The 239067-nt window shown below is 53.6% G+C and overlaps 6 protein-coding genes across 7 annotated transcripts; 3 read left to right on the top strand and 3 right to left on the bottom strand.

Moving 5' to 3' along the window:
• Positions 1–13341: 13341 nt before the first annotated feature.
• On the bottom strand, positions 13342–22369 carry BRAT1 (BRCA1 associated ATM activator 1; the record flags this gene model as incomplete). The annotated part of the gene is made up of 13 exons (XM_080702100.1): positions 13342–14034; positions 14389–14555; positions 14699–14797; positions 14953–15055; positions 15503–15576; positions 15679–15865; positions 15947–16065; positions 16271–16362; positions 17943–18065; positions 18340–18712; positions 19374–19521; positions 20918–21072; positions 22243–22369. The coding sequence occupies 13 exons, from the start codon at positions 22367–22369 to the stop codon at positions 13342–13344; spliced, it is 2460 nt and encodes an 819-aa protein (XP_080558226.1).
• A 4533-nt stretch (positions 22370–26902) lies between these two features.
• IQCE (IQ motif containing E) lies at positions 26903–81947 on the top strand (the record flags this gene model as incomplete). Its single annotated transcript, XM_080703819.1, has 25 exons — positions 26903–26938; positions 36847–36894; positions 37510–37555; positions 39701–39829; positions 43491–43561; positions 45827–45940; positions 46046–46096; positions 47271–47341; positions 49116–49188; positions 49437–49486; positions 53722–53885; positions 55457–55512; positions 57330–57538; positions 59815–59919; positions 62131–62221; positions 62266–62364; positions 64594–64764; positions 68003–68026; positions 69002–69150; positions 75301–75488; positions 75531–75631; positions 76856–76977; positions 77637–77734; positions 78511–78588; positions 81804–81947. The coding sequence occupies 25 exons, from the start codon at positions 26903–26905 to the stop codon at positions 81932–81934; spliced, it is 2475 nt and encodes an 824-aa protein (XP_080559945.1). The 3' UTR covers positions 81935–81947.
• A 22830-nt stretch (positions 81948–104777) lies between these two features.
• On the top strand, positions 104778–133586 carry TTYH3 (tweety family member 3; the record flags this gene model as incomplete). Of its 2 annotated transcripts, none has more annotated exons than XM_080702484.1 (14): positions 104778–104900; positions 120366–120535; positions 120603–120714; positions 120839–121059; positions 121556–121651; positions 122834–122906; positions 123180–123255; positions 124980–125035; positions 125622–125714; positions 128138–128230; positions 128468–128604; positions 130340–130513; positions 130600–130675; positions 133512–133586. In XM_080702484.1, 14 exons carry the CDS (start codon positions 104778–104780, stop codon positions 133584–133586), a joined length of 1575 nt encoding a protein of 524 aa, XP_080558610.1. The 2 variants fall into 2 exon arrangements, with proteins under 2 accessions (XP_080558610.1, XP_080558609.1); XM_080702483.1 differs by lacking the exon at positions 133512–133586 and adding an exon at positions 131858–131938.
• Positions 133587–144244: 10658 nt separating this feature from the next.
• Positions 144245–151685, bottom strand: LFNG (LFNG O-fucosylpeptide 3-beta-N-acetylglucosaminyltransferase; the record flags this gene model as incomplete). The annotated part of the gene is made up of 8 exons (XM_080704602.1): positions 144245–144311; positions 144512–144597; positions 145596–145761; positions 146155–146240; positions 146395–146548; positions 146635–146734; positions 147080–147128; positions 151257–151685. The coding sequence occupies 8 exons, from the start codon at positions 151683–151685 to the stop codon at positions 144245–144247; spliced, it is 1137 nt and encodes a 378-aa protein (XP_080560728.1).
• A 48435-nt stretch (positions 151686–200120) lies between these two features.
• GRIFIN (galectin-related inter-fiber protein) lies at positions 200121–201734 on the top strand (the record flags this gene model as incomplete). The annotated part of the gene is made up of 4 exons (XM_080703221.1): positions 200121–200132; positions 200435–200514; positions 200600–200759; positions 201564–201734. The coding sequence occupies 4 exons, from the start codon at positions 200121–200123 to the stop codon at positions 201732–201734; spliced, it is 423 nt and encodes a 140-aa protein (XP_080559347.1).
• Positions 201735–232331: 30597 nt separating this feature from the next.
• CHST12 (carbohydrate sulfotransferase 12) lies at positions 232332–233591 on the bottom strand (the record flags this gene model as incomplete). The annotated part of the gene is made up of 1 exon (XM_080704080.1): positions 232332–233591. The coding sequence occupies one exon, from the start codon at positions 233589–233591 to the stop codon at positions 232332–232334; it is 1260 nt and encodes a 419-aa protein (XP_080560206.1).
• Positions 233592–239067: the final 5476 nt, after the last annotated feature.

Here is a 239067-nt window from a genome sequence, read left to right as displayed (position 1 = left end):
GCCAGAAGCTGGAGGTGAGGGTGTGTCCTTGGCAGCCAGGGCTGAGGGTGGGGAGGAAGCTGGAGTGAGGGAAGCAGCTCCCCATCCTCACTGCACCTGCTAACCCATCCTAGTGACTGTGGGAATGATCCAAAAGGGAGACCTCTATAAAACTGGGGCAGAGCTGTGGCCAGGCCAGCCTCTTGCCTTTCCTGCTTTCTTTCTTTCTTTCTTTCTTTTTTTTTTTTTTGTACAGAAGATTAAACCTAGAAGTGTTTCTACCTCTGAGCTGTACCTCCACTCCCCCACACAAAATTTTTTTTAATTTTGAAACAGTCTCGGTAAATTGTTGAGGTCTTGCTAAGTTACCTCAAACCCGAACTCTTCCTGTGTCCAGAATTGCTTTTCTGCTAATCACAGCGACAGCAGCCACGGTGTACAGCACCTGCTGCTCCGCCCACGGGGGTCAGAGCCTTGGGAGCCGCTGCCTTTCATCTGGGTAAACTGAGGCTCAGAGGCATGAGCACAGCTGGGAGGCTGCCGGACCTGGTTTCAATGCCAGGCCCCTCACCAGAACCCCAACTCCTAGCATGCTTAGGAGGATGGAGATACAGAGCCCCTAAGATGGACCAGCAGAGGGTGGGACATTTCCCCTCTGCAAAGCAATGACTTCTGTGTCCTGCTATTGATACCTCAGCCAAATATCCGGGTTCTCCTTCCCCTGAAGAACCTCCCTCTCTCCTGCCTCCCTTTTGCCCAAAGCCTGGGGGGAAGGGCATGTCCTTGTCCAGACTTTTCCTCCCCAGGGAGGGTCCACCTTCTGAACAAGGGCAGCCTGATTGGCCAGGTGATTGAGGTCAGGTGGCCCAAAACTGCATGGCCCTGGGCACTTCTTCTCCCCCATCTGACCAAGCAGATGCCCAGCCTCCCGGCAGGAAACCACGCTCTGATTCTTGTTACTCTGAATACACTTTGCAAAGCACCCCAGCAGCTGCACAGAGCATTCATTCGCTCACAGCCAAAACCTTCGCAGCGTTTTGCACAGCGGGCTCTGATAGAAGAAAGATGCTCCGGGGTTGGGGACTTTGCACTTCGGGGGTTTCTATGTACCGGGAAGGAAAATTGAGGACTAAGACCACAGGGACAAAGGCGCGCGTGCAGCTCCCCGCTTCCTGAGGACCCCTCCTCATTCCTGGGCCCCCAAGTCCACTCCCACACTCCCTCCTGGGGCAGAGAAGGACCCCATCGCGAGCATCAGACCCGAGCAGGCTGGTAAAGTCCGGCGCCCTCCCCCTTGTTTTCCCGAAGGAAAAGCCGTCCTACCTTCCTGGGGGTGTAACTTTCCTTCCCCATCCGCTACCTGTAAGTCACTGGAGCCCCCTCCGGGAAGACCCCGCAACCCCGCCCGGCGCCCGGTGCACTTGAGATTCTCCGCGCGCCTCCGGGGACATCCCACACCTCCGGCTCGCCCCGGCGGAAAATGCCTGCTTTCGGGCACCTCTCCCTGGACTCACTGCCTGCGGGCTGCTAATGCAAAGACACGCGCGACCAGGGGCCCCAGGCTGAAGAGGGCCGGTCCCGCGCCCCCGGCCGGTCCCAGCGCACCCCCTACCTCGCAGCCCGCGCGCTCTGGAGCCGCCGAGGGCAGCGCGGACACTTGGCCCCAAGACCCGAGAGGGCCCGGCGTGACGTCAGCACGCGGGCAGGGACCGAGGCGGGACCGGGTGGAAAGTGTGCTGGGGCCGCGGGGAGGAAGGGGAGGCGGCGGCTGCGGAGCCACACCCCGCCCGCGTCCACGCCATCCTGCTGGCTAGGGCAACCGGGCTCCTGCCTCTGCCCCGGCCCTCGCAGAAACACCAGGCGTCCTGCAGCCAGGCCAGGATCCCAGCACTTGGAAGACCGAGACAGGAGGAGCACAGGTTCAAGACCAGCTTCTGCAACTTAGCAGGACCCTCAGCAATTTAGCGAGACCTCGTTTCAAAATAAAAAATGAAGCCGGGCATGGTGGCACGCGCTTGTAATCCCAGTATTTGAGAGGCTGAGACAGGAGGATCTCGGGTTCGAGGACGGCCTCAGCTGCTTAGTGAGACCCTTTGCAACTCAGTGAGACCTTGTTTCAAAATAAATAAAATATAGGGCTAGGGGTATAGCTCCAAGGTAGAATGCCCCTGGGTTCCATCCCAGTACAAAGAAAGACAGACAGACAGACAGACAGAAAGAAAGAAAGAAAGAAAGAAAAGAAAAGGCTGGGGTCAGGATGTGATCTATCGAGGTTCCACCCACGCCAGCAAGAGGAAACAGGAGGTGGCACCCCCAACCTCCCAGGTAGGCCCTGAGTGTCCTTTGAGGCCCTCCCCTAAGAGGCCACACTTCCAGAGAGGGGTGCCAGCACTGTGGAGGGGCATGGTGGTCCAGGAACCCACCAGGGCAGGAGTAGGACTTGGCCAAAGGTTGGACTGGGCTCTGGGTGTCCCAGGACTAAGCCATCACCTCCCGTGGAGCAGGGCTAAGGTGCACTGGGAAGGGCAGGCCAGTGGGGAAATGGGGTCGGGTGAGCAGCAGTAGCTCAGGCAGCAAGAGGAAGGGAGTGTGGGACTGGGGGAACAGACACTGAGGATGTCCCTGGAGGGCGGCAGGAGATGGGCTGGGGAGTTGCAGAAAGCACATGCCTGGAGGACAGGTGCACTCAGAGCCCCTCCATCCAGGGGCTGGAGATAGGACCCATCATTGGCCCAGCAAGGGACTCTTTCAACACAGTCACCCCTGGCACCTCAGGGTGTGCTCTTCTGGAGCTAAGGGACCTCACACTGACCTCTGAACCTCCAGAGTGTCTGGAGGCCTAATCAAGGCACAGGGCCTCAGTCCCTGCCTCTGCTTTCAGCTGCAGATGCCCTGAGCCTGAGCCCAACCCAACTCAGTAAGCAAGACTGCTGGCCAGGCTTGGTGCCGAGCACTGTCATCCTAGTACTCAGAGGCTGAGATAGAAGGATCGCAGGTTCGCAGCCAGCCTCAGCAACTTAACAGTACCCTCAGCAACTTACCGAGACTCTATTTTTTTCAAAATTTAAGAAGAAAATAGAGCTGGGGTTGTAGTTCAGAGGTAAAATGCCCCTGGGTTCAGTCCCCAGCACCACAAAACAGGAGTGCTAGAGGAAAGAACAGCAGCTCTGCCGTCTGTTTCCCGGGAGCCATGGCACCAAGCAGGTCTGTTCAGGCGCAGGTCACAGCGTGCGTGCCATCTCTGTGCCCATCGAAGCCACCTGGATGGCAAGCATAGGAAGAAAGCCAGTGTGCCAGCATTGGGAGGGGGACAGAGCCCCCGGCAACAGTGTCACCAAAAATAAGCCCCAAAGCCCAGGTCAGTGATACTTTGCCCTTGTTTCTGTGCATCTGATGGGGCGGATAATTCAGGCAGCAACTAGCCCCATCTCTGTGCCAAGCCCCAGGGTAAGGACAGGTAGGGGACAGGGTCATTGTAGGGTTGGGCAGGCTGGACATGGCGGCTAGAGGGGGCTTGAGTCTCACACAGGAGCGAGGCTGCCTGCAAAGCTCTGTGACTCCAGTGTCAGGTGTCATGGCTGGTCAGCGGTCTCTTGTTAGGGCCCACATCTAGTGGCCATGATCACGGGCACCTTTGGGAGCCTGGACCTGGCCCCCTGCCAGGCACCCGGGGCTGAAAAGCACCCCAATGCATGGTAAAGCCTGCGCCCGGCCCTGGCCTTACAGAGGTGTGATGATGGCTCCAACCAGAGTCCAGAAGCCTGAAGCCCTCCCCCACAGCTGCCCTTTCTTCTCTGAAAGAAAGGCAGCAGGCAGCTGGCCCAGCCCCTGCAGAAACACCCCCACGCATGGCTGAGGGATGTGTCACCACAGCCCCCACACTGCAAAGGAATTCTCCTTAAACATCGGGGGATGATGGTGTGACTGTCAATATCCCATTGGAGAAAATGTGGGGAATAGCAAAAGGGCCACCCCGTAATCCATCAGGAGGTGGTCTCTTCTGAATTTGTCAGACTTCCCACGTGTGTGCTATTAGAGGTTGAACCAAGAGCATTCTATCTCTGAGCTATACCCCCAGCCCTATTTTCTTTTCTTTTCTTTCTTTCTTTCTTTTTTTTTTTTTTTTTTTTTTTTGTGGTACTGGGGATGGAACCCAGGGGCTTTTTACCTTCAGGCTATACTCCCACCTATTTTCTATTTTATTTGGAAACAGGGTCTCACTAAGTTGCTGAGAGCCTCACTCAGTAGCTGAGGCTGGCTTCGGTCTTCCTGTTTTCTTTTTTATGAGAGTCTCACTACTTGCTGAGGGTGTCCTAGAACCTGCAATCCTCCTGTCTCAGCTCCCAAGTACTGGAATTAGAAGAGAGTGCACCAGGCCCAGCTTCCTCCTCTGCATTTAAATGTGTGTGTGTGTGTGTGTGTGTGTGTGTGTGTGTGTGTGTGTGTTCTAGGGATTGAACCACCCAAGGGTATTCTGCCTCTGAGCTACACCCCAACCCTTATTTATTTATTTATTTATTTATTTATTTTATTTATTTATTTTGCGGTACTGGGGATGGAACCCAGGGGCATTTGACCTCCGAGCTACACCCCCAGCCCTATTTTTTATTCATTATTTTGAAACCGGGTCTCACTGAGTTGCAGAGGGCCTCACTAAGTAGCTGAGGCTGTCCGCGAACCGCGATCCTCCAGGTCTCAGCCTCCCGAATGCTGGGATTAAAAGCGTGCGCCACCACGCCCAGCTTAAAAAAAATTTTTTTAATGGTAGTGGGGATTGAACCCAGGAGCATGCTACCTCTGAGCTACACCCTCAGCCCCTCTTATCCTTTATTTGGAAATAGTCTGTCGGCCGTAGTGGCACACGCTGTTTCCAAATATAAAAAAAGTATAAAATGGGTGTGGGAGTGTAGCCCAGAGGTAGAAGGACTTCCAGGAACCCCAGTACCACCAAAAAAAAAAAAAAAAAGGTCTCATTGAGTTGCTGAGGCTGGTCTTGAATCTACAATCCTCTTGTCTCAGCCTCTCAAATGCTGGGATTGCCACCACAGCCGGCTCCTAACACTGGCTCTTAGGAGAAAGCTGAGGAGTAGCCTCTCTGCTACAGCTGGGAAGGACTGGAGGCCCTGGGGAAGTCCCTCTACATCACGCCTTGGGTGACCTGTTAGTATATAAAATTGGTTATCTAGATGAGAAGAGCTCCATTGGGGGACCCTGGTAAGCCCACGGTTGGCCATGCTCACTTCTAGGCCCCAGAGATGGCTGCCCCACCAGTCCAGGCCATCAGCCCACACACCCTGTACACAGGGCACCCTGGCCTCCACCCCAGTTGGACTCCAGCCCTCTCTGGTCATGGGCTTTGAGGTGGGAACCCCTGACCTTTCGGGCAGATGATCCTAGGACATCTCTCACCTTCACCCCATCACTATCCTCTGATCCAGGAAGACCCTGGGAGCAGCGGGGAGCGGAGGGCTGAGAGCGTTGGGGGGGGGGCAGTGGTGTTCCTATGAGGGGGTGATGGGGACCAAGCCCCAGCCAGGCAGGGCAATGGGGCTGGTTCTCAGGACTGTTCTGCAGAACTTGGAGTCTGTTCCAATGGGGTAGGGGTGCAGAGTTATGGCTTCTCCCAGGGACTCGTTGAGTGTGCCTCAGTTTCCCCAGGTCTCCCTATCTCTCTATCTCTGCTCCTGAAATGCAAAGGGGAGCTAAGGACCAGCGCTACGGTCTGCTCCAATGGGATAGGGCTGCAGAGTCACGGCTCCCCCCAGGGGCTCGTTGAGTGTGCCTCAGTTTCCCCTGGCTTTCCTCTCACCCCTGCTTGGCTCTGCAGCTCAGTCTGAGTGATCCTGCCCAAGCAGCCACCCCCCCCCCCCGGGACTGTTTCCTAAGGGTCTGGCCGGCATCGGCTCGGGCTGAATACCAGGGATCCCAGCCTCTAGATCTCCAGTGCCCGCCCGTCCCGGGGCAGCCAAGAACCTTCTCCAGCCTAAGGGGGCACAGAGGCCTTTGAGCACGAGGAGCAGCTTACGGTGGTGATGGGGGGCTGGGGCTCCCCCACAGGCCCAGCTGGCCCTGGCCCTGGCCCAGCCGCCTGTGAGGCTGCCCTTTGAGCTGCTGGATTAGCATTCACTCTGGGTCCCCCAGCTCTGAAAGCCCCTTTTCCACCAGGGAACAGCCAGGGAGGCTGGGGCTGTGGGGATGTGTGGGGGGTACAGCCACCCACCAAAACACACACACTGAAGGCCCTCACGCTGCTCGGCACATGGGGAGCGATGCCCAGCCCCTTGCTTGGCTTCACCCTGGAGTCCCTCCCTGCCACCCAGCCTCCCCAAGGCTGTAGGGTGCAGGGGAGGGGCCCAGGCCACCCAAGAGAGGCCGGCTGGCTGGCTGGCCTTCCTTTGTATGTCTCCTCTCCCTGTGCTGCTTCCTCACTGTATCTCTGTCTCTGTCTTGGAAGCATCTCTTCTTCTTTTTTTTATTTATTTTTTTTCTTTTGTGGTACTGGTAATACAACCCAGGGGCATTTTACCTCTGAGCTCCGCCCCCAGCCCTATTTTTTATTCTTTATCTTGAAACAGGGTCTCACTGCGTTGCAAAGGGCCTCACGAAGTAGCTGAGGCTGTCTGCAAACCACAATTCTGTCTCGGCCTCCCAAATGCTGGAATTACAGGCATGTGCCACCACGCCTGGTTCATTTTTCTTTTGTGATACTAGGTATTGAACCCAGAGGTATTCTACCCTTGTCCTATACCCCCAACCATTTTGATTTTGAAACAGGATCTTGCTAAATTGCTGAAGCTAACCTGGAACCTGCGATCCTCCTGTTTCAGCCTCCCAAGTACTGAGATTAGAGATTCGTGCCACCGTGTTTGGTGTCTGGTGTGTTTTGCTCCTTCTCTCTTTCTGGGTCTGTCTGTCTGTCCCTCTTAGGTCCTGCTCTCTCTGTCACCATCCCCCCCCCTTCTTCACTTCACTCTCTTGGTTTTGTGGTCAAGGGCAGGAAAAAAGTATACCTGTGGTTTTCAAACAGCCAAAGAAGGAAGGTCCAGGCACATGGGAGGCATCTGTTGGAACAAGCGCACCTTCCCTGAGCGGGTTCCCCTGCACACCCCATCCCCCATATACCCATCTGTCAGGGTTTGCGTGACTCTGGGCTGCCTGGAGTCCTGGAGCCTCTGCACTGGAACCACAAAAGCAATAACCTCGTCCTCAATGTCCAGAGCAGGGCACACTGGCCAGGCTGGGCTGGGCAGGGGTGCTGGCCAACTTGGGGGTTTTCAGGAATGAGCTGCGTCCTGCTCGGCCAGGACAGCGGACAGGTCCAGACTTCCTACCCTTGGCTCTAAAAAGCAGCCATAAAGCCGGGCGTGGTGGCGCACGCTTGTAATCCCCACGTTTGGGAGGCGGAGACAGGAGGATCGCGCTGGTTCGGAGCCAGCCGCGCTGGCTTAAGAGACCCTGTTTCCAAATAAAAAATAGAAAATAGGTGTCTGGGAGTGTAGCCCAGAGATAGAAGGGCTTCTAGGAACCCCAGTACTGCCAAAAAATAATAATAATAAATTTAAAAAAATAAATAAAAAGCGGCCATAAGCTGGGCATGGTGGTGCCCATCTGTAATCACAGTACTTGGGAGGCTGAAACAGGAGGATCGCAGGTTCAGAGCCAGCCTCTGCAACTTGGCCAGGTCCTCAGCAACTTAGTGAAATCCTGTTTCAAAATGAAAAATAAAACAGGGCTGGGCTGTAGCCTGGAGGTAGAGCTCCCCGGGGTTCAATCCCCAGTCCCCCCTCACACACACAAAGTGGTCATAACACTGATGGTGTTAGCCGTGAGGCGGGCTCCCGAGGGCGTAACACCGTGGCTCCCGGCCCACCCTTGGGACACACGCCCATGTGCTCATCTTCTGTGGTCATGAGGGTCTCCCTGTCTGGTGCTCTGGTCAGGGTGCCCACCTGAGGCCATACCCCTGGGAGCTAGGCGTCCTTTCCCCTGGGGAGACCCACGGGCCTTCTTCCATCCTACTGCGGGTGACCTGAGGAGGCAGCATAGGGGAGTGCCCCCCTCCCCGTGTGCTGGGCTGTCCCGGGCAGGCCCTGCCTGAGGAGGACTCAGCCTTGTGGCCAGCACAAAGCCTTAAGTCCAGCAGCTTTGTCTGTGCAGGCAGCTACAGGTGGCCCTGCCCTTGGGACGGGGTGGTGGAGGCTGCTGGGTGGCCAGCACCTTGGTCCAGATCCCAGCACAGGGAGGCGGACACAAGGAGGACTCTCTGCAGGGTGCTCCTCCCTGAGCATCCGCAGGGGAGGAAAGCAAGCAGGGTGTGGAGGTGGAGGCCCCGCCCAGGCCTGGTGCCTCTAGCTCCAGCGCCTGCAAGCCTGTGCTGCGCTTTCCCGGCTAACCCTAACCGGCTGGAGGCTCAGGCAGCAGCCAGAAAACAGAGCACCTGCTCTCAGGGCCTGAGCCGGGCCCACACCTTTCCCCTCAGGGTTTCCTGTCCCAGCCCCCTACTCTGGTGCCCTTTTTCACCGGGAAGAGCGCTCAGTCAAAACTGCCCCTGTGCTCCAGCCTCCCAGGCCCTTCCAAACCCCACACCCCAGCCCTGCCAAAGACTCCCCGTTCCCAGGAGAAAGCCCGAACTTCTCCCCGGACCCCCAAGGGCCCCAGCCACCTCTCATACCACATCTGGCCTTCACTCCAGCTCTGCTGCCCCAGCCCAACAACGCCCTCTCCCTGCTTCCCACCTCGGGCACTCCTAACCCAGCTGGACTTTTTTGTGGTCCTGGAACTGAGCCCAGGGGCATTCTACCTCCAAGGTACACCCCCAGGCCTATTCGTTTTTTATTTCTATTTATTTATTTTTGTGTGTATGTGGCACTGGGGATTGAACCCAGGGTCACTCTACCACCAAGCTACACCCCCAGCCCTATTTTATTTTCGTTTTGAAACAGGGTCTCACTAGGTTAATGAGAATCTCACTGTGTTGCTGAGGCTGTCCTCAAACCTGTGATCCTCCTGTTTCAGCCTCCCAAGTACTGGGATTACAAGCATGTACCACTATGCCTGGGTCATCCTTTTTTTAAAATTTGAAACAGGATCTTACAAAGTTGCTAAGGGTCCCACTAAGTTTCTGAGGCTGGCCTTGAACCTGATCTTCCTGTTTCAGCCTCCCAAGTACTGGGATTATAGGCATAAATCAGAACAAGGCCCTAACCTCGTTCATGGTTCAAGGCCATGGTTCAAGGCTGCACATTCTGACTTCAGCCTCTCCTTATTCTTCTCCGCCTTCTGCCCAAGTCCTGTCTCCCATTCCCTGGGCTGGTGCCCACATACACCTACCTCCTCCCAGAAGTCTCCCCAGCATTCATCTCTGTCAACACTTGCAATTACCTGGTCAGCGCCGTCTCCTCCGCATGAACTGCTTACTGGGGGCCCGAGGGCTGTCGCCTGGGTCTGGTCCCTCTGTGCCAGGCATGACACCCCGTCCTCAGTGAGTCGCTCCTCCTACATTCCAGCTCCGTACACACCCCACACAGCCATCACGCCCCAGCACAGGCACACACCACGCCCTCCGTCCACACACACCCGCACGGGCTCCCACGCATGCTCGGACAGGCTCAGACTTGCCAGCCCAGCACCCATGCGCCTGCCCTTGCACGCCCTGGGTCCTCACTCGCCACGCGCGTGCCGCACATTGCCGGGCCTGCTTGATCACGCCGCCCCAGACGTCACTCCAACGGGCGCCTGGAGCTCGTTGGCCGCCTCTGCCTGCTAGCGTCTGCCAAGCAGTTTCCATGGCGACACATCTTGGCTCTGACAAGAACTGATGAGTGCGGGGAAGAGGGTCCCCATGGAGGGGGTGGGATGGGAGGTCTCTGTGTCCCGAGCTCCTGGCGCACACAGGGGTATCCCACAATTGGAGACACCCCGCACCCAAACTAGACTTGATCCCAAGAAGGAGGCTCTGGGTCTGTTCCTCTGGGCTGCCTGGCTTAGGTCTTTCAGTCGTTCAACAAACCTCCTGGGATGGCCACTCCGTGTTGATGACTGGGGCAGCAATGCTGCCTAGGAGGTGGGATCCAGTCCTGAGGCTGAACCAGTACCTCCTGTAAGGTTGGGACGCAGAGAAGGAGGCAAACAGGCCAAGTAAAAAGCAAGAGGCGCTTTATTCTACACTCTCGGGCGAGGTTCACCAGTCAAGTGCGCACCTAGGGTCGGCAGGTTAAAACGTTTGTTTTTTTTTTGCGGTGCTAGGGTTAGAACCCAGGGGCATTCTGTGTCCGAGCTACACCCCCAGCCCTATTTTTATTCTATATTTTGAAACAGGGTCTCACTGAGTTGCAGAGGGCCTCACTAAATAGCTGAGGCTAGCTTTGAACCACGATCCTCCTGTCCCAGCCTCCCAAATGCTGGGATTACAAGCGTGCGCCACCACGCCTGGCTAGGTTGAAACTTTTGGGGGTCTGTTTTTTGAGGCTGGGGGCTTTCCGGGCAAGTCGGTTGTTGTTTCCTAAGCTGTGGTTCGTATTGACGTTCTTGGAACTGGGCGACACCTGTGTCAGGAACTAGGTGACGTGTTTGTGGTTGCACACATCGGCCGGGGCAGTTAGGCCATTGTTGCTTAACTAAAGTTACATGCATCAGCCATCTGGAACTTTCAGGGGTTGGGGGACCGCCAACATCCCTGCTCCAACCTAACATCTTCCACCTCCCCACTGAAGACTCCATTTTAGGGAGGTCAGAGCCGGGCGTGGTGGCACACGCTTGTAATACCAGCGCTTGGGAGGCTGAGACAGGAGGATCACACAGGTTTGAAGCCAGCCTCAGCTACGTAGTGAGGTTCTCAGCAACGTAGTGAGCCCCTGTTTCCAAATAAAATATACAATAGGTCTGGGAGTATATCCCAGAGGTAGAAAGCCCCTGGGTTCCACCCTCAATACAACCAAAAAAAAAAAAAACAACGGAGGTCAGTCAGTGGTCCCTCAAGCATCATGCCCCCCCCACCTTCTCCGAGGCTGGCTCCATGAGATGGTGGATTAATCACTACCTGACCCCAACTCACTATCCCTCCCTCTGCCAGTGACTCTGTCCAGCCCCTCAGAGATGGAATCTACTTCTCCATCCTTCCAATTCCTGTCTCATGAGGAGCTTTGGACAGTAAAAGGTGACAGATGTGACACTGCACCAATTCTGAGCTTAGGCCTCCAGGGACATGCGTGCCTCTTCCTGCTGTCTTAAGACTCTGCTCTAGCAAGAGAACCAGCCTGGGTGGCTCTGCTAGAAGGCGAGACCTGTAGCCTGGGATGTCCTGCTGAAGCCATCCCAGGCCAACTGGCCCCTAGCCAACCCACCAGCTGCCCAGATTCCTGTGTGAGCCTGGACAAGATCAGCACACTCAGCCCAGAGCAGCAGTACTGCCTGGATGGCCTGCCAGCTCTTCAGAGGTGATAAGATGCTATTGTTCTGCCTGTTTAGGATTAGTTATTACACAGCACTAGCTAACTGAGACTCCCTCTTTCTAGGGCCCTGGCCCTCAGCTACCTTGTATAGTCAGCACATGTTGAATGCTCTGGAAGCTTCTCAGGAATGCTGAGAACCAGGCTGGGGTGAGGGGGTTAGAGTTTGTGGGAGGAGGCTTCCCATTTCAAGCCCAAGGCAGGAGCTACTAAAGCACAGATATTCCTTGCTTTGCCTCAGTTTCTCTACCTGTGAAATGGCTCACATGCCTACCTTACCCTGGGAGCTGGGAAGGCATGTCTTTCTGCTATACATAGGCTTGTGTGCTATAGTAGCCTATAGTGCTATACTATGTGCTAGCCAGTGCCAGAGCCATGAGCATAGGGTGGGTCTCTATCCCAGCTCAGACAGGTGACAGGTGAGAGCCTGGGGCCCACAGGAACGGATGGTGGCCAGGAGTAGCCCCCTGGGTCTGAGCACTTTGTACCCTCAGTGTCCCCGTGGCATCTGCTTGGAAGCATTTTACTTCCAGAGCAAGTATCCCTACTAAGCTGGAACTGGTGAGCGTTTTCTGTCTCTTCTCTCTCTCTGGAGCATCCGGCCAGCAGAGCCCCCTCCTCTCCAAGCTCTTCTGCCCCAGAGCTGAGCTGGGCTCTCCCTGGAGAGGTATGCATCTGCACCGACTTCCCCCACAACTTGGCCTGGCAATTTCCCACTCTTTTCTCAGCATCTCAGCGTTCCTACAGAGATGGTTTTCAAATATTTTATCTGGCACTTTTTTTTTTTTTAGTGCTGGGAACTGGTCCCAAGGCCTGTGCTATCACTAGGAAGCAAAATCTGCATAGCAGCAGTGCTGACAGCAGCTGCTGCATATTGATTGGGCGTACCAGACATTCATTTCCGATTGCCCGGAGAGCATTTGCCAGCATCAACAAACCTCGGTTTGGGTTCAGTAGCCACAAAGGGTCAGAAGGACAGAAATAAGGGCCAGTCCTGCCCAGAATGGGGACTATTATAGAAGACCCGCTCTAACTTAAGAAGCAAACCTAAAGTGCTATCCTGTTAGGGTAAGAATGAATCTGAAGCTGGGTGTGGTGGTGCACGCCTGTAATCTGAGTACTTGGGAGGCTGAGACAGGAGGATTGCAGGTTTGAGGCAATGAGCAAGACCCTGTTTCAAAATAAAAAAATAAAAAAAGGACTAGGGGGATAGTTTGGAGGTAGAATGCCCCTGGGTTCCACCCTCAGTACCCAAAACCTCCACAGGTTCAAAGTGCCCTGCAGGCCTCCTGCTCCTGAGCCCAGGCACGGGGTGGGAACTCCAAGCTCCGCTGGCGACCTGCTTTGCCCAGACCAAGGCGGGCTTCACAAGAATGTTCTTTTGTTTTAGTTTTTGTGGTACTGGGTATTAAAGCTCCGTGAGGGGCAGGATGCACCGAGACACAATTGGGAAGCAGAGTCTACTCCTCAAGGGGGTGGGAAAGCAGAAGACCTGTATGTGGAGAAGGGAACTGGACCCTTATCTCATGTCCTATACAAAACCACCCTGGAGCCGGGCGTGGTGGTGCATGCTTGTAATCCCTGCACTTGGGAGGGTGAGACAGGAGGATCCACAGGTTCGAAGCTAACCTCAGCTACTTAGTGAGGCTCTCAGCAACTTAGTGAGACCCTGTTTCCAAATATAGTATAAAATAGGTCTGAGAGTATAGCCCCGAGGTAGAAAGCCCCTGGGTTCCATCCCCCAGTACCACCAAAAAAAAAACCCCACCCTGGAACAGATTAAAGACTTCAGTGCCACTTAAGTACAAAACAAACCACTTCTTTAATAATTCATCAAAATGTGGGAATCTGGGGACCCTCTTGTAGCCAGCTGGGCTGGAGCCCTTGGACGCAGAGCCCGGGGAGAGAGGCTCCCTCAGTAGCAGTCGGCCTCATTATCCTCTGGCACCCCTACAGTGGCCAACATGTCCTGCAGGAGGGACAGCGGGCTCTTCTCCACATGGTCACTGCTCTCGGCCAGCCTGCTCCGAAGGCCCTCCAAGTCCACGGACCTCAGGATGGCCAGCATGGCCTCGGGCTCTGGGTCCTCCAGGGGCCGGCCCTGCTCCCCCGCCTGCCACCTCTGCAGGCTGGCCTCCACAGCGGCCAGGTTGGGGCTGCCCCCAGGCTCCTGCAGGCCGCCGCAGGGAGCGGTCTTGTCCCTGAGGAAGAGGAGGAGGTCGCAGGCCTTCTGGGCCACTGGCCGGTCACAGTCAAACAAGGCACGAAAGGCAAACTCCAGGAGCCGCAGCTGGCCGAGAGTCCGCAGCAACTCGGGGAGCGGGCTGGGCGGGGCGGGCTCGGGCAGGCCCATGGCGTAGGGACAGTGGCCAGCGCACCCCAGGTTCTGGGCCAGGAACACCTGTGCCAGCTCCAGGCCCTGCACCCGGACTTCCCAGTCCAGGTCCTGGCTCACCACCTGGAGCACAGTGGTCACAAAAAGCTTCGTGTCCCGGGCCACGTCAGCATGGCCATCCCGCAGCCACTCCGTGAAGACCTGCACAACGGCCCTCCGCGGGAAGCCCTCCGAGTCTGAGGACAGGATGTGCAGGAGCTCGGGGACCGGGCCCTGAGAGGCAGAGAGCACAAGCAGGCTGAGGCCGGGAGCCCACGGGCAGGGGACACGGGGCAGAGGGGGCAGGGCTCCCGCCTGTGGTCACCCACGCTCAGGCCACATGCTGCTCTGGCTCCTGGTGTGACAAGCCCAGGCACATGCGCCCTTCAGCCCTGCTCATGCTCATCTGCCAGATGGGGGTTACATCTAAGAGGCAGTGGTACCTGGAAGAACGTGGGCACCATGCCCAGCTGACCTGGCTCCTCAGGGGCCACCCTTGCTGGTGACACCCCCCAAAACAACTGCTATGGGTCTGACTACCTGGGCAACGAGTGTGGGCACGTGGCCAACAAACCCACTGCCTCCTACCTGCTGGGCCTCCAGGTGCTCAGGCCTGGCCTGCAGGCGCCGGCTAGAGAGCTGTCCCATGGCGGTCACTGCGCTTGCTCGGACGTAACTCTCAGGGTCTTGGAGGAGCTGCTGGACGAGCACAGGCAGCTCCGAGGCAAGGAGCGCCTGTCTGAAGTCGGCTTGTCCTGGGGGTCAAACAGCCATGGCAGCTGTGACCGCTGGCTGAGCCTTGTAGCTCCCACACCTTGCCTCCCAAGCCAGCCACGGTGGTCTGGGGTCCCGGAGCAGGCGGGGCACAAGGGGGACCCCCTTAACACCAGGAGCTCACCTCCCCAATGTCTGCTCAGGTGGGTCAGGAACTCCAGGGTGGAGTCCCTCACCTCCCAACTGGGGCTGCACAGCCGCTTCCGCAGTGCGGGGAACAGCTCTGTGGCGGGCCAAGGGACAAACGGCAGTCAGAGCGGCTTCTGGGGGGCTTTGCTCACCCTGCCACCGGGGCCAGATGGACCTTCCTGCCCAGCCTCCAGCTGCCTCCACCCCCCCAAACCCTGGCTCCGTGTACCCGTGAGGGGCCAGGGTCACCTGCAAAGAACAGCGGGATGTGGGGGCTGAGTTCAGAGCAGCCGGGGGCCTTGGACGAGCTCAGCAGCCACTGGAGTGTGGCCTGAAAGGCCTTCTTCAGCACCTAGGGTGGGCAGGGTGGGCCGTGGGCATGAAGGCAGCCGCCACCTGCCACTGCGCTGCCCCACCCAGAAGCAGACGCTCCAGCAAACCAGGACAAGCATCCCAGACTGCGAGATGGGGGGGGGGCAGCCTTGACGGGATGTCTGCACCAAGACATGACAAGCTATCCAGGGTCCCTTCTCTTAATTTCCCAACAGCCCCCCAGGCCCTGCCTCCAAATCTGCCCACTGTCTGTCCGGTGGCATGTGGCTCTAAATCTGTACCTAACGGAACAGGCATATCTAAGAATCTGGATCCCAAGCATAGCCCCCGCCGCCCCACCTGCCATGGCCCTGAGCAGCCTCTGGCCCTCAGAGTTTGTCCTAAGCAACGGCTCAGCGGCCCATGCAAAAGCTCTGTTCTAAGAGGCCTGAGCGGGAAGGTCTGCCTTGGGAACCAGGCTCTGTACCGTGGGGCTGGAGTCAGGGCTCTCGAGGTACTCCAAGAGGACGGCAAACACCTGCGACACCAATTCCTGGGGGCCTACGACAGACGTGAATGGACCAATCACCCAACTCTCAGCCCAGGAGCCTCCCACTCGGGGCTGCCCGACACAGAGTCACGCATAAGGGTGCTGCCACTCACTTGTCCCCTGAGAGAGCGTCCCCAGGAAGTCCAGGGCTGCCCGCTGGACCCGGACGCAGCCTGCCAGCATCACACAGAGGCGACCCCCAGCGCTGGAGCTGGGAGTGGCGGAGCCGCCGCAGAGCTGCAGGAGGGTCACCGAGGCACCCAGCAGGGGTCCCTGGGGCCAGGGCAAGGGGTGCTGGGGCTGTGAGAAGAAGGAGGAGAGGAAAGTCAGCAGAGGCCATGGGTCCCGCTGCCCATCTGCACATGGTAGGGCCACACTTACCAGCGGCTGCAGTTCCTCCAGGTGGGCCAGCGTCTGGCACAGGAGCCCTACACAGGCTGACTTGGAGGACAGGAGCGTGTCCACCGACATGGAGCTGCCCGCCGTCCCATCCAGCAAGCCTGGGGGCCACACCAGGAACAGTTCCCTTGGAGTGGTCACTGCCCAAAGCAGAAGCCAGGCTGAGTTCAGAGTCGAGGCTCGTCCAGGGTTGCCGCCCACTCCCTGCCACTTTTCCTTAGTGGAAGGCCTGGGCTCCAACCTGGGGCCGGGAGCCAGCTGCCCACTGCTCAGCCCCAGGACCCACCAGAATACTACAGAGCATACCTGGGGGTCCAGGGGCCTCCACAGTGGCTTTCAGGACGCAGGCCAGGGGCTGGAGGAGGACTCCGAAGGCCTGGGTCTTCAGTTGCTGTGGACTGGGGACACAGAACTCATGGTGAGGGCGCTGCCCCGGCCCCATGGCAAGGTGGCCACATCCTTAACATACCCAGAATGCTGGGGAGAATGAGCACCAGGTGGGGACTGGGCACCCCGAGAAACCGCTTCCATGAGAGTCACTGGCCAGGAGACTTCATGGATGGCATGGACAAGACTGACCAAGGCCCACAGAGCTCAGCCCGGACTTCTTAAGGAACAGCCATCAAGCATCAGAGGCCCAGGACGGGCCAGGACACCCACCCAGCACTGGCCTGCTCAGGGCAAGAGGAGACTCCAGCCTCTGGGAAAAGTCATGCCCAGGATACATGGATACTCAGTGACTGGTCTTGTCCATCTGTCCATCCCCTTCTCCCAGGGGCATTCAGCCTGAGCCACACCCCTGCCCTATTTTATTCTTTATTTATTTATTTTGCGGGTCTGGGGATAGAACCCAGGGGCATTCAACCTCTGAGCTACACCCCAGACCTATTTTTTATTCTTTATTTTGAAACAGGGGCTCACTAAGTAGCTGAGGCTGTCTGTAAACCGCGATCCTCCAGTCTCAGCCTCCCAAATGTTGGGGTTACAAGCGTGCGCCACAACACGCAGCCTTTATTCTTTATTTTTGAAACAGGGTCTTGCTAAGTTGCTGAGGGCCTCACCAGGTTGCTGAGGCTGGCCTCAAACCTGGGATCCTGACTCAGCCTCCCATGTATTGGGATTACAGGCCTGCACTGCCATGCCCAGCTTGGCGAGGTACTTTCTTATTTTATGGTACTGGGGTGGAACTCAGGGGCTTTCTACCTCTAAGCTACACCCTAGCCCTATTTTATTCTTTTATTTTGAAACAGGGTCTCACTAAATTGTGGAGAGCCTCACTAAGTTGCTGAGGCTGCCCTTGAACCTGCGACCCTCCTGTCCAGCCTCCCAAGCACTGGGAGGGATCACAGGCCTGTGCCTCCACGCCTAGCGTGGAGATGTCTTCTTGGGCTCTGCGGGTGCACCTGCCCTGGTCTGGGCCCTAGGCCGAGGGGAGCTGTGCTAGCCGCCCACCCTCCCTGAGGGCAGAATGCTCCTCATTCCTCCTTTCACTCTTTCCTAAGTATCCGGAGACCATGGACTCCCAATGATGGCATACTCCTTGCTCCTCTGGGAGGTCTCTGAGGCCATCACCACCCCTGACATGAGTCCACAGGACCCTAGAAGCCCTTGCACACTCTTCCCCTCTCCAACCCCTGTCCCACCCTGCAATGTACACCCCATAGGGTTCCAGGATCCATGAATGGCCCCAGGGAGGGTCCAAGGGCAGCGGAGGGTAAGTCCTGGTTTCAGCTCATCACCCTGAACACAGCAGCATAGAGAACTGGCTTCAGCTCTGAGGATCCCGTACCGCTTTGTCTGCAGTTATGCTCCTGTTGGTAAAGCAAGGGCAGCCTCCACCAGCCCGGCCACAACACCTGCTGCACCCTACCCGGCCTCCTGGCTCCCAGAGCTCCCGACCGTGGGCGCCACACCCTGGTCCTCTCTTGCCTGCCCGGCTCCCAGCACCCCTCCAGGACACGAAGCCATGCCAACTTACCAGTGCTGGAGCTTCAGGATCCCTAAGGCCAGAGGCCCAGCTTGCACGGGGCTCAGATGGCCCAGGGTCTGGCCCACCATCTTCCACAGGCTGCGGTGGTCCATAGAACTGAACACAGGAGAACTGCAGAGGACCCGAGAGAGAGGAAATCACTCCTCCTTCCTCGCAGAAGACCCACAGTGCCCGCCAGGACTGCAGCATCCCCGGGCTGGAGTTCCCCACCTGGGAAAGAAGGTGTCAGGGCCTCCCCGGGCACCACCCCAGGCAACATTCTTGGGGGCCAACTCCATCTCTGGCTGACAATGAATAAGCTCAGATATAGCAGCCACTCTGAAACTTCCAGGGGAAACGAACACCCCCCACAGTCCCCCCAACACGCACATCCCAGGAACCTGACCGGGCCACACTGAGGACGAGGTCCACAAGCGAGTGTGTGGCCGGGATGGGCTCTCTCTCGAGCAGGCCAGCCACAGCGGGACTCAGCTGCCCCCAGAGAACCTCTGTCCAGGGGCTATGGCAGCGACTGAAGGTGGTGGTGAGGACGTTCAGGGCCTGAGTGACCTGCGAGGCAGCCGGGGAGCGCAAGGACTCTTCCACGTGGCCCACGATCTTCTGGGCACACGTGGGCCAGGCACCTCCCTGTGGGCTGTGGCTCCCCACTGTTCCGTCCTGCATGGACAGAGCCAGGACATGCACCAGGAGCTGGTTGGCTGCTGAGGCCACAAACAGGCTGGGGTCTTCTTGCAGGGAGAAGATGGTGTCGACTGCACCTGGGGTTTGAGGAGAAGGAGTCAGGGGTCAACCCAAATCAGGGAGACAGAGAACAACTTATAGGGGGGAGGGGGTATTATACCCAGGGGCGTTCTACCTCTGAGTGACACTCCCAGCCCTATTTTATTTTTTACTTGGAAACAATTTATTTAAGTTGTGGAGGGCCTAAATTGTTGAGACTGGCTGAAGACCTGCAATCCTCTTGTCTTAGCCTCCCAAGTACTGGGATTACAGGTGTGTGCCACCATGCCCAGCAGAGAACGACTTTAACAACACATTTCAGAACTTCAGGCAAAGAGCCTGGGCATACAGACAGCAGGAGAAGAAGCCCACGAGGCCCCAGACTAGGCTTTGTGCAAAAGCAGGACAGGCCCAGGACCAAAGTACCTAGGGAATGAGTGCACCTCCCACCTGGGTTTGTGCCCACAGATGCTCCAGAGTCTTTCTAGTTTCAAAGACTGACTCTTGACAGCTGGTCTGTAAGTGATCTGACGCCCCACCTCCTGGGGGCTGGCCTAGGAGCCAAGAGCATGAGCAACCCTGAAACCATCACCTCTACATCCACAGATGACAAGGCCAGGCTTGGAGGAGTGCAGGGCTGCCCGGGGTCCCACAGCTGGGGCAGGCAGGACCAAGGCCCTGCAGGCAGGCCACACTCACCGCTGTCGGACAGGAAGCACAGGGCACTGGGGTGCTGCGCCAGGGTATGCATGCCCTGGATCCAGCCACTGCGCACAGTAGGGATGTTCCAGGCTGCCCAGCTGAGGGGTCCTGCCTCCCCAAAAAGCCGCAGCAGCAACTCTCCCTGCTAAGAAGCACAGAAAGAAAGAGGTGGGCACCTGGATAGGTTTTCAGGGATACAGGCAGATGGGTCTTCTATTTTTCAGGACTGGTCAAAAGGTACCGTATCAGGAACTTTTTTTCTTTTTTAGGATCCTCCAGCCCTTTTCATTATTTATTTATTTATTTATTTATGTGGCACTGGGGGTGGAACCCAGGGGCTTTCTACCTCCGGGCTATACTCCCAGACCTATTTTATACTTTATTTGGAAACAGGGTCTCACTAAGTTGCTGAGAGCCTCACTAAGTAGCTGAGGCCGGCTTCGAACCTGTGCGATCCTCCCGTCTCAGCCTCCCAAGCGCGGGGATTACAAGCGTGCGCCACCACGCCCAGCTCATTTTTTTTATTTTGAACAGGGTCTCACAAAGTTACTGAGGGTCTCACTCTATTGCACAGGCTAGCCTCAAACATGTGATCCTCCTGTCTTAGCTTCCAAAGTACTAGGATTATAATAGGGATGTGCCACCAAGTTTGGCCCTGGTGAATTTTTCAAAAGGGGATGACACTGGGGATAAAGACCTAGCTGTAGCCAGGCATGGTGGTGCACGCTTGTAATCCCAGTACTTGGGAGGCTGAGACAGGAGGATTACAAATTTGCAGCCAGCTTCAGCTACTCAGTAAGGTCTCTGCAACTTACTGAGATCCTGTTTCAAAATAAAGAATAATCTGGGCGCGGTGGCGCACGCTTGTAATCCCAGCATTCGGGAGGCTGAGACCAGAGGATCACGGTTGGCGGATAGCCTCAGCTACTTAGTGAGGCCCTCTACAACTCAGTGAGACCTGGTTTCAAAATAAAGAATAAAAAATAGGGCAGGGGGTGTAGCTCAGAGGTCGAATGCTCCTGGGTTCCATCCCCAGACCCGCAAAAAAAAAAAAAAAAAAAAAAAAGAATAAAGCCAGGCGTGTGGGCGCACGCTTGTAATCCCAGCACTTGGGAGGCTGAGACAGAAAGATCGCACAGGTTCGAAGCCAGCCTCAGCTACTCAATGAGGCTCTCAGCCACTTAGTGAGACCCTATTTCCAAATAAAATATAAAATAGGTCTAGGAGTATAGCCCGGAGTAGAAAAGCCCCTGGATTCCACCCTCAGTACCACAATAAATAAATAAATAAATAAATAAATAAATAAATAAATAAATAGGGCTGGGAGTGTAGCTCAGAGGTAGAATGCCCCTGGGTTCAATCCCCAGTACCGAAAAAAAAAAAAAAGAAAGAAAAAGACCTAGCTGTATTAGCCAAGACGGGGGCCGTGGCGGTGGGGTTCTGACACTCAGGGATAGAGACGGCTCCCTAGATGTCATGGATCTGGAGAAGAAGGAAGCTTACTTCTCAGGTGACTTGTGGGTGAGCAGGACAAGGCTCACCTGAAGGTACTGGAAGCAGTCTTCCTGGGTGGCAAATATCCCGGTGAGGCGCATGGAAAAAGAGAGGACCCTGGGGCTCACGTCCTGTGGTCTCCGCACATGGGACAGCAGTTCTACCAGGCAGGCGTTTTCCTGTAGCAGCTGGAGGCCGGACTCTGCAGAGAAAGGCCCAGCCCAGGAGAGCAATCATCAGGGACACGGCAGTGTCTCATGTATGCTGGAGATATAGTTCAGTAGTAGAGCATTTGGCATGCATGAGACCCTGGGTTCCATCCCTAGCACTGGCCAGCTGTGCTAGCACACAACTATGATCTCAAGGAGGACCTCAAGTTTGAGGGTAGCCTCAGTAACTTATTATTTATTTATTTATTTGATGGTACTGGGGTTCCTAGAAACCCTTCTACCTCTGGGCTACACTCCCAAACCTAATATATATATACATATACATATATATATATATATATATATATATATATATATATATATGGTTGTTTTTTTTTTAATTTGGAAACAGGGTCTCTTAAGCCAGCGCGGCTGGCTTCGAACCTGCGCGATCCTCCTGTCTCTGCCTCCCAAGCACGGGGATTACAAGCGTGCGCCACCACGCCCGGCTAGCTAGCCTCAGTAATTTAGTGAGACCCTGTTTTCTAAACTGTATTTGTGGTATGAACCCACTTTTATAGGGAGCATACAGCCTTACGACAGGTTATGAAAAAAGGCTGGAAGGAAATAAAGATGTCAGGAGTGGTTTAATTTTCCTCTTTACAAGTCCTTTTGTGTTTTTTCAAGTGTTAAATAACACATACTGCTTCCTTTTATTTTTGTACTGGGGATTGAACCAAGGGGCATCCTACCTCCAAGCTACACCCCCAGCCCTTTTATTTTGAAAGAGTCTCCCTAAGTTGCTGAGGCTGGACTCAAACCTGCGATGCTTCTGTCCCAGCCTCTCAAGTACTGGGCCCATTGGCCGGCACCACTGTGCCCAGCCTCAAACTACTTTCATAATCAGAAAGAAAACAAATTTAATTCCTTAAACAAAACACAATGAAAATGGCTTGTTCATGACCTCTGCAACCACCCAGCATGAACTGAAGGGCAGATGCCTGAACCGAGGCTGGGCCCTGAATCCTGGCTGGGATCTTCTAAGAACTTCAGCCTCTCCAGGTCATTGCCCGGGACCTCAGCTCAGCTTGTCCCCAGTCAGCCACCGAGAGTCTCCAGGAAGTGAAAGAGATTCCAGATGGCAGGAGAGCTCTAGGCATCGTGTGGCACACTTTACACTCATCCTCTGGCCTCTGGACAACAGCCAACAACAGGCCCCTTACCTGCCTCCGTCAAGGTTTTAAACCAGTCCAGCAGCTTTTCCAGACAGGTGTCATCTACCACTGGCTGTCTGGGGTCTGCCAGAACAGCACAGAGAGCCGGGAGCAGCTGGGAGCATTCCGGGTCCATGATCAGGCCAGGGGTCCCTGCAAAGAAGACTGAGGTAACCTCATGCCCAGCTCCAGACCCCTCTGGCCTAGTCACAGGTAGCCCATGAAGTCGGCTAGGCGTGGAAGGGCTCAGCACGTTCGCTTCAGACTAGAACTCTGAGCTGCCCAGATGAACTGGCAAGCAAGGGCAGGCAGGGTTCTGAAACCACAGGGTCTTTGGCGCTCAAAACCTGTTGACTCGGGCTTTGGTAGAATGGGGGCATGGCTGGGTGCTGATCTAGCTGCAGGCAGGCGGGAATGAGGGTGTTTGGGTGTTCTGGGGCCAACCACGTGTGCAGGAGAATGTCTATCCAGGCAGGCGCAGGGATCCAGGGCCAGCGGAGCTGCTCTGACAATCTCACAACCAACAGCAGGGTGCGAAAGTGTGTCTGCCCGCAGGACCAGGATGTGCAACTGCGTGTCCGGCCCCGGAGGTGAGCAGGGTGTTTGCCGGCCCTGCCTGTCTCTCTCTGGGCTGGAGCATCCGTCTTTTAGTGAGAGGCGCCCTCACGCGACGCAGTCTCTTTAGGGTTGGAGGCCTACAGCCCTCCGCCCACCGCGCCGGCCGGGAGGGAGGCTTGCCCGCCTCGGGCACGCGAGAATCCACCCAGGTCCGCACACTCTGCGTCCAGAACAGCCATCTGCCCGCCCGGCCCCTCCAACTCTGCCCGCCGCGGCTGCGACCCCAGCCCCGCGCGCCCTCACCTGCCCGGGCTCCGCGCTCTGCCGCAGGCCCCGCCCCCGGGCCTCAGGCCCCGCCCCCGGGCCGTGCCACCTGCGGGGCCGGGGGAGAAGGCGGGCGGGATGGCAGGCGTGGGGGGCCGTGACAGCTCGCAGGAGGCCGCTGCGGCCCACCGGAGGGGCTGAGCTTGGGAAATAAAGCTCCAGCTGAGTGGACAGGACGACAACAAGCCTGTCACCTGGACATATCACCCCCACCAGGACGCTCAGTGGTATGTGCCAAACACCCTGTGGGCGGAGCCGGGGGCGGGGCCTCACCGCCTAGGGGACTCGGGCCCGCCCGGCTGGAGGGCGGAGCAGTGCCGGGAGGAGGTCGGCTGTCTGTAAGCCTAAATGCTTGGGCTTTTGGCCGCCTAGTGTTTATACCTGGGCCTCTGGAAGTCCGGGCATAAGAGATGCCTATTCCCAGAGCATCCATTTTGCAACAAGATTTTGGAGTGAACACTGGTTTTATTAGTAAATAGAAAGAATTCCTATGGATATTAAGATGAAAATGCGATTTTTAAAACTTTGATTTAGTGGAGTGTAGTGGCGCACGCCTGTAATCCCAGGACTTGGGAGACCGAGCAGCTTCAGCAGCTTTGTGAGGCCTTCTGCAACTTAGTAAGACCTTGTTTTAAAATAAAAGAATAAAATAGGGCTGGGGGTGTAGCTCAGAGATAGAATGCCCCTGGGTTTCATCCTCAGTACCACAAAAATAAATAATTAAATAGGGCTTGAGTATAGTTCTGGGTTCAATACCCAGTCACACACACACACACACACACACACACACACACACACACACACACACACGGGCTGGGGGAGCCTGGTGTGGTGGTGTACACTTGTAATCCCGGTATTTCGGAGGCTGAAACAGGAGGATCACAGGTTTGAGACCAGTCTCAGCAACTTAGCAGACGGTTTCAAAATAAAAACTAGCCAGTCATCGTGGTACTTGGGAGGCTGAAGGACAGACTCGGCAAGTAGTGAGACTCATCATCCTAGGGAGACCCTGTTTCAAACTTAAAATAGGACTGGGTTGTAGGTCAGAAGTAGAATGCCCCTGGATTCAACCCCCAGTATTACTGATAAATAAATACTAAAATGGATCTGGGAGTGTAGCTTGGAAGTACCATGTCCATGGGTTCAATCCCCAGTACCACTGAAAGGTCCTGTAAAGTTGTGATGCAGAGAATGAGGCCAAGAGGCCAAGTAAAAGCAAGAGGCACTTTATTCTGCGCTCTCCGGCGAGGTTCATGGGTCCAAAGGTGGGGCCAGTAAAGTGTAAAGCCAGGGTCAGTGGGCTAAAACCTTTTATGGGGCTGTTTTTTTTTTTTTGTTGTTGTTTTTGGTGGTACTGGGGTTCCTGGAAGCCCTTCTACCTCCGGGCTACACTCCCAGACCTATTTTATATTTTCACTTGGAAACAGGGTCTCTTAAGCCAGCCCCGCTGGCTTCGAACCTGCACGATCCTCCTGTCTCCGCCTCCCAAGCGCAGGGATTACAAGCGTGAGCCACCACGCCCGGCTATGGGGCTGTTCTTTGAGGGCAGGGAATAACGTAAAGCGGGCCTTTCCGTGGCGGTTAGGTCATTATTGTTTCTTGTGTCAGGATCCTGGAACAGGCTGAGTTCCTGGAGCTAGCTGGGTGGTGACACCCTCATTGCAGTTACAGGCATCAGCTAGGAACTTTCAGGGGTGGGGTGCTGCCAATGTCTCTGTTGCAACCCGACACCCTGGGGGTAGAAGGGGGGAAGAGGGGGCATAGTAGGGGGGTATAGGCCGGAACTAGGCAGTTTGGGGTCCACTGGCAGGCATGTATGGCTGTAGCAGGAGTTGGTTAACAGTCACCCGAGATATCTCTGCAACACAGGAGCAGATGAATTTTAAGAGGCAAGGGGTTAAAAGAAAAAAGAGAGACTAAGATCACTGGCCCTATCATGGGTAGGAACCGAGTGGCCAAGGAGTTTTGAAAGCATCCCAGGAAAGAGTCCACTGGCATCTCCTGGCCCAGCTTGGTTAGAGTGTATACATTTTGTTCCACCACATCGCATTCATTGATGTAGCGGCTTGATTGTTTTTATTTTGAGACAGAATTTCACTAAGTCGTTGAGGGTCTCCTTAAGTTGCTGAGGCTGGCCTCCAGCCTGGGATCCTTCTGTCTCGGCCTCCCAAGTACTGGGATCATACACGTGTGCCACTGTGTCTGGCTCAATTTTATTACTTGAAATATCATGCAAGCATTCAAATAGCTGCAGTGTTACCCGGTAGCTACCGTTTGGCACAGGCACTTACTACATGCCAGGTGCCGTCCTGATTTTGGTTTCCTCCTCTGATCCCAACAAAAACCTTGAAACCGTTGCTATCTTGCAGACAAGGAACAACAGTGAGTCCCCAAAACTTGGGCTTCTAACCACTAACTGGCTCTGTCTCCCTGCCCTCAGGGAGGCAACCCTGAACCCACAGAGCAGCTCCCCCCTTTGTTGTACAGATGAGGCAACTGAGGGGGAAAGGGCCATGGGATCCTAGTTCATGGTGGTGGCCAGAATAAAAATGTGAATAACTAGACGAGCATCGCTTCCATGGTACCACACTACCCAATTCATTAATTCATCCATCACATGACTACAGGACCACGCGAACCCACTCCAGGGCACTGAACAGATACTGACTCCTTTGAGCCTCACCACCACCCCGTGTAGCGGCCCACGCCCGTAATCCCAGTACTTGGGAGGCTGAGACAAGGAGGATCTCGGGTTCAAGGTCAGCCTCGTCCAGTTAGCAGAGGCCCTCAGCAACTTAGTGAGATCCAATTTCAAAATAAAGCGGAAGCCGCGCGTGGTGGCGCACGCTTATAATCCCAGCATTCAGGAGGCTGAGACAGGAGGATAGCGGGTTCGCATCCAGCCTCAGCTACTTTGTGAGACCTTTTGAAACTTAAGGAAACCCTGTTTCAAAATAAAGAATAAAAAATAGGGCTAAGGGTGTAGCTCGGAGGTAGAATGCCCTGGATTCAATTCCCAATGCTGTAAGTAAGTAAATCAATAAATAAATGGCTGGAGGTGTAGCTCAGAAGTAGAATGTCCCTGAGTTCAATCCCCAATACAGTAAATAAAATGCCCTTGGGTTCGATTTCCAGCTGTTCTGCGCTGGTCCTTGTTCTGGATGAAGACAAAGGTGCACATCACAGCTCCGGCCTGCAGCTTCCTGTCCAGACACTGCATGTTCCTGTAATCAAGCGTCAGGCAGCCATGTAGACATGGGAGACCCCTGTGCAGAGAGCAAGCTATCCTCGCTAACAGTAACTTCGATGGGTTTTGGAGCCCAGTGTCCTAAGCATCTTTAGGATCCACAAGGAGTGCCACAGCCCGTCGTGTTTTTCTCGTGCTAAGGCTGGCACAGAACCTCAGAGCCCAGGACACAAGGCCTGGCAGGGTTAATCCCCTAAACGTCAGGCGCCCAGGAGTCTGTTGCCTGTGAGGTTGTGCCAGCGATCTCTGTCTTTCCACTTCAACTTGGTGGTTAACTCGGTTGCTAATCGTGCCTCCTGCTAATCCTACGCATCCAGCGCACTCAGCGGCACTCCGCTCGGGGTCTGCACCCCACTCCTGGCAGGAGCGCTTCCGCTTCCGCTTCCGCGCATGCGCAAGGTCGCCCGGCGCGTCCACATCCGGGGCCCGCGGCCGCGGCCCTGTTGCCATGGCAGCGGGCAGCCGCGGCGGGCTGCGGCGGCGGGCGGCCTGTTGCTCCGCGCATCCCGAGGGCCGAGGCGTCGGGGCAGCGCCGCCGCCATGAGCCTGGGCCTGGCGGAGCCGGCCTCGGAGACGGTAAGCGCGTGCGGCCCCCGGGCCGGGCGGGGACCCGCGGCGGCCGATTGTTACCGCACAGGGGCGGCCAGCTCCCGAGCCGCCGCTGGCGGGGAGCCCCCCGAGACTGCGCCTCCGCACTCCGCGGGAGTCAGCGGCCCCGTGGGCAGCGCCCGGTGCCAGTGTCTCGGGCGACTCGGACAAGGGAAGGAGCGTCGGGCCCCGCCCCGGCCAGCGGTCGGAGGGCTTCCCGGAGGAGGTGGGCCGTCTCGCTCCCCGGTCGCTCGCGGCCTTTTGGCTCCGGTGTGCTGGAGTCTGCGGAACGAGCTGTGTCCCCGGGGCGGGGGACAAGGCCTTGGCGTATACTGAGACCGTGCCAGAAAGTGGAGAGTGCTGTGCAGAAAATGGACCAGCCCCGGGCACCCTGCCCCCGTCCCGGCTCATAGGCTAGAAGGATGGAGGCTGGTAAAGGGCTGGGGCAGCCCGAGCCGGGGTGCATAGGCCTCGGAAAAGCGGGGCTGCCTGGGTTGTGGACGGGGAGCGGGGGAAGCCGAGCCTGGGCCTGGCCCCCGAGTGCCGTGAGTTAGGAGTTTAACTCTGTGGAAGGTTCTGCTCCTACAGCAGGGCGCACACAGGGTCTGGGCTGGGTGCAGCTGACCAGCTTGGATCAGCCACTGTTTTCTGCTTGTGCCCAAGTCCTGTCCCTGGTGGAGTGCCTATCCGTGCACACCAGCGTGCAGATCACTGCTCCTCGTGTGTGTGTGTGTGTGTGTGTGTGTGTGTGTATACACGTACGTGTACATGCATTGCGGTGGAAGCCAGGGCCTTGCACACACTGGTGCCACACCCCCAGCCCTCCTGCCACTGCTTATGTTGGGATTATAAAAGCCCATTTTAGAAAATTTGGAGAGCCCTGTGTGGTGGCACACACGTGTAATCCCAATACTTGGGAAGCTGAGTCAGAAGGATGCAGTTTTGAGGACAACCTCAGTAATGGAGGACTCTTAGCAACCTACGGAGACCCTGTTTCAAAATTAAATAAGTGAATAAATAATAAACAGCTAGAGGAGTAGCTCGGAGGTAGAATGCCCCTGAGTTCGATCTCTAGTACCCCCCCCCACACACACCACCTAAAGAAAACCAGTTAACATTTGGTGCTTTCCTGATGCATCTTTTTCCCATATGCTTTTAAAAATCGAGTCATTTTCTGGGTGCAGTGGGACACTCTTGTAATCTCAGTACTTGGGAGGCTGAGACAGGAGGATCACAGGTTGGAGACCAGCCTCAGCAATTTAGCGAGCACGTCAGCAACTTATTGAGACCCTGATTCAAAATAAAAACAGGGAGCCGGGCGTGGTGCTGCACGCTTGTAATCCCCGCGCTTGGGAGGCTGAAACAGGAGGATCACACAGGTTCGAAGCCAGCCTCAGCTACTTAGTGAGGCTCTCAGCAACTTAGTGAGACCCTGTTTCCAAATAAAATAGAAAATAGGTCTGGGAGTGTGACCTGGAGGTAGAAAGCCCCTGGATTCTATCCCTAGTACCACCACCAAAAAAATTTTTAAAAAATAAATAAATAAAAACAGGGATTTGGTGTAGCTTGGAGGGAGAACTCCCCTGGGTTCAATCCTTAGTTCAAAAAATATATAAATATATAATAATATTATTTTATTACCTTTGCCAGTTACTTTATTGTTAACATTTCCCATATCCCCACATTTGTATGTGGTGGGTGTGAGTGTGAACGTGTGTGCACCACTGGGGATTGAATCCAGGAGCATTCTACCTCTGAGCTACACCTACAGCTCTATTTTATTTTTATTTGGAAACAGGGTCTCACTAGGCCAATGAGAGTCTCACTTCTTGCTGAGACTGTCCTTGAACCTGTGATCCTCCTGTCTCGGTCTTCCAAGTACTAGGATTACAGGAGTGCACCACCATACCTGGCTCCCCACCTTTTTAAAAACATGATTTCAAAAATTCTAACCTTGTTGTTTTTGTTCATTTCACTGCTTCTGCACTTTTGAGTTTTCAATTTTTTTTCCTTTTAGCAACAATGCTGCTGCTGGATGTGATGGTACACACTTGTAATCCCAGTATTTCGGAGGCTGAGACAGGAGGTTTTCGGCCAGCCTCAGTTACTTAGGTGCCTCCACAATTTAGCGAGACCCTGTTTCAAAATGAAGAATGAGCCAGGCGTGGTGGCGCACACTTGTAGCTTGGGAGACGGAGACAGGAGGATCCAGCAGGTTCAAAGCCAGCCTTGCTGGCTTAAGAGACCATTTCCAAATAAAAATATAAAAAATAGGTAAATAGGTGTCTGGAAGTATAGCCCAGAGGTAGAAGGGTTTCCAGGAACCCATTACCATCAAAAGAAGAAGGAGGAGGAGGAGGAGGAGGAGGAGGAGGAGGAGGAGGAGGAGGAGGAGGCAGCAGCAGCAGCAGCAGCAGCAGCAGCAGCAGCAGCAGCAGCAGCAGCAATAGCGGCACATGCTTGTAAAATGTAATCTTACATTTGACAGGATCACGTTTTGAGGACAGCCTCTGCTACTTAGGCCCTTTGCAACTCAGTGAGACCCTGTTTCAAAATACAGAATAAAAAATAGGGCTGGGGGTGTAGCTCAGAGGTAGAATGCCCCTGGGTATCCTCAGACCTGAGTGGCTGGCCTGCAGAGGTAGAGGCTACTGTAAGAAATTCTTTCCTCTACAGAAAATGAGCCATCAAAATTAAACCAAGGTTTAGCCAGGTGTGGTGGCGCATGCTTGTAATCCCAGCATTTGAGAGGCTGAGACAGGAGGATCATGGTTCGAAGCCAGCCTCAGTTACTAGGGGTGTAGCCCAATACCACAAGAAAGAGAGAGAGAGAGAGAGAGAGAGAGAGAGAGAGAGAGAGAGAGAGAGAGAGAGAAAGAAACCAACGTTTTCAGACTCACCCACATTTTTGTGGGTCTCATTTCCTCCATATTTGATTAGGACTGGCCACAGGGATGGCAGACTGAGCAGAAGGGCGTGAACGGGTTCTGTCAGGATTGTCGATCTTGGACCCCTGATTTCACTTTTCATGGCTTTTTCGTTTGGTTGGTTTGTTGTTGTTCTGGGGATTGAACCCAGGGACATTCTACCTCTGAGCTATGCTCCCAGCCCTATTTTCTGTTTTTGCAGTACTAGGGATGGAACCCAGGGGCATTCTACCTCTGAGCTATACCCTCAGCCCAATTTTTTTTGCTTTATTTTGAAACAGGGTTTCACTGAGTTGCAGAGGGCCTCACTAAGTTGTAGTAGCTTGGCGAGGCCCAGGTCCCTCAAGCTGTTTGACAAGGTCCCAGAGAGAGGAGGACTCCTGCAAGGCAGGAGGACAATGACTACCCCACATTGACCCTGTTTTGTATTCTGTGGTTTTTTTTTTTTTTTTTTTTTTTTTGGTGGTACTGGGGATGGAACCCCAGGGCCTTCTACCTCCAGGCTACACCCCAACCTATTTTATATTTTATTTGGAAACAGTGTCTCACTAAGTTGCTGAGAGCCTCACTGAGTAGCTAAAGCTGAATTCTGAACCTGCAGGATCCTCCTGTCACAGCCTCCCAAGTACTGGGATTACAAGCGTGCGCCACCATGCCCGGCTGGATTCTGCCTTCTAATTGGATTATTAATCAAGCCAAATGATCTGAGTGGTCTCAGTGAGACATGCTGTTCTTTGCATATGAAGATGCTACAGGAAAAAGGGTATTAAGAAACCTGGAAATTGCTCATAAATTCATAAAGTCTCAAATAGTAAGAATCTGACTAGTAGAAATTGCAACAATTACAGTCGTTTATAGATGCTGAGTCTTTTGAGGAAAAGTCTGGCGTGATGCTTGCAAAATTAATTGGGCCAGCTTATATGATTAAAGAGTGTCCATGGTTGCCACTTCAGGGAGCCAGAGCTAATCAATACATAGCCCCCCTCACCCTTTATAGAAATAATAAGGATGGAGAATGGATAGTAAGGGTTAAGGGAAGGTGGCTTGACGCCAGGACTCTGCCATTCCTACAGAGGGTCGGGCAGGCAGGGACTTCCTTGGTGCCCGCTCGCTAAGGCACAAGAGTTCTCTTGGTAAACAACTTAAAAGGTATTATAGAAAATTAGGTGTGTGCATTGTATGTTAGAGACATAGAATAAGTTCAGTGGGGGGTTGGTGGTTGGGTCAGAATAAGTTAATAGGATTCCTAGTGGTCAAAATAATACATAAAATTAGCAGTTAATTTTAGAAGTAGAGACAGTAAGTCTAATATTTAGTGATTAAGATAGGGGATGGGAGAATTTTAAAGTTTATTATGTGTGATGTAGCGTAGTAATAAGTTTTGTAGGTCAATTCATTACAAATTAATTTAAAAAACCAGGAAATACAGGTGGCTTCGAGGTGTGCCTGCTGCGTGGAATTCAGTTTAATGAAAAAGTAAATGAAAAACAATATATGTGTAATGTGGTTTTGAAAAACTAAATGAAAAACAAAATACGTATGATGTGGCTTGCTGTAATTTGTCAGATTCATGTATAAATAAAGTATATTCTAGGGCATAGGCAGAGATGCCTTCCGCCTGCTACTAAGCACGGTGTCTCTCATTCTTCAATTTCACTGACCCTACGCGTCCTTCAAGACCTCTGGACTGGCCGAGGCTGGACCCCGGCAGTAGCTGAGGCTGTCTGTGAACCGCGATCCTCCTGTCTCAGCCTCCCAAACACCGGGATTACAAGCGTGCACCACCATGCCCGGCTTTATTCTTATTTTGAAACAGGGTCTCACTGAGTTGCAAAGGGCCTCACTAAGTAGCGGAGGCTGTTTCCAAACCGCGATCCTCCTGTCTCAGCCTCCCATATGCTGGGATTACAAGCATGTGGCAGCACGCCTGGCTCCTATTTTCATTTTGAAATAGAGTCTCTTTAAGTTTCTGAGGCAGGTCTTGAATCTGAAATCCCCCCATCTCAGCCTTCCAAGTACTGGGATTACAGATGTGCATCACCATGCCCAGCTTGAAATATAATTTGCATGCCATAAAATTAATTTATTTAAGGTGTACAATTCAGTACTTTTTTTTTGCGGTACTGGGAATGAAACCCAGGGGCATTCTACCTCTGAGCTAAATGCCTACCCCTGTTTTTTATTCTTTATTTATTTTGAAACTGGGTCTCACTGAGTTGCAAAGGGCCTCACTAAGTAGCTGAGGCTGTCCTCAAATCGTGATCCTCCTGTCTCAGCCTCCCAAATACTGGGATTACAAGCGTGTGCCACCATGCTCAGTTTCAGTAGTTTTAATATATTCATGGGACTTGATTTCATGTGCTAACTAGTCATTTGTATATTTTCTTTAGAGAAATATACATATACAAATCGTGTGTGTGTGTGTGTGTGTGTGTGTGTGTGTGTGGTACTGGGGGTGGAACCCAGGGGCTTTCTATCTCTGGGCTCTACTCCCAGACTTATTTTATACTTTATTTGGAAACAGGGTCTCACTAAGTTGCTGAGAGCCTCACTAAGTAGCTGAGGCTGGCTTCGAACCTATGCGATCCTCCTGTCTCAGCCTCCCAAGCACTGGGATTACAAGCGTGTGCCTGTCCGTGTGTGTGTGTGTGTGTGTGTGTTTTGGTACTGGGGATGGAATCCAGGGGCTTTCTACCTCTGGACTATACTCACAGATCTATTTTATATTTTACTTGGAAACAGGGTCTCACTAAGTTGCTAGTAGCTGAGGCTGGCTTTGAACCTGTGTGATCCTCCTGTCTCAGCCTCCCAAGTGTAGGAATTATAAGCATGAGCCACCATGCCCGGCCCTTTTTTGTGTTTTAAAAATTCGGTTGATGTCATGTGGCATACAGTTTTAATATTGTATGAACAGCTAAGGAATTATCTGTTTTAGTGCCAGAGATGATTCATTGCTGATTTTGTCCTGTACAGTTTATGTAAAACTTTCATGGTGGAGACAGACTCTCTGCTCAGCACTTTTTCTTTGGGAAGATTTTTGTCAGTTCCAAATGCAGTTTAAAAGATAAAAAAAAAAAAAAAAATTCGCCTGTGGGCTGGGAGTGTAGCTCAGTGTTATAATGTTTGCATACTCAAAGCCCTGAGTTTGATTCTGGCACTGTAAAAAGGGGGGAGAGAGCTGGCCGTAGTGGTACACACTCGTATTCCCAGCATTTGGGAGGGCGAGGCTGAGACAGGAGGATCGCGGTTCAAGGATAGTTAGTGAGGCCTTTTGCAACTCAGACCCTGTTTTAAAATAAAGAATAAAAAATAGAGCTGTGGGTATAGCTTGGAGGTAGAATGTCCCTGGGTTTCATCCTCAGTACCACAAAAACTTGGGGGAGGGATTATCTTTTATTATAACAGTTCATTATATAGTCTGCATAGCAGTTTATTCCTGGGTATATGATTTGCCAGTTTTCTTCAATTGTATGGCTTGTCTTTTTGCTTTTTTTTTGGTGATACTGGGGTTCCTGAAAACCCTTCTACCTCCGGGCTACACTCCCAGACCTATTTTATATTCTTTATTTGGAAACAGGGTCTCTTAAGCCAGCGAGGCTGGCTTCAAACCTGCATGATCCTCCTGTCTCTGCCTCCCAAGCGCAGGGATTACAAGCATGCACCACCACCCCCAGCTTCTTTTTACTTTCTTGTGGACCTCATTTATTAATTTCTGGGTCCTCTCTGGTATTGGGGATTGAACCTAGGGGTACTTTACCACTAAGCTACATCCCCAAACCCCTTTAAAAAAATTTTTTTTCTTTTTTTTGAGACAGGGTCTTGCTGAATTGCCCAGGCTGGTTTCAAACTTAAGATCCTCCTGGCTCAGCCTTCTGAGTGGTTGGGATTAAGGGTGTTTACTACTGTGCCCAGCCTTTTTTCCCTTCCCCCCCCCTCATAGATTGGTATTATTTGCAGCACACGTTTTACATCACAGCTTAATTTACCTATGTTATCTTTTGTAATGTTGAAATTGAGCTGGGGAGTCATGAAGGAGGCAAACACCAACCAGGTTATTAAAAGCGGCTTTAATCAGCCTAATAAACCAGCACCTTCAGGTGGGTCTGCCGGCCATGGGGGAAGGGACCGATGAGCCACGCAGTCAGCAGAGTCACCCGGTGGAGCGGAAGTACTGATGTTTTAAGGGGCCGGTTTGGGGTGGGGCTAGCAGTGTGGGAATGCCGATTCTCTTGTGACATCCGGAGTCCCATGATGCCTTGAGTCTGCCTCGTGATGTTTGGAGTCTCAAGGCACTGGATTCTCATGATATATCTGCTTCTGGCTTCTGGGGTTTTGTCCCCCCCACCCCTGTGGGGGAAGGGAGGGACCTGACCTATCACTTTCTTTCAGTGTGCTTTTAGAGTCATATCCCAGAAGCCATTGCCATGGTGGTTTATGTTTTCTTCTAGGAGTTTTATGGTTTGGGCTCGTACATTTAGTCTTTGGTACGTTTTCCCCCTGTGGTACTGGAGATTGAACACAGAGCATTTTACCTCTGAGCTACATACACCCCCAGCCCTATTTTCCTCTTCCTTTTCTTTTCCTTCCCTTTCTTTCTTTCTTTCTTTCTTTCTTTCCTTCTTTCTTTCTTTCTGTCTGGAAACAGGGTCTCACTAAGTATGGAAGGCCTTGCTGAATTGCTGAGGCTGGTCTCAAACCTGTGAGCTTCCTGCCTGAGCCTCCAAAGTACTGGGATTATAGGCATGTGCCACCACACCCAGCTTTCTTTGGAAGATTTTCAGGATTTTGTTGTGTGTGGTGTAAGAAAGGGGTCCGGCTTCTCCTTTTGCATGAGGTCACCCAGTCGTTTAAGGACTATTGAAAAAGGCTGTTCTTTCCCCCACTGAATCATCTTGCCACCCTTTTAAAAATCAACAGACCAGCTGGGCTTAGGGACTGCTCATTTGTAAATCCAGTATTTGGGAGGCTGAGACAAGAGGATCTGGGTAGCTTCAGCTACATAGTGAGACCTTCTGCAACTTAGTGAGATCTTTTTCAAAATAAAGAATAATAGCCAGGCGTGGTTGCGCAGGTTTGTAATCCCCGCACTTGGGAGGCGGAGACAGGAGGATCGCGCTGGTTTGAAATCAGCCGCACTGGCTTAAGAGACCCTGTTTCCAAATAAAAATATAAAAAATAGGTCTGGAAGTGTAGCCTGGAGATAGAAGGGTTTCCAGGAACCCCAGTACCACCAAAAAAAAAAAAAAAGAAAATACAAAATAGGGCAGGGGGTGTAGCTCGGAGGGCGAATGCCCCTGAGTTCTATCCCCTTACCACTATATAAATAACAGGGCTGGAGGTGTAGCTCAGAGGGAGAAAGCCCCTGGATTCAATTCATAGTTCCACCAAAAAAAAAAAAAAAATCAATAAACAGCTGGGTGTGGTGGTGCACGCTTGTAATCCCAGCATTCAGGAGGCTGAGACCAGAGGATCACGATTCCTGGACAGCCTCAGCTACTTATGCCCTCTGCAATTTAGTGAGACCCCGTTTCAAAATGAAGAATACAGCCAGGCCAGGCGTGGTGGTGCACACTTGTAATCCCCGTGCTTGGGAGGCGGAGACAGGAGGATCGCACTGGTTCGAAGCCAGCTGCGCTGGCTTAAGAGACCCTGTTTCCAAAAATAAAATAGATCTGGGAGTGTAGCCCGGAGGTAGAAGGGCTTCCAGGAACCAAGTACCACCCCCCCAAAAATAAAATAGAATAAAAAAATAAAAATAATAAAAAAGTATAAATTAGGTCTGGGAGTGTAGCCCAGAAGTAGAAGGATTTCCAGGAACCCCAGTACCACCAAAAACAAACAAACAAAAAACAAAAACAAGAACAAAAAAAAGAATACAAAATAGGGCAGGCGGTGTAGCCCAGAGGGCGAATGCCCCTGGGTTCTATCCCCAGACCCGCAAAAAAAAAAAAAAAAAAAAGAAAAGAAAAGAAAAAGAAAAGTCAATAAATCATAAATGTAAGAGTGTTACTTCTAGACTCTGAATCTTACTCCGTTGCCCTGTGTACTCATCCCATCTTGATTACTGTAGCTTTGTAGTATGGTTTTGTGTGTGTGTGTGTGCGGGTCTGGGGATGGAACCCCGGGGCATTTGACCTCCGAGCTACACCCCCTGCCCTATTTTTTATTCTTTATCTTGAAACCGGGTCTCACTGAGTTGCAGAGGCCTCACTAAGTAGCTGAGGCTGTCCACGAACCGCGATCCTCCAGGTCTCAGCCTCCCGAATGCTGGGATTACAAGCGTGCGCCACCACGCCTGGCTAGCTTTGTAGTATGTTTGCGACAGAGAAGCATACATCCCGAAACCTTTTTTTTTTTTTTTCAGATTGTTTTGGCCATGGGTCTCTTGAATTCTGTATGACCCCCCCCCCCAAACCGGGGTACTGGAGATTGAACCCAGCAGCATTCTACCTTTGAGCTATACCATAGCTCTATCTTATTTTATTTTTTGTTGGAATTTTTTAGGGATTGAAACCAGAGGCATTCTACCTCTGAGCTACACCCCCAGCCCCACTTTTTATTTTTATTTTGAAACAGGATCTCGCTAGTTTGATGCATCTCACTACTTACTGAGACTATCTTTTCTTCTTCTTTTTTTTTCTTTCAGTATTAGAGATGGAACTCAGGGGCATTCTACCCTGAGTTCTATTTTATATACTCCCAGCCCTATTTTATATTCTTTATTTTGAAATGGTGTCTCACTGAGTTGCAAAGGGCCTCTCTAAGAAGCTGAGGCTGTCCGTGACCCACGATCCTCCTGTCTCAGCCTCCAGAGTGCTGGGATTACAAGCGTAGGCGCCCTGCAGTGGCCTTGGCTTATTGGCTTCTGCTTCAGCAGCCATGGTTGGGCTGAATTCGCATTTGTGAATCAGACTATTGGAAACCAAGCAGGTACCTTACAATTACCATTTTTGTATCTCTTTTTTCCAGGGAGATGACAGTCTATCTGCAATTACCTTTGACTCTGACTTTGAGACTGTGAGTATGACTTGTAACCTATATGCTGCTGCCTATTCTGCCCTTTCAGGTGGCCCTTTGACATGTAAAAGAGGCCAGGCCCACAGGTACCCTTAAGCAGGAAGCGAATCCTGAATGCACCTGGGAGCTTGAAAAATTTCAGTCCCCTGGTTGGATTTATTTATTTATTAATTAGCCGTACTGGGCATTATACCTCCGAGGTGCACCCCTATACCTGTGTTTTAGTCTCTTTAATTAATTAATTAATTTATTTATTTATGGTACTGGGGTGGAACCCAGGGGCTTTTCTACCTACAGGCTATACTCCCAGACCTATTTTATTTTGTATTTGGAAATAGGGTCTCACTAAGTTGCTGAGAGCCTCACTCAGTAGCTGAGGCTGGTTTCAAACCTGTGCGATCTTCCTGTCTCAGCCTCCCAAGCGCGGGGATGACAAGCGTGCGCCACCACGCCCGGCTATTTTTTATTTTGAAACAGGGTCTCACTAAGTTGCTGAGTGCCTTGCTAAGTTGTTGAAGCTGGCTGGAACCTGCAGTCTTCCTGTCTCCGCCTCCCATGTTTTGGATAGCAGGTGTGTGCCACCACGCTTGCTAAGTTGGTTCTTCTTTCTTCCAGAAGACAAAAAGGAAAGGATTCCACAGACCTCCTCCCGCTTCACCAAGTAAGTTGGAGCAGGCCTTCTGGCCCCTCCCACCTCGGGAGGGTTTCAGAAGTTGCCCTCCCTGAGAAGCAAAGGTGTCCCTTCCCTTCCTGTGTGGTCAGGGCAGGTGAGATGTAGTGGCCCAGGGCTGCGCCATTTGCTTTGGGACCTGGCACATGTGCACCTGAGGTTCCCGAGCGGCCCTCGGCTCAGCCGTAGCTCTGGAGCCTCCCATTAGACGGGCACTTCATCACAGTTTTTTCCCCTCCTACTTTCCCAAAACTAGAATATTACCAAAGTTAAAGGGGTGTGTGTGTGTGTGTGTGTGTGTGTGTGTGTGTGTGTGTGTGTGTTACTGGGGATTGAGCCCAGGGGTGTTCTACCTTCAAGATACAGCCCCAGCCCTATTTTATTTTTATTTTAAGGCAGGATCTCACTAGGCTGATGAGAATCTTTTTTTTTTTTTTTTTTTTTTTTTTTTTTTGGTGGTACTGGGGTTCCTGGAAACCCTTCTACCTCTGGGCTACACTCCCAGACCTATTTTTACATTTTTATTTGGAAACAGGGTCTCCTAAGCCAGTGCGTGTGGCCGGCTTCGAACCTGCGCGATCTTCCTGTCTCTGCCTCCCAAGCGCGGGGATTACAAGCGTGCGCCACCACGCCTGGTGTGATGAGAGTCTTTACTACTTGCTGAGGCTGTTCTCGAACCTGAGATCTTCCTGCCTCAGCCTCCCAAGTACTGAGATTGCAAGTGTGTGCCACCATGCCTGGCTTAAAGGGTGTTTTTAACCCAGGATTTATTCCTTGAGCGTGAAAGCTGCTCTGAGCTGAGAATGTGTAGCTGCTCCAAGACAGACGGGAAGCTCGCCTTTCTGTTCCTTTCAGGAGCCCCTGGCCTCAGTGTGCTGCTGGGGTTGTCTTCCTCATCCGCAGCAGGACTGGGACAGCCCTGATCTCCCTCTGCACAAGGTCTGGGAGGCCACTTCTGCTGGGAGGACTCTGCCCTGGTGGGTTGGTCCAGGTGCCAGCGAGGCTTGCCTGTTTGTATCTGTTGTTCTGACGTTACTCTAGGGCTCAGTGACCCATATGCCAGTCCCATGCCCATGAATGTGCTGGTAATAAATGTGAACTGCCTTCTTTTTGCTACCCCAAAACCTGTGGCTTCCCTGACCTTGTTATCTGTATATGTGTGCTATATACATTTATCATATATTTTAGGTACATGATACATTCAGAGCTGACAAACCCTTCATTCTAGCAAAAAAAATACACATGAGATACATTTCTGGAAAGTAAAGAATGTATGTTATATATTATGAATAAATATATACCTTAAAACCAGACATGGTGGTGCACACCTCTAATCCCAGTACTTGGGAGGCCGAGACAGGAGGATCAGAGGTTTCCAGCCAGCCTCAGCAATTTAGTGATGCCTTCCACAACTTAGTGAGACTCTGTTTCAAATAAAACATAATTTTGAGCTGAGGGTGTAACTCAGAGGTAGAACACCACTGAATTCAATCTTTAGTACCACACAGACATACACAAAAAAAGTAAAATAAGAGCTGGGCATGGTGGCCCATGCTTGTAATCCCAGTACTTGGGAGGCGGAGACAGGAGGGTCTCAGGTTTTCAGCCAGCTCAGCTACTTAATGAGGCCCTCAGCATCTCAGTAAGACCTTGTTTCAAAATTAAAAAGGGCTGGGGGTTTGGCTCGGTGGTAGAATGCCCCTGGGTCCAATCCCCAGTACCACCAAGAAAAAAGAAAAAAAGGTAAAATAACTTTAAAAAATTGTGTCAGAATGTTTTTATTTACAGTCATCATACCTTTTGCCCATTTTATCCTTTTTGTCTTATTTTTGTCTTTCTAAAGCACATGTGTTAGCTGGGCGTGGTGGTGCACACTTGTAATCCCAGCATTCGGGAGGCTGAGACTGAGGATCGCGGTTCACAGACAGCCTCAGCTACTTAGTGAGGCCCTTTGCAACCCAGTGAGACCCTGTTTCAAAATAAAGAATAAAAAAAATAGGGCAGGGGGTATAGCTCAGAGGTGAAATGCCCCTGGATTCCATCCCCAGACCCACAATAAAATACAATAAAATAAAAGCACATATGTTAAGGGACATTGGTACTTTGCGACTCTGAAACCCTGTTTTGGCTTTTTAGAGTCACCTTACTACTCTAAGCCGAGAAAAGTGGCATCCTGGCGATCTCTCAGGACAGCAGGGAGCATGCCTCTGAGCGGAAGAATGTCCTTGACTCCACAGAAGCTCTGGCTGGGAACTGCAAAGCAAGGTATTTGGTCCCGTGGTGACCCTGCCAGCTTAGGAGCAGAGTTCTGCTTCTCAGGATGATCTGAGATGGAGCATTCAGTATTACCTATTTGAATCGTGTTCTGAGCTTTCACAAAGGCAATGAGTAGGGCACTGTGATTTTTATGTCGTGGGTAGGTCGTGTGGGTCTTCCTGGCTCTGCCCCAAGGGCACTGTGGTTTTTATGTCGTGGGTAGGTCATGTGGGTCCCCCTGGCTCTGATCCAATGACACTTTAGCCTGTTTTGGTCCTTATTGTCTCAGCACTTCTCGGTGGCAGTGGTGTGTGGGAGCCAGTTCCTACCAACTTGTGAGAGCCAGCTGTTAATGTTTTTAGTTTATAAGCTGGTATCTGAAGATTGGGCCTGGTAGAGCTGGATGCAATGGTACACACCTGTAAGCCCAGCATTTGGGAGGCCAAGACAGGAAGATTGCAGGTTTGAGGCCAGCACAAAAACTTAGTGAGATCCTGGTTCAAAATGAAATATCAAGCCGGGCATGGTGGCGTACGCTTGTAATCCCAGCATCTGGGAAGCTGAGACAGGAGAATCATGGTTCACAGACAGCCTCAGCTACTTAGTGAGGCCCTTTGCAACTCAGTGAGACCCTGCTTCAAAATAAAGAATGAAAAATAGGACTGGGGGGTGTAGCTTGAAGGTTGAATGCCCCTGGATTCCATTCCTAGTACCACAAAAATAAAAATAAAATAAAAAATAAAATACAATGGGCTGGGGTGTAGCTTAGAGGTAAAATAACGCTTGGTTCTATCCCAGTACCTAAATAAATAAATAAATAAATTTTTGAAACAAATACATTGCAAATACATGAAAAAAAAAATCCTGAATCTTACTGAAAAGAACTGGTTTGTTTATTGGAACTGTATTTTGCTCTAATCTTTATCCCGGCACCCTGCTGGCTTCTCTTGTACCTCCACAAAAAGAGCAGCTTGTAGGGCGTGATGACAGATGTCTTGTTGTCCCCTGAGTTCATTTTACTGCCTAGGATGACAGCTTAAGCTTTAATAGTTTATATTCCTAACATATTAGGTATCATTAAAACCAAAGTAAGCCAGACGTGGTGGGGTATGCTTTCGTATGTGTGTGTGTGTGTGTGTGTGTGTGTGTGTGTGTTATTGGGGATTGAACCCAGGGGCATTCTACCTCCAAGCTACACCCCAGCCCTATTTTTATTCTTTATTTTGAAACAGGGTCTCAATAAGTTGCAGAGGGCCTCACTAAGTAGCTGAGGCTGGCTGCGAACCTGTGATCCTCCTGTCTCAGCCTCCCAAGAACTGGGATTACAAGCATGCACTGCCACACCCGGCTGGGTTCTAATCCTAGTACTTGAGAGGCTAAATAGGAAGATCGCAGGTTCAAGGCCAGCCTTAGCAAATTAGTAAGACCCTGCTTCAAAAATAAATATAAAAAGGGCTGGGGTTACAGCTCAGTGGTAGAACGGCCTCTGAGTTCCATCCTCAGTAACATATATACTAAATAAATCAAGCAAGACCTGATTTGTAGGATTTTTCCATTTCCACGTGAAAATCCCTACCATGCCTAATTTCTTTTCTAAAAAGGGCTGGGGAGCCAGGCATGGTGGCATACACTGTAATCCAAGTACCTGGGAAACTGAGACAGGAGGGTCATAGATTCAAGACCAGCCTCAGCAATCTAGCAAGACTCTTAGCAACCTAGTAAACCCTGTTTTGAAACAAAACATAAAAAAAAGGGCTGAGGATGTAATTTGGAGGTAAAATGCCATTGAGTACAATCTCCAGTACCACATACATGTACACAATTTAAGTAAAAATAAGTTAAAAAATTAAAAAATAGAGCCGGGCGTGGTGGCACATGCTTGTAATCCCAGCATGCGGGAGCCTGAGACTGGAGGATCACAGTTCACGGACAGCCTCAGCTACTTAGTGAGGCCCTTTGCAACTCAGTGAGACCCTGTTTCAAAAATAAACTAAAAAATAGGGCTGGAGGTGTAGCTCAGCAGTACAATGCCTCTAGGTTTCATCCCCAGTACTGCAAAAGAAAGAAAGAAAGAAAGAAAGAAAGAAAGAAAGAAAGAAAGAAAGAAAGAAAGAAAGAGAAAGAAAGAGAGAGAGGGAGGGAGGGAGGGAGGGAGGGGGAGGGAGGGAGGGAGGAAGGAAAGAAATTTATAAATAAAATATGGCTGGGAGGTATAGTTCAGAGATAGCATGCCCCTGCGTTCAATTCCCCCAATACCACAGGAAAAGGAAGAGAGTGTAACATAGAGGTAGAGTGCCCAGGGGTTCAGTCCCTAGTGACACATACGCACACACACACGTAATTCATTTCATTTTATTTTTGGGGGGTACTGAGGATAGAACCCAGGGCCTTGTTGCATGCTAGGCAAACACTCTACCACCGAGCTGCATTCCCAACCGAGTATTTAATTAATGTAAGCATATCGCTTTTCCTTTTGTGACTCCCATCTATATTTTACCATAATTAAAGCCTGTGTTTACATCTTTGTTTTTCTTTTTTTCATCCTTCTATATCATTACCATTTTTTGTAATTTCCTTTCTTTGGGGAGAAGTATCATGATTAGGATAAAAATGCTGGAAGGTTTTCTTCGTTGTTTTGTTTTGTGGTACTGGGAATTGAACCCAGGGGTGCTCTACCACCCAGTACATTCCTAGCTCTTTATCTTTGAGACAGGATCTTGCTAAGTTGTACATGCTGGCCCGCAGCTTGCTCTCCTCCCGTCTCAGCCTCGCAAGTACTAGGATTACAGGCGTGCACCTCTTGCCTGGCTCCTCCCTCTCCTCTCCTCTCCTCTCCTCTCCTCTCCTCTCCTCTCCCCTCCTCCCTCTCCTCTCCTCTCCTCTCCCCTCCTCCCTCTCCTCTCCTCTCCCCTCCTCCCTCTCCTCCCTCTCCTCTCTCCTTTCCTCTCCTCTCCCCTCCTCTCCTCTCCTCTCACCTCTCCTCTCCCCTCCTACCTTTCCTCTCCTCTCCTCTCACCTCTCCTCTCCCCTCCTACCTTTCCTCTCCTCTCTCTCCCCTCCTCTCCTCTCCTCTCCTCTTTTTCCTCTTCTTCCTCCCTTTCCCCCTCCTCCTCCTCCTCTTGTGTGTGTGTGATACTGGGGAGGCAACCCAGGGGCCTTCCATCTCTGAGCTACAACCTGCCACCTCTATTTTATGGTTTTATTTTCCTTTGTGGTACTGTTAATGGAACCCAGAGGCATTCCACCCATTCTCTGTATACCCCCAGACCAGTTTTGTTTCTTATTTGGAAACAGGGTCCCACTAGGTCGATGACAGTCTCACAACTTGCTGAGGCTGTCCTTGAACCTGCAATCCTCCTGTCTCAGCCTCCTAAGTACTGGGATTACAGGTGTGTGCTGCCATTTCTGGCTTTTTAAAATTTTGAAACAGGGGAGGGAGTCTCACAAAGTTGCTAAAAGCCTCGTTATATTGCTGAGACTGGCCTGGAATCTGTGATCCTTCTGTCTTGGCCTCCCGAGTACTGGGATCACAGGTGTCTACCACCACACCCAACTTCCTCTTTACTGAAAAGGATGATTTCATTAACTTCCAGGTTTTCCTTAAAGCATAACCAAGGATTTATTTTCTCCTTTCTGAGTTTCTCCTAAGGGCCTGTGTATCTTTCTCTAGGTTACGTCCCTGGGACTACTGTCTACAGAGAGAAAGAAGACATGTATGACGAAATCATCGAGTTGAAGAAGGTAGTGTACCTGTGCCTGTTGATTTTGCAGAGCAGCCTTCCCATGGTAGTTTCTACAGTGCAGGGCTGGGGCGTGCCAGTGTGGGAGGAGCTTCAGTGTGGGAGGAGCTTCGGTGTGGGAGGAGCTTCGGTGTGGGAGGAGCTTCAGTGTCTGTTGCACCGGAGTCTGCACCAGTGGCTGAATGCAGGCTTGTAGCCCCAGCTTGCCTGGTGTTACGGAAGTTTAGATTCTGTCTGCTCTACTTCTCTGGCACGATGACAAGGGCTAGAGTCCCGTCCGAGGCCTCTGTCCCGCGAATGTGGTGTCATGATCAGGACATTGGGTGTGGCACCATAAGCTTCCATTTGTGTGACTCCTTAGTAATATCGAGACATTCCACATGCCCTGCCTGAGTTGAGCGCTTAAAAAGCTCTGAGAAAGGGCCACCGTCCCAGCAGTCATCTGCAGTGAACTTGAGACTCAGAGAGGTGAGCCTGTCCAAGGTTAACCAGCGGTAAAACCAGGATGCACAGTCTTGTGCTTCTTCCTAATGCCAAGACCCTTTTGGCTCTCCCACTCACGTAGGTGTGAACGGTGTTGAAATCATCAGGCCAGGTATGATGGTACTTGGGAGGCTATGACAGGACGATTGCAGGTTCAAGGCCAGCCTCAGCCAGCTTAAGACGACCCCCAGCAACGCAGAGTAAAAAAGGCTAAAGGCTGGAGATGTAGCTGGGAGGTGGAAAGCCTCTTGAATTCAGTCCCTAGCACCACCAAAAAGAAAGAAAGAAAAAAAGGAAGGAAGGAAGAAAGAAAGAAGAAAAGAGAGAAAAGAAATACATCATCAACACCACCACTATTTTTTTTTTTTTTTTTTTTTTTGGTGGCACTGGGGTTCCTGGAAGCCCTTCTACGTCCGGGCTACACGCCCAGACCTATTTTATTTTTGGAAACAGGGTCTCTTAAGCCAGTGCGGCTGGCTTCGAACCTGCAGAATCCTCCTCCCAAGTGCGGGGATTACAAGCGTGCGCCACCACGCCCGGCCAACACCACCACTATTATCCCACTAGTTTTCAATATCCATGCATATGTTTGTACCCCTACAGAGAGTATCTGAATTGTTTTTTTCCTGCATTTAGGCCTACTGTGCTCTGGTGGGTACTAGTGGGTTCCCACTAGAACAGGGCATTGGCAGCATGTCCAGGGCATGGAAGGAGCCTGGAACGTGTCACCTGGGGGCAGGGAAGGCCAGAGGGGAGCCCGGGAAGGCTACTGGTCAGAGCTGGTCCCAGCAGAGCACTCAAGCTTGGTTGTGTAAGCACAGGGGCTCCCTGACAGTGGAAGGGCAGCCCGACCTGAGGTCGGACTGTCAGTTGGCATACGCGGATTCCCCTTTTGGTTGGAAGGCTGTGTTGAGCAGACTCAGGAGCGAATGGCTGCTGTGGAAGGATCTTGGCTAGAAATGGCTCTCTAGGGAAAAGGTGCTGACTGCACTCAGATTCGCCATCGTGGTCTGTGGATAAAATCATCCTGGGTTCCAGTTTCAGAAACATGAGGATTGTGTTTTCAGTCCTCTGTCTTCAGTCTCTTGAACTTCAGAGTTTTTGTTTTTGTTTTTGTTTTTTAGTATTGAGGATTGATTGAACCCAGGGATGTTCTACCTGGGTTCAGCTATACCCCCAGCTCTATATTATTTTTTTTTTTGAAACAGGGTCTCACTAAGTTGTGGAGGGCTTCACTAAGTTGCTGAGGCTGGCGGAGAACCTGTGATCCTCCTGTCTCAGCCTCCCAAGGACTGGGATTGCAGGTGTGCGCCACCACACCTGGCTTCATGATCTTTTTTTTACCTTCAGTTCACCACAGACTGGGGAAAAGTCACCGACAGATAAATGTTGGTGCCCCTGGCTTCTGACCCACTGGCGGTGCACTAGATGAGCATTTCAAATGAGTTTTAGCCTTTGCTTTTACATGTGACAGAAATGTTTTCTCATGTGGGAGGATGGCTGACACCTTCCAGAGCTGACGTTCGCGGCACTGGTGCGCTGCCACTGCTGTGGCCACAGGGCGCCGTTCCTCAGCAGGGAGGCCATTGGCCTTGTGGTGGAGAATTCCCAGCTGTGTGAATTTTCCCCTGCGTAAGGGGCAGCCCTCCAACTGCCAGGAGTCCCTCGGCGCCCCCTGTGGCCTCCAGGCCCCGGGGCCAGGCAGCTCTCACACCTTCCTCCCACTTGTGTACACTTGTGTACACTTGCGTAGTGCGTGCACGTGGTTCTTTGTTTTCTTTAGTCATTACACACGCAGAAGAGTGACGTGGATCTGATGAGAACAAAGCTCCGGCGCCTGGAAGAGGAGAATAGCAGGAAGGATCGGCAGATAGAGCAGCTCTTGGATCCAGGTCGAGTAAGTCCCCCACCTCTTGGTGGGCTCCTGCCCGTGATGGAACCGTCCGGGTGGGCCAGGGCGGGGTGGAACCGCTCCGGTCCTCATGTCTCAATCTGCTCACAGGGCCCAGATTTTGTCCGGACTCTGGGAGAGAAAAGGCCGGACACTGGCTGGGTGAGTAGAGTCTCTGGTGCCACACAGAGCTCCCACTGCGACGGGGTTAGCCACAGCCACACACAGGAGAGACGCCTCCTCCCCAAAGCCCTGGCACAAGGAGAGTAGCAGAAAGGCGGGCAGGTGCAGACCTTATAGAACAATCCTCCACAGAGCCTGAGGGTTGCATGGTGATGCTTCAGGGTGTGCCAAGGGAGTAAGGCAGGAGGCCAGCAGGCTGCCAGGGAGACCCGTCACCTGGCATACCTATGCTCAACAGATGTTTCTGATTTAAAACACAAAGTCCTTAGGATAGATACAAACATCTCTCAGACTGTAGTAACCTATAACAAGTTAAATGAAACAAAATGAGGGAAAGCGGAGCCGTGGGTTAATGCTGTGCCAGTAAACTAGCATTTGGGACTCGCATAGTAAACTAGTAAACTCATATAAGTCAAGGGAGTGTGTGTGTGTGTGTGTCTGTGTGTCTGTGTATATATTTTTTTCTTCGTATTGAGGGTTGAACTCAGAGACATTCTATTTCTGAGTTACATCCCCAGCCCTATTTTATTTTATTTTATTTTATTTTTTTATTTTGAAACAGGGACTCACTAGGTTGATGAGAGTCACACTATTTACTGAGACGGTCCTTAAGCCTGCGATCCTCCTGTCCCAGCCTCCCAAGTACTGGGATTACAAGTGTGTGCCCCCACACTCGGCTTATTTTTAAATTTTGAAATTGGGGTCTCACTAAGTTGTTGAGGGTCTCTTTAGTTGCTGATGCTGGCCTCAAACCTGCGATCCTCCTGTCTCAGCCTCCCAAGTGCTGGGATTATAAGCATGTGCTACCATGCCTGGCTATCAGCGGTGTTTATATCTGGCATTGCATGTAGTGTGTTCCTTGATTTAAGACAGCTGGCAACCCATCCTGCCCTTTCTCTTGAGTGTGCTTTGGAGAGCGCGGCTGCCTGTGGGCACTGACAGCCCGTGGCCTCCTTCCCTGCCAGGAGCTTGCTCTCCTCCTCGGCTTATTCAGCCTCCTGCAGTATGAGCAAGAGGCGGGACCTCGACACCACTGACATCAGCCTAAGGGCAGCAGCTCAGGAAGGAAGAGCAAGCGGAGGAAGTGTGCAGTGTCCTCAGGCGGGCGGGGCGCCAGCCTGGGCGGGTGTCTGAGTGGCGCCCTCTGTCGCAGGTCATCAATGGGCTCAAGCAGAGGATCTTCAGGCTGGAGCAGCAGTGCAAGGAGAAGGACAGCACCATCAGGTAGGGCCGCCGCCGCCTCTGTTCCGTGTCGGTTTTGCTCTGCCGCTCCCTCCCACCGCCACCAGCCTCTGTCCCCCTCTTTTCCCACTCAAAATGGAGGGCTGGCTGTCCCCTTCTCTCTTATTTCTTATTTTTACTTTTGGTAATGGGGATTGTTGGCCCCGGAAGCATTCTACGTCCTAGTTATACCCCTGTCCCTTCTTAATTTTTCATTTTGAACCAGATCTTACTGAGATGCTGAGGCCTTAAACCTGCCATCCTCCTGTTTGGGCCTCCCAAGTGCTAGGATTACAGGTGTAGAGCAGCACGTCCCGCTTGCGTATGCGCGCGTGCACGCGTTCTCTCTCTCTCGCTCTCTCTCTCTCTCTCAAAATTTGCATTCCCTCCAGTACTGTCCAATAGGAAATAATATTTCCCTTCAACTTTTTTTTTTTTTTTTTTTTTGGTGGTACTGGGGATGGAACCCTTCTACCTCTGGCCTACACTTCCAGACCTATTTTATATTTTATTTGGCAACAGGGTCTCTTAAGCTAGCGAGGCTGGCTTCAAACCTGTGCAATCCTCCTGTCTCAGCCTCCCAAGAGCAGGGATTACAAGTGTGCCCACCACATCCGGCAACTTTTATTTTTTTTTTAAGCAGGGTCTCACTAAGTAGCTGAGGCTGGTTATCCTCTGGCTCAGCCTCCCAAGTACTGGGATTACAAGTGTGCGCCACCACACCCAGCTTCCCTTCAACTTTTTATCATTATGTTTAAGAAATGCTTTTCCCCAGCCAGGCTTGGAGGCTCATGCCTATAACCCCAGTACTTGGGAGGCTAAGACAGGAGGAGTGCAGGTTTGAGGACAGCCTTAGCAACCTAATGAGACTCTCAGCAACTTAGCAAGATCCTGTTTCAAAATAAAAAATAAAATAGGACTGGGGTGTAGCACCCAAAAAACAAAACAGAAATGCTTTTCCCCCTTCACCGTTGTGCAGACTGCTTCTTGTGTCCACTGTGGAGTCATAGGCCATGATACAAGCCCTTAGTCCAGGGCCATCTCTCCAGCCCCTCAGCTGCGCTGACCTCACGCTGTTCTGGTGGAGCTGTCCGTGTTTCTTGGCCTGTCTTTCTGCACCAGGCTGGGTAGTGCCAAGGGATAGTCTTTCTAGGCTGCATTTACACTTATTTAAGGAAAACTCAAGCAACCTGTCTATGCCTTGTGTAATCCCCCCATTTGTTTCTTGCTGAAATTTGGCACCGTAAAATAAACTTGGCTCTTTGCTGATCCCGCCTGTGTTTCAGAGCGCTGACCTCTGCCTTCCTTTCTGCTGGTGCCTTTTGTCTAAAGCCTATGATTTGTTAGGAAGGAGGTAATGTGCTGACAGAATGGGGAGGGAGAAGCGATTCTCTTCTCTATAAAACTGGCCATTCCACCCCCTGCCCAGAGTCTGTCCTCTCTCAGCTCTGGGGTCTGTCCGCGTGCTTATCCCCGGTGGGTGAGAGCAGCCTTCCTTGGAGGAACGGGTCCTCAGGGTTTTGCGACTCCCTCAGGGAGGCATCCAGTCTCGCCCAGAGGGTCACTTCCCGGTGCAAGGAATCCTCCCATCAGTCTCCAGAGGAGTATTTGTTCAAAACCGAAGCCAACTGAGGGTCAGCTCAGGCCTCTTCTTTCCCGTCCAGCTCTCTTCCAAAGCCATTCCTTCTCTGAACGTTCTGGGAACCCCGCTCCTCTGGCCCCTGGGGTCCCCGGGAGTGCCAGCATTGCCATGTTAAGTCTGAGCTTGGGTTTCCAGCAAACTCCAGACTGACATGAAGACCACCAACATGGAGGAGATGAGGATCGCCATGGAGACTTACTACGAGGAGGTGCGCACCCTCCTTGACGCGGGAATGGAAGGGCGTCTGGGGAGCGGGGGAGGCCGCTGCTGCCCAGGGGCGTGGAGGAGGCCGGCGCTGGCCCAGGCCCGGCTTCAGTTGAGTTTGACGTGATGTACGTCCATGCAGTTCTTACTCCTGCCACGAGGCAGGAATCGGGACTCTGCAGACAGTTTTCTGCGGGAAGCAGTCTCTGTGCTTCATTGGACTTTTAACACGTTCTACTCTGCTACCTACAGATCCATCGTCTACAGACTCTCTTGGCAAGCTCTGAACCTGCAGGAAAGAAGTACGATAACGTTTGCAGCCACGTTTCACATGTCGCCTTCATGCTATTGAAGCGGCTCTAACGGCAGGGCAGTCGTTACCGGAAGCAGCACCTCCTGCCTTAACTTGGCAGCGGTGCCCGCGCTGCCCCGAGCTGCCGATGGTTAGAACCGCTCTGTTTCCACTTGGGTGTCTACAGCGTGCCCTGGAGTCCCTGCTTGTTGACAGCCGCACATTCAGTGCTCTGGGCACCAGTTACACATGCCACTTAACGGCCTCTAGTTTAGAATTGGGAAATGTGGCTTTTCTTTTCTTGTTGTTTTTTGGGTTTTCTTTTCCTGGTACTGGGGATTGAACCCAGGGCCTCTTACCTCTGAGTTACACCCCTTGGCTTTTTCCCTTTCTTTTCCTTTTTCATTTTTGGAAACTGGGTCTCACTAAGTTGCTGAGGCTGGCTTTGAACGTGTGATCCTCCTGTCTCAGCCTCCCAAGCACTGGGAGGACAGGAGTGTGCCACTGTGTCCAGCTGGCTTAGTTTTTATTTCTTGGTACTGGGATTTGACCCTAAAGGCATTCTACCTATGAGTTATGCCTCTGGCCCCTTTTTATTTTTTATTATGAAACAGGGTCTTGCTAAGTTGCTGAGGTTGGCCTTGAACTCACAATCCTCCTGTCTCCGCTTCCTGAGTGCTAGGATCACAGGAGCATACCACCATGCTCAGCTTGTTTTGTTGTTGTTTTGTTTTTGCTTTTTTGTTTGTTTGTTTTTATTGCAGCCCAAGGGAACTCTGCCACTGAGCTCTACACCCATTCCTTTTTGTTTTTCATTTTGAGGCAAGGTCTTGCTAAGTTGCCGAGGCAGGCCTCATACTTGCAAGCCTCACGCCCCCGCCTCTCAGGTAACTGGGACGGTGGGTGTGCGCCCCCAAGCCGGCAGGAAAATGCTGTTATTCCAAGTAGATCTACCTCATCAGAAAGACATTTGATCCAACTTCCTCTTGCCCCTTAAAGTTTTTTCCAGATATATTGATCAGGAGAGACATCAAGGTTCTCCTTACACAGATTTCCACTATCCTTTTCTCAACATGGTGAGGCTGGGCTTTCGAGGAGTTCTGGGAGGGCCGTTGCCATGGGCGTGGCCGGGCCGCGGCCTCTGCAGAGGTCTGCTGCCTTGCGGAGTGCCTGCGCTGCCAGGCTGGTCTTCCCTTTCTCCTCTCCTCTACCCCGTGTGATATAAGACGGAGGCTGGGAAATGTTTCCTGTAACGGCCCAGATAACAAATACAGTCAGTTCCCATTATTTGCAGTAAATGAATAGTCATTCTGTGAAGTCTGTGGACACTGAATTAGCAGATGCTGAACCATGGCTCTTAGAACCGTGTGGCTTGGGACCCTGCCAGCCTCTGCTCACACTCTCATCAGCATCAGACCAACCTGGTTTTATGTTGTTTTTGTTTAAAGACATTAAATGCATATTGTTGAGTTCATTAAACTGAACTCCTAGCCAGCAGTGCTATGACTCATGGTTGAGCCAGTCTCATCTAACACAGATGATTTCTCCATAAGGCACATAGCAGCCTGGTGCTTAGGACCTTAGACAGCACTGTGGGGCCACTGAAAGACACAAAATGAACAACACAAAGATGTGAAATGGTATCTTTTTGCACTCAATAGGATTGCAAAAAGAACATTTATAGTATGAGAGCTGAAACAAGAAGACAGCATGGTCTTGTTTGACCTCAGCTGGGAATTTGCACATTAACAACTCAAAATGTTCACCACTCTGCATGTGTATGGACCCCCTTGAGAGCCCCATGAGAATGGATTTGGGGTTTACAGATAAATCTTTTTTTTTTTTTTTTTTTTGGACTGTGGATTCAATCCAGGGACATTCTACCTCCGAGCTCTACTCCTAGCCCTATTTTAGTTTTTTTTTTTTTTTTTTTTTTTTTTTTTTGGTGGTACTGGAGTTCCTGGAAGCCCTTCTACCTCCGGGCTACACTCCCAGACCTATTTTATGTTTTTATTTAGAAACAGGGTCTCCTAAGCCAGCGCGGGGCTAGCTTCGAACCAGCGCGATAACCAGCGCGATCCTCCTGTCTCCGCCTCCCAAGCGCGGGGATTACAAGCGTGCGCCACCACGCCCGGCCCTATTTTAGTTTTTTGTATTTGCACAGGGTCTCACCAAGTTGCTGGCAGTCTAAGTTGCTGAGACCTGCCTTGAACCTGTGACCCTCCTGTTTTGGCCTCCTAAATGCTGGGATTATAGGTGTGCGCCACCACTCCTGGCTACAGATAAATCTCAACACATGGACAAATTTGCAAAGATGGAATTTATAAACAATGAAGACTGCCTGTGTTTTAGACTTTATGGGGAAAGAGGCAAAAACAAAGCTATTATTCGGGTAGTTATGTAACCAGAAAGAAAAGTTTTATTGTTCTAGAGATGGCTTCTAAAATATGATACTAGCAATTAAATCCTATACTTTGTTATACAGGTCATAACAATAAGAATAAAATTTTATTATAGGTATTAACATTTTGCTTATATGGGGCTCAGAGTTAGTGTTTCCTGTTCAATTGCAGAGATCTGCAAAAACCTCTCTGATGCTGGTTGTGATGGCCCATGCCTCCCAGTCGTTTGGGAGGCTGAGACGGGGAGGATTACAGGTTTGAGGCCAGCGTCAGCTATTTATCAAGACCTTGTCTCAAAATAAAAAGGACTGGCCGGGCGTGGTGGCGCACACTTGTAATCCCCGCGCTTGGGAGGCGGAGACAGGAGGATCGAGCAGGTTCGAAGCCAGCCGAGCGCACTGGCTTAGGAGACCCTGTTTCCAAATAAAAATGTAAAAGTAGGTCTGGGAGTGTAGCCCAGAGGTAGAAGGGCTTCCAGGAACCCCAGTACCACCAAAAATAAAAAATAAATAAATAAATAAATAAATAAATAAATAAAAAGGACTAAGACGGTGTGGTGGCGCATGCTTGTAATCCCAGTACTTGGAAGGCTGAGACAGGAAGATTTCCAAGTTCAAGGCCAGCCTCAGCTACATAGGGAGGCCTTTTGCAACTTAGTGAGATCCTCTTTTAAAATAAAAAAATAAGCCAGGTGTGGTGGTACACGCTTGTAATCCCAGCATTTGAGAGGCTGAGACAGGAGGATCAGGGTTCACAGACAACCTCAGCTACTTAGGCCCTTTGCAACTTAGTGAGACCCTGCTTCAAAAATAAAGAATAAAAAATAGGGCTGGGGTACTGGGCGTGGTGGCGCACGCTTGTAATCCCAGCATTTGGGAGGCTGAGACCAGAGGATCGCGGTTCACAGACAGCCTCAGCTATTTACTGAGGCCCTCTGCAACTCAATGAGACCCGGGTTCAAAATAAAGAATAAAAAATAGGGCAGGGGGTGTAGCTCGGAGGTCAGATGCCCCTGGGTTCCATCCCCAGACCTGAAAAAAAAAAAAAAAAAAATAGGGCTGGGGTGTAGCTAGGAGGTAGAATGCCCCTGGGTTTAATCTCCAGTACCACAAAAAATAAATAAAATAAATAGGACTAGAAATAGGACTAGGAGAACCAGGAGTTGTGGCATACACCTGTAATTCTCTGTTTCAAAATAAAAATGAAATAGATTTGTTCCTTCTCTACTCCCACTGCTTCACTTGACCAGTGAAAAAAGAAAAAAGAAAAAAAAGCTAGCCGGGTGTGGTGGCGCACGCTTGTCATCCCCGCGCTTGGGAGGCTGAGACAGGAGGATCGCACAGGTTCCAAGCCAACCTCAGCTACTTAGTGAGGCTCTCAGCAACTTAGTGAGACCCTGTTTCCAAATAAAAATATAAAAAAGGTCTGGGAGTATGTATAGCCCAGAGGTAGAAGGCCTCTGGTCTCCACCCCCAGTACCACCAAAAAAAAAAAAAAGATAATAATTAATTATTTTTAAAAAGCTAGGCATGGTGGCACATGCTTGTAATCCCAGTACTTGGGAGGCTAAGACAGGAAGATCAGAGGTTTGTGGCTAGCCTCAGCTACTTAGTAAGGCCCTCTACAATTAGTGAGACCCTGTTTAAAAAAAAAAATAGGGCTGGGGGTGTAGCTTGGAGGTAGGAGTCCCTGGGTTCAATAACCCTAAGTACGCACACACAAGAAAAAACCTCTCTATGCTCACAACTGGACAGTGAAGGGCCGTGATTTGCATGTCCTTCGAAACATTTATTAAGCCAGCTTAGAAATCCAAAGCTCAGCCCCTTGGTCTGGTTGTTCTCAGGACTCCGGTGGAGAAGAAGACAGGTGTGAAGAAACAGAAGAAGATGAGCAGCGCGCTTCTGAACTTGTCCCGGAGTGTTCAGGAGCTGACCGAAGAGAACCAGAGCCTGAAGGAAGACCTGGACCGTGTGCTGAGCAACTCCCCGACTGTCTCCAAGATAAAGGGTATCTTCCCCAAAGCCCCTCAAGGAGGGCGACAGGAGGAGCGGTCCATGAGGGCAGGCCAGGGTGGCCACCACGGAGGTGGCCCTTCCTTCACTTGAAGACTTTTGACTTCCTCGGGGTGGGCAGCGTGTCCCCCTGGGCAGTGTCTCACTGCCAGTGATTCCAAGATGTAGCAAGCAGCTGCCGGGAGCCCAGCATTGGACTAGGTCCTGAAGGTGGAAAAGGAACCAAAGCACAGAAGTGCTTTGTGGAGGCGGCCCTGGGACAGGAGGAGGGGCTGTACGCATGCGTGCCCAACAGTGGAAGAGTGGGGCCCTGGTGTGCAGCTGCAGCAGGCCTGCAGCCTCACCAGAGCGGTGACACTGGGTGGGACCCGGAAAGTGAAGGCCAGCAGGCAGACAGCTGGGGGGCCAGGTGGGCTAGCAGCAAGAACAGAGTCCCCGCCACGGGACGGCTGTCCGCTGTGAGGACAGGAGGGCAGGCACCCTGGGAGGGCTGAGCAGGGGCCTGCGGAGTCTGCTAATTCCCTGGGAGCCCTGGTGTGGGGACAGCTTGCACAGAAGACAGGGCACTGCCGGCAGGGGCTTCTGCCCTGGTCCACCTGGTGAGAGTGCAAGTGGCCTGGGCCGTTGTAGCCGCAGAGTTGGCGAGAGGTGATCAAGTTCTGGATGCGTCTTAAGGTGGAGCCTACAAGAAATGTGGAGGTTTACAGTCTGCCAGAGGCAAGGCATAGGGTTCAGGGTTTATTGTCTGAGCATCTAAAAGGAAAAGCTGGCATTCCCTGGGTACAGTGTTACACACCTCTATTCTCAGTACTTGGGAGGCTGAGACAGGAGTATTGCTGGCTCTAAGCTGGCCCCCACACCTTAGCGAGAGACCCTGTATCCAAATGAAAAATAAAAGAGGACTAGGAATGTAGCTCAGAGGTGGAACACCCCAGAGTTCAATCCCAAGTATCAAAAAAACAGTAAAGGTGGCATTACCTGAGAGGGAGGGCAGGAGCAGGTCTGGGAGAAGGACCAGATGAGATCTGAGTGTGGCTGGTGCAGGCCAGGCAGAGACCTGGGCTGGAGAACCCAGGACTGACCATCAGCACGTAGATGAAGTAAGGCTGCTAGTGGGTGGGCAGATGGAGGGCAGGGCAGGCTCCAACCCAGTGTATAGGAGGTTGGGGGTGAGGGGACCAGCAAAGCCAACAGCTGTGCTGGCCAGGTAGCATGAATGCCAGGCATGGGGCAGCCTGAAAGCCAGCCGAGGGGAGAGGCAGGTAGCCACGCTTGAGGACCAGGAGGAGAGCGCCAAGAACCAGGTGCTCATCGGTGACCTAGACAGGCCAGGTCAAGTCCTGATTGGGGTGGAATGCGACGTCTCACCAAGAGGCTTGGAGGAGACAGTATCAGTAACTCTTTGCAGTCAAAGGGCACAGAAACACGAGTGCAGTAGAAAGCCCCCGAGAGGCGAGGTCTCCTTCCTGTGCTGATAGCCCATCAAGGGACAGCCATCCTGAGAAGGGTGGGCCGGGGTAAGGGTGCCATTGGGAGATCTTGTTGCAAACCCATTGCTTCCATTAGGGTACGTGGACTGGAGCAAGCCCCGGCTGCTGAGGCGCATTGCGGAGCTGGAAAAGGTGAGTGGGCCGGCCGTGCCGGGGGCGCTGGAGTGACATGGTGGGGGACACAAAGCACGGAGGGAGGGAAGGAGGGAGGCCACACCAGCACGTGAGCAGTGGCTGGCCAGGAGACGGCACGGACTAAAGAGAGTAGACCTGTGCTGTGCAAGGCCCACGGGCCGTGTCATCTGCAGCCCTGGTTTTTCAGATAGCCATGCCACCTCGCTGAGCTCTCCAGCTGAAGGGGTGACGTGGCCTGGAGGCACCGCAGTCGGCCTGGCACCTGCGTACCGTGGGCTTTCCACCACCAGTGGCTTACCAGACTCTTCCTCAAACCAGTGTCATATTCAAACTAACAGAAAACCGTGATTATCCACACTCTGCTGACCAGAAAAGTTGGGAATAATAAGCTGGAACTATCAGAGTTGTTTGACAAAGCAGAGCAGGCCCCTAAGGAGAATGTTTAAAAAATAAGTTCATATTTTTAGTATTGGGGGAGCTGAGACAGGAGGATCGCAGTTTGAGGCCAGTGCCTGGTAACTTAGTGAGATGCTGTTTCAAAATAAAAAATAGAGATGGGGGCATAGGCTCAGTGGTAGAATGTCCCTTGGGTTCAGTCCCTAGTGTGTGTGTATGTGTCTGTCTGTCTATCTGTCTGTCTCTCACACACACACACACATACCCACATTTATATATTCACAAAATAAAGTGTAAGAACTTTCTATATCTTGAGGGTATTTACAAATAAAGGCAGTAGCAAGAATAGTTACAGAAGTATAGTAAGGCCGGGCATGGTGGCGCATGCTTGTAATCCCAGCATTCGGGAGGCTGAGACGGGAGGATCACGGTTTGTGGACAGCCTCAGCTACTTAGTGTGACCCTGTTTCAAAAAAATAAAGAATAGCTGGGCGTGGTGGCACAGGCTTGTAATCCCCGCGCTTGGGAGGTGGAGACAGGAGGATCGCGCAGGTTCAAAGCCAGCCTCACTGGCTTGAGAGACCCTGTTTCCAAATAAAAATATAAAATAGGTCTGGGAGTGTAGCCCGGAGGTAGAAGGGTTCCATACCCAGTACCACTGAAAGAAAAGAAAAAAAAAGGAAGAAAGGAAGAGCGAAAGAAAGGAAGGAAGGAAAAGGAAGAAGGAAAGGAAGAATTAAATTTTTTTTTTTTTTGGTGGTACTGGGGGTGGAACCCAGGGGCTTTACTACCTCCAGGCTATACTCCCAGACCTATTTTATACTTTATTTGGAAACAGGGTCTCACTAAGTTGCTGAGAGCCTCACTAAGTAGCTGAGGCTGGCTTCGAGCCCATGCGATCCTCCTGTCTCAGCCTCCCAAGCGCGAGGATTACAAGCTTGCGCCACCACGCCCGGCAGGAGAATTAATTTTTAAAAATAGGGCTGGGGGTATAGCTCAGAGGTAGAATGCCCCTGGGTTCCATCCCCAGTATGGCAAAAAAAAAAAAAAAAAAAAAAAAAAAGAAGAAGAAAAAGAAGTATAGTGGGAGAGCTTCTCCAGGCCCAGGGAGCTGGGGAAACTGGTGCTCATCATGCGGGAACACAGGCTAAGGTTGAAAGCATAAAAGGTGACAATCCGAGAGTCCAAGGAAGGGCTAGACCAGGAGTGCGGGAGCAGCAGCGCCAGCCCCTCGCCGGGTTGGCGCTCTCCCACTTCTCATGCCAGACTGGGGGAACGTGTAAGCATCCTACGAACTGTCCCAGCTGGCTCAGGTGCAGCTGGAGACCCTCCTGGTGGCTGGTTGTCTCTCTTCCGGGCTTCATAAATGGAAAATAAAAGTAAGAAAAACATCTAACAAATTCCTCTGTTGTCTCCAGAAAATAAGCTCAATGGAGAGCTCAAAACCCCACAGCTCAGAACCAGACCCCCCCGCCTCCAACGGTGGTGCGGCGCACAAGCAGCCCCGGGCCGAGCTGGCCGAGCAGGCTGAGCAGGAGCAGGCTGAGGAGCAGGAGCGGCTCCGCGGGATGGTGAAGAGCCTGAAGGGGGAGCGGAGCGCGCTGCAGGCACAGCTGCTGGAGAAAGAGTAGGTGCGGGAGGGGGACCCTTGGCACTGCAGAGTACACTGCGGCTGGGGGTTTGGGGAAATGCTCAGCTCGCAGTTATTGCATAAATACTTCATGGGACTAGAGATTTCTTATATTTTGGATGTGAAATAAAAGCTGTTTTAGTGGTGAAAAGAAAATGCCAAGTGCCAGGTTAGTGGTACACGCCTGTAACCCCAGCCACGTGGGAGGCTGAGGCAGGTGGATCACAAGTTTAAGGCCAGCCTGGCCAATTAAGTGACACCCTGCCTCAAAATAGAATTCAATTCCTAGTACTGAGAAGAAGAAAAATTGCATTGTAATGCTAATACTTGAGAGGCTGAGTCAGGAAGATCACAGGTTCGTGGTCAGCCTCAGCAGCTTAGTAAGGCCCTTGGCAACTTAGTTAGACCCTGTTTAAAAATTTAAAAAGGCCGGGCGTGGTGGCGCACGCTTGTAATCCCTGTGCTTGGGAGGCTGAGACAGGAGGATCACACAGGTTCGAAGCCAGCCTCAGCTACTTAGTGAGGCTTTCAGCAACTTAGTGAGACCCTGTTTCCAAATAAAATATGAAAAAGGTCTGGGAGTATAACCCAGAGATAGAAAGCCTCTGGGTTCCACCCCCAGTACCACCAAAAAAATAAAAAAATTAAAATTAAAAAAGAAAATAGGGCTGGGGAGTGTAGGTTAGGTGCAAAATACAGCAGAGTTTAATCCTCAGGACCAAAAAAAAAAGTAGAGCAGGAGAGTGCCACAGAAGTCTCTATGCTAAATTCCAGAGGAATTCTTAAATTGTTTCTTAGAGAAAATTGACTGTTACTGATTTGCATAAAGTCATTAAGATCTTAGAGTGACTTTAAAATTCAGTAATACATTTATGGCATATGAGCTCTATCTCAAGTAAGACTAATGCTGTGCTGTGCTCAGTGTCAGAAGGCAGAGCCTCGCCGCACGTTGTGTAGCTTCACCATCCAAAGCCCGCCCGGCACGGGTGGGATGCCATCTCCCCCTGCTTGCCCATGGCTTCTCTAATCACAGCCGTCAAAGGACTCCACCCCCTGTGCTCCGGGACGACATTCTCCTCAGAGTGGCCTGTGGAGCGTGGTGCCTGCACCCCTCGGGAACTGGGAGGGAGGCCGGGCCTCGGGTGCTCGGGTCGCATGAGCCCCAGGGACCTGAACACAGTGGGCTTGAGAAGAACTCCTCGTTGCCTCCTGCTGCTGAGTTCTCTGCCACCTTTGGTATGGCAGGAGCTCTTCCTCCTCCAGCAGTGGAGGCCTTGTAGGAGAACATCCATAGTTACTGTTTGTTTGTTTGTTTGTTTGTTTTTTGTTTGTTTGTTTGTTTGTTTTGAAACAGGGTCTCCCTGAGTTGCAAAGGGCCTCGCTGAGTAGCTGAGGCTGTCTGCGAACTGCGATCCTCCAGTCTCCACCTCCTGAATGCTAGATTACAAGCGTGTGTCACCACGCCCGGCTTCATAGTTACCATTTCATGAAAAGCTTTTTTACATCAAGCTAGTCACTTTGAAAAGCAAATAAGTAGCTGGGGATCATGGTGCATGCCTGGAATCCCAGTACTTGGGAGGCTGAAACAGGAGCATCACAGGTTCAAGGCTAGCCCGGAAACTTAGCGAGACCCTGTTTCACAATTGGGCTGGGGGTGTAGCTCAGTGGTAGAATACCCTTGGGTTTAGTCCCTAGTACTACAAAAAAAAAAAAAAAAAAAAGGAGGAAGCAGGAAGAGGAGGTAGGAATGCAGTAACTTGTGGCATTGTCTATCTAGTAAGCTGTCTAGAAAGCTGTCAAATGACATCATGGCTTCCATCTGTTGAGCCCTTAGCTATAGCGACAGGCACTCTGCCAGACACTCACGGAGTGCCTCACTTAATGTGGCAAGTCACAGGGACGTTGGGCTGCTAGGTTACACGGTGAGCAGTGGGTCTGAGGTTCAGGCACGTCTCGTCCTAGAGCTGAGCTCATGGCCATGGTGCTGTCCGCAGGCGTCACAACAACTCGGCCCTCCTGCCCTCAGGCTCAGTGTCGTCTGGCCGGGCAGGTCTTTCCCTGGGCCCTGCCACCGCACCTGTGTGACCGCGTTCTGTAGCTGTCATGTGGCAGTTCTCCCGCGGCCTCTGCCTGCCCGGGGTGGAACGCTATCTGTTCCTATCCCCATGCATCCCCAGCCCTGGACAGTCCCTCACAAGAGCGGCCTCTTCTGCGCCGCCCTCCTGCTGCAGTGTTCTCTGTGTTCACGGTGTGGTCTCTGGTCCTTTGTTCAGCGTGGAGGTGAAGCGGCTGCTGCAGACCACGGCTGACCTGGAGAAGGAGCTGGAAGGTGCAAGAGAAAGTGAGAAGGGGCGGCAGGCGCGAGAGCAGGCGCTGACGTAAGTGAACGGGGTGCTTTGAAAGAGGATCTTTGAGACTCCAGACCCTCCCCGTGTCTCCACGCCGCCCTGCCCCGCACTCAGCACAGCAGCAGGAAAGGGTTTGCCAGGGCCTCTCTCCCCAAGATCGCTCTGTGGCGTTCCTTGCCTTCGGAGTAAAAATCCCAGCTCTGGGAGGAGGGAGGAGGCTCTTCATTGTAGGCCGAGGTTGGCCTCTGCAGGATCTCATCCTAGGTCCCTGTGTGCACCCAGCCATGCCTAACTCCTCTCTGCTCCTCTCTGGCCAGGACCGCCCAGGTGTCACTCAGGAAAGGGCCCACCGTGCTCCTTCACATTAGCTCTGGGCACCAGAGTCAGAAAGTGTGGGCGCCTCATATCCCCCACCTGTGAATGGATAGGCAGCCTGAGGTCAGCAGCCCCCACACAGAAAACCAGGCAGGAAGCACCGCACACCCTGAGTGCGGAGGAGCCTCCAGCTCATTATGCCCAGGATGAAGCAGACACGGGCCATGCACTGTGTCCTCCCATTCACACGGAGGGTCCCACAGCAGGTCCCAGAGAGCAGGTGGGGCCCTGAGAGTGGGCACAGGGGTGGCCACGCTAGGTATGGGGTTCTGAGACGCTGGAGATGCTCTAGTGTTAGTGCAGTGGTCTCTGTGCATATGCTAAAAGCACCTAATTGAACACCTTAAAATAGTATATTACGGATTTTTATGCACACACTGTAGTAGGGATTGAACCCAGGGGTGTTCTGCCACTAAATTACAACCCTGGCCCTTTTGTTCTTTTGTTTTGAAACAGGATCTTACTAAGTTGCTGCGGCCTGCCTTGGATCTGTGATGCTCCTGTCTTTGCCTCCCATGTAATAGGATTACAGACCTATGCCAGTGCAGCCAGCTTATGTTTTGAATTTGTTTAAAAATTTTTTTGTGTGTGTGTGTGGTACTGGGGGTGGAACCCAGGGGCTTTTCTACCTCCAGGCTATACTCCCAGACCTATTTTATACTTTATTTGGAAACAGGGTCTCACTAAGTTGCTGAGAGCCTCACTAAGTAGCTGAGGTTGGCTTTGAATCTGTGCGATCCTCCTGTATCAGCCTCCCAAGCAAGGAGATTATAAATGTGTGCCACCACGGCTGGCTTCAAATTTGTTTTAATTTTTAAAAATGCAAAAAGAATGCCGGGCATGGTGGAGCACGCTTGTAATCCCAGTACTTGGGAGGCTGAGACAGGAGGATCGCACAGGTTCAAAGCCAGCCTCAGCTACTTAGTGAGGCTCTCAGCAACATAGTGAGACGCTGTTTCCAAAAATATATAAAATAGGTCTGAGAGTATAGCCCAGAGATAGAAAGCCTGGGTCCCATTCCCAGTACCAAAAGAAAAGTGAGAGGGCTGGGGGTATAGCTCACTGGCAGAATTCCCCTCTGTAAGATTATATGAGCGTGTGTGTCCCCCAGTCGCATAGAGACACGCCGAGATCTATAATCGGTCTTACGGATATCTTTATTCGTGGGAGATCGGCCTCCAGCCCCCGCGTGGCCGCGGGGGCCGGTGGCAGAGGAGAGCGTGTGTCCCTCCCTCTCGGGCTCCTCTCTGAACTCTGCACTCTCTTCTTCCGGGCCGGGAGGCCTGGTCCCCTCCGGAATCGCAGAGCTCCACCTCCTAGCTTCCGGCCCTGCCCCCTGTGGGGCCAGGGGGTGACTCACACCTTACACCCTCCCCTATAAAATGGCCCCACTCTCCCCCCCCAAAAAAAGAACACATATGCAGCAGTGAGTCTCTTTACTTTAATATCTGGAGTAAGGACATATGTTGCAATTTTTTCCATTCACATTGTTTATTAAAATCCCCGCACGATGTCTTCCTAATCATTGATTATGCAATGACGTGTGTGTGTGTGTGTGTGTGTGTGTGTGTGTGAAGTTCTGAGGCTCGAGTCCAGGCCTTGTGCATGCTACTTGCAATGTCTACTTTTTGTGTTCCAACAATGTTTACAGAATGGTGCTGGCCTGGGGATCCTCAGCACCTCCTCACAGGGCTCCCTGCAGGGAGGAAGAGGCACAAGAGAGAGAGCACTGTGTGGGGCCCCTGGCCGCCGGCTCTGCAGCCTGTGCAGCTTCCATATCCACCCAGGGCTGCCCGTCCCTACTGTGCGACGTCCACTCCTCACACAGTTACCAACGAGGCGCCATCTTTTCCCTTTCCACTCTAGAGAGGAAATCCAAACACTGACCGACAAGTGTCGAGAGCTGGAAGAAACTCAGAAAGAAGAACGCAGCGCCCCCGTGGAAGACCCTCCGGAGGTACGGCGTGGCCGTGGCCACATCCTCCCCCATAGGCCTGTCAGGCACGGTGCGACCGCCACAGTCTTCATGCCAAGTTCGTCCGTACTATGGTGTTGGCAGCCCGATACCCTGTTCCCGTGCACCCGGTTTCTGCGACTCGGGTAGTGTGTGTGAAGTCTGGGGCTATGGAGTAACCATGGTCAGTGAGTTGACTTCTCGGTCCAGGTTGGCTCTTACACATTGGGCTGATGAGAGGTCTTCCTCCACCTGGAGCGTGTGGGAAGCCAGCCGCACGGCCAGGGCGATCTGCCCTGGGGGTTCCACACCAGCCCTGCTGCAGGCAGGTCCAGAATGTGCCGCACCGTCGAGCGGGGCAGGTCTCTCTCCCTGTCCCTGAGCTGCAGCAAGGCTGGTGTTGAGTGCCTGTCTGGTGCGCATCTGGCAACTGGCCCTGGTGGCTTGTTAGATGGCAGCAGCCACAGGAGGCAGCCACAGCTGAGGCAGGCCGGGAGCTCTGAGGGTCCTTGGCCCTTCCCTTCCCCTGGGGCTCAGCAAGGTCAGCCTCTGTCCCCATTGGCCAGTGTTCCCTGAACCTGTGCTTTCTTTTGGTGTGTGTGTGTGTGTGTGTGTGTGTGTGTGTGTGTGTGTGTGTGAAACAATAACCACACACACACACACACACACACTCACGCACACTGGGGGTTGAGGATTGAACCCAGGGCATTCTACTTCTGAGCTATGTCCCCAGACTAGTTTTATTTTTACTTTGAAAAAGGCTCTCATTAAGTTGCTGAGGACCTTGCTAAGTTGCTAAGGCTGATCTCAAACCTGTGATCCTCCTATCTCAGCCTCCCAAGTACTGGGATTATAAGCATTCATCACTATATCTGGCTCACACACTTCTAACAGCTGGAAAGCACCCCCTCAATAGCCTTTTCACAATAAATGTTTTTGTTTGTGTGTGTTTTGTTTTGTTTCAGTATTGAGGATTGAAGTCAAGGGCATTCTACCCCTAAGCTATACCCCCAACCTTTTTTTTTTTATGATACAGGTGATTGACCCCAAAGGCATTCTATCTCCATGCTACATGCTACATGTCTAGCCCTTTTTATATTTTTCACTTTGAAACAAGGTCTCACTAGGTTGCTGAGGGTCTTGCTAAGTTTCTGAGGCTGGTCTTGAACTTGCCGTCCTCCTGCCTCAGCCTCCCAGGTACTGGGATGGATTATAGGTATGTGCCACAAAGCCCGCTCCTATTTTTTATTTTGAAACAGGGTCTCTTTAAGTTGCCCAGACTGCCCTCAAACTCGAGATTCTCCTGCCTCAGCCTCCCAAGTCTCTGGGATCACAGGTGTGCACCACTGCACCTGGCCCAATGAATGGATTATTCAGATGGCAGGTGTGATCTGATATCTGTACAAAAGAAAATGAAGGCGCTGGGGCTGTGGCTCAGTAGAACATCACTTGCCTAGCATGAGTACAGCCCTAGGTTCAATCCCAGTACCTCAAACAAAGAAAAGAAAAGCTTAGATTTAAAATCCTAAACCAGAAGCCAGGCATGGTGGTACATGCTTGTAATCCCAGCATTTGGGAGGCTGACACAGGAAGATCTGGGTTCATGGACAGCCTCAGTTACAACTTAGGCCCTTTGCAACTCAGTGAGACCTGTTTCAAAATAAAGAATAAAAAATAGGGCTGGGAGTGTAGCTCGGAGGTAGAATGCTCCTGGGTTCCATCCCCAAAACTGGAAAAAAAAAAAATACTAAACCAGGCATGGTAGCACATACCTATAATCCCAGTATTTGGGATTATAAAGAGGATTGGGATTAAGACAGGAAGATTGCAGGCTCGAGACCAGCCTCAGCAATTTAGTGAGCCCTCAACAACTTGACAAGACCTTGTTTCAGGTAAAAAAAAAAGGGGGCTGCTGGGCATGGTGGCATATGTCTGTAAAAGGGAGGCTGAGATAGGAGGATCACAGATTCAAGAACAGCCTCACCAAGTAATGAGAGTCTCATCAACCTAGTGAGACCCTGTTTCAAAATAAAAATAAGAAAAAGGACTAGGAAGTAGTTTGGAGGTAGCATGCCCCCGGGCTCAATCCCTAGTACCACAAGAAAGGGTAGTAGTTCAGAGGTGGAATCCCCCTGAGTTCAGTCACCAGGGCCACACAGACAAAATGGCCCACCTGTGGCTGAGCTCCCACTGAGGACCACGCTGCTCACCAGTGGTTTTGTCGGATGCGTGGTGAACAATATGGGTGCAGACTTTCCTCTGAATTAATAAAGCAGGCTGTGCTTATCACCTGCCACCCTGCCTGGTGATATCCTGCCTGGCTGCCTGATACTGATCTTCCCTACGCCAGCCCGTCTGTCTTCCACTTCCTGCAGGCCAGGGGAGAGCTCTGCCCACCCGCTCCCAGCAGCAGACACTCTCCGCAAGACTCTGAATCTGCCCCCAGGGAGGAGAGCTGCTCCCGACCCCCCTCCTCCTGCTCCGATGGGAGAAGAGAGGCTGCCGCCAGGACCCTGCAGGCCAGCTGGAAAGCCCATAAACACAAGGTGAGATTTCTGGAGAAGGCTGGGTGCTCTGCTCCAGCTGCAGAAAGCATCCCATTTATATTCCATCAACAAACCCTCGCCTTGGCTATGCTGGCGGCAGGCAGGGCCATTGGCGTGTAGGAAGACATAGGGAAGCTGGCAGGAGCGGCTGAGCATCCTGCAGCATGGTGGGTGTTGTGGAGGGGAGAGTGGCCCTGCTGCCTGTCTGGTGGCAGGAAAGGAGAGGAGAAAGGACGGGGCACCCCTCGGAAGGGCCACCTCTCAGCTTGCCCTTGGAGGGTGAGCAGGAGTCCATATTTTGCCACTCAGAAATAAAGACCTTAGGAATACTTAGGTCCATTGCTACAAATAAGCGTGGAGCCAGTTCTCTTTGGATTCTTCTTGGGAGGAGGCGGCTCAGAGGAGTGGTCCACCCAAGCAGGAGTATGAAAGGTCTGTCTCCATGGACGGCTCTGCAGCAAGCCCACCTGCAGATAACACCTGGATGCCTGGCCCCTCCACCTTGGCACAAAAGAGTCACGACTGTGCGAGGTTGGGGGCGGAGGAAGGGGGCACGCTCCTAGGCCCTGGGCGGCTCCGCGGCTCTCCAGGGGCAGTGGTATCCTCAGGTGGGCTAAATGCTCTTGAGGATCACCCAGTGTTAAAAAGTCACCACCTTGCCGGGCGTGGTGGCGCACGCTTGTAATCCCTGCGCTTGGGAGGCTGAGACAGGAGGACTGCGCAGGTTCGAAGCCAGCCTCAGCTATGTAGTGAGGCTCTCAGCAACTTAGTGAGACCCTGTTTCTAAATAACATACAAAATAGGACTGGGAGTGTAGCCCAAAGGTAGAAAAGCTCTGGGTTCCATCCCTAGCACCACGCACACACAAAAGTCACCACCTTTTCTTCCCTCGTTGAACCAACAAAACCTGTGGGGTTTCTCCCCCCTTGCATAGCACGAGACCTTAACAGGGGCTATGGGAGGGTTTCGTGTGTTTTTGGGTACTTAAGGTTGAACCCAGGGGCATTCTACCTCCACACTATACCCCTAGCCCTTTCTACTCTTTAAATTTTGAAGCCAATCTTACTCAGTTGCTAAGGTTGGTCTTGAACCTGCGATCCTCCTATCTCAGCTTCCCAATTACTGGGATTACAGGCAGCACCACTGAGGCTTTTGTAAACTTTTGTTCTTTCTCAAATTTTACTGAGAAAATTCTTCAGCCAGATGTGGCTCATGCCTATAATCCCAGGCTGAGACAGGAGAATCACAGCTTCAAGGACAGCCTCTGCCAGAGGTTGGACTCATCAACCTAGCGAGACCCTGTTTCAAAATAAAAAGAAAGTAGACCTGGAGTATAGTTTAGAGATAGAATGCTTCTGGGTTCACTCCCCAGTACAAAAAAAAGAAGATAGAAAAAATTCTTCAAATTCTATTGAAAAATTGAAAGAACTTAGTGTATTCAACAATATACTAATCTTGTCACCACCTTCATTTAATGATAGCTAATACTTAGTTGCTGGGCGTGGTGGCACATGCCTATAATCCTAGTACCTGGGAGGCTGAGAAGGAGAATTGCAGGTTTGAGGCCAACCCCAACAACTTAGCAAGACCTTGTTTCAAAATAAAAAATAAAAAGGGCTGGGAGAGCCAGGCCTGGTGGGAGCCTGAGACAGGAGGATCGCAGGTTCAAAGTCAGCCTCAGCAGCTTGGTTAGGCTCCCAGCAACTTAGACCCTTTTTCCAAATAAAATATGAAGTGGGTCTGGATATGTAGCATAGAGGTAGAATGTCCCTGGGTTCCATCCCTAGTACCACACACACACAAAAAAAAAAAACAACTGGGAGTAGCTCAGTAGAATGCACCTGAGTTCAATTCCCAGTACCCCCCAAAAAAGTAGTAGCATTTCTCCCCCCCCACCACCGCAGTATTGGAATTGAATGCTGCCCTGGGGGCATTCTACCTCCAAGCTACAACCCCAGCTCTACTTTTTATTCTTTATATTGAAACAGGGTCTCACTAAGTTGCAGAGGGCCTCACTACGTAGCTGAGGCTGCTCTCAAACCTGTGATCCTCCTGTCTCAGCCTCCCAAGTACTAAGATTACAAATATGCACCAGCACACCCAACTTGTAATATTTCCTTTCTGTATATTTAATTTTTTTCCTCCAGAACCATTTGGAAGTAAATTTTAGACATTATAAAACATTAGTACAAGCCAGGTGTGGTGAAGCACACTTATAATCCCAAGATTTGGGAGGATAAGATAGGAGGATAGCAGGTTCGTGGCCAGCCTCAGCTACTTAGTGAAGCTCTCTGCAACTTAGTGGGAACCTGTTTCAAAATAAGGAATAAAAGCCGGGCGTGGTGGCGCAGAGACAGGAGGATCGCACAGGTTCAAAGCCAGCCTCTGCTGGCTTAAGAGACCCTGTTTCCAAATAAAAATATAAAATAGGCCTGGGAGTGTAGTCTGGAGGTAGAAGGCCCCTGGGCTCCATCCCCAGTACCACCAAAAAAACAAACAAAATAAGGAATAAAAATAGGGCTGTGGTTATAGCTTGAAGGTAGAATGCCCCTGGATTCCATCCCTAGTCTCACACACACACACACACACACACGATTACAGGTGGGTATGATGGCGCACACCTGTAATCCCAGTACTTGGGCAGCTGAGACAGGAGGATCACAGGTCTATGACCAGCCTCAGCAACTTAGTGAGGCTCTCTGTAACTTAACGAGACTCTGTCTCAAAATAATTAATTACAAGCTGAGCAGAGTGAGTCACACCTGTAACCCTAGTCAGTCCTTGGGAGTCTGAGACAGGAGGACCCACAGGTTCAAGACCAGCTTCTGTGACAGACTCTCAGCAGCCAGGTGAGACCTTGTTTCAAAACAACAGCAACAAAAATGCAAACGACCTGGGGGATAGAATGCCTCTGGGGTCAACCCCCAATACCACAGCAGCATAAATCAATTTCAGGCATCATTATCTTTTATGTTCACATTGTCCTGGATGTGGCCACCGGCACCCCTTTGATCCAGCTGCCATGGTTTTTGTCTTGCTGAGCACACCCTTGCTTCCCCGCGCCTTCCTCTGCTGGACCGGTCCTTGCTGTGTCTGAGCCGCTGGGTTTCAGAAGCAGCTTCCCTGTCTGTTTTTCATCCTGCATTGACATGTAGCAGAGCCAAGGTCGAGGGATGGAAACTGTTGTGAAGAATCCATCCTTCCCACATTAATGCATTGTTTTATTTCTTTATTTCAGAAAGAAAAGGCTGTCCTAGACGAGGTAAGCAAGGTTAATCTCACCAGTTTCAAAATACCTGTTTTAGCCAGGTGTGGTGGCGCACGCTTGTAATCCCAGCATTTGGGAGGCTGAGACAGGAGGATCCGGGTTCACAGACAGCCTCAGCTACTTAGTGAGGCCATTTGCAATTCAGTGAGACCCTGTTTCAAAATAAATTTTAAAAAATAGGGCCGGGGGTGTAGCTCAGAGGTAGAAGGCCCCTGGGTTCCAGCCCCAGTACCGCAAAAAAAAATAAAAATAAAAATAATAATAATAGCTATCTTGACTTTGGAGTAAAGTAACTGAGGGGATATTTAAAGGCACATCAAGACCTATTTTTCAGAAAATCAAATCAGACCCCAGCATTAGGCTTAAAATAAGAAAGTACTAGAAGCATTAAATATTGACTAATTTTACACTTTCAAAATTCATTCATTCTTTCTTTCAACACACATTTACACTGGTCATCAGTTCTTTGAGGTGCAGAAACACCTGGGCACTGTAAATGAGTAGGTAAACGAGCATGTGGGTAAGGGCTGCCATCTTGCAGGCCAGGGGGTCCCTGCGAGGAGAGACAGAGGGAAGGAAGAGAAGGGCGACCTGGGCAGGAGAGCTAACAGGAGCTGGGAGCCACAGTTTGGAGAACCTGGCAGGGAGTAAGTGGGCCTGGCTGGTGGGGGCGTGGCTTTCAGGGTGTGGCTGGTGGGGAACCTGAGGGTGTGGCGGGGGAGTCTGGGGGCATGGCTGCCAGGCGGGCATGGGTGGGGGCGTGGCTGCCAGGCGGGCCTGGGTGGGGGCGTGGCTTGGATGGGAAGTCAGAGCTGCAGCTACAGGGTCGTGTTGGGCCCCGCCCACAAAAGCGGGTAGTTCTTAGCACTGTCCTTTTTTAGTGAGGTGCTAAATAAATAAAACTTCATCGAGCTCGTCTTGGAGGTCCCTCAGGCTTCCACCCTTCTCTCTGGCCCCTTTTGGGGTCAGGCCGCAGGGAAGGGCGCAGTTTCTAGCACCAAGGGCAGGCAGCCGCTGCAGGGCTCCCGACTGGCTTCTCTAAATGGGCCTCCAGCCCGCCAGCCCCCAGCGGCTGGGCTGAACATGGCTGCACCAGTCCCCACCCTTACCCTCACACAGTAGGCCCACAGGAGCTAGCTACTGACCAGGGGACCTGGTCCTGGACTTCACGGAGTCTGCAAGAAAGACAGACCGCAGATGAGGAGGGCAACAGGAGGCTGCAGTGCAAGACTGTGTGCATGGTCCATATCCAGCTCCCACAGGCATGGGCTCCCGCCACTAGCACGTCCCTCCAGCGCACCACGAGGGAGGTTTCCTACCCGCCACGTTGCTTGTCCTCAGCCTTGGGCATCTTGGTGCCACCTCAGGCGCCATCTCTGTGCCCAGTCCCTGGCCTCTCCATGCCCGGAGCTGCTCACTCACATGCTCCTGTGCATGAGCCACCCTGGGGTCCCACCTCCGTCCTTGCCAACCTTCTGGCCTTCTCTCCCATCTTTCATTACTTCCACTGCACCCTCATACCCATGGCTCTGGGGTCGTCATGACACCCCAGCCATCCCCGCACCCGCTGTGCCTCAGCATGGTCCAGGGCCATCACTCCTGTCCCCAGCCCCATTGCACGTCTCTGCCCCCCACCTCCCACCCTAGGGCACAGTGGCTCACACCTGTAATCCCAGTACTTGGAAGGCTGAGAAAGGAGGATTGCAGGTTCAAGGCTAGCATGCATAACTTAGTAAGACCCTGTTTCAAATTTTAAAAACAGGGCTGAAGCCGGATGTGGTGGAGAACGCTTATAATCCCCACACTTGGGAGGCGGAGACAGGAGGATGGCACAGGTTTGAAGCCAGCCTCAGCTACTTAGCGAGGCTCTCAGCAACTTAGTGAGACCCTGTTTCCAAATAAAATATAAAATAAGTCTGGGAGTATAGCCTGAAGTACAAAGCCCCTGAGTTCCACCCCCAGTACCTCAAAAAAAATAAAAATAAAAATAAAATAAACAGGGCTGAGGGTATAGTTCAGAGTTAGAAATGTCCCTGGGTTCAATCACCAGTGCTACAAAATAAAAAAATAAAAGTGAGTCACCTATGACCTGAATCCTGTCCAGGGTCCTTCATCAGTTCATCCCCTACCTTCAGCTGGTGAAACCCTGATGTTATACCTAGCTGTCGCCCAGCCTCTGCCCTCTGCCCTCAGCTTCCTACTCCACTGAGAAAGAGAAGTGGTCAGGAGACCTCCGGCTACAGTGGCCACCTCCCAGCCTTGGATGGCCAGGATAAAAAACTGAACAGTAGCTGGGCATGGCGGAGCACACCAGTAACCTTAGTACTTGGGAAGCTGAGATGAGGATCACAGGTTCAAGACGAGCCTCAGCAACATCACAAGACCCTCAGCGACCCAGTGAAACCTGCTTCAAAATAAAAAATAAAAGCCAGGCATTGTAATCCCAGTACTTGGGAGGCTTAAACAGGAGGATCACAGGTTCAAAGCCAGCCTTGGCAACTTTTAAGGCTCTCAGCAACCTAGTGAGACCCTGTTTCCAAATGAAAAATTAAAAAAAATCAGACTGGGGGTGTAGCTCAGAGGTAGAATGCCTCTGGGTTCAACCCCCAGTACCAAAAAATTAAAAAAGGACTGGGGGCGCCGGGCGTGGTGGCGCACGCTTGTAATCCCCACGCTTGGGAGGCAGAGACAGGAGGATCGCGCAGGTTCGAAGCCAGGAGCGTGCGCTGGCTTAAGAGACCCTGTTTCCAAATAAAAATACAAAATAGGTGTCTGGGAGTGGAGCCCGAAGGTAGAAGGGCTTCCAGGAACCCAGTACAAAAAAAAAAAAAAAAAAAAAAAAGGACTGGGGGCATAGCTCGGAGGTAGAATGCTCCTGGGTTCAATCCCCAGTACCAAAATAAATAAATAAATAAACAAAGCTGAACAGTAGCCAGCGCTGTTGAGGAGGTGGCACCTTCGTACCTGTCGGTAGGAATGTTATGTGATGTTGCTGCTGTGGGGACCAGTCGGTAGCTCCTCAAAAAGTTCTGCAAGGAGGTACCGCTGCCCCAGCAGCTCTCCTCCTAGCAGAGCCCGAGAAACTGGAAAGAGCTGAGCCTGAAAGCTCCCAGCAGCCCTGTTCAGGCAGAGACCACCCCTGGGTGGAGAAGCAGTGCTGCCTGTCCACACGATGGGTATTATCCAGCCATAAAAGGGACTAACGTAGATGAACCTTGAAAGTGTTATCCTACCTGAGAGAAGCTAGGGAAAGGCCACTTGTGTGACTCAGAACAAGTGACCATGGAGACGGAGGGGTCAGTGGTTGCCAGGGGCAGGGACAGTGTGAGACGGGGACAGTGTAGATGGCTGCTGGCCCAGGATTTCCATTTGGAGTGATGAAAAAGATCTAGAAGGATAGTGGTGATGGTTGCATAACACAGTGAATGGAATTAACAGCACTGACTTGTGTATCATAAAATAGGCCTGGGTGGGCATGCCGATGCATACCTGTAATCCCAGTCCTTGGGAGGCTGAGACAGGAGATTCACAGGCTTGAGGCCAGCCTCAGCAACTTAGCAAGCCCCTGATTCCAAATACAAAGCACTGCGAATATATCTCAAAGGGATAATATCCCTGGGTCTAATCCCCAGTACCAAAAAAAAAAAAAGGCCAACCTGGCATGGTAGCACATACCTGTAATCCCAGTCCTTGGGAGGCTGAGACAGGAGGGTCGCAGGTTCAAGGCTAGCCTCAGCAACTTAGCCAAGGCCCTGCTTCAAAATAAAAAGGGCTGGAGGTGTGACTTGGAGATAGAATGCCCCTCGGTTCAGTCCCAGTGCCAAAAAGAAAGTGGTGCCACCACTTACCTACTTGACCAGAATCGGGCATTGAGATTTTGCTCTCCCTCTCCCCCTTCTCTTCCTCTTCCCTCCCTCCCCACCCCCCCTCACTAAATTGCTAAGGGTGGCATTGAACCCACAGTTCTGTGGAACAGAGTCTCACTAGGTTGCCACAAGTCTCACTCCATTGCTGAGGCTGGCCTTGAACCTGTGATCCCCCTGTCTCAGCTTCACAGGTACTGGGATTACAGGCATGTGCCACCACACCTGGCAGGAAGACATTTTTAAATCTTAGCTAGGGCCACTCCATATTGTCTTCCAGCCTTAGAACACTTAGAATAAGTCCAGAGTCCCCCTGATCACACAACGTCCCTGCAGCCTTCCTCCCCAGTGCATCCCGGCTGTAAGCTTTGTGTCCTCTTAGAGCCTTTCCTGAGCCCCTCGCTCCCACCCCATGCCTGGCTGAGCTTTCTTCATAGCGTGGGAAAATGACACTTGGCTATTGTTATTTTTTTTTTCCCCGCTACTGGGGATGGAATCAGGGCATTTAGCTCTGAGCTACACCCCCAGCCTTATTTTTTATTCTTTATTTTGAAACAGGGTCTCACTGAGTTGCAGAGGGCCTCACTAAGTAGCTGAGGCTGTCCGCGAACCGCGATCCTCCAGGTCTCAGCCTCCCGAATGCTGGGATTACAAGCATGCGCCACCACGCCCGGCTGGTTATTGTTATTATTGCTTGTCTCTCCCTTTCGGATGTAAGCTCTCTACAGGCAGGGCCCATCTTTCTTTTCACCACTATATCCCCAGTTCCTAGAACTGTGCCCAGCAGGTGTTAGGACTCAGTGCGTATCTTTTAAGGGATGATCATGGGACGCATACATCTATAATCCAGGCATGTGCTATCATCCTGTCCCCCTTTTCTCTCCCAATACCCCTCGGTTTCTGCATCTCGGGTAAAGGTGATGATAAGGTCTCATCTCCGGGGCTGCTGCGAGGGCAGAATTTGGCTCTGTGCAAGGTGGGGGCTCCCGCCTCCCTTCCCAGCAGTCTTTGGAGCAACCATCACCCTCCAGCCAGTGCAGTTACTCTGTGACTAGCTGGAACTTTCCTATGAACCTCCTGGGCCAGGATAAATACTCATTGGGTTTTGTTGGTTTGTTGGTTTGTTTTGGGGTTTGGGGGTTTTTTTTGTTTTGTTTTTGTTTTTGTTTTTTTGGTACTGGGGATATCCAGGGGCATTCTACCTCCGAGCCACAACTCAACCCTTTTTTATTTATTTGTTTTTTTTGTTTTGAAACAGGGTCTTGCTAAGTAGCTGAGGCTGTCCTTGAACCTGCGATTCTCCTTTCTCAGCCTCCCCAACGCTAGGATTACAGTTGTGCACCACCATACCTGGCTGTTGGGGGGAGAGAGTCACTAAGGATTGGACCCAGGATTAATCTGTCTATGAACTACACCCTCGGCATTTTTTTCTTTCTAATCTTAAGACAGGTTCTCATTAAGTTGCTGGAACTGGGTGCCAGCCCGCCCCTCAGGCCTCGCCCCGCGCTCGGCGCCGTCGCTCTCAGTGGTGGTTTCCCCTTCCTGCCTGGGCAGCCGGCCTTTGCTGTGCTTCTTTCCTCTCCCCATGTGGATGACATTTCCCTAACTTGCTTTAAGGAAAAGCAAGTCCTGTCCTTTTCTGACAGTCCTAATGGAAATGTCTAGACCTCAGCTCAGGTCGGATCAGGGCTCAGAGTGCTTGCTTGTCCGTCTCCTCAAGTGTTTTGAGAGCAGCAAGTCCTCCGTCAAACTGTGATGGTTTTAACCCAAGCAAGAGATAAGCTCATTCTAAAGGGAGTGCTTCCCTAAAATACAGAGCGTCGATTTCAGACCTTGTGGGATATCCAAGCACATTTCTTAAAAAGACCCCCAAGAGCAGGGCATGGTGGTGCGTGCCTTTAATCCCGACACTTGGGAGGCTGAGACAGGGGGATCAAAGGTTTGAGGCAAGCCTCAGCAACTTAGCTAGGCTTTCAGCAATTTAGCAACACCTGTTTCCAAATAAAAAATAAAATAGAGCTGGGATGTATTTGGGACATAGAACATCCCTGGGTTCAATCCCCAACACCACCAAAAATAAAAATAAAAAGCCGGGCGTGGTGGCGCACACTAGTAATCCCTGCGCTTGGGAGGCAAAGACAGGAGGATCATGCAGGTTCGAAGCCAGCCTCGCTGGCTTAAGAGACCCTATTTCCAAATAAAAATATAAAATAGGTCTGGGAGTGTAACCTGGAGGTAGAAGGGCTTCCAGGAACCCCAGTACCACCAAAATTAAAAAATTTAAAAAAAAATTTTAAATATCACCAAGGGCCAGGGGCAGTGGGGCATGCCTGTAATCTAAGTCCTTGGGAAGCTGAAATAGGATTGAAAGTTTGAGTCTGGCATGTGGTAACTTTGCGGGACCTTATTTGAAAAATAAAAAGGCTAGGTGGAGTGGGGCATATCTGTAATCCCAGGTACTGGGTTTGGACAGGAGGATTGCAGATTCAGGGCCAGGCTCAGGAATTTAGCAAGACCCTCAGTAACTTAGCAAGATCCTGTTTCAAAGTAAAATTAAAAGGGGTTTGAGGTAGAGCTCAGAGGTAGAACACCCCTGGGTTTAGTCCCCAGTACTAAAAAGAAAAACAAAAACTGCCTAGGAGTAAGGTCAAAGGATAAATAATTCTATGATGATTGTTCTAGAGAATTTGCTATACCGTTTGTGTGTTTTTGTTGTTGTTTTGGTTTGGGTTTTTTGGGTTGTTTGTTTGTTTGTTTGTTTTGGTGGTACTGGGGATTGAACCCAGAGTCATTGTACCTTCAAGCTACACCCTCAGTCCATTTTATTTCTTATTTGGAAACGGGGTCTCACTAGCTTGATGAGTCTCGCTCACTACTTGTGGAGGCTGTCTTCAAACCTGCAATCCTCCTGTCTCAACCTCCCTAATACTGGGATTACAGATGTGCGCCACAACTCCTGGCTTTTATTCTTATTTTGAAACAGAGTCTCACTAGATTGATGAGAGTCTCACTACTTGCTGAGGCTGTCCTTGAACCTGCGATCCTCCGGTCTCAGCCTCCCAAGTACAGAGATTACAGGCACGTGCCACTATGCCCAGCAACCTTTCATGATTTTAGAAGATGTGTGTAATGAAAAGTAGATGAAACAGAATAATCTTTCCCCACATGGAATCATCCCTGCGTGGATGGCATTAGCTTGAAGTGTGATTGTGTTTAGCAGCTGATTCATCTCTTTTCCTCAATTCTACTTGCTGGGGCACCAGCTCCTGCACCTTTTCTCCCAAGGGGGTGATGCACCTCTCCCCTTGGGGGTTGAGGGGGAAAGAGGAGGTTCCCTGAGATGTTCCTGCAGTTATGCTCTGGGGCCAGACGGAGTTTTCTCTGTGTTCCAGCTTTTCCTTCCAGCATCTCCCTTAATCCCTACCACCATCTTCCAGAGAAGTTAAGAGCCACGTTCCTCTCCCTTTTTCTCTCCCTGCCAGGCGGCTGGCATAATTCAGGCGGCTTTAAGGGGACATCTAGCAAGAACGAGGTTGTTATCAAGCAGAGCATGCACCTTGGACTCTCCCGGCCTGCTGGGCTCTACAGACCAGGTACCTGATGCCCCTCGTCCACTGCCTCTCCCACGCCGTAAGCCACGGGGGCGCAGGGCACTGACAGCCTGGCGCCTGCCTTGTGCCATGCACTCCGTCCATGGCCGTGCGGGCCCACGGTAGCTCCTCTGTGCGGGCCCACGGTAGCTCCTCTGCACAGGCCCGGGTGGACTTGGCCTAGAGACCACATCATTTGGAGCTATAGAATCAAGCAGCACACCTGGCTTTCAGTAAAACCACATGCCGAAAAGCTAGTGAAGACTCATGCTCTCTCCAGGCACAGAGGCACATGCCTGTAATCCCAGGATTTGGGAGGCTGAGACAGGAGGTTCAGAGGTTGGCAGCCAGCTTCCGCAACTTAGCAAGTCCTTGTTTCAGAATATAAAAATAGATCTGGTAGTGTAGCTCAAAGGTAGAAGGGCCCAGGTTCAATCCATAGTACCACACACACACAAAAAAAAAAATTCATGTTCTTGTCAGGTACAGTGGTACACGCCTGTCATCCCAGTATAGAGAGATTGAGACCAGTCTCAGCAACTTAGACAAACCCTCAGAAACTTAGTGAAGAACCTCTTTAAAAATAAAAAGTAAGCCGGGCGTGGTGGCGCACGCTTGTAATCCCCGCGCTTGGGAGGCGGAGACAGGAGGATCACACAGGTTCGAAGCCAGCCACACTGGCTTAAGAGACCCTGTTTCCAAATAAAAAATAAAGTAAGCTGGGTGTGGTGGCGCACGCTTGTAATCCCAGCATTCAGGAGGCTGAGACCTGAGGATCATGGTTCGCGGACAGCCTCAGCTACTTAGGCCCTCTGCAACTCACTGAGACCCGGTTTCAAAATAAAGAATAAAAATAATAGGGCAGAGGGTATAGCTCAGAGGTCAAATGCCCCTGGGTTACATCCCCAGACCCGCAAAATAAATAATTAATTAATTTAAAAGTATAAAAATAGGTCTGGGAGTGTAGCCCGGAGGTAGAAGGGTTTCCAGGAACCCTAGTACCACCAAAAAAAAAAAAAAACAAATAAAATTATATAAAATAAATAAATAAATAAAAAGTAAAAAGGGCTGGGAGTGTAGCTTAAAGATAGAATGCCCCTAGGTTTACTAGTACAAACAAAAAAAATTCATGTGCTCTCTCTGCATCCTCCTCAGTAAAGAAGAGATGCTTATTTTACATTTTTTATTTTTCAGGAGGCATACTGAAGAGTGAACCCAGGGGCATTCTACCTGTGCTACACCCCCAGCCCTTTTTTTAGGGGGAGGCAGCTGGGGAATGAACTCAGGCATGTTCTACCCGAGTGCTGCACACTCAGCTGGGCCGGCAGCGGGTTGCTAAACAGTATCTTCTCCGTTGTCATACCCTGCAGAGCTCAGCCACATCCCGTGTCCCAAGCCCCGCCGTCCAGGCCAAGGACAGTGTGGAGCAAGAGGAGGCCATCACCATCATCCAGTCTGTCTTGCGGGGACACCTGGCACGGTCCAGGATCAGGTGAGCGGGGCCACAAGCACACCTCTGGGCTGGTCACAGGGGAGAGCTCAGCCTACAACACCAGGAACAGGGTGCAGGGCAGCAAGCTGGTCCTCCCAAGTCAGGACCTGGCGTGTAGCCATAGTAAGGGTTAAGCCTTTAGGGCTGGGTGTGGAGACGTGACTATAATCCCAGTCCTTAGGCTGAGAAAGGTTTGAAGCCAGCCTTAGCAATTTAGCAAGACCTTGTTTCAAACTAAAAAATAAGTCGGGCATGGTGGCAAATCGGTGTAACCCCAGTACTTGGGAGGCTAAGACAGGAGGATCACAAGTTCAAAGCCAGCATCAGCAATTTAGTGAGGCTTTCTACAACTTGGTGAGACCCTGTTTCAAAATTTAAAAAAATAAAAAAAATAAAAAAATAAAGTAAAAATCAGGCTGGGGATGTAGCCTAGAGTTAGGAGGTCCCTGGGGTCCATCCCCAATACCACGAAAAAAATAAAAAGGATTAGAGGGATAGCCCAAAGGTAGAATGCTCCTGGGTTCAGTCCCCATTACCAAAAGTAAATATATAACACCTGCACAGCTGACCTGGCGTGTGCCGCAGGGCAAGGCAGTCCAGGCCAAGAAGTCTGCGCCCCCAACGTCAGACTCAGCTGGAGCTTGCTTCCTCTCTTCCAGCGCTACCAGCCAAAGAATGGCCACCGCCACGTCTAGCAGGAGAGCTTCCGCAGCTGTGCGCCCAGAAGCCTTCCCACTCTCCCTCGAAGCTGCTCCAGGTAACGTCCCACATTTAATTCAGACACAAGAGGCAGCAGCCCCTAAGAGTCCTGCCTTGCAGGCAGCTCGGTCGTGTGAGGGAGGAGGCGAGGGCGGTTTGTCCTGCTGCTGCCTCCTCCAAACGAGTCAAGCTGGTGCCAGGAAGACCCTCCACCAGCTTCCTCCCTCGCCTCGGCTGGGGCTCCAGCCAGGGCTTCTAGCTCAGCTGTGACGGACAGTTCTGGTGTCCACAAATCCCTGTGGGCTGGGCCGCACCTGCGTAGCTCCTTGAGCCCCTGTCCGGCTGGTTTCCCTCCCCTGGGCTGGCGTTCTGTGCCTTCCTTTTCTTCCCTCCTTCCTAGTATTTCCTTCCCTGCTCCAGTAAAGGTCAGAAGCACTGGGGAGGGTCTGGACACCTGCCGCTGCCCCATCCACGCACTCTGAGGGTGGCCCCACCGCCCCCGCCTCGCTCTGGCCTCATCCTCCTGAGTGCAGAGTGGAGAGCTGGCGGCCCATGGGGAGGGAGGGTCCTGTGACTGTGTTCAGCTCCTCCCCGCCTTCCTCCGCACCTGCAGAGGCCTTACATGTGGGCGTGGCCCGCAGGGCTGCACTGTTGGACGCCCTGGCACAGGGAAGTCTCCTGCTGACTCCCAGGTCTCCAAAGTGCAATCAGGAAGGACGGGCAGGGCAGGGCAGAGCACTTGCTGTGAAGGACAAGCAGGTGGTGGTGCTAGGCGGGCGATGGGTGCCACCCAGGCCTTAAGCCCGTGGGGGTCCAATTTGCATGTCCCTTCAGGTGAGGATAGTGAAGTCAGAGGTGGGGAGGCCACGGAGGATGAGTCAGGAGAGCCTGCATGCCCTCAGCCCCGCTCTGGTAAGTGTGGGGCAGTGGCGGGCGGGGGTGGCCTTCCCAAGCCATCGCCCTCCAGTGATGACAGCAGTCACACTTAAGGACAAGGCCGTGGCTCAAGCATGGGCATCCTGCACGCCTTCAGCCTGGCCGGGCTGGGTGGGCGTGACCCTCCTTTCCCAGGGGCCAGTTAGGAGCTGTATCTTGGAGAATTCAAGCTAAGAATTTCACTCCAAGAGCCAGGTGCAGGGGGCGCATGCCTGTAATCCCACTACATGGGAGGCTGAGGCAGGAGGACAGCAGATTCAAGCCCAGCCTCAGCAACTCAACCAGACCTTCAGGAACTTAGTAAGACCCTATCTCAAAGTAAAAAAAAAAAAAAAAAAAAAAAAGAAAGGGCTGGGAGTGTTGCTCAGAGGTAAAGTGCTCCCTGTGTTCAATTCCCCATACCCCTCTCCCCAAAAAAGAAAAGAATTTCCACAGTTAGCTTGGAAATCATGCCTGAAATTACACATTTTCCGCTTTAGGCTTTTTTTTTTTTTTTTTTTTTTTTTTTTTACCCTAGCTTTGTCAGAGCTAGAAAACTTTGAACTTTGATATTCTCTCCAAAACCTCCATCTGCAAAGCTCAGTGAGCAAAGATCAGCAGCCCTGGGGTTTCAAGGAAAGAGCCGAGGCTTTGACGCCAAAGCCTCGCCAGGCCCTGAGCCCCCGGCGCCCACAGGGCTTTAAATTGTCCTCCAAAAGCCCGCTTGATGCTGATTCACCAGACTCCGTGCTTGGTGACCTTCAGCTTATTTGATCGGCCAACGTGCTTGTTCATGCTGCCCTTTCCTCCTCCTGCTAAGCGGAAGGGCCGTGGGAGCGGCGGGTTGATCCACCTGTCCAAAAGCAGGCTCACGGCCCGCGCTGCCCTCACACCTCCCTCCCCGTCGCAGGAAGCACAAAGCCAGCCCTCGTGTGGCCTGACTGTGTTTAAAGAAAAAAATGAAGATAACCTTGTTTTGAATTTCATAAGTTTGCATTTTCATATTAATTTTCTTTAAAGTTGCAGGAAAAAAGAGCTGACACCGTCACATTATCTGCTGCATAGTCCGGTCGTCATTTCCTTCCCGTTTTCAAATCTCATGTCAGGGCATGGTTGCTTTTTCTCCCTCTTTTTTTTATCTTCTTTTTTTATGGGTACTGGGGATTGAACCCAGGGACGCTGTACCTCTGAGCTACATACCCCAGCCCTTTTTATTTTGAAACAGGGTCTTGCTAGGTTGAAGAGGGCCTCACTGAGCTGCTGAGACTGGCTTCGAGCCTGTGATCCCCCTCCCTGTCTCAGGCTCCCAAGTAGTGGAATTATGAATTACAGGGAAGTACCACCACACCCAGCTTTTTTTTGTTTTCAGTTCTGGGGATGGAACCCAGGGGCATTCTACCTCCAAGCCATACCCCCAGCCCTATTTTTTATTTTTTATTCTTTATTTTGAAACAGGATCTCACTGAGTTACAGAGACCCTCACTAAGTAGCTGAGGCTGGCCTTGAACCTGCTCTCCTCCTGTTTCAGCCTCCCAAGTATTGGGGTTAGGAGTGTGCACCACCACACCCAGCTTCATCTTTTGTGTCTGTGTGTGGAACCGGGGATTGGACCCAGGGGCTTTCTACCTCCAAGCTACATCCCTAGCCCTATTCTTTATTCTTTATTTTGAAACAGGTCTCACTAAGTTGCTGAGGACCTCACTAAGTGGCTGAGGCTGGCCTTGAGCCTGTGATCCTTCTGTCTCAGTTTCCCAAGTACTGGGATTACAAGTGTATATACCACCACACCTGGCTTTCTCTCATCTTTAGAAGCAGTGCCCTCAGAGCTGGGCGCTAAATTGCTAAGCCTGACCTCAAATCTTCAATCTGCTTCAAACCTGAAATCTGCTAAGTTGCTGAGGCTGTCCTCAAACCTACGACCCTCCTGGCTCAGTCTCCCAAGTACTGGGATTGCAGGCTTGCACCACCAACCCCTTCTCAAAATAATTTTTTTTTTTAAAAAAGAGCTGGGGGTGTAGCTTAGAGGTAGAATGCCCCCGAGTTCAATCCCAAGTACCAAAAAAATATAGAGTAAGGCTTTTTTCTAGGATCCAAGGGCTGCTGTGGTGTGATCTGCCCTCCCCAGCCCCTCACCCCACTACCCCTAGCTGAGGTTTAGGGTTAGGGTTTTGCCTCCCGTCTGGAGGTGACACCTCATCCCAGTGTAGGTTGAAGGATTTGAAATCTCTAGATGTGCAGGAAAATAGTGCCAGTGCCGAGCACATGGTGAGCACTGGATGCCCTCGGCCTCTTCCTGCCCTTCTGTGAGCCAGAAGCCACACCTTTAGCAGAAACTGGCTCTTAGCACAGGTGCCTCTTAACACCATTTGTAAGTGTTTTTATTTCAGGAAATGGCCAATCTCTTCAGAGCGAGGAGGTAACAGATGGCTTTCTGGCAGTGTATATATTGGCTCTGATCCGGGCGTGGTGGCGCACACTTGTAATTCCCGCGCTTGGGAGGCTGAGACAGGAGGATCGTGCAGATTCAAAGTCAGCCTCAGCTACTGAGTGAGGCTCTCAGCAACTTAGTGAGACCCTGTTTCCAAATAAAATATAAAATGGGTCTGGGAGTATAACCTGGAGGTAGAAAGCCTCTGGGTTCTACCCCCAGTACCATAAAAAAAAAAAAAAAAAAAAAAATTGGCTCTGAGCCAGGCGTGGTAGGGCACACTTGTAATCCCAGTACTTGGAAGGCTGAGACAGGAGGATCACAGGTTCGCAACCAGCCTCAGCAACTTAGAGAGGCCCTCCACAATTCAGTGAGACCCTGTTTCAAAAGAAAAAATAAAACAGGGCTGGGGGTGTAGCTCAAAGGTGGAATGCCCTAGGGTTCAATCTCCAGAATCACAATAAATGAATGAATGAAAAAATAAATAAGCAGGCAGGCTGGGGTGAGCTGGACATGGTGGCATCTGTCTATAATCCAGTACTTAGGAGGCTGAGGTAAAAGGATCTCAGGCTCCAGGCCAGCCTCCAGTTGACAACCTGGCAAGACTCTGTTTCAAAACAAAAAAAGGGGGAGCTCGTAGTATATCTTGGAGGTAGAATGTCTCAGATTCAATCCCCAGTACCAAAAAAAAAAAAAAAAAATGGCTCTGAAGCTCTGTCCCTTGGCTCACTCCTCTGGCCAGGACCCAGTGTGCTCAGTATGGCTGACCTCTCTCTCTGATTGGTTTCAGCAGGGCCCGCTCCCTCGGGGGTGCAGCTGGCGGCACCCGCCACCGTGGATGAAGTCCACTCTGATGACTCCGATGACATCGTCATCCCGTCTCTGCCCATGAAGAAGAACCCCTCCCCGTTCTAGGTCCCCAATCATTGTCTCCAAATGGTGATGGCTGCCAGGGATAGGTTAGGGTAAAAGACAAAGCACATTCTAGAGGACTTAATAACTAAGTTGGAAAGGTCGTTTATCTTGCGAGAGGAAGAACAATTCCTCCTGACCCCTCAGCATCTCCACCGGCTTTCTCAGGCAATTGGCGTGTGGCCCGTCCGCGGCACTGCCCGCCTGTGTCTTCCTCTTTGGGAAGGCCGGGGCCGTCACTCTCTCCTCCACCTCAAGCCACGGGGAGCCAGCGAGGCGCCACCTTCCTCATCCTGTGACGTCACCGCCAACTCAGCTTACTCCTGCAGACGCGGCCCAGCACCCTTCAGGGGTGAGAGCACCAGGCTTCCCTGCTCCCCAGCAGAACACAGCCACCTCAAAGCCAGTGAGAAGCTGCAGCCAGCAGGGCCCCACGATGAGCTCCCACCATTGGTGTCCCTCTCCTCTGTCCAGGTGGAGTCCTTTCCCCGGGTGGACAAATACTGAGAAGTACCCAAGGCTGATGGAGAAGCAGCGCCACGCCTGCTTTAAAGAGGCCCCGGGCCGTCCCAGGGGGAGCAGGGGGAGGAAGCAGGCCCTTCACCCCGAGAGCAGTCTCCCGAGAGGGTGTGGGCAAGGCCCTCTGGGGCCCAAGGACAGCCCCCGCCACCCTCAGGCTGGCCCCTTCCAAAGCTGGCAGCTTGAGGCACTGGCTGTGGGGCTCCTTTGAGGAGCCCAGTTTTGGTCTCTCACTTGTCTAAGATTAGCCCTTACTGATGGGTAAAAATTAAGTGCCTTAGCCCAGGTTTTGAGAGCATCTGACCCCTCAGGACTGCACCCATCCATCTCTCTGTGCCGGCCGGCCACCTGGGGACCTTCTCAACCAGGCCTGGCCATCACCTTAGCGCTGAGGTTAGCGAATGCCCTCTTGGACTGCGCTGCTGGGGCACCTGAGGGTTTTGCTGCTGAGGCAGTTTGATCTTCAGGCATCAAACTGTTCTTCCCAACAGAACACCTGTTTCCCTTCAGGAGCCTTTCAATGCTGACCTCCCCTGGCAAGGCAGGGGAGCTCTGTGCTGTCCACCCGCCCCTCGGAGGGAGGGGCACAGGCCCCCACCACTGGGATGGGGCCTAGTAACGCCAAAGGACCTGTGTCTCCTCACAGGTCACTGTCCAGCCCCTTTCTCCACCTGGGCTTTGTTTATATAGTAGATAGAAAAAAATTCAGCCAGCGGCCTGGCTGGGTTCAGGTTTTCTGTTTGGTCTGTGGGCTGCCGGGTCACTTTTCTTTCCCCACGGAACCTCCCAGTAGCTTTGGCCGACTCTGGCTGACATGAGCCCTCTGAGGGCCTGTCTCCATTCAGCCCAGGGTCTGTCTACCCGCTGATGCCCATGAGCGCACAAGTGGCCCTGCCTGGCCTGGGCGCCCGCCGCCTGCCAGAGGCCCTCCCTCACTGGCGGAGGGCACTTCTACATTACGAGTTCTCTTCTGGGACCAGTGGCCCACAGTTCGAGACCACAGGGGGCTGAAGGAAGATGACTCACCAGGGTCGTCCCTTGCCTGGGCTTGGCAGAGTGGCTGCAGGGGAGGCTCGCACGCAGGACCCAAGGGGCCTGGCCATGGCGGGGTGTGGGGTTAGGATGAGCCCCTGGCTTGCACTTCCTGAGAAGTACCCCGAGCATTGTATATATGTATATTTTCTCATCTGTCCTCCTTTGGTGCAACGTTGTTGATCTATTAAAAGCAAATGTTTTATTCGAAATCTACCTTGGTAAATCCGAGTACTTCACGTCTGTGTCTTGAGCTGTGTCCTGTCTCCATCAGCGGCCACCGCTCACAGAGCAGGCCGTGGTGTGCCTCTCGGAGTGGGGACTGCGTGTCTCCAGCACTCATTCCGTCCTGATTGTCACCGCAAAACCTTCACATCACCTTGAGCTTAAAGAAGTAGAAAAACTTCACCTGCTGTGACTGGCTGCGGAGGCAGACTGACTTTAAAAGATCACACCCACGTGGCAATGCGTGCTTGTAATGCCAGTACTTGGGAGGCTGAGACAGGATTGTGGGTTCTCAGCCAGCCTCAGCAACTTAGTGAGACCCTGTTTCAAAAAAAAAAAACAAAATGAGCCGGGCGTGGTGGCGCACGCTTGTAATCCCCACGCTTGGGAGGCAGAGACAGGAGGATCACGCAGGTTCGAAGTCAGCCTCAGCTACTTAGGCTCTCAGCAACTTAGTGAGACCCTGTTTCCAAATAAAGTATAAAATAGGTCTGGGAGTATAGCCCGGAGGTAGAAAACCTCTGGGTTCCACCTCAGTACCACCAAAAAAAAATTTTTTTAAATGGCTGGGGGCGTAGTTAAGAGTAGCATGCCCCTGGAGTCAATCCTCAGGATGACACACACAGAGAACCCAGGAGCTAGGTGGCGCACACCTGTAAGCCCGGTCATTGGAGGCTGAGCCAGGAGGATCGCAGGTTCAAGGTTGTAAAGCGCTTAGGACAGGAGAGGTGAATCCAGGCAGAACCACAGCCCTCGGCTCACCAGAGGTAGCCGAGGAGGGAGGGCCCAGGACCAGCGAGGCTACCCAGGAACTAGAAGGCGGCAGAAGTGTGCCTGGGGCACAAGCTCGTGGCAGGTGGACTTAGGGGGAGATGTGTGGCAAGTTCCTTTGTAGAGTGCAGCCCCAGCACGCGGCATCGGGAGAAGGCTTGAGTGGTCCCCTCCGAGGAGGAGCAAGGAGCCAGAGGAAGCCCAGATGAGCAGAGCCAGCCTGGACTGAATTCCCCAAGCCCAGCACCCGGTGTCTGAATGATGCAGCTTGGAGTGATAGGGACTTGTGTTGTCTACCTGTGTATTAAGGAGGGACTGTAGTGGAACGGCCGGTGTGCTGTTATCGTGGCTGATGGATTTTTTTTTTTTTGTGTGTGTGTGTGGTACTGGGGTTCCTGGAAGCCCTTCTACCTCCAGGCTACACTCCCAGACCTATTTTTACATTTTTATTTGGAAACAGGGTCTCCTAAGCCAGCGCGCGCGGCTGGCTTCGAACCTGTGCGATCCTCCTGTCTCTGCCTCCCAAGCGCGGGGATTACAAGCGTGCGCCACCACGCTCGGCTGATGGATTTTTTTTGGCAGGGGAGATACTGGGAATTGAACCCAGGGGCATTCTACCTCCCAGCTACACCCCCAGCCCTTTTTACTTTTGAAAAAGGGCCTCACTAAGTTGCTGTGGTTGGCCTTGAACCTTCACAGCCTTTCTCAGCCTCCCACTTATTGGGTTTACAGGCACGCACCACCCGCACCACCCGGCTGATGATTGTCTTTGTCTCCAGACAAGGGAGGTGAGGACTGTGCTCTCAGTCCCTGAGATGGACTGAAACCTTCCCTGCAAAAAGACCAGTCGCACTAGGAAAACAACAGCCAGCTACACATAGATCTAAGTACAGCAGAGATCTGCTCCGCTCGGAGAGGTAGAAATACCTTTTGCGGAAAGCACTATAACCTTCAAGATCTAAATAAAAATTCCATTATAGCCTGTGTGAACTAACTGTAAATTCCTCCTTGGGCACTGGAAGCAGTATTCACTCTTACGCGGCTGAGAGTTTATCAGGACCAGAGACGCAAACCCTGCTGTGGTGCAGGCCCCACCTCCTCAGATTCCCTCCTTAGCACTCACACCGCCCCCCCATCAGGGGACCACAGCCAGGCAAATGCCCCAACACAAGAGAAATTATGTCTGGAGGCTGAACTCTAAAAAGGTGTGTCAGGGGAGTAAGGAAGGGAGCCTCTAGTCTTTGAAATATTTTTCATTTAATTAAGTATTTTTGTGATGCTGGGGGTTGAAGCCAGGGGCATCATACCATCAAGCTACACCCCCGGGCTTTTTTTTTTTTTTTTTTTGGTGGTACTGGGGATGGAACCCAGGGGCCTTCTACCTCTGGGCTACACTCCCAGACAACCTATTGTGTGTATATATATATAATTTTTTGGGGGGGGAAACAGGATCTTTTAAGCCAGCAGAGGCTGGCTTCAAACCTGTGTGTTCCTCCTGTCTCCGCCTCCCAAGCGCGGGGATTACAAGCCTGCGCCACCATGCTTGGCTCTCCCCCAAGGCCTTTTTATTTTTCGTCTTGAAACAGGGTCTCCCTAGGTTGCTGAGTCTCACTACTTGCTGAGGCCATTCTCGAACCTACAATCCTCCTGTCTTAGCCTCCCAAGTACTGGGATTACAGGAGTGTGCCACCATAGCTGGCTTCAATTTTTTTTCAATTACTCCAATCTTATACATAATTTGTACATGAATCTTTTGGAAGGAATAAGAATTTTTTTTCTTTTTTGTAATAATAGGGGCACTCTACAGCTGAATTGCACCCAGCCCTTTTTCTTTTTTTTTTTAATTTTGAAATAAAGTTGCCTAAATTGCCCAGGTTTAGCCAGCTGTGGTGGCGCACGCTTGTAATCCAAGTACTTGGGAGACTGAGACAGGAGGATCACAGGTTCGCAGCCAGCCTTAGCTACTTAGTGAAACCCTATTTCAAAATAAAGAATAAAAGCCGGGCGTGGTGGCGCACACTTGTAATCCCCGCGCTTGGGAGGCGGAGACAGGAGGATGGCGCAGGTTTGAAGCCAACCTCTCTGGCTTAAGAGACCCTGTTTCAATGTGTGTGTGTGTGTGTCTGTGTGTGTGTCTGTGTGTCTGTGTGTGTGTGTGTGTGTGTGTGTGTATTAGGTCTGGGAGTGTAGCCTGGAGGTAGAAGGGTTTCCAGGAACCCCAGTACCACCAAAAGAAAGGAAGGAAGGAAGGAAGGAAGGAAGGACGGACGGATAAAACATAGGGCTGGAGCTGTAACTCGGAGGTAGAATGCCTGTTGTGTTCAGTCCCCAGTTACACAAAAAATAAATTGCCAAAGTTGCCCTTGAACTTGTGATCCTTCTGTCTCAGCTTCTCAAGTATTAGAATTATATATGTGTGCCACCATACCCATCTAAGGCTTTCATTCTATTATACATACATACATACATACATACATACATACACATACATACATACTGGGGATCCAATCCAGGGGCATTCTATCTCCAAGCTATACCCCAGCCCTTTTTATTCTGAAACAGGATCTTCTAAATAGCTGTGGTTCTCACCATGTTTCTGCTGGCCTTAAACCTGCAGTCCTCTCACCGGGCGTGGTGGCGCAGGCTTGTAACCCCCGCGCTTGGAAGGCTGAGACAGGAGGATCGCACAGGTTCGAAGCCAGCCTCAGCTACTTAGTGAGGCTCTCAGCAACTTAGTGAGACCCTGTTTCCAAATAAAATATAAAATAGGTCTGGGGATGTAACCTGTAGGTAGAAAGGCCCCAGGTTCCACCCCCAGTACCCCCCCCTCCCACACACACACACAAACCTGCAATCCTCTCTTCATACTGGAATTACAGGCATGCACCAACAAGCTCCAAGACAGTTTTATTTATTTATTTACTTATTATTTTTAGGCATTGGGGATTTAACCCATAGGCATTCTGCCTCCTAGCTATACCTTCAGCTCTACTTTTCTTTATTTTGAAACTGGGTCTCACTAGGTTGATGAAAGTTTCACCACTGTCGCTAAACCTGAGATCCTCCTGTCTCAGCCTCCCAAGTACTGGAATTACAAGTGTGTGCCACCACATGTGGCTTCCAAGACAAAAAATTTTTTTTCAGTACTGGGGATGAAACCCAGTGGCATTATACCTCCGAGCTATGCCCCCAGCCCTATTTTTTTTTTCTTTATTTTGAAACAGAGTCTCACTGAGTTGCAAGGGACCTCACTAACTAGCTGAGGCTGTCTGTGAACTACAATCCTCCTGTCTTAGCCTCCCAAGTACTGGGATTACAAGCGCGTGCTACCCCACGTGACTGACTTCCAAGACAGTTTTAAATGACATTCCTAGCCAGGCATGGTGCTCACTTGTAATCCCAGTACTTGGGAGGCTGAGATAGGAGGATTGCAAGATCAAGGCTGTTCTCAGCAACTTAGCGAGACCCTGGTGTAGCTAAGAGGTAGAACACCGTGAGTTCTGTCTCCAGTACCGAATAAATAAGGCATTCCTTCAAGTTTCCAAAGGATATAGGAAAAAGAAGAATCTGAATCCCTAGTTCCTTTTATCATCAATGCTGGTTCAGGACAGGAATGAGGAGATAAAGAGGGTTGGCCTGGCCACAGGGCACTAGTTAATGGCCTTGGGCCAGCACCTTCCCAGCGGCCCTGGGAGCTGGCCCCAATTACAGCCCCAAGGGTCGGCCCCATTAGTCTGTGCCTGTGAGGAATCGGGCAAGGTTTCCATGGTGCTGTGTCCCTTCCTGAATGAGGAGCGGGGGCACCTCTGCGCTACTCATTAATTAAGCCCAGAACAGCCTGGGATTCAAAGGAGAGGCCCAGTGTGTGCCAAAGTTCCTGGGCTGCCATTCACGAGGCCAGCCTGGGGCGCTCTCCCACCGGCCTTTCCCTTCCCAGGCCCGGCTTCCAAGGGATGAAAGCCGAAGCTGCTCACTGTAATGCGAGCTCCCAGCAGCAATACCTTCTCATAACTGCTTCCTGCCCAGCACACAGCTGATTGCTCCAGGTCTTACCCTAGATCCTGCTGCACACATACGTGCATGCGTGCATGTGTGTGTGTGTCACTGGGGCTTGAACCCAGGGGTATTCTACCTCTGAGCTGATCCCCTGTCTCCCAAGTACTGGGATTACAGACATGCGCCACCACGCCCGGCTCCTGCCCCATCTCTTGCCTCCCTGCCTTTTGAATTTTTTTCTACCTCTGGCACTCAGCTGCTGCTTCTGTATTAGTGGGAGTGTACCCCCGTTCTGTCCTCAACATCCCAACCCACCTGTCCCTCTACCCATCAACTGGACATTGGCAGGTACACGGCTCCAGTGTCCCCACTTCAGCTGGTCCCAGCTCTGACTTAACCTTCATCCCAACCTGCTCCCTGGCTAACAAACTCCATCCCCAGTCACAGGTGATCACCCCAGAAACCTGAGGGTCACCCCGTGTCCCTCCACCTCTGCAGCCCGCCCACAGCCTCCAGGTCCCACAGGGGCCACCGCCCCAGGAGTCCTCAACTCACCTCTGGCAAGGTGGGAGACCCAGCCAGCCAGCTCCCACGGCCCCCAGGATAAAACCCATTCCTGAGCAGGCAGGTGGGAGGATCACAGGCTCAAAGCCAGCCTCAGCAACTTGGTGAGACCCTGTTTCAAAATTAAAAATAAAAAGGGCTGGGAATATAGCTCAGAGGTAGAACGCCCTTGTGTTCAATCCCAAGCACCACAAAATAATAATAAAAGTTAAAATAAAATGAGCTGGGTATGGTGGCACATGTCTATAATACCAGTATTGGGAGACTGAGACAGGAAGAGCACAGGTTCAAGTCCAGCCTCAACAACTTAAGAAGACTTCAGCTATTTAGCAAAAAGCCAGCCAGCCTGCCCGCCCATCTGCCCGCCTGCCTGCCTGCCTGCCTGCCTGCCTTCTTTTCTTCCTTCCTTCCTTCCTTCCTTCCTTCCTTCCTTCCTTCCATGCTATGAATTGAACCCAGGGGCATTCTCTCTCCGAGCTATACCCCAGCCCTATTTTATTTGGAAACAGTTTCTTGCTAGGTTGTTGAGAGCCTTGCTAAGTTGCTGAGGCTGGCTTCAAACCTGTGATCCTCCTATCTCAGCCTTCCAAGTCCTGGAATTAAAGGTGTGCGCCACCACCAGGAGCTGCAAAACCCTGTTTTTCAAAATGAAAAATAAAAAATGTAAAAAGCCTGGGGGTGTAGCTTGGAGGCACCCATTACCAATATAAAATAAAATAAGACATTAAGGAGATAAGAATGTAGTTAAGTAATAGAGAGCTTGCCTCACATGCACAAGGCCCTGGATTCTGTCCTCAGCACCAAAGATAAATAATACCCTAGAAACACTCCCCCCCCCCCCGGGGAGCGGCTCCTGGCATTTACTCCTGGCCCCTTTGCTGCCACTTCTTGAAACATCTCATTCAGGCCCACACATCTTGACTCACATCTGAGTTGCTTGAGACTCCCACAGCATTTTAAAACTGAGAGTACAGCCAGGCATGGTGGCGCACACCTATCGTCCCAGCAACCGGGGAGGCCGAGATAGAAGGATTGCATGTTCGAGACCAGCCTGAGCAACTTAGCAAGACCCCCGGCTGTGGGTGTAAGTAAATGGTAGAGCGTTTGTGGGTTCAATTCTCAGGGCCAAAAAGGGGGGGGGGGCAGGAGAAAGAGTCAAGCCTGGGGGCACAGGCTGTAAAATTCCAGTACTTGGGAAATTCAGATGGGAAGATGACAGGTCTCAGCAATTTAGCGAGATTCTGTTTCAAAATAAAAAGGACTAGGGGTATAGTTTGGAGGTAGAATACCCTTGGGTTCAATCCCCAGTACAGAGAGAGAGAGAGAGAGAGAGAGAGAAGGAGAGAGAAGGAGAGAGGGGGGGGGGGGCATGGCAGTGTGCAACCCCAGGACCATCTGCAGAGGTGGCTGTGGCTTTGTTACCTCAACATAACCACTGGCTGTGTGTTTCAAGTGGCTTTTTAAAGCTCATTCTCACTGCCGCCCAATACTTGCAAATAAGAGGTTTGACCCCTAGAATGACTCCTCCCGAGCTAAATCCCTCTGGTAATGTTTGTAGCACAGCTTCCGGCCGGCTCCTCCCTCTTCCCTAGACACCGTGTAGCTGTCAGAAGCAGCTAATTGAGAGCCTGCTATGGTGAGGGTGTGTGTGTGTGTGTGTGTGTGTGTGTGTGTGTGTGTGTGTGTGTCCAGGGATTGAACCTAGGGGAGTTCTACCTCAGAGCTACACCCCCAGCCCTATTCTGTATTTTTTATTTTGAAACAGAATCTCGCTAAGTTGCTGAGGCCTCTCTAAATCGCTGAAGTTGGCCTCAAGTCTATGATCCTCCTGTCTGAGCCTTCCAAGCACTTGGAGGACAGGCGTGCACCACCATGCCTGTGAGATGCTTTGTGAGGACATAAATAGATCTTAGCCTCCCTCATTTTCCAAAGTGTTCTCAGGGGAAATTCTTCCCTGAATTTCTTTTTCCTTTTTTTTTTTCTTCTTCTTTTTTATTTTTTTTGTGGTATTGGGGGCTGTAACCCAGGGCTTTTCTACCTCCAGACTATACTCCAGACCTATTTTCTATTTTATTTGGAAACAGGGTCTCACTAAGTTGCTGAGAGCCTCACTAAGTAGCCGAAGCTGGCTTCGAACCTGTGCGATCCTCCTGTTTCAGCCTCCCAAGTGCTGGGATTACAAATGTGTGCCACCATGCCTAGCCTAAATTTCTTTCTTTCTTTCTTTCTTTCTTTCTTTCTTTCTTTCTTTCTTTCTTTCCTTTTTTTTTTTTTTTTTTTTTTTTTGGTGGTACTGGGGTTCCTGGAAGCCCTTCTACCTCCGAGCTACACTCCCAGACCTATTTTATATTTTTATTTGGAAACAGGGTCTCACTAAGTTGCTGAGAGCCTCACTAAGTAGCTGAGGCTGGCTTCGAACCTGCGCGATCCTCCTGTGTCCACCTCCCAAGCGCGGGGATTACAAGCGTGCGCCACCACGCCTGGCTTCCCTAAATTTCTTCACCGAACGCCAGGACTTTTCTCACCCCTGCTGTTTGTCTCCTCTAATGCATTCCCAACCTCAGCCTGCAAGACACCATTCTATTCCAGCGCCTCCCTTGGAATCCCAGTACTTGAGAGGCTGAGACAGGAGGATCGGAGGTTTGCAGCCAACATCAACAGCTTGGGCTGAAAATATAGGGCTGGGGATGTAGTTGAAGGTAGGGATGCCCCCGAGTCTAATCTGCAGTATCTCTCTCTCTTTCACACACACACACACACACACACACACACACACACACACACCACACAAGTGTAGAGTAGCCACATATTATCCACAGTACCCTACTTAGAAATAACTACTCTAAGGGCTGGAGATAGAGCTAAAGCACTTGGCTAGCGTGAGCCAGGCCCTGGGTTCAATCCCCAGTACAATCACTCAAGCAATCTACTATTGCTATTTGATAACTATTGTAGATATCTCTCTTTGAAGGATGGGTGGGTGGATGGATGAGTGGTTGAGTGGAGGGGTAGATGGATGGGTAGATAGGTGGATAGAATATAGATGGGAGGGAGAATGGTTAGGTGGGCGGATGGATGGATGGATGGATGTCACATGGGTAGATGAGTAGATAGAAGGATAGATGGAAGGATGATTGGGTGGGCAGATGGATGGGTATATAGAAGGAAGGAAAGAAGGAAGAAAGGGGAGGGAGTGAGGGAGGGAGAGAGGAAGGAAGGAAGAAGGAAGGAAGGAAGGAAGGAAGGAAGGAAGGAAGGAAGAAGGACACATGGATGGAGGAATGGATTAATGGATGGTTGAGTTGGTGAGTAGATGGGTAGATGGATGGTCACACAGGTGAATGGATAGGTGGGTGAACAGAAGGACCGAAGATGTTTGAGTGCATGGATGAATGAATAAAAAGAAGGAAAGAAAGAATCAAAGGACAGGTAAATACTACACAAAAATAATTTTACAGGAGCTGGACATGGTGGCTCATACTTGTAATCCCCGCATTTGGGAGGCTGAGACAGGAGGATCAGCTGTGGTTTCATGAACAGCCTCAGGTATACTTAGTGAGGTCCTTTGCAACTCAGTGAGACTCTGTTTCAAAATAAGAATAAAAAATAGGGCTGGGATGTAGCTCGGAGGTAAAATGCCCTTGGGTTCCATCCCCAGTACCACAAAAATAACAATAATTTTCTACATAGTGAATAGAGAAAGATATACAGTATTCTTATTTATTTATTTGTTTATTTATTTATTTATTTATTTGGTGGTACTGGGGTTCCTGGAAGCCCTTCTACCTCTGGGCTACACTCCCAGACCTACGAACCTGCGCGATCCTCCTGTCTCTGCCTCCCAAGCGCGGGGATTACAAGCGTGTGCCACCGCGCCCGGCCACAGTATTTTGATTTTTAAAATATTACCTTTGCTTTTAGTTGTATTTAACAGAAGAAAGGGGGGCCTGGAGGAATTGTTGAACTGTGGAGTTCACACTGGTTAAAATCGTTAAGGTGTTTAGTTTTTGATACTGGGGATCAAACCAGGGGCATTCTATCTCTGAGCTACACCTCCAGCCCCATTTTACTATTTTGAAACGGGGCTCACTAAATTGCCAAGGGTCTCACTAAGTTGCTGAGGCTGGTGGCAAACCTGCAACCTGCCTCTCTGTCTCTCAAGTACCGGAATTACCAGCCTGCGCCATCACACCCGGCTACCGAAATCTCTGCACGTGCATGACGGCACTCATGGTCTGAGTTCTCCAGCACACAGCTAAACTGGTGCCGAGATTTCTCCTGTCCTTTCAATAATGTTTTTTGCTTTGCTTGTGTGGTGCTGGGGATTGAACCCAGAGGCATTCTACCTCTGAGATCCACCCACACGTTCACTTAATTAATTATTTAATTAATCAATTTGTGGTCCTGGGGATGGAACCCAAGGGTATCCTACACCCCCATCCCTATTTCTTATTCTTTATTTTGAAACAGGGTCTCCCTGGGATTACGAGCATGCGCCACCACTCTCAGCTTCAAAAGTGTTTTGTGACACTGAGTTATCCATCTACCATTTCTGAGCCATGTATCTTACCTCCTCTGTCTTGTAGGTCATGTCTCCTATTGCTTAGGCTTCACAAGGGCTGCTCTTCCTCTTATTTTCTCTGATACAAGTTTTCCTCTACTCTCTGCTTTTGGGAACCCTGTGATTGAGGGCTGCAGGCTGCTTCGGGGGACTGTCCTAAGGGATGGGGATGGCGGAGGGATGCAGAAAGGGCACTGAAGTGCTGGACCCTGTGGCCAGGTGTGAGAAGGATGCAGAGGTTGGTGGGGGGTGGGGCTGGCACGCAGGTTCTGCTGCTGGAGCAGCTGAGGAGATAATGGCCTCTGTGCTGACAGGGGACCTGGTGAAGGCCTCTCAGTGCCCAAAAGAAAAGCTCGGGCATCCCAAATCCCCTTGGGAGCCTAGCTGCTGGTCCAGACAGGCAAAAGGGGAGGAGGCCTGGCCTCTAAGAAGCAGCCCAGGGTTGGGATGTTTCCACTGTCCCTACTCTGTCATCCTGCCTAAGCTGCTTGTTCAAGGGCTGCTCCTGCTGCCAGCCTCCTCCAGGGACCCCGATGGAGCAGAGGGGCGCTGCAGGGTGCAGCGGCGGCAGTGGCCGTTCAGAGCTGGCCTCCGCCGGAGGGCACTGTAGTCAGCCAGGTGCAGCCGCCTGCCCCCATGCTGGGGAGTTAGCCAAGAAGATGGAGAGGAACTGGGTATGGTGGCACACACGCCTGTAATCCCAATATTTGGGTGGCTGAGACAGGAGGATCACAGGTTCAAGACCAGCCACAGCAATTTAGCAGGACCCTGTTTCAAAGTAAAAAATAAAATAGGACTGGGGGTGTGGCTCAGAGGTAGAATATCCCTGGGTTTCTGGCATGGTGATGCATACTTGTAATCCCAGTATTTGGGAGGCTGAGACAGGAGGATTGCAGGTTCAAGGCCTGCCCCAGCTACTTAGTGAGGCTCTCAGCAACTTAGTGAGACCCTGTTTCAAAATAAAGACTAAAAAATAGGGCTAGGGTGTAGCTCGGAGGTTCCACCTCCCCTCTGGGTTCCACCTCCAGTACCACAAAAAAAGAAGAAAGAAAGAAAGAAAGAAGAAAGAAGAAAGAAAGGAAGAAAGAAAGGAAGGAAGGAAGGAAGGAAGGAAGGAAGAAAGAAAGAAAGAAAGAAAGAAAGAAAGAAAGAAAGAAAGAGGGCTGGGAGTATAACTTGGAGGTAGAATGCCCCTGGGTTCAATCCCCAGTACCACAAAAAGAAAACAAAAACAAAAACAAAACAAAAAAAAAAAACCCTGGGTTTAACCCTCAGTGCCACAAAAAATAAATTAATTAAAAATAAAAAGGACTGGGAGTATAGTTCTGAGGTAGACTGTCCCTGGGCTATATCCCTAGTACTAAAAAAAAAAAAATATCCTGGTGGGTGACTGGGGCAAGCCTCAGTTTCCCCACGTGTGGAATAGGACACACTGGCTGTCTCTGGACGACACATTTTTATTTCTGCAGAGCAAGAACACATTTTTATTCCAGAAACACACATGCAGGACTCACTGCATGCTTACCACAGCCTACTCGCCGGCCCTGCCCACCCTGTACCTGGGGAGAGAGGCTGGGCAGATGTGGAGGCTTTGCTTGTCCTGGGGACTTTGGACTTGGTCCTAAGGCCCTGGGAACTCTGGGTGGGGCCAGCTGGGAAAAAGCCAGGCCAGATTCCTCCTTGGAGTCAGACAGAAGGGGTGCTGTGGAGAGGAGAAGCTCTGTCCAGGCCCTTACCACTGCTCCCTGCACCCCCTAGGCCTTTTTTGTTGTTGATTTCTTTAGTGTGTGTGTGTGTGTGTGTGTGTGTGTGTGTGTGTGTGTGTGTGTATGTGTTACTGGGGGATGGAACCCAGGGGCTTTCTACCTCTGGGCTACTCTCCCAGAGCTATTTTTTTATATTTATTTGGAAACAGGGTCTCACTAAGTAGCTGAGGCTGGCTTTGAACCTGCGTGATCCTCCTGTCTCAGCCTCCCAAGTGCTGGGATTACAGGCGTGTGCCACCACGTCCGGCTTTTATTTTTTTGTTTTTTTGTTTTGTTTTGTTTTGGTGGTACTGGGGTTCCTGGAAGCCCTTCTACCTCCGGGCTACACTCCCAGACCTATTTTATATTTTTGAAACAGGGTCTCTTATGCCAGCGCGGCTGGCTTCGAACCTGCGTGATCCTCCTGTCTCCGCCTCCCAAGCACGGGGATTACAAGCGTGCGCCACCATGCCCGGCTATTTTTTTGTTTTGAAACGGGGTCTCACTAGGTCGCTGAGAATCTTGTTACATTGCTGAGGCTGTCCTTGAACCTGCAATCCTCCTTTCTCGGCCGCTCAAGTACTGGAAAGCATGCACCATCACGCCCAGCCTCCCTATCCCTTTTTATTTTTTAATTTTGAGACATGTTCTTGATAAGTCGTTCAGGCTGGCCTCCAGTCTGCGACCTGCATTCCAAGCACTGGGATTATAGTTGTGCACCACTGCGCCCAGCTCACTGTGATTTCTTGTTTTGTCTTTGTTTTGGTACTGGGGATTGAAGCCAGGGTTACCCCCCTTCGTCTTTTTTATTTTAAAACAGGACCTTGCTAAGTTGCTAAGGCTGTCCTTGAACCTACGATCCTCTTGTCCCAACCTCCCAAGTACTGGGGTTACAGGAGTGCACCGCTGCGTCCGGCATTGTGATTTCTTCTTAAGGCGTCACCAGTCTCCTTCTGTGCTTTTCCTTCAGGCTGCTACCCGGGGCCTGCTCTTGCACTGGGTGTGGGAGATTCTCCAAAAGAGAGGCTCAGCTGGAGCGCCGGACGTGGGACAGTGCTCTTGGCGGCTCAGAGCCATTCTGCTGACCTCTGGTTCCCACAGGCTTCTGGATGGGTGACTCTGGGGGAAGGAGAGGGACTCACATCATCGCTGGCTCGAGGATACTGGGTTGGCTCTCGGGACATGCTGGCTGGCATCCATCCCAGACTCTGGAGCCTTGGGGCCTGAAGCCTCCTGGCTGGATAGAACGCAAGGCTCCTGCGGCTTTCCTGCGGCCAAGGCTCATCAGCCAGGTAGGTGTCTGTGGGAGCGGGGCACCTGGTTGACCATGTGGCCCATGCGTCACCTCTCTGCAGACGCCAGGGAAACCTGGGCCTCCAGCCCTATTCCGTGCCAGTTCTCGTGAGCTGCCTGCATAGAAAACTCGAACCTCTTTGGATGGGGTCCAGACATGGGGAATTCCTTTGTTCTGGCTACTGCCCCAGCATCTGGGGGCCTGGCCCAGGCTGGGACACGTGCAGCTTTGTGCCTGGCTCTTCTCCCAGCAGCTACAGGTCTTGGACAGCGGTCCAGGAGCCTGGCCTGGGAGACAGCCCCTGGGGACTCCTGGCCTGGCGTGCCCCTCCCTCTATTCCAGATGTTCCTGCCAGCTGCCTCCAAGGGCTCAGCCCTGACTGCTCTCTCCTCACGGCCTTTTGCATTCCTGCCTTGTGCTCACAAACCCCACTTTACTCAGAGGAAAACAGGCCAGGAGGGGAGTGAGACCGAGCCTAGGTCCCTAACTACGTGGTGACTCTGAGAGTCCCCTAAGCAATGGTGGGAACTGGGCCTAGTGGCTCCATCTCTAGAGTGGGGGTAAAGTCCAGTCTCCAGCCACAGTTGTGCCAGGGCGGCTCCGTCCAGAGCAGGGCAGGGTGAGGGAGGCCTCCCTTCCCACCTTGTCCCCCGGCACACCACCTGGCACTCTTTCTGGCCTTCCTGAGACCTGGGTCCGGCAGTCCAGGGAGCTTTTTCTCTCTAACACCGGACCTCAAGCAGCGTTAGGTCAGCGCCACCAGCAGAGGCTCCAGCATTTGTTCTGGACTGTATGCTGGGTCCCTTTCCTCCGCCTGGATACCTGTTATTCTTCCTTCAGGGATCCCCTGAGGGAATGTTTTCAACACCCTAACACACTGCCAGTGTTAATAATTAGAGCCTTCTTTTTTCCTTTTCTTGGTACTGGGGATGGAACTCAGAGGCAGTCTACCTCTGAGCTACAACCCCAGCCCCAGCCCTCTTTTTTAGTATTTATTTATTTATTTATTTATTTATTTACTTATTTATTTATTAGTGTTACTGGGGATGGAACCCAGAGGCCTTCTACCTGGGCTATACTATTATAGGGCCAGACCTATTTTATATTTTATTTGGAAACAGGGTCTCTTAAGCCAGAGAGGCTGGCTTCGAACCTGTGTGATCCTTCTGTCTCCACCTCCCAAGCACAGGTATTACAAGCCTGCGCCACCACGCCTGGCTTCCCAGACCTATTTTATATTTTATTTGGAAACAGGGTCTCACTAAGTTGCTGAGAGCCTCACTAAGTAGCTGAGGCTGGCTTTGAATCTGCGCGATCCTCCTGTCTCAGCCTCCCAAGCGCGGGGATTACAAGTGTGCGCCACCACGCCCGGCCTTTTAGTCTTTATTTTGAAACAGAGTCTTACTAAGTGGCAGAGGGCCGCACTAAGTAGCTGAGGTTGGCCATAAACGTGTGATTCTCCTGTCTCAGCCTCCCAGGTACTAAGATTACAAGCATGTGCTACCATACCTTTTCTCTTTCTTTCTTTCTTTTTTTTAATTTTTTTGTGGGTCTGGTGATGGAAGTGAGGGGCATTCAACCTCCAAGCTACACCCCCTGCCCTATTTTTTATTCTTTATTTTGAAACAGGGTCTCCTTTGTTAAGTTGGGTCCTGCACTCATGTGACTTTGTGTCACATGACCTCTGCAGGGCAAGGGAGGGGCTGAAACCCCCGCGAGAATTGGGCATTCCCGCGAGTAAACCCTCATCTCGCGAGATGCATGCCTTTAAAAGGAGAGCCCGCGTCCTCAAGCTTCGGACAGGCGCGCGGGCCCCACGGTGCCTTGCCCTGATCCCCGGGAGAGCCGTGCCATTAAAACTTACTTGCCATGTGTACCGGACCTCTCTCGTGTTTTTCACACTCCGCCGTACGCACATTATTTTTATTTTACTCGCATTTAATTTTTTATTTTACTTATCATTTGGTGCCGAACCGGGAGAACTCTTGGGTCCCTCCGCATTTTTTTTTCCTTTTTTTTTTTTTTTTTCTGTTTTCTCTTTTTATTTTTACTCTCTTTTTGAGCCCCGGACTCTCCGACCCGCCAGCAGCTCGACTGTGAGGTCCCACACCAGCGCTCCGCTTGCAGGCGTTGCTCCCGCCACTGCCGCTTGGACCTCCTAAAACCGCCGTTCCCGCCTGCCCACGCCGCCCGCCGCTGGAATGGGACCGCGCCGCCCGCGGACTGCGCCACACTGCGCGCCTATGTCTTCTCCGCGCCTGGCGTTGCTTAGACCCGCCTGCCGGGGCCGCCTGCCTCCTCCATCTAGGCGGCCGCCACTCTGCTAAACAGCCCCCAGCCCGCCAAGTCCAGCCCGCGCTCCAGCTGGTTCCTCCACTCGGACTCGCGCCCTGGCGCCCTTCACCCTGTGCCTGCCCACCCCTGCTGCCTGGGCCTGGCCATTCCGGTAAGCAGCCACATGGAATTACTGGAGGGGGGGGGTCGCCAGCTTTGGCCCGCCATCTTGCACACGTGGAATCACTGGGGGGCCGCCATCTTGGCCCCACCATCTTTAACCCCTCCCACCTCATGGCCTCACTGGAGGCCTCGCCATCCTTAACCCCTCCCACCTCATGGCCTCACTGGAGGCCTCGCCATCCTTAACCCCTCCCACCTCATGGCCTCACTGGAGGCCTCACAATCTTTAATCCCTCCCACTTTCCACTCCTAACCAATCCTAGGAGTCGGCGGCCATCTTTCTGGCCCGAGCCAGGCAGCTTGGCACTTGCTCTGCCTGCCAACTGCCTGCGCGGGCCAGGACCTCTGCCTGCCGCTTGTACCTCCTAAAGCACCGTTCCAGCTTGGTTCTCCGGTCACCGCCAGGACCTCTGGCCGGTTTGCCCCACCCGCCCCGAGCCAGGCTCACTGGCGGTGCTCCTCGGGGCCCAGCCTCAACGTCTGGCGTGTGCCTGGAAGCCATTTTGTCTCCACGCCGCGGGCCCGGCAAGCCATGCCGCCTGCGCACCCCCACTTATCCCACCTGCGCCAGCCGCCAGTGCCGTCCACACCAGCCACCGGCATCCACGCGCCCCAGCTCCACCACGCTCCCAGCAGCTTCTCAGCACTTCTGTCGCAGCCAGCGCTGGCTGGCAACACTTCACTCCGGTAAACTGCCTCCTTCCCTTGGTTAGCGGGTTCCGGACTTGGGTCTTCCGGTCCACTGGGACCTAAAAATCCAAGCGCTTGGTGACCCATTGTCCCCCGGTCCACTGGGACCACGCTGCGGATGACCAGGTCATCCTCCAGTTTTGAGAAGGAATGAAGACGTTCTTCCCTATCTCTTAACCTCTGTTTCCGAACGATTGAGCAGGGAAATCGGGGACGCCCATTTCCTGTTCTTCGTTTCCGCCCGCGAACCAATTATGGGGAGTCGAACCTTTATACTAGCAGATGCCCTGAGAGCCTGTCTGCCTTGATACGAGTTGGGAAATAGGTTGCGGTGGCCCAGGAATAGTTAGGAACTTTTATAAGCAGTCTGGTATCCTTCCAAATGCTCTCCCCCATCAGCTTCCATTTATTTTCCCGCCAGCTGCCATTTTGTGATGGCGCGTAGTCACTGCCTGGTGATGTCACAGTCGCCATCTTGGCCCGCGCCAGACTGCAATTTTGCTGGGCGGCCCGCGTGGGCGCGCCCTAGGTGCTGTGGGAAACGCCGGGGCTGGGGCGACACCCTCTGCCCGTGGGGAGTCTGCGTTGCCATTCTTGCCAGACACCAGCCCCGGGACGCGCTCTTTGTGCGTATAGGTCCGTCACAGCTGACAGAACCTTAACATAGCATCTAAGTTTTAATTCCAGAGAGAAACAGGCGGAAATGGAGCATACACTCCGACTTTGCCAAAAAGCAGATCCCTGGTAGCTGCCCTTTGGCTGGCGGTGGCGGCTCAGCCCCCTGGAGCGCCACCTAGGTGTGGAGGACTGCAACAACAACTACCTCCAGGAGCCTGCCTCAAGTGGGGCAAAGCCACGCCTACCAATCAGACTGCTCGGCGTGTGGCCAGGAGGGCCACTGGAACAGTGCCCTTGGAAAAGGGTGAGCCCCAGGTGCCTCAACACAGGGGGAGCACCTTTCCAGACCAGGCCCCGCCGCTGGCCCTACTCAGCCTGGCTGAAGACTGATGGCTCCTGGATCCCTCAACCTCCATCCTCTTTGCCAGCTCAAGCCCTTGCCTGTTCAAGCCTCCTCAAGCGCACATCACTAAGCTGTCCAGGGTAACCTCCAATTCGCACTGCAGCTATGCACCCACCTGCACCCCCTTCTGGGGGACTGAACTCCCGACTCCTCCCGGCCTGGGGCCCCTGACGACGCCCCTTGACAGCAGGAAGAAGCTAGAGGGTCCAATCGTCATCCATTATCCCTACCATCAAAAGGCCGGAATGTTAAGTTGGGTCCTGCACTCATGTGACTTTGTGTCACATGACCTCTGCAGGGCAAGGGAGGGGCTGAAACCCCCGCGAGAATTGGGCATTCCCGCGAGTAAACCCTCATCTCGCGAGATGCATGCCTTTAAAAGGAGAGCCCGCGTCCTCAAGCTTCGGACAGGCGCGCGGGCCCCACGGTGCCTTGCCCTGATCCCCGGGAGAGCCGTGCCATTAAAACTTACTTGCCATGTGTACCGGACCTCTCTCGTGTTTTTCACACTCCGCCGTACGCACATTATTTTTATTTTACTCGCATTTAATTTTTTATTTTACTTATCATCCTTAAGTTACAGAGGGCCTATTAAGTAGCTGAGGCTCTCTGTGAACCGGGATCCTCCGGTCTCAGCCTCCCAAATGCTGAAATTACAAGCGTGCACCACCACGCCCAGCTTGCTTGTTTCTTTCTTTCTCTCTTCCTCCTCCTCCTCTCCTCTCCTCCCTTTTCTCTTCTTCTTCTTCTTCTTCTTCTTCTTCTTCTTCTTCTTCTCCCTCTCTCTCTCTCTCTCTCTCTCTCTCTCTCTCTCTCTCTCTCTCTCTCTCTCTCTCATATCCTGGGAATTGAACGCAGTAGTGTTCTACCTCTGAGTTACACCCCAGCCCCTTATATTTTTTAATTTTGAAACAAGGTCTTGCTAAATTGCTGAGGTTGGCCTCTAACCTGCAATTCTCCTGTCAGTCTCCCAAGGATTAGATTACCCACATCTGACTTCCTCCTCCTCCTCTTTCTCCTTCTCCTCCTCCTTCTCCTCTTCTCTTTTCCTTCTCCTCCCCTCCCTCCCCCCCTTTTCACATGCCCAGGGGCATTCTACCACTGAGCTACACTCCCCAGACCTTTTTTTCCCTTTTATTTATTATTTTGAAATAGTGTTTTGCAGCTGGGTGTGGTGGTACATGCCTATAGTCCCAGTACTTGGGAGGCTGAGACAGGATGATTGTATGTTTAAAGCCAGCCTCAGCAACTAGTGAGGCCCTCCACAACCTAGCAAGACTCTGTCTTCAAGTAATAAAATAGGGCAGGGAGGGGAGGCTTAGCTCCGAGGTAGAATGTCCCTGGGTTCAATCTTCACCACTGGAGAGGGAGGGAGGGAGGGAGGGAGGGAGGGAGGGAGGGAGGGAGAGAGAAAGACAGAGAGAGACAGAGAGAGGCTTGCTAAATTGCTGTGCACTGGCCTTGAGCCTGTGATCCCATTTCAGCCTCCCAAGTACTGAGAAATGCACATTACAGATGTGCCACACCTGGCAAAATTCCTTTTTCTTATCTTATCAGGGTAGCCCTGATCCAATGTGGCCTCGATTAACTTGAGGACATCTACAAAGACCTTACTTCTAAATGAGGTCATAAGCTGGGCGTGGTGGCGCACGCTTGTAATCCCAGCATTTGGGAGGCTGAGACCTGAGGATTGTGGTTCACTGACAGCCTCATCTACTTAGTGAGGCCCTCTGCAACTCAGTGAGACCCAGTTTCATAATAAAGAATAAAAAATAGGGCAGGGGGTGTAGCTCGGAGGTAGAATGCCCCTGGGTTCCATCCCCAGACCCGCAAAAAAAAAAAAAAAAGAAAGAAAGAAAGAAATGAGGTCATAGTCACAGGTACCAGGGATTGGGCTTAAATGTCTCTTTTTTTTTTTGGGGGGGGGCGGAGGGACACAATGTGATCCACTACACGTGAAGTGTTATTTCATGTGGTCAGGTTTTCTGGCCTTATCAGAAGAACTTTGTGAGGTGTTTGGAAACATGGTAAGGAACTCCTGGATACCGTGCCTCCATGAGTGAACCTTGGCAGGGCTGCCAGGCTGATGCCCAGGGTACTGGAGTTGGGGCCAAGCAGGGGTACAGGGGCTCTCTGGGGGCTGTGTGAGCTGCTGTTATTAACAGGGACCTGAAACTGTCCCCACCCATGAGGATAGTATTTGGTGCCGACAGGTGCCGACCTGTCCATCCTCAGAGCTGCAGAACCCCCAGATCATAGCCAGTGGGGGAGGGGCAGAGGGAGCCCCTACCCTCCACGTGCAGCCAAGGAGTGCTGGCCCAAGGGTGGGCACCCTGTCGGCTACACTACTCACAGCCACCAGTCTCCTGGTGCCAGGGAAGAGGATCCACTTGGCCAGGTACCAACCCATCCCTGGAGGTGGCTTTGGTCTTGAGGTCATTCTGCCTTTCACACACCCCAGTCTTGGCTGCACTGGAGAGAGGTAGCTGGGGAGCCCCCTCCTACCCTGTTCCTGGCCTTGGGGCTTCTCGGCACTGAGGATGTGGGCTCCCTCTTCCTGCTCAGGCCGCTACTTCCCAGCCTGGCAGTGTCTCCAAGTTATCCAGAGGGTGGAAACCGCAGCTCTGCAAAGGCCTCTTGCCCTAGGCCTTATGGAAGGAAACAAGCAAGTCAAGATCGCCCAGAAGCAAAGGACAGGCCTCCTGGGGAGCCACTGCCCAGCCTGCCAGGAGGAGCCACCTGTCCACAGAACCGCGCAGCAGATGGAAGGGCTCGGGTATGGAATCCTGTTTTCCAGACACAGGAGGTCCCAAAGTAAGGCCCCAGAGCGGTAATGGGCAGAACCAAGAGGATGCACCTACTGCCCCGGGGGTAATGAAGGAGGGGCACGCCCGGGGCCAAGCCTGCGTCCACCTTCCTCCCTTCTATGAGAAGTACTACTGGCCGGTGCCTGAGTATTTAGGCCTGAGGACGCCGGGACCAGGCACTGTCTTAGGCCATAATAAAAAAAATGCAACCCTCCCCAGAGGGAGGCCAGGTGGGGATTGAATCTATGCGCCTGTATCTTTTACACCCGCTTTTCCATGCCGGGCCTTGTTTAGGAACCTGTATTATCCCCTTTCACAGACCAAGACGTGGATACACAGAGAGGTTAAGTAACTCGCCCAAGATCACACAGCTGTAGGTGACTGTGCCAGGCTCTGAATGTCATGTCCATCCTACAGACAGGTCTCTTTTGGGGCACAGGCGGGCAAGGTGCGGGGAGGCCCGGCCAGCCCCTCTAGGCTGGACCCCAGCAGTAAACGAGCAGTAATCAAACCAACGAGAGAACCCACGGGATGAAGCGCAACTACTTGTGGTCAGGGTTCCAACGTCCCTGCTCTTGGAGCGACCGGCCAGGGTCGCGCAGGCTGATGGAGCCTCAGGGGCCTTCCGGCCCTGGCGCCCCTCCGGAGAGCAAGGGAGTGGGGCGGAGTCTCTGTGTACAGGCCAATAGCGGCTCAGGGGCGGGGTCTGTGGGCGGGGCTCGCGGCTGGCAATAGACAGGCGGGGGAGCGCAGGAGCGGGGACAGTGGGAAAAAAGACCAATGGAAGCACGCTGGAGGGCGGGACCGAGCCGGGGAGCACGCTGGGGGCGGGACCAGCGGGCAGCCGGCCAATGGCGGCGCGGGGACGGTGCCGGAGGCCGGCAGGGGAGATTAGGGCGGGGCCAGTGGTTGCGGGCCAATGGCGGGGCGGGGGCGGGCCCGGAGGGCGGGCGGGGGCGCCGAGGGGGCGGCGGCGGCGGCGGCGAACAAAGAGGCGGCGGGCGCGGGCGGCCGAGCGGAGCCGAGCGCAGCCGAGCCGGGCCGGGCCGGGCCCAGGAACGCGCGGACGATGCGGGCGGCCGGGCGGGCGGCGGCGGGCCCCTGAGCCGGGCACCAGCAGCGAGGGAGCCCGCGCGGCGCCGCCCTACTAGGCGCCGAGTCGCCATGGCCGGAGTCAGTTACGCGGCGCCCTGGTGGGTGAGCCTCCTGCACCGGCTGCCTCGCTTCGACCTGCGCTGGGAAGCCACGAGCAGCCAGTTCCGGCCCGCGGACGCCGACTACCAGCAGGTGACGCGCGCCCCCGGTCACGGGGTCAGGGCCAGGGTCGCGCCATCCCCGCCCCCACCCGGGGTCACGGCCCCTCCCTCCCGAGGGTCTCCTCTGGGCCGCGGGCCCCCTCCTCGAGGGATCCGGCCACCCTCCGGCGCCTTCCAGGATCATGGTTCCTTCCTCTGGAGGGTCTTCTCTGTGTTCTGGGTTCCTTCCCAGGGTCTGATGACTCCCCACCCCCCCATCCAGGGTCACGGGGCCCCTTCCTTTTGGAGGGTCTCCTCTAGGCGATGGTTCCCCTCCACACAAGAGTTTTAAATGCCCTCCAGCTCCAATCAGGGGTCCTTGGCTCCTCCAGATCTCAGCTTCCTGCCCAGTTTCACCCAGGCCCCCATTCTGGGTTAGTGGAGCCCCTTTTCTCCCCTCCATGGAGCCCCTGTCCGGCTGTGGTTCCTGCCCCAGCCCTTATCCATCGTTGGCAGCCTGGTGCAGTTTCCCAGCAGTGCCCCCTAGCCAGGGTTCCAGGACACGGTGCCCATGCCTGAGCACTCTGGGTGCAGGCAGGAGGGGATTCCTTGCCCCCTCTAGCCCCAGCTGGGGAATCCCGCTGCCAGGCCTTTTGTGGGTGAGCAACCTGGGCAGACACCAGCCTTCTGTGGCCCATAATGACCCCCTGCTCCGTGGTCAGACTGGGATGTATACACAGTGTATATGTGGCTGTGGGGGGCCAGGTGCCAGCAGCCTTAGGGGGAGGGAGGCCTGGTCACAGGGAGGCGAAGTGGGGGCCTCAGTCTGCAAGGCTGGAAGGGACTGGGGCTGGACAGAAGTGGGGAGCAGTGGGGGCCCTTTGCAGCCCTTTCCCAGTGGAGCCCTGGGCTTGGCATTGTGTCAAGTCCCAGCGCCACCCCCTCTGCCAAGCCACTGTCATTTGAGTGCGGGGCAGGGGACCAGGCTGTGGGCTTTTCCTTCCTGCCTCAGGATCCGGATTCCAGAAGCCCTGTGACCAGGGTGCCTGCTCACCCGAGCAGCTCAGGGTTTGTTTCCTGGCAGTCCCATCCAGAGCCCCCATGGTGGCCTGGTAATCCAGTGTTGTGGGGTCGCGTAACCCGATTAGCGCTCTGTTCTCTGCAGCCTCCCTCATCCGGAGGAGGAGAACCGGAAGTAGAGCGTGAGGGTGCCACGGGAACTCCTGCGCCCACTCAGTGCTTACCTGACCCCAGGTCCGCCAGCCGAGGGCATTTCTAAGCAGATTAGGGAGGTAGGGAGGGGTGAGGGATTGGTCCCAGCCCAGCAGGAATAGCAGGAAGTGGGAGATGTGGACCACAGAGAGATTTGTGGAAAGCCAGGTCTGGGGGGCCCTTCAGTATGGGGAGCATGTGCTCTGTGTTCCCAGGAGGGAGGCTGTGTTGTGGCCTGTGTCACTTCTCCCTAGAGGGCTGCTGAAGCAGGAGGTGCACTTTACTTGGGGAGTTCTCTACCCCCAGACTTTGGCCCACATGTCAGTTTCTGAGGTCTGGGGGCCTCTCGGGTACCTGGGTGGCGGGTGGCTGTTGCCTGTGGCCCACGACTGCCACCTGCTCAAACCGTAGTTAAACTTGCTGCCAGCCCTCCAGGGTGCTTGTGGCTGGGAGGGAGAGGGGCATATGCCTGCAGCCCATAGAAGCCCAGGATGGCCCCCGCAGGGCCCGGCTTTCTGCCCCTTCCCTACCCTGCTCCACGGTGGGAGGGCGCTGACTCACTTTTCTCCAAGGAGCAGAATTAGCCACTGAATAATTCACGGTGTGGAAACCAGCCTGTCTCCATCCCCCGCCACCTCCACCCCTGGTTCGGGGCTGTGGACGTACGTCCTGCCATGCCCTCTGCGTGCTGGTCCCTTCAGGTGGACACACCATCTTTCTGAGCTTCGTGGCCTCTCTTGAAGTCAGAGCTGGCTGTGCCTTCTTTGAAGGGTTACTGAGGCAGGCGCCAGAACTCGCTCCCTTCCTGGGTGGGTGGATGATGGCTTGTCCTGGGAGCCCCATCCTGCCTGCCTGGTAAGGTGTTGCTGGCTTTGAGGTTAGTGAGCCCCACCATGCTGAGCTGCCCTCTCACCCCCGTGCTGAGGAGGAGGAGAGCCTCTGTCCAAGGCAAAGGTGGAGACAGGAGTTTGGGGCTCTGATGTGAGTAGACCGGCCATGGTCCTTTGCTGTTTTCTCTTCCCATGACTTGCTGTTGAGAGCCCTAGCAAAATCTACAAGACAGTGCCAATCCCCCCAGATAGGCCTTGTATGGAGCTGCCTGTTGGAAGCCCCCTTTCACACAGCTGGGGTCATGGGTACCATGATCTCCATTGTACAGATTAGCAAGCTGAGGCTCAGAGAAGGGGGCTGGCTCCTCACAGAGGGAGCCAGCCTTACCTCAGGACTCTTGCCCCTATCCCACTAGGGGCCGGTCAGCCCCACAGGTCGAGACTGTGGGATTAGGAGCGAATGGGGCTGTTCCCAGGGCGCCATGGAGCCCTGCTGGAACCAGACTCCTGGAGCCCCAGCCAGCCAGGCACTGGTCGCTCAGCAGCCTTTGCCAGATGCAAGACTGGAGTCTGCATCCTACAGTGCAAGCTCTCCTGGGACTGGGGGCCTCGGGTCGTGGCACTTCTTAGGCCTCCATCCTGGGAGGGTGGCCTCATGTCCACTTCATGAGCGCCCATGATGTTGCTGAGTGGACAGACCGCAGGGAGTCGGTCGCCTGCATGAGTTCTCTGGGGGCTGATGGCACCTGAGGTCCGCCCTGTGCTGCTCCCTAACCTGGCCATCCCCAGGGGTCATGAGCTGGATTCTCCTTGGCCCCCGGCTGCCCAGAGCACGCCCTCTGCCCCTCTACTACCTCTGCTGAGACACGTGGGCATCTGAATGGTGGGGCTCTTGCTTCACAGGGAGGGACTGAAGGCCCAGAGGGGCAGAGGCCCCCTGGTGGCCCACAGCTGAGGGGCAGCACTGGGGCCAGCCCGTCCTCTACTCAGACATCTTGATTCTCTGGTAGGCGTTTGTCCTGGCTACCTGTGGTCCCCAGGCTGGGCAGCAGAGCCTTCTCTTCGGAAGCAGCATGGCGCCTGAGGTGGGGAGTGCTGGGCCTGCGTCCTAGCTTTCTCATCCCCGCCCTGTGATGACCTTGGGTAGTCCACCCATCTCCCTGGGCCTTTTCTGTGGGCAGGGGCCCATGTTCTCATTTTCTACCATGTGACCCTGTGTGGCCCCCGTTGGGGTTGAGTTAACAGTATTTCCTTCCAGTCTGTCTCTCTCTCTCTGAATCACTGTCTCTATCAGTTCAGGGCTAGTGGTGGGATCACTACAGGGGTGGGGGGGGCAGCAGTCAGGAAAGACTTGCTGGAGGTGTTGCTTGGCCCACCACGGAGGCTTCCAGTGAGGCTGACAACCCAGGCTCTGGGGCTTGCCTGCCTCTCCTGAGGGCCAGTTCAGCTCCCAGTTCATGGTGGGTACAGCAGCTGAGTACCCTTCCAGGTAGATGGCAGTGCCTCAGGTTCACCCAGCCCCTTACTTTTACAGCCCTGAGTGTTGAGATGTTGCCACCAAGACTCTAATGAGAGGTGAGGATGGCAGGGCACACCTGTAAACCCAGTACCTGGGAGGCCGAGACAGGAGGATTGCAGGTTTGAGGCCAGCCTCAGCAATTTAGCAATACCCTCAGCAACTTAGTGAGACCCTGTTTCAAAATGAAAAAATAAAAAGGACTGGGGGGTAGAATACCCCTGCGTTCAATCCCCACTACCAAAAAAAAAAGCCCACGTTATGTCCCGTGTTCCAGCGCGCAAGGGCAGTACACATTTCGTGGGACATTGGGGCACATGAAGACAGAGAAACGCCTCCTCCCACTGGAGTCTGTGCCTGCACTTGTTTCTGTGGAGCGGGAGCCACTTGAAGCCAGAGGCCTACTGTGTACCCTCGTCACTAGACACCGTGTGCTTTGGATGTCGTCCACGACCTTGGTTCCAGATGCTTGTCCCGCGCCCCACAGTGCCGGTCAGGATTCTGAGGTTGCAAATGACAGAAGTGTGCTGCGCCGCCGGGAGCTGGGTGGAATCTTTGTGGCCGGGGCAGGGGATGAGGCTGCGGCCCTGCGTGCACCAAGCCCTCTCCTACCAGGGCTGGCTGGGTGCTGGGGCCGCTCTTGGCCTGCTGGCGTCTAGACGGTGCCGAGCGCCTCACTACACACTGGCGTTCAGCTTCTCTGTGCCTCCTGGCCTGCCTCCCTTCCTCCCTTCGAATTGAACCCAGGGGCGTTCCACCTCTGAGCTACACTCCCAGCCTCTTGTATTTTTTATTTTGAATCACTGTCTTTCTAAGTTGCCGAGGCTGAACTCGAACCTGTGATCCTCCTGTCTCAGTCTCCCCAGTACTGGAATTACAGGTGTGTGCCCGGAGGCTCCCAGTTTCCAAGACTGAGTGGGTGCCTTGGCCAGCCCTGTGCCCAGGAGTCTGCGGGTCTCCAGCTGTTTCCTCAAGGCACAGTCCTGGACTCTGGAGAAGACCCGCAGCTGATGAGCCGGGCTGGGCCGCTCTTCCCCACGTGCCGACTCCTTGCCCCGGCTGCCCTCGGGCCTCTGCATTCTGCAGGGTCTCCTGCCTGCTTCCCGGCTCCTGTGGGTACCTCTTGCAGAAATGTGCCCTGTTGTCTCTGACTCCCAGCAGGGCATCCCCCCAGTGCTGCACCCTGCTGCCTGGGGTACCTCAGCTCTTGTGTTCCCTGGTGGGGCCTCTGGTCAGGCCCTGGGGGTGTGGGAGCACTCTGTGACCCTGACACTCACAACATGGCTGCCCTGCCCAAATGCTTATGCTGCTTGTTTTTGTAGCACTTTTTGGGGAATCACACTGTGGGCCTGAGACCTAGATACTGCTGCCCCTGCAGAGACAAGAGGCCCCTGGGTCCGAGTCATGTGCCCGGCTCCTGCTCAGCCTGCTCAGCTCTTGAATCCTTCTGGTGGAGGTGCCTGGGTGCCCCCTCCCAGCAGGAGGGGGAGTTGAGTCTGAATTGAACTTTCAGTTGAGTCTGGGAGTTCAGGGAGCTGGGCCTGGATTGAACTCTCCCCCACAGGCAGTTCTGCAAGGCCTTGCCCTGAGAAGAGGAACCAGGCTGCAGCCTGGGGTCAGGGAGACAGGAAGTGTGTCTTTATGGTCACAGAGTGATTGGGGCATGTGACAGTGGCCACTGGGGGCCTGGCCACACGAGCCTGCCTCCTGGGGTCTGTGGGGACCCTCCCCAGCGCTGCCAGGCTGGGATGCCTCCATCGGTTGCAGATGTGGCTAGGCTTTGAGGTGCGCCCTGAGAACTGTGTGGCCAGTCCAAGGAGCCTCAGAGGATGCACCCAGCTGAGATCCAAAGAGGGGCCTGTCAGATCCCCAATGCCAGATGCGTCCAAGTCGGCTGCCGGCCCTGGCACCCCTCGCTCCCAAGGCATCCGTGACACAGCGACTCTAGCCCACCTGGGGCAGGCGTGCCCAAGGCCTGGGCACCTTCTGTCCCCAGATGGAGCCAGGTATCCTCATGGCACACTGGGATCCCAGCTCACGCACGCACAGGTCACGCTCAGCACATCCTTCCCACCAGCTGAGGCTTGGTCCCTGAGGAAGGGGCAAACAGGCCATGGGGCACCACCCACTGTGGCCAGGCCTGTGCTGCCCCGCACAGTGCGGGAGGAGCTCAGTCACCCAAAGGCCTGACTGGCCAGCTGCTCCCTTCTGTCCCTGGGAGGACAGCCAGAGTGTCCCTCACCCCGCACTTGCTCTGCCTGTGTACTCTGGACTTGATTCCTGGCCTTTGTGGAGGAGCACACCAGACCTGGGGCCATCCATCTCTGATGCCCTCACCCCCAGGCCACCTTTCCTTAGGAGGGAGCTTGCTGTGTGACTTGGCCCAGGCTGGCCCATCTCATCTGGTGCTCCTGGCTGGGACTGAGGCCCTTGGCCCGAGTTCTCTGGTGGCCACTGCAGAAATTCTTACAGAGGAGCTGGGTGAGGGCAGGGAATTCCCTGGTGCTCACACTGGGAGGTGGGTCGGAGCCCAGGACTGAAATGACTGTCTGCTGCAGCGTGTTCTCTGGTGTCTGTGCCCTCCACGCGGAAGGGGGTATGGGCTGTGAAGAGAGCTAGGGTTTGGGCACCTAGTCCTCACTGGTGCCCAGCTTTAGGGTGGCAGGACTGGGCACAGCTCTCAGCTCTCCCTCTGAAGGCCTCAGCCTTGCTGAGCCTCCTCCTGGGTCGTTCCAAGAGGAGGTGAGGGGCTTGGGTGATGAATGTTCATGTGCAGCCCTGGCCACTGGACCTCAGACCTTGGGGCTGGCCGACCAGGACAGAGAGTTGGGCCGCTGCTTCCTGGCCCCTTGCTGTATGACTGCCACCAGCTACACTTTCTCCAGGCACCGCCACGAGCTCACTGTCATGGAATTTATGAAACCCAAGCCTGGCCTGGTGGAAAATCTGTTTTTCATTTCTGGCTGGCGTCGCTGGGAGCCTTAGTCAAGTGTGTTGGGGGTGGGGGCTACGCCACGCAGCCAGCCCCGAGCTCACACATCCCGGCCAGGACAGGGAAGGCCTCTCTGGAGCCTGTGGACCCTGGCTTCCCACTTGAGGATAAAACTGGCTTCCTCTCCAACCTCAGGCGCCTGGTCTGCATAGCACAAGCCAGCCCCACCAGGGTGACCTGGGTACCCTTGAGCAAAGGTGGGAAGTTGGCACACAGTGGGTGCTCAGGCCCAGGCTGGCAGGGGAGATGGGACCACTGAGGTGGGACACACCGAGGGCTGCGGAAGTGGCTTGTACATGCTCAGCCAGCTGTGGATTCTCCAAGCATGGGCCTGACCCTGGTGGCCCCTCCCTTCCCTTACCCTAACCTGGAGCACCTGGGCTCCTAGATGGTGTTGGGGGCCAGAGCCCCTTGGGCAGTCCCTGAGATACTCCAAACCTTGTCTTTTCTGGCAGTGTCAGGGCTGCCATGGGAAACTCCCCATGTTCAGAGAGGTCTCACCGTCCTTCCCCTCTCTTCCCCCCTCTGTTTGTGCCCCCACCCTATCCACAGGAGCCCTTTTTTATTTTTCTGCAGTGCTCAAGATTTAACCCAGGGGCATTCTACCTCTGAGCTACCTTACCAGACGTGTGTGTGTGTGTGTGTGTGTGTGTGTGTGTGTGTGTGTGTGTGTGTTAGTTACTGGGGATGAAACCCAGGGGCCTTCTACTTTCAGGCTATACTCCCAGACTTACTTTTATTTGGAAACGGTCTCACTAAGTTGCTGAGAGCCTCACTAAGTAGCTGAGGCTGGCTTCGAACCTTCCCGATCCTCAGGTCTCAGCCTCCCAAGTGCGGGGATTACAGGCATGCACCACCATGCCTGGCTTTTGTTGTTGTTGTTGTTGTTACGCAGGCTCTCAGGTACAGAAGGCCTCACAAGGTTGCTGAGGCTCGTTGTGAACCTGCATTTCTCCTGTCTCAGCTTCCCAAGTACTGGGATTATAAGCGTATGGCATCACACCTGGCATTTATTTTTTATTTTGAAACAGGGTCTCACCAAGTTGCTGAGGGGCTTGCTAAGCCTCAGCAGGCTGGCCTTGAACCTATGATCCTCCAGTCTCAGCCTCCCAGTATGGGGGTTACAGATTTACGTCCCCACGCCCGGCTCACAGGGCTGTCTTTGAGCTCGTCCTCTCTCAAGGTACTGGGCCATCCTGCGAAGGCAGTTTAGGCAGCCCCCCCCCCCCCCCGATCTTCCTTCTGACTCCCAGGTCTGCACTGTTGACCCAGCAGGAGTCCACCCCAGCACCAGCTCAAGGCCTATTACAGAGCAATGATACCATGAGGCTGGGTTCCTCAGTCTGCCCTGGGCTAAGGCATTCCAGGGAGGAGGACAGGACCCCCTGGGTCCCCTCCCGTTCTGGGGAGGCAGGTGTGGCTCCGAGGGCCCCATCCCCACTCCGGGGAGGCAAGTGTGCTAACTCAGTGTGCACCACGCTCCCTCTAAGCTGCTGTGCCCAGGCGCTTCCACCCAGGTGGGACCCAGAGCTGCAAGGACGCCCACCTTGAGCTGCGCATCCAGGTGGCCAGAGGTGTGACTTGCCCCGTGGTCTCATGACCCGTGCTGGTGCCAGGCCCGGCCTTGCATGTGTGCGAGGATGTGTGCGTGCTGCGTGGCTAACAGGTGCCCTATCCAGGAAGGGCTTTCAGCAGACTCAAGCCAGAGGCTTTGGGGAGCTGCACCATCCACCTGGTCCTGCCTGCCGGCTGCGCTCTGGTCCTTGCCTGTGCTGTGGGCCTCCCACTACCCGGCTTTTTTCTAAGGATTTGGCAGTGTGCTGAGCATTCTCCTCTCAGGGCAGTGTTGGCCAGGGTTTGGGGAGGACAGGCCAGAAAGCAGGATTTGGACTCCAGTCTCTGATGTTCTGGGACATACCAGAGGAGGTGGCCTGGGCTGAGTGTTCAGGCATAGGGGGAGTTCTCTAAGGAGGACCAGGTTCCAGACCCAGGGGCAGCATATGCTTGGGTCTGGGGGCCAGAAAACTCTGGGCAGAGCTCTGCCCCCCCCACTCTCCTCATCTCTGCCCCCAGGGTGCCCTGCCAGGATAGGGCTGGGAGGACTTGCTGGAACCCAGGGCTTGTTGGGTCCACTGACAGGCCTAGAACTGGCCCGTCTGACTTGGGATGGTGTGAGACTTCAGACCCTGTGCTTTCTGGCCCTTGGATGTTTCCAGGGTGGCTGGGCATTCTGGGGTGCCACAGGGCAGTGGGGCAGTCTGGATACAGGGCAGGGACAGCATGCTTGGTGGCCACAGCCCATTGGCATTTGGGCAGGACTCTGAGAAGGATGAGGTGGTCCAGGGCAGAGGAGGAGCAGGAGCCCCGGATTTGGAGAGGGGATGGCAGAGCCCCTAGGTGGCTGGATCAGCTGCAGCCTCCTCTGCATGGTTGAGCCCCCTCTGTCCTCATTGCAGAGCCCAGTGCGGTTCCTCTAGCCCGCACTGTGGCGGGAGGCCCAGGACAGGGCTGAGCATCTGCCTCGCCTGACTGAGCCCTTACATCATTCCACCACGGACGGAAAATTCCATGTGGTCAGAGCCCAGATGCTGATCAGACGTTTCCCATTCTTGTTCTGAATGGGTTTGTGGGCAGCGGCCGCTAGGCCACCACTGAATGCCATTGGCCTGGTGCCCCAGGATCACCTTCCCTCTGGGAACCCGGCATCAGAGGCAGGCAGAGGTCATGCTGGCTACGGTGCTCTCCCCAACAGGCTGGCTCAGGCAGCTGCCTGGCTGCTGGAATACCCGACGTCCAGTGTCACACACATCCAGACAAGGACAAGCTGCACTGGGCCCCGGGGCCCCAGCTGTCCTGTTTCTGGTATAAACTGGGGAGAGTGGCGTCTCTTCTGCTAGTGAAGCTGAATGGAGGTGCTGTGACCTGCCCCCAGCCTCTTGGAGCTCGAGGGGCTTGGCTTTAGTGTCCTGAGTACATACTGTGTGCAGACACTGCATGGTGACCTGGGATTAAACCTAAAGAAGGAAGTGGGCACCGTGGCACACACCAGCACATGGGAGGTTGAGACAGGAGGATCAAGGCCAGCCTAAGCAACTTAGCAAGACCCTGTTCCAAAATAAGGAGCGTGGAGGTGTAGCTCAGAGGTGGAATGCCCATGGTTCAGTCCCGTGTCCCCTCCCGCAAAGAGAATTCTAAAGATGGCTCAGAGAGACAGGCTGTCTTTCCCCACCCCTGCATGGTTGGTAAGCTCAGCATTGCCTTCCTTAGCACCTGCTGGGGATGTAGGCAGACCCCAGGACTCAGAGGGCAGAAATGGGGTCCCTGTCCTTATAATTACGTAGACTTCCTGGAGTAGGGCCAGACTGGGATGAGAAGAGGAAAGGTTGCCAGGTGTGGACCCCTGCCCTCCTGAGGGCCACCCGTCTAGCTATTCCTTTCCCCAGGGTCAGAACGAGTCAGGGTCTTTGAACAACTCCTCTGAGCCCCAGGCTTCTTCCTCCCTCCCTCTCTTTCTTTTTTTGGCACTAGGGATTGAACCAAGGGGCATTCAATCTCTAAGCTATACCCCCAGCCCTTTTATTTATTTTGAAACTAGAATCTCACTAAGTCGCTGAGGATAGCTTCAAACCTGTGATTCTCCTATCTCAGCCTCCAAGTACTGTGGCCCCAGGCCACATTCTCATTGTAAGGGAGTTTGCAGAGCATTCTTCCTGCCCTAGTCCCACCCTTCCTGGACTATGGCTTCGTGCATGCCATCTTGATGGCTTTTTGTGTCTGATCAATGCTCAGGGACTTGGGGACACACCCCTCCCCACCAGCCTCAGAGCCTGGGGCTCACAGGGCCATACCTGAATATACCTGTGTAAGTGTGAACACAAGCACATGTGTCAACGTGGGTCCCGGGCACTTGCATGTGGGTGTGGATGTGTGCTCACACCTTGTGAGTGGCATGGGTACCCTCTGTCCTCAGCTCACATGGACACAGAGCTGCCCTTGAAGCAGCAACCTCCTCCCCCCAGGAGCAGCCAGTGTTTCCTGAGGGCTCCCTGTGCAGGTGCAAGCCTTTATTCCCACCAGCTCATTCTTCCTCACAGGGACCCAGAAAGTGTTTCTGTCTTCATTTCCACCAACCCCAGCTCTATTTAAAGCATCTGCTACCCAATTTGCTTTCCCTTGGTCCATTCTTTCAGGGATTTATTTATTTATTTATTTATTTATTTAATTTTTATTTTTATTTTTATTTTTTGGGGTGGTACTGGGGTTCCTGGAAGCCCTTCTACCTCCAGGCTACACTCCCATACCTATTTTTACATTTTTTTTAAATTTGGAAACAGGGTCTCCTAAGCCAGCGCGCGCAGCTGGCTTTGAACCTGCGCGATCCTCCTGTCTCCGCCTCCCAACCGTGGGGATTACAAGCGTGTGCCACCACGCCCGGCAGGGATTTTTTATTTTTAAATAGCACTGGGGAACCCAGTTCTACTTTGGAGCTACATTTATTTATATTTTGAAACAGGGCTTTGCTAGGTTGCTGAGGGTCTCACTAAGTTGCTGAGGCTGACCTTGAACCTGCAATCCTGTCAGCCTCCCATGTACTGGGATATCAGGCGTGTGCCACCATATCCAGCTCTTTCAGTTTTTCCATGGGTCTTCTATTCCAGCAGGCTCCTTAGTAGACCTGCAGTGTGTCTGCCAGGTCCCTGCGTGTGCCTGGCACCCAGCGGCATCTCATAAATGAGCAGCACCCGCGGCCCCCCCCACCCAGCTGCTCGGTGCCACGGCAGCGCCATCAGGGATGGGCTCGCCTCACCGCAGTCCCTGATTGGCCGTGATGCTTATCTGTGCCTGTTTTCTCATCTGGCAAATGGGATGTGTGGTCCTGGCGCCAGCGAGGAGGTGATGCAGGCCTGCGAGGGCTTTGATGTATCTGCGACTGTCTGAGCAGTAGGTGGACGGGCTGGAGCAGGTCGCTGCCGGAGCCAAGCATGGGCGCCTGTTTACTTTCTACTGCTGCATGTTTATCTCCCAGATCTCTGGCTCCCTCTGGGAGGGGGCTCTCCTGAGGAGGGCCTGTGTTCCAAGTGGAGGACGGAGCTCAGACGGCCACTCCAGAGTTGTGTCCCTCAGTGAGCAGGGGTGCAGGGGAGCGAGGGCCATGTCAGCCAGGTCCCAGGAGGCCTCTGTGACCAGCTCATAACAGAGATGGGACCGGCTGACATGGCTTCCAGACCAAGGGGCACCCCAGAATGGCCTTGTTGTGAGTACAGTCACCACCCTTGGGCTTGGGTCTTTGGGAGCTGTGGCCTCCCAGAGAGTGGTCAGCTGTCCTCGTAGGCGTCTTCTGCCCTTAACCCTCAGGGCCTGTGATCAGCAGCTGGTAGGGTAGGCACCTCCGGTCCATGCCCGGCTGCATTCAGATGAGGGTAGATCCAGGGAACCTGGACGCTGCTGTTGAAGCACCCCAGTACACACTGTGTGCAGGCCCTGGTGTTGGGCAGGTGGGGGTGGTGCTAGGGTACAGGGTGGTTAAGATGAGGCTGCTTGTGGCTGGCCACTGGCCCTTTGGCAGGTGCTTGGTTGCCCCCAGGAGGCCCCTGCTGCTGCCTGGCCTGTGTCTGCTTCCCTTTGTGATCCTAGGCCTCCTGGGCTTTGGAGGCCCCTCTGACGTAAGCGAGCGCCCTGGGTCTCGAGGGAGCCCTGGGCTGATGAGGTGGCTCTGGTGCCAAGCCCCTGGGCCTGTCCCCTCCTTGCCCAGCCTGCCAGTCCAGGGGCATGGGTCTCTGAAGTAGGAAGGTACCTGCCTCCGGCACCCTACAATGCCCAGATTGCCTCTTGAGGGGCAGCCAGGGGCCCAGGACAGTGCGAGGAGAGGGCTCTGGCTGCAGCCTCCTGGTGGAACCCCAGCCTTCCCATGAGCCTCCGCACCCAGCCTCCAAATGAGAGGTTTGGTTCTCAGTCCTTGATGTCTGTAGATTCACAGGCCCTGGTCTGTGCCTCCCTGGCCAGGTGTTGGGTAGAAAGGCCTGCCTCCAGGTGTGGGGCCAGCTAGTTCTGGGAGGGCAGGGAGCTCCATCCTCCTATTGCCTGGCAACCATCTCCTGGGAGACAGCCTGCTGGGTGCCAGGGCTGTTGATGAGCAGTCCTGGTGCCCTCCAGAGCTGGGCCTCCATCCCAGCAGGGCCAGGCAAGGGGGCCTTCCATTTCAACAGCTCCCCAGGATCAGGCCTCTGAGAGACCGCAGTTGCCAACAAGAGTAGATATGGGGAAGCGGAGGCAGTTTTCATTAGCTCTTTCATTTCTGTAACCGAAGTTCCTGACAGGATCCACCTGGAGGAGGAAAGGCTTACTTGGGCTGAGTTTCAGGGTTTGAGTCTGTGGTCAGCCTTAGGCAGAAACATCACAGTGGTGTGGCTGGGGAAAGCTCTCTCGGTTTACAGCAGCTGGAAGTCGAGAGAGACCCTAAGTAGCCAGGGACAGATAGAACGCTCCCAGAGACTCACCTCCTCCAGCCCTGCCCTGCCACCACAGCTAGCTGCATTGCCTAGCATCAAGCTTTCTGGAGGCCTTCCAAATTCAAAGCCTAGCAGAAGATGTACCACTGCAGCAGTAATAGCGGGGCAGCTAAGGGTACCTGGTGGTCACCCCACAGGGAGCCCCACTGGTGTGGCTCCTGGCATTAATACTCCTTAGTGGATACCTCCCTGAGTCAGCACATGAGACTCTGTTTTTTGTTTTGTTTTGTTTTTTGAGGTACTGGGAATGGAACCCAGGGGCATTCTACCTCTGGGCTACATCCCCCGCCCTATTTTTTATCCTTTTTTTTTGTGTGTGTGTGTGTGTGTGTGTGTGGTACTGAGGTTCCTGGAAGCCCTTCTACCTCCGGGCTATACTCCCAGACCTATTTTTTACATTTTTTAAAATTTTTATTTGGAAACAGGGTCTCCTAAGCCAGCGCGTGTGGCTGGCTTCGAACCTGCACGATCCTCCTGTCTGCCTCCCACGCGCGGGGATTACAAACGTGCGCCACCACGCCCGGTAGTTCTCCTTTATTTTAAAACAGGGTCTCGCTAAGCTGCAAAGGGCTTCCTTCACTAAGTAGCTAAACCTGCCATCCTCCTGTCTCTGGGATTACAAGTGTGCACCACCATGCCCGGCTAGAGCCTCTGTATTCTTAGTCCTACGGGAGGTGCAGCCTGGCATCAGCCACCACATGCCCTAGCACAGGAAGCCTGCTGAGGTTCAGCTGTGTTCCCGATAAGCAACACTGTTTGAGTGCAGGGGCTTCTGGGCCTAGGCCTTTCTCTACTTCTCTACTGGTGAAAGCACTTAGCCAGGCAAGCTGAGGAGCACAGTGCCCAGGGGAGAAGGGGCTGGATCTGCTCCACGGTGACAGCCCCAGGCTTGCCCTTTACCCTCCCTCCAGGTGTGCAGGGCAGGTGGCTGTTGTACGAGGTAAGACCACTTCCTATGAAGGCCCAGGAACATGGCACCAGGCAGAGCTGTCAGACCTGGCCCGGCAGAGCCAGGTGTGATGTAGGGGGTGTCTCGGGGCAGCCCTGGTGGGTGACTGCTGTGTGGAGAGCCAGCCCATCTCATCTGCATGGTGCAACCCCACCAGACAGTGCCTAGTCCCAGGCCCAAATGCAGCTCCTCGGAGAGCACCAGGCGAGGGGCCCCTACAGCCGAGCGCCCTGGTGATGCCTCTACAGTGTGTGCCCCTTAAAGACTTACTGAGTGGGGTGTGGTGATGCACACTTGGAATCCCAGTATGTAGGAGGATCATAGGTTCAAGGCCAGCCTTAGCAAACTTAGGGAGACATTGCTTCAAAATAAAAAGTAAAAAGGGCTGAGGGTATAGCGGGGAGGCAGAATGCCCTTAGGTTCAATCTCTAGTACCAAAAGAAAAAGAAAAGACTATATTGTCAGCAAGGCAGAGCTTAGGTCTCCATTTTCCAGACAGTCCCTAAGACTTCAGCATTGATGGGTCCCCATTTCTTGTGCAAGAGCACAGGAAGCTTCATGGTTAAGGGGGACAGCGACTGCACCTCCAACTGTTCCTCCCAGGACCGAGGGGCAGAGTTACAGGCCTGGGAGGGGCGTGGGCCTTCTATGCTCTGTCCCAGGAGCAATCTCAGGCTGGTGGTCAGGGAAGGGCAGTGCTGGCAGCCCCTCCCAGGGCCCTCCTCTGTGCCTGACCCCACACCTGCCAGGACTTTAGCGCACATTGTGCCTACCTCTTCGGGGAGACTGTCACCATTTTACTTATGTTTTTTATTTTGGGGTACTGGGGATGGAACCCAAGGGCTTTCTACCTCTGAGATACACCCCCCAGCCCTATTTTTATTTATTTTGAAACAGAGGCTCACTGAGTTGCAGAGGGCCTCACTAAGTAGCTAAGGCTGGCCTCGAACTGCAGTTCTCCTGTTTCAGCCTCCCAAATGCTGGCATTACAAGCGTGTTCCACCACACCCCAACTTATCACCATTCTAAAAAACAGAAAAAAGGCTGGGGAGATCCAGAGGCCTCCTTAGCCACATGACCAGCAGTCCTATCAGCCTGCCGGGTCCCTCTTTGTCCCCAGATTCTCCTGCTACACCCCACCCAGCACCTCTTTTCCTGGCTTAGTTTGACACCTGCTCTAGATTGGAGCGGGTAAGGTGACAGGTCCCTGTAGGGCTGCACGGTGCTTGGTAGGGCACTGCATGGCCTTGCAGAGGGCACGGGAGCCTGGGGCGTCCCCCACCGTGGCCCCTCCTGGCCTGGAGGTCAAGTCCTTATGTGGTGCTGCAGTGTGGCAAGTCTTGGGTCCCCAGTGACCACAGAGCGTTATTTGAGGGTTGGGAGCCTCTGTCCCACTCTCTACCCCGCTGGGTGAGGGAGGATTAAATAGGAGGCTGTCTAGTCGGGGGGGCCCTTGCTGTTGGGGATGTGGGTCTTGGGGACACACTCCAGCGGCTTCCCCACCCGCAGGCGCTGCTGCTGCTGGGGGCCACTGCCCTGGCCTGCCTCGCCCTGGACCTCCTCTTCCTGCTCTTCTACTCCTTCTGGCTGTGCTGCCGGCGGCGCAAGAGAGATGAGCACCTGGACACCAACTACTGTTGCACAGCCTGGTGCGTCATCATCGCCACGCTGGTGTGCAGGTGAGCCGGCGGGGCGGGGCGGGGGGCGGGGGCTGCAGCCGGGCACTCACGGCCCCTCCCTCTCCAGTGCGGGCATCGCTGTGGGGTTCTACGGCAACGGGGAGACCAGCGACGGCATCCATCGGGCCACCTACTCGCTCCGCCATGCCAATCGCACTGTAGCTGGAGTCCAGGATCGCGTAAGTGGGCACGGAGCGGGGGCTGGGGAGGCTGAGCCTGCTTTGGACCGGTGTCCGCGGCTGCCTGCGTGCAGGCAGCTGGGTATCGGTGCCTAGTCTCAGCTCCTGCGGGTCCTGGTGGCAGGTGTGGGACACGGCAACCGCCCTGAATCGCACGGCAGAGCCCAGCCTGCAGAGTCTGGAGCGGCAGCTGTCTGGACGGCCAGAGCCCCTGCGGGCTGTCCAACGGCTGCAGGGCCTACTGGAGACACTAGTGGGCTACACTGCTGCCATCCCATTTTGGAGGAACCCGGGTGTGTCGCTGGAGGTACTGGCAGAGCAGGTGGATCTCTACGACTGGTACAGGTGCGGCCAGGTCCTCTCTCCTGGGCTAACCGTGGCCCCACTCCTTTATCCTGGGCATTTGTTCTCAGCACCTAGTAACCTTATGGTGGGGCCAGAGCACCTGGGGGTCACTGGGAATGGCGGGGATCCCCCAAGCAGGCATTTTCTTTTTAAGAATCATCCTCAGCTGGCCTGGCAGTGCCCACCTGTCATCCCAGTGCTTGGGATCACAGGAAGATCACAGGTTCAAGGCCAGCCTTTACAACTTAGTGATACCTGTTTCAAAATTTAAAAAAAGGATTGGGAGTATAGCTTGGAGGTAGAGTATCTCCAGGTCTCATCCCCAGTACAAAAACAAGAACAAAAAACAGAAAACGACCCCAGCCCCCATACTCCAGGACTGCCTGGCCCGTGGTACCCTCCTGGGTAGCACGTTGTTGGCCTCTCTGCTGGGCCTCCTGTCCCTCCTCCCCAGTCCTGCCCGCGGTGCCTGGCCCTTACTCCCGTGTGCCTGCAGGTGGCTGGGCTACCTGGGCCTGCTGCTGCTCGATGTCATCATCTGCCTCCTAGTGCTGGTGGGCCTCATCCGCAGCTCCAAGGGCATCCTAGTTGGGTGAGTCTGGGTGGGAGGTGGGCCTGTGGGTAGAGGGGCATTGTGAGGCCTCAAGGCGCGATCTCCCCATCAGCCACAGGACCCCACCATCGGCCTGCCTGAAGTAGCTTCGGGGGGGGCCTGCTCTGACACCTGAGACCTGTGGCCAGTGTCGTGGGCCACCTCCCCCAGCTCAGTCTTGGTTGTCTGTTGTGCCCCTCCCCAGGAGAGTCTGCACAGCAGAAGGTGCCTGTAGCCCAGAAACCAGGTCCTCAAGTGCTGGGGGATACCAGATCAGGAGCGGGGGGCTGGGGAGTACAGTGTCTGCCTCCACTCCTCTGTCCTTGGATGTAGAGCGAGTCTAGGTTCCCACCTGGCCCTGCCACTCAGCAGGCTAGCATTGGGCAAGTGGCCCATCAGTGCCGAACCTCCTCCCCTGAAAGAGGGTGTTTGTGAGGTGCAGGCACCATCCCTCCCTGAACAACTGCACAGCCACATCCTGGCTCCCATGTGGACCTGGCGCTGGGAGAACCAGAGAACACTCCAGCCCTGCCGATGGCCCTCGCAGGCCTTGGAGGGACGAGTGAATAAAATGTTCAGTGTCTGCTCTGGAGGAAAGAAAAGCCAGAGCAGGTGGCCAGGCTGCCTGCAGTGGGCACCTAGGAAGCCCCCCAGGAGGGGCTATTAGAGCAGAGGCCCAAGGGAATGAGGGAGCTTGGACACTCAAGGACACTTAGTAGCCAGCATGTAGGCCTGTGGTGTTGGGGCCGGGAGGCCTCTATGACTTGGGCCACTGGCCAGGAGGGGCCACAGGGGAGGGACCAGCCACATGGGTAAGAGCCCTGCCCATGTTGAAGGGGTCCATGCCTGGGGAGGGGGGTGAGAGCCCTCGAACTGTTGTGTGGCTAGCAAGCCCCAGAGTCAGTGTGAAAGCAGAGACTATTGTCTGCTGAGGGCAGGGCCCTAGGGAGAGGGCTGGGGGGCAGAGAGGACAAGCCCAGGAGCCCCCTGGTCTTCTAGCCAAGCCAGATCTTGGGCCTGGGCCAACTCCTCTGGGTGGTTCCTCAGCAGGGAGCCACAGCCCCTATGAGGGCCAGATCCCTGGCTGGACTCTAGGACCAGGCCCTCCAGCCTATAGCCTAGCAGGCAGCATGGTACCTGACCCCAGCCTGGGGGCTGCTAACTAGCTCTCTCTGTCCCAAGGGTCTGCCTGTTGGGGGTCCTGGCCTTGGTCATCAGCTGGGGTTCGCTGGGCGTGGAGCTGGCCGTGTCTGTGGTGAGTTGTACCAGCAATCCCTGGCTTCTGGGCCTAGGTGTGGGGGAGCAGAGGGGAGCCACCCTCTTCTCCCCTCCCTCCCATCTTGCCCTGGTTCCTGGGTCCTGCCCAAGGACTCACAGCATGTCCCTGCCTCCACGTTCACACTGCACCTTTCTGAACTGAAAGCAGACCTTGAGGTCAGCTTCTGCCCCCTGGGAGCCCAGGGCGGGACGCAGCTCTCCCTTGAGGTCCAGCTTGGTCACCCCTCCTCCTTGCCTACACCTACCCAAGGGCTCCAGTGACTTTTGCGTGGACCCTGACACCTACGTGACCAAGATGGTGGAGGAGCACTCGGTGCTGAGTGGGGGTGAGTCTGCAGCCACTGACTTGGAAGCTGGTCCCCAGGGTGGGCTGAATGGAAAGCGAGGCCAACAGGGCCCAGGCACCTCGCACTCGTGGGCCTTGGTCTTGGGGAAGCAGGTCCCAGACAGTACACTAGGGAGCCCACAGAGAGGAGGTGGTGTGTGGCTGGCGAGGATGGGGCTGGCAGTAACACAGGGCTGCTTCAGAGTGGGCGCTCAGGGAAGGGAAGGCCTGCCAGACAGGTGGCATTAAAGTTGAGCCAACAGCCAGACATGGTGGCACATGCGTGCAATCCCAGTACTTAGGAAGCTGAGACGGGAGGATTGTAGGTTCAAGAACAGCCTCAGCAATGTAGTGAGACTCAGCAAAATAGCAACACCCTGTTTCCAAATAAAAATAAGATAGGGCTGGTGTAGCCCAGAGGTAGTGTGCTCTTGGGTTCATCTCCAGTACTTAAAAAAAAAGTTGTTCAGTCCCTAGTACCAAAAAAACCCAGGCTGGGCATGATCGTGCCTGCTTTGGGCTCCACTATCCTCCCAGTACTTGGGAGACTGAGACAGGAGGATCACATGTGTGGCCGGCCTCATTTACTTAGTGAGGCCCTCCACAACTCAGTGGCATCCAGTTTCAAAATAAGGAATAAAAAATGGGGCTGGAGATACAGCTTGGAGGTAGAGGTAGAGTGCCCGAGTCCAATCCTTAGTACCGTAAAAAAAAAAAAAAAAAAAAAAAAGAAGAAGGTGGTTCAAGCCAGGTGTCCTGGCACACACTTGTAATCCCAGTACTTAGGAGGTTGAGACAGGCGGATCACAAGTTCATGGCCAGCCTCAGCTACTTAGTGAGACCCTCTTTCAAAATAAAAGAATAAAATAGGGCTGGGGGTGTAGCTCGGAAGTAGAATGCCCAGGATTCCATCTCTAGCACCACACACACATAAAAAGCTTTTTCAAAGCCAGTCCATACCTGTAATCTCAGCACTCCAGAGGCCGAGAAAGGAGTGTTTCAGATTCAGGGCCAGCATCAGTAACTTACCAAGACCATGTTTCAAAGTAATACAAAAGTAAATAGGGATGGGGGGATAATATAGAGGTAGAGAATACTGGGTTCTATCCCCAGCACCCCCCCACACTCACACCCACCTTCAGGTTGCTGGGATGATGGGAGGGTCTGGAGAGGATGGGGAGCTCTAGTAGGCAGGAGACAGCAGTGGCTTGAGCAGGTGGGACCCCAGACAGAAACAGGGGTGTTTTTGAAAGGCAGGGCTGACAGGGCATCCCAATTCCCTGGATATGTAAAGGGACTGAGGGGCCTGCGCCCTGGTCTGGCGAGCCCTGGGCTCCTGGAGGCTCAGTTGCGTGCAGACCCCAGAGCTGAGCGTAGGTCCTGGTGCAGAGAGGCCCCACCCACCCACTGTTGCAACTCCAGGGCAAGCTTATGCATGCTGCCAGGACTGCTGCCCTTAGACAGTCCTCCACCCCCAATCCCCTCACCCCTCCCCATCCTCAGGCACATGCTGCATCCACACACAAGCAGTGCACGCACATGCACTGACTTGGAACACTCACATAGAGTGTGCATGTGCTTGCACAGGTGTATTCGCAGGCACAGACACATGCAGATGCATGCTGAAGATCCGTGCATGCATACAGACACATGCACATATATGCGTACTTTGCACACGGTCACAGCGCAGAGATGACTCTTCTCAGCCTACCTTTCTCTCTGCAGACATCCTGCAGTACTACCTGGCTTGCTCGCCCCGCGCCACCAACCCTTTCCAGCAGGTGAGATCCTGGGCTGGTCCTGGGAGGCCAAGGCCGGGCACAGGGTGCAGGGAGGCCAAGCAGGCTGTGTGGAGGTAGCTGGGGGACAGTTGGCATCCCTCACTGCCCTGCAGTTGCCACCCTGATGCCTTGGGACTCCTTTTAGTCCTCGGGTTGCCCTTGGCAACCCCTGAAGGGCAGAGGCAAAGCTGACTGCTCACCTCTAGGTAGGTGTGGGAGGAGCTTGGAGCCCCTCTGTAGAATGTCACCTGTCTATGTGTCCCGGAGGTGGAATTTGAAGGGATTGGCAGCACTAGAGGGTCAAACCCTTTATCCGCCGCCTGTCATTGTACCTGGATGGCTTAACCCCGTGGGTCTCAAGGACTGTGCATTGAGGGTGCCCTGCTGGAGCATCTCTGCTCTCTGGAGCAGGTGCAGGGTTCCTGTCACCACCTTGGAGCCTGTGTGTCCCTGGTGGTTGGTCCGCTGGGAGAGGGAGGGATACCCTGAAGCCTATAGAGTGGAACCTTGGGGGCTGTCCTGGGCATGGGGGCTTGGAGGGGAGGCAGGCCACAGGCCACTGGAATGGCCCCTCTCTGTGGAGCAGAAGCTGTCTGGCAGCCACAAAGCGCTGGTGGAGATGCAGGATGTCGTGGCTGAGCTCCTGAAGAGCATCCCGCAGGAGCAACCAGCCACCAAGGTGAGGGGCTCCGAGTGGGGGAGGCACCCCTGACAGAAACCTGGGAGGCCCTGTCCCCCCTTTTCCTGTAGAGCCTTCTTTTCTCTTACCCTCCTGCCCCCCCGCCTTGGTTCCTTTTCCCCAGGAACTTTTGGGAGATTTTTAAAAACAGTTTTGTTCTTTAAAAGTAATGCAAACTGTGTTAAAAGAAATAGGGTAAGCTGCACGTGGTGGCGCACACTTGTAATCCCCAGCATCATTCGGGAGCAGAGACCAAGGGATCACAGTTCACGGACAACCTCAGCTACTTAGTGAGGCCCTTTGCAACTCAGTGAGACCCGGTTTCAAAAAAAATAAAGGCTAAAAAAAAAAAAAACAGGGCTGGAAGTGTAGCTCAGAGGTACACTGTCCCTTGGTTCCATCCCTAGTACACCCCCCCCAAAAAAAAAATAGAGTACTGGGCATGGTGACACTTGTAATCCCAGTACTTGGGAGGCTGAGACGGGGAGATTGTGGGTTCATGGACAGCCTCAGCTATTTAGTGAGGCCCTCCACAACTTACTGAGACCGTTTCAAAATAAAAAATAAAAAATAGGGCAGGGGATATAGCTCAGAGGTAGAATGCCCCCGGGTTCAAACGCTGGTACTACAAAAAAAAAAAAAAAAATAGGGAGCTGGGGATGTAGCGCAGTGGTAGAGTGCCTGCATAGTATATATGAGGCCCTTAGATTTCATCTCCAGCATCTCAGAAAGGTGGTGAGGGGAGCTAGGCATGGTGGCACATGCCTGTAATTCCAGTATTTGGGGGGCTGAGACAGGAGAATCATAGGTTCAAGGCAAGCATCCAGTAATTTATGGGGAGCCTGTTTTAAAATAAAAAAGTTTGGGGGATGTATGTAGCTCAGAGATATAATACATTTGGTCCAATCCCCAGTACCTCAAAGGGTGGGAGCTGGGGTGCTGGGAGAGTACCAACAGATGAAGGAAGAAAGTAAGGCCCGGTGCTGGGTAGCGTCCTAGAGCCTGAGGGGATTGTTGCTTCCCCGCAGCATCCTAGTCCCTGAACGTCTGTGCTTTACAGTATATAAACCCCTGACAAAACCCCAGATCTCCTGGGAGGAGTTCGGGTGGCCTGTGGGAGTCCTGGTCCCCAAGGCTCAGGGACGGGAGTGAGGCTGTTGTCTTGTAGGTTCTCCGGCTCCAGTGGGAGCCACAGGCCCTGCTCTAAGAAACTTCACAAGCTAGAAAAACAAAGCAAGCTGGGTGTGGTGGCACACACCCATAATCCCTGCACTTGGGAGGCTGAGACAGGTGGATCACAGATTCAGCCAGCCTCAGGGCCTCTACTTAGTGAGACCCTGTGTCCAAAAAAAAAAAATGAAATAGGGCTAGGGGTATAGTGGAATGCCTTTGGGTTCAATCACCAGCACCACAAAAAAAAAAAAAAAAAAAAAAAAAAAAAACAAGAAAGGACAATGTACACATAAGATGTTGTTTCCTTTGCTTCTATATTTCTGTGACAGAGCTCCCTTTTGGTGTTTTGCTGTTGAGTGGGTGGGGAGGCGAAGCTGGGCTGGGGCATTCCAAGGTCGCGCGCGGTGCAGGCAGGGTGGCTCCACTACTCTGTGGCTTACAGAAGCCACCTCCTCCTGCCAACTCACAGGGTTGTTCCTCAGAGGGTGTCAGTCAGTCTCTTCTTATAAGGACACACCAGGCATATTGGTGGTGGCCCACCTCAGCGACCTCATTTTCCCTTAATCACCTCGTTGAAGTTCCATATGAAGCCATACTTTGGGTTTCAGCATGTGAAGTCGAGGGCTCCCAGTTCAGCCGATAGCAGTCCTTTTTATTTTTTTGAAACCCACGTTGGGGCCATAGAAAGTCCTCAAAAAACGTGTTAGAGCCAGATACAGTGGTGCACACCTGTAATCCCGGTACTTGGGAGGCTAGGACCAGGAGGGTTTCAGGTTTGAAGCCAGCTCGGGCAACTTAGCAACACCCTCAGCAACCACTTAGTGAGACACTGTTTCAAAATAAAAAATAGAAAGGGCTGAGGGTGTAGCTCAGTGGCACAATGCCCCTAGATTTAATCCCCAGTGTGTATAAATAAATAAAAAGTAAGACTCCTAAAAGCAGAACCAGGCCCCACCAGTGACACATGGTGCCTCCACAGTTTCTCCTGTGACAGGAAGGCGAGACCTGCCTGTTTTCACAGTGATACCCACACCGAACGGGCATCTGTGGGTCCCTGTGTCTCGTCCAAGGCACAGACTCCAGGCTTACCGTTTCAGAAGTCCTGGGGTCCCCGGGGCCTGCAGCCTAGGGAGTGGCTCAGTGTCAGGTCATGGGGAGGAGGGAGACCTGTGGGGTCCAGGAGGGGACATGGCTGGCCTAGGCCCTGCCTCCCAGGCACGGTGTTGACCTTGAATTGTACGTGCCCTCAGGACCCCCTGCTTCGCGTCCAGGAGGTGCTGAACGGCACGGAGGTGAACCTGCAGCACCTCACCGCCCTGGTGGACTGCCGCAGCCTGCACCTGGTGAGGTGGTGGCCTCCGGAGCGGAGGAAGGCAGCTGGGGGGGGGAGGGGGTGGCAGTGAGGCACTGCTGGGAAGTGTCGGGGTCCCTGGGCGAAGAGGACTCATCCACAGGCACTGGTCCTCAGTCCAGCCTGGTGTCGGGGCCTGTGGCCCCCGCGGCCAGGCTTTGAGCCCAGCGTGTTCCCATCACACTGCCGGTCCCTGACTTTCTCCCCGTCTCTGGTCTTGCTGGCTCAGGACTACGTGCAGGCGCTGACGGGCTTCTGCTATGACGGCGTCGAGGGTCTCATCTACCTGGCCCTCTTCTCATTCGTCACGGCCCTCATGTTCAGCTCTGTCGTCTGCAGCGTTCCTCACACCTGGCAGCAGAAGAGGTGAGGGCTCAGGAGGTCCTGGAGCTCAGCCCAGGCCACCCGGCACAAGGCCCTTCTGGACCCCCAGCTCCCAGGCCCCAGAGGTGAGGGGCAGCTGTCTCCTCCTCCCATAACTCGCATCCCTGAGGCCTCGGGCTCCCAGGTGAGCATCCTCATTTTACAAGAGGAAAAGCAGCCTAGATGAGCCCGTCCTGGAGAGTCCAGAGCAGGCAGCTGGGGAGCACTGGGGCCTCTGTGCCCCACACCCTGAAGGCCGGCCTCGGAATGTCTCGTCCGTGCCCCCTGGGTGCAGGTGTGCGGAGCTGTGGGTGGAGAGGCCGGCCGGGTGGACTTGGTAGTCCACGTGGTTACGGCCTTCTTTTGGGTGGCAGGATGAGAGCCAGCTCCCACAGAGCTCCTGTGGCCTTCTTTTCAAAGTGGGGGTCGCCTGTCTCCTCAAGTTAGTACTGGGATGGGTGAGGGTTAGGTTACCAGGGTCCTTCCCTTGCGGAGGCCTATGTCAGTTCCACCTCCAGACCTTCTGCCTCCCTGCCCCTGGGGGCTGTTGGAGCTGCTCGGTGGCCCAGCTTGGACCACACGTAGCTCAGTTCAGATTTCTTCCCTCTGCCTGGATTTCTGTGATGCTTTTTTCCCTTGTGATGGTGATGCTGCTGATGCGATAGAGGCGGTGATGGCAGTAGTAACTGAGATGTATGGAGGTGGTGGTGGTGCTGGTGATTGTGATGGTGATGAAGGTGATGGTGGTGGTGTGATAGTAGTGATGATAATGGTGATGGTAGTTATGGTGATGCTGAGGGTGATGGTATGATGGTGGTGGTGGTGGTGGTGGTGGTGGTGGTGACAAGAATGGTGGTGGTAGTTGTGATGGTGATGAGGATGGTTGTGGTGAGGAGGGTGTTGATGGTGACAGTGGTAGTGATGAGGATGGCAGTGGGCATGATGGTGGTGATGGTGACGGTGGTGATGGTGGTTATGATAATGGTGGTAGTTGTAATGGGGATGGTTGTGGTTGTGGTCCTGAGAATGGTGGTCATGATGGTGGTGATGGTAGTTGTGGTGATGGTGGCTCTGGCAATAAAGATGGCAGCTATAGAAGAATGGCTGAGAAACCCAACCCTGGAAGCACATGGCTGAATTCAGATCCTGACTGTGCCCTTCCTTAATGGATGGCTGCAGGCAAGCTGCTTCACCACCTTGGACCTCAGTGTCCCTCACAGTGAGGGGAGCTGTAAGAGGACGTGTGAGGTCCCATCCTGGGCGTAGCTGGTGGCCTCCACTCAGCTGGCAGCTCCCACGGTCACCACCTAGCCATCCAGCCCTGCCTCCCATGCGGCTCAGACAGGTGTGGGAGCAGCCTGGACACAGCTTCCTAGCCTCATCCTGCAGCCACCCATGTGGAGAGGGGAACAGGAAGCCAGAGGGTAGCAGGGCAAAGATCAGCTCAGGCCCCAAGGCCGTGGATGAGCCCTGCAGACCAAGAGGGCACCTGACCCCAGGCACCCATCTCTTCTCGCCAGCGGGTCCGCACCCTTCTTTTCCTAAGCAGGCAGCCAGCGTAGTCTGTGTAGACTTCAATACAGGACACTCAGAGCACTCAACCTCAGAGGACAAAGCAGGCTTGGAGCCCAGGGACCGGCCCGCTTCACCCTTGTGGGCCCGGCCAGGATTGGAAACCAGGCCTTGCGGTGGGTCCCCTCCTGCCGGCCTGAGCCTGTGATGGTGTCTGTCCCTGCAGAGGCCCTGATGAGTACGAGGAGGAGGAGGCTGCCCCCGGGCCACAGCAGGCACACGACAGCCTCTACCGCGTGCACATGCCCAGCTTGTACAGCTGCGGCAGCAGCTACGGCAGCGAGACCAGCATCCCGGCTGCGGCCCACACCGTCAGCAACGCCCCGGTCACCGAGTACATGTGAGTCGAGGGCACGGGGTCTGCGTGTCCCAGAGCTGGGACTCTGGTGACCAGAGCTCATTCACAGCTTCTCTCCCCACCCACAGGAGCCAGAATGCCAACTTCCAGAACCCACGCTGTGAGAACACCCCCCTCATTGGGCGCGAGTCCCCGCCGCCCTCAGTAAGTCTCAGGGAAGGGGGGTGACCTCTGCTGTGGTGCGCTCTGTGACTCTCCGGGCAGCATGGGCTCCAGGGTCGGCTGGCAGCCCTCCCCCACCAGGGCCTTCCCCCGTGGGTGAGGCTGGGTGGCCTCCAGCTCTTGCTGGCCATGAGGCACCTCGGGGTCAGTGGGCAGCTCTTGGCCTTGTTGTGGGTAAGAGAGGAAGGTAGAGGATATGACGCCCAACACTTCTTTACGCTCTGCTGCCCTGGGCCCTCCCACTGTCCACCTGGGCCTCCTGGACCCCGGCTGAGCTTCCCAGGGCTTAGCCTCGCTTCCTGGTCTTCCTTCTTTTTCTGAGCATCCACCCTGGGCCCAGCTGCTGGCCATTCCAGTCTGGTCTGGTGTCCCCTCTGGCCTTGGGAGCAAGACATGGATAAGAGGGGACAAGGTGGTGCCAGAGAAAAGGAGCTAGTGGCTGGACATGGTGGCGCACACCTGTAATCCTAGTACTTGGGAGGCTGAGACCAGAGGATCGTAGGTTCAAGGCCAGCCTCGATAACTTAGCAAGACCCTCTTTCAAAATCAAAAATAAAAAAGGGCTGTGGATGTAGCTTGGAGGTAGGATGCCCCTGGGCTCAATTTCCAGTACCTCAAGCCGGACGTGGTGGTGCACGCTTATAATCCCAGCATTCAGGAGGCTGTCCACAATTTGTGGACAGCCTCAGCTACTTAAGTGAGGCCCTCCGCAACTCAGTGAGACCCTGTTTCAAAAAATAAAGAAGACTAAAAAATAGGACCAGGGGTGTAGCTCAGAGGTAGAATGCCCCGGTTCCATCCCCAGTACCACACACACACACAGAGAAAATTCCAGCACCCACCCCTAAACAAAAAAAAAAAGGAGCTGGTAGAGAGGCTATAGGGGCCATGGAGCTCCTGGAGGGGCTAGGCTGTGAGGACAGGCCCCAAGAGGCTGGAGGCCCTCTTGCTCAGAAACACTCACCTGCATGGCAGTGCCGTCGTCATGTTGGCCCCAGCAGGGCAGGCCTGGGAGGCCCGGCCGCAGGCCGGAGTCACACTCAACTGCCCTCATCCTCGGCCCCTCCGGCCCCACCGCCTGCTCCAGGCCAGCCGCACCTGGCGTTGAGGACGCCCCCTCTCTCTCTTTCTCTCCTGCACCCCTCCCACCCTGGGCCCTCCTAGCGCTATCTGGCTGCCCTGGACTCTGGCAGCCACACGGGCTGGCAGTTTAAGCCCATGGACAGTGCCCGAACGCTGTGGTAGCTGTGCCCTCAGAGCGACAGGTACTGACCCACCCGTCCCCTGCCCCGCACGGCCGCCCGCCTGCACCTCCTGCCTCCCTTCTCACTGTGCCCTCCCCAGTGCCAGCCTCGGGCTCCGCTGCTCCAGGGCCAGCTGTGGGCAGCCCAGCCCAGCACAGACCTTGAATGAGGGCCCTGGCCCTGCCTGGCTCAGTGTAGCAGTGAGCCCCATCCAGGCCTCCCCTTCCCCTGTGCCTAGCCACCCAGCCTTTGGGGACTCTGGCCCCCTCTTGTCCCTCCCAGTGAGGGAGCCACCCACCCAGCCCCTGTATGTACCAGGGCTTAGGAGCAGAGCTGGGCCCCTGGGTGTGCAGTCACCAGGCCGCCCTGCCTGACAGCCAGTGCGCACAGGCACGTGCAGGCGCTCGAGCACGCAGCTTCCCCTGCTGTCCCGGGTAGCAACGTGGTGCCTGCTCGGGCTCCTCCCGGGGTCTGGGTCGCTGTCCACCATCCATCCCACCATCTGTCCTCTGCTGCATGCTCATGGAATGAATGCCACGGCTCCTGGAGCCCCTCCTCCTCCTGCTCCATGTCCCCATGCTACTTGCGACCTTCTAGGTGTCCCAGGAGGGCTCTTGGGGCCTAGGGAGCGGTGTCCCTGTGCATCTGGGAGCCATGGCGATTGTCCGGGGTCCTGGGTCACAGGAGCCACTTTGAGTAGGCTAGGCGGCCTGCCAGGCCTGCTTTCCCCGGCCACCTTCGGCATAGCCTTGGTCGTTCCCTGCCACGGGCCTTTGCACACGCCTGGCCACAGCACATGCCCCGTTTGCATGTGTTCCTCATGTGAACACAGAGCGCACACACGCAGTACTCAGGGCCTTCGTGTTCCTGCAGGGTGCGGTGGCTGGGCTTGTGGGCCATCTGCTGAGTGGGGTGGTATGGCTCCCTCCTGTAGCCACCTCATCCCTGACACAAGGAGGAAGCCACAGCTGGCCCTTCCCCGAGCGGGAGGCAGCATTGCTTCGGCCTGGGGTCCATTCTTCCCTGGGGGTGATGGGGCAGAGCAGCCCTGGAGGCGGACGGCCAGGAGGGGCTGGGGCCTCCTAATCCTGGGGGGTTTCGCCAGCTGTGGCCTGTGGCCTGGCTGGGAGGACCTACCCTGAGGCAGAGGCCTGGCCTGGCAGGTAGCCTGTGTGTGGCGTTTGGATTCTGGGCATGTGGGTTGCTTCACTTCTTAGGGGTGGTAGGGCTCTGCCTAACCAGATGCCAAAAAAAATCCCAGCAGTGTTCTCTGGGGGGTGGACTGTGATCCTCTAATAGGAAGAGGGGTTTGGTCCCCTTGATCCGAGCCTGGGGAGTAGAGGTCAACGCTTTGGGCCCTTTGGTGGCCGCTGCCTTCCTCCTCTGCGCCCAGTCCTTGTTCCAGGCCCTGGGCCAGCTGCCTGTGTCCCCAGCTGTACACTGTGCCGGCTCATTCTGCCTCCCAAGGGCTGGCTCTGGCTCGGCAGCCGAAGACTGCGCTGAGGATGCTGTTGGCCCCCGGCCCTGCCCAGGGGCCTGCTGACCATCCCTCCCTCCCTCCCTCTCTCCTCCAGTACACCTCCAGCATGAGAGCCAAATACCTCGCCACAAGCCAGCCGCGCCCCGACTCCAGCGGCAGCGGGCACTAGACTGCGCACCGGCAGCCACCTGTCCCCTGTGCCAACTGCCCCGCCCCTCCCGTGCCAGTACCGCTGCTTCCACCCGTGGCCTCCACCGGACCCTCGCATGCCAGGCCAGGCCAGCTGGGCGCTCTGCAGGCTCTCGGCCCTCCTCTCCCTTCCCCACAGGGGGCACAGCTCTGGGCCAGGTGGAGAAGTAAGGCCTTTGGGCCCACACCCCCATCTCGGGTCATACACCTGGACAGCACTGCCAGCAACACCCTGGCTCTGCCCGGTCACCCGCCCCACACCGCAGCTCGGCCCTCTAGGGTTCACAAGCCCTGCTCTGTGCCAGGGCTTCTGTCCCTCAGGCTCCCTCTGCAGGTGGCCCTCCCTGCTGTCTGCCACGCTCTCCTCTGAGCCCACCCCCCATCCTTCCCTTCCGCAGCTCTGAGCTTGTCCTGTGGCTGCCCTCCGCCTCTGTGGGTCCCGTCTTGGTTTGCAGGTCCGGCAGGAACCTCGCATCACTGGCTGCAGAGGATGGTGTCCACTTACAGCCTCCCACAGCCCCCACATACCATCTCTCTGCAGTGTCCATGTGCCTGCCTTCTGGTCCACGCGGCTCCCCTTCCTGCCAGTCGCCGGCAGCCTCTGCGGGGAGGCCCCTCCTCTGCCTCCCTCTGCCTGGCTCTCTCCCTCAGCATCCCCCCTGCCTGAGACCTCCAGGCTCCCCGGACGGCAGGTGCCTGTGCCGGACGGCAGGTGCCTGTGCCGGACGGCAGGTGCCTGTGCCGGCCACCTTGGTGCCAAAACCCCTCCCCCGTCCCAGAGACTTGGCAGCTCCTTGCGGTTTGTTTTTTGCACTAACCACATTTGTCATCTCCAGGGCAGGCTGGGGCGGCGGGCTGAGCGGGACCCTCCCTTACCCCCTCTGACTCCATTTCCACCCAGGACAGGCACAGTGTCGTCCGGGGCTGGGCCGAGCTGGCCATGAATGTGCCCCAGCCCCCGCCACCACCCTCGGGACTAACCACTAACCTCACCTCCCAGCCTCTACGGCCCCCTGGCTGGCCCGGAGCCAGCGGGTGCGACCCTGAGTTCAGCCTGGAGCCCGCAGCCCAAGACAGCTGGTTAGGAGCCAGGACTGTCATAGCCGTGTTTTGTGGGGTGCTGCGGGGCCAGGCTGCACAAAGGGCCCAGGAACCCCTCCTCTGGCAGGAGGACTACTCGGGAATGAGTCTCCCTCGGACTTTGAGCTGAGGTCCGCATGGCCTCGGCCTTCTACCTGTGAAGCGGGAACAGAGCTTCCCTGAGGTGCTTTTGGCTTCCGTGTGCGATGTTTGCTGTGCTTCCCGCTATGGAGGGGGACCCCCCACGTCAGGACAGGACCCGAGGTCTTGCCCCTCTCCGACCCAGCCACTCAAGAGGGTATGGCCAGTGCAGGTTCTGGCTGGCCCGTGTGCCAAGGCGGGGCAGCCAGGGGGCTGCTGCTGGTGCGTGCAGGTGCCAGGGCTGGGCCCTGTGGTGGGAGGCAGTTTACAGCCCCGTGGTCCTCCCTCCTGGAGTGACAGGGTGGCCACCTACCCCAGGCTGTCCTCACCTCTCCCTGGGGCAAGGTTCCGCCCTGCCCTCCTCCTCAACCCCCTTCTTTGTGCTGGTATCTGGGACCAAAAGGGGGAGGGACTGATGTGTCAGTGGGTCTAGGGCCCCAAGCCTGGGCACCTGTGCCCCCCAAGGCGTGACCAAACCTCGTGGAGTGGACTCTATCCCTGGCCCCAACTGGCCTCGCTCTGGGACCCTCTGGGGCCTCGGAGGCGGAGGTGGCCAGCCTGCGGGGTCCTTCCTCTGCGGGTGTGTTCCTGACCTCCGGTCTGGGGTGGGGAGTTGCCGCATCCTGTCTGGGTGCCCCTAGTGCACTCTGGGACAGCTCAGAAGCACAAACTGGCGGCAAGCTGCCCCAGGTCGGTGTGCAGAGCGTGTGGGGCAGGCACTGCCAGCCGTGGCTGTGAACCTGTGATGTCACGGGAGTCCTGACCGTCATGTGTGTGCGTGCCCATCTGTGACGTTTCACTCACTGAGGCTGAAGAAAGAAGAAGGAGGAAGTCGCCAGGCGTGGTGACACACGCTTGTCATCCCAGTACTTGGGAGGCTGAGACAGGAGGATCGTAGTTCACAGCCAGCCTCAGCTAAGTGAGGCCCCTTTAACTTAGACCCTGTTTCAAAATAAAAAATAATAAAATGGGGCTGAGGATGTAGGTCAGAGGTAGGATGCCCCTGAGTTCCATCCCCAGTACCAGGAGAAAAGGGGAAAGTCAAAAGGGCTTCGTTCCCTGAGTTCAGTCGGTGGAGGGGGCACCTCTGGCCATTGATTTCTTTTCTTTTTATTCTGATTTTTTGTGCCACTTTTCCTAACCATCCCATCCCATCTCCACACTTCCCAGGGGTGTCAGCCTCGTAGCCCCGGAGCATCTGAGGTGGGGAGCCCCTGACCATGTGGGGCCAGCGAGGGCCCAGGGTCCTGCTGGGGAGGCCTCTGCAGGCCTGCGTCGCCTGCCTCCCCCGGCAGGGCAAGGCTTGGGCAGTGAGGCATCCCCGACCCGCGCCTCCCCATCTCACTATGCAACTCCAGTTCAGGCACCATTGGCCCCGGGGTCCCAGCTCTGCCCAGCCCCTGGGCCACAGGTGTCCAGGGCCTTCTGTGTGGGGTCTTTTTTTTGTGTCTAACCATAATGGTTGTGTGCCGTCACTCTTTACGTTTGTTATGCTATATATTATATATATAAAATTTTGTCAAGACTCACCTCCTGGTTTACCGCCCCTCCTCCTGGCTGCCCACATCTTCCCCACCTGTGGATTAACATCCGAGCCGACCTCAGCCTGCAGCCCCCTCCAGCCTCCATACGGCCATGGCTGTGTGTTCTGTTGCTGTTTTTGTTTTTTAAGACTGGGTTTGGGGGTTGATTTTTATTTCTTTGGGGACTTTATTTTGGGGGCAAATACTAAAAAAAAAAAAAAAAATCTCGTCAATGTAATTTCTGTGGTTTCTATTCAGCTTGGGTTTCATGTTTTAAAATAAACAAATTTTAAAAAGTAGGCCTCATTTTCTGAGTTGTTCCAGAGGGTCTCAGATCTAGGTTACGTGTGGGGTAGCTGCAGTGTGCCTCCCAGGCTGAGGGCATGTGGGGGGCACAGAGGTGGGGTGGGATGGGACAGGAGGGGTCTTGGTCAGCACCTGGATGATGTGTGGGGTGTGTGGGCAGAGCAGCCAGGCTTTGGGGGGAACGGTGGTCGAGGACAAGCTGGGCTTTGCAGTTACACTGCCAGGGCCTCGGCGTGGGGGCCTGTTCCATGAAAGGCTTCTATCAGAAGTGACCATGCCTGGTCTGGGGCACGGTAGAGGGGTCCAGGCTGGAGCCATAGAGATCCCCACTATGGTCACACCTTGACCTTCAAGAAGCTGCACAGAAATGGGGTATCCTTCCTGGAGGCCCTCACAGCATCTCTGGACCCAGAGCAGGCATGTTTCCTCTGAGAATCAGGCTTAGGAAGGTGTGGCGCTGGCCTGGGGCCACTCAGCACAGCACCCACTTCACAGGGAGACATCAGGGCCTCGTGAGGTTGGGAGAGCCTCCTTTTGACCAAGAAAGCATTTGTCTTCCTAGCTTAGATGAACTTGTCAGGGCCGGGCGTGGTGGCGCACGCTTGTAATCCCCGCGCTTGGGAGGCGGAGACAGGAGGATCGGCGCAGGTTCGAAGCCAGCTGCGCGCTCTGGCTTAGGAGACCCTGTTTCCAGATAAAAATGTAAAAATAGGTCTGGGAGTGTAGCCCGGAGGTAGAAGGGCTTCCAGGAACCCCAGTACCACCAAAAAACAAAAAACAAAAAAAACAAAAAAAAAAAAAAAAACTTGTCAGGACCTGGCTCTCTGGCCCCGGCTCTCAGGCCACATGTGAGTTCCTGGCCCATTCTCCTGCCCAGCAGCCTTGCTAGAGATTCTCAATGTGACTCTGGCTGATCAAAGAAGGACCCATGGACAGGTAAGCTCTGAAGAAGGGGATGACAGCCGGGTGTGGTGGAACACGCCTGTCATCCCAGTACTCGGGAGGCTAGGGCAGGAGGATTGCAGGTTTGAGGCCAGCTTCAGCAACTTAGCGAGACCCTGTTTCAAAATAGAAAATCACAGGCAGGCTTGGTGGCGCACGCTTGTAATCCCAGCATTTGGGAGGCTGAAACAGGAGGGTCACGGTTTGTGGCCAGCCTCAGCTACTTAGTGAGGCCCTTTACAACTCAGTGAGACCCTGAATAAAAAAAAAAAAAAAATGAAAATAGAGCCGAGCGTGGTGGCGCACGCTTGTAAACCCAGCATTCAGGAGGCTGAGCCTGAAGGATCGTGGTTTGTGGACAGCCTCAGCTACTTAGGCCCTCTGCAACTCAGTGAGACCCTGTTTCAAAATAAAGAATAAAAAATAGGGCAGGGAATGTAGCTCGGAGGTCGAATGCCCCTGAATTTCATCCCCAGACCCGTAATAAATAAATGAATAAATAAATAACCCGGGCGTGGTGGCACATGCTTATAATCCCAGCATTCAGGAGGCTGAGACCGGAAGATTGTGGTTCGTGGACAGCCTCAGCTGCTTAATGAGGCCCTCTGCAACTCAGTGAGACCTGGTTTCAAAATAAAGAATAAAAAATAGGGCAGGGGCTATAGCTCAGAGGTTGAATAGCTCAGAGGTTGAATGCCCCTGGGTTCCATCCCCAGACCCACAAAAATAAATAAATAATAAATAAATAAATAAATAAATAAATGCAAGCCTGGGAGTGTAGCTTGGCAGTAGAATGTCCCTGGGTTCCATCCCCACCCAGTACTGAGAAGAAGAAAAAAATCCCACACATAACTACAAACCTCTCCAGGCTGAAGTGCATTGACAACAAGTGGCCAGCAGGGGGTGATAGATTCTTGGGGAAGGTAGACATCTGCCGGGCTGGTGGAAGAGAATCTGCGTAACTGCCTTGCCAAGATGTGCTGGTCAGCTGTCACAGGACAGTGTTGGAGAGGAGGGCAGTGGTCAGTGCCAGGCATTTTGCATTTGAGGAGCCAGGGGCCAAGGGTTGAGAGAGGGGACCGCTGGTTCCAGCCTGACACTTAACCTTATACATGTTGCATTGCCAGATGTTGGCAAATGTGCTCAGTACTGTCTATTAGATTTGAAGAGGAAGCACAGGCTGCATCCAGCTCTTCTTTCCTGCCCCTTGAGCTGCATCTCTAGAACCAGGTGAAGATCCCCAAAAAGTTGGGATTCAGACTGAGAGAATATCAGATGCCACCACGAGGTGGCGCCCGAGGGGTGTGGCAGATTGTATTGGGGGAACCTAGATGGGGAACAGGGGGCCCGCAGGGAAAGCAGCCAAGCCGAGCCCCATACTTCAGGGCCACATGATCTGGGCATCCTCCAGAGGTTGAGACAAGGGGCCTCCTGGTCCCTGGGTCCCCCCTAAAGAAGCTCAAAATGCCTTTGTGTAAGGTTAGGAGGGGTTCACTCTGAAAATGTTAGGCTGGACGAGGCAGGGGGACTGGCCAATGGGCCCAACAGACAAAATGATGGGTCAGACCCTGGGGACTGGCTGAAGTCATCAGCGAGGTGTGTCCTGTCCCGAGAGCCTCTGCAGGGAGAGTCCTCGCACCCTGACCCCAGGGCCCACTCCAGCCTCCTGACAGTCCACCTCTGAGGGCTCTGAGTGCTCTCTTGGTACCTAGGAGTGAACCCCAAGGGCATTCCACTTCTCAGCTATACCCCAGGCCTTTTTAAATTTGTATTTTGAGGCCGGGCGTGGTGGCGCACGCTTATAATCCCCGCGTTTGGGAGGCTGAGACAGGAGGATCACACGGGTTCGAAGCCAGCCTCAGCTACTTAGTGAGGCTCTCAGCAACTTAGTGAGACCCTGTTTCCAAATAAAATATAAAATAGGTCTGGGAGTATAGCCCGGAGGTAGAAAGCCTCTGGGTTCTACCCCAGTACCACCAAAAAAAAAAAAAAAAATTGTATTTTGAAACAGTCCCATTATTTCCGAGGCTGCCCTTAAACCTGGGATCTTCCAGTCTCGGCCTCCCAAGTACTGAGATTATAAGTGCTACCCCCACGTACCCTGCATCTTTACAAAGCCTCCCTCTTCAGCTGAGAGCTGCCCCTTCCAGGAAGCCAGCCCTGACGAGCCCAAGGGATGGGAGTGCATTTCAGGGGAGCAGGGGCTGGCCTCCTCTCTCAGACCTGGCTCAGAGCAATCTGTTTAAGAGCGGAAACAGGGTGGGACAGGGTTCTGCCACCCTCACTGGGTGCCCAGCATCAACCCACCCCCCACGGGTTGCAGTCTTCCTTTGAAAGCCACACAAATTAGTTTGGAGGGGATGCCTGGCTGGGCCTGCCCCTAGCAGGATGTGTGGGTTGGCAGTGATGGTGCCACCAGTGGGTGGGGCGTGGCTGTCCCCCCCAAGGACCCTGGGACAGAAAAAGTCCCCTCTCCCCCCTGGTGGCTCACCACCTGGGGAGACGCTCTCTTCCTCACAGCCTGAGGGTGGTGGTTTGAAGGAAGTCTGCTCCTCCCCACCCCCAGCCCCCAGTTCCCCTAGGGCCCTCCTTCCCCTTTCTATTTTATATTTTATTTTTTGCAATACCAAGGATGGAACCCAGGGGCATTGTACCTCAGAGCTACATCCCCTGTCCTATTGTCCTATTTTTTAGTCTCTTTATTTTTGAACCTGTCTCACTGAGTTGCAAAGTGCCTTGCTAAGTAGCTGAGGCTGGCCATCCTTCATCCTCCCCCAAATGCTGGGATAATGATCTATCATGCGCCACCACCCCCGGCTTCGAATTTTTTATACTGGAGTCACAAGTGCAGCGTGGTGGGCCACACTGTAATCCTAGCCCTTGGGAGGCTGAGACAGGAGGATTTTGCAGCCAGATGCGGCAATTTAGCAAGGCCCTCCACTGTGAGGCCCTGTTCCAAAACGAAAACAGAATAGGACTGAAGCTCAGAGGCAGAATGGGTTCAATCCCCAGTAGCCCACACACAAAAAAATTATTGGGGGGATACTGGGGATTGAACCCAAGGGGCACTCTACCTGTGAGCTATACCCCAAGCCCTCTTAATTTTTATTTTTGTGGTACTGGGGATGGAACCCAGGAGCTTTTCTACCTCCAGGCTACACTCCCAGACCTATTTTATACTTTATTTGGAAACAGGGTCTCACTAAGTTGCTGAGAGCCTCACTAGGTAGCTGAGGCTGGCCTCGAACCTGTGAGATCCTCCAGTCTATATATATAATTTTTTTTTTAAACAGAATTTTGCTCAGTTAACCCACATGGGCCTCTTTCTATCTTCCTGTCTTAGTTCCCCAAGTACTGGGATCACAGGCATAAGCTGCCACGATTGGCTCTACTTCCTTTTTTTTTTTTTTTTTTTTGGTAGTATGGGGATGAAACCCAGGGGCATTCTACCTGTGAGCTATACCTCCAGCCCTGTTTTATTCTTTTATTTTGAAACAGGCCCTCACTAAATTGCAGAGGGCCTCACCAAATTGCTGAGGCTGGCCACAAACCTGTGACCCTGTCTCGGCCTCCCAAGTACTGGGATTCCAAGCGTGCACCATGCCCAATGCCCACTTCCTCAGCTTCTCTCTGGGGGAAAGGCCCAAGGCTGCTGGTCTGTGTCCTTCTAGAACCCCTCCCCCTCCCCCAGCTCACCCCCACCTCCTCCCCACCTGGGGCCTCTGCACCTGGCTCAGGGTCATTTGGGCAGCTGCGCAGACAGACTGATGGCTTCAACACGGATGGGGACCCCACATGCCCCAAGTGGGGCCGGCGCCTCGCCCCCGCAGCCCCCACGTCCGCCAGCTCTGCAGAAAGCCAATGCAGGCTGCAGGGGGTGGTGTGGGGAGCAGGGCAGAGCGCCCCAGGCCTGACTCACCCAGGCGGAAGGAGGCGGTGGCCGGTGGCAGCCCGTGCCGCTGTGACCCCCTACCAAATGTGACCTGCGTACAGCTGGGCCCTGCAACACCCCATGGAAATGTGGAAACCCCCTCCACACAGCAACCGGATGTGGGATGCCCCCAAAGGAGGCCAAGCTTGTGTGCCCCAAGCTCCAACCCCCTTAACTGCCAGGCGCCGCCCCAGCCTTTGAAAACCACAGTGCTGACTCAGCCCTTCGAGGCCCAGGAGGGGCAGGCCCGGCCACTGCCCCAGGAAGGGCAGAGGAGGGGGCCTACCAGCAGATGTGGGGCACTGCAGAAAGGCGGGGACCCCTCCCCACAGAGGCACCTGGTGTGTGTGCACCTGTGTAGGAACAGTGTAGCCCCAGCATTGAACCCAGCTGGGGTTCTACCTTTGAGATATACCCCCAGCCCTATTTTACTAATTTACACACTTATTCACTGGGTACTGGGGATTGAACCCAGGGGCATTCTACCCCTCGCTAAGCTGCTGAGGCTGGTCTGGACCCCGTGATCCTTCGGTCTCTGCCGCCCAAGTACTGGGATTACAGGCCCGCACATCTTTCCAAATAATTTGTTGCCTTTGGAGCAAAGTGGGGCACAGAAGCGGCAGGAAGGGAAACCTCGTGACCCAGAGGGGCAAGGCCAGAGCAGACACTTGGTGGGGGGAAGCAGCCAGGCCAAGACAACCGGGGAGGGAGCTCAGGGTGAGGACGAGGAAGTGTGGCTGTGGGAGGGGCTGGGGATTCCCCAGCTGCACCCCCTGCTCACTGGGCTCAGAGGCTGGATTTGAGGAAGAAAGGCAACTGCCTGCTGAGCTGCCTTCTTTGAAAACAAGAAGGGTCTGAGTCCCAGCTCCAGGAACTTGCTGCGGTTCGGTTCGCCATCTTCTGGAGCCCAGCCTGCAGCAGGCCCATCCTCCAGGCCCAGGTGTGCCACCCACCAGCCTGGCTGCCTGGCCTCGGGCAGTGCCTGCTCAGACCAGGACTCTGGGCCTGTGCTGGGACGAAGCTGGGTGTGGAGGTCCCAGTCCTAGTGGCTGCTTCCCAGACCCTTGCGGACAATTCCTTCAGGGAAGCACAGGGCCTACCACTGACTACCCTCTCCTGGGCTGGCCACACCTTTCAAGATATATATGTATATATGATTGTGTGTGTGTGTGTGTGTGTGTGTGTGTGTGTATTACTAGGGATTGAACCCAGGGGCATTCTATCCCTCGCTAAGCTGCTGAGGCTGTTCTCAAACCTGCAATCCTTCTGTCTCAGGCTCCCAGGTACTGGGATTACAGGCAAGCACTACTGCGCCTGGCAAGCATTTTTTTTTTTTTTTTTTTTTTTTTTTTGCAGTACAGAAGATGAAACCCAGGGGCATTTTACCTCTGAGTTACATTCCCCAGCCCTATTTTTATTTTGAAACAGGGTCTCACTGAGTTGCAAAGGGCCTCACTAAGTAGCTGAGGCTGTCTGTGAACCGATCCTCGTGCCTCAGCCTCCCAAATGCTGGGATTTACAAGCGTGCGCCAACACGCCCGGCTTGCTAGCAGCAATTTGGATCCCAAGTCTCCTTCCAAAACAGTTGGAGGGTCTTCTACCCACCTACCCACGTGGAGCGAGCCAGGCTTCCCCTCCCAGCGCCTCAGCCCCCTGGATGGACCCGGGGCTCAGGCCCAGCTTCCAGGCAAGACCAGGACCCTGGGGTTGCTGCAAAGAGACATTTTATTCACAGCAAAAGGACGTCACCATGGCAACAACACTTTGGTTCCCTGAGCGCTTTTCCCTCAGCATTCGCTTCCCTAGCTGTGTCTTTGCAAAGAGAACACAGAACACAAAACACCCCACAGCCAGGTGAGCCTTGCTGGGCCCTTGGCGCGGGTGGGGTGGGGGGTTCCAGATACTGGAAGGCATAAATACACAGGCGTTAGACATTTCCCAGGGCAGCTTTACAAACAAAGGGGCCCCCAATTTTGGCTTTTGCTTTTTCTGATCCACAGAAAAGATAAAATAAGACCCTTCCCCGCCCGCCCCGCCCCACGAAAAGCAAACCCCCTCCTTGTACTTCCCACCCCCTTAAAAAAAAAAGCACAGTAAAAAAATACTGTCACAATATCTACAGACACACCCACTGTGGGCGACATGCTCTCTACTTTGGAGAGGAGATTAAAAACGCAGCTCTGACTCCCCTGATGGAGGGAGACAAAGGCAAGGACCCCAAGGAGCCGGGGAGACCAGGAGTCTTGAGATCACTGGATGGCCACGAGGCCCCATAGAACTGGGCAGTTACTCCGAGCCAGTGCCCGGGCCAGAGCTCTAAGCATGGCTCCGTGACACTGGGGGCTCCAGGGAGGGGCCAGGACCCCAGGGTGTGGGTACCCTGAGCCCTGACAGAGCCTGTGCTCAGCAGGGAGAGTGTGGTACCCACGCACCTCTGCAGAGGAGCCCTGAGTCCTGCACTCTGAAGAGATCCAGAAATCCTACAAACACAGGGCTACCCTCGGAGTGCAGAAAGGCAGATGAGGGGTACTTGTGCCCGCCCCTCGTAGACAGGACTGCCCAGCAGTCTGCTACACAAGTGGGCGCGCACACACACACACACACACGCACACACACACACATCCCTGGGAGTGCTTTGACTGTCAAGGCACGACAGGGGTCCCTGGGCCCTTTGGATACCACGGGCGCCCAGGGACGGGGTCTCAGGTACGGCCGCTAGAAGATGGCGGTGTGGGGACACCAGGGTGTGTCCGGGTACAGGTGGCAGTGGATGGAGCGAAACCTGTAGGGACAGAGTGAGGACTGTCTGTGCGGGGTGGGTGCCTGGCCCCACACCTGCGCAGACTCAGCGGCACTGGGAGGACCTGCTCCACCCCGTAGAGGTTCCTCTGCTCCCCAGGCTCGCTGCTAGAGACGCCTGGCTCCAGTTCTGCCAGGCCCCCAGCAGCCTCTACAGGCCCAGCTGGACCTTGGTCCCCTCACCTGGACGGGTCTGCCTCCACCGAGAAGGGCCCCTTCACGTGGACAGCATTCCGCTTGTTTTCAAACATGCCATAGCTCAGGGTCACCTGCGAGGGAAAGGCAGGTGATACCGTGGAGCCCTTGAGGGACAGCCCTGCCTCGCCCTTCCCTGGGCTTCCCTCAGACCAAGGTCACCTGCTCAGCACACCCCAGAAAGAAGTCCAGAGCGGGGCAACAGCCGCTACCGAGGCCGGCTACTGATGTGGGCCAAGACCCAAAACACACAAGCAGGTGTATCCTACCAAATGTAGACCACGGAGGACAACCTAGCAGGAACCATGTCCTGGGTACCTGGTGGCGGCTTCCAATTTATTCATTTATGGGGGGGGGGGTTATTAGGGAACTGAACACCAACTACAACCTCAGCCAACTACAACCTCAGCCCTTTTTATTTTGAAGCAAGGTCTCGCTTAGTTGCCAAGGCTGGCCTTCAACTGTGATCCTCCTGACACAGTCTCCCAAGTACTGAGGTTACAGGTATGTGCCCCCACTCCTGGTTCTGATTTTCCTATTTAAAAGTGACCCTCAAGGCTGAGACAGGAGGATCCGGGTTTGAAGCCAGCCTCAGCTACTCAGTAAGTCCCTCCAAAACTTAGTGAGATCCAGTTTCAAAATAAAGAATAAAAAAATCAAGCAGGACGTGGAGGTGCACACCTGTAATCCCAGCATTTGGGAGGCTGAGACAGGAGGATCTCAGTACCAGGACAGCCTCAGCTACTTAGTGAGGCCCTCCGCAACTCAATGAGACCCTGTTTCAAAATAAAGAATAAAAAATAACACTGGGGGTATAGTTCAGAGGTAGAATGCCCCTGGGTTCCGTCCCCAATACTGCAAAACAAAACAAAACAAAAAATTACAAAAAAGAATAAAAAATCCGCTGGGGCTGTAGCTCATAGGTAGAATCAAAGTGACCCCCCACCCACCCACCCTTCCCTCTCTGGGTCTGTTCCTTCCTTCCTCCCTCCTATGAGCTTCTCTTGCTCATCTGTCCCTTCCTGTGCTTGTCCATTCGTGGCTGGGCCCAGGGACCCCAGGGGTGGCGCACCTGTTCATGGAGCTCAGAGGCGGGCACCTGCTGGAGGTTCTCCAGGTGGGAGTGGAAGAGCCCGCTGCGGATGAGGGGCACGCCCAGCAGCGCCTCCACGATGTAGCCAATGGTGCAATCATCCGGCAGCCGGATCCGCTCAGCTGTGTTCATGAAATGGCCCCCGCTTTGGGAGGGAAGGGAAGGGCCCCGACAGAGTGAGCAGAAGTGGAGGCTACCTGCAGGGAGCTGGGCAGGACTTCCCAAGCTGGGCTCAGAGAGGAGGTGGCCATGCTCCACACCACACCCTGTGTCCCCAGCAAGGACCTCCTGACTGCAGGCCCCCCTTGCACCGGCTCCAGGGCTGGGTGGTTGGTTCTCTGTGGGGGCTTCTGGTCCTGCCCACAGCACCCACTCTGAGCAGGGCATGGCTGTAAGCATGGCTGCCTCTGGAGCCAGGGGAAGGTGGGCGGTGCCTGCATGGGAGGTGGGCGTCCCCCCCACCACCGCAGAGGTGAACCAAGCCAGGCCTATGGAAGGCTCCCGGCACTGGGCAGCCTCACCCGCACAGGGCACTTACCTGGCCCACGGGCTCATCTTCAGGGCCAGCCCTCGACTGATGCAGAAGCCAGCCCCACCAGTGGCAAACCAGAAGTGGACGGGACGCTGGGAGGCAGGAAATTGTTCTGAGGGTCAGCTGCTACCCGAGCCTGGGCCTGAGCCCTGGGCATGGGCACCCCTCCCTACCCCGCCCCTGGCTGCAGGACCACCCAGCCCTCCCCTCACTCGGTGGCTGTGCCTGGCGGAGGGGTACACTCACCACCTTGTTCTCGCTGACCCGCTCCGTGGCCTGGATGGGCCGGTCCAGGCTGGGCTTGCCGATGTACACGTCCTGGGTGTGTGGGTAACTGGCCAACAGCCGCAGCAGGGCCCGCAGGTTAACGTAGTTGTCATCGTCCACATGGCAGAACCACCTGGGGGTGAGGCAGGGCTGTCATGGGGACGGACTGGGCGAGTGGGGGTGTCCGAGCGTGGAGGGGGAGCCCTGGGCCCAACTCACTTCCGTCCTGACTCCACGAATCGGTCGTATTCCACCGCCATCTTACAGGACAGGGCCTGGCGGCTGTGTGCCGCAGAGCAGTTAGTGTTGACCACGTTGCCTGCAGGCAGGGGAGGGCTGTGAGTGAACCCTGCGGGGGCCAGACTGTGGCCCCTCCCCTGCGCAGCCTCCTCCCGGGGCATCCGCCCCTGCTCATTCAGCCAGCTTTTTCCCAGCACCCGCCACCTGTTGCAGCTAGCTTGGCTCAAAGGGACCCTGGGGGCTGAAAGGGCCTCATTTGCATGAGAATTGGGGCCGAGTGGAGGGGCGGTGAGCAAACCAGTTGAGTAAACTGCCCTCCCAGCCCCGTCCACCAAGACCTGGCTGCCCAGGGGTTGAGGGGAGGAAAAATGCAGAGGGAAGGTTCGGAGTTCTCCCTCCCCGGCTCTCCAAACCCAGGGCTCACCCGTGCGCCTGGCCAGTTCTTCATCCTCCCCATCCGTGAAGATGAAGGTCTGGAAGAAAGGAAGGACCTTGAGCCTGGCTCTGTGTCCCAACCTGGGGCCTAGGGGATAGGCGCAGGGTCTCCCCGGAGTTTCCTAGCTGCAACGTGGTACCCCCGCCCCAGTTCCTCCAAGCATTTAAAGTGGGCTTCAAGTGCTCTCTGGGTTGCAGCTGGGCTGGGGCCTAGCTCCCAGCCTCCACAGCTGGTCCAAGGTCACCCAGGCAGCTGCAAGGCACGAGCCAGGTAGACACCCCATCTACCCGCCAGGTAACCAGCTCCGATCACCAGCCGGTACACCTGGCATGGCACACACCCTTATTGACACAGCGCCCGGCCCCGCAGCTTCAAGGGGTGGGAGGGGGGTGGAGGAGGTCGGCTTTGGGAAGCCAAGTCTCAGTCACTGTATTTGGGGACAAAGGTTTCAGCTGGGTGGCTGCCAAGCCCTGGCAGACAAAGGGCCGGGAGGGAGGATGAATCACCAGGCATTGTCCGCCAGCTTTGTCCCTGGCCAGGCGCGAGGGGCGCAGGGCCGGCCTTAACTCGGCCAGTTAAGCAGGAGTGGGCCGTACTGTCATTACCATACAGCTGGCCTGGTTAACTGGGCCAGGCTGGACGAGAGGTTGTTCAGGCAGGGGTGTGGCCACCAGCACTGCAGCCCTTTTGACTGGGGAGGTCACTCTCTACATTAATGCAGCCGTCCAGGTTCTATGCAATTGTCCATGGCCAGTAGGGTGCTGGCCAAGAAAGACTTGTGCCTCCAGCCCCCAATCGGGGGCCCTGACACCCATGCAGCACAGCACTCCCCAATTCCCACTGCTCAGGCAAGAAACCCGCTCCTTTGAAATGAATCTAGCCCGGGGCCACAGCAAGGCTCCACCTGCATCGGGCTTGAGGCCACCCTCTCCGTTACTGCTCCGTGGAAGAAGAGGGGGCCACCGGGGCGGGGCCAGGAGCTGCCGGCGCCCGCCTGGGCCGGTCGACACACGGGAAGGAATGTTCCTTCCTCTGCCGGCCCGCCCAGCGCGTGCCGCCTGCCGCACCCTGGCATGGCTGAGTGCGCCTGGGGCGGGTGGGGGATGCTCAGAATGGCGATGGCGGGACCCCCCACGCCCACAAGGAGGCCTCTCCTTCTCTACCAAGAGGTCCAGCATGTGCAGGCTTGGAGCAGGCCTGGGGAAGCTCTGGGCCAGGAAAGGTGCACACTTCACCTGGGGCAGGGGTGGGGGGCATAGGTCCTGGCCCGCACTAATCCCAGGCCCAGACACAGGCTCTGGGTTCAGGGGGATGGGTGCAGGTGAGGTCTACACCTTCTCCTCTTTACTTGTACCCCTTCTTCCGGAGCCCCGCAGCCGACACTGGGCTCACACGCACAGACTCGCACCCAATCCCCCGCCTGCGCCCCAGCATCTCAGCCCAGGAATGCCGTGGGAGGCGGAGAGGGCCGGCCGTGCAGACGCTGTGCTGCTGGATTAAAAGAAAAATGCTTTCTTAATGAGATCAAGCGAGGCCGGTTCTCCCGCGCTTTGGCGGTGTCCTAAAAACCCAGCCCAAGGCTATGGAGATTAAAGTCACCTTTGTTCAGCTCGAGGAGCAGGGAGGCCTCCAGAACTAGGCTGAGGGGCGGGGCTGTGGAGTGCCAAGACAACTCTCTCCCCAATTTAGAGCTGCCGGCGGCAGCAGCCAAGGCCCTCACCCGCCGCTCTAAGACTCCGTTTTTCCTTCTCTGCAAAAACGGGTGCAAAAGAGCTCACCAATGTGGAGCATATTGCTGGGAAGGGACTGACTGTGTTCTCTCCTGTCCCGAACGGCCCTGGGACGGGGGCACTGCCACTACCCAAGAGTACCAGTGGGGAGACTGAGGCCAGATAGATTCAGGCGCCAACTTGAGGTCACACCCTGAAGGCAGAGAGTTCAGCTGGGTCCCTGCCTCCTGCTGGAGTGGTAAGGGCCCTCACCCCCCAGCCCCCCAAAGGAGGAAGACGGGGCAGCAAGGCGCAGGGACACCCGCAGGAAGTAGCATTGTTCCTGGAGCCACGATTCAAAGAAACACAGGATGCCAAGTACTCCCCCAACCATTGTCGCTGGGGCAGCAGCAGCGGTGGCAGCCCCTGCAGGCTGGCCCACTCCAGGGAGGGCGGGGGAGGAGCCAGGCTCTTCACCCTGACCTCAAGGCCCATGGGGATGGGCCCTGCGGACCAGCACTCCCCACCCTACCTCTTCTCGCATGGCCCCATGCCTGCGATCGCAATGCCCGGATTTCCCTTTCTGGGTATTTTTGACTCTCAGTCTGACTCAAAGCACACCTCCTCCAGGATGCCTCCCCCACCCTGCATGGGCAGATGCCCACGCTAGCGCACTCACACAGCCTCCCTGGGTCTCCTGTCAGATGAGTCTGAGTCGCCGTGCATAAGCTGGAGAAGCGGGCCCTGCCCTGGGTGTCCCAAGGACCCCTGGCCCACCCACACCACAAGAAGGGCTCTGCTTGCTGTTCGCACACAAGCTGCCTCTGGAGGCAGATTCAGCCTCTCCTGGACCAGGTAGGTGACGCTTCAACAGTGGACCCAGGGCCCAGTGGGGTAACAGGCCCTGACTCCGAGTGCCTGCCTGGCTCACCCAAACCTCCCGGCTTCACCAGTTGTGTTTTACATCTCATTGACAAAACATCCAGGAAAGTTTTCCCCATTTCAGAGATAAAAAAGACTGAGGATCAGCAAGGCCCAAGATTATCAGCCGAGCTGAGACTCACTCATAGCTCAGCCCCCCAGGCCATTTCCCTTCTAATAGAGAAAGCCCCTAAATTCCAGCTTAAGAGATGCTCAGAGCTGGTACAGCCCAGAGGGGGCAGAATGTTGCCCAAGCTCACACAGCAGGAAGGGCAAGTGCTGGGGGTGGGGGGCTGGCTCAGGAATGGTGCCCCACGGGGCTGTCAGTCAGGGATGTGGGGGGGCCCGGCCCGCTCATCACCAGGCAACCTGAGTGGCCAGCGTGCTAGCTGCGGTTCCCATGGAGCGCATAGCTGCACACAAGAGGCCCGACGCCTTTCTCGACTGGAGAAAGGGGCTTTGTTACCTTGCCCATGGGGCCGGCGTGAGAGCCGCCCGGCGCTGGGAATCCTAACGGCCCAGCCGCCAAACAAAACCCACGGCCCGGGGCCCCCTCCCGCCAGCCCACTGAGCCCCTGGGAAATGGACGCCTGATTCCCAAGAGGTTGCTCTGGGGTTCCCAAGGCCCCTCCCCAGCTTTAACTAGATAGGACTCTGCCCCCAAAACCGGCTCAGCCAAGCCAGAAGGCCCTGGGGCTCTGAGGCTTGGACAGGGGAGAAGGGAGAAGGGAGAGGGGTCAGGTCTTCCTTAAGCACCCACCTTCACACCAAACGCCTCAGACGCTCCCCACCTGAGACAGTTCCCGCCCTGCCCTCTGGAGGGCCAGTATTCCCCGCCCAACCTAACCGTCCTGGCATAGCTTCCAGGGAGATTTTCAAAGCGGGTGTGTTTTTATGATGTGTCTATAAGTAGTCAATACCCAACGGAGGGAACCAAGCCCACAGCCCCAGGCCTAGGGGCTCCCACACTGTGGGCCGAATCTCCAGCACAGACCCCCAAGTCCCAGGGCTCTCTTTCCTCTGAGGGCATTCCCATGGCCCCACCACCAGTAGCGATCTGACCCCACACGGTAGCAAACTGGGAGGAGAAGGGGTCCTGTTCCCCCCTTTACCCTCACACGAAGAACCTTTTTCTTTTCCCAAGTAATGATGGGACCCAGGGTGGATGACCCTGGATGGGCCCCAGCAAGAATCTGCTTTGGGGCCGTTTGGAGACAACACCAGATTAACTTGGCGTCTGGAGAGCAAGCATCCCAGGGCAACCAACCCCAAGCACAGGAGACCTGCTGTAGGATCCGTGCCCCATCCGGGGCCCTGGAGCTTGGCTGGAGTGGGGCCCCCTCGGACACTTCCACACCTTCCGGGGAGAGTGGCCCCCAGCAGGCAAACTGGGCTTGAAGGATATGGATCGGCGTCACCGCCTCCCTCAGACGGTCCGGTGGCCAAAGAGGATGCAGCCTGGCCCCATCGGACACCATCACCAGCTGGACAGGGCCGTGCGCCATGCCCCGCCCGCCCGGGGCCCCGGAGCTCACCATCTCCTTGTGGCGCGCGATCCAGGTGTCCAGCAGCAGGTCCAGGCGCGCGCGGTGGAACTTCCTGGTGGTCTTCACCGCGATGAAGACGTCGCCGGGCGCCAGCGGCTCGGCCGGGGGCCGCGCGTGGCCGTCGGCGGGGCGGGGGGCGCCCCCGGGCGGCGGGCCCGCGTCTCTGCGCGCGCGGGTCAGCAGACTGAAGTACTCGGACAGGCTGTGCACCTCGCGGGCGAGCGCTGCGGGCGCCGCCGCCACCCCGGGGCCCGGGGCCGGGGCCGCCCCCGCGGGGCCCGCCAGGCTGCGCAGCGCGCGGCGGCCGCGCTCGGCGGGCACCGGGGGCGGCGGCGGGTCCGCGGTGAGCACCAGGAGGCAGGCGAGCAGCGCACCCGCCAGCGCCAGCAGCAGGCGCCGGCCGCAGCGCTTGAGCATGGTGGGGGCGCGCAGCGCGCTGCCCGGCTCTCGCCGAGGTCCCTGTCCGGCGCCGCCGTCCAGCAAGCGGCTCGCTGCTGGCTCCCAGCGCTCTTAACCTCCCCGCCCGGGCCCGCCCCTGCGCGCTCACTGGCTCGGGCCCTGGGCGGGGCCTCGCGGGTCCCCCCCCCCCAAGGCCGGCAGCGCCCACGTGGGGGCGCCGCGGGGGGCTGGGAACGGCCCGGCGGGCGCCCCGGCTCCGCCCCTTGCGCACGTGCGCGCCTGCCCCGCGGGGTCGCTCCCGGGGGGCCGCGGGGGGCGTGGGGCTCGGGCTGACCCGCGCTGGGTGCGCAGAAGGGGCGCCCCCTCCAGACCGTGCCCGCCGCATCCCGGAGCCCGCCAGCCGAGGCTAGGGTGCAGGGACCCCCATCCGAGGTCAGACGCCCCGCAGGAGGCACCTTACTTCCTCGCCGGACACTTCCCCTCCTCGAGCCCCGCCCCCCCCTTGGGACCGAGCCGGCCCGGTCGGCTGAGGCTGCACCCGGGTCGTCGGGAGCGCTGGGCTCCAGGCAGCTGTTATTGACACCCACCCGGAGTTCAGCCACCTGTGTTACAGGTGGAGACCCGAGGTTCCAGCGAGAAAGCATCTGTGCTAAACCCATCCCCTCTAATTTCCTGGAGTCCCGGCCCTACGTGGGGTGGGAAGGTCCCCGAAATCCTCAGACGCCCCGTGGTGAAGAGAGATTATAGCCACTCCTTTCCTCATGGATGAAAGGGCCGCCTGCTGGCTGGTCCCTCCGGGCTCCGGCCAGATGTGACCCAGCTGTGTGCCCCGCCTCCCCGGCACACGGCCCCCTTCCCACGAGCCCAGGACGGCCTCCTGCACGCGCGGGGGCGGCAGGAATGCGTGCTTGAAGTCTGGGCGAGGGGCTAGGGCCCGGAAGCGGCCCCCCGGGGGTGGAGCAGGGTCCGAAGCCATGCTGGTCGCTTGTGCCGGCAGCGGCAGCTGGAGGCGGCTTTCCCCTTAGATGAGCCTGGGTCCCCCGGGCCTCAACTCCCGTATTTCTCTGGGAGTTCCTCCGTGCCCAAAGTGACCAGCACAGCGCAGCAGGGTCGCTGCCAGTTCTCCCGGCTGGCCAGTTCTCTCTACAACACTTAACGCTGGGCCTGAAGTGGCATTTTTAGTTATTTCCGTACCCTCTTGGGAACCCTTTCCCTGAATATCAACCACAAGCAAGACAGCAGCGAATTGGCAGAATCTTAGTCTGGACAGGTACTGGGAACATAGTAGGACTCCTTGGAGACTTATTCAATGCATGGGTATCTGGCTCTACTGCCTGGAACATCCCCTCCCGCCCCCTCTGGGAGAGCTGTGGCCCATTTGCTCTGGGGACCTGGGGCCCTCTGGTGGGGTGAGAGGGGGACCGTGGTTCCCAGGCCTTTTCCTACCCGCCCCAGGTAATTAGCAGGCACCACCTCGGGTAGGCAGATGCCTGAGCAGATGGTGCTGGCTGTGCCCAAGTGACAAGTCTCCCATGGCGTCACCTCCTGCCATAAACCCCTCCCCCAGCAGCCAGAACCCAGTCCTGGCAGCTGCCAGGGGCTTAGAGTGGGCAAGAAGGGGAAAAAAAAAAAAAAAAAAAGGGACCTTCTGACTGCTGGATGGGCTGCCCGGGAGTCATCAGCCCAGCCCCAGGATCTCTGCCCCGTGTCCTTCACTCCCAGCACCAAGCCACCTATCTTCACCCCAGCCTTTTGGAGGCTAAGCCTCCTCCACCCAATTATCTTTCCTTTGGGCCCCCTGGCAGCCTCCACCTGGTCTCCCTAATCCCCAAACTCTCTTCTCTACTCTCCATGCAGCAACCAGACAGCTATGATCAGAATCTGCCCCCCCAACACACACACACACACACACACACACCATCAAAACCTTCCATGGCTCCCCACTGCCTGTGAGTCCAAGTCCTGGCCTGGTACCCACATACCTCATGATAAGTCCTTGCTCCTCCCCATTCCCCAAAAGCCCAAGCATGCTAGGCCCCCACATCTTTGCAAGGGCTGCACCCTGTACCTGGAATTTGAAGTCAAGAGCAGCAATAGTGGGTACCCATTAGGTGCCCAGCATTCTGTAACACAGTCACCACAGCTCCCCAGGCCCACCTGACCAAATCCTGTGAGTGAGTCCATCCCTGTGGACTCTCAGCTTGGGGTGAGAATCCCTCCAGCCCCACAGCACCCCAGACCTTTATGCCCCCAGCTCACCTTGGCTACCATTGGCTTCCACACGCCAGGCAGTGAGGGCAGTGTGCCCATTGCACAGAAAGCAAGCTGAGTCTCAGAGGGACTGCTACGGCATACGGAGGGGCAACTCTGCAGAAGGGATTGGCCCAGCCTGGCCAGGACACATGCACTGAGCTGGGCAGGGGGCTTCCTGCAGCTGGTTCCCTGTGGCCAGGCTTGGTGGGGGGGAGTAGTGGACCCGGCTGTGGCTGCTTGTCTGGGAACAGCAGGACAAAGCCTTACAGCATTCTTGTGGGGGCTGCAGGCTTTGGCGAGAGTGATTCAATTTCTTTGCTGTCAGGAGAATGGAATTTCGCGGTGGCTCCTTAAGGTCTGAATACTGGAAGGGCCAGCTAACTGCCTGCCCCTTCCCCAGGACAGGTTCCAGCTAGAGGCACTCCTGCAGACCCCAAGGCTTCCTACAAACTGTCCCCATAGGAGGGGAGAGGGGCTCAGCCCAGTGGCTGAAGAGGGACCAGGCTGTCTGGTCCAGATTCCTTGGAGAAGGGACCTGCAGGAGGCTGTGAACACCAGGCTGCTTATCCTTCCATCCAGGAGGAGCCATCTCTCAGCCTCTAGACCTTGGTCCTGTGACCTTGCCCCTCCTGGCTTTTGCAGTACTGGGAGTGGAACTCAGGAGTGTTCTACCTCTGAGCTATATCCCAGCCCTTTTTTTTTTTTTTTTTTTTTTTTTTTTGGTGGTACTGGGGATGGAACCCAGGAACTTCTACCTCCGGGCTACACTCCCAGACCTATTTTATATTTTATTTGGAAACAGGGTCTCTTAAACCAGGTGAGGATGGCTTCGAACCTGCGTGATCCTCCTGTCTCAGCCTCCCAAGCGCTGGGATTACAAGCGTGCACCACCACGCCCGGCTATTTTTTTTTTTTTGAGACAGGGTCATACTAAGTTGCCGCAATTGGTCTTGAACCTGAGATTCTTCTGTCTCAGCATCCCAAGTATTAAGATTACAGGCGTGCACCACTGGCCCCAGCTTACTATCCTGTGTGTGGGGGGGAGGGGGGTAACTAGGGATGAAGCCAGGGATATTCTACTTTCGGGCTACAACCTCAGCCCTATTTTATTTTATTTTATTTTTTATTTTAAAACAGGGTCTCACTAAGTTTCTGAGGGGACTGCTAAATTGGTGAGGCTGGCCTCCAATCTGAAATCTTATCACAGCCTCCCAAGTACTGGAATTACAGGTGTGCACCACCACCTCCAAGCTGCCCGTTTTTTTTAAGGTGCTCACAGGGGATAGGTCAGAGACAGTGGCAGCCCAACCCTCCAGCCCTGACTTCCAGGCCAGCTGACCTCCTATCTGGATGCTTAAGTGGCCAGACCACCTGCCTGAGGTTGGGTGGAGAGCTGACAAGACTCCCAGGGCCAGGGAAGGCCACACACTAGGCCCGCAGCTGTCTCAGTTCCCACTGCCCACATCAGGCTCAGAGGCCACCTGTTTTCCCGTCTAGTTCAGGTCCCCCCACTGCCCACCATGCTCCACCTGGGGTGTCTTGTTGGAGCCAGCCCCACCGGGTCCTAAAAGGTGGGCTGGGCCTGCCCTTGCCCCACCACCAGGCCCCCAGCAGCCTCAGTCGGCCATCTGTCTACCTGTTCCAGGTGGTGTCCACAGGCTGCTGCTGTCCAGCCCTCCTGAGGGTCCTGGGAAGATCTCCCGACACGCCTAATAGGTGATTCATTAACTCAGCAGGAAGCCATCCGAGGAGACCCATCATGGCTGTGTGGTCAGGTGGTCCTGCTCAGTGTCCCAGGAAGCCACCTCCTCCAGCCCCGAAGCAGAACCCACAGCAAGGCAGGGACGGGAAGGCAGGCTGGGAGCTGAGGCACTCTCTCCTGATCTGACGCAGACGCAGGCTGCTGGGGGAGGATGCCAGGGTGCTGTGGACTTCCCAAGATTGCAGTGGCCTGGCAGGCCCAGCGAGGCCCAGCCAGAAGGTTCCGTGTGAGCAGAGGCTGCTGGCCGGAAGGGGGATGGGGGCTGGCCGAGGAGCCGCCCGGGCTGGGGGTGGGGTGCAGGGTGCAGTGGATTCCCAGGGCTGCTGTCAGGGTGGGCCTGCCCCAGGGGAAGAGTGGGTAGCCTCCAGCTGTGAGTGGAGCCCCACTCATTCCCAGCCCGCCTGCACCCCTCGCTGCCGCTGTCCCCACGCTGTGTGGTCTTGGGCCAGTTCCCATCTCACCGTGGGCCTCAGGATTTTACTCAACTCTATAATAGAGAAGCGGCTGGCGCCTTCCCACCCTGCCCACCGAAGTCGGCTTGGGATTGGTACTCTGCAGCCAGCAGACAATGGCCTTTCTACAGGTAGCCTGACCCGCAGGCCTGATGCATGGACAGAGTGGCCAGGCCTGTTAGGGTCCCGCAAACTTGGCCCAAGTGGCGTGACAAAGCTTCAGAGGGCATCCTGGCCTGAGGCACCCTGCCAGGCCAGCCAAGTGCCTCCTCTTCCAGTGTAATCTCCCCCCTCCCCCGTGGTACCCCTCATCTTCACACCAGCCACTGGTCACAGGAAGCTGCAACTGCCCATTTACCTGTCCGTCTACCTCCACGAGGGCAGGGGACATGTCATTACTTTTCAGGGTCTTGCACAAAGCAGGTGCTCAGTAAACACTACCTGGACGGGTGGGCCAGCACAGGAAAGGGGAATGGGCGGATGGATGGGTGGATGGATGAATGGGATGAAGAGATGGGTGGGTAGACGAGCAGGAGAAGGGCAGGAGAGACCACGGGGAAGTAGGTAGCCTGGGCCCAGTTCCAGCACCCCACACTCAGGCCTCAAAGGGTCTCACTTAAACTATTGATCTTGCAGATGGGTAGGAGGAGAGGTGGTATGCTCTGAACCCCATAGCAGGGCAAGGGACTCTGGGCTCTAGGGCCAGAGTTTGTCCCACCAGAAGGGCAGCGGACTGGGCCTTGCAGCTGGGCTTCTGATTACTCCTATCTGGGGCCATCTGGGCCGTGGGGCGGGCTGGGCTAATATGATTTGCAGCCCCAGAACCATGGGGATCCACTTACTGATACCCTGCAGAGGCCAGACACCCACCAGGGAGACACCAGAGCCACCCTGCCCCAGCCGGCCTTTGTCTCTCTAAGAATGGCTAGCTTGTGCTTCTGCCGCGGGTGAGCGGGAGGTGGGCCTGGCTGCGCAGGGGCCGGCCTGTCAGGCTCCAGGCTCGACCCCCCGCCCCAGGCATGACCCCGTGTCCATGTCAGGGGGACAGGATCCCAGGAGCAGTGGAAGGGGGCTCTAGGGTGAGTCATTCTCGACTCAAAGGAGGCCCTGCATACTGAATGACGGGCGTCTCTCTGACCTCAAGCTCATTCTTGACATTACTTTCTTTGCCCTCTGAAGTGTGGGGCAGATGTGGTACCAAGAGATAATCCATGCAGCTCTGGAAGTGGGTGTAACATATAGTCAAAGAGGTGAGCCGCACCATAGCATCTGAGAGGCAGTGCTGGGCGCAGGCCACCACCCACCTCCACTCATCCATCCATCCATCTGATCGCCCACCTGTCCTCCCGCCCGCTTCCTACCCTCCCACCACAAGGCTTGGCACAGGGACACAGTCACTGGCTCCACAGAGCTCACTGTCTCTTGGGAAAGATTCCACAGGCACCCAGATGTACCAGATCAGGCACAGGGTGATAGGGGCTAGAAGATGGGTCAGGCCCACAGGTGTCCAGGATCTGGAGGGAGAATCCATTAGGAGCCAGGGCTGGGGGAGAGGGGGCTTCTGGAAAGGCTTCTAGGAAAAGGGCGCTATTTGCCCCAGGACTGGAGGCTTTGGGCAGGTACAGGTGGATGGGCAGGTATGGCTGGTGCCATCCCGGGTCTGCAGAGGCTGAGTACTTAGCCATGTGAGACATGAGGCTGAAGCCATGAGTAGCAGTTTCGGATCCAGGCTCAGTATGCCATGTGGGAGGCAATAGGGAACCACAGAAGGTTCAAGAGCAAGAGGAAACTGGGCCGGGCGTGGTGGCGCACGCTTGTAATCACAGCATTTGGGAGGCTGAGACAGGAGGATCGCAGTTCGCAGACAGCCTCAGTTACTCAGTGAGGCCCTTTGCAACTCAGTGAGACCGTTTCAAAATAAAGAATTAAAAAAAAAAAATAGGGCTGAAGGTGTAGCTCAAAGGTAGAATGCCCCTGGGTTCCATCCCCAGTACTTAAAAAAAAAAAAGAAAAGAAAACTGGATTGAGGTACAGGACTGAGAAGGAGGAGAAGCAGCCACAAAGTCCACTGGAGTCAGGGTGCATCAACCCTGAGCCCCCATCACCCACCCCTCCTGGCCTTCCGTCCTTGGTCCTTGGTTGGGGCAGGGAGGCAGGAAGCTCGGAGGGGGCTGAGGTCACCCGAATCTTTGTGTTTTTTCTTCTTTGGGAGGCTCTGCCAAGACTGCAGCTTCACAGGCAGGATTTGCAGGGCCAAGAGCTCACCTGCGGGAGGGATGAAGGAGGGAACCACAGGCCAGGGTGGGACCAGGTCTCAGCACTGCAGAGATGGCTCTGAGGCCTGCAGGAGCTGGAGCCCAGGGCCTCGGAGGCTCTTCCTGCTCTCTGCAGCCCAGGTCTGTGCATGCGCTGTCTGCTGGGACTGGTCCAACCAGAGGAGGACTTTGGCAGTGGCGACATTTGCCATTAGAGACATTTTTGGTTGTCACAGTGGGGAGGGACTAGGGGTGCTGTACAACAAAGACTGTTGGAGGGCACTTGAGCGACGGTGGGGCTCTCCCCTGGCATCAGTCTCCAGGGGGTTCTGGGCAGCGGTTCTCTTGCCATTTCTGACCCCCACACGAGGTGGGCATTGCTTGGCAGCTTGGCCTAAGGAGCAGCTCCCTCCCCGACTTTCTGAGGAGGTCACACCAGGGCAGAGGATGCAGCAGGCAGGGCCTTGGGGACAGTGTGGCCGCCTGGAGCGGAAGGATTGCACGGGGGCTTCCGGTGGTGGCTGGCAGGGGCGTGGGGGCGCCAGGGCAGGGCTGGGGCCGGAGCTGCAGTCCAGGGCTTGTTGGGGGCACAATGGAGGGGTCCCCAGGTTCATCAGCCACCTCTGCCACCCCATGGCCTCCAGGTGGCCCCAGCCTCAGGTCAGGGTGGGGATGGGGTGGAAGGAGGGGCCTCCTTGAAAGCTGTTTGCTCAGCCGGGGTTTAATCTCCAAAACAGGAAGGCGCTTGTTGACAGAAGCGGCAGACGGAACTGTAGCTGCCTGCGCCTGCCAGGTTACTCTCCGGCCTGCCTCCTGCCCACGTGCTGGGGAGCCCCCAGGCCCCACCCTCTGGCAGCCCAGGCTTCAACCCAGAGGAAAGGCACCCCACCCACGCTCAGCCACCTACCAGGGAGGGCTGGAGCCAGAGGGCATGAGGGGCCTGAAAGGTGCCGGCCCCGCCTCCTGGCCTTTGCTTGCAAAGGAGGAAGCTGAGGCTCAGAGAGGGAAGTGAGCTGGGCTGGGGCACACATAGGGTGGGGGGTCACTATCAAGCAAAGCAGGCCCCAGAGCCCCCAGAATGCCTGGCTACAGGCCAAGGTCATAAATTTACCCTTGTCAGAGGAAGCTGTGGGACCTCAGAACAGCATGCCAGCCTCTGTGGGCAACCTCCGGGCTCATTCTGGACAGCTACGTTGCCTGGCAGCCCGGTCAGGACCAGCAGGAGCCCAGCGGTCTCTCTGTCTCTTCTTTGTGGTACAGGGGGCTGAACCCAGGAGCATTCTACCTCTGAGCTACACCCCCAGCCCTTTTATTTGAAACAAGGTCTCATGAAGTTGCCAAAGGCCTCACTGAGTTGCTGAGACTGGCCTCGAACCTGTGATACTCCTGTCTCAGCCTCCCAATACATGAGAGCTACCCCTGTGTGTAGGGGGAGGACAGAGCACTGGGGATTGAACCCAGGGGCATTCTACCTCTGAGCTACACCCCAGCCCCATTTTATTTTTATTTTGAAACAAGGTTTTGCTACTTTGATGAGTCTCACTACTTGCTAAAGCCAAACCTGTGATTCTCCTGTTTCAGCCTCCCAAGTACTGGGATCACAGGCGTGCACCACCACAACCTGACTCTGGCCATTGAATCCTAAAGGTGGGGTTTGGGTCTGGCCCCCTCCTTACCTGGCCATCAGGATTTGGCCCCTGCTGACCTCCTCTTCTGCTCAGTACCTTGGGCTCAGCCAGACCACTGTTTCCCAAGCCTTCCCAACCTGCACCTGCTTCAAGGTGCAGGAAGACTTGGCATCCCATCTCAGTCTCCCTGCTCGGCTGCCACCTCCTGCAGGAAGTCTTCCAGGCTCACCCCCTCTTCTACATCTTCCTCACCCCTGGGTCCCCCTCCAACCCAGAACACAATGTGCTTCTCAACCACAGTGGCTAAGCATTGGCTGGAAATGGCCTTGCTGTGAGAGCTAGGAGAAGGGACCCAAGGATCCTCAGGGCCAGGGTCCCATTTTTTAATTTTTAAAAACTGGGTGTGGTGGCACACGCTTGTAATCCCTGCGCTTGGGAGGCGGAGACAGGAGGATCACGCAGGTTCGAAGCCAGCCGCGCTGGTGTAAGAGACCCTTTTTCAAAAATATAAAATAGGTCTGGGAGTGTAGCCCGGAGGTAGAAGGGCTTCCAGGAACCCCAGTACCACCAAATAAATAAATAAATAAATAATTTTAAATTTATATTTATTTATTTATTTTTGCGGGTCTGGGGATGGAACCCAGGGTCATTCAATCTCTGAGTTACATCCCCTAGCCCTATTTTTATTCTTTATTTTAAAACCGGGTCTCATTGAGTTGCAGAAGGCCTCACCAAGTAGCTGAGGCTGACCGCGAACCGTGATCCTCCGCTCTCAGCCTCCTGAATGCTGGGATTACAAGCATGTGCCACCACGCCTGGCTCACCATTTTTAAAATATTTATTTATTTATTTATTGCTGTACTGGGGATGGAACCCAGGAGCATTCTACCTCTGAGCTACACCTCCAGCCCTATTTTTATTTTTTATTTTGAAACAGGATCTCACTGAGTTGCAGAGGGCCTCACTAAGTAGCTGAGGCTGTTGGCGAACTGCGGTCCTCCTGTCTCAGCCTCCCAAATGCTGGGATTACAAGCGTGCGCCACCACGCCCGCCTCCAGAGTCCCATTTCATAGATTGGGCAACTGATGCAGGGTGGGCAGGACTCTGCTCAGGGCCACGTAGTGATTGGCATGTGTCTCAGGCCACCCTTGAGAGGGAGCACTCATGGGCTCATACCTTCTGGTGTCTTCCATGCCCCAGGAAAACCACAGCTCAGAGGGGTCAATAGGCCAGGGCTGCTCTTCTGATGGACCTAACGGAACACTTGATTCAGAGGCTGGGGACAGTAGACCCCAGACTTCTGTTTCTCCTTGGAAGCTTCTGCTAGAGCAAGAGTTGGACAGGCCCCGCTGGGCATGGTGGCACACACCTGTAATCTCAGGATTTGGGAGGCTGAGACAGGAGGATCGCAGGTTTGAGACAAGGTTCAGAAGACTCAGAAACTTAGAAGGACCCTGTTTCAATATAAAAAACCAATGAGGCTAGAGGTGTAGCCCAGAGGTAGAACACCCCCATGTTCAATTTCCAGTATCAAAATAAATAAATGCATAAAATAAAATATGACCAGAGCTGGGCATGGTGGTTTACACTTATAATTCCAGTACTTGGAAGGCTGAAACAGGAGGACCTGAGTTTGCAGCCAGCCTCAGCTACTTAGTGAGGCTCCTTGCAACTCAGTAAGACCCTGTTTCAAAAAATAAAGAATAGCCGGGCGTGGTGGCGCATGCTTGTAATCCAGCACTTGGGAGGCTGAGACAGGAGGATCGCGCAGATTCAAAGCCAGCCTCAGCTACTTAGTGAGGCTTTCAGCAACTTAGTGAGACCCTGTTACAAAATAAAATATAAAATAGATCTGGGAGTATAGCCCGGAGGTATAAAGCCTCTGGGTTCCACCCCCAGTACCACAAAATAAATAAATAAATATATAAAAAATAAAGAATAAAAATAGGGCTAGGAGCCGGGAGTGATGGCGCACGCTTGTAATTCCAGCATTCAGGAGGCTGAGACTGGAGGATCACGGTTCGAATACAGCCTCAGCTACTTAGTGAGGCCCTCCGCAACTTAGTGAGACCCTGTTTCAAAATAAGGAATAAAAAATAGGTTTGGGGTTGTAGCTCGGAGGTCAAATGTCCCTGGGTTCCATCCCCAGACCCGCAAAATAAAGAAAGAAAGAAAAGAAAAGAAAGGAAGGAAGGAAGAAAGGAAGAATAAAAAATAGGGCTGGGGGTGTAGCTCAGAGGAAGAATGCCCCTAGGTTCCATCCCCAGTACAACAAAAAGATAAATAAATTAAAATAAAATATGACCAATCCAAGGTCTGGCAGCTGGTTGGGCCCCCTGGGTTTCGGTGGCCAGAGGGTCCCAGGCCTGGTCCTGGTCTGGAGTATGTCTTGTAACCTCTTGTGGGGTCACAGCCCGATTCTGTCTGGTCTAAGCATCCTCAAACCAGCAATTTCTTGAGTCCTCCTTGGGGCTCTGAGGCCTGGTCAGCTCTTCTTCAGGCTCAGTACATCCTCAGAGGCTGACCCTTGGGTGGGCAGCCCTCCCTCCTGTCTCATCCCCACCCACCATGGCTGTCACTCTATCCCTGCGACCCAGTTTCCCTCCTTGTCTGTGCCTTGGGGCTGGGGACCCTGGGGGGACAGTGGCCCCTTTTGAGGCGGGTCAGGTGGATCAGGTGTCTCGGGTGGGGCTAGCAGGCGCGTCTGCTTGGCTGGGGCAGGGGCCAGGGCTTTCAGGTCTTCAATGCCTGCGATTAGGTTCCATCCCCGGGGGACCCTTGTTGTGTGGCCATTGTGATGGCCTGGGAACCAGACAGGGACGTGCCTGCCTGCCTGCCTGCCCACAGGATCCTGGCCTGTGGCTGGGCTCCCAGCATCCTCTGGGCTGTTGGAGCAGCGGCCCGGACAGGAGCCTACGCCGATTCTTAGGCATGAGCACCTGTAGCCACGGTCCACACAGGGGCTTGGAGAAGCACAGTACCCCAGGGTCACCGCTCTGGATAGTAACAGGCTTCCCCGCAGCTCTCGGAGCTGAATGTGGCTGGATATCCAGCAAGTAGCTTTGGTTGATGCAGGGCCTGCAGCAGGTGCAAGGCAGGCGGCCCCCATGCTGCCTTGAGCAAGGCTTTCTTCTGCTTCCTGGTCTCTCCTGACTGTCCCGCCCCCTGCCCGATCTCAGATGGCAAGGCCAGCCTGGACCTCAGTTTCTCTGCGATAGTGGTAGGCAGGAAGTAGAGGACAGGCTGACAGTCACAGGTGCTAAATGCAAGGCCTTGTGTTTCCTTGCAGGAGGGTCAAGTGAGGGGCAAGTGGGGGGCTTCTGGCTGAGCCACCGGGAGCCTCCCAGATAACCTAGTCTGAGCACCTCGGCACCTCACCTCCCAGCTGCGGGCTGAGACCTGCTCCTTGGCCTTCCTGCAGAAACCCAGCTGGCATGCGGGGCGAGGTGGTGCATGCCTATAATCCCAGTACTTGGAGGTTGAGGCAAGAGGATTACAGGTTTGAGGCCAGCCTCAACAATTTAGCAAGACTAGCTAGCAACTTAGCCAGAGCCTGTGTCTAAATAAAAAATAAAGTCAAGCATGGTGGTACACACCTGTAATCTCCGTCCTTGGGAGAATGAGACAGGAGGATCACAGGTTCAAGGCCAGCCTCAGCAAGTTAGTGAGGCATTCAGCAACTTAAGTGAGACCCTGTTTCAAAATAAAACGTAAAAAGGGTGGGGATATAGCTTGGTGGTAGAATGTCCCTGGGTTCAATCCCTAGTACAAAATATAAAATAAAAGCCGGGCGTGGTGGCGCACGCTTGTAATTCTAGCATTCAGGAGGCTGAGACCAGAGGATCACGGTTCGCGGACAGCCTCAGCTACTTAGTGAGGCCCTCTGCAACTTAGTGAGATCCTGTTTCAAAATAAACAATAAAAACTAGGGCTGGAGGTGTAGCTCAGAGGTCAAATGCCCCTGGGTTCTATCCCCAAACCCGCAAAAAAAAAAAAAAAACAACCCATAAAATATATATAAATAAAATAAAATGGGCTGGAGATATAGTTTAGAGGTAGAACAACACTCTGAGTTCAATCCCTAGCCCCCCCAACACACAAAAAAGAAAAGAAGGACAATAAAAGAAACCCAGCTGGCTCCTACTGGCACATACCACTGTGCCAAGCTTGCAGTAGTTTTTTGTGTGTGGTACCGGGGGTGGAACCAAGAGGCCTTCTACGTCCAGGCTACCTCCAGTCCTATTTTATATTTTATTTGGAAACAGGGTCTCACTATGTTGCTGAGAGCCTCACTCAGTAGCTGAGGCTGGCTTCGAACCTGTGCGATCCTCCTGCCTCAGCCTCCCAAGCGCGGGGATTACAAGTGTGCGCTACCACGCCCGGCCCCAAAATGTTCCAGTTTAGATGCCAGAATATGTGGCCATGAGCTGGGCCTGGTGACACATGTCGGTCATCCCAGTACCTGGGAGACTGAGACAGGAGGATTGCAGGTTTGAGGCCAGCCTTGGCAACTTGGTGAGTCCCTGATTCAAATTTTTAAAAAACTAAAGAGGACTGAAGGTGTAGCTCAGAGAGAGAATGCTCCTGGGTTCAATCCCCAGTACCTCTCTGTCTCTGTCTGTCTGTCTGTCTGTCTGTCTGTCTGTCTGTCTCTCTCTCTCTCTCTCACACACACACACACACACACACACACACACACACACACGCAATTATTCCTGGGACACTTGCAGGCACAGACTCTCTGGTGAGAACACAGTGTGTGGCTGTATGGGCCTGGTGGAGCGTGGCGGGGTGGCGGGCACAGCACACTGCTATTCTGCAGGTGATGGCTGGCCGTGTATGAGGGACACGTGTGTCCTCGGGTGTACACGCCCAAGCCCATTCCAGCAACACCAAGACAGCTCTTTCTGCAGCACAGCTGGAGACTCCGGAAGGAAGAGGCGGGTCCAGCTGGCCTCATCCTTGGTCCCCAGAGAGGCCTTAGATCAAGGTGGGAGGCGGAGGTCAGGCCTGACTCCCGGATAGGTCTGGGGAGGGGGGCATGGCTTCCGGCTCAGCACCAGGACAGTGAACTTGGAAGGAAAGCTGGCCTGGAGACGGGGCTCCGCTGGCTGCTCCAGGCTCCATCCTGATCCCCCACCACTTCTTCCTCCAGGAAGCCTCTGCGTGATTTGGCTACCTCCGCCTGTACGTAGGCCTTGGCTTTGAGGGGAGAGGCAAGGGGGACTCAACTCTCTCTTAGTCCCTCAGCACCAGCCAGAGCTGAATTGCTGCTTACCTGAGCCCCTGGCAGATATATTTCCAAGTGCCCATTGGCCTAAGGATTGGTCAGGGCTCTACATGGACAGAGTTTGCTTTGGGCACAAGGCAGACTTGAGCCAAGCCCAAGGAGCCCATTCCCAGGTCAGGAACTCAAGACTGTACAGCCTCACCTCCTTTGGACATTCTCGCTGGTGGCTGCTCTGGGCTCTGCAGAGCTTGGCTTTGGAAGCAGAGGTGCTTTGGGGCTGGGTGTGTCCCTTGGAGGCCAGGGGGAGGGTATGGGTGGTCCTGCTGAGGACTTTGGTGAGACAGTCAGATCACATGCAGGGAGTCCTCAGGGTCACTCTGTCCAGACCTGAGTCGCCACCAAACCCTCCCCTTTCTGTGGCTGGAAAAGTTGAGATGCTGGTCTGGTGTGGTACTGCAGGGGTAGAATGTGAGCACGAACCAGCCTTGCCTTCCAGGAGATGGTGTCTTGAGGGCCGGCGGAGAATGTAGGGACAGGATTCTGTGTGGAGACCAGCGGGATCCAGTGAAAAAGTAATAGCCTGGTATGATGGTGCGATTCAGAAGGCAGGAGGACAGTATCAGCTTCCTAGTGAGCTCAGCAACTTAGGAGACTCTGTTTCAAAATCAAAAATAAAAAGGGAAGCCAGGCCGAGCATGGTGGCACACACTTGTAATCCCAGCATTTGGGAAGCTGAGACAAGGAGGATCACGGTTTGCGGACAGCCTCAGCTACTTAGTGAGGCCCTTTGCAAAATAAAGTATAAAAAGTAGAGCTGAGGGTGGAGCTTGGACGTGGAATATCCCTGGGTTCCATCCCCAGCACCACAAAAAAAAAAAAAAAAAAAAAAGGAAAGTTGGGAGTGGTGGCATACACTTGTAATCCCAGTACTCGAGAGGCTGAGACAGGAGGATCACAGGTTTGTGACCAGCCTCAGCTACTTAGTGAGGCCGTCCACGACTTCGTGAGATCCTGTTTTAAACTAAAGAATAAAAAATAGGGCAGGGGTGGAGCTTGGAGGTAGATTGCCCCTAGGCTCAATCCCTAGTACCACAAAAATAAATAAATAAATAAATAAATAAATAAATAAATAAATAAATGGGATACAGGTGTAGCACAGAGGTAGAAAAACCCTGGGTTGCCGGGCGTGGTGGCACACGCTTGTAATCTCCGCGCTTGGGAGGCGAAGACAGGAGGATTGTGCAGGTTCGAAGCCAGCCACACTGGCTTAAGGGACCCTGTTTCCAAATTTAAAAACGTATAAAAATAGGTCTGGGAGTGTAGCCCCGAGGTAGAAGTGTTTCCAGGAACCCCAGTACCACCACCAAAAAAAAAAAAAAAAAAAAAAAAAAAAAAAAGGAAAGAAAGGAAGAAAAAGACCAAAACGAGTTGATGCTAGAGGATGCAGCCTGAGACGCAGGTGTCCTGAAGCCTGTGATGACATCATCCCAGCCTAAGAAGCTGCAGCTGCAAAGGCCCTGGGTCCACCAAGGCCCCTCGGCTGCTGCCCAGGGGCTTTCCTCACAAGAAGCACTTGTGGGTCACTTCTTCAAAGACAGAGCTGTGCTGTTGAGAGTGGGTCAGACTTCACAGGAAATTGGGGCTTCTAGGCTGGGCTGAGCTGAGGGTTTCTTTTCTCAGAAAGTTGGAACTTTGGACTGATGGGGGACAGGAGGAGTTCCAGCTGGATAGGTGTCTGTTCTTGTCCTAGGGGAGCAGGGATCTCCCCACTTGCCCCTGGGCCATAAAACTTGTCCACCATGGGCCTGCCCCCATGACCCTCCTGCACCAATGACCTGAGACCCAAGCTGGGGCTCAGGGCTCTGTGTACTATCCCTTACGTTCATGGAAGAAGAGGGATTGCCCCTCTGGTACCCAAGCCAGGCCCCCTTCCTCCCCATCCTGGGTTCTAGAAGATAAGCCTTTTCAGCAGCCCCCAAAATAGTTTCCTAGAAGCTGAGTGTGGTGGCACAGGCTTGTAATCTCAGCATTTGGGAGGCTGAGATCAGAGGATGGGAGGATCATAACACTGGGTATGGTGGTCCACGCTTGTAATCCCAGCATTTGGGAGGCAGAGACGGGAGGATTGCTGTTCATGGACAGCCTTAGCTATTATGTAGTGAGGCCTTCTGCAACTCAGTGAGACCCTGTTTCAAACATAAAAAGGCTAAAAAATGGGGCTGGGAGTGTAGCTCGGAGGTAGAATGCCCCTGGGTTCCATCCCAGTACTGCAAAATGAATGAATGAATAAATGATGAGTAAATTAATAAAATAGGGCTAGGGGTGTAGCTCAGAGATAGAATGCTACTGAGTTCCATTCCTAGTAATGCAAAAAAAAAAAAAAAAAAGTTTCTTAGGGCTGCTGTAACAAGCTACCACAAACCAGGTGGATTCAACAGGAAGGACTGAGCAGGGCACAGAGGCACACGCCTGTAATCTCAGGCACTCAGGAAGCTGAGACGGCAGGATCACAAGTTTGAGGCCAGCCTGGTCAACTAAGCAAGATCTTGTCTTAGAATAAAAGACTGGGGTGGGGTGGGGGGGGTATTGTAGCTCAGTGCTAGAGAGTGCTTGCCTAGCATGCAACAGGCCCTGGGTTCAGTCCCCACTACTACACAAACATACAAGAAACAACAAAGAAAACCAAGAGTTGAGCCCCCTCAAATCCCCCCTCTGGAGGTCAGGAGTCCAAGGTCAAGGTGCAGGGAATCCGCTCCCAGCCTCTCTCCCCAGCCTGCTCCTCCTCAGCCCCCGTTTCACTCCACCTGCCTCTGTCTCTGCAGGCCCTCTGGGAGTCTCTGTCCTGTCCTTTTTGTCTTTGGTTGTTTTTTTTTTTTTTTTTTAGTACTGAGGATTAAACCCAGAGGCTTTCTACCTCTGAGCTGCGCCCCTCAGTCCTATTTAATCTTTTTGTGGAAACAGGGTTTCACAAAGTTGCTGAGGCCGTCCGCAAACCTTCCATCCTCTTGTCTTGGCCTCCCAAGCACTGGGATTACAAACCTGCACCACCACCCCCAGTTATCCCCACACACCAGCCATTTATTTATTTGTTTTTTAATGTGGTACTAGGGATTGAACCCAGGGGAGCTCAACCACTAAGCTACATCCCCAGCCCTTTTTATTTTTTATTTTGAGATAGGATCTCGCTAAGTGGCTAAGGGTCTGGCTAAGTAGCTGAGGCTGGCGTCAAACCTGCTATCTTCCTGTCTTGGCCTATCTTGGTATCCTCTCGGGTACTGGGATTACTGGCATGCACCCCTGCACCTGGCTCTTGTCCTCTTCTAAGGCCACCCTAAATCCAGGGGGACCTCCTCTCAAGATCCTGTACTAGTTACGTGTGTGGAGACCTTTCTTCAAGTAAGGGCTAGGACTTGGCCCGTCTTTGGGGGGAATAAAATTCAGCCCACTACACCCGCAAGTACAAGGGATCCATGAAGCCAGATCTTCTCTCACTGCTAAACTACTTTCCCTGCACTGGGGGACATGGGCCCTTTGACCTGTATGAGTCAGCGGTAGAGAGATGGCCTATGGTACAGACAGGGATGGGACTCGGCGGGCAGAGAGCAGGCTTTACAGGCCCGCCCACCAGGAATTTGGCCTCCAGTCTCAGCCCCCCATAGCACAGATGGACAGACAGGCCCCTGTCCCTATGCCCCAGCTGGTTCTGGAGGCACAAGAGACAGAGGGGTGATCCAGTGAAGTGGTGCAGGCTGTAATCCCAGTACTTGAGAGTCTGAGACCGGATAATTGCAGATTTGAGGCAGCCTTGGCAATTTAGTGAGACTCTCAGCAACTTAGTGAGTCCCCACTTCTTTTTCTTTCTTTCTTTCTTTCTTTCTTTCTTTCTTTCTTTTCTTTTCTTTTCTTTCTTTCTTTTTTTTTTTTTTTGGTACTGGGGAATGAACCCAGGGGCATTCTACCTCCGAGTTACACCCCCAGGCCTATTTTTTATTCTTTATTTTGAAACAGGGTCTCACTAAATTGCAGAGGGCCTCACTAAGTAGTAGCTGAGGCTGTCCGAGAACCGCGATCCTCCAGTCTCGGCCTCCCGAATGCTGGGATTACAAGCATTTGCCACCACGCCCGGCTTTATTCTTTATTTTGAAACATGGTCTCACTGAGTTGCAAAAGGCCTCACAAAGTAGCTGAGGCTGTCCACAAACTGTGATCCTCCTGTCTCAGCCTCCCAAATGCTGGAATTACAAGCGTGTGCCACCATGTCCGGCTATGACCCCATTTCAAAAAAACAAAAGTAAGCCGGGTGTGGTGGCGCACGCTTATAATCCCAGCATTTGGGAGGCTGAGACATGAAGATCGCAGTTCACAGCCAGCCTCAGCTACTTAGGCCCTTTGCAATTCAGTGAAACCCTGTTTCAAAATAAAGAATAAAAAACAGGGCTGGGAAACTAGGCATAATGGTGCACATTTGTAATCCCAGCATTCGGGAGCTGAGACTGGAGGATCGTGGTTCACAGTCTCAGCTACTTAGTGAGGCCCTTCACAACTTAGTGAGACCCTGTTTCAAAATAAAGACTTAAAAATAGAGCAGGGGGTGTAGCTCGGAGGTCTCGAATGCTCCTGGGTTCCATCCTCAGACCCACAAAAAAAAAAAAAAGAAAAAAAATAGCGCTGGGGGTATAGCTTGGAGGTAGAATGCTTCTGGGTTCCATACCTAGTACCGCAAAAACCAAAAACAGACCAAGAGATAGAAGGGTGCAAACAGAGAGTCTACAGTCCCTTAACCCTCAGTGGACACTGTGCTTGGCCCTCTTACCAGTAGGATGCTTCCCTCTCAGCCTGCAGGTCTGGGCATGAGTGGTGGGCGAGTAGCCACCAGGCCGTGGGCCAGCAAGGCCAGGCTCCCAGTGCTTGCCCCCGGGATTGCCCCACCAGCCAGAAGGCGCCTTCCGCTGCATAATCATCTGTGTCTGGCATGGACTCAGTTGATCTCCTAAAGCACCGTGTGTGTGTGTGTGTGTGTGTGTGTGTGTGTGTGTGTTGTGTTACTGTTCCTTGAACCTAGGTGTGTCCCACCTCTGAGCCACATCCCCATACCTATTTTTTTATTTTTAAAAGAGGCTCTCACTAAGTTGCTGAGGTCCTTGCTAAATGATCGAGGCTGTCTTTGAACCTGCAATCCTCCTGTCACAGCCTCCCAAGTACTGGGGCTTGCAGGCATATGCTACCACGCCCAGCTGGAGCCAGGATTTGTAGCTGAGTCGGCTGGCCCCATTTTCTGGACTTCCTTGGGCTGGAGCAGTGGCTGGGAAGTCACCAGAGCTGCTCTTGGCCAGCCTTGCAGAGCTCAGCTTCCCATTATCATAGGATAATGGGTCTGTCCACCTGCCCTGTTCCCAGGGCCAGGGAGGAGCGGGACACTGGCCCTGGTCACGGACATAGAAACTGAGACCAGGGGCCACCTGGCCTGGTTTTAGGACCCCAGCCCAGCAGATGCAGATTAGGGCAGCCACAGCCCAGCTGTCCCTCTGGCCTGCTCCCTCCGGGCCGGGGGCCGTAGTGGGGAGGTGGTGGAGAGGTGGTGGGAACCAGTTTGCTTTCTGCCTCCCAGCCCCATCCCCCCCTCGCCACCTCCAGGCCTGGTCAGGGGCTCAGGTGTCCCGCACAGCAGGTTCCTGGGCCTCTTCCTGTCCTCGCCTCTGTGGAGCCAGAGGGACAGAACTCCCCAGGGGCCACGGGCAGCTCTGGCCCTGCCGGTGAGGACAGTGGGCAGGCGGGGTGGCCGTCTGGCCGGGCCAGCTCTGATGCCATCTCCCCCATCCCCTGGGGGGCGGGGCTGCCCAGGTGTGTCCACGGGGACCTCCCCTGAGGCAGCTTCCCACGACCCTGTGCCTGCCCCCGCGGTGTCTGTCTCTGAAGCCTCTGGCTCCCTTTGGCTGGGGGTTGTGGGCATCCCAGTCCCAGGGCTCAGCCAGAGCCAGGGGGGCTGGGAGCTGCAGCTGGCCAGCTTTCCAGATCAGCACCCCAATGAACCACTGCCTCGCCAGCAACTCACTCCTTCCTGGCCACCCAAAATCCTGTTGTTGTTGTTGTTGTTGTTATTGTTGTTTGTTTGTTTGTTTGTTTTTGTATTGAGGATTGAACCCAGGGGCTTTACCTCTGAGCTGCGTCCTCAGCCGTTTATTTATTTATTTATTTATTTATTTATTTATTTATTTATTTATTTTGCAATACTGTGGATAAAACCCAGGGGTACTTTACGTCCAAGGTACACCACCCCCCAGCCCTATTATTTATTTTTCATTTTGCAACAGGGTCTCACTGAGTTGCAAAGGGCCTCACTAAGTAGTAGCTGAGGCTGTCCACAAACCATGATCCTCCTGTGTCAGCCTCCCTCCCAAATGCTGGGATTGTAAGTGTGTGCCACCACACCCGGCTAATTATATATATATATATATATATATATATATATATATATATATATATATATTTGTGGGGGGGGTACTAGGGGCGGAACCCAGGGGCTTTCAACCTCCGGGTTACACACCCAGACCTATTTTATACTTTATTTGGAAACAGGGTCTCACTAAGTTGCTGAGAGCCTCACTAAGTAGCTGAGGCTGGCTTCGAACCTGTGTGATCCTCCTGTCTCACCCTCCCAAGCAAATTATTTATTTTTTGAAACAGGGTCCTGCTAAGTTGATGAAGGTCTCCCTAAGTTGCCAGGGCTATCCTTGAACCTGTCCCAGCCTCCCAAGTCCTGGGGTCACACAGGTGGGTGCCACCAAGGCAGTGCTAATGACTCACTGTGCGACCTCAGGTGAATCACATGACCTCTCTGTGCCTCAGTGCCTTCGGCTATAAAATGGAAGTACTTAGGAGGCCAGGAGGGTGACGTGGGGATTGCAGCACCTGTGCACAGGAGGCCCGTTCACGGCGAGGGTGCAATATCATCATCATCTGCCCATTCCTGCCACATGTGTTGGGGCCCAGCCCCTCTAGTTGACTGCTGAACTTTGGTCCCAGGCGCATGGTTTGTGCCCGGGAACCGTGAGCAGGAGTTCAAGCTCAGCCGTGTTCCACCAGAGACCATGCACCACCATCCTCCGCACACAGTCTGTTTCCCCCATGAGACTCCATTTCCAAGATGTGCTCTTCTTGGGGTTCCTAAGTCCACAGAGCCAGAGTGGGTGGCCGTTATCCATCCATCCGCAGTGCTGCCAGCGGGATACTGAGGCTCCAGAGGGGAAGCCTGAACAAAGAGAGGCTGAGGCTTGCTCGTGGGAGGAGGAAGCAGACCCGGAGTGCAGGCTCCGGGGCTCCCGCAGGCACAGAGCTGGGCCGTTCCCAGGTGGGCAGACCTGCTCTGACTCGCCCGCCGGCACCGCTCCAGGCTGAGGGCGCCCACACCAGCAGATCCCAGCTCCACCAGCCTCCCCGGCAGCTGCCTGGCTCCACCACAGAGGAGGCCGGGGGTGGGGGCACTCAGGCTGGTGTGCACCCCCAGGTGCAACTACAGGAATATTCGCTGAGGCTCCGCTCCTCCTAGGGCCCTCGGAGTCCAAGGCCCTTCAGCACATCTGTCCCCTCCTCCATTCTGCAGACACAGGTCCTCTCTGTGTGCCCCTGGGCAAGTGTCTTGTCTTCTCTGGGCTGTGGTGCCGCCCACTTGACAGAGGAGCCTGACCCTCACAGCTGGTCAGTGGGGTCTCTGGTGGGGGGGGACAGGAAGTACAGTGCAGAGGCAGCTGTGGGCCGGGGCAGTGTGTTGCACTGCTCTTCCATAGTCTCCCCGGAGAGTTCTGGAATCCACTCTCGCCCACGCACTGCAGGGAGAAGCTCCCCTGCCTGCTTTTCCCCTTCCTTCTCGGGCCTCTGACAATCCCTCCCCATGTTCGGGTATAGGGGGCAGGGGTCTTGCTGCTCCATCTTATTTATTTTTTAATTTTTTATTTTTTTGCGGGTCTGGGGATGGAACCCAGGGGCATTTGACCTCTGAGCTACACCACCTGCCCTATTTTTTATTCTTTATTTTGAAACCGGGTCTCACTGAGTTGCAGAGGGCCTCACTAAGTAGCTGAGGCTGTCTGCGAACCGCGATCCTCCAGGTCTCAGCCTCCCGAATGCTGGATTACAAGCGTGCGCCACCTCTCCCGGCTTGCTGCTCCATCTTCTGAGAAGCCCTAAGAACGCAGTGGCCCCCTCCTCAGCCCTGGTGACAGCTGAGGAAACCGAGGCAGGCAAGGCCATCTTCCACTCTGCCCGAGGCCTCCGGCGCCCCCAAGCCTCTTCAGCCACACCCCATCCCAAACAACTGTGCCTTTCTGAGCTCTGGGCCTCTTGTCCCCCCATCTCCCCAAAACTTGCCAGCCCACGCGCACGCTGTCCCTGCTGTCTCTGCGGCCGCAGGAGTCTCTCTCTAGGTGTGCCTTGGCGGAGCACTGTGTCGGGGCCTGAGTTTGTCAGGGAGAAGCAGTTTGTCACTCGCCAGGAAACAGCCCAGGAGCCCTGGGCAGGAGAGCTTCGCGCAGAATGGGGGAGAGTCCACTTGAGCTGTGTGAGACAGAGACCACACTGCAGAAGGAGGCATGGTCTCCCCTGTGGAACTGGGCAGGAGCTGAGCTCCCCATCACCAGAGGTACGGAAGCCAGCGGAGGAGGAACAGGGGGAGCCAGCCATGGCGAGGAGGCCTGGCAATGTGTGTGTGTGTGTGTGTGTGTGTGTGTACGAGTGCACGTGTGCGCCTGGGACTGGGGATGGAACCTAAAGTCATTCTACCTCTTGTTAGATGAATTTGGTTCTTATTTCAGACCCCCCCCCACACACACACACACCATAGGCTAAGTCTCCTGAAAGGCCCTGGTCTGACCAGTTAAGCTACCATCCCCCTCTGACCGAACCTGGTCACTTACCTGGGAGACCTGCCCCCTCCTGGTGCCCTTGGCCAATCAGTGAAAGGGACATTCCCCGCTGACCCCAAGCCAATTACCTGGCCGCATGACCCCCTCCCATGGGACTCTAGCCAATTAGTTCAAAGGGCATTTCTCCTAGCCTATGAACCCCCAATCTGTAACCCCAAGCCCCTATATAACTCTGATCCCAGCACATGCTCTCTCTCTTGCCGGATTCTTCTTTCTCTCTCCCCCTCTGTCTGTCTGTCTGTCTGTCTGTCTGTCTCTCTCTCTCTCTCTCTCTCTCTCACTCTCTCTCTCTCTTTCTCTCTCTCTCTCTTCCTTTCACACCGGCCCCTCCAATAAATCTCTTGGCTACAAGGTGGTCTCTGGTGTGATCAAACTTTGTCCTTTCACCTCTGAGCTACACCCCAGCCCTATTTTTTATTATTTGTTTGTTTGTTTGTTTGTTTTTGTGGGTCTGGGACTGAAACCGAGAGGCATTTGACCTCCAAGCTACATCCACTGCCCTACTTTTTTTTTTGGTGTTACTGGAGATTGAATCCAGGGGCCTTCTACCTCCGGGCTACACTCCCAGACCTATTTTATATTTTATTTGGAAACAGGGTCTCTTAAGCCAGCTGAGGCTGGCTTTGAGCCTGTGTAATCCTCCTGTCTCCGCCTCCCAAGCTCAGGGATTACAACCGTTTGCCACCATGCCCGGCCTATTTTTTATTCTTTATTTTGAAACAGGGTCTCACTAAGTTGCAGACGGCCTCACCAAGTAGCTGAGGCTGTTCTTGAAACGTGATCCTCCAGTCTCAGCCTCCCGAATGCTGGGATTACAAGCCGCACCACACCCCGCTTTATTCCTTATTTTGAAAAAGGGTCTCGCTAAATTGCAGAGGGCCTCACTAAGTAGCTGAGGCTGTCCACAAACCTCGATCCTCTGGTCTCAACGATCCTACAGTTTCAGCCTCCTGAATGCTTTTGAAACAAGGTCTCACTAAGTTGCAGAGGGCCTCATTAAGTAGTGGAGGCTGTCTACAGATCTGCGATCCTTATGTCTCAGCCTCCCAAACACTGGGATTACAAGCATACACCACCACACCCAGCTCCCAGCCTGATTTTGTATCTTATTTAGAAACTAAACTGATAAAGCTGAGCATGGTGGTGCACACTTGTAATCCCAGTACTTGGGAGACTGAGATAGGAGGAACGCAGGTTCGTGGCCAGCCTCAGCTACTTAGTGAGGTCCTCTGAATTTAGTGAGACCCTGTTTCAAAATAGAGAATAAAAAATAGGTCTGGGGGTGTATCTAGGAGGTAGAATGCCTCTGAGTTAAATCATCAATACCTAAAAAAAAAAAAAAATTAGGTCGATAAGAGTCTCATTATTAGCCTGGCATGGTGGCAACACGCTTGTAATCCCAGCATTTGGGAGGCTGAGACAGGAGGATGTGTGGTTCGCAGACAGCCTCAGGTACTTAGTGAGGCTTTCTGCAACTTAGTGAGACCTTGTTTCAAAATAAAGAATGAAAAATAGGGTTGGGGGTATCACACAAAAAAAATCTCATTATTTGCTGAGGCACTCTTCAAACTTGTGATCCTGCTATCTCAGCCTCCCAAATACAGGGATCACAGGTGTGCACCACCATGCCCAGCAGGCCTGGTCAATTGATTGGCTTTTTAGAGTATGCACTGACCTGGAACCCCAGGACTCCAGAATTGTGTGCCTGGGGACAGATGAGACTGGCAGCAAGGGAGAGGGTGGTGGCAAGGGAGAGGGTGGTGAGAATCTGGAGTCCTTGAGGGAGATGACACAGTTGAGTCCAAACTGGGACCCCAGCAGCCCCTTGGTGGCTGTCCTTGGGATGTGACCCCCACCTGGCACAGAGAACGTCCTGTTCCCTCCTGCAGAGCACCCGCTGCCACCTGTCATAAATGACATCCTCGATTGTTTTTTGTTTGTTTGTTTGTTTGTTTTGCAACACTGCGATGGAACCTGGGGCCTGCCACATGCCAGGCAACTGCCTACTCTCAGCCACACCCCCAGCCCCCAGCCGTGTCTTTGGTTCTGGGCAGACAGCAAATGGCACTCAGGATGGTCTCAGGGCCTGTGTGGCTCCGGACAGGAAGGTGTGTGCTCCAAGACATCAGGGCAAGAGGCAGCAGCCAGCTGCAACAAAGGCCCTGGGGCTGAAACAGACCTGGAAGGAACCGAGGGGCCTCCGCTGGAGAGGGGAGTTGTAGCGGCCGAGAGCAAAGGCCCCTTCCCGCTACTGGAGTTCCCAGAGGGGGAGGGCCGGGTATATAGGGACAAAGCCAGGGACTGAGAGCCCGCCGACCGCGGGGTGAGGGGTGGGGCTGGAGGCTGGATTTACGGCCTCTCCTGACCCCAGTAGAGAAACCGGCCTTGTTGGGGATGGCCGAGTTGCCAGCGACCAGCTCGGGGTGGACGCGCGGATGAAAGGCCCGGAGTCCTCAAAGGCTCCATGACAACCCGGAGGTGAAGCTGGGGAGGGCTGAGTGTTAACACCCAGCCGGCCTCCCCAAGGGGCTGGAGGCTTGTTAACCAGCTTACCAGGCAGCCAGGCCAGCCCATTGACATGGAAATCCAGACCCGCCCTCCGCAGCCTGAAAGGATGCAGGACTGAAAGGACCCAGGACTCTGAAAGATTGGAGGAGGGGGCACTGCTAGGTGGGCAGGGTGGGAGGGGGCAGGTGGTTGGCCAGGGCAAGATTGAGCCCGCACCCCACACCCCGCACCCCGCACCCCACACCCTGTGGCCATGGCCACTGTGGCTTTAGTTTTGGCTGGGGAACACAGACTTGAGAGGGGGAGGTTAAGAGCTGCTTGGTATCAGCTAAACGGGTTTGGTGGACCCCGAGAAAGCATGGTTGGGATGGGTCAGGTGGGCAGGGGACTTGCAGATGGATGATCACATGCCTGCAATCCCAGTACTTGGGAGGTTGAGACAGGAGGACAGCAGGTTCCAGGCTGGCCTTAGCAATTTAGTGAGATGCTCTAAGACCTCTTGAGACTGTTTCAAAAATTTAAAAAGGGGGCTGGGGATGTGGAGGGATCCTCCTTCTCCCAGCTCAGGGCCCTCCAAACCCTGGCTTCAGAAGGGACCTGTGAGCTGGGTGTGGTGGCACACGCTTGTAATCCCAGCATTTGGGAGGCTGAGACCAGGGGATCGCGGTTCACGGACACCCTCAGCTACTTAGTGAGGCCCTCTGCAACTCAGTGAGACCCGGTTTCAAAATAAAGAATAAAAAATAGGGCAGGGGCTGTAGCTCGGAGGTCGAATGCCCCTGGGTTCCATCCCCAGACCTGCAAAAAAAAAAAAAAAGGTACTGGGAGTGTAGCCTGGAGGTAGAAGGGCTTCCAGGAAACCCAGTACCACCACCAGAAAGGACCTGTGTTCACAAGGAGTGGCTATTCTGGAGCTGGCCTTTGTCAAGCTGGCTACTATCCCGTTCCTTCTGCAGGTTGGGCAGGGTTCTGCTCTCCAGCTCCCAGCCTCTGTCCACCTGACCCAGACATGGGGGTTCCCAGCCTCAGGAAAAACTCCTTCCAAAGTGCCCTGCCACCCCTCCACTGCAGCTCAGGCAGTTCTGGGCAGACAGCAAAAAAAAAAAAAAAAAAAAAAAAGCCAGGCGGGGGCCTCTGGCTTCCTTAGCCCTAGCACCCCACCCTTGCAGACACCCTTGCAAACAGTATCTCCAGCCCCAGCATGCACAGAAAGGCACTCTTGGATTTGCCATGGCCCAGGCCCTGGTGGCTGCGGGGGCGGGGAGGGGGAGCCCCTTGCCAGCGAGATGTGCAGGAATGTTGGGCAGGCTGAGGAAGGAGCTGAGCAGGTGTCTAAGCCCCTGTTGACACAGGATTACAGCCATCTGGCAGCCCCTCCCAGCCCCCTCTGGGTAGGAACGGGGGAGCTGAGATGGGGGCTGCTCAGGCCAGTTCTGGGCAGGGCTCTACGGGTGGGAGAGAGTTGGGCTGGCGCAGAGGCAGGCTCTGCTAGGGGACTTCCAGGTGGGCCCCACCCTGCCCTTGGGAGCTGGAGCGGCTCCTTTGGAAGAAAAACTGGGAGTTGGGCCCCAGAAGGCACACTCCAGTAATCCCAGTACTTGGGAGGCTGAGACAGGAGGATCAGGTTTGAGGCCAGCCTCAGGAACTTAGTGAGACCTTTTTACAAAATAAAATGGGGCTGGGGGTGTAGTTCAGAGATAGAATATTTTTGGCCCAGTCCCCAGTAGGAGAAAAGGGGAGGAGGAAAAAAGGAAGGAAGGAAGGAAGGAAGGAAGGAAGGAAGGAAGGAAGGAAGAAAGGGTGCAAGCTGGGAGCTGAGGTGCTAGCCCTGTGCAGGAGGCAGGCTCTTATGGGGACAGCCTCAAGGCTGGTGGTGGGGTCTAGCAACTGCTTGCCCCTGCTCCATCCCTCCTGCCTTTCCCATACTGAAACCTGGCCTCCACTTCCCCTGCCCTGGAGCCCATCCCTCCTCAGGTGCCAACAGGTATACAGACGGATCTGTGTGGGTCTTGGGACCCCCACGGGCTGTGAGCCTCGCAGCACAGCTTGGGACCTGCTTCTGCATCCTTCAGTCTTTCCTGGGGTGATGCTGCCTGCTAGATTCAGGCTTGGGACTTGCCTGTCACCTCTTCTGCGGGCAGCCTCTGAGACCAGTGTCAAGGCAGGAGGTCTTATGCCTCTGCCCTGGCTGGGGAAGCCCACAGGGCAGGCAGGCAGGAATTCCAGGGGCTGGTGTTGGGTTTCCTCCAAAGGAGGTCCCAGCTGCTCACAGCTGGCAGAGGTTGGGGGCAGGAACTTGAGAAGCCTATGTCCCCCAAGAGCTGCCAGGAGGGGCCATGGGGGCTTTCAGCGCCTCAGGCAGGGCTGGTCCCCTCCCTCCTGTTCAGCCCCCAGACTGCCATCTGCCTCTGTCTCTCCCAGGGAAAGAGGAGGGGCGGCCCACATTCCTCTGCACTGAGCCCCTCACATCTGGCCCTTCCCAACCCCCACAGCCCTCCCCAGCAGTCCCTGGGGCCCCACCTTCCCTGCACCTTTTTTTGGTACTGGGGGTTAAACCCAGCGGTATTTTACCTCCGAGCTTTTGAAACATGGTCTTGCTAAGTTGCTGAAACTGGCCTCAAACCTGCGATCCTCCTGCCTCAGTTTCCCAAGTATTAGGATTACAGGTGTGGGTGCATCACCACACCCAGACAACTCATTTTCTAAACTACTACTTGGACCTGATGGCCAGACCCAGGCCCTCTGAGCTGACATTTATGGAGCACCTGCTGTGCGCTAGGCTCTATGCTGGGCACAAGGAAAGAAAGTAATCGCACAGGATCTCCTGGCTCCAGCCTCCTGGCTGATTCCCATGCAGCCCAGGGGCAGTGGGAGAGTGAGTAGGCCTCGCTGGAGCAAGGTTCTTGGAAGGGGACACTTGCCAGCGTGGGGGCATGGCGTGTGCAAAGTCCTGGTCAAAGGACAGAGGGTCTGAGGACTGGATAAGAGGCCGTGGTGGGAACAAGGGAGGCAGACCCGGTCAGCAGGGGGTGGGGGCGACGCCATTGCAGAGGCATCACCACTCAGTGTGACCTTCCCCCTCCACCAGCCATCCAGCCAGTGCTACCGAGCCTCAGAACTAGTGGGGTGCACCCAAGCCCCAAAGTTACATCAGAACGTACTGGCCAGCGGCTGTGATCACGAGGCACACGGAGTGGCCTGGGGGTCCAGTTTGTGTAGGAAAGAGGTGGGCTAGGAGCCAGGGCCACACGGCCACACAGGAAAACCACGAGGACACACAAAGCAGAGGTTTGGCAGAAACGCGCCACTGTCTGTGGCGGCCTCCCCTTCCCCCAGTCCTCCCCACCCCGCCCCGCGCACAACAGCCGCCAGGCGGGTCCCCTTTCTCCCCGGTCCCCTTTCTCTGGCTCTTGGGCAAAGCAGTTGCTCGAGACTAATCGAATTTTCCGCCTGGGAAGGGCCTGGGGAGCTCTGGGCAGGGCGCTGGGAAGAAGCTTGTTAACCGCGATGCCTCCTCCCCGCCCCGCCCATCCCTCCCGGCAGCCGGCCTCCTCCCCGCAGCAGGGCGGGGCAGCCTGGGCCCTGGTGGCCTTAGGAACAATGGCCAGGCAGACGAGGCACAGCCCCCACCCGCCAGAGTCGCCTGGATGCCCAGCCTGGCCAGCACCCCAGTCCTCAGGGCCCTGAGCCCCCGGGGTGGCTGGCACGACCCTCTGGGCTTCAACTTCCTCTCCTGCCCTAAAGGGAATTAGGATTGGGATGGGGGCATCAGCACATATATGGGAGAGCAGTTTGAAGGCTGCCCTTTGGTTTGGGAGCTCAGCCCACTGCCAGGATAACAAGACCCAAGTGCAGACCCAAGGGGCTGAGACCTGGTGGGAAGGGCTGGATAAGGGGTGACCCCCACCCAGTGTTCACCCCGGTGTGCAGTGCCCGGCAGCAACCACTGCTCATGGGGGGTATCCAACATTTACTATGGAGGGCTGTACCCCACCAGACTCCTGTCCTCACCCACCAGCTCCTTTCTCCCTCTCTCTCTCTCTTTTTTTTCCCCCCCAGGACTGGGAATGGAACCCAGGGGCATTCTACCTCTGAGCTACACCCTATTTTTTTTTATTCTTTATTTTGAAACAGGGTCTCACTAAGTTCCAAAGGGCCTCACTAAGTAGTAGCTGAGGCTGTCCTCGAGCCGTGATCCTCCTGTCTCAGCCTCCCAAATGCTGGGATTACAAACGTGTGCCACCACACTCGGCTCTCTTTCTCTCTGTGTATGTGTGTGCACTACTAGGGTGTGAACACAGGGTGCCCTACCTCTGAGTTACACCCCCAGCCCTATTTTTATTATTTTTATTATTTTTATTTTTATTTATTTATTTTATTATTATTATCTCTTTTTTTTTTGCGGGATGAAACCCAGGAGCATTCTACCTCCGAACTACAACCCTAACCCTAATTTAAATTTTTTTTTTTTTTTAAACAGAGTCTCAAATACCCGGGCGTGGTGGTGCACGCTTGTAATCCCAGTATTCAGGAGGCTAGGACCAGAGAATCGCAGTTCGGGGACAGCCTCAGCTACTACTTAGTGAGGCCTTCTGCAACTTAGTGAGACCCTGTTTCAAAATAAAGAATAAAAAATAGGGCAGAGGGTGTAGCTCAGAGGTCAAATGCCCTGGGTTCCATCCCCAGACCCGCAAAAAAAAGAAAGAAAGAAAGAAAGAAAGAAAGAAAGAAAGAAAGAAAGAAAGAAAGAGTCTCACTAAATTGCAGAGGGCCTCCCTAAGTAGCTGAGGCTGGCTGTGAACCTGCTATCCTCCTGTCTCAGCCTCCCAAGCCTTGGGCTTACAGGTGCGCCACCATCCCAGGCTAACCCCTCTCCAACTTTGTCCAGACCTCAGCATGCAGGTGGACAACACCCCAATGCTCAGAGATGGCCCAGCCTCAGCCAGTTAGAAGCTGGTGGCCCCACCAGCCTTATAGGTGCAGAAGGGAGGGGTGCAGCTGCACAGTGCTGAGTGGAGACCTTGGGGACCTCAGGCTAATTAAACTGCCCGCAGGCCTCTCTAGAGTTCCCAGCCCTGTTACCAGGGTCTCAGGAGATAGCACCCCCCCCCCCGACCCTCACCCCATGGTGGGCATCAGTAAGGATCTGAATTAAAGTCAGGAGTACTTGGGAGGCTTAGATAAGAGGATCACAGGTTCAAAGCCAGTCTCTGTAACTTAGTAAGACCTTATCTCAAAATAAAAAATAAAAAGGGTCTGGGGAGCCCGGCATGGTGGCGCATGCTTGTAATCCCAGCATTCGGGAGGCTGAGACTGGAGGATTGCGATTCTCGGACAGCCTCAGCTACTTGGTGAGGCCTTCCGCAGTGAGACCCGGTTTCAAAATAAAAAATAAAAAATAGGGCAGGGGCTGTAGCTCAGAGGTCGAATGCCCCTGGGTTCCATCCCCAGACCTGCAAAAAAAAAAAGTTATAAGACCTCTGGGTTTAATCCCCAGTAACACACACACACACACACACACACTTAAAGCTGGAGTGAGGGGACCAGGGAGGGTGTTGTACCTTCAGGTCTGCCCTAGCCAGTGATCCACGGATCAGTGTGCACAGAGGCCCAATGTGGGGGAAAGGCGGGAGACCCGGGTGGTCTCAAAGGGTGGGCAGCTGCTGTCCATTCAGCAGATGAGGACACTGTGGCTCAGGTCACACAAGCAGGCGGGGTCAGAGTCAGCCCGGGTCCTAATCTGTGTCTAATCCATAGCCTGACCTCTTCTTTTACCGGGACCCACCTGGGCCTGGGGTGCAGGGCAGGGTGGGCCTGGGAGGTGCTGGGAGCATGGGGTCTGGGCAGGTGGGCCAGGTTGGCCAGCTTCAAGCTGTTTTCTGCCTCCTTCCCTCCCAGTTCACTTTTGGGGTGCAGGCCCCACTGCCTCCTTCCTGCCCCTACCTCTTCCTCCAGCCCTGGCCCAGGAGGCTGGCACGCCCAGTCCTCCTGCCTCTTCCAGGTAAGTGCCAGGAGCCTGCTAGGCCTCGGGGCCTGCGCAGCCAGAGATCACCTTTGGACTGGGGGAGACACTGAGGAAGGCCCTGAGGACAGGGCAGGCTTTGGGCACCAAAGACAGCCATTGCCCAGCAGGCACAGGGCGGCTTCTGTCCCTCTCATCTATCTTAGCCACCTTTCCATCCTGGTTTTTTTTGGGGGTGGGGGAGGGTACTGGAGATTGAACCCAGACAGAGATATTCTCTCCTAGCTAAACCCCTATTTATTTATTTATTTATTTATTTATTTATTTATGCGGTACTGGAGATTGAACCCAGGGGCTTTCTACCTTTAAGCTATACCCTCAGTGTATATATATATGCTGGGGGTGGAACCTAAGGGCCTTCTACCACTGACCTATACCCCCAGTCCTATTTTTATTCTTTATTTAAAAACAGAGTCTCGCCGGACGTGGTGGCGCACACTTGTAATCCCAGCATTCGGGAGGCTGAGACCTGGAGGATCGCGGTTTGCAGACAGCCTCAGCTACTTAGTGAGGCCCTCAGCAACTCAGTGAGACCCGGTTTCAAAATAAAGAATAAAAAATAGGGCAGGGGGTGTAGCTTGGAGGTCAAACGCCCCTGGGTTCCATCCCCAGACCCGCAAAAAAAAAAAAAAAAAAAAGAGTCTCACTAAGTTGTGGAGGGCCTCACTAAGTAGCTGAGGCTAGCAGTGAACCTGCGATTCTCCTGTCTCAGCCTCCCAAATACTGGGATTACAAGTGTGTGCCATTATGCCCGGTTGCTGCTGAGGCAGCTCCTCCTCCTCCTCCTCCTCCTCCTCTTCCTCTTCCTCCTCTTCTTCCTCTTCCTCTTCCTCTTCTTCCTCCTCTTCTTCCTCCTCCTCCTCTTCTTCTTCTTCCTCCTCCTCCTCCTCTTCTTCCTCCTCCTCCTCCTCCTCTTCTTCCTCCTCCTCTTCTTCTTCCTCCTCCTCTTCTTCTTCCTCCTCCTCCTCCTCTTCCTTCTCCTCCTCCTCCTCCTCCTCCTCCTCCTCCTCCTCCTCCTCCTCCTCCTCCTCCTTCTTCTTCTTCTTCTTCTTCTTCTTCTTCTTCTTCTTCTTCTTCTTCCTCCTCCTCCTCCTCCTCCCTTTCTTCTTCTCCTTCTCCTTCTTCTCCTTTTCCTTCTCCTTCTCTTTCTTCTTCTTCTTCTCCGTGGTACTGGGGATTGAACCCAGGGGCATTCTACCTCCAAGCTATACCCTCAACTCTATTTTTTATTCTTTATTTTGAAACAGGGTCTCACTGAGTTGCAAAGGGCCTAAGTAGCTGAGGCTGTCAGTGAACTGTGATCCTCCTGTCTCAACCTCCCAAATGCTGAGATTACAAGTGTGCACCACCACACCCAGCTTTATTTTTTATTCTTTATTTTGAAATAGTCTCACTAAGATTTGGAGAGCCTCACTAATAGCTCAGGCTGGCCACGAACCCCCAATTTTCCTGTGTCAGTCTCCCAAGTACTGGGATTACGAGAGTGCACAACCAGGTCCAGCTCTTTTTTGGGGGGGGGGGATCTGGGGAAGGAATCCAGGGCATTCAATCTCCGAGCTACACCCCCTGTCCTATTTTTTATTCTTTTTTTTTTTTTATTTGAAACGGGGTCTCACTAAGTTATGGAGGGCCTCACTAAGTAGCCAAGGCTGTCCTCAAACTCCGATCCTCTGGTCTTAACCTCCGGAATGCTGGGATTAAAAGCGTGCGCCACCACGCCCAGCTTTTTTTTTTTTTTTTTTTTTTTTTAATTTTCAAATAGAATCTTGTTAAGTTGCTGAGGGTCTTGTTGAATTGCTGAGGCTGGCCGCGAACCTGTGATCCTTCTGTCTCAAACTTCCAAGTACTGGGATTCCAGGTGTGCGCCACCAGGCCTGATTCCCTCACCTCCTCTCCATCCCTCAGTCATCCACCCAGCACTCCTTCCTGAGACTGGCCACAGGCCCCAGGTGATGTGGAGTCCCATAGGCTCTGGCCACACCAGTCCTGTTCCAAGACTTCAGCGTGGTCACATCCTGGCTCCCCAGAAATGTAGATGGGAGAACAGGTGCTGGCTGTGTGAACCATGGGTTTGAGGAGCCACGAGGAGGCTGTCCTGGGGAGGAGGGGCTGCATGGGTCCTGAGTCTGGCCAGAAGCACAGGGTAGGGTGGCTCTGAGGGATGCCTTGGAGGGAAGCCAGAGGGCAGTGGACAGGGAGTGGGAGGGACAGAGATGGAGAGGGATTGCTGAGGTAAAGAGAGAGGCCAAGGGGCGGGAGGAATAGCCCCCATGAAGGATGAAGGTTGGGAGAGACAGAGCAGGTGACGGATGGAGAGGACTGTGTGACAGTGTCCTCCCTCTCGGTGGGGTGCCGAGGGGCTGGAGGGCCTGGAGCCCCTGCTCATCCCTGCAGTCAGAGAACAGAACGGGGTAAAGACCCACCAACTCGGGTAGCTCCACGTCCAGATACAGCTCTCCTGGGGACATTCTTTCTCGTCGAATCATCCTGGGCTCAGTCCAGGGCCTGCTCCGGAGCCCCAGGACAAACACTCTCCATAAGACGCCCCGTGGCCTGCAAGGGGTCTGCCCAGGATTTCCCCACAGCCTCCCAGTGAACCCAGGGCTCGCGCCTGCGCTGAGCCCACAGGTGGCCGAGCACAGTGGGGTCCATGAGGCCCCTCACCCACCCTCCGGGTGAGGGCTCCCCGCTGCAGCTTCCTGTGGCCTGCGCTGTGCTGTCCTGAAACACCAGGCGGAGTGGGTGAGCCCCGCAGGCCCCTGGAGCCTGTGCCAGAGACAGGGAACCATGTCGTGATGGCCTCCATCCCCAAGCGCCCCTCTCGGCAGGGTGGGGGCTACAGAGGAAGCTGTTCATACATGGAGGGGCAGGGAAGTGGTAAGAATTGATGGTTCCAGGAAGGAGCTGGGGGGGAAGAGGAAGGCTGAACCAGAGGACGGTCTGGGAGGAGTTGGGGCTCCACCCTCCCTGTCTCCCCATCACATCCTCCACGATCCCCCTCCTTAGCATCCTGTCCTGTACCAACAGGCAGATGGGCATGTGAGTGGACACAGATGGATGGGGGATAAATAGATGGCTGAAAGGACAGAGAGATGGATGGACAAGTGGGTGGATGGACAGACGAATGAATGAATGAATGAATGAATGGGAGGGTGGACCTGTCTAGGCAGGTGGATGAGTGGATGGACAGGTAGGTGGACAGATGGACAAATGGATGACAGACAGATGAATGGGTGGATAAGTGGATGAATGACAAAGTGGGTGAATGAGTGGACAAGTGGGTAGACAAATGGATGATGAGCAGATGAAATGAATGGATGAACAGGTGGATGACTGAATGGACAGGTGGGTGGGAGGATGGATGGATGGATGGATAGATGGATGGACAGGTGGTGGACAGATAGAAGAATGGATGTACTGGTGGAAAGATAGGTAGATGAATATTTGAAAGGTTAGATGGATGATGAGTGAATGAATAGGTAGATAGATGGATGAGGGGTGGACAGGCAGACGGATGGATAGATAGACAAGCAGTCTGACAGATGGTTAGATGAAGAGGGAGAGGGATGGATAGATGCATGGATGGATGGATGGATGGATGGATGGATGGATGGATGGATGGACAGCCTCTAAGCTCATTCTGTGGGTACATTCAGATGAACCCTAATGACATATGCTGGGTGGCAGGTCCCCTGGCTGGATGGCTAAGCAAACAGGGCTTGAACACCGCAAACTTCCAAGATAGCCCCATCCTCTACTACAGGACCCAGACATGAGCCTCAGCGCTCCTGAGATGGATACAGAAAGGAAAACATTGTGAGACTTCACCCAGACCAGGAGAACCTGGACAGGCTCAGAGCAGGAGTAAAGTGGGGGTTCTCAGGGCCCATCTCCTTCCTCCCTGTGGGCTGGTCAGGCCAGCACCTGCAGCGGGCGGGCTAGGTGAGAAAGTCAGGCCTGGAGACCCACTTCCCACGGAGCGAGCCCCATAGACTCCAGGGCTAACCGCTGCAGTGCTTGAAGCTCACCTGTACACGCCCTGCCCTGCCCGGCGCTCATGGGCACCGCCTGTGACCTGGGCCTCTGTGTCTGCTGGGGGCCTGCAGCCACAGACCTGGCCCTTGCCCCTGTTTCTACCCACGCTTCCTGCCCTGTGCAGCCCTGGGGAGGGACCGTAATTAACGTCTTCCTGTTCAGATCAGAGTCCATTTCCAAAAACATTATTTCGAAGGATTATTTTGCAAAGGAAATGTTTTTGAAAGAATCTCGTGTCCCGTCCCAGCCCAGGGAAGTCAGAGCAGCACTGGGGCAGGGATGGTGGGGTGGGGCTAGGGGACCCTGGTGGCCGGGGTGAGCAGGGTCGCTGGACTCCAGCCCTGAGCTCCTCTCCAGGGCTGCTGTGACCCCTCAGAGCACAGGTCCTGTGGGAACAGTAGGGAGAGAGGAGGCCTAAGGGAAGAGAGAACGGGGAGAAGGAAGAGGCGAGGGGGAGCCAGGGTCTCCTCTCCTCACTGCCCACTCCCGCCACCCTCAAGCCTGGTCTCAGACCTTCTGCCTAGACTTATTTTTTTCTTTTGGTGCTAGGAATTGAACCCAGGGACATTCTACCTCCAAGCTACACCCCCAGCCCTTTTTATTTTTTATTTTGAAACAGAATCTCACTAAATTGCTGAGGCTGGCCTTGAACCTGCAATCCTCCTGTCTCTGCCTCCCAAGTACTGGGATTATGGGCGTGTTCCCACAGGCCCCATGTGCTGGGACCTCTTGCATCACTTAGGAGAAAACAGCACCAGAATAGCACTCTTGGCTCCCCCGTCCTCCACCTCCTCCTGAGCATCTCCTGTGACATGTCCCTGGACTCGGTTCTGGGCTCGGGGTCCAGCTTCCTGCATTGTCTTCTCGCCCGCGGGAACAGGTGTCCTCCAGTGCTGCGGGCGCCTGCTCCATGTGCGGCCCTCACCTCTCCCCTGTTCGGCGACTCCCCAGTGCCCCACGTTCATTCTTTTTTTTTGAACTTGGCCTTCACTCAGCTCTCCCAACCACTGAAGGCCCTCTACCAAGTACCCGAGTTACACACATGCGCATTTCTCAGTCCTCCTCCTCTTTTTTTTTTAGTGGTACTAGGGGATGAAGTCCAGGAATGTTCTACTACTGAGCTACATTCCCAGCACTTTTTCTTTTATTTTGAGAGAGGTTCTTGCTAAGTTGCTCAGGATGGCCTCAAACTTGTGATCCTCCTGCTTCAGCCTCCGGAGTCTTTGGGGTTACAGGTGCGCCCCACTGTGCCCAGCTCAGTTCTCTTATTTCTTACCCCGAGAAACACATGGCAATGTTTCCACCATCCTAGAACCCACAGAGCCTTCATGAATGGGAACAAGGGCCGAGGTCACTTCACGGACACTGTCCGCCCAGAGGCAGGTGCCCCTCTTCTCTGGGAGGTGTGGACAGGGGACGCACAGAACCCTGCAGACCCAGCCCTGACACTGACCGGCCCATGACCCACGACCGCAGCCCAGCAGCACATAAAGTCTCGCTTTGCCCACAGCCCCCCTGCCTGCCTGCCCAGTGGGGCCACAGCCACAGCACTGTGACCTCAGGCCAGCCCACCCGCTCTGGGCCTCAGATTTAACTTAGATTGGACAGGTACGGTAGTGCACCCTGTGATCCCAGTATTTGGAAGGCTGAGACAGGAGAATGGCAGGTTCGAGGTCAGCCTCAGCAACTTAATGAGACCCTGTTTCAAAATAAAAAATAAGGCTGGGTGTGGTGGCGCAGACTTGTAATCCCTGCGCTTGGGAGGCGGAGATAGGAGGATCACGCAGGTTCGAAGCCAGCTGCGCTGGCTTAAGAGACCCTGTTTCCAAATTTAAAAAAAAGAAAGTATAAAAATAGGTCTGGGAGGGTAGCCTGGAAGTAGAAGGGTTTCCAGGAACCCCAGTACCACCAAATAAATAAATAAATAAATAAATAAATAAATAAATAAATAAATAAATATAAAAGCTGGGTGTGGTGGGGCACTCTTGTAATCCCAGCATTAGGAAGGCTGAAACAGGAGGGTCGCGGTTCGAGGACAGCCTCAGCTACTTAGTGAGGCCCTTTGCAACTCAGTGAGAACCTGTTTCAAAAATAAAGAATAAAAAATAGGGCAGGGGGTGTAGCTCAGAGGTAGAATGCCCCTGGGTTCCAATCCCAGTACAGCAAAAAAAAAATAAATAAATAAATAAAAATAAAAAGGGCTGGGGGTGCAATGAAAGCCCTGGTTCAGTCCCTAGTACTGAACGAACAATAACCTAGATGCACTGTGGCTCCCCCAGTGCACAGGAGAGTTTAATAAGTGTTTGCTGAAGGACTCCATGAAGAACTGGATAAGGGGCACCCGGAGGGGGAGCTTATAAGGAAAACTGTATTCTAAAAGACTCCCCCTCAGTCCCTGCTTCCCACATCCCCGGGTTCCTCGGCGCTGGGCCCTGCTAGCAGGAGAGCCAGGTTTTGGGGGGCCCCTTCCCTGCCTGTTTCCCCACCCTCCATAGTGTCCAGCCAACCATAGCTCCCCTGCCCTCTGGCCACCCCGAACGGGGAAATTCCACAAGCTCCACCCAGCGCTGGCCACCGTACAGAGGACATTTTCCAACCCCTTGGGGACCCAAGACAGGGGCAGAGCGCTGTCAGAGCCTGCCGCTGAGGGTGAAGGGCATGGGGGCTAGCTGCCGGCTAGGCCGCACCTCCCGGCCATCTGCTGCAGTGCCTCAGACAGGTCCCCGGGCCTCGATTTCCCCTCTGGGAAAATGGGGGGAATTAGGGGCTGCACAACCTGGGACATACCCTCCTGGGTCTTTCTTCTCCTCTACCGTTGTTCCCTCCCCTCCCATCCTTTCCCCTCTCTTCTCTGTCCCTTTTTTTTTTTTGGAAAGGTGCTAGAGATAAAACCCAAAGCCACTCTACCTCAGAGCTACACCTTTAGCCATATATATATATATATATATATATATATATATATATATATTTTTTTTTTTTTTTTAGGTCTGGGGATGGAACCAAGGGGCATTCGACCTCTGAGCTACACCCCCTGCCCTATGTTTTATTCTTTATTTTGAAACTGGGTCTCACTAAATTCCGGAGGGCCTCACTAAGCAGCTGAGGCTGAGCTGGGCATGGTGGCGCAAGCTTGTAATCCCAGCATTTGGGAGGCTGAGACTGGAGGTTCGCAGTTCCCGGACAGCCTCAGCTACTTAGGCCCTCTGCAACTCAGTGAGACCAGGTTTCAAAATAAAGAATAAAAAATAGGGCAGGGTTGTAGCTGGGAGGTCAAATGCCCCTGGGTTCCATCCCCAGACCCGCAAAAAAAAAAAAAAAAAAATAATAATAATAATAATAATAAGTAGCTGAGGCTGACAATGAACCGCAATCCTCCAGTCTCACTCCTGAATGCTGGGATTACAAACTTGTACCACAACACCTGGTTTCCAGCTCCATTTTTATTCTTTATTTTTTATTGTTTTGTGGTACTGGGGATGGAACCCAGGGGCATTCGACCTCCAAGCTACACTCCCAGCCCGATGTTTTAACCCTTTATTTTGAAACAGAGTCTACTGAGTTGCACAGGGCCTCGCTAAGTAGCTGAGGCTGTACGGGAACCACGATCCTCCTGTCTCAGCCTCCCGAATGCTGAGGTTACGAGCGTGCGCCACCACGCCCAGCCCTGGCCCTTTGCATGGCTCTGGTGTCCTCCCCGGGCCTCTCTTTTTTTTTTTTTTTTGGTGGTACTGGGGTTCCTGGAAGCCCTTCTACCTCCAGGCTAAACTCCCAGACCTATTTTTACATTTTCATTTTGGAAACAGGGTCTCCTAAGCCAGCGCGCACGGCTGGCTTCGAACCTGCGCGATCCTCCTGTCTCTGCCTCCCAAGCGCGGGGATTACAAGCGTGCGCCACCACGCCCGGCTCTCTCGGCCTCTCTTTATCCATCTCTCGTCCTCTCTTCCAGCTATCGCCTCTTCCTGTGGCCCTCTCCTCTGTCCCTGCTCCAGCCCCACGCTCTGCGGGTTTTCCCAGCTCCTCCGCCCTCACAGCTGTCCTGGCACTGGTGTGAAGTTATTTTGGGAGCCGGTAGCTCCCCTGGGTCTTTCCCAACCGCCTTGGCGGGAGTGCGCAGTCAGAGGCAGGGCGTCAGCCAGGGCGAGGGCGGGCGGCCTGTGGCCCCAGCGTGGTGTGAAGACACTGGACGCGGCTCAGCCTGGCACAGCTTTCCAGTATCCGAGGTGGAGGCGGGGCTCTGGGGAAGCAGCAGGACCAGGCCAGCTCCCGGTCCCCCCCCAGCCTGGAGCAAGTGTCTGTGCCTTGAGGAGAGGGGACTGGGGACTCCTCAGTGGCCCAAGCTCTAGGCCTGTGCCCCAGCAGCGTGTGGTGGCACACGTTTGTAGTCTAGTACCTGGGAGGCTGAGACAGGAGGACCGCATGTCTGAGGACAGCCTTGGCAACTTAGTGAGACCCTGTTTTTTATTTTTGTTTTTGTGGTACTGGGAATGGAACCCAGGGACAGTTTACCTCTGAGCGACATCTCCGGACCTATTTTATTTTTTATTTGGAAACAGAGTCTCTCTAAGTTGCAGAGGGAGGGCCTCACTCAGTTGCTGAGGGTGGCTGTGAACCTGTGATCCTCCCATCTCAGCCTCCCAAATACTGGCACTACAAGTGTGCACCACCACGCCCACTTCCACGTAGCTGTTTCAGATTTTTATTTCATGTTATTTATTTGTTTATGTATTTATTGACTGTGCTGGGGATCAAACCCAGGGCCTTAATTATACACTAGGCAAGTGCACTGTCACAGACCTACACCCGTAGACCCTGTTATCCTTTTTTTTTATGAGAGAATATCACAATCTGTCACATTCTAATGATCTCTGAGCTGTTTGGTCATGGTTTCTGCAGTATGAGCTCACCAATGCGTCACAGCACATTATTGGGGCTCGGTGAACATCTGTGGGTGCCGGGCTGACAGTTCCACTGTCTGGCTTCCCTCCCCTTGCCCCCACTGCTCCTAGAGAGGTCACAGTGGCACATGGAGGTTCAGGCAGACAGCAGGGGCAGGGGGTGCCGCGTCCCCTCTGGTCCTCCACCAGGCCTCTGGGGCTCCCTCCGGGGCCTCCATCTGCAAACCAGGTCAGGATCCCCCAGCCACTTCCTCATCTGATTGGATTCCCAGCTCTTCCTTCCTCAAATCCGGCTGCCGCTGTGTCTGTTTATAACCCAGACTCAGCCTGCATCCCTGGAGCCTGGAGCCCATCTGGAGAAATCATCGCGGTCCCTCTCCAGCCCAGATGTCAGCAGGCTGCTCTGCCTGCCCAGCCCCTCTCTGTCCAGCTGGTCCCAGCCCCTGCCTGCCTCCGACCAGCTACTTTGCAGGCCAGTGGCCTGATACCCACACAGGCCCTCTGCTCGGTCCCTGTGGGCCGTTGAGCTTCCTCCAAAATGGCAGCGTCTTGGGCTCATTCACCGCTGGTGTCTGGTCACGGCGTAGCAGTTCTAGCTGGGTGCTGTGATCTTAGTAAGTGGAAGGCTGAGGCAAGAGGACTACAGTACCCAGGGCTGTGGGGGGTAACTTGGTGAGACCCTGTCTCAAAATAAAAAATAAGCTGGACATGGTGGCACACTCCTGTAATCCCAGTACTTGAGAAGGAGGATCAAGGGTTTGAGGACAGTGTGCAATAATTTAGCGAGACCTTTACTCCTTTCTTTCTCTCTTTCTTTTTCTTTTTTCTTTTTTGCTGAAGATTTAAAGAAGTTTATTAAAAGATAGAAATACAGAGGATAGGTACACCTCCATACCAGACTGGCATGGAGGGGTGACTCGAATGAATATACCCTCTCTCTTTTGTTGAACTCAGGAGAATTCTACCTCTGAGCTTCACCCATGTTTTTATGTTTATTTTGAAACAGGATCTCACTGAATTGCTGAGGCTGTCCTTGAACCTGCAATTCTCCTGTCCTGTCCTCCTAAATACTGGGATTACAGGCATATGCCACCATTACTGGCCTTCCTTCCTTCTTTTTTTTTTTTTTTTTTTAGCAGGTCTGGGAATGGAACCCAGGGACATTTGACCTCCAAGCTACACCCCCTGCCCTAATTTTTATTCTTTATTTTGAAACCGGGTCTCACTAAGTTGGAGAGGACCTCACTAAGTACCTGAGTCTGTCCGCAAACCACGATCCTCCTATCTCAGCCGCCCCAATGCTGGGATTACAAGTGTGTGCCACCACGCCCAGCTCTTTATTTTTAAAACAGGGTCTCCCTAGGTTGTTGAGAGTCTCACTACTTGCTGAGGCTGTCCTTGAACCTGTGTTCCTCTTGTTTGGGCCTTCCAAGTGCTGAGAGTATGCCACCATGTCCGGCTTATTTTATTATTATTATTTATCTTCTTTTTTTTTTTTTCAGAAATGGAGGTTGAACCCAGGGACAGTCTACCCCTGAGCTATACCCCAGCCCTGTTTTTTTTTTTTTTTTTTTTTCTTCTTTATTTTGAAACAGGGTCTCACTAAGCTGCAAAGGGCCTCCCTAGCTAGCTGAGGCTGGTTGCAAACCTGCGATCCTCCTGTTTCAGCCTCCCAAGTACTGGGATTGCAAGTGTGTGCCACCATGCCCGGCTTATTTTATTATTTTTTTAAACAGGGTCTCACTAAGTTGCAGAGAACCACGCTAAGTTTCTGAGGCTGGCCACCAGCCTGTGATCTTCCTATCTCAGCCCCCCAAGTGCTGGGATTACCCGCGTGGGTCACCACTCCCAGCTCCAGTAAGACCTCATCAGCCTGGACAGTGCCCCCAGGAGGGCAGATTCTCTGGGCAGCAGAGGACTCAAGGGCGGTGGCACCAGACATGGATCATGGCTGAGCACTGGCTGGGCAGCTTGTCCAGGAGCAATGCCTGGGAGCCTGACAGGAAAGGTCAAGAAAGAGTGGTGACCTCCCCTACCACTCATTCCACTCCAGGGCCTTTGCATATGCTATTTTCCTGCTAGAAAAAGAGACGTTCTATCAGTCATAAGGGTAGCCTGCTCTCTATCCTGGGGTCCACACAGAACCACCTTTTCTGGGAAGCCTTCCCTACTGTCCCCATAGATCCCAGCTCCCCTGGTGTGCATGACTGTCACTCCCCACATTTCCCCTTCACAGTAGTGATTAAACCTTGTGATGGTGGGTTTTGCCATTTGGCACCTGCCCTCTTCCCCCAGACACCAGAGCTCTGTGAGGCCTGGACCGTGTCTGTCCATCGGACTTGCTCAAAGCCCAGCTTGCACCTAGAATATGCTCAGCCAACATTTGCCAAGTATCTGACCAGGCTGCTGCTCACTTTCCCTGTCTGTAATGAGGGTGAGCTGGGCTCCGCGTTCCTCCTGGTATTGTACCCCCTTGACGCGGGTCTCATCCGGCCTGAATCAGGGGTGGCAGGTCACTGTGTCGTCTGAAAGCCCACTGTGTGCCAGGAGCTGCTGGCAGAAGGGGTGGACACACATTAGGCCCACATCTGCTCCTTTTCCTTAGATCTCTGATGACCCTGGACAGCGCTCAGAAGGGCCTTCGTTCATGGCTTGGATTGAAAATGCCCTCTGTATCCGGGCGCGGTGCTATATGCCTGTAATCTTAGCCGTTTGAAAGGCTGAAGCAGGGGGACCACAAATTCAAGGCCAGCAGGTAACTTAGTGAGACCCTGTTTCCTTTTTTTCTTCCCTCCCTCCCTCCCTCCTTTCTTTCTTTCTTTCTTTCTTTCTTTCTTTCTTTCTTTCTTTCTTTCTTTCTTTCTTTCTTTCTTTTTTCTTTCTTTCTTTTTTAGTACTGGGAACTGAACCAGAGGCATGCTACCTCTGAGTTACAACCCCAGACCTATTTTATTTATTTTGAAACAGAGTCTTCCTAAATTGCACCACAGCGCCTAACTTACTTTTTATTTTGAAACAGTCTCACAAGCCTGTAATCCCAGTACTTGAGAGGCTAAGACTTGGCTGGCGCCCTCTCTGGGTCTCAGTCTTTAACCTACATTGGCTAGGCATAGTGGTGCACCCTATAATCCCCATACTTGGGAGACTGAGACATGAGGATGGCAGGTTTGAGGCCAGCTTCAGCAAGGGTCTCTGGACCCTTGTATCTCCTCTGAAACAGGGATTTCAGTGCCACCCTCCTGTGTGCTAGGTGCAGTGGATATAGAAATGCAGGTGAAGAGCTCAGCCAGGCACCTGGCACTCAAAAGACCATGGTTGAGCCAGGCGTGGTAGAACAGGTTTGTAATCCCAGTACCTGGGAGACTGAGACAGGAGGATCACAGGTTTGAGAACAGCCTCAGCTACTTACTGAGGCCCTCCACAATCTAGTGAGACCCTGTTTGAAAATGAAGAATAAAAAATAGGGGGCAACATTCAGGAGGCAGAGACCAGAGGATTGTGGTTCGAGGACACCCTCAGCTGACTCAGTAAGACCCTGTTTCAGAAATGAAATGACTAAAAAAGAGAGCTGGGGTGTAGCTCAGAGGTACAATGCCCCTGTACCACATTCCCCGGTAACACACACACACACACACACACACACACGAATAGGCTGGACATGGTGGCCCACACAGAAGGATCGCGGTTCATGGACAGCCTCAGCTACTTAGCGAGGCCCTTTGTAACTCAGTGAGACCCTGTTTCGAAATAAAAAATAATAAAAAATAGTGCTGAAGATGTCACTTGGAGGTAGAATACTCCTGGGTTCCATCCCCAGTACCGAAAAAAAAAAAAAATATATATATATATATATATATATATATATATATATATATATATGGCTGGGGGTGTAGCTTAGAGGTAAAATGTCCCTGGGTTTAATTCCCAGTACTGCAATAGACAAACAAACAAACAACAAGGCCAAGGATTTCACCATGGTGGCTGAGTTTGTGGCTGGGCTGAGAAGGGGCTGCAGTGCCCAGCCCCAACTGACAGGCTCAGGATCCCTGAAAGTCAATAGCTCCAGGCAAAATGCATATCCGGGTAGGCGTGTTGGAGACAGGAGCTGGGGTGGTACCCGGATAGGTCTGTTTGCTCCTAGGGCCCCAAGCCATCACGCCCGGCAGCCAGGTCTCAGCCTCTTGGCCAGCGAAGCAGGGAGGGACAGTGTCCACTGCTCCAGCCTCATCCTGAGGCCAGGGTTGGACCCACACTCTGGCACAAAGGAGCCTCTGTGGCATCTCCATCCCCAGCCCTGTTTTGGTCCAAGACCAAGGGGGAAGGTCACAGGTCCGTGTGCAACCCTGGGGAGGAGGCCCAGATGAGACCTATTGCCCAAACTTGTACAGCACTGTCCAGGCCAGAGCATACAACCCTCGGAGAACTGCAGACCCCCAGCCAGGCACGAGCAAGCCAGACTCACACCCCACACGGGCCCATGCCCACTGGGCTTTCCTGAACAACCCCCACAGCCCAGATGGGGAAGTGGAGGCTCGATAGAGATGGGTCTGTTGGAAGTATGGGTCTCCGACCTCCTCACCCAGCAAGTCTGGGTGCCAAGTCCCACCTACAGGCCACCTGATTTCCACCTGGGGCTCTAGCAGTTTATAATTTCAGCATTTGAGAGGCTGAGACCGGAAGTCTCATGGACAGTCTCAGCTACTTAGCGAGGCCTTTTGCAAAGACTAGCTAGGCCTGGTGGTGCACGCTTGTAATCCCAGCACTTGGGAGGCTGAGACAGGAGGATTGCATGGGTTCGAAGCCAGCCTCAGCTACTTAGTGAGGCTCTCAGCAATTTAGTGAGACCCTGTTACAAATAAAGTATAAAATAGGTCTGGGAGTAGAGCATGGAGATAGAAAAGCCTCTGGGTTCCACCTCTAGTACCATAATAAAATAAAATAAAACTAATAAATACATAAATAAAAAGACTAGCCGGATGTGGTGGCACACGCTTGTAATCCCAGTACTTGGGAGGCTGAGACAGAAGGATTGCAGGTTTAAATCTGCCCCAGCAACTTAGCAAGACCTTTAGCAATTTAGAGAGACCCTGTTTCAAAATAAAAAATAAAGCCCAGTGTGGTAGGACTTTTAGGGAGGCTGGGACAGGAGGGCTACAAGTTCAAAGCCAGTCTCAGCAATTCAGTGAGGCTCTCAGCAACTTCGTGAGACCCTGATTCCAAATAAAAAATAAAATAGTTTTGAGCTGGGCGTGTTGGCGCACCCTTGTAATCCCAGCATTCAGGAGGCTGAGACCAGGGAATCGCGGTTCGCAGACAGCCTCAGCTACTTAGTGAGGCCCTCTGCAACTCAGTGAGACCCGGTTTCAAAATAAAGAATAAAAAATAGGGCAGGGGGTATAGTTCGGAGGTCAAATGCCCCTGGGTTCCATCCCCAGACCTACACACACCAAAAAAAGTTTTGGAGGTATAGAGGTAGAAGGCCCCTGGGTTCCATCCCCGGTATCACAAAAATATATAAACAAAATAAAAACCAAACATGGTGTGGTGGCACACACCTGTAATCCTAATACTTGGGAGGCTGAGACAAGAGGATTTAAGGCCAGCCTCAACAACTCGGTGAGACTCTCTGCAAGTCAGTGAGAACTGTTTCAAAATAAAAAATTAAATAGGGCTGGGGATGTAGCTCAGAGGTAGAATATCTCTTAGCTGGTCATGGTGGCACATGTTTGTAATCCCAGTACTTGGGAGGCTGAGACTGGAGGATTGGAAGTTTGAAGACAGCCTCAGCAAGTAGTGAGACTCTCATCAACCTAGGGAGACCTATTTCAAAATAAAAATAAAAAAATAAAATAGAGTCAGGTGTTTAGCTTGGAGATAGAATGCTCCTGGGTTCAATCTCCAGTATCACACACATACACAAAAAAGGTAGGTTACCTCTGGACTCAATCCCCAGTATCACAAAAGATTAAATAAATACATAAATAAATAAAATAAGGCTGGGAGTATAGCTCAGAGGTAGAATGATTGTGGGCTCAATCCCCAGTACCCCACACTGTTCCCAAATAAAAAATAAAATTGGTTTGGGGGTTAGTCCAGAGGTAGAAGGCCCTTGGGTTCCATCCCCAGTACCACAAAAATAAATAAATAAAATAAAAACAGAACATAGCATGGTGGCACATACCAGTTATCCTAATACTTGGGAGGCTGATACAGGAACACAAAATAAAATAAAATAAAATAAAATAAAATAAAATAAAATAAAATGAAATGGAGCTGTAGGCAGAGCTCAGAAGTACAATATCCCTGGGCTCAATCTCCAGTACCAAAAAAAAAAAAAAAAAAAGGAAGAAAGAAAGAAGAGAGAGACACCAAGTGGGCAATGACCCAGTTCCTGTGTCTAGGACTGCGGCTGTCCTGGCACCTCCCTGCCCAGTGAGGAGGACAGGCACAGCCGCAAAGTCAGCATTGCTGAGCAGACCTGCCCCACCCAGGCACAGCTAGGAAGACTGAGTTCCAGACAACGGGCCGGACAGAAGCCTGTGCCAGACCCTGACTCCAGGCTCTGCCCAGCTCTGGGCCCTGGACACTGCCAGCTGTCCAGCCTCTGTGTCCTCAGTGCCCAGGCTCACAGCCCTCACCAGGAAGCTATGGACGGGATGGCTGGCCTGCCACCCTGGCCAGGGCCGGGATCAGGAGCAGGTGGGAGGACTGTGTCGCTATGGGGCGTCATCTTTATACTCTCCTGGGGGCACAGGCCAGGGGTCTGCAGTCTGCAGGGCGGGCACAGGGGCACTAGCTAGATGAAGACACAGACGTGGCCAACCCACTGGCACATCTCTGGGACTCCGCTGCCCAGGGCTGCCCCCTGCAGGGCCGCAGCCAACCCTGCCCAGTGCCTGCGGGAGAGGAGGAACCTCTGCACCCACTGGCACCGCCAGCGGGCAGGCGGGCAGCCTCGGCATCTTCGAGACCCTTTGGGCTTTAGTATTCCTCTCCCACGCCAGCCAAAGCAGAGCTCAGGCCAGGCAGGAGCGCCTGGGGAGGGGCCAAGCAGGACGTGGGGTGGGGTCGGTCCCTCAGGGCCTGGAGTGAAGACAGACACATGGACAGGAGGAAGGCCAGAAACTTGGGGTGAGGGACACTGGGGGGTTGCCTTTTGGGGTCCAGACTGTTGCTGTCTTCCAGAGACTCTGTGGGCAGGCAAACCACCCACGCTAGCTCTTACACCTTGCACACCTGTGGGTTCACACACATGCATATGGGGTGTGCAGAATGCAGTCTGCCTCCTCCCCACACTTACGCAGAGCTGCCCTGAGGCTCCTGCCCCCAGCCTGGAGAGTCCAGCCAGGAGCCCCCACTGCCCCACAGCGGGATCTCTCCCCTCCACCCTGCCTGGGGCCCCAGCCAGCCCCCTCCCCGTGCTCAGCCCCAGAGGGGCAGGGGCGCTAGGCCAGGAGGGCGTCGGGGTGTGGGAAAGGCCCTCCCTATCTGTCTGCTGAGCACTGGAATGCGCTGACCAGCGCCCAAACTAATCCCCGCTCTGCCCCATGGGGCGGCTGAGCTGGCTGGAGCAGGGCGGTGGGGGTGGGGTGGGATGGACAGGGTGGGAAGGTGGGGTGGGCTGCAGAGGAAGGCTCCTGGCACCCAGGTGGCCATACCAGGCCCCCAGAAGGCCAGGACTGCACTGGGCCAGCATGCCTCCCCTGCTCCCTTAGCCAGAGGGTAGACCTGGGGCTCCGAGGAAGAGGGGGCAGCCCAGGCCAGCCACACCCTTGCTGCAAGGGTAGGAAAAGCTGCATTCTCAGATCTGGGAAGGATGGAAGGAAAGGGAGCTGGGAAGTGAAGCAGAGTCAGGCCTGGGGTGGGAGAAGCAGGGCAGGTGACCCTGCCCATGCTGGTGGCCCTCGCCTGTAATCCTAGTACTTGGGAGGCTAAGACAGGAGGATTGAAGGTTCGAGACCACCGTCAGCATTTTATTTTTATTATTATTATTATTTTTTGCAGTACTGAGGATGGAACCCAGGGGCATTCTACCTCTGAGTTACTCCCTCACCCTATTTTTTATTCTTTATTTTGAAACAGGGTCTCACTGAATTGCAAAGAACTTCACTAAATAGCTGAAAGGTGTCCAGGAACCACGAGCCTCCTGCCTCAGCCTCCCGTATGCTGGGATTACAAGCGTGGGCCACCACGCCTGGCTCCCCTCAGCACTTTGGAGAGGCGCTCAGCAACTTACTGAGACCTTGTTTCAAAACCTTTTTTTTTTGCCACCTGGGACGTTGGGCATGCTAGGCAGGCACTCTACCCCCTCGAGCTGCACCCCCGATCTCTTCTGGTGCTTTAATGAGGGACCTGCAGGGGCAGCCCAAGAGTGGGGAGAGAAATGAGGCGGGGCATGGTGACTGGTGGACGCCCAGGGGTGGGGTCCTGTGCCCCGCCCCACCTGCCCTGCCTATATCCCAGGCCCACAGGGTCCTCCACAGTGGCTGGGGCGATGGCGCTGCAGGTGGGTGAGCCCCGGGGCCCAGGGAGAGAAGAAAAAAGGGAGCAGACTCTGGTGGTGGGAAACTCTTCAGGCGACCCGTGTTCCTCAGCACAGAGCTGGGGTGCTGGTTCCCCGATGACCAGACCCCAGGCAGAAGGGTTCCCAGGAAGGCAATGTTCAGAGGGATGAGGTCCTGGCCAAGGCCAGGTGCTGGGGGAAGGGGGCCGCTGATGGGGGTCTCCTGGACAAGCAGGATGCTTGGAGGGAAGAGAGGAGGCTGCAGCCAGCCCGGTGAGGCTCTACCCTCCATCTTTTGCCTTTAGTTTGAAGCCTTCTGTGCGGGAGGCCTGGCCCCGGGCTGGAGCCTGATGGTCCAGGGACAGGCTGACTCTGGAGAGGACAAGTAAGGCCCGGGCCTTCCCCTCCAGGCCTCGGGTGGGGACGGGAGTGCACACCTGCTTCCTGCCCTCACAATCCCACATCTCCAGGTTCGAGATCAACTTCTTGTCTGAGGCTGGGGACATCGCCTTCCACATCAAGCCCCGGTTCTCCAGTGCCACCATGGTGGGCAATACCTTCCAGGGTGGCCGCTGGGGCCAGGAGGAGGTGTCCACCGTCTTCCCACTGGCCCTGGGGGAGCCCTTTGAGGTGACGGGGGCCTGGGCAGGGCCCATGGGAAGGAGGGGAGGTTCATGCTGTCTCTGGGCACTTTCTTTGCCCTGTCCACAACCTACCCCACTGCTCTGGCACATCTGGGCTGTGGACGTGACAGGGTGGGAGGGCTGATCATCAGTGTCCTTCTCCAGAAGGCAGCATCAAAGCTGGGGCCGGGGGAAGCTTGGTAGGGGGATAGGTGCCACTGATGCCTCATTTAATGGGTAACAAAATGAGAGCCCAGAAAGGTCAAGTCACTTACTCCAGGGTGTCCAGCAAGATAAACAGTACAGGACCAGGAAGAGCAGCACCCACCTGCAATTCCCAATGACTTGGGAGGCTGAAGCAGGACAGTCCCAAGATTGAGGCCAGTCTGGGCAACTTAGCAAAACCCTGTCTCAAAATAAAAAGGGCTGGGGGTATAAGTGCCCAGAGACAGCCCTTGGGCTGAGGGGATGGGGGACAGGGGGACCATGAGAAGGGGACTCACTGCAAGTGTTTCCAAGTCTAGGAGCCAGTGCCGAGGTCTTGCTGCTGGGTACAGGAGCTTCCTCCTGTTCCTCAGTTTCCCCACCTGTCCGATGAGAATCTCATTATCCTGTCTGCCAGCCACTCCTTCTTGAGAGAAACAATAAGCCCCCCATGTCGGCAGGGGGCGGCTGGGCAGGGGTCTGCGTGTCAGGGACCCTTGGATCCCCTGGCTGTGCTTCCTGGAGCGGCCAGCACGACCACGGCAGACGCTGGCCGGGACCCAGGGCTCCATGACCGGGGCTGAGGGTCACTTTCCTGCCTGTGCAGGTGGAGGTCAGCTCGGACACAGAGCACTTCCATGTATATGCCCAGGAGCACAAGGTTCTGCAGTTCCCGCACCGCCAGAGGCCACTGGCTGCCATCACCAGGGTGCGGGTGCTGAGCGACCGGCGCCTGGCCCAGGTGGAGCTGGCCAAGCGCAGCCTGAGCTGGGGGTAAGGTCTCGCCCCGGCCCTCTGTGTCCGCCCTGGCCTCCTTCCCGGGGCCTTCTTGGGCTGGGCAGAGGCTGTGGGCTTGGGCGCCCCGTCCCGCCCCTCTGGCTGCAGGGAGCAGGTCTCCTGTCCACATCTTGTCCCAAGTCTGTGTCTGGAGAGCCGGGACTGAGGCTTGTTTTGGATTCTTGCAGGGATGAGGGCCACTGAGCTACACCTGTGGCCCCAGGAGCAGCCTTGTCCGGGTGCCAGGAGACCCTCCCCAGGGGGTCTGTGGTTCAGTGTGTCCCCCAGCTCCACCTTTCAATAAAATGTAAAGAAGCTACAAGTGCTTGACTGCTTGGAGGGGTGGGGACATGTTGGGGAGGGGTGGGCTACACAGCTCAAGACTCACCCATGGGGCAGCGGGGTCGGGGACCCTGAGACCTATGCCCAGGAACCACCTGACCCCTGTCCTTGTCCTCCAGACACTGAGGCTGTGGGTGGGGCTGGGACGGACACAGTCTCTCTCCACACACACACACACCCCCATGGTCACAGGACAGGCCCTGCCACTGGGCAGGGGTACTGGGTGACATCAATGTTCCCAGGGCTCCTGGAAGGACCCAGCAGGATGCAGGGCTGAGCTCCCAGGGGCGGCTGGTCCCTCTGGGCTCCATCCCCGGCAGGTGGGAGGGGCGTGGCCCGCAGCCGTGGAGTGGGGGGGTCGACCGAGGCCCAGATGCCCAGTCCCGCCCAGTCCTAAGGCCCAAGCTTCCTCCTCCCCTCCTTCCCGTACGGCTTTTCCTGTTTCCTCTCATCCCACCTGGAAGTGAGACGTGCGCCTGTCCCTGTCGCCTCCTGTGTGTGTGTGGGAGCCGGGGAGGGGTGAAGGAGAGGGCACCTGCCCCCCATTTGCGCACAGCCACGCCCAGCTCCGCCCCACAGGGCGTGGCCTTCTTCCCTCCCAGCCACCATCCCGGCCCTATTGTGTTAATTTTAATATGACTTAACAACAGCGACCATCTATTCATCTCTATGGTCTATCCATAGCTATTATTCATCTACCTATATCTATCATCTGTCTCTGTCTCTAATTTGTATCTATTTTCTATCATCTAGCTATCTTCCTGCCTGCATATCTGTTTACATCAACTGGGTGCATGGTGGCTCACACCTGTAATCCCAGCTACTCAGGAGTCTGAGACAGGAGAATCCCAGGTTTGAGGCCAGCCTGGGCAAGTCAGCCAGACCCCGTTTCAATATAAGAAGCAAATGGTTAAGCCGGACGTGGTGGTAGAGCTTGTAATCCCTGCCTTTGGGAGGCTGAAACAGGAGGATAGCAGTTCCCCAGACAGCCTCAGCTACTTAGTGGGGCCCTTTGCAACTCAGTGAGACTCTTTCAAAATAAAGAATAAAAAATAGGGCTGGGGGTGTAGCTCAGAGGTAGAATGCACCTGGGTTCCACCCCCAGTACCTAAAACAACAACAACAACAACAAAAAAACAGGGGCGTTGGGAAATACCTGGGAGGCAGAATACCCCTAGGTTCAATCGCCAGTACTGCAAATAAAATAAAATAAAATAAAATAAAATAAAATAAAACCAGAGCCGGGCGTGGTGGTGCACACTTGTAATCCCAGCATTTGGGAGGCTGAGACAGGAGGAGCTCAGGCTCACGGACAGCCTTAGCTACTTAGGCCCTTTGCAACTCACTGAAACCCTGTTTCAATAAAGAAAAAGCCGGGCATGGTGGCGCACGCTTGTAATCCCTGCATTCGGGAGGCTGAGACCTGAAGGATCGTGGTTCACGGACAGCCTCAGCTACTTAGTGAGGCCCTCTGCAACTCAGTGAGACCCGGTTTCAAAATAAAGAATAAAAAATAGGGCAGGGGGTATAGCTCGGAGGTCAAATGCCAAAAAAAAAAAAAAAATAGGGCTGAAAATGTAGCTCAAAGGTAGAATGCCCCTGGGTTCCATACCCAGGACCACAAAAATAAAATAAAATAAAACCAGGCTGGGGTTGTAGTTCAGAGATTGAACACCCTGGGTTTCATTCCTAAAACTAACAACATTTTTAAGAAGTGGAGGTAGGAGAGCAGAGAAGGCGGGCCCTGGACTTGGGAAGGGCGCCTGGTCTGGCTCTCCGCCTAGGTGGGAGGACCCCGGGCTCTCTGGAAGCAGCTCAAGCGCCTTCATTCAGGAGAAGCTCTGGACGCCCCCCCTGATCCTTGTCATGATGTGATGTCACTGTGCTATTAGCCCCCAAATGCTTTGCCCCCATGGTCTCAAATGGGGAAACTGAGGCTGGAGTGGGAACAGGAAGCCAAAAGTGAGGTGGGGCCCTGAGTGGTCGCGGGGAGGCAGGACCGACAAGCGCCGCCCCCCCCCCCCAGGTGGGACAATGGCGCCTGACTCCAGCTGTGGAGTTTCCTTCCCGTCTCCAGTCTCCACTCACTTCCCACCCAGCGGCCAGGAGCCCCTTCCTGCCACCCGGTGGGAGCCTTTGTGTCAACCAGGAGGGGCTGGGGCAGCAGGGGAAGGGGCCAGGGCTTGTGACCACGCCCTACTGCTCAGCTCCCAGGTCTCAGTTTCCCTGCAAGCAGGAGGCTACACCAAGGCTCTTTTCTTGTGCCAGACCTGCTTGTCTCCCAAGAACTCAGCAAGGCCTGGCGTCAGGACCTCTTTCATAGATGCAGAAACAGGATCAGAGAGGTTAAATGGCTCAGCCGGGTGGCAAGTAAAATTCCCTAGCTGGAGTGGTGGCGCCTGCCTGTAATCTCAGTACTTGGGAGGCCGAGACAGGAGGATCCCAGGTTCCTGGCCAGCCTCAGATACTTAGGTTCTCTGCAATTTAGTGAGACCTTCTTTTCTTTTCTTTTCTTTCTCTTTTTCGGTGCTGGAGATTGAACACACAGGGATATTCTACCTCCAAGCTACACCCCCTGCCCTATTTTAATTCTCTTTCTCTTTCTTTCTTTCTTTCTTTCTTTCTTTCTTTCTTTCTTTCTTTCTTTCTTTCTTTCTTTTTTCTTCTTTCTTTTTTTTTCTGCAATAGGGTTGGAACCCAGGGGCATTCTACACCCCCAGCTCTTTTCTTTTTTTTTGCGGGTCTGGCAATGGAACCCAGGGGCATTCGACTTCCAAGCTACACCCCCTGCCCTATTTTTTATTCTTTATTTTGAAACAGAGTCTAACTAGGTTACAGAGGGCCTCACTTAGTAGCTGAGGCTGTCCGCGAACCGCGATCCTCCGATCTCAGCCTCCCAAATGCTGGGATTACAAACGTGTGCCACCATGCCCGGCTCCCACCTCTGTTTTTGAAACAAGGTCTCAGTAAGTTTCAGAGGGCCTAACTAGTTGAAGCTGGCTGTGAACCATGATCCTTCTGTCTCAGCCTCCCAAGTACTGGGATTACAAGTGTGCGCCACCACACCCGGCTATTCTTTATTTTAAAACAGGGTCTAACTACGTTGTGGTGTGCCTCTCTAAGTAGCTGAGGCCGGCTGCAAACCTGTGATCCTCCTGTCTCAGCCCCCCAAGTACTGGGATTACAAGCATGCACCACCACAACTGGCTTGAGACTCTGTTTCAAAGTAAATAAAATAAAATAAAATAGGGCTGAAGGGCGAGGTGTAACTTAGAGGTAGAATGCCCCTGGGCTCAATCCCCAGTAACACACACACACACACACACACACACACACACACACACACACACACCCAAGCCAGGTCTGACAGAATCTGCCCTCAAATCCCTCACTTAGCATTTATGCACAAATGCTCACGCGCATGCGCCATTCCTCACCAGTCCCTGGACTGCTGGCCCCAGGCTGAGTCAGCTGCTGGTCAGCTCTTCTGCCTGCTCCAGGGCCCAAGCAAATTGGCCCCAGACTCCCGAGGCATCTGGGGTCCTCAGTCTCTCCATTTGCAAAATGTGGTGTAGACACAGGGTCCCAGAGCATCCTGCTGCAGGAGCCGCAGCCCTTGCTGTCACACCTGCCACGGCTCCTCTGTTCTCAGGACGCATCTGGGTTCCTGCCTGGCCCAGCCGATGCCACCCGACTGGCTTGTAGCCAGGCAGCAGCCCTGATGGTCAGCGTGGCTGGCTGTGCCCCCAAGCAGCTCATTCTTTTATCTGACCTCAGCTGGGGGACACCTCCTCTGGGAAGCCCTCCCTGGCCTCCAGCTGGGGTCTGGCAGTTCTCTTGTCCCACTGTCTCACCTGGAGGTCCAGGACCAGGTCCTATCCTGGCCCCAGCTCCATCTGTCCCAGAGCTTGTGGAGCTCTGGAAATGTTTGCTGAATGAATTATTAATTTGGGGAAAATCATTTAGAGACTGAACAAGTGGGAATGCCCTGCCTCCAAGACCACGGAACCCGAGAGGCATCGAATGCAGGCCTTGTCCCGAAAAACCAAACCAAACCAAACACCAGCTCCTGAGCTCGAGGGCTGAGAAGGTCCCGTGCCTCCCCACTGTGGCTGGGGCGCCTAGGAGCCCAGCTCTGTCCCAGGCAGCAGGGCACCTCCTGCACACTCCTCCAGCTCTCCACCTGGCTGGCTCCTTGTCATCCTGTCATCCTCTTTCCTCTGCCCCTAGGTATCTCCTCCGCAGGGAGACCTTCTCTTGCACCGTGGAGCGGCTCACACGCCACCACTGTGCAGTCTTTCTTCCCTTTGTCCCAAGCAGTGGATCCCAGCTCTGGACTTAGCTGCTCACAGGCTTGCCTGCTGCATCTCCCATTAGACAACAGCTAATTCTAGCTGCCTGTTCCCCACAGAAGCCCTGCACCGGAGCAGCCCTGGCATACACCAGGCACCAGTAAATATACGTTAAACTAATGAAGAGATGGAATCAGGTCCCATTTGTATTTAATTGTTGTTTTTGTTTTGGTGCTAGGGATTGAACCGAGGAGCACTCTACCTCTGAGCTACCTTTTATTTCAAAACAATGTCTTTCTGAGCCGGGCATGGTGGCACACGTTTGTAATCCCAGCATTTGGGAGGCTGAGACCGGAGGATCGCGGTTCATGGACAGCCTCAGCTACTTAGTGAGGCCCTCTGCAACTCAGTGAGACCCTGTTTCAAAATAAAGAGTAAAAAACATAGGGCAGAGGGTGTAGCTCGGAGGTTGAATTCCCCTGGGTTCCATCCCCAGACCTGAAAAAAACAAAAACAAAAACAGTCTTTCTGCTAGGCATGGTGGCGCATGCTTGTAATCCCAGTACTTGGGAGGTTGAGACAGGAGGATTGCGCAGGTTTGAAGCCAGCCTCAGCTACTTATTGAGGCTCTCAGAAACTTAGTGAAACCATTTCCAAATAAAATACAATATAGGTCTGGGAGTGTAGCCCAAAGGTAGAAAGCCTTTTGGGGTTCCATCCCTAGCACCACACACACACAAAAAAAAACCCCAATATCCTTCTGAGTTTCCCAGGCTGGCCTAGAACCCGCCATCCTCCTGTTTCAGCTTCCTCAGTACCAGGATTACAAGCATAAGCCACCATGTCTCATTATACTCTGCTTTTAAGCATCAGCTGCTGTGGTGAGACCTTCCAGAGGTGGCCTCTTTGAGATCTCAAAAACCAACTTTTACCAGTTTGGCCTCTGCTCTGTCCACCCCTCCCCACCAGGCCAGGGATTACTGGTACCCGGGGGTGGGAAAGCCCTCTGGTGCTATCTCCCTAAATTCTAGCCCCTTCCCAGGACTTTCTGGGCTCCAGCGAGTGACAGACTGGCCAGCAGAGGGCGCTCCAGACACAAACTTGCCTCACCCCAAATCTGGGTGGCAAAAAGACCCACTTCTGGCACTTGGAGGGGGTGGGGGTGAGGTTGGGGGTCCACATTCCTGGGACCTGTTTGTCCCAGGCCAAGGCCAGAGACTGAGACAGGAGGCCAGAGAGGGGAGCCAAAGGCCTAGCACTGGTAAGCACTGCTTGCTCTACCTGGTCCTGTTGCTACAGGAGCCAGACTTGGCACCCAGTGGAAAGATGGAGGCTCTGTGTGGTCTCTCTGGGGCTCAGGATCCTCTTCTGTGGCATGGGACCTCTGTGAGGAGGGTAGTAGACAGTGCCCAGCAGGTGCAGGAAGTGTGGCCCTTGCACGTACCCGGCCAGCCACGGGTCAGGCCAAGGTGCTTCCTCTCAGGCCTATGATATGCGGAGAGTCCCCCACACACCAGCCTGGCCAACAGTTCCCGCTCCAGGCTCCGTAACAGCTGCCTGGCTCCCTTGACAGCCGCTGCTCATGCAGGAATGGTGAGGAGTTCCCTGCAGCCCGGGCAGCCTGAGTTCAGCAGGATTCAGGCAAAGTCACGGATGTGGTTCCCCTCTGCTTGGAGTAGAAGATGGATTTGGGCCAGGCAGCAAGATGCACGCCTGTAATCCAGTACTTGGGAGGTTGAGACAGGGGGGTCGCAGGTTTGAGGCCAGCCTCAGCAATGTAGTGAGACCCTAGTGAGACCCTGTTTCAAAAAAATTAAATTAAAAGGGCTAGGGGTATAGTTTAGAGCTAGATTCTCACTGGGTTTAATCCCCTGGCAGACGCTTGTAATCCCAGTGTTTGGAAGACTGAGACAGGAGGATCCGGGTTTGCGGCCAACCTCAGCTACTTAGTGAGGCTCTTCACAACTTAGTGAGACCCTATTTCACCAAAAAAAAAAAAAAAAAAAAAAAAATAATAATAATAAAATAAATAGGGCTGGAGATGTAGCTGAAAAGTAGAATGCCCCTGGGTTCAATCCCCAGTAGCACAAAAGAGGGGGAGGTGGCTGCATTTTGAAAAGGCAGTTGTGGGGACCACGGCTCCTGGGGTGGGAGGTGGCTGTGCCTGGGGTGCAGGACAGCCAGGAGTTGCTGGGGCGCTGGAGCGGCTCTGAGGGCTTGGTGGCGGATGCGGGACTTTGCCCAAATCCACTGAACCAAGCACTACAAAGAACGATCTTTGCTGTATGCAAATTTTTTTAAAAAATTAGCCAGGATGTCAGGGGAACCCAGGAAGGAATGCGGTCGTGACAATGGATGCTAATTGAATTACAAATGTATGACATCACTCAGTGAAAGGGGAAGGGAGAAAAGGGGCTGATCTGAGCGCTTTGGGACAACACTATTTTGTCCAGGGACTCTCAGGCTGCCGACAAAAACAACTGTGTATATACTCTGGCCTCTCGTGGGTGAGTTCGCTTCCCACTGCAGTGCGGCTTAGCACGTCTGAAATCACAGATCCGAGGGCCCAACAAGCAAGTGAACAGGTTGGAGCTGATGGGCGTCTCCCCGTCAGAGAAAGAAGGGAAAACTCGGCACAGATTAACAACCGGCGGAGACAACCACAGCTCCACACGCCAGAGAATGAAGCTGGACCCTGGCCTGACACCACGCACAGAAATGAACTCAAAACGGATCCAAGCCCTACATGTAAGAGCTAAAACGTTCAACTCTTCAGTAAACACGGCCGGGGGAGGGGGGGACTTCCTGGCACTGGGTTTGGCAGTGATATTATGCAAATGACACCAAGTGCACAGGCAGCAGAAAAAAAGCTAGATAAGTTGGATTCCTCAAAACTAAACACGTTTGTGGCTCAGAGTTGACTATCCCAGGCACAGTGGGGTGTACGCCTGGAATCCCAGTACTTGGGAGGCGGAGACAGGAAGATCAGAGGTTCGAGGCCAGCCTGCACAATTTAGCAAGAGCTTTAGCAACTCAGTGACACCCTCTTCAAAAATAAATAAATAAGCCAGGCGTGGTGGCGCAGGCTTGTAATCCCCGCGCTTGGGAGGCTGAGACAGGAGGATCGCACAAGTTCGAAGCCAGCCTCAGCTACTTAGTGAGGCTCTCAGCAACTTAGTGAGACCCTGTTTCCAAATAAAATATAAAAAATAGGCCTGGGAGTATAGCCCGGAGGTAGAAAGCCTCTGGGTTCCACCCCCAGTACCACCAAAAATAAATAAATAAGTAAATAAATACATAAATAAATACATAAATAAATACATAATAAATAAATAATGGGAGAGAACATTTGCAGACCTTCTATCTGCAATCAGACTAGCCCACTGGATATGTAAAGAACACACACAACTCAACAACCACCAAAAAACAGCCTAAGAGCCAGGCCAGGCGTGGTGGTGCATGCTTGTAATCCCAGCATCCGGGAGGCTGAGACCAGAGGATCATGGTTCGCAGACAGCCTCAGCTACTTAGTGAGGCCCTCTGCAACTTAGTGAGACCCTGTTTCAAAATAAAGAATACAAAATAGGGCTGGGGTTGTAGCTTGGAGGTCGAATGCCCCTGGGTTCCATCCCCAGACCCACAAAAAAGTTATAAATAAATAAATGGATTAGGGCCGGGTGTGGTGGCACATGCTTGTAATTCCCACGCTTGAGAGACTGAGACAGGAGGATCGCACAGGTTCGAAGCCAGCCTCAGCTACTTAGTGAGACCCTATTTCCAAATAAAATAGAAAATAGGTCTGGGAGTATAGCCCGGAGGTAGAAAGCCCCTGGATTCCACCCCCAGTACGAAAAAAAAAAAAAAAAAAAGATTAAAGAGCCAGGCAGGAGGCTCCCACCTGTAATCCAAGTACTTAGGAGGCTGAGACTAGAGGATCACTCGCAGGTTCAAGGCCAGCCTTGGCAACTTAGTGAAGCTATTCACAATTTAGTGAGACCCTGTTTCAGAATAGAACATAAAAGCTGGGCGCGGTGGTGCGCGCTTGTAATCCAGCATTTGGGAGGCTGAGACAGGAGAATTGTGGATGGACAGCCTCAGCTACTTAGTGAGGACCTCTGCAACTCAGTGAGACACTTTCAAAATAAAGAATAAAATGCTGGGCGTGGTAGGGCACACTTGTAATTCCTGCTCTTAGGAGGCTGAGACAGGAGGATCCTGCAGGTTCAAAGCCAGCCTCGGCTGCTTAGTGAGGCTCTCAGCAATTTAGTGAGACCCTGTTTCCAAATAAAGCATAAAATAGGTCTGGAAGTATAGCCCAGAGGTAGAAAGCCTCTGGGTTCCACCCCAAGTACCACCAAAAAAAAAAAAAAAAAAAAAAAGAATAAAATATAGGAGCCAGGCATGGTGGCACAAGCTTGTAATCCCAGCATTTGGGAGGCTGAGACGGGAGGATTTGGGTTTGAGGACAACCTCAGCTACTACTTAGTGAGGCCCTTTGGAATTCAGTGAGACCCTGTTTCAAAATAAAGCATAAAAAATAGGGCTGGGGGTGTAGCTCGGAGGTAGAATGCCCCTGGGTTCCATCCCCAGTACTGAAAAACAAAACAAAACAAAACAAAACAACAACAACAAAAATCAGAACATAAAATAGGACTGGGAATATAGCTCAGAGATAGAATATCCCTGGGTTCAATCCCCAGTACCAGAAAAAGAAAAAAGAAAATAGGTAAAAGTCCTTAAATTTATGTTTTTCAACTTATTTTTTTTTTTTTTTTTTTCAGAACTGGAGGTTGAACCCAGGGGCACTCTACCTCCAAGCTTTAGCCCTATTTTTTTTTTTTTTTTGAAACAGGGTCTCACTGAGTTGCAAAGGGCCTCACTAAGTAGCTGAGGCTGTCTGCGAACTGTGATCCTCCTGTCTCAGCCTCCCAAGTGCTGGGATTTACAAGTGTGTGTGTCACCACACCAGATCTTTATGCCCTTTAATAAATAAGAGCTACTTCAAAATACAACATTTTAGCCGGGCGTGGTGGCGCATGCTTATAATCCCTGTGCTTGGGAGGCTGAGACAGGAGGATCGCACAGGTTCAAAGCCAGCCTCAGCTACTCAGTGAGGCTCTCAGCAACTTAGTGAGACCCTGTTTCCAAATAAAATATAAAATAGGTCTGGGAGTATAGCCCAGAGGTAGAAAGTCCCTGGGTTCCACCCCCAGTACCACAAAAAAAAAAATAAAAAATTAAAAAAATACAAGATTTTATTTACTTATTTATTTTTGTTATTGGGTTAAACCCAGGAACATTCTACCTCCAAGATACACCCCCAGCCCTTTTAATTCTTTTAATTTTTTTTTTTTAGTACTGAAAATTGAACCCAGAGGCATTCTACTTCTAGGATATACCCCCAGCCCAATTTTTTATTTTCTTTCTTTCCTTCTTTCTTTCTTTGCTTCCTTCCTTCCTTCCTTTCTTTTTTTTTTTTTTTTTTTTGCGGGTCTGGGGATGGAACCCAGGGGCATTCGACCTCTGAGCTACACCCCCGCCCTACTTTTTTTTTTTTTCTGAAACAAGGTCTCACTGATTTGCAGAAGGCCTCACTAGGTAGCTGAGGCTGTCCATGAACCGCAATCCTCCGGTTTCAGCCTCCCAAATGCTGAGATTACAAGTGTGTGCCACCAGGCCCAGCTTTTCTTTTCTTTTTTCCATTTTTTCTTTTTTTTCCTTCTTCTTTTTCTTCTTCTTCTTCTTCTTCTTCTTCTTCTTCTTCTTCTTCTTCTTCTTCTTCTCCTTCTCCTTCTCCTTCTCCTTCTTCTTCTTCGTCTTCTTGCTGTACTGAGGATGGAACCCGGGGCATTCTACCTCTGAGATACACCCCCCAGCCCTAATTTTTATTCTTTATTTTGAAACAGGGTCTCACTAAGTTCCAAAGGGCCTCACAAATTAGTTGAGGCTGGCTGGAAACCACAATCCTCCTGTCTCAGCCTCCCAAATGCTGGGATTACAAGCTTGTGCCACTAAGCCCGGCTATTATCTTATTTTGAAACAGGGTCTTATTTTTTTGAGGCTGACCTTGAACCTGTGATCCTCCTGTCTCAATCTCCCAAGCGCTGGGATTGGAGGTGTGTGCCACTGTGCCCAGCTAAAATAAGACATTTTTTTAAAATTGCTGCAGTATGCCCTCCTTTAATAAGCAACTTAGTGAGGTCCTCCACATCTTAGTGAGATTCTGTTTCAAAATAAAAAGTAAAAAATAAAGTAGGGCTAAGGGTGTAGGTCAGAGGAAGAATGCCCCTTAGTTCAATCCCCAGGAACACACACACACACACACACACACACAGTTGTCACAGATGCAGGGCTACTTGTTGGATCCTCTGTCCAGGCACATATTTTTGTGGTTGTGGCTTCAGATGGTGACTTGGGTGTGAAGGGCAGGTACGCCTACATGGGGGAGGTGGGGAAATCTCTCCCGGGCTTCTGTGAAATGGGGTGGCAACCCTCTCTGGAAGCTTGGGGCCCTGGGAAACCCAGGGCTGCCGTGTGGAAGCAGGTTCTGCACGGAGCCAGGTGAGCGGCAGCCGGGTACAGCCTTCCTGTGCCCCCTCTCCTGCCGACCCAGCACCCCTTACCACGTAGCCGGTCCATGTGCACAGGGCGGCCTGCAGGATTCCTCCTCCAGCCACACCGGAGCTGTCTTTTCAGCACCAAGCGGTGCCTTCTCTTGACCAGAGCAGCAAAGACCCTGAGCCCCGCCCGCCCCACCCACAGTGCCCACAGAGACCCCCCAGGCTGGAAGACCAGCACAGCCAGGGGCCAGCGCCAGGGGCTGGGACACGGGGACACAGGTGCGCTGGTAGAAGCAACCTGTTAGAATTAAGGGTTTGGGTGGGATTGTGGGCTCTACACACACTGGGGGCCAGGGAGACACCTGGGGCAGGGGCCATTCAATAAAGGATCATGGAGCTGGGTGCCGTGGCACATACTTGGGAAGGTGAGACAGCAGGATGGCAGGTTCAAAGCCAGCCTCAGCAACTTAGTGAGACCATTAGCAACTTAGATTGAACCCAGGAGTGTTCTACCTTCGAGCTACACTCTCAGCTCTATTCTTTTATTTTTATTTTGAAACAAGGTCTCGCTAGGTTGCTGAGGCTGTCTTCAAACTTGTGATCCTCCTGTCTCTGCTTCCCGAGTACTGAAATTATGCCATGCCCGGCTTAATCTTTTTTTTTTTTTTTAATGCGATCTTCTGCCAGGCATGGTGGCACACGCTTGTAATCCCAGCATTCAGGAGGCTGAGACAGGAAGAATCGCGGTTTGTGGACAGTCTCAGCTACTACTTAGTGAGGCCCTTTGCAGCTCAGTGAGACCTTGTTTTTTAAATTTATTTATTTATTTATTTATTTATTTATTTATTTATTTATTTGTGGTACTGGAGGTAGAACCCAGGGGCTTTCTACCTCCGGGCTATACTCCCAGACCTATTTTTAATTTTATTTGGAAACAGGGTCTAAGTTGCTGAGAGCCTCACTAAGTAGCTGAGGCTGGCTTTGAACTTGTGCAATCCTTCTGTCTCAGCCTCCCAAGCATGGGGATTACAAGTGTGTGCCAACACATCCGGCTGAGACCCTGTTTTAAAATAAAGAATAAAAAAATAGGGCTGGGGGTGTAGCTCAGAGTTAGAATGCTCCTGGGTTCCATCCCCAGCACTGCCGCAATAAATAAATATAAAATAAATAAAAATAAATGCAGCCTTCAGCTTGCAAACATGCGTTTTGCAAGCCCCATGTTTGGGCGACTCTGCCCCTCCCTCACAGCTGGGGAGGGATCGGTGACTCTGGTGTCTGTGGAGCCCCACACCCATGCCCTGGCCCTGCCAGTCTTGGGGTGGGGGCCAGGCAGCCGTGGGAGGCGGGGAGGCTAGAGGCCGGATGGAGCCACATCCTGGCTGTGGGAGCCCAGGGGAGGCCCAGAGGGGACTCTCTGCACTCTGGCCAACTGCCTAGAACATCCCGGAACTTGGTAGCAGAGGCCACCTCCTTCTGGGAGCGTGCCAGCCCTGTCCTTACAGAAGGGGCCGACAGAGGCTGAGGGTGGGAACAGGACAGCCCATAGGCAGCGACCCAGACCGGCTGCCTCTGACTGCGGCTGTGACTTCAGGACCCTGGAGGCAGCTCCACATCCTCCCCTCGACCTTGGGCGTGCTCTGCAGCCAACAGCTCGGTCCTGCATGTCACCCTTCCTGACAGCCAGCTACTTGGGACCAGGTGGCACAGGCCCAGGTCCAGCCCGGGGACAAAGCTCGAACCGGGGCCACAGCCCGGCTGACCCCGATGGGCCGCTGGCACTGCCGCTCGGAGGCCCCTCACCATGGATACCACCACCCACAGCTCTAGTCAGAGGTGGGCATTGTCTGGCTGCCAGTGTGTGGCAAGCACCCAAGCGCCGGGCTGGCACAGCAACCTCAGCGTGTCTTTGCCCTGGACATGGAACTGAGCCCTTTCCCACGCTCCAGGTTCCAGCGGTCCTGGGAAGGTGAGCAAGACTGGCCTCAGTGGATGGAGAAACTGAGGCCAGGGGTAGTGTGCTAAAAGTCAGGAGCTACCTGGGCGTGGTGGCGCACGCTTGTAATCCCAGCATTCGGGAGGCTGAGACTGGAGGATTGCGGTTCGGGGACAGTCTCAGCTACTTAGTGAGGCCCCTTGCAACTCAGTGAGACCCTGTCTCAAAGAATAAAAAAAGAGGGCTGGGCTGTAGCTTGGAGGTCAAATGCCCCTGGGTTCCATCCCCAGTGCTGAAAAAAAAATTATTAAAATTCAGGAGTTTAGCCAGGCGTGGTGGTGCATGCCAGTGATCTCAGAACTTGGGAGGAAGAGACAGGAGGATCGCAGGTTCAAGGGCAGCCTCAGCAATACAGGAAAACTCTCATCAACTTAGACTCTGTTTCAAGATAAAAATAAAAAAGCCTGGATGTGGTGGCACACGCTTGTAATCCCCAGTACTTGGGAGGCTGAGATAGGAGGCTCACAGGTTCAAGGGCAGCCTCAGCAATACAGGAAGGTTCTCATCAACTTAGAGAGACCCTTGTTTCAAAATAAAAATAAAATAGAGCTGGGAGAGCCGGGCGTGGTGGCGCACGCTTGTAATCCCCACGCTTGGGAGGCTGACACAGGAGGATAGCACAGGTTCGAAGCCAACCTCAGCTACTAAGTGAGGCTCTCAGCAACTTAGTGAGACCCTATTTCCAAATAAAGTATAAAATAGGTCTGGGAGTGTAGCCCAGAGGTAGAAAAGCCCCTGGGTTCCACCCCCAATACCACATACACACACACAAACACACACATATACACACACAAATAGGGCTGGGAGTGTAGCTCAGAAGTAGAACATCCCTGGACCCCATCCCTAGTACTAAATTGGGGGGAAAAAAAAAAAGCTGGGCATAGCGGTACATGTCTGCAATCACAGTACTTGGGTGGCTGAGACAGGAGGATCGCAGATTCAAGGCCAGTCTCAGCAATTTAGCTAATGGCCTTAGCAACTCAGTGAGACCCTGTTTCAAAATTAAAAAATAAAACAAAATAGGGCTCAGAGTGTAGCTCAGAGATAAAATGACCCTGGGTCCAATGCCCAATACCAAAAAGGAAATAAGGAAAAGAAAAAAAAAAGAGTCAGGGCCTCCTGTTTCAGACTCACAAGTACTGGGATTACAAGCATGGACCACCATGTTGGGCTATAATAGTATTTAATTAAATTAATTAATTAATTAATTAATTTATGATACCAGGGATGGAACCCAGGGCATTCTACCTCTAAGCTATACCCCAGCCTTATTTTTTTATTCTTCTTCTTTTTTTTTTTTTTTTTTTGATGGTACTGGGGATGGAACCCAGAGGCTTTCTACCTCCGGGCTATACTCCCAGACCTTTTTTTATATTTTATTTGGAAACAGGGTCTCACTAAGTTGCTGAGAGCCTCACTAAGTAGCTGAGGCTGGCTTGAACCTGTGCGATCCTCCTGTCTCAGCCTCCCAAACTCAGGGATTACAAGCATGCGCCACCACGCCTGGCTTTTTTATTATTTATTTATTTATTTATTCATATTATTTTTTGGTGGTACTGGAGTTCCTGGAAGCCCTTCCACCTCCGGGCTACACTCCCAGAGATATATATATATATTTGGAAACAGGCTCTCTTAAGCCAGTGAGGCTGACTTTGAACCTGCTCGATCCTCCTTTCTCTGCCTCCCAAGTGCAGGGATTACAAGGGTGCGCCACCATGCCCGGCCTTTATTCTTTATTTTGAAACAGGGTCTCACTGAGTTGCATAAGGCCTCATTAAGTAGCTGAGGTTGTACACAAACCATGATCCTCCTGTCTCAGCCTCCCAAATGCTGGGATTACAAGTGTGTGCCACCACATCTGGCTTATGATAGTATTTTAAATGGCACAGGTAAGCCGGGTGTGGTGGTGCACACTTGTAATCCCTGCGCTTGGGAGGCAGAGAGACAAGAGGATCGCGCAGGTTTGAAGCCAGCCACACTCGTTTAAGAGACCCTGTTTCCAGATTAAAAAAAAAATATAAAAATGGGTCAGGGAGTATAGCCCGGAGGTAGAAAGGTTTCCAGGAACCCCAGTACCACCCCCCCCAAAAAAAAGGCACAGGTAAGATGATCATAACTTGAACTCAGAGGGCGTGTGCACACGCACGCACGCGCGCACACACACACACACACACACACACACGGTGGGTGCGGGTTGGGTGCTTCTAGAAGCTGGCTCCATGGGGCATAAGAATGGGGTTTTGCAGTCAGAGACCCAGACACCAGGGTCCCTCCCCTTGGAGCCACCAGATGTGCTGGAGGGTGGGTTGGGGGTCACCATGCAAGGCTGGGCAGGGTGATGAGTGTTTGTGTTGCAAGCCTCCCAGGTCACCCCAAGGGAAAGGCTGGAAGGAGGGCCTCCAGCCAGTGTTGGGGGGCACATCCAGGGCCTGAGGGAGGCCATAAGAGAGCCTTAGACAGCGACCCAACAGAGAGGGTGTGGCCCTAGGGGAGGGTCGGGTCTGCCCTGCTGGAGAGGACAGAATCCCCAAAGGACAGCCTCTGGCCAGGAGGACAGCTCGGGACAGTTACCCTCCTGGAGGGCTCTGTGACCCTGCCCAGCCTGTTGTGGGACCAGGACCACTGAGTGCCCTCCTGGGCCAGCCGTCCAGGGGTCTGAGCAGCTACTTTCTGTGCCCACAGGCAGCTGGTACAGGGCTTGGCCACAGAACCCAGCAGATATTGCCGCTCAGAGCAGGGGGAGGGTGGCTTTGGGACTGGGTGTCAACTCTGGTGGGTGTTAACTCAGGGGCTGAGTTAACCCTGAGCACTTAGAAACAGAAACAGGCCAGGGGAGTTTCTGAGCCGAGACTGCCCCCTGGTGGACGGGGAGCAGACCAGCCCAGCGGCCCAGGACACTCCAGAGACTCACTCTGGGCTGTAAATCAGAGTACAAACTTTTTTTCTTCTTCTTCTTCTTTTTTTTTTTAACTGGGAATCGAGGCCAGGGGAATTCTACCTCTGAGCTATACCTCCCAGCCCTTTTTATGCTTTTAGATTTTGAAACAAGGTCTCACTAAGTTGCCGAGGGTCTAAGTTGCTGAGGCTGGCCTTGAACCTGCAATCCTCCTGTTTCATCTCCTAAGAGACCCTGGTTAAGCCCTCCTGTACATGTAGCAGCTGAGGTCACAGGGCCCTGCTGGCCAGTAGGAGAGAGGACAGCAGCCTCTGTCCCCACCCATAGAATGGGAGGAGCTCTTGGGGCCACTCCTGGGGCTGTAGGAGCACGGAGACCTGCCCGGGATGGAGAGCTGAGATCTTGGAGCAGATGCTGGGCAGTTCCCTCTGTATGGTTCTGAACAAATCGCACTCTCTGGGCCTCCGTTTCCCACCTAGAAAACTAAAATCGGAGTGGCTGCAGTCCACACTGTGGCCACAGGTTGGGTGTGAGTATTGAGGGCTTGCAATAGGTCTGCATGCTGAGTGAAGACCCAATTTTTTATTTATTATTATTATTTTTTTTGCAGTACTGGGGATTGAACACAGGGGCATTCTGCCTCTGAGTTACACCCCCAGCCCTATTTTAGTTTTTATTTATTTTTTGTGGTACTGAAGATGGAACCCAGGGCACTCTACCTCCAAGCTACATCCCAGGTCCATTTTTTATTCTTTACTTTGAAACAGGGTCTCACTGAATTGCAGAGGGCCTCACTAAGTAGTAGTGAGGCTGTCTGCGAACCAGGATCCTCCTGTCTCAGCCTCCTAAATGCTGAGATTACAAGTGTGCGCCACCACGCCAGGCTATTTTTTGTATTTTAAAACAGGGCCTCACTAAGTTGCAGAGGACCTCACTAAGTAACTGAGGCTGGCCCCAAACCTGTGATCCTATCTCAGATTCCCAAGTACTGGGATTACAAGTATGCCCCACCACACCCAGCTCCTTTTTATTTTATTTTATTTATTTATTTATTTATTTATTTTTGGTGGTACTGGGAGTGGAACCCAGAGGCTTTCTACCTCCGGGCTATACTCCCAGACCTATTTTATATTTTATTTGGAATCAGGGTCTCAGTTGCTGAGAGCTTAAGTAGCTAAGGCTGGCTTCGAACCTGTGTGATCCTCCTATCTAAGCCTCCCAAGCTCGGGGATTACAAGCGTGCGCTGCCACACCTGGCTTCCTTTTTATATTTTATTTTATTTTATTTTATTTTTTGCAGGTCTGGGGATGGAACCCAGAGGCATTTGACCTCTGAGCTACACCCCCCTGCCCAATTTTTTATTCTTTATTTTGAAACAGGGTCTCACTGAGTTGCGAAGAGCCTCAGTAAGTAGCTGAGGCTGTTGGCGAACCGTGATCCTCCAGTCTCAGCCTCCCAAATGCTGGGATTATAAGCGTGTGCCACCACGCCCGGCTTTTATTTTTTATTTTGAAATAGTGTCTCATGGCCGGGAGTGGTGGCGCACGCTTGTAATCCCTGCGTTGGGAGGCGGAGACAGGAGGATCGCGCAGGTTCGAAGCCAGCCGAGCGCGCTGGCTTAGGAGACCCTGTTTCCAAAAAAAAAAATGTAAAAATAGGTCTGGGAGTGTAGCCCGGAGGCAGAAGGGCTTCCAGGAACCCCAGTACCACCAAAATATATATATTTTTAAAATAGTGTCTCATGCTGGGAGTGGTGGCGCATGCCCATAATTCCAGTGGAGACTTGGGAGACTGACACAAGTTCGAGGACAGCCTCAGCAACATAGCAAGACTCTCAGCAACCTAGTGGGGCCCTGTTTTAAAAAATAACAAGGGAGCTGGGTGGGGTGGCGCACACTTGTCATCCCAGTACTTAGGAGGCTGAGACAGGAGATTGCAGGTTCTCAGTCAGCCTCAGCTACTTAGCGAGGCCCTCTGCAACTTAGTGAGACCCAATTTAAAAAAAAAAATAGGGCTGGCTTGGGAGGCTGAGACAAGAGGATTGTGGTTCTCAAACTAAAGATTTATTCTTATTTTTTATATATAGGGCTGGGGTTGTACCTCAGAGGTAGAATGCCCTTGGGTTCAATCCCCAGTACAATAAAATAATAAAAATTAAAAGGGCTACTATAATAGCTCAGAGGTGGAATTACCCTGGGTTAGATCACCAGTTCTACAAAACAAACAAAAAACCTTTATGTAAAATATCTTACTAAAGCTGGGCATGGTGGCGAACACTTAAAATTCCAGTACTCAGGAGGCTGAGACAGGAGGATCACAGGTTCAATGACAGCCACGGCAAATAATGAGACTCGTTAATCTAGCAAGACCCTATTTCAAAATAAAAATGAAATAGGACTGGAGGTGTAGCTCTGAGGTAGAATGTCTCTGGGTTCAATCCTCAGTATCCAAAAAAGTAAAAAATTAAAAAAAAATCTTACTAATAATTTTAACAGGAATTGCAAGTTGAATTGACAATATTCTGGCTATTTTAGGTCAGATATATTATTATTATTATTATTATTATTATTATTATTATTATTATTATTAATTATTTGGTGGTACTGGGGGTAGAACCCAGAGGCTTTCTACCTCCGGGCTATACTCCCAGACCTTTTTTAATATTTTATTTGGAAACAGGGTCTCACTAAGTTGCTGAGAGCCTCACTAAGCAGCTGAGGCTGGCTTTGAACCTGTGTGATCCTCCTGTCTCAGCCTCCCAAGTGCTGGGATTACAAGCGTGTGCCACCACGCCCGGCTTTAGGTCAGATATATTATTAAAAATTATTTTACCCCCTGCTTTTTAATTTTTTTTTTTTTTTTTTGCGGGTCTGGGGATGGAACACAGGGGCATTTGACCTCCGAGCTACACCCCCTGCTCTATTCTATTTTTTATTCTTTATTTTGAAACCGGGTCTCACTAAGTAGCTGAGGCTGTCCGCGAACCGCGATCCTCCGGTCTCAGCCTCCCGAATGCTGGGATTACAAGCGTGTGCCACCACGCCCGACTGTGCTTTTTACTATTTTTGAGGAGTTCTGGGGATTGAACCCAGGGGCATCCTACTTTTGTTTTGAAACAGGGTCTCACTAAGTTACTGAAGCTGGCCTTGAACCTGCAATCCTCCTGTCTCAGCGTCACTGTATTGGGCTCTCAGGCGTTTGCCACCACATCTGGCTTCTGTGCCTCTTTTCGTGAGGCCTCCCCCCATCCCCCCAGTCTTGTATCTAGGTCACTAACTGGGGAACGACTGCTCCCTTTTAACCCCGGGGGCCGGTGTCCTCTGTGCATCTGGGGGCTACAGGGCTCGTGCCTCTGCTTTCTCCCAGCAAGTGCCAGGCCTGGTGCCATTCTCTGGGCAAACTCCATACCTTACTCCCCAGCCTGAGCCTCAGTGCAAGTGTCCAGCCACCCCTGCTGGCCGGCTCGAGCCCGTGAGATAAGAGAAAGAACCTTTCATGGCTGCGCTCCTTCCTTGGGGTTTGGAGGAGATGAGCCCATTTCCCAGACCTCTCAGAGGAGCGAGGGCTGAGGGCCCTTCCCCAGCCCACCAAGGGAAGGGGTCCACTTGGGGCCGTTGGGTTCTGAGACTGTCCACCAGGGGGCAGACAGGCGCAGGAGGCCCTAGTGGGAGCAGAGGAGGGAGAGCAGAGAGAAGAGCTCTGTGCTGATGCCTTGCTCTTGGCTCTTGATGGAGCCTGTGTTTGGAGGTTGTTGCTGAGATTGAGGTCCCATCCTGGGGCTGTCAGAGTTTGGGGGCTCCGGAAGGGTCCACGTGCTAGTGAGCAAAGCAAAACATGGGCAACTTAGTGAGAACCTGTTTCAAAGTTAAAAATAAAAAGGGCTGGGGGAGCCGGGCCTGGTGGTGCACACTTGTGATCCCAGCATTTGGGAGACTGAGACTGGAGGATCGCGGTTCGCGGACAGCCTCAGCTACTTAGGCCCTTTGCAACTTAGCGAGTCCCTGTTTCAAAATAAAGAACAAAAAGTAGGGCTGGGGTGTAGCTCAGAGGTAGAATGCCCCTGGGTTCCATCCCCGGTACTACAAAAAAAAAAAAAAAAAAAAAAAAAGGTTTCACTAAGTTGCTAAGGGTATTGATAACTTGCCGAGGCTGGGGTCCAACTGGAACTTGAAATCTTTGTGTCTTGGCCTCCCAAACTCTGGGATTATAGGCATGTGCTACCACACCTGGCTCCTCACTGGGTGGTGATCTGCTGGCACTTTCTTCCCGTTTTTCTGGTTTTTTTTTTTTTTTTTTTTTTGGTGATGCTGGGGATGAGCCTATGAACCCAGGGCATCTTGAATGCCAGGCAAGCACCCCACCACTGGACCACACCTCTGCCCCTCGCCCTCTGATTATACCCAGGAGCTCTAACCAAGTTCTGGGTCCGCCAGTTACAAAGGGCATCTCTGTGGTGCTCGGGGAACGGAATAGCCCATAGGCTGCAGATGCAGCAGGGTCCTGGGCTTGGCCGTCATCTTGGCAGATAAGGACCTGGAAGCCCAGGTCTCTCCGCATGGGAGTAGCTCTCCTATATGTTGCAGGCAGGGCTGCCCAGGGCGGGGTGCTCCAAGCTGGGCTGGGGTTAACCCCAGGCCGTCTCCGGGTTAGAGATGTTTTTCCTAAACGGCTGGATTTCCCCACTCCTCCCTCAGTTCTGGGTCTGTGCCAGTCTGGCCAGTGTTTGCATCACTCCCGCAGGCCGTGTGGCTGGCCCCACCTCTTTGGCCTTTCCTCCCAGGCTTGTCTGGTCCTACTGTGGGCTCTCCCAAAGGCTAGGCAGAGCCACAAGATCCCGAGCCCGCCTACATCTGGATCACAGGGGGCATGTCCTGGGCCCAACCCTGCAGGGGAGAATAAAAAATTGGGCTGAAGGTGTAGCATGGAGGTAGAATGCCCCTGGGTTCCATCCCCAGTAACCCCACCCCCCCAAAAAAAAAAGTAAAAAAGGCTGGGGATGCAGCTCAGTGGTAATGCTCTGAGTTCAATCACCAGTAATACACACACACACACACACACACACACACACACACACACGAAACTTTCCATAACTCTGCTTTGTCTATCAAATATGTCCCTTCAAACCAACCCTCCTTCTTGTCAAGTCAGTGGGTCACATTCTTAGGGGGTGATGCCCATGGATAGGGCCCCAAGGACTTGGCTACGCCAGGATGAGAAGGGACAGCAGCCTCCTCAGAGACAAGCGCCCCGGTTGGATGCCCTCGGGGAGTGCCGGGGGCAGAGCAGCCCCACAGGAGCGGGTTTCCAGAGACACAAGCATGTTCTCCCGGAGCCACACCAGGCAGGTGTGTGGAGCCCCGCATCCTCGGCAGAGGGCCGAGCAAAGACATGCGGGGAGCGGGCGCCGCCCCCCTTGGGTCCACCCGCTGTAGCACTGCAGCTCCGAGCTCTGGGAGCTGTCTCTGGAACATTTTTCAACCAAACCTTTTAGGAACTCACTTTCAAAAACAGCCTACTTTGAAACCTGACACTTTAAAATCCACTTTGCAAAGCTGTGCCCTAAATTTCAAAACCCAAATTTTTGGGAAACCTACTGGAAGTAAGATACTTTGGGAAGTAACCAAGTGAGATGGCAAAACGGCTCCATTCCCGTTGCCTTTTAAGCTCCCAAGCTTTGCCAACCGCTTTGAAATAAAAATGGTTTCACCGAAGCCAAAATTTCCACCAGAATTTTCCTGGGAAGAAACCTGGATGATTGAACTGGGCTCCCAGAAGCTGTGCTTGCTCTGTAAGGGGACATATTGAGCCACTGAAGAGCCAGGCATGGTGGTGCACGCCTGGAATCCCAGTTCTTGGGAGGCTGAGACAAGAGGATTGCAGGTTCAAGACCAGCCTCAGCAACTTATTGAGGCCCTCAGCAACTTAACAAGACCTTGATTCAAAATAAAATAGCCAGGCGTTGGTGGCGCACACTTGTAATTCCAGCATTTGGGAGGCTGAGACTGGAGGATCACAGTTCTCAGCCTCAGCTTTGTGAGGCTCTTTGCAACTCAGTGAGACCCTGTTTCAAAATAAAGAATAAAAAAATAGGAGTGGGGGTATAGCTCAGAGGTAGAACTCCCCTGGGTTCCATCCCCAGTACCAAAAAAAAAAAAAAAAAAGGTCAGATATGGTGGTACACACTTGTAATCCCTGTACTTGTGAGGCTGAGACAGGAGGATCCGGGTTTGTGGATAGCCTCAGCTACTTAGTGACGTCCTCTGCAACTTCTTAGTGAGACTCTGCTTCAAAACAAAGAATTAAAAACCCAGCTGGAAGTGTAGCGTGGAGGTAAAATATCCCTGGGTTCCATCCCCGGCACCACTAAATAAATAAATAAATAAATAAATAAGCCAGGTGTGTTGGCACATGCTTGTAATTCCATACTTGAGAGGCTGAGAGAGGAGGATTGCAGTTTTGCAGTAGCTGCAGCAACTTTGTGAGACCCTGTTTCAAAATAAAGAATAAAAAGCAGGGCTGGGGGTATCGCTTGGAGGTAGAATGCCCCTGTATCATACACACACAGGGCTGGGGAAGCAGCTCAATGGTAGAGCACCCCTCGGTTCAATCATAAAAAAACAAGAACTGGGGGTGTAACTCGGAGGTAGACTGCCTCTGGTTTCAGTTCCCAGTTTAAAAAAAAAAAAAAAAAAGCCAGCCGGGTGTGGTGGTGTACGCTTGTAATCCCAGTTCTTGAGGGGCTGAGACAGGAGGATCGCATGTTTGAGGACAGCCTCAACAACTTGGCGAGGCCCTCTGCAACCTAGTGAGACCCTGTTTCCAAATAAGAAATAAAATTGGGGTGGGGAGTTAGCTTAGAGGTAGAAGGCCTCTGGGTTCAGTTCCCAGTTCTAAAAAAAGAAGTCTGGGAGGAGTGGGGCTCTCTCTGTGCCAGCCCCTCACATACCCTCTCCCTGGCCAGCACTCTCTCCCCAGCACTGAGGGCAGGAAAACCACTCCAAAACCAGTCTGTCTCATCTGGGCAGCTCTGTGAGCCTCGCGTTTCCCTTGGGGCCCTGTTAGCCTGGGTGGCTGAAGGCAACAGGGCACCCTGGGTAAGCCCAGGAGGGTGGGAGTGCTCCCTCCACCCTTGGAATCCGGCCATCCCCTTTACCTTTATAAGTCCCCATCCTCCACCCCCTCCTTCTTCCAATATGGCCTGCGCGCACCCCTTTCAGCTGCTCCTCAGTGCTCCACCAGGCCCGGCAGAGGCAGAAGACCCTTAAAGAGTAAAGGCGTGGAGAAATGGGGGCCGGGTGGAGCCCTGGGTGGGGGTACCGTCGCAGGTGCTCAGCACACTGGGCTCTGGACCTCATTTTTCTGCATTGTGTCGTCCAGCTTGAGTTCACCTGGCAGGGACAGGCACAGATGTGAGCTCCTCTTCACAGTGCTGTCTGAGAGCCAAGGGACGGTGCCCGGCCCATCACGCAGGACAGGTCCCACGCCAACGTCCGCTCAGGAGTGGCTTCCCACCAACCCAGGGACAGAGGTTGTCATCTCCTTTCCAGGAGACCCATGGTCCAGTCCACAACTGACAGGAAGAGGTGTGGCCACTGGTGGGACCGGTGGACCAGAGCCAGGTTTGGGTGTCCGCCTACCTGCGGGAACACACGCCAGCCCCGTCTTAGTGCTGCTACAGTGAACGTAAGACAGACTCAGCGGTGGAGTGCCTACATGTGAGTGCTCCTCACGTGTCAGCGGGCAAGTATTTATGCCAATAAAAGTGACTGAGTGTGTGTGTGTGTGTGTGTGTGTGTGTGTGTAAATGGGGATTGAATCAGGGGCATTCGACCTTTGAGCTACACCCCCAGCCCTATTTTTATTTTTATTTTTTTGGCGGATCTGGGGATGGAACCCAGGGGCATTTGACCTCTGAGCTACACCCCCTGCCCTATTTTTTTATTCTTTATTTTGAAACTGGGTCTCACTGAGTTGCAGAGGGCCTCACTAAGTAGCTGAGACTGTCGGTGAACCGCGGTCCTTCTGTCTCAACCTCCCAAATGCCAAGATTACAAGCGTGCGTCACCACACCCGGCTCTTATTCTTTATTTTGAAACAGGGTCTCACTAAGTTGCAGGGAGCCTCCCAAATTGCTGAGACTGGCCGTGAACCCGTAATCTTCCTTAATCAGCCTCCCAAGGACTGGGACTACAAGCATGATCCACCACACCTGGCAGTTTCTCAAAATTTTAAGCATAGTCGGGTATGGTGGTGCACACTTATAATCCCAACACTTGGGAGACTGAGACAGGAGAATCAGGAGTTCAAGGCCAGCCTCAGCAACTGAGTGAGATTCTCAGCAATTTAGCAAGACACTGTTTCAACATTAAAAAAATAAAATAGGGCATTCTGCCTCGGAGTCACCAGCCCCGGCGTTGGAAATTCTTGAGATGAGCAAGGTCAGCCTCTGCTGACCAAGGTCTAGGGTCGAAATGAGCGCAGGGCTGCCACGCTTTGAACCTCTTGGAACATTAGAGGCAGAACATTGCTAGAACTTGGAAAGGCATGAGCGTGGCTGCTTAGAAACCCGCGTTCACCTTTTCATCCTACAACTTCAAAGTGCCCTTAGACACGCTGATTGATTGCCTCTCACGAGACTGTAATCTCACACGACTAAGAAATGCAGGCACAAAAAATACTGCTGGCCCTCCTGCCCCAAGACAAATCCAGGAGACAGAATCACACCACAGTGCCCAGGCCATTGTTAAAGAGCTTGTTCTATCAGACAGACCTGAGTGGCACTTTTTAGAAATTATTTTTATTTTTGTTAACTGGGGATTGGAACCAGTTGGCATTCTACCTCTGAGCTACACCCTTCGCCCTATTTCATTTCCTTTCATTTTATTTTTATTTTTTGTAGTACTGGGGGTGGAACCCAGGGGGCTTTTCTACCTCCAGGCTATACTCCCAGACCTATTTTATACTTTATTCAGAAACAGGGTCTCACTAAGTTGCTGAGAGCCACCATGCCCTGCTATTTCATTTTAAATTTCAAAACAAGGGTCGGGCGTGGTGGTGCATGCTTGTAATCCCAGCGATTGGGAGGCTGAGACAGGAGGATCGCACAAGTTCAAAGCCAGCCTCAGCTACTTAGTGAGGCTCTCAGCAACTTAGTGAGAAGACCCTATTTCCAAATAAAGTATATAGGTCTGGGAGTATAGCCCGGAGGTAGAAAGCCCCTGGGGTCTACCCCCAGTATTACAAAAAAAATTTGTTTTTCTGAAACAAGGTCCTACTAACTTATGTGAGCTGGCCTCTAACAGGTATGCACTACCACACCTGGCTATGGTGATTGTGTGTGTGTGTGTGTGTGTGTGTGTCTGGCTTTTTTTTTTTTCTAGCAGGGTCTTGCCCCTCAGCAATTTATTTATTTATTTATTTATTTATTTATTTATTTATTTATTTATTGTGGGTCTGGGGACGGAACCCAGGGGCATTCAACCTCCGAGCTACACCCCCTGCTCTATTTTTTATTCTTTATTTTTAAACCAGGTCTCACTGAATTGCAAAGGGCCTCACTAAGTAGCTGAGGTTGTCCAATAACCCAGATCCTCTGGTCTCAGCCTCCCAAATGCTGGGATTACAAGCGTGCGTCACCATGCCCGGCTCAGCCCCTCAGCAATTTAGTGAGACCCTGTTTCAAAAATAAAAAGGAGCCGGGTGTGGTGGCGCACGCTTGTAATCCCAGCATTCGGGAGGCTGAGACCGGAGGATCGTGGTTCACGGACAGCCTCAGCTACTTAGTGAGGCCCTCTGCAACTCAGTGAGACCCTGTTTCAAAATATAGAATAAAAAGCCGGGTGTGGTGGCGCACGCTTGTAATCCCCGCGCTTGGGAGGCAGAGACAGGAGGATCGCGCAGGTTCGAAGCCAGCCACGCACACTGGCTTAGCAGACCCTGTTTCCAAATAAAAATGTAAAAATAGGTCTGAGAGTGTAGCCCAGAGGTAGAAGGGCTTCTAGGAACCCCAGTACCACAAAAAAAAAAAAAAAAAAAAAAAAGAATAAAAAGTAGGGCAGGGGGAGTAACTCGGAGGTCAAATGCCTCTGGTTCCATCTCCAAACCCGCAAAAATAAAATAAAATAAAATAAAAAGGGCTGGGAGTATAGCTGAGAGGTAGAGCACCCCTAGGTTTAATCTGAAGGAAGGGAGGAAGGAAGGAAGCTGGTCCCACTAAATTACCATATGCCGGTCTCTTGAACCTGAGATCCTCCTATCTCAGCCTCCCAAGTACTGAGATTACAGAGGAGCACCACCGCATCCGGTTCAAATGCCACCATATTAATTCAATTGTGTAGTAGCCAGGATACTGTATGTTAAATGCCATAAGTCAAATGCAAACCGTCTTAAGCAGCCCCACCCCTGAGAAGTGCGGTGGATTTACTGCAGGAGCTCACGTCACCTGGTGGGCCCTGCCCGCCTCACTGCTCTACTTTCCTCACCTTTAGATCATGCAGTTTCGTTGTTGTTATTATTGTTGTTTTGTACTGGAGATAGAACCCAGAACATTCTACTTCTAAATTACAAGCTCTGTTTAATTTAATCTAATTTATTTGTGATAATGGGAATCAGACCCAGGGGCATTCTACTTCTGAGCTACACCCCAGCCTTATTTTATCTTCAAACACGGTCTCACTAAGTTGTGGAGAGCCTAAGTTGTCAAGGCTGATGGTGAATCCGCAATCCTCCTGTATTAGCCTCCCATGTACGAGTATTATAAGCATGTGTTACCACACCCAGCTTTATTTTTACATTTGTGTGTGTGTGTGTGTGTGTGTGTGTGTGTGTGTGTGTGTGTGTTACTGGGGGTGGAACCCAGAGGCGTTCTACCTCCGGGTTACACTCCCAGATCTATTTTATATTTTATTTGGAAACAGGGTCTCACTAAGTTGCTGAGAGCCTCACTCAGTAGCTGAGGCTGGCTTCGAACCTGTGCGATCCTCCTGTCTCAGCCTCCCAAGCGCTGGGATTACGAGCGTGCGCCACTATCCCTGGCTCTATTTTTACTTTGAAACAGGGTCTAAGTCACTACACTTGTCCTCGAACCTGTGATCCTCCTGTCTCTGCCTTCCAAGTACTGGGTTTCTAAGTGTGCACCACCACACCTGGCTCCTATTATATTTTGGGGGTTTGGGGTGTGGGGTGGGCATGTGGCTTATAAATAAGTGAGCAACCAGCACTGGAGCTGCCCCAGCCTGGGGATGCGCGCCAGGCCCCAGAGGCTGCGCGTACTTGGAAGCCTGTTATTCTTTGGGGTGGGGCTGCCGATGAGAACAGACTGTCCCCAGCCCTCTGCCAGGAGCGTCATGGCGCTCCTCATCTGCCCTCCCCTGAGGCGGACAGGACCTGGAGGAGAAAGCCCCACTAAATCAGCCTCCTTCCAGAGAGGCTTTTTTCAGAAGGCTCTGGGGACATCGCTGTGTCCCTGGAAGGCATGCCACAGGAAACCACTAAGCACAAGCTCAAGCAGCAGGGTCCAGAGCGAGGTTCCCCAGAAAGTATATGGAGGTGGCTCCCGTCCAGAGAAAGTGCCCCTTGGTGATGCAGCCGGCACCAGGCAGGGGCCAGCGTGTGCACAGTGCACCCAGGTGCTCGCTTTCCCTGGTCCCATGTGGAGTCACACAGCTTCCAGCCTGGGTGACTGCGCTCATCCATGTAGCCATCTCCCACAGGGACCAGTCCTTGGTGACCGGCCAGGTGGGCCCTACCTGCACTCCGACTACTCCAGCCCCCGCAGCTCCCGATGCACGCAGGCTTCCCTCCTTGGAGGGTCTGCAGGAGGTGGGCATGGAACTTCACAATTCCCACACCCTTAGGGAGAGGGAAAGAGGGAAGGTATTCTTCCAGAGGGAAGAGAGTGCAGGAAGGGAATAAAAAGACACGTTGAGCTGGGCATGGTGGTGCACGCCTATAATTCCAGTACTTGGGAGGCTGAGATAGGAGGATCACAGGTTTGAGGCCAGCCCATTAACTTAATGAGATCTTATTTCAAAATAAAAAGTGCTGGGGGGCCAGCTGTGGTAGTAGTGCACACTTGTAATTCCAGTACTTGGGAGGCTGAGACAGAATTGCAGGTTCATAGCCAGCCTCATCTACTTGAGACACTGTTTCAAAATAAAGAATAAAAAATAGGGCTGGGGGTATAGCTCAGAGGTAGAACACTCCTGGGTTTAATCCCACTACTGCAAACAAACAAAAAAGTGCTGAGGGTGTTCCTTAGAGGTAGAATACCCTTGGGTTCAACTCCCAGTACTGAACCAAACCCCAAACCCTCACCCTCCCGTAGGCCTTGCCCAACTGCAAGCTGCAGGAAGCCTGGCACACCTCTGCACCTGTCCCTGTGGGTGGCAGATCCTGGCCTGGCAGCAGAGTTTCCCTGCTCCACTGCTTCACAATCCCAGGCTACAAGGGCCAAGGACACAGCCATTGGCTGCCTGGGTGCCCAGCAGGGTACCCAGCGCACCAGGTGTCAGACAACTGAGCAATGTGGGGCACCCAGCAGGCGGCTCTTCAGATATTACTTAGCACCAGACTCCTCACGTGTGAGTATTTTTGCTGCCAATGCATAGAGAAAGGCTGAGCCGGGTGTGGTGTAATCCCAGCATTCGGGAGGCTGAGACCGGAGGATCGCGGTTTGCGGACAGCTTCAGTTACTTGGTGAGGCCCTCTGCAACTCAGTGAGACCCGGTTTCAAAATAAAGAATAAAAAACAGGGCAAGGGGCGTAGCTTGGAGGTCGAATGACCCTGGGTTCCATCCCCAGACCCGCAAAAAAAAAAAAAAAAAAAAAAAGTATGAAGCCGGGTGTGGTGGCGCACACTTGTAATCCCAGCATTCAGGAGGCTGAGATAGGAGGGTCGCAGTTCACGGACAGCCTCAGCTACTTAGTGAGGCCCTTTGCAACTAACTCAGTGAGACTGTGTTTTAAAATAAAGAATAAAAAAATAGAGCTGGGGGTGTAGCTCGGAGGTAGAATGTCCTTGGGTTCCATCCCCAGTACTGGAAAAAGCAGAGAGCGGGGGGTGGGGGGGGGTGGGGGGGGGGAGAACGCGTGCGCACTTCCAAAGGGAGGTGGTGACTTCAAACTTGGTGTAGACCAAGTTGAAGGGTACTCAGCAGCTACGGACTGCAGAGAGCTATCTCCCTGGGCCCAGGGAGATACAGACAATGCCCTGATCCAGGGACTGGGCAAAACCAGTAACAAAACCACAGATAAAAAGAAAAGGCCACCATGCTGCAGCACAAAATCACCAAAGACGCCTCCACGGCAGGTTACAAAACCTCGAGGCTGAGAGGATGCTCAAAGGGCCTCTCTGTGCCATCCTGGACGTCTCCCCAGCCGGGGCCCGCACACTGCGCCTCGACGGCAGCCGGCACCGGATCGAGCTGCTGGTCTACAAGACAGTGGTGGCTGGCTCTGTTCACTGACGTTGAATGTCACGGGGGGCTACTCTCATGCTGACCTTCATTCCACACTTTCCCAATGGCTGCAGATCCTAGAGCCACAACTGAACTGGGGCCAAAGGGGTGGCCAGTGCTGGGAGTGGTGGTGTATGCCTGTAACCCCAGAGTACTTGGGAGGCTGAGATAGGAGGATCCATGGTTTGAGGCCAGGCTCAACAACTAAGCCAGACTCTCTGCAGTCAAAATAAAAGATGAAAAGGCTGGAGATGTAGCTCGGAGACAGAACGGCCTCAGGTTCCATCTCCTGTACAAAAAAATTGTCTTCTTAAGCATATTACTTGATGCAAAGGCTTTTACTTTCAAAGGATTTGTCTGCTGCACTAAGGTTTGGGTACGTTCCCTGTGTTGGAAGCTGGGTCCTCCTGGGTGGGCCTAGGGAGCCCCTCAGGTCAAGGGGGCATGTCCTGGGACAGGGCTGGAGGACCAGTTGGGATCACCTGCCTTGAGATTCACACCAGAGCTGAGCTGATGCCGGCGCCAGGCCCTTGAATCTCCAAACTGCGAGGTAATAAACCTCTTTAATAATAAAATCATCCAAACTCTGCCATTTTGTTATAGTAATGAAAAACTACAACAGCCTGACTTCAAAGTTAGGTTCTTCCTCTGCACTCATATGCCCGTGATGACCCTCTCCTCCGGTGGGATGTGCGAGACTTGGGGTCCCCGTTAACCGCCGGCCCCCAGCCCCGCCCGTGCGTGCCACCCAACCTGAAGAGTAAGGGCGGTGAAGTGCGGATGCCACGCTTTACTCCAGCTTTCCTCCCTCTTTCTTATTAAATATCTGAAATATATTAATCTTCGAAAACAATATCAACAGTACTCAGTGAATACAGGCTGTGGAGTAAACAACGAGTCCAGATTGCAAAACGGTGGGTTGTGTAAAAAAAACTGGAGCGTGTGCACTCAAGAGCGGATTCCCGGCAGCCTCCCGGGGAGCCCCGGCGGCCAAGGCGCGGCAGACCTCCCGCTCTGCCTCACGGGAAGGACGCAGGATGTGTTCTGGCGCTGGGGCTCAGTCTCTGAGCAGGTTCTCCGGCTTGGGGTAGCCAAAGAGAACAAAGTCGGCTTCGTAGAGTTTGTAGAGCTGCTGCCTCCAGGCCAGGGGGATCTTGGCGAACCAGTCCTCCTCCCAGCTGCTGGCAGTCCTGTTGCGGTAGCTCGGGGGGAAGTGGAGCTGCGCGTCCACCTTGAGGAGCCTGAGGAGCTGGGCGGCGTCCGTCTGCAGGGTCTCCAGCTTCCCCACGAAGTCGTAGTCTATCTGGCAGGGGTGGCAGAGGCGGTACACCTGCCGCCAGTGCTCGTTGAAGGGCGCCAGCTTCTCGGTGTGCGGGTCCAGCAGGTACTGGATGAAGTTGCTGAAGGACACCCTGAGGCCGGCGCTGAAGGCCTCGCTCACCGAGGTGGGCAGGCTGCTGTGGTTGGCGTACAGCCTGAGCATGGGCACGGCAAACTTGCGGTAGAACTCCTCGTTCTCCAGCTCGAACTTGCTGCGGAAGGCGGAGATGAGGCGCACGAAGGGGTCGCGCACGAACAGGAACTTGGTGTACTTCTTCAGCTTGATCTTCATGAGGTGGCGGGAGAACTTCCCGTAGCGGCGCCAGAACTTGTTGAAGGTCAGGTGGGTGCTGGAGTTGTGCACGTGCTCGCGGGGGATGTCCAGCGGGTCGCGGTAGGGCGCGCCGCGGTCCAGCAGGCTCTCGCTCAGCACGATCATCACGCGCTTCCAGTTGGTGCAGGCCACCTTGGGCACGTAGCAGTAGATGACGCCGTGCCGGTCGTCCACGATGAGGTGGTTCAGCTCGTAGTTGGGGATGTCGTCGAAGGAGCGCTCCTTGGTGGGGAAGGCCAGGCTGGAGTTGGCACAGAAGTCCCGCAGCACGCTCCTCCGCTCGGCCTGCTGCTGGCCCTGATCGGGGCTCTGCTGGGCGTCGTGGGGGGACCAGTCGTAGCCCCTCACGCTCTCCTCCATGAGGCTCGCCGCGGGCTTGCTGGAGGCCGGCACGGGGGCCTGCTCGGTCTTTTTTCGGGAAGGCTCATTCTGCTTTGTGCCAGGGCTGAGAAGCTTATCCAGAAACTCACGGAGGTCGGACGTGAAAGCCTTCTCTTCCCTCTGCCGGGGGGTGGGGAGGGGCTGCAGGGTGTGCGGTCTGGACAGGGAGGTGTGCAGGTAGAAGTGGGCAGTGCCCACGTTGTCCCAATACACGATGATAAGGAGGATCATGAGGATGGACCCCAGCACCAGCCATAGCCGGAAGAGCTGGGGCTTGGGCATGCTGCCCTGGCCAGGGCTGGGCCCGCGCCTGGACCCTTTCACTTCAGCCTCACGGAACGATGGGACATGGCGCAGGGAGATGAACCTGGAGAGGCGACAGCACACTGAGTTAGACACCGAGACGAGCGTGACTCCTCCCACACACGAGCGTGACTCCTCCCACACACGGGGGCTGGGAGCAGCTGCCCTGATGTCAGGTCCTGCTGGGGCCTCATCAGGGGCCAGCTCCTTTGTGTAGCCATGGCTCACATGGCCCAGGAACAGGTGGAGACTGCACTGAAGAACCCGGTGGTCAGGCCAGGCGTCGGGGGGCTGGGCTTGGCCCCACTCGGTGTCAGCACGGGGGCAGAGGGCAAGGTGGGTGGAGCGAGGTGCTGGAGGCGGGCGAGCTGGCACTGCGCCCTCCCCACTCCTCTCCACTGGGGATAGGAAACATGAGTCATGCAGACGTTAATCAAAGGGAGCAGAAGAGGCTCAACGTCAGATGAAGTAAACGGCAGAAGGGAAAAGTCACCACCGAAGACAAAGAGGGGCTTTACACAATAGCATGAAGATGCGACAATCCCAAACACCCACGCGCCAAACAGCAGAGCTTCAGACACACAACGCGAAAACGCGAGAGCTAAAGATACAAGGACAGACCCACAATTATAGCTGGAGACCTTTTTTTTTTTTTTTTGCAGTACTGAGGATTGAACCCAGGGGCATTCTACTTGTGAGATAAACCCCCAGGCCTGTTTTTTATTCTTTATTTTGAAACAGGGTCTCACTGAGTTGCAAAGGACCTATTAGTTGAGGCTGTCCTTGAACTCTGATCCTCCTGTCTCAGCCTTCCAAATGCTGGGACCACACGTGTGCGCCACCATGCCCGGCTGAAGACTCCTCTTGATAACTAAGAGAATCACTAGAAAGAAAGCCAGCAAGGATATAACACCAGTGACCAGCAGGATCAAGCTAGCATGTGCAGAATGCTCCACCTAATAGCAATTGAACACACATTTCCCCCCCAAGCATTACCAAGCATTCACCATGATAGAACAAACCAAACAAACAGAACTAAAATCATAGAGTCCTCTGGCTAAAGGAATAAAACTAGAAGTAAATAACAGAAAAGATAATAGAAAAGTGTAAAATCTCCAAACACCTGAAAATTAAATGACCTATTTCTTTGGGTGTGGGGGGAGGGTGTTGGAATTGAACCCAGGGGCATTCTACCTCCGAGCTACACCCCCAGCCCTATTTTTTATTCTTTATTTTGAAACAGGGTCTCACTAATTTGCAGAGGGCTTCACTAAGAAGCTGAAGCTGTCTGCTAACCCCTGATCCTCCTGTCTCAGCCTCCCAAGTACTGGGATTACAAGCATGCACCACTGCACCCAGATTAAATGACCCATTTCTGAATGGTTAACAGAGGCCTCATAAGAATTTTTAAAAAATATATAGGACTGAGCCGGGCGTGGTGGCACACACTTGTAATCCCTGTGCTTGGGAGGCTTAAGACAGGAGGATCGCACAGGTTCAAAGCCAGCCTCAGCTATTTAGTGAGGCCCTCCACAAGTTAGTGAGATCCTATTTCAAAATAAAGAATAAAAAATAGGACTGGGGGTGTGGCTCAGAGGTTGAATGCCCCTGGGTTCCATCCCCAGTACCGCAAAATTATACACACACACACACACATACACACACACACACACATACATACATATATATAAAATAAAGAGCCAGAGGTGGTGGCACATGCTTGGTTTGTGGACAGCTTCAGCTACTACTAGTAAGGCCCTTTGAAACTCAGTGAGACACTGTTTCAAAATAAAGAATAAAAAAAAAATAGGGCTGAGGTGTCACTCAGAGGTAGAATGCCCCAGTATCACAATAAAATAAAATAAAAAGGGCTAGAGGTATAGCTCAATAGCAGAATTACCCTGTGTTCAATCCCCAGTACCTCCTCTTTTTCCAACACAAACACTGAGTGAAAATGGAAATACATGTCAACACCTACGGGACGCAGCTAAAGCAGCGCTGAGATCAGTGGAAAGGTGACCACAAACCAACGGCCCACGCACCCATGGCAAGCGGGGAAGGACAGCAGGCCGCGCCCAGAGCCACAGAAGGAGAACACAGCCAGGCAAGAGCAGGAACCGAGGACACTGATGAGCGACATGGAGCACCAAGGGAATAAAGTAACATCCTCTAAAAGAGATTAAAGCTGACAATCCTCTAGTGAGACTTACAATGATAAAACAGAAGAGACTCAAATCACTCAAATGACCGAGAATACCGTGGGAGCTGATGTTGGAGTCCCTGCAGTTGGGGAGGATCTTAAGAGACAAGCACGGACAACCTTATGCGTGAAAATTTAGCAACTTGGATGAAAAACCACAGACTACCAAAAGGAATCACTCTATTCTCTTTAAAGAAATTAAGTTATCGCCGGGCGTGGTGGCGCACGCTTGTAATCCCAGCATTCGGGAGGCTGAGACCTGGAGGATCGCGGTTCGCAGACAGCCTCGGCTACTTGGTGAGGCCCTCTGCAACTCAGTGAGACCCGGTTTCAAAATAAAGAATAAAAAAACAAATAGGGCAGGGGGGTGTAGCTCGGAGGTCAAATGCCCCTGGGTTCCATCCCCAGACCCGCAAAAAAAAAAAAAAAAGAAATTAAGTTACTTATTTATTTATTTATTTATTTATTTATTTATTTTATTTTGTGTGTGGTACTAGGGATGGAACCCAGGGGCATTCTACCTCCAAGCTATACCCTAGCCCTGTTTTTTATTTTTTATTTTGAAACAGGGTTTCAATGAGTTGCAAAGGACCTCACAAAGTAGCTGAGGCTCTGTGTGAACCATGATCCTCTGGTCTCAGCCTCCCAATGCTGGGATTACAAGTGTGCACCACCACACTGGGCTAAATTTGTAATTTTTTTTTTTTTTTAATTTGGAAACAGGGTCTCACTAAGTTGCTGAGAGCCTCACAAAGTAGCTGAGGCTGGCTTCGAACCCGTGCGATCCTCCTGTCTGTGCCTCCCAAACACGGGGATTACAAGCGTGGGCCACCATGCCCGGCTCTAAATTTGTAATTTAAAGGGCAAGGGGTGTAGCTCAGAGGTCAAATGCCCCTAGGTTCCACCCCCATACCCACAAAAGAAAGAAAGAAAGAAAGTTTTTGTGTGTGTGTGTGTGGTACTGGGGTTCCTGGAAACCCTTCTACCTCTGGGCTACACTCCCAGAATTTTTTTTTTTTTTTTTAATTTGGAAACAGGGTCTCTTAAGCCAGCAAGGCTGGCTTCGAACCTGTGCAATCCTCCTGTCTCCGCATCCCAAGTGCGGGGATTACAAGTGTGCACCACCACGCCCGGCATAAAGTTTTTATTTACATTAAATATTTACTCTTTTTAACTCTCAGAAAAAAAATGTTTGATTTTTTTCTTTTTTCTTTTTGTGGTACGGGAATGGAACCCAGGGGCTTCCTAGCTCTGGGCTATACTCCCAGACCTATTTTGTATTTTATTTGGAAACAGGGTCTCACTAAGTTGCAGAGGGTCTCACTAAGTAGCTGAGGCTGGTTTCCAACCTGCTCAATCCTCCTGTTTCAGCCTCCCAAGTACTGGGATTACAAGCGTGTGTCCCATGCCCGGCAAAACAATTTTAAAAAGATATATAAGAGGCCGGGTATGGTAGCACATGCTTGTAATCCTAGTACTTGGGAGGCAGAGACAGGAGAATCATAGGTTCAAGGCCAGCCTCTGCAACTTAGTGAGGGACTGTTTCAAAATAAAAAATAAAAAGGGCTGGGGGTATAGCTTGGAGGTAGAACTCCCTTGAATTCCATCTCCAGTACATATATATATATATATATATATATATATATATATATATATATATATATATATATATATATACACACACACACACATACACACACATACATACATACACACACATATATACATATATATGTTTATATATGTATATGCATATATGCAAAGGATTTCAGCAGAAGCTGGGTTTGGTGGCACACGCTTGTAATCCCAGCATTCCGGAGGCTGAGACTGGAGGACTGCAGTTCGCAGACAGCCTCAGCTACTTTTTGAGGCCCTCTGCAACTTAGTGAGACCCTGTTTCAAAATAAAGAATAAGACCGGACGTGGTGGCACATGCTTGTAATCCCCGCTCTCGGGAGGCAGAGACAGGAGGATCGCACAGCTTCAAAGCCAGCCTCGCTGGCTTAAGAGACCATGTTTCCAAATAAAAATATAAAAAATAGGTGTCTGGGAGTGTAGCCCAGAGGTAGAAGCATTTCCAGAAACCCCAGTACCACCAAAATAAATAAATAAATAAATAAAATAAAATAAAAAATAAAAGCCAGATAAAGCCAGGCGTGGTGCCGCACACTTGTAATCCCAGCATTCGGGAGGCTGAGACCGGAGGATCGAGGTTCGTGGACAGCCTCAGCTACTTATGAGGCTGTCCACAACTTAGTGAGACCCTGTTTCAAAATGTAGAATAAAAAATAGGGTAGGGGGTGTAGCTTGGAGGTCGAATGCCCCTGGGTTCCATCCCCAGACCCACAAAAATAAATAAATAAAAAATAAATAAAGAAAGAATTAAAAATAGGGCAGGGGGTGTAGCTTGGAGGTTGAATGCCCCTGGGTTCCATCCTCAGACCCACAAAGAAAAAAAAAAAGATTTCAGTAGACTCTTCTCCAAAGACAATGTTCAAGAAGCAAATAAAAATGTACTCAAAATCACTAGTCAGCCAGGCGTGGCGGCGCACGCTTGTCCCCGCACTTGGGAGGCAGAGACAGGAGGATTGCACAGGTTCGAAGCCAACCTCACTGGCTTAAAAGACCCTGTTTCCAAATAAAAATATAAAAAATAGGTCTGGGAGGTAGCCCAGAGGTAGAAGGGTTTCCAGGAACCCCAGTACCACCACCCCCCCAAAAAAAAATCATTAGTCATCAGCCGGGCGTGGTAGCGCACACTTGTACTCCCAGCGTTTAGGAGGCTGAGACAGGAGGATCGCACAGGTTCGAAGCCAGCCTCAGCTACTGAGTGAGGCTCTCAGCAACTTAGTGAGACCCTGTTTCCAAATAAAGTATAAAACAGGTCTGGGAGTATAGCCCGGAGGTAGAAAAGCCCCTGGGTTCCACCCCAACCACCACACACACACACACACACACACACACACACACACACACACACAAACACACCACTAGTCATCAAGGAAAAGGAAATCAAAACCCACAGAGAGCCAGGCATGGTGGTGCACTCCTTTGATTCCAGCTAGACAGGAGGCTGAGGCAGGAGAATTGCAAATTCAAGGTCAGCCTGGGCAACTTTTCCAGACTCAGTCTCCAAAAATGGGGGGACAGTGAGGATATAGCCCTGGATTCTGTCACTAGTACAGCAAATAAACACAAGAACAACAAGATACAAGGTAGCAACTCAAACCTACCAGGATGGGAGGAAGGGGAGAG

Source organism: Muscardinus avellanarius (assembly GCF_963383645.1).
Source record: "Muscardinus avellanarius genome assembly, chromosome: 10".
NCBI classification, from domain to species: Eukaryota; Metazoa; Chordata; class Mammalia; order Rodentia; family Gliridae; genus Muscardinus; species Muscardinus avellanarius.
This window is presented reverse-complemented; position numbering and strand designations above follow the sequence as displayed.